At 32.8% G+C, this 288,358-nt stretch overlaps 4 protein-coding genes and 1 long non-coding RNA gene across 6 annotated transcripts; 2 read left to right on the top strand and 3 right to left on the bottom strand.

The window, feature by feature from the left end:
- Window positions 1-58,718: 58,718 nt before the first annotated feature.
- Rh50 (Rhesus blood group-associated glycoprotein Rh50) lies at window positions 58,719-80,556 on the bottom strand. The gene is made up of 10 exons (XM_085199079.1): window positions 80,448-80,556; window positions 75,630-75,759; window positions 66,650-66,841; window positions 63,913-64,055; window positions 63,297-63,465; window positions 62,348-62,460; window positions 61,834-62,028; window positions 60,244-60,405; window positions 59,790-59,883; window positions 58,719-59,060 (listed from the first exon to the last, which is right to left on the bottom strand). The coding sequence occupies exons 2-10, from the start codon at window positions 75,742-75,744 to the stop codon at window positions 58,978-58,980; spliced, it is 1,266 nt and encodes a 421-aa protein (XP_085055205.1). The 5' UTR covers window positions 75,745-75,759; window positions 80,448-80,556; the 3' UTR covers window positions 58,719-58,977.
- A 29,090-nt stretch (window positions 80,557-109,646) lies between these two features.
- On the bottom strand, window positions 109,647-210,549 carry LOC146530658 (uncharacterized). 2 transcript variants are annotated; one of them, XM_085199078.1, is made up of 4 exons: window positions 210,447-210,549; window positions 153,838-153,962; window positions 113,325-114,360; window positions 109,647-112,643 (listed from the first exon to the last, which is right to left on the bottom strand). In XM_085199078.1, the coding sequence occupies exons 3-4, from the start codon at window positions 114,349-114,351 to the stop codon at window positions 112,174-112,176; spliced, it is 1,497 nt and encodes a 498-aa protein (XP_085055204.1). In that variant the 5' UTR covers window positions 114,352-114,360; window positions 153,838-153,962; window positions 210,447-210,549; the 3' UTR covers window positions 109,647-112,173. The 2 variants fall into 2 exon arrangements, with proteins under 2 accessions (XP_085055204.1, XP_085055203.1); XM_085199077.1 differs by lacking the exon at window positions 153,838-153,962.
- On the top strand, window positions 124,949-127,182 carry LOC146530659 (uncharacterized). Its single transcript, XR_014878857.1, has 2 exons — window positions 124,949-126,170; window positions 126,320-127,182. It is a non-coding gene; the product is annotated as an uncharacterized LOC146530659 (long non-coding RNA).
- A 12,310-nt stretch (window positions 210,550-222,859) lies between the features above and the next one.
- Window positions 222,860-228,418, bottom strand: LOC146530657 (uncharacterized). The gene has a single exon (XM_085199498.1). The coding sequence runs from the start codon at window positions 228,416-228,418 to the stop codon at window positions 222,860-222,862; it is 5,559 nt and encodes a 1,852-aa protein (XP_085055624.1).
- An 11,723-nt stretch (window positions 228,419-240,141) lies between these two features.
- Window positions 240,142-264,140, top strand: LOC146530656 (fatty acid synthase-like). The gene is made up of 38 exons (XM_085199497.1): window positions 240,142-240,258; window positions 240,944-241,130; window positions 241,212-241,332; window positions 242,542-242,745; window positions 243,134-243,250; window positions 244,378-244,541; window positions 245,750-245,886; window positions 246,219-246,404; window positions 246,520-246,706; window positions 247,166-247,328; window positions 247,682-247,851; window positions 248,344-248,495; window positions 248,801-248,984; window positions 249,115-249,263; window positions 250,076-250,257; window positions 250,339-250,458; window positions 251,081-251,190; window positions 252,316-252,506; window positions 252,979-253,139; window positions 253,596-253,853; window positions 254,043-254,160; window positions 254,417-254,665; window positions 255,650-255,796; window positions 255,930-256,036; window positions 256,271-256,421; window positions 257,159-257,330; window positions 257,729-257,841; window positions 258,194-258,355; window positions 258,686-258,852; window positions 259,117-259,272; window positions 259,741-259,959; window positions 260,378-260,516; window positions 261,405-261,570; window positions 261,800-261,953; window positions 262,294-262,435; window positions 262,780-262,965; window positions 263,053-263,155; window positions 263,335-264,140. The coding sequence occupies exons 1-38, from the start codon at window positions 240,142-240,144 to the stop codon at window positions 263,892-263,894; spliced, it is 6,471 nt and encodes a 2,156-aa protein (XP_085055623.1). The 3' UTR covers window positions 263,895-264,140.
- The last annotated feature ends 24,218 nt before the right edge of the window (window positions 264,141-288,358 follow it).

Genomic DNA, 288,358 nt, shown 5'->3' with positions numbered 1-288,358 from the left:
TAATCAGTGAAGGATTCCTATACAAACACGCATTGTAGCATTAAAATTTAACATTTATTTCTATTAACGTAAAAAGGTGGCTGAATTAGGCCGTTACGTTTAATTAATGCTGAAACAAGGTAGAGTTTTTAAAACGTGCCCCGTGGTCCTATAAGGTGTGGATTTCATTTATAATTTTTCCTCGTTTTGGAGAAATTTTGTTTTTTTTTACGTTTGTTTTTTTCCTGTTCGCAGTTCGCTCAGCAGTTCGCTCTTTTCGCTTTTGTAGATAATAGTTGAGTATTTCATTTATGTAATTAGACTATAGCTTTACCGTTTTTTATTCTTTCACGCTGTATCCCGCAGATATCTGTGTAGGCAGAGGAAGCCTTAGAATATAGTGTTAAGTGTAGGCATCGAACCCAGAACCGTAAGTGTTTATAGTCACACTCTTGTGCTTTTTATTTGTTGAGGTCGGCTCTTTTTAACGTAATTTTATATATTAATTCCCTAAGTAGGACTCGAATCCAAAACGGTCACGTTAACAGTCACATGCTGTGGTCTTTTGCCACTATATATTAAACTAGCGGATGCGCGCAGCTTCGATTGCGTATTTAGGAGTGAATTCTAATAACCCATGAAACATGTGTTCAATGAAATATTTTTAAGAGATAAACAAACAAATTTTATAAAAATCAGTGGCGATTTAAAGATTTTTCCATTCAAACTTTCAACCCCTTATTGGCACTTATAGGGGGTGAATTCTAGAAAACCATGAAACACATGTTCAATTAAAAAATTTGAAGAGTCTAAATATCAAATTTTATAAAAATCGGTGGCGATTTAAGAATTTTTCTATACAAACTTTCAACCCTTTATTTGCACCCTTAGGGGGAGAATTCTAGAAAACGAAGAAACACGTGTTCAATTAAATACTTTTAAAAATCTAAATTTCAAATTTTATAAAAAATGGTGCCGATTATACATACCTTGTAAACTTGTTACAAAAGTGAAAACCGCATTATAAATTCATTGCGAAAAATCTAAAGGCACTTCTGTAGGTAGCGGCTTCGTTTTATATTAAAATAGAGTTCTGAGGTAAATCTGTAGACTTCCTGTAGAGATCAATCAACCAATTGCGTATATTTTTGTACATTTTACTCGGACTGTGTAATTGACTTATATCCATCAATCCTACGTTTGGTAACGAAGAAAATTGTTCGAGTTGTTTATTTTACCGGTTTTCCGGTTTCCATTCCACTTTTAGTTTTGCTAAAGTGCTTTATTAAACTGTTATTGGAATTCCAAAACAATTTCGTGGCGGCTATTGTTTTTGGACCTTTAAAAGGTTTCGTTTACTTGGTTTTTTTTTTGTGAAATTGATGTTTTGACAAATGGATGTATTTTAGAAGCAAATTTGTTTGAAAAGGATATTATTTTCATAAGTTCATAGATTGAATGGATGAATGTTTACTTTGTAGCTCGCACAATTTATTGTATTTTGGTGGGAGAATGGAACAGAAGGAATGGAACGGAGTGGCGGAACTTAACGTCTCACTTTGCCTTGTTACCATAGGAACGAAATGACAATATCAAATATATAATTGTCCCAACTGCGAATGGAACCGCAATTCTCGCCTTTACAGTCGCACGCTTGAACCCTTATGACACAACAACCTTATATTTTTTCTATTAAATATTTATTACAAAAATATATTTATAATATTACCAGACTAAATAAACTGCGTTTCAAAGTACAGGAAGTATGTAGAGCATGCAAATATGCTTAACAGCCTGTTTTCCGATATAAAGATCGAAGTTAGTTGAAAATTCTATTTATGTATTTATTTTATACTACACTAGTACTTAGTAATGGCGGTCCCCGTACAGTACACAGATGCAATTTCATCCTTTGAGAAATTATTTCCACTTATTTACAGATATTTGTTGGTGGAATTCAAAGCTACGTTTTATTTAACCAGATTAGGGAGATAAATAAAAACGTATAACTACAGCTATACTATATAAATATAAGCACAATCGAACAGTACAGGTTCAATCCATTGAATTTTAAAGTATCATTCTACAATGAGAATGGAGAAGCATTTTGGTTGCACGTTCGATAGAGACTCAGGGGAACAAAAAATATAAAATATTTTTTTCATTTCCAAAGCAAAACGTGGCGTTGAGTTCCGCCGCTGAATACGCAATGCCTCCAGAATTCGGCGGAAAGTGTCGACCGGAGTGTCTTAACACTAGGCTCCCTTCGCATAAGGGATAAATACGTTTTCTATACTAATGTCAGGATTGTATCAACGAGTATCTACTATAAAAAATCAAATTACCTTCTCGCTGTGTCGCGCATACAGCAGAGTAAGCAGAGTTAATCTAGTGTTAGAACACTCCGTTCTCCACATTTCGCCGAATTTTTCGAGGCATTAGTTGTGGAACTCAGCGCCGGTCTTTTGCCTTTAAATCGAAAATATTGTCAAATAATAATTCACTCGAGAGATCAAACTCACGACGACAGCATCAACTGTAATTAAATAAAACTTCTGTAAAACATCCACCTCTGAGCATAACGTCTTCTATTAAAGTAAATCAGAACAGGATGAGAGTCGACAATAACTGGAACTCAATACAAATCATGAAATATTCATTGGGGTGTAGGTAGCACCAGCACCAGCAGCGTCGCGGTGCTATCGTATTTATTAGCATTTAGAGAAGTTTTCAGATATAAACTTAGTTTGTGAAGTTGTTTGACTGATTGAATACGATATGGCGGTGTTAGACTTTTGATTATGTAAATAATAAATATGTATTTATTTATTTATATATTTTAGTAGTATGTGGCCAGTAATGAGGCCAGTCGTGGCGTAGGGCCACAAAGTGTGCTGCAAAATCGACTGGTTGTAGGTTCGATTCCCCTGAGAAATTCGAGGAAAGGAAATATTTATTTAAATGTATATTTTCGTTTCACTCTGGTGACGAGGCAAAGCGCGGTGTTGAGTCCCGTCTCTCAACACGCCATGCCTCCAGAATTCGGCGGAAAGTGGGGAACAGAGTGTTTTAACACTAGTTTCCATCTGCCTACCCTGCTGTGTGCGGGATACAGCGTGAAGCTGATTTAATATTTTTTTTATTTCAATTTAATTTCAATACTACTATAATTTTATAATTTTCCAGAAATATATTAAACTGCACTTTCCATAATATAACAAGTCAAACAAGTCTTGCTTGACATGAGCCAAGGTATCTAAGTTTTAAATTGCATCGTTTAGGTCGTGGCGGTGAAAAGAATAATCTATATATATAAAAGGACTTGTCCTCACTGACTGAGGTAAGACGCACGCACAGCCGTAACCGCTGTGCGTAGAAACGTGGAATTTGGACAGATGTTTACTTTCGTAATCTGGACATCCACTAAGAAGGGATTTTGAGAAATGTTAACCCTAAAGGGGTGAAATAGTGGTTGAAAGTTTGTATGGAAAAAAAATTAAATCTGCACCGATTTTTATAAAATTGTAAATTCAGACTCTTAAAAATATTTAATTGAATACGTGTTTCACGGTTTTTTAGAATTTACCCCCTAACTGTGCCAATAAGGGGTTGAAAGTTTGTTTGGAAAAATCTTTAAAACGCCACAGATTTTTATAAAATTTGAAATTTAGACTCTTAAAAATATTTCATTGAACACATGTTTCATAGTTTATTAGAATTCACCCCTAAATACGCAAGCGAAGCTGCGATCGTCCGCTAGTAAAATATATGTAGTAGCTCGGAGGAGCAAGTAGGGGTAAGGGTTTATTTATGTACCGAGTTTAGTGGCTTAACGTGTATCTTATATAAGTCATATTACGGTAAGTAAGAGAGTGTCGCATACGTTGCTCTTTGCTAGAATATTTTTATATAAATTTAAAGCCAGTAAGGTACATGGGCACAAAGTGTAAACGCGAGTAACTGGGTTCGATCCTCACTAAACCTCACCTACTGAGGAACCTAAACCTCACGAGGAAATGAAATATTTATTTAATTGTACATTTTCATTCCTTTGCTCTGTGTCGAGGCAAAGCACGGCGTTAAGTTTCGCCACTCAACATGCAATGCCTTAAAAATATAATCCTAGACAAGCACCAAAACAGCTTATTGGCTTAGCAGACAGCTTTCTCCTTACACTGTTCCATGCTGGATATAAAGCCATAAAAATACGCCAACGAGAGTTAGTTGAGGTATAAAATGTAGTTACGCTAATAACATTACCGTAATTCGCACAATATATTTGTGAGGAAAGAAGGAAAAATATAAATAAGTCTTGTAAATTGATAAACAAATAAAGAAAAATGTTTATTATAATAACATTTATGTTACAATACATATCAAAAAATGTAATTAATTAATGTAGTGGCTCCAGGGCACAAGCGTGCGAGTGTAAAAACGATAGGTTGCGTTTTCGATTACTGGAAAATGAAATTTTGAATGAAATGTTCAATATTTTCTTTTTCTCTCTCTCTGATAACGAGGCAAGGCGCAGCTTTGAGTTCCACCACACAACACGCAATGCTTCCAGGATTTGGCGGAAAGAGGCGAACGGAAGCGTCTTAATGGGAACGGAGTATCTTATACGTAGAGTTATACTAGGTTCCCAGGCCCCCTCTGTTTATCCTTCTATGTGCGGGGATGCTAAAAAATAACATTGTATTATAGTATCTAATATAGATAAGCAAAATAATTTTCTAATACAAATTAAATAATAGCTCAAGCTATTATTAAAACTTACAAAGCTCAAGGGTCACAGATTGTTGAAATTCCTAAAGTTAAGTAATAAAATATAAGTGAACAAGACGGATCATAAAGTAGGTTGCTATTGAATATTTTCTAAAACAAAAGGGGTTTAACGAACCGATGTCTCTCAGTTTCGCGATAACCGCTTCAAAGGGGGACGAACTTTTTAGATGTACATACATATTTATGATGATATTCTTAAAATGTTGTTTTTTAAGAAAATAATAAATATACAAAAATATGAGTGCACGATGGCATATGTAAGGCTTAATATCATAAAAGGAATCTAGTCATATAAGGGTGGAACATGGTCAAAGTACGAAAAAAAACTTGTTGCTATTTGAGAGTATAAACATGATTCAATTATCTGTAGTTTTCTATCTTGACGTATGTATTTTAGGTTCACGCTGTATTTGGCACATAACAGGGGAGGCAGAGGGAACCTTGGAACCTTCTGTTTACTATTGTCCGCCATTTTTTTTATTAAAAACAGTAAGTGCCGTATTCAATAATATTTGAGCTTAAATTTTACTATAAGAAAGAACAGTAATAAAACGTATCTTCCTAAGAATAGAATAGGGAAAAAAACACGCGCCACAATGACAAAAATAAAGAAACATTGTATATACGAGTAAGGAAATGTAGCCTTTGGTACGTGATTGTCATTTTAAATCTTAACTTGTTTTAGAAGACGAGACGTGGCAAAAGAAAGTTTACAAAAATACAATACAACCTTACTTTGTATCAGCATGTACACGTGGGTAGGGCGGATTGCTATATTACAGATAAAAATAATTTATTTTTAGATATTTTGGTCGTCACTTTAGACACTTTCACAAAATCAATAGGTCGTTTTTTGTTTTTATATGGACATTTCTAATAATTTGGTATAATATAAAATGAGGGGCCTTCCCTAGAAACGTTTCGCTCGCCACGCTCGCTTCGCCCGCTGGCATATATTAATATGAATAAAAATATAAAACTCTTTAAAGAACAATGATTATTTAGCAAGTTACTACTTTCTCATACATGATTTTCTTTATTTCATTGCTATTTATTTTCACGCTTCACGCTGTATCCCGTATTATAATATAGTGTTAAGACACTCCGTTCCCATAAACACAATTCAGGCTCAATTCTTGAGGTATTACGTGTTGTCTGGCATAACTCAACGCCGCGCTTTGCTTCCAGAGCTATGAAATGTAAATTATAAACTTATTTTAAACATTTTTATATCAGAAAAGTAAGATTCGTATAAACAAATAATATATATTTTAAATAGCTCCTCCGAAAGCTAAGGGAATTGTTTAGTAGTTTCGTCTATTTAGCGAGAAAGCTGCTTGTAAAATTTTAATTTTGTTGTTGACACTAGAAACGCTTTTACTCAGATTACACGAACGGTACTGCTACTCTATTACTTGCACATTTTCATACACGTGGATTGTTCATATATACACAATATATGAACATTTCAACTATGCTGGGAAAAGGGGGATAATTAAATTTAAAACATTTGCCTAAAACTGCTAGTCTAGGTCATTCATTGTATCCCGCACACGGCAGGGTAGGCCAGAGGGAACCTAGAGTTAAGTCACTCCCACTTTTCCCATTTTCCGCCGATTTCTTCTGGTATAAAGTGTTGAGTGGCGAAACTCAACCTCGCACTTTGTGTCGACACCAGGACGAAGAATTGGAAACATAAATTTTAATAAATACTTATATAATTTCCTTGGGGGGGGGGGGGAGGGGAGGTCGAACCCATAACCAGTCGCGTTTAAAGTCCTGCCTTAAGTGCCTGCGCCACGAATGGCCTCGATCTGATCGAACCCGTAACACTTTCAAATCGTAGTCATACTCCTTTATAATATTTTATGCTCAATTAAGCTATGAATAAAATTTAATAAAAAATAACAACTCTAGCAGCAATAATAAAACTATATGAACATCCACTAAACTCAGATTTATGTAGCAGTTTTATGTACTCGCATATTAAAACATTAAAATGCGGCTAGGTAACTTGCTAAAAGTAAAACTAACGAGTATAGTGTGTTAAAAGAGAAAGGATAGAATTTTTCTCCATTTTCTTTAGTTTCACGCTGTATCCCGCAAATGCAGGGTAGGCAAAGGGAAGCAGTGAGTTCTGTCACTCAACACGCATTGCTTTAAGAATTCCGCGGCGAGTGGAGAACGGTGTTTCTTAGTATTAGGTTCACTTTGCTTACCCGAAAAAAATCTAGAAATAGCATTGAAGACCCACTTCAGTTTTACAAGTCTTGGGAAAATTCAATTAGTTGAAGAACAGGTCCTGAGTTTTCCTGGGCTTGTTTTTTTTTATTTGTTATGTACCGACTCGAGTTTTATGTTTAGATAGGTTTTAGCTTCATTATTAACATTATAAATTGATAATTTTTACGACTTTAATATTAGAGTAAATAAACCTGACTTTTAAAAGATGCCTTATAATATTACTTAAAGTAGGTATCCATACCTACTTGAAGGTCAAACCACAATGTATTCAGAAAAACGCTAACTCGCCAACCGTGATATGCGACTTAGCTGACGTGCTTGGGTTTGTACGTGACCGCAATCCGAAAGTCCCTTGATCGATGACAGAAAGTTTTGGCAACTGGGTTCTAATATACTGGGGTAGAGAAAGGAAATTGTTATGTATGGGAACACTTTTGGGTTATAATAATTATTATAGGATTTTTTAAAGTAATTTAAGTTTAATTGATAATTCTATCTTTAAACATTTAAAAAATATACAGTTTTCTATTTAATTAAATAAGGAATAAAATATGATTATTTCCGGTGCTAGATGAAGAAGACGAAATGATAAACTACATTTAAATATGTAATTAGTTTCATGTTCCTTAATTTTTACCTCATTTTAGATTCCTTAAGATATAAGCATACACAAGATGTAGTCAAAGAAATGAAAAAAAAAACTAAATTTTAGAACAATATTTTACTATAAACATTTTACCCTTCTATTCCACTACTAACACCAGCAGTTTACAAGAGAAAGACTTTACGTTCCTGATCTTAGATCTTCGATCGTAAAAGCAACGATAACTTAGCCATTGCAAGCTACTACTAGATCCGATAGGCAGATTTATTGAACGTTCCGTTGTTCTAAATCGTGGTAGGGAAGCAATGACAGGCGTAAACGCGGATGAGGGGTTTGCGAATTGTGATTTTGTACTGGGATTACATTTATTATATTCATTTGTACGTATGTATGTATGTAAGTTTGTAATATTGTCGAAATAATGATGTTTTATTTAGGATAATACATTAAAAAATGAAATCAGCTACACGCTGTATTCCACACACAGCAGGTTACGCAGAGGGAACCTAGTGTTAAGATACTCCGCTCCTCACTTACTGCCGAATTCTGGAGACATTGCGTGTTGAGTGGCAGAATTCCTCCTGTCCTCATTATTGTTACATTAAAGACTACCAGGTATTATATTTAATGTTTAAACTATTTGAAACCATCGTGATGCAGAAACGAGTTTTTTTAAGACTATTAAAAGAGTGAAGAAATGAAAATAATTCAAAGACTTTTAGTAAGAAATGAAATAAAATATGAATACACATATTATATACCTTGACCCAATTAATATGTTTGTAAAACAATACAATAGGGATTGTTCTTAGTACAAAGCCCTAATTAATAGCCATATCTTTTGTTTTTGTGTTACTGAATAAGTTTCAATAAGAAAAGTAAAGAAGTCGGCCTACATATATGGAGCTGTTGGAACATTAGTAACTGACATCGCTTAATGTTAGTGATTAGAGTAAATATGGCTTTCTTTAACGATTTTTTTAATAATAAAATTACTAGACGATTCTTACTCGAGAAAATGAAATATTTAATATTTTCATTTCTTCGCTCTAGTGTCGAGACAATACGCGGCTGTGAATTTCGCTACTCAAATCGCAATGGCTCCTGAATTTGACGGTAAATGAGGAATGGGGTGTCTGAACACTAGGTTATTTTCATTTTTGACAGATGGCGGGGTTCAGTTCCGCCTCTTAACACATCATGTTTCAAATATTTAGTAGTTATACTCTACCCAAAGAAGATTCCAGAACGAGTTGACGAGTAAGTAACGTTTTCATACTGGCGAAAATTTAATATGAAGTCATTTATCATTGCTTCTCGAGAAATCCTCTATGATAAATGTAAATAGTGCTTTAACGAAAAGGTAAACTAACCAACTGTTGTATATTTTGTCTTTAATAGTTTGATATCACAGTAAATGTCTGTAAGAAGGAGTGCTATCCACTTGTCTACCTACCATATGCGGGATAGAGCGTGAATTTAAACAAAATAGTATTTATTTAGAGGTCTTTGACACCTAGGCAGGTACTACACTGTAGTGACAGTTCTTGGTCCGATCTCAATCATTTAAAAATATTCTTACATGAGAAGCAATGATATTGCCTTTCGTGATTGCTGTAACTTCAAGACGATTTGCTGATAAATATTATAATACACAATAATAAATATTCTCAATAATTACTTTTTCAAAGTTTTATTAATACTTGTAGCGTTGATCCGCTACTCAACACGCAGTATCTCGGAAATTAGGCAAAACATGGAGCAAAGTGTTTTGTCACTTGACCCGTGGTGTCTCTAGCTATTCTGCTATATGCGGGATATGCGTGAAGCGTTATTACTATATACATAAAAAAAAATAAAAAAAAAATCTCGATTTTTTAAACACAGTTACTTTTTCAAACATAATACAGATCACGTAAAAACAGACATGAAAAATTTATGTCATGTTTTCCTTATCCAATGTCTAAGATTAGAAAGGGACGAAAAAACATATCCTAACTCAGACCAAATCATGAAATATTCATTAAGATATTGTTCAAAGTAATATTGTATTTATGTGTTTATAAGAAAATTTTATATAAGCTTTATAAGTCGTTTGCAAGTTAATGTGCGAGTACGTCGAATGTGTTGACGTGACGACAACTCGATGAGGATGTTAGGCGATACTGGAAATTATAATAATGTGAAACTTTTCAATACAATTTGTATGTAAAAGTTTTATACATATTTTGTATGAAATGGGCTTTAGTACGCTACTACGCTTGCCGTAGACTAACAGTCAAATACATAACAGTCAAATACACGTTTTTGTAGGAATTTCGAGAAATCTGTTTTTGTGTTCCCTTACAAATAAGTTATGCCTCGAGTTTCAGCGTTCTACGCCGCATTTTTACGCGCGCTTGTTAGTCACTTATTTAAATGTTAGTTATCGTACGCCTACTTCGATTTAAGGATAGCGGAAACATATGTTTTAATTGAAAATAGCACTTGTTGTTGTTCTTTTTTATGGCGTTCCGAGCGTGCCAATTCAGCACTAATCACTTCGCCAATGTCACGTCGAATGGAAAGCACACAAAGGAGAATGTACGGTCAAAAAGACAATATTACGCAATAAGAGAATGCACGTTAATAAGAGATCCAGCTAAGATACTGCCTTCACCTATAAGTAAAAAAATTGTTATTAATTTTAATAAAATATGACAATGAATTTACTTCCAATATTGAAAATGCATCATATTTCAATGAGATTGGAGTGTAAAGTAATTTATCTTAAGACTAGTCTTTGTTGGGTCCGTAAAAACATTGTACTAAGAAATATTTAATCCTTTAAAAGCATATCAAAATGCCATCTTGCATTGAAAGGTTTTGATATTTTATTTTTTCAACAGTTGTTTGATGGTTGGTGTTTTTTTGTTTCTCATTCTCGCGTTTATTCTTGAATAGTGGAATGGATGTTTTGACGGTAGGTTCTTTGTTATAGTATATTCCGCACATAAAATAAATTGAGGCCAGTAAAGGTGCTGGGGCACAAAGTGTGGTGTAAGATCGTCTGGTTGTAGGTTCGATCCCCACGAGGAACAGAAATATTTATTTAAATTCGCTTTGGTGCCGGGGCAAAAAGCGCGGTGTTGCCTCGAGGAGTTTCTTAGCACGAGGTTCCCTCCGCCGACCCTACTAAATTAACAAAGGTGTATCAATTACATATGGTCAATAATGACCGCGTTAGTGGGAACTGTGTTGCAGCCATTAACGCCCTTACCTTAACGCCCACTCTAATAGCACGAAAAATTCAATACACAATTAAATTCCAATACTTATTTAAATGCAAGGGGTGCAAGGGGGCCATAATATCTAAGTGCCCTCAAACAGTCAACCTCACCTGCCCGTGGTGCATCCTGCTGATCTACGAACGAGGCTCTGACGACCGAACGATGGCGGTATAACCATCCAATTAGCCAGGCTTCAAATTAGGCTGGTGACGGGCAGCAGCGTCACCAGTGCAAGAGGGCCCGGCCCTGCGCTCGCCAACACGCCTTTGCCTAGCGTGGCGAGTATGGGCAACACTTCCCATGTCAGCACACCGAAAGAAACGGCCCTCAGTTCCCGGTGGCTCTGCTATTCCCGACCATCGTGGTGACGGTCGTGGTCACGGCGGGGCAGAGGGTGCGAAGAATCTCCGGGTAGGATCCGGTCACCACACATACCACCAACTACATTTGGCTACATATAATGTTCGTTCGTTGAAGGAAGATGTCTATCTAGCTGAGCTCGAGTCGGAGTTAGGACACATAAACTGGCACATTCTAGGGCTGTCTGAAGTCCGAAGACATTGAGAGGACACGATAACCCTGAAATCGGGCCACCTACTCTACCATCGAGAGGGCGATAAGACGTCACTAGGCGGAGTTGGCATATTGGTTAACAAAGTTCTCTCTGGCAATGTGATGGAAGTCAGCAGTGTGTCCACTCGGGTAGCATACCTCATACTCAAACTAACTAGGAGGTATTCTCTGAAAGTTATTCAGGTTTATGCTCCCACGTCGACACACTCTGACGACGAGGTCGAGGCCGTCTATGACGACATAAGAAGGGCCTTACACAACACCACCAAGACCCACTTCACTGTTGTTATGGGGGACTTCAATGCCAAAGTAGGAGCAAAAGAACGCGGTGAATCGGTTATTGGATCGCACGGTATTGGTAGCAGAAACCGTAAGGGCCAAATGCTAGTTAACTTTCTCGAATCCCAGAGGCTCTCTCTGATGAATTCTTTTTTCCAGAAAAAGCCTCAGAGGAAGTGGACATGGCGAAGCCCTGATAATGTGACTAAAAATGAGATCGACTTTATCATGACGAATAGGAGGTATATATTCAAAGACGTCTCAGTGATCAACAGGTTTAATACCGGAAGTGATCACCGACTTGTACGAGGGACTTTGAATATAGACTTCCGACTCGAAAGAAATCGTCTGATAAAGTCTACGCTCCGACCGTCACAACGCCATATCGTTGCTAAATCCGATGAGTTCCAGCTGGAACTCCAAAACCAATTTCAATTGCTGGAAACTACGGAGGATGTTGACCAATGTACCAATCGGTTTGCGACGGTCATCCGAGAAGTGGGAGAGGTTTTTGCCAACAAAGTCAGAGGAGTAAATCATCCAAGTTCTCGGCCGAAACAGTGGATCTGATGAGACAGAGACGGGAGACGTCTACGGATTCGCCAAATTTCCATCTTCTCAATAAACGTGTAAAAAATCAAATACGATTCGACCTCCGCCAAAGCAATCTTAGAGCAATCGAAGATGCTATAGAGCGAAATAGAGGCTCGAAAGTATTCGCTAAACAATTGGGAAGGAGTCATTTGGCGAAGCTGACGACATCTGATGGTCGAGTCATTACATCGAAACCAGATCTACTCCTAGAAGCTGAATCATTTTATGGAGGACTGTACTCCTCACATGCACCTAAACCCACCATTGAAAACTCGAATGACCAACGTGCCAAGTTAACCCGTCACTTCACGGACGAGCTACCGGACATAGAGATTGCCGAAATTGGGATGGCTCTTGAGCAGCTCAAAAACAACAAGGCACCTGGGGAGGATCGTATTACCACGGAACTCTTAAGAGCTGGTGGGCGTATTGTCTTGGAGGAGCTCCGAAAGATCTTTAATACCGTCTTAAACAAAGGCACAACGCCGGAAGCATGGTCTAGAAGTGTGGTCATATTGTTCTTCAAAAAAGGAGATAAAACGCGCCTCAAGAACTACAGACCGATAGCACTTCTAAGCCATGTCTATAAGTTGTTCTCAGGGGTCATATCAAACCGGCTTGCCCGAAGATTTGACGATTTCCAGCCTCCTGAACAGGCCGGGTTTCGAAAAGGCTACAGTACCGTAGACCACATCCACACACTACGACAGGTTATACAAAAGACCGAGGAATATAATCGCCCTCTGTGTCTCGCGTTTGTGGACTACGAAAAAGCCTTCGACTCCATCGAAACCTGGGCTGTTCTCGATTCTCTGCAGCGATGTCAAGTCGATTGGCGGTATATCGAGGTGTTGAAATGTATATATAAATCCGCTTCGATGACTGTCCAAATTCAGGATGTCCAGACAAGACCAATCCCTCTGAAGCGCGGAGTAAGACAGGGAGATGTAATATCTCCGAAACTGTTTACTAACGCTTTAGAGGATGTCTTCAAAACACTGGACTGGAGTGGGCAGGGTATTAATATTAACGGAGAATACATTTCACACCTTCGATTTGCTGACGACATAGTTATAATGGCCGAATCGCTGCATGAGTTAACGGAGATGCTGCAAAGCCTGAGTGTTTCTTCCAGACGGGTGGGTCTGGGAATGAACTTGGATAAGACTAAGGTCATGTTCAATTCATTCGCAGATCCAAGGCCAGTTATCGTCGATAATGTTAGCATCGAAGTTGTTCAGGAATACATCTACCTAGGTCAGACTATACAACTTGGTAGGAACAACTTCGACAAAGAGGCTGACAGAAGAATACGATTGGGCTGGGCAGCGTACGGAAAACTTCGTCAAATCTTCGACTCGCCACTACCTCAATGCCTGAAATCTCGGGCATTCGACCAGTGCGTTCTTCCGGTCATGACGTATGGGGCGGAGACATGGACTCTAACGAAAGGCCTCGTCCACAAATTTCAAGTCGCTCAGCGCGCCATGGAGCGGGCTATGCTCGGTGTATCTCTTAAGGATAAAATCCGAAACGAGGAAATCCGTAGGAGAACCAAGGTTACCGACATAGCCCAAAGAATTGGTAAGCTGAAGTGGCAATGGGCGGGGCATATCTGTCGTAGAGCCGACGGCCGCTGGGCCAGACGTCTCGTAGAATGGAGACCCCGTACAAAACGACCGGTGGGACGACCTCCTGCCAGATGGGCCGACGACATAAAGAGGTTGGCGGGAAGCGGATGGGTCCGAAAAGCTGAGGATCGAGTGTGGTGGCGAGAATTGGGGAAGGCCTATGTCCAACAGTGGACAAAAGATGGCTGTTGATGATGATGATGATGATGACTTATTTAAAGTAACTGCATGCAAGATTAAAGTAAAAATAAAAAAATAGTTGAGTATGTGTTTGTGTGTGTTTGGGTGAACAGTCTGCTACATCCGAAAATTGAAGAACAGAGTGTCTAAACACTAAGCTAGTAAGTAACATTAGAGGAAGCAATGCCTACGGGAAATCCCGCCAAAAATATTATAGAATAACAGTTTTCAACTAAACGGAAATCAGTTTCTAGAAACTATAACTAAAACTAAAGCATAGTTTTTGCTTTTGACTTAAGATGCAAGTTTGTCGGATGAGTTTAGAACAGATGCAAAGTTTAATAAAATATGAAGTTTCGTTTGGTGAAATCCTTGTTTGAAACGTCTTTCTGGAATATTTGAATTTCACGTTTATTCTCCTACTAATACATGCTATAAATATTTAAGTGTTTTTTAATGGTGCTTTTTTTTCTATAATAAGTCTTTCGTAACTAACTGACTTACAGATATTTGAAAAACTAAAACTTCATCATCTTTCCGCGTTTTCATATTCTTAAGCAAAAAGCCTTAAACGAATTTTTTACTCTGGAAATTTATTGCCACATTTATCGTATCCACTTGGGAACGACTACAGGAAATACTGTTATATTTGGAGATATGTAAATTTTTTATGCTATCATTCCATCAAAATGGTGTTTGAATTAATGTTTTGTATAATTTCCTTTGTGTATTAACAGTACTCCAACGGTCATCGGTTCTGCGGCAAATGTGACCAGCCCATTGCCACTTCAGCCTGCTAATCCTTTGGGCTATGTCGATAGCATTGGTTCTCTGTCGGATAACTTCATTTTGACCGTTGGAGTAAGCGCGTTCTACAGTGGAGACCACGCCTCGACAAGCGTAATGTAGGACGTCCTCCAGCTAGATGGGGTGACGATATTCGTAAAGTGGCGGGCAGCGGCTGGATGCGAAGAGCTGAAGATCGAGCTTAGTGTCGTGCCCTTAGAGAGGCCTATATCCAGCAGGACAGGCTGATGATGATGATGATGATGATGATTAACAGTACTGTACTTCTTTTTAATTTTTTCGATTTCTGGCTGGAGATAACCTGGGCACCTAGTGTTAGAACACTAGGTTTCACTTCTTCAGGTTTCCACTGCTATATGGAAAAAAGGGTGAAGTTGCTTTTTATTTTTCTAAAAACTGAAGAACAACAAAAAAATACACATAGTTTTTTTTGAAGTAATTAAATCGGAATAAACGATTACGTATCTTCAGTTTTTAATTAAGTATGTTATGATTGCATCTGAAAAATTCAAATTCATAAATTAAAATATTCCTATAATGAAATGGAATAAAAACTAATTAAAAGCGTAGACCTTTGAGAATAAATTAAGTTGTTGCTCAAAGAAAGAAAGAAAATCAGATACATCTTTTTGTATTTCCTAATAAGTTAGCGCATGCTTTGCTTGATACAAATTGTAACATGTGTTGTGCACAAAGACATAATTTAAAGAACTGACTGAGGGAAATACTAATAATGTCAACATTTGTTTTGAATTTAAATTTGAAATTTTAATATGATATATGATATTTTGAACTTCACGCTGTTTCTCGCATCTCAGGACACCCAGAGTTAAGGACACTGCTTTTATCAGGATTTCAATACTATAATTAGTATTTTTGCCAGGGCGAAAAAAAATGTATACATTTTAAACAAAAACCTTTATTAAAAGTCGTTTAAACACAAAATAGAATGAACAAAGAATATATCACGATTTAAAGCATGTAGGTACCAAATAAAACGAAGCTTAGAAATCCAGCAATATTTTTCAAATGGGATGCAAAATCGTCAGTTTTAAGAGCCACTCATTATTATGAATGGTACTTGGTTCGGTCTGAAATGGTCGATAAGTGCTTACCATTCTATTGGATAGTGTTATTAGTAAATGCTAGTGGAATAGCTATTATGCGTCTAGTGCATTTCGTTTAAAGGGTAACGGAATGTTTCGTGATTTTTGAACTAGAGTTCCGTTTCACATAGATTTATCCCATATAGATTTTTTTTGTCAGCTTCACGTACCCAAGCAGGGTATACAGAGGGAACCTGGGATCCTAGTGTTAAGATACTCCGTTCCCATTAAGAGATTTCCGTTCCGTTCCAATTCTGGAGAATTCTGGAGGGATTGCATGTTAACATTTGGAACTCAACGTAGTGATCTTGTTACTAGAGCGAGGGAGTAAATATAATTTATTTCCAGAAGTGGGGGTCGAACCCACAAACATCACCCTTACAGTCAGACGCTTTACCGCTTCGCCAATAAGTGCATAATTTCTCTAAAAATATATCTATTAATTTCCGTTCATTTATTCCTAAGATCGATTTACTCTATTACCAGTTATCGGAATAGAACGGAATAGATGAACCAAATGCAATATAATATGATCGAAACGTTAACGTTTGACATATTATGGGTAATATATTCATCCACTCGCTAAGAGATATTAAATTTTACTCCATATAGTGCCTTCGACGGACTTAACAACGATATTTGAAACATTATATTAGATATCCTTTGTTTGTTTATTTTAACTTCGAAATCTTTGCGGTGAGTCCTTTCTCTTTTCTTTCCACCAGCTATTATTATTCTTTTAAGGAGCTTTACAGTTTCTCCAGCTATAGTGTTACTCGCGCACAACGCCGGCCTCAATGGATTTTTTTATGTTTTACATATGTTCACTATATAATTTCTAGAAGTAGAAGTGGAAGCTAAAAGATTCAGTTATTTTCTTTACTTATTTTTGAATATCTCAGTTGAATACAAACGACGTAGCAAATGTCACGTTTAATAAAAAAAAGTCATGGAACTTGGCGAAGTGATATGTGCTCAACTGGCACGCTCGGAACGCCATAATTAGAAACAAACCAAAGCTCATGGACTGTCCGATGCAAGTCTTCCATATTAGTCGAATAAAAGTGCTCTTCCTTGACTGGCACTGGTCAGAACTTCGGGTGCTAAGGGGTTCCTCTGCAAACACCAGCAGCAAAAATATTTACCTCCCTCTACACCCGGTACCCGGTGGCAGATGAGATTTGGACCTACGACTTTTGCGTTTTGTCAAATAAATTACTACTTAACCACTGTAGAATCAATATTTTTTTCTTTTTTTCAGCTTCACACTGTATCCCGGATAAGCACGGTAGGCAGAGGGAATCTAGTGTTAATACACTCCGTTCCTGACTTTTCGCCGTAGTTTTGTGTAGTTTTGTTAAGTGGTAGATTCAACGCCGCTCTTTTCATTGTTATCAGAGCGAAGAAAATAAAAATCCTCACCCTGAGTGGATATTGAATCCATAACCATCGCAGTTACAGTCACACGCTTATGCCACTGCGCCATGATGGTCTCAATTATAAACGATTTTATTTCTTTGCAATACGGACATAAAAAGCAACAGCAAAAAAAATCATTAAACCATGAAAATTTAAATTAAAAAGAAAATTATGGTTAAGTTAAAAAGTTTTAATTAATAAGTTTCTACATATACTCGTACTTACATACATTATATACTGGGGTTGATTAACGTCAGTTACAGAGCGTTATATACTCTCTAGGGTGGAAGTTAGGCATGTTGTGATAATTATAAAGGTTTTCAAAGTTTTCGTGAAAATTAAGTTATGATGTAAGAAAACTTTGCTTTTATAGTGCAATAGCTTATATAACATCGTTTCTAGCTTTAAGCTAGGTGGTTATGGTGTGTTCTAATTAGCAGTTCCACTGGCCAGAGATGTTTCGACAAGAAGTGGGAAATATTGAAGAAATTGTATGAATTCTGCCACTCAATGCCATATCAAGATTGAAAGGTCCCTCTCTGCCTTCGAGTTGAGGTATCAAAAAAGTATGAACATATTATTTTGTTTATTTTCTCAGTCATTTTTTAATCAATTTTATTATTTAGAAATAGTACAGAAACTAAACGATTTTTCATACACACTGTAACTCACACACCGCATGGTAGGCAAAAATCTAGTGTTAAGAAGTGTCTTAACACTAGATTTTTGTAGAACATAGTGATGTTTCCCTATTACGTGTTGTGTGTGTGACGCAAATTGCCTCGACACTAGAGCGAAGAAATGAAAATATACATTTATAAAAACGGCGTATCTCATCAGTTGGTTCCCAGATTTAATAAATATAGCGTGAATATATAAAAATTATACTGTTTAATCAGTTTTCACTTTCACTTACTCCCGCTTTCCGTCGAATTCTGGCATTCGAGCAATGTGTTGTTGAGTAGCGGATCTCAACGCCGCGCTTTATTTCGTTAAAAGAGCGAGGAATATTTATGAGAATAGAAATATTTAATTTCCTCGAATAGGAGTCGAACTTACAACCGTCGCGTTTACAGTCATACAACTGGCCTCTTAAGTATGCTTAATATAAAAGTTCTAATAAACGGTTTAACTTTTGTGCATATGCTGTAATTTATGACTGCTTTAACTGTCAAGTGTTACCCCCTGGGGTTAAATTAAAAAATGTATGCATTTACTCTTAAAAAGGTTAGCATAAACGTATTTTATTCTTTTCAAAGTGTTCGTAACTATAAGCGCGAGCTGTTTTTGAGCTTAAATAAGAATAATAAATTAGTTTATTTAGTGACAACCTACATTGCATCCGTTCATTGGGGGTGAGTTCTGTAAAGACAGTGGTTATGAGTTCGATTCCTACTCGGGGCACTAAATTATTACCATTTTCCTGCTCCGGCAAGATAAAGTGCGACGTTGAGTTTCGATACGGGATGCAGCGTGAAAACCGAAAAGAAATTAAATTCAGGAATAGAATCTACGATTTAAGTTTGTATTTAATACACATCTATAAAGCTGTGTGAAAATTATATAGTTTTCATACAAAATGAATGCACATAGATAGGTAGGTGTAAAAAGTAAAAATATTTTGATTAATAACAGAATTTCCATTGTTTGTGCGAGCTTCGAGCATGACGTGCATGAAACGTTGATAAATTCGTAGACACAGAACATGGACTACTTATAAAAATTATATCGACATCTTTATATACTCATAAAAAAGAAAATGTTTTTAATTTTAGAATCTATTAAAAAATAAGAAGAAAATTATACTATAGTGTGATATTATTGAGGCACACATGGTAAAAGATTCGATTTTAACTCGGGGAAAATATCTATTTACTTAGTTTGCTCAGAAAGAACTATCAGTGGGATGTCGCTATCTATAAAGGAGCTGTCAATTATGACTGGCGACGTGGTTTTTTTTACATATTTATTGTATATCAATATTTTAAAATAAATATATATATTGGAAAATTTATTATCACCAGTGAAATTGTAACCTAACCTAACTTATTAGTTTTTATACTATTATACCATTTCTAGTTAGTTTTTAAATTTTCTAAGCTGTGTTAAATACTTTGGATTTTAGAAGTTCCCAACAAGAAAGAGATTAAAGACGTTCTGCATTTTGCATTGTTTGGAATATCGCTCTTGAGAAATTTTAGATAGAAAATTCAAATACAAAATATAATCGTTAATGGCCTTACTGAGATAAATTTTAACACAAACAAAGTAATACTAATAGTATTTAAAGAAAGGAAATGTCGTTAGTAAAATTTATATTTTTTTTGAGAAATAATAATGAGTTCAGTACTTAAGTAAATAAATAATAAATATTTTTATTATTAATTAAAATAAATTAAGGCCGTAATGTAATTTTATATTGAAACACGTTAAATACGAAATCGAATTCTACGAAATATTTTAATATTCGCCGAAGTATAAAGAGAATATTTACGTATTTTAAGGCCAAAAAAGTATAAAGTCAAAATAATTTTTATATTTATATTTATTTCAATTTTATTCAGGCTTTGCCAACTTGTAGTTGGCTAAGTTTTACATTAATAACTAGTTTTTTTACTTTTTTTTATCAGATATACTCGTCAGTAAGTAAGCAGAGAGAACATAGTATTAAACACTATGCTCTCCACTGTCTGTCTAAAATGAAGACATTACACGAGATTGTCGATAATCAATCGACGAGAAAAAATATGAAATCGATTGAACCTACAATTCTCACTTTCATTCACCGCTCCACTGCGCCGCGATGGCCTTTGAATAGTGTTACGAAATATTTTTTTCTAAGGGGTAAAGACCCCTAACGAAAATGAAGTTTTTGGTAAGTATTTTTTATCTTATTTTCATATATTTCGTTCAGGTGAATGTGAAAAAAGTTTAATTAATTTCCGTCTGGACGTTGACACGGACCTTTAGTGCTTGGGATAGTTTTTAGGGTCTCATAAAATATGTTCTATGGAAGTTTGAATGTACACAGCTATATTTTACTTCATTCTATTATTTTGTTCTAAATAACCATTGGAAATATATGTACTTTTTGTTTAAGACATTTTTATTATCATGGGATTCAATATGAATATAGTTAATGGAAATCCACGTGTTTGGTAACCAGACCAACCTCGATAATTCGACGGAAAGTGGAGAACAGAACTGTCTTGGATGCATTGTGTATAGAGTGACAGAATTTAACGCCGTGCCATATCTTGTTATTAATGAAAATATTAAATATTTAATTTCCTCCAGTGGGAATGGAATCTACAGCCTGTCACGCTTAGAAACGCACAGTTATGTCCCTACGTCACAACTTGCCTTTCTATCATAATATCATAGATAAATATTTATATTATTTTTAAAAATATAAAAAAATACCATATTTTATATAGATAAATCTCGAAAATTATACAAAAGCACTAAATTTATACTCAACCAAAGCCCAACTTAAAAGCTAAGCTTGCTCTATAGAAAATATAATATTTCAATTCCATTTACTTTAAGCTTGGTTTTAAAATTTGTTACTAACGCAGAATCTACAGTAAAAATTAAATGAGTTCATTGCTTTTCTCTTGTGGGTGTCGAACACATTTTATATGGGAGTCGGTATTCTAGTTGAATAGAATACCTTCTAAATTTAATCTAGACAGATGGTAAAGCGAGTAAAAATATATATTTTTTAATCTTTGACACTTTCGATTACACTGAGTAAAAAGCTTTGCTTTAAAAAACTTTTAATTTTTTTTATAAATATTTTATTTTATCACTGTATCCCGCATATTGCAGGGAAAGCAGAAATGACCTAGTGTTAAGACAGTCCGTTGCTCGTCTTCCTCCTTATTTCTGAGACAGCATTTTGAGTGGTAAAACTCAACGCTACGATGTCTTGTTTATTTAAATAAAAATGTTGGATTACTAAATATTAGACATAGGTTTTTCTTTCTGATTGTTCTACGCATATTTTGTTTTACCTAAGAAATATATCTCATTGATATTGGAGTTGGAAAATGTTTAACTCTAAAAGCGATAATTGTGGTAATTCGATCAGTGGAGATCGAATTACCATAAATACTGTCAATAACATCTCCAAAGTGTTATTTATCAATTAGATTAGAAAAATATTTTTATAGAAAATCTCTCTCTCTTCTTGATATGAAATTGATTTTCACTCAGTACAAATGGAATTGAACTCTCCTCATTACGCCATATCTCGAAAATAGGTTGAAATTAAAAGGCGTTTAAAATTAAAAGGAGACATACCGGAAAAAAAATGAAAGAGATATTACGTAGGACGTTATTAAAATTCAATTTTATCCATTCAACAATATTAAAATAATATATTTAAGTATGGATTTTGTTATATGAATAAGGCAGACGTAACATTTATTTCATAATGGCCTTATTTACAAGGCTTTGATATTCTAAAGTGGCAAAAATTTTATATCCTAAAGTGAGAATCGAACTAACAACCAGCAACGAGTAGTTGTTAATGATACCATCACATATTTGTACCATTTATTTATTTTATCGATATCATAAGCTATGATAGATACATAAAAAATGAAACTAAAAATGAATTATTCGTTTTCTATGTCCTCATATATCACGCGTTGAGTGTTTAACAATGGAATGTAGCTCAAGCGTGCACACAATGAAACTTTTTGAGTCATCACTGCACTGAAATGAAAACTTTTGTCGGAGTTTTACATATATATATATATATATATATATAATATTTTACATATGTATATATGTATACATGTACGATGGCCGGCCGGGCCGGGCCGGCCGGGTTCTCAACTTTCGGCCGGCAACTTTCCGGCCGAAAGTTGAGAACAGTGTCTGGACACTGAATTCTCTCTAGCTTGGTACTTGCGGGATTGAGGCTATAAAATAAACTATAAAATTACGATTATATTTACCTCTTCCAATTTCACTAAATGCATGAATAGACCTTAGGTTACTAATTTATTTCACTAACAGACATATCACTAAAGACCTTTGCTAGTTCAGACAAAAAGTTTCCTATATACGTGTTTACAAGTCATCGACTCCACGCCTAACCGTTCAATTATGTATAATGGGACTACTCTGCTTCTGAGGCATAGAACATAGATGCTTATGTAAAAGGGATTTTTAATTTATTCTTGAATTTTGATTTTTTTTTCATTTTGAATAAAAATCTATATAATTATTCTACTTTTTATCATGGTTGCAGACATTTTATACTATTTGTATATTACAGGTATTGTATTTCTACAAGTGAGATTTGAAAACTTTCATTGTTTTTAAGATAGCGCGGTGTTGTGTTCCGAAATTAACAAGATATTATGTGATTAGTACTATCAACCAGCTTAATATGAGGGGAAAGACTATTAAAAGTGGACAATGAAGTATCTTATCACTATACATAGGACTTTCTTGAAATAAAAAAGACGTTAGATGTTTCTTTGTTCTGATGTCGAAGCAAAGCGCGGCGTGGAGTTCCGCCACTCAACATGCAATTTCTCCAGAATTTGGGGGAAAATGAAGAACGTAGTGCCTTAACACTAAGTTCACTCTGCCTATACTGCTTTGTCTATGACGTTACTTCCAAATAAGAAATACTCAATATTTATACCTACATAGAATTTCTACCAAAACCGATTGATCTTAGAACTTTCGACTGATACAAATACGGGCTTAATATAGCGATTGTGCGTAAACTATGACAGTCGTTAGGCGGATACGACCAGAGCGTAGAGCTTCTTTGTCACTAATATGCCTGAAGGGATTGTTGGGGATATTGATTTGACTTTCAATACATTGGGTATGGGTTAGCCTATTACCATTTGATGTAGATCCTTCTAAATCTGTTGTGTTTATAGTTAGAGATGGTAAGGCTTAATCTTAGGTGTTCTAATAAATTAACTTGTTATTTTGACTCCTACTCAAATGTATTTAAATAGTTGTACGAGGTCGTGCAGTGGAACAGCGTTTGGCTATAAACATGATGGGTGTGGTTTCAAATTAAGTTATTATAATTTAATAAAAAAATAGCAATATCAATAAGCAAAATGCATTTATGTATACAATCATTAAAAATCGGCTCCCACACATAGCAGGGTAGGCAGAGGGAAGATACTCCGAACTACACTTTCCGAACTCAATCATTGTGTGTTGGCTGGCGGAATTCAACGCCGCGCTTTTCTCGACACCATAGCGAAGAAATGAAAATATAAATTTAATTAAATATTTCATTTTCTCGCGTTCGCAGTCATACACTTGTGCCCCTGCTCTTTAACTGGCCTCGTCTTCATAGCTATTTTATTTCAAATATTATTTGTTTACGAAAAATATATTAAATTCATAAATTCTTAATAATTTTAATTTACAATATTAATGCTCAGAAATTCAAAATCTTTGCAAATAAATCTTTCGGAATAATCTCACCTTACGTAATTGGTTCAGGGAACAGGTACAAACGGTCAAGAGATTTCTTTTGTCGACATTCAAATAAATTGCCTCAAATTCTACGAATTTCTAGAAACTAAATTCACAAAAAATGACGTCGTTTATGAAAAACGAACCAGCAGTATAAATTAACAAATAAAGTATAATAAAAACATTTAATAAATTATTCTAAATCCTGATTGAATGATTTTTATTCGATAGAACTATGTATTGTATACAATAGATACTTACTACAATCTGTTAATTTGGCACTAGCTTTAGATACAAAGACGTTAGTAAAATATCACTCTAAAAGAATATTCCATTCAAACAGCGACCTGGTATGGCAAAGAACAAACTTCAATACCAATTTAGTTTTATATAACAAGGCAGCGATGGTTGTGATTTCAATATCATTTACATTTGGAGAGTTTTAACACTAAGTCTCCTATTTCTACTCTGATATGCGTAAAAAAGCTTGAAGCTGCTCTTTCATAACAAAACTTCACATATATTTTTTTATGATGAAATGAAAAAGTTATTCGTACCCAAAACCACTGCACAGAATATCTGACGTAGCTACTGAACTATTACAAAATAATCTCAGAATTATTATTATAAAGGAATACAAAATTTAATTTGCGCTAGAATGCAAACCGCATTATCTATTCGTGTAAAAATGTTTCTAATTACTCAGTCGACCGCCCTTACGCTATGTACGAATATGTGGGAGCTACGACATTCCTTAGATCTTAGTTAGATAACTATGTTAAGGATCGCAATACAAATAGTATAATATGTTTTTATTTTTATATTTAAATTTAGATATAGTTATCATGTATTTCTTATTTAATTTTTATAATGAGGGAGTTCTTTCAGGTGCTCATGTTGATGATAAAAAAAAACTCTGAATGACGACAATTTACTTTATTTTGCACTTACGACAGTTTTCACTCATACACGATATTGATTTAATTTCACACTACTATACAAATTATAAATCAGCTTCCCGCTGTATGCCGCACGCAGCAGGGTTGGAAGGGGGAAACTAGTGTCATGACTCTCCGTTTCCCATTTCCACCGATGTCTTGCGTGTTGAGTGGCTGAACTAAACGCCGCGCTTTGCCTCGACACCAAATTATAAAACTCAGTAACATATTTTTCTTGTAAATCTAAGTAGTCATTGAAAGAGTAAAAGATTTTTTTATCTGTCTCTCGTCATCCGTCATCCAACACATCCAACATTTTCGTTTCACGAAATAATGAGAAAAAGGAGTAGGTTGCAATGTGGCAACCAAATATTTATCGACTTCAAAAATGATAAAAAGTGAAGCTACTTTCACTAAAAACTATATTAGCATAATGAAGAGAAATAAAACACAAAATATCTTTAAGTACACAAACTGTTATTGTTATATCAGTTTGTTTTTTATCTACTAAAATACACTTAGTTAAGAGACTTTAATCTACTTAAGTCTTAGCCAAGCAAAAACGTCCAAAGGGTGAAAATATGCAAACACTGTGAGGACATATTCGGTATTTCAATTACGCTGAAAGGAATGTTAGCTTTTATTAATGAAATAGAAGAGAATTACATTTTACTTTGTATTTTGAAAAATATTAGTTTATGGCTCCATTTTTACTTAAATAAATAATTAAGGAACGAAGAAATTAAAATATTAAATATTTCATTCTCCCGAGTGGGAACCATCACCCACCACTGTTAAACCCACCACCGTCTTACAGTCGCACGCTTGAGCCTCTGCACGACTAAACAAATTGTATACTATTTATATATTTTTTTAATCCTAAGCTAAATCTTTTAGTTAATATTGTATTTGTCAAGTAAAATAAATTACATTTACTTTCCAAGATGTGTTCTAAGCTCGACAAATTTAATCACAACTCTGTCGGTGTTCTGACAGCCTAGTGATAAGCGAGTTAAATGTTATTTAAATGTATTTAAAAGAAGTATTGTCTATTTTATTTCTAGAAATGGCTTAAACTAAGTTTTTCTACTATATTGTTTGTACCACCTTCTTATTATAAAGAGTAAGCAAAGTTTAGTGACCAGGCAGAATATTAAAATTTGAAAATAGAATTGTTTTCATGCCCCGCTTTGGCACCCAAAGTGCGGCGTTGAATTCCGCCACTTAATGTACGAATAGCTTATATTCAGTTTTTACTTGTACAATAGCCAAGAGGTATAAAATACAATCATTGTACCTTCCAATTTTTATATACAATTTCAATTTCAATATCCAATTCAATTATAAAAGTTACATTTTTTTTCTCAAAATAAATGAAAAAAAAAAATTAAATGAAACGTCAAACAAACCGATTACAAATACAAACTCTAAACATTTCAAATCCCAAAATTTATGGATCTATCACCAATACAAACTATGTTATCATACCATACTGATACAGTGCGCTATATTTTATTCCCTTAATACCATAAATAACTCGACGTTATGATGTTTACGTAGGCGACCCGATTCTATCAGATAAACGCCTGACTTACGATGGGACGTTTGTAATGTTTTAAACTAAAAGTTTTAGGTCTAAACATTTTTTTTTAATTGGATATATCAAATTAATTATTCAAATCGATATTTCAATCGTCAATTCGAGTGAAAATATAGCTACAGCCAGCTCAGAAAGCAGTTTTTCTAAAAAAAATCAGAAATAAACAATTGGTCTTATCAATACTTATTTTTAACACTTGCTGTATTGCAGACGTTGTGCTATCTGGATGCGTGGTAGACAACTGTGAAGTTTCCTAGGAACTTCTTTCCACGTCTTACTGTGAAATGCTACACTTTAATAGCTGGCAACACCTGTAGCTCCTCTAGAGTTAAATCGACTCGTAAACGGCGATGATCACTTACCATCAGGTGAGCCGTACGCTCGCTTGCCGTTTCTTTTCTATGAAAAAAGACAGAAAGGATTTCTTGGCTTTGAATCTGCATCCGACGTTCTAACAGTCGCTGACTTAAAGTACTACGCCACGGCGACTTGTTTTCCCCAGAAGATACTCTTGAAAAAAAAATACCTTAAACAACATTGTATTAAATACTATCAATATATACTGAAATACTCCAATACAATAGTAGTAGATAAAAATCGTACAATATTCGTTGCAGGGTGTAAAACAGGTAATAGGATTTAGTTCGTGCTTCGTGTTCGGTGTCTCTGAGGAGTATCGCTGGAACTAATCTTGCGAATAATTTGTTTTACCACATATAATGTATGGGGTTAACGTGAAAAATTGTAGTTAGGTATAGCTTTTTTAGGTTAATTCTTTATAATGGTAACTTCAACGTAATTATATTTTTATTTTTTTCTCTATATTGCACATAGACACCGTCGTGGCGCAGGGAACAAGTGTGCGACTGTAAACGCAACGGTTGTGGCTTCAATTTTCACTCAGGAAATTAAATATATAATATATTTATTTTTCGGAATTCAGTGGAAAGAAGGAAACAGAAGGGTCTTAATGAGAACGGACCAGACAACTATTATGTTCCCAGGTTCCCTAGCTCTGCCTACCCCACTATGTTCAGGATACAGTGCAAGGCTAACAAAAAAAAGTATCGACTTCTAAAGATAATTTTTTTTAATGATCCAATAAATAATTCCACTTTTTTAACTTCATCAGCCGAGCGGTGGGCGCTTCATTTACGGAGGTGGTGGAGGCGAACCTAAAAGGGGCAATATCACAAAAAGACGATAGGGTGATAGAGGCACTGATCCAAAAACTTGAAGGCGTTCTGCATAAGCCAGGCCAAATCTAAAATTCCACACCTATATAAATGTACTAGCGGCCCGTCCGCGGCTTCGCCTGCGTGAACTACGTTATTATTAATTTCTGTCTCCATGAGTACCTCCTAGCATTTGTAGTAACGAAGTTTCATACAAACTTTCAACCCCAAAAACAACCCCTTAGAAGTCGAATATTGCAAATTCCCGTCTTAGCGAGCACCTACGTCCTATAAGTAACTCCTATGCAAAATTTCAGATTCTTAGCACATGTAGTATCTGAGATTTCGTGATGAGTGAGTGACCTTTCGATTTTATATATATAGATAAAAAAATTATATCAAAGACAATTATATATGTAATATACTATAATAATATATGTTAAAAAATATATATATATATATATTGTCGGTAGGGGTCTCATCCAACCCCTCTAGTTTAAGCTCTAGATATAAGTACAGTTCAAATTGTCCCAAAATCAAGTACGCCACATTAAAAAAAAAAAACTTTCTTGAAATAAAAAAAGGCACGGGCAACTATGCGCCCGTGGATGTAGCTTTTAAAATAAAAAAAAATAATTCCACTTTTGCAGAGTGCTTTAACACTAGGCTCCCTCTCTTTACTATTCAACGTGAAGATTTAAAAATACTTTGATAAATGGCCACTTATTTAAATCAAAGCGAAAGCGAAGAGTAGAATATTTCTATATAATATTCAATATCTATGCAATTTTCCAATAGCTATCATTATGATTCTTTGTATTCTATTCTACACAACAATACCATCGAATGTCTCTGACTTTTCTTTTCTTTTCTTTGATAAATGATGCGGTTCAGACGATCCAATCGATATTGCACACTGCAAGAATTCTCTAAGGGCTATTGAAAATATAAAAAATGGAAATGAAATATTACTAGTTTTGTATATTTTTTACCACGGAAAGAGATTGAGAGAGTCTAGTGTCAAGACACTTTGTTCCCCAGTTTCTGTCAGCTTCGAGACATTGCATGTCGGGCGGAACTCAACGACACCCTTTGGATTCCCAGAGAAGGCAAATAAATATAATTCATTCCCTCATGTGAGAATTGGATACACGGCCATCGTATTTAAATTGAGACTCAGAAGAGAATTCAGATATAACGAAAATAAATACTTATTGAGAAGCATTGTTACGTTAAACCCAAACATTCAGGAAAATATTTACGTGAAAAGTATTGTCATACATGTAAATATTCTGTAAGCGAAATTCGAACCCATAACCATCGTGTATCATCGTCCAATATCATCGTCTAAGCTTTTATGTTCAATTTATTAAAATACTAAGAAAATTTTATTAAAATCCTTTTATCTTGTTACAGTTAATAGCGTTAGCGCTAGTCTTATGAAACTTTGAAGTAAATCCTTTAGAATTTAATTACTCTATGTCCGTATATGATGAAATATTTTAACCTTTAACCTTTACTATATGAGTAAATATTAACATTATAATAATATTTTTTTTCTAGAAGAGATATTTTTGAAGATAGATTAAAAAAAATCAAATTCAAATACAAATTGATAATCTAATGAGTTAGGATAGAACTAGTAGCTTTTGTTTTTTAGCCAGGCGCTGCTCCCCTATTTACTGGCTTTTAATTCATGCATTTTAAATAATAATCGGCTATCAAAGCTTAAAAATAGGACAGTTATACACATATTGAAAGCTTGAAAATTATACTATAAAATTCACTTTGTTATAAATTTGTCTTTTATCCTCCTTTGATATATATTTCTTTGAGCGCGCCCAATTACGCCGATATTAATCTTATTCAAATAGTTAATCAACCCCGTTACAATATGAAAAGAAATTTTGTATAATAAAGACGACCTTGGCCTTATTTATATTATAATTTATTACTATGTAATTAAAGTCATAGTGGCGCAATGGTACACTGTAAACACGATAGTTGCCGGTTCGATTCCCACTCAGGGGAATGAATTACTTCCCAGATCATGGTAACAAGATGCGATGTGCACTCTGATAATACTAAGGGGAGTTAAATTTCTGACGGAAAGAAGAGAAAGGAGTGTCTTACGGCTAGATTTTTACTATCTACCTCGCTGAACCAAGTAAAATGAGAAGTAAAAGTTTCTTCGTAAATTGTTCCCACAATTCTTCTACATTTTCACCATACTGTGATATTTACAGTATATTGGCGAAGTTATCTTATAATTTCCACCTCATATCCCTTTTAAAGAAATATTTTCCACATAAACAGTACCTTGCCTTCAATTTCATAAATATTCGCTTCGATAACTTAACCTTGAAGTCGAAAGAACTTACTACGTACATTCGTTTTATTAAAAAAAGTTGAAACTTTTAATTAAATATCAAATTTATAGTAAAAATCATAATAAAGTAGATAATATGCCTTATTAACCTGAAAGTTAACCAATATCGTATATTTGTGAGGCTATGGCTTTTTTAACTAATTTCAAGTTATAATATAGCACGCTTCAGCGAAAGTTTATGTTAGTGAGAACCAATTTCGTTACCCTTCGTTAAGAAAATTATATTTTTTTTGTAAAATTTGAGTCAAATTTTAAGCATCACTGACTTAAGGAAGTTGAGACGTCTTAATAAAGTTTTTTTTAGAAATATATCAACATCGGTTTTTTTCGACTTGGAAAATGGAAAAAAGCGCTTTAACGCTATTTAACGCATAGGTAAGTACGGTAGACAGAAGGAACAATGTGTTAAGGTATATTTTTCGAACTGCCGATTTTTTTAAATATAAAAATAAGCTCTGATAGACCCAAAATTGGCTTCTCAATCTTTACTACCAGCTCAATATTATTAAATAAGTATAATCTATATATATAAAATCGAAAGGTCACTCACTCATCACGAAATCTCAGAAACTACAAGTGCTAGGAATATCAAATTTTGCATAGGAGTTACTTATAGGACGTAAGTGCTCGCTAAGACGGGAATTTGCAATATTCGACTTCTAAGGGGTTGTTTTTGGGGTCGAAAGTTTGTATGAAAATTCGTTACTACAAATGCTAGGAGCCTCAAATTTTGCATAGACGTCACTAGGACGTAGTCATGGAGACAGAAATTAATAATAACATAGTTCACGCGGGTGTAACCGCGAGCGGGCCGCTAGTATATTTATAAAAAAAATCCTCAAAAGAATGAAGCGACAAAGATTGTTCAGTCTTTTTTATCCATTTAAACATTTGTGAATGTTTCTCTTTATTATTCCACTTATATAAGATTTCGATGCTGAAACAAAGCTGAGTGTTTTAAGCCTTTGTCCAAAGCGACTTTGCAACTTAGATATACAAATCTAGGAATATAATATTTAAATATTGACCTTATTTCATATATTGTCCTTAATAAAATATGACTAGAAGTTATTTGAAGCTATATCCCATATGTAGCAGATTAGCTAAGAGAATAGAGATAAAAAGTAAAAGTCAAAATATTGTTTTAGGTTCATGCTGTATCTCGTGCAGAGCATAGAGTATAAATATTATATACTCAACGCATTTACATTAATGAGTAATTGCTGAAAATCTTTTAATTTTCACAAAAAAATTCCAAGTTAAATAGTATTATTCACAGAATATTTTTTTAACATTGTTTACATAAGTTCATTGGGATCTATATACATATTATGACCAGTATGGAGCGTGAAGCTTAAAAAAACAATGACGTACTAAGCTAGGAACTAACTAAGCAGGAACTTTCACATTTAATAGCTCTAATACCATTATGTTCTAATTATTATTGGATCCAGCTAATGATGTGCTTATATAAAAAATATTTCGAACTAAATATTATTTATAATAGAAATGAACGTTCTTTTTTCCGTTTATTTATAAATTTCATTATTTATTATAAAAAAATAATCGCTTAAAAATTATTTTATTAAGTCCTCATAAATGTTTGAGAATACCTTGCATATGCCATCGATGAAAATTCTATTTAATATTTTATTTATCCTACTAGTACTATTAATGGAGCACTATTATTAAAGGAGCATGTTTGTGAGAATGAATATTTGTTCTAGTTTCACAAAAAAATACTAAATGGATTTAGTTGAAACTTTATATAGCTTATACATCAGAAAAACACATAGTTATTATAAGATTTAAAAAAAACTGCTTCAGGGTTTTCTTGGGAACAACAGGTTCCCCAGGTGAGGATCAAGTCCACAACCAACGCCTTACATTCAAACAACGTTCCATTGTGCCTCTAATATAGTTACATTAAGCTATTTTATTTGGGGAGAGAATTATTTCTACACAATTAGTAATGTAGTATCTTAAATAAATTCTATTAAAAATATATTATAAAATTTCAGTGTAATTTTAAAGCGATTATACAAATCTGGTATTAATAGTTCCGTTTCCAGGAACGAATGTTCAATGTTTTATAGAAACTCCCTGAAGTTTATTATTAATTAAATGCTTTCATTATATTACGAAAGCTAAAAGTGGTTTATTAGCAGTATAAAATAAGCAAAATCTTGATATAGGCATTCCATTTACCCTAACGATGGAAAAGTTGATAAAATGCCTTTCTTTTCTTATCTATTTACTTTTATGGAGACAGAAAGTGGAAATATTTTAAATACATATAAACGCTACTGCCATTTGGAATCAAATCCACAAGAATTATAAGTAAATACAGTAATTTATTGTTATTGAGCGATAAGTATACACTAATACCATTCCATCATTTTTCTGTTCTGGCAAGAACGCAAGGTGTTAAGAACAACAATTAATACAATTGGATTTACGAAAGTGGAATACAGGAGAATACGTAGGATAAAACCTGAAATTTGAAAAAAAACAATACAAATGCATACATATATACATACAAAACAAATCCCCCGCTATTCCCAATATTAAAACGTTGACAGGAAATCAGGCGCATATCAAAGCAACGAGTGAATGGAATGTTTCAATTACTTTCTGCGTGATTCGGCAACATTGTTCCCGTTCCTGGCTTGCATTCATCATACAATCAGCACTGAAATGAGATTTAATTAGCCCTGTATTTAGTGCTATTTCAAATTTCTGCGTTACAATTCTGTTATGTGGACATAATAATGTATTGGATGCTGGGAATTACTTAAATGAAGGAGTTGTGGAAAATCTAATACTTTAGAGACTGGTGATGCGGTGGGACAGTGTCGGAAACCCGAGGGTTATGGATTTGATACTAACTCAAAGGTGTTATGATGTTGAGTATCTCCACTCAACACGCAATGTTTAGAGTGCTTTTTGTTAAATATCCTGAAGCTAAAAAAAAGGAGAACTAACTAACTACATCCCCATGTGTCCTCCATCTACCCTATTATGTGCGAAATACAGTGTAAAGATAAAAAAATCTATCATAATTACAATAAATTTAAACTAAAATTTTACAAAGAATCTTTCACAACATTCATATAATTAAAACATTCACACCAACATTCACAACCATTCACACACATACACACATTAAAAAAAGCTACACATTAATAAAAACATGAACCATAATATAATACTGGTAATGCGTTCGAGGGGTTTCTCTACGGCGTGGCGTGTTAAAAAGAGCTTTGTGGAAGTTCACAATGGCGGACGAGATTATAATCACACTGATGCTGCGTAATTACTATAATATGGTTACTAACTTTTTAATCTCAGTTTTAAGTAAGTACTCGTATATACGGTCGTGGTACGGATTCGTATTTTTCATTTCGTTTCTGTTGAATGTTCTTCGTTTTCGTTTATTTTGTGTTGATTTGTTTCTGTTTAATGAAATTGGAAAATGAAATTGTGAAGTTTGGTGGTTGTAGATGTCATATTTTTTTATAATTTTATTTTTCTTATGTTGATAATAGTTATTAAAGATTATATTAAATTATTTTTTAGAACATATGTACGAATATGTATATCTTATTTATTATATCTTTTTTTTTAAATTTAATGTATTGTCGATTGCGTGTTGAGTGGCAGAACTCTATCTGTATGGAGAAATTTTAAAATAATATATCTAATCATTTCAATAAGGACAAGTCGAACCCATAAGTATCGCGTTCCCAATCAGACACCAGTCCACAGCTCTACCAGTACTTTCTCTCCCAGAGAAAAATTTAAAAATATAAATAATCATTCCAACGAGGGTAATCGAATCCACAACTAATGTGTTTTAACTCAGACGCTGTTCCATTACACCACGACCGTCTCACCAAAATAACTAAAGTTTCAAATAACCAAAGTTTTCATAATTAGTGCTGCACTGAATATACGATGTAACACGTGTACAACCAACTTAGATTTGTTTGTATTTACGACAATGCAGTGCTAGTTCAGAAAATAATCACTTATATATAATAATCACAAATTTTCTAGAAATGTTTTTTTGATTGGAATATTTTCTGTTGATTTAATTTTTTTTTTAGTTGGGTATATAATCTGTATATAACGTTAATAAAAAATTAAAAAAAGTAAATTGTCAGAAACATTTAATTATCTTTGCCTAATCTGACAGCTTATATATTGACGTACATATACTAGAATAGTATAAATACAATATAATTTTATGAAGTTGAAAATTGTATTAATTATAATAGTATGGATTGTTTGTTCATAAACAAATTAAACAAATTAAAATTAAGATATTGCAATTTCTTCGGACAAGTTTAAAATAATTTCAGAATAATGTTTGACTGGGACGACATTGTGACAGTCGACGAAATGCTTTGCATAGAACTAAGAGAAGGATCTATATTTATATCTGTATTCGGAATAATATACGGCTCTATAGGCATCTTACTGATCCTTTCCTTTCTCATCAACTATGAAACATGGAGAGAATTGTATGAGAAGAAAACAGATGAACTCGCTTACTTAGTATCCATTTTTATAATAATATCAGAGCTTTTGTTCACAAGTTTTGTGCTTTTAATTGGTATTTTGAGGACTCACGAAAGTTTAATTAAATTTTACTTGTGGAGTGTTGTAATACATTTGGCTGTCGATTGGATAATTACTTTCTGTATGTGTTCGTATTGCATAGTGGTACAAAGTTGCTTTAGAAATGGCGTAGGCGACGTGGTCGTAGGTTTGATTCTTTTGACAGTGCTATACACAATTTTATGGACCTATTTTATAATGGTAGTTAACAGTTACAGAATGGAAATGTAAGATATACTTCTCTTATATAAAAAAATAAAAATATTCTATAAATTGTCATGATTTTCATTGATACTTTTTTTCTTAATGTTTTAAATTCAGAAATGATGAAACTATTAATTAGAAAAAAAAGATTAATTGATTAAACAACTAATCATTTTTCTTAACAACAATTCCTCTGAGCTTCAGGGCAGCCCAGATTCCCTCTGCCTATGCCCAGATTCCATCTGGGTGCCTGAATCTAGTGCTAAGACAGTTCCCATTTAAAAACTTTGTTTCCCATTTAGTGCTAAATTCTTGAGACATTGCGTGTTGAGGCGCGGAAATCAACGCCGCGCTTCGCCTTATTATTAGAGCGAAGAAATGGAAATATTAATTATTCCCTCGAGTGGGAATCCATATCCTTGAGTTCCTGCATCACAACCGCCTCACAGTTAACAAAAAAAATAGAATAATAAAACAAAGTGCTTAAGTTGAGATATAATATTATTTATTAAATATTTTCATTGATCTGTACGATACGAAAAATTATATCGTTATTGTATATTTTATATAAGTATATTTATATTGATCTAAGTAATTTCTTATAAGCAACTATTATAAGCACGTCGAAGAATATAACGTCTGAAAGAAAAAAACCTTGTATTTAAATTTAATTTCATATATTTAAATTTAAAAAAACAGCTTCACGCTGTATCCCGCACACAGCAAGATAGGCAGAGGGAACCTAGTGTTAAAATACTCCATTCTCCACTTTCCGCCGAATTCTGGAGGCAATTTAAACTTAACCATTTGTCCGAGTGGGATCTAAACCACAACCGTCGCGCTTACAGTCGTATCCTGGCCAAGTAAATATACAAATAAAACCAAAAAAAAACACCTAGTGTAATAATATAATATGAAATACAAGCTTACTCAAAAATGACAGCGACAGACAAACGAATATAATGAAGAGCACGAAGTGCGCGGTCACACGTAGGGAATGTATGAAATGTGTCGCTCCCATTATCCCCAATACCATATTGTGGACCGCTATCAACAGAGTGAACCACAGACCTATTTCTAGGAGACCCACTCTTTGCTGAAAATATCAATTTACTATATATTCGATAAATAGGCAATTACAAAATGGATTCAAGTCTTTACCAGTATAGTAGAATAGAGGGAGCCATTCCTTTCTCAAAGCCGCAAATTGTAAATTAAAAAACTATTTAAATATAATCCTACCTCCTCAGGGCATCGAATCTACCACTATTGATTTTATAGCCATTGCGCCACTATGGTCATTGATTTTATATTAAAGTTGATTATTGTGTTATTGTTTTTATAGAGAAGTTTTTAGTTTATAGAGAAGAAAAAAATTATATAATAAGAAAAATACATATTTAGATCAACAAATTGCCTAAAAGGTATGTTTGCTCTAACGAAAAAGTCCGAAAGGCCTCAGAAATAAATCCACGTTGTTGTTAGCTTCATTAAAAGTATATGTAAGAAATGATACAGGAAAATGATAAATATAATATGCTACAATTATCAACAAAAATTTTAATGAACAAACAATTTTATATGTTTTCTTAAAAGTATTTTTCTTAAAAATACAATTAAAATTTAAAGATTAAAGAAAAAAATATGAACATAACACTGTTATGTTCATATTTTTTTCTTTGATGATAAGTCCGAAAGATTCATTATTAACTTGTACAGAAGAATTGTTACATTTTTTTATTGATCTCTAATTATATATTTTTTTTTTCTGACTCTACGTTTACTACGTACTACAAATCTCAGCTTAGGCCTCGCGAACTGTAAATATGTTGTAATTAAAAATTATATTTACATGTGAAGCACCATAAATTAAAGATAAACTTTTTATGAGGACCACGGGTATTATTGCCAATGTCATCATTCTTATGACAAATGCCATATTATCATGGCTTTCGCTGTTTGCGTAGACTAAAAAGTATAATATAATATAGCAGTTAGTTGTTACCTGAAATTAGACGTTTTTACAAAAATATCCAACAGATGCCACCACCACCTTTGTGGATGACATTCTACCTAGCTGGAGGATGTTCTCCAGCTAGGTGAGGTCTCGACACGCAATGCCTCCAAATTTCGGCGGAAAGTGGTCAACGGAGTGTCGTAACTCTAGGTTTCCTCTGCCTACCCTGCTGTGTAGCTGATATTGATGTTTTTATAAATAAAACGTTTGAAATTTGTACCTAAAATAATATATAATAATAAAAAAACATATATATGTTTTAAAAAATGTCAATTTCAAATTTTGTCAGTATTTTTCAACAAGTACTTACCAAGGTCCACCATCCCAGAGAAATAACTAAAAGTTTTAAACGTATTCTTCTAATTTCTAACTCATCTTGATCCAAAGATCTTATATCACCAAACATTACGAACATATTATTTGTATTTTTGTTGTCTTCACATTAATTTGTTTATAAAAAATGTTGTCAATAGGTTATTAAATTTTCATAATCTTTACTGTCATAAAAATGTTTGTTAATTTTGACATAGATTCGAGTATTTTCGCTGTATTATAAATAAACTCATAAATAAATTATTGACTGTTTTTTATACTAAAAATCATTATTTTAAAAATGTTTTTAACCGACTTCTGTAAGAAAAGGAGGTTATCAATTCGACTGTATTTTTTTAAAAATTTTATCATAACTTTTGACTGGGTGAACCGATTTTGAAATTTTTTTTTGTTTTAAAGGTGAAGCTTCCCGAATGGTCCCATTTTTTTTTGGTCCATGTCTGACAATGGTATCTATGAGAAAATCACATAAGTCTTAAGGGGTTAGGTTAGGTTAGGTTAGGACTTCAAAATTATAAAATCTTTGTATAATTATTTTTCACTTTTTAGTTCGTTGTTAGAAGTCGGTTTTCTTTTTGTTAAAAATTAATTTTTGTATAATACGCTTTTTACGCTATGTTTTCTCAGACCATTGTGCCCCTACGCCACAACGGCCTGAGTTCTTCTTGTAAGGTTTTATAATGTTTTTAAATCAATTAAAATAAAAATAAGTGCTAAAAATAAATAAAAACAGTGTAAATTTAAAGAAAATATTTTTATTATACCTTAAGCGAAATAAGTATTAATAATAAAAGGAAACCTTACATGACCACTAACGAGACAATAAGTAAACTTTACGGTTGCTTACATTTATTTTTGTAACATACGTGTTTTAAAATGAAAGCATAGAGTTATATTTTTTGGTGTAAATTTGTCCCTAATGTGGCTACAATCTCTTTTTAATCTTTGCCTCACGTCTGTTAAATAAATATCACTTTTATTTGGTTTTTGTGGCCAACGTGGCATACTAGGACGATGTTTGTTTGAAAAGGCGAGGGTTGTGGGTTCGATTATAACTTGGGGGGCTATATTTTTTATTTTTTCGGTCTTGACAAATAAAATCTTGATACCAGGTGTACTCTTTCCATAAAAAAATCTAGTTATTCTGCTATATCTATAAGAAATATTTAAATATCATTATTGACGTAGTTGAGGCTCCGCGGAGCACACAATAAAGATGAGTGTAATTATCAATGAGAGAAAAAAAGTATATATAATACACACAAATAGTTATTTACAAGATAAATCCAGCTGTTGAGAGTTAAAAATAGCTTTAATTTAACCTTACATTCCTACGTATCCGCTGGTAAATTATATGGGTGACCTGGTTATACTCGTCCCAGAGGCAAGTTGTAGCGTCAAAAACAATTTGTATACGAAAAAATCTTGCCCGAGGTATTGAAATCAATAATGGAGTGCATCCCTCGAGGTTTTGGATACGGGATCCCGACTCAGGATAAATGTCAGTGGTGATCCGCAATGACATTTGTATTGTTTGAATATGTTTAATGCGGTTTAAAGGTTACTTGGGTTGTGGGTGTAATTTTTGTGTTTTTTTAGGATGTGAAAGGGTTAAAAAAACTTTTGATTAAAATTTTAGAAGATTAACTTTTTATAGCAGGTATTTTTTATGTTTCACACTGTATCCCATGCGCAGCAGGATAGCCAGAGGGAACCTATTAATCTACCGATAAGGCACCTTACTTCCATTGAGACACTTCCGTTCCCCACGTTCCGCTCAACTTTCTGGAGGTATTACATGTTGAGTGGCGAAACTCAACGCCGCGCTCTACCTCGTTACCAGAGCGAGGAAATGAAAATATTAAATATTCATTTCCTTGAGTGGTAATCGAATCCACAATCGTCGGATGCTCTGCCAAAATGCCTACATATTCTATGTTTAATTGTAAATCCGAAACTTTATCTTTAAATTATATTGTTATATATTTGAAAAGTTAAAACAAAATAACTACATACAAAATAAACGTATAAAGCAATTCCATCCAGGGCAACTGCACAAACTCTAAATAAGTTGACCGGGTAACGTAATACCTGTACGAAACTTTAATTACCAAGCTTAAAGCTGCTCACCAGTTATTCAAATATCTAATTTCTATCTAGGTCCCTGTTTTTTTTATTAGCCAACTTTTATGGTATCGGTTTTTTTTTGTTTTTCCGGTTTACTAAACTTGTAATTATTGTAATTCGATTCGGAGTTTTATTTATATTTCAATCCTTTCTTAGAGTTCTGTACCCTAAAACGTAAAAAAAGAAACCCCTTAAGAGGAATAGAGCAATCGTTTTCGGAGATTTTAATATAGATCTATTAACAAATGACAAAAAAACTAAACAATATACATCACTATTAAAGGAAGCCGGATTTATAATTCTAAATAAGATCACTAAAAAATACTGTACAAGAGATTCTGCGACACGAAAATCGATTTTGGATCATGTGAGCACAAATTTGAAGAATGATCATTTCCATATGGCAATTATCGAATCAGCTATGTCAGATCATAAACAAATTTGTTTTGAAATAAAGAAATATGTACAACCTAAGAAAACCCAAACTAAATATGAAGCAATAGACTATGATAAGTTATATATCATGACTAAAGAAATGATGATAAACTCCAAGGATTACGACTACACACAATTAGAAAACACAATAAAATATAACATAAATAAGAGTAAAATTATTAAAACTAAAATTCTAAACCAACCGCAGAAGGACTGGATATGTAAGAAAATCATAGATGGAATAAACCAAAGAAACCATATTTTCAATGAACTAAAGAGTAGACCGGAGGACGAAAAACTAAAGAAAGAATTTGAAACAAAAAAAAGCCAACTAAGCATACTAATTCAGAATACAAAAGATACATACTACTTTAAAAAATTTACTCAACTAACGAACAAACCTAAGAAGATGTGGGAGCTAGTTAACAATTTAGCTTGTAACAAAATTAAAGACAACTGCGTAATTTCAAAACTGAACATAAACGGTAAAGAAATCATTGATCAAAAAGAAATTTGTGAAGAATTTAACAAATATTTTGCAACAATTGGACCTCTCTTAGCAGATAAAATACCTAAATCTTTTCATGATAATTCCAAATTAGCATTACCTAAAACAGCGACCAATTTAAAACTCAAAAATTTAAGACCATGCAATTCTGATGAAATTCTTAATATTATTAGTAAACTCGACTCAAATTCCAGTCCCGGCCTTGATGGAGTAAATACTAAATCTATAAAACGCATAAAAAAACTAATTATAGACAAGCTTACAAATTGTTTTAACTATTTATTAAGTCAAGGTAAATTCCCGGATTCGTTAAAGATCGCTAGAGTGACCCCAATTTTTAAATCAGGCGTTAAAACAAACCCTGAAAATTATAGGCCGATATCTATTCTACCCACTATCTCAAAAATTTTGGAAAAAATTATATATACTCGATTGGAACAATATTTAAACAGTATTAATTATATTTTTGTACGTCAATATGGATTTAGGCCCAAGAGCAATACCCTAACGGCAACGATTGACCTTACAACTAAAATAAAATCAAATATAGACGATGGACAAATAGCTCTCGGTATATTCATTGACTTAAAGAAGGCTTTTGATACTGTAAGCCACAATCTACTCTTACAAAAATTAAAATGTCTTGGTTTGGATGGTAATGCTCTCCAAATGTTTAAATCTTACCTCGAAAACAGATATCAAGTAGTCAAAATCGATGGCGTTCAAAGTACCAAGAGTCCAGTTACGTGCGGAATTCCACAAGGCTCAATATTGGGACCTTTGTTGTTTTTAATATACATCAATAATATTAATGAAATAGGCTTGCATGGATATTTATCCTTGTACGCGGACGATACATGTCTGTTTTACTTTGGTTCCAATATACATCAAATAATTTCAAAAGCTCAAGAAGATCTAAATAAATTACACTATTGGTTCCAACATAATCTACTAACAATTAATATATTAAAAACGTGTTACGTAATCTTTAAATCAAAAAATAAAATCATCCCTCCGCATAATACATTAAAAATAGATAACTTGAACTTACAACAAAAATCTTGTGAAAAATATTTAGGCCTTCGAATTGATAGCAACCTAACTTGGAAAGTCCAAATCGAGCATATACGAAATAAATTATCTTCCCTCGCAGGCTCACTTCGACGTATCGCCCGGTGTATTCCGCATCGCTTACGTTATATTATTTACAATTCTCTAGTAAAGTCCAACCTGCTTTATTTAATAGAAATATGGGGAAATGCCGCTAAAACCAAACTAGCTGATGTCCAAATTTTACAAAACAAAATTATTAAAATACTCTTTCATTATAATTTCTTAACTCCTAATTCAATTATATATAAAGAAACCAAGTTGATGACCCTTAAACAACTATATATAAACAGCACTTGCTTACTTATTAAAAAAATATTAAACGACTCGATCCATACTAACTTAGCTTTTGTAAAATTAAAATCTACAACAAATCGTTCCTTGCGGTCGCGACGTGCGAGTTTATTGATTTTACCTAAAACCAGAAGACAGATTGGTAAAAAAATGTTTACCTACGACGGGGCACGACTTTACAATAACCTACCGTCTTCTTTGAGAAGTGTAAGCTCATTCAATGCATTTAAAACGCAACTAAGCAAATACATTATTGAAAGCTACCCACCCTAAAAAAAAAAAACAAATGCATTGAATGAGTAAGCAACAAAAAAAAAAAAAAAATGTAATTGATTTTTGATTAATGTACGACCGACTACAACTACAACTATTTATTAAGTTAAAAAATGTTTCCATGTAAGTGGCCTATGTGTTTTTAATGGAAATAAAAATATCTTTAACCGTTAACCGTTTAAGGATAACTTTGTTGTCCGTCTGTCGTTTTGTCAAGACTTCGAGATTTATATTGAGATTGCGTGAAGGTTGACATTGAAATCAATTAAATGTAAATAATTTGAGCCAGCCATGGCGCAGACAAAGAATTAAAAAATCATTGTTTTGGGTTATTACCGTATACCGCATAAATGCCGTCAGAAACTTTTTTCCTGATCTATCTTTCATGTACCTCAATTACGATTTTATTATAATTATAGATAAAGATAGGAGTAGGGATAATTACTTCCCTGATCTGATCGAGCTTCCGACAACTTTGGATTCAGTCAATTACGATGACTGATTGCTAATGCACCGAAACTTTAATTCATTAAATAAAAACTTTAAGGGACGATAATTATTTAAATGCAAAATCCAATATAAAATAACAAGAAATATATATTAGGGAAGCTATAAATTATGAAACCTAGACCACAACCTGCATAGTATTACAAGAAACGTAACGAGAACATTTTAGGCTTAAACTGACAGCAACTTGCAAGATGTTGCCAATGCAGCTTTGCAGTAGTAACTCTTTATGGGCACCTTGTTGTGGTTTCTTGGTCTCCACCGATGTACTGGAGTTAGCCAACTTGATACTAAATACTCCTTTATTGAATGTAATTAATTTTGTATTTATTGGTTGTTATTTCAGGAAATTGTGAGGAAATATATCGTTAAAATTGGTTAACAGTATTTTATTTTCAGCACTGGAGTAGAATTTTAAGAATTATATTACTCCCCAAGGACCGTACATGCCAAATTTTGGCGTACCGGGATTTGAACCTGTAAAGAAATTTCCTTGTTGAACGCGCTACTATTATCTATTTATTGAGAAAGATTATGAAGGGCCATATTTAATTACGGTAATTATTTCGATATAACTGTTTGTCGTAGACAACTCTTAATAATTTTCATTTGATCATGCGAATGAAGCCGCTGAAATAAGCTAGTATAATATATAGAAAAAATAATAAATCTTCATCATACTAAATTAGTTTTAAACAAAAATATGTTTAATTACCGACCTACTTTATCAACTGCCCTATTTTTATTAAAAAAATATTCATATATTTTGTATTCTTATAGATATTCCAGTAAGCGAGTGACTGAATAAAATTTTCACAATACAAATAAATATTTTTCCGCAATCTGCACCTTAACCGCTCGATTGTTTTGGAACATATTATCATTCTGTATTTGTTCATGTATAAATTTCATTGATCCAAACAAATGCTATAATCTTATATCGTTATACCTTATACGACGCTATTGCTAGAAATAAAGTCCCATCGAGGGTCTCCATGATGGGTGATCATTGGTAACGCTATACCCATATTCAACTGCTCATCAGTCCACTTAGCAAGGGTTTTACCAATTGAATGTCGTCTGATTCATAGTTAATTCGAAAACAATATAAGTTATCTTATACTGTGTTTGGTACCCAATTTCTTAGTGTTAATATCTGTTTATACCAAAAGGTGTAAAAGAGACCATGGTCCAGTTGCACTAGTGAGTGATTGTAGACGAGACGGTTGTGGACTCGATTCCCACTTCAGGGAATGAAACAATTAATATTTTTAATTTTCATTTATTCGCTACTACAAGGAATTTTAGTTACGCCCCTCATGCAAAGTGAGAAACGGAGTGTCTTAGCACTAGGTTGCCCCACTAAGTGCAGGATCACACATAAGGTTCCAGGTTCCCTCTACGTGCCCTACTACATGCGGAAATCTAATTTTTATATCGTTTCTTTTTTAGCTTCAAGCTATATATAGCGATATAAAAATTAGATTCATTCTTTAAAGTATCTCAAGAAAATAAGTCATCCTTTTATAAAAAACGACTTCTTAGTTTTCCATTTGATGTAATATGTATAGCATAAAGTACCTGAAGACTTGAGCATTAACAAAGACGACATATCTAGTGCGACCTAAAATCTAGGTTAGAACTTCTGGGGTCGTACGTAGGTCAAACCTAAGATTACTTTAGATGGTACTGTACTCTTGTCGGGTGTATTGCAAATATATGTTATTTGTACTGACTGTTATATATCTATTTTTATATATTATAAATATCTATTATAAATATCTATTTTTAGCTGTATACCGTATACAGCAGGGTAGGAAGTGGGAACTAGTGTTAAAACACTCCGTTCACAAATTTCCGCCATATTTTGGAGACACTGCCATATTGTGATGGTCTCAATTCAAAACCACGCTTTGCCTCGATACCAGAGCAAAATAAATATAATATATTTAATTTCCTCGAGTGGGCATCGAACCCATAACCCGTCACGTTTACATTTGTACCCGTTCGACACAACTGCTGGTACTGGTGGTGATGGAGTGGAGTGGATTCGAGCCCAGAGCCTATCGCGTTTCCGGTCACACGCTTATGCCTTTGCACCATTACTGGCGTAAAAAATAATGTTAAACACTACATAAAAAAATCAGCATTCCAAAAAGAACTTATGTGACACTACAAAACAGTCGGAATGACTTCAGAAATATGTAGATCGTTCGCGGCTTTAGTGTATGTAAATTCACTTTTTACATTTTAAATCACTCTATTGTCAGGTCAGCGCTTCGCGGAATGTGGATTTCTGTATGGTTGTTTACGTTATTTATGTTTATTATGAAAGGTGTTTTATTATTATACTCGTGTAGTATATAAAAAAATCTAGAATTTAGGTTTTCTAATTGATAAAACCTACCTATAAATATATCAAATTTGATGATGTATGTAACGAAAATTCTATAAAGGTGGAAAAGAGTACTAATAATAATATATCTTTAATGTTTCTATCTCCTTACAACTCGTCGTTTTTGATAGAATTTTTAGCTTCACACTGTACGCCGTACATAGCAGAGTAGGCCCAGGAAATCTAGGAATGTCTCCAAGATACTTTTGTTCTCCATTTTCCGTCGAATTGCGAGGAAATTAAATTACTTAATTTATTTTTCTAACAACTAATAAGTGCCCTCCAAATCCCGCTACGTTCATTTTTTTATATAATACGTTTTAAAAAAAAGATTTTTTCTTTCCTGAGTGTTAAAGAACACTTATGAAATATCCAATATAGTCCAATTTTGATGGAGCACCATCGAAATGTGGGCAGCATTTCGCATTGCAATATTGTAACCTTTACCAATACTGCAATAATGAAATTTGTCTGGTTGCAAGTACTGATCTCAGAAACTACTGGTTGCATTAAAAATATTTTTATTTTGGATAGTCATTTACCAAGATAACGGCAATCTTAACAAAGCAGAGAAATGTAAATAATTGATATATAAGCATTTCTTCGAGCGAGCATCAAACCGAAATCATCATATCAGAGGCTATTGCTTCTACGTTATACTGACTGGCTGACGCTATACTTCCAATACTTTTTTTTTCTGCTTTTCCTTTTAATACTACTACTATTAATATTATAAGATGGCCTCACGGCTAAATTTTAGTACCATATACCAGAAAAAGATAATAACTCCACAAAACGTGCTAAATTTTGCAAGCTACACATTTCTAACCAAAACCGAGACGCGGAACGCCGTCTCAGCGTAATATTCAGTTTCTTACAAAATTTCTTTAAAAATCAATGATACGTCAGCAAAGTAATTCTTCACGGTAAAAGTTTTCGATATCATAAGCGAAGTTTGAATATGAAGAAGTTATTGGAATAACTAACTTCAAGGCTCCGTTTGTGCAGTATCTACCCTGGAAGTTTAATCTGATAATATATTCTGATCGAATTTTATATTTTATTCTAGGGACATTTTTTTCATCTTTGCCTTAGCATCATGTCGGGTATTTGGGGAGAATCTAGTGTATCACTCTCTTATACTATCCTTCACATCTCGTCATCATTAACTCTCCTTATTATACTATTCTTACTATTCGGCATCGAACCCATAACCCATCACGTTTACAATTGTACCTGCTTGACACCACTGGCCCCTTTTTTGTCGTTTTAAACATAATATTATTTTAGTAATTTTATGAAAATTTAGATGAGACAGTATTAGAAGTGAGGATAAATTGCACTTGTAGCTTTGGAATGCCTTGAGTAATTGTCTTGAAAGAGAGCAGCAGTGGGAGTAGAATTCTTGTGAAAGATTCTTGATTAATGCTTGTAACGTCTGGAAACTTAAACTTTATACGATAAATATACAATTGGTTGAACTTTTAGAATTTCTAATGGATGATATATTTTGTACTAAGTTCTTTAGATTACTTATTATACTCGTATGCTACTGTAGTGATATTTATTTTTCTTTTCGAACTTTGATGTTTGTTCAAGAGATTAGTTGTGCTGCAGGGGCACAATCGTACGACTGTACGCGATAGGTTGTGGGTTCGATTCTCACTGCAGAAAATGAAACTTTTAATATTTTTTGTTTTTATCTTCACGCATATAGCGGGGTAGGCAGAGGGTACCTGGGAACTTGTGTTGAGATACTCTGTTCCCATTAAGGCAATGCGTGTTGAGTGGCGAAACTCTACGCCGCGCTTTGCCTCGACACCATAACGAGGAAATGGAAATTTTGAATATTTCATTTCCTCCAGTGAAAATCGAACTCGCAACACAACATACGTACACGTTTATATTATACTCAAATTGCCTTCATTTCTCAGGAAAGGCCTAGCAAAGATATAAATCTTAATTAATTTTAGAGATTTGCAATAAAACAATGTAGATGAATCTCGTGCAGGTTGAGACAATCTGTAAAGACGGAGGATGAAAATTGAAATTTGAAGGGTGAATAAGTCCGCTACTGAGATTAAAATTAAATTTTAATTTTGTGCCTCTATACTTCCTTTATTTGATAAGAAATTGTTATTTACTTTTATAATATATACTGTTGTTTTTTATTTCCATACTTAAGACGTAATTAAACGATATTTAAATGAAGCGATTCTCTAATGAAAAATGTAACGTAGGTACTTACTACAGCTAACTAGTTCAGAAATATAGTTATATTTTTATTTAAAATGTCAAATAGTCTGTAAAATAACTTGGACAACATCCAATAGGCACTAGTTCAAATATCGTTATGTTAAAATCTTATATCGAGTTTCTATATTCTTCTATTAAGAAAACATTTTTGGTTTAAATTAAGCCAAAAAATCTATTTTTTATTATTATTTATAATTTAGACATTTTAGTTGTCATTTAAACTATTGGATTTTTTTCCATCAGTGCTTTGATACATAAATGTCAAATTATACATAATTTTATATAAGTTGTTGCCTATAATTATGTTAGCCAGAATTTATATAATAAATAAATTAGCACAATAGGTTTTTTGTTAAACTGAGGTAAAAATTATACAATTTTGTATAAACATTTGTAAAAACTTAAATGTCTATTAATAATACAGCAAAAAAATAAGTATTTAAAATTGCTTTGAAGTATTTTCTTTATTTCTTTATGAACAAGTTACGGATAAATTCTAAAGTGAGGTCAATTCGCAATCAACATTCATCTCATTCTCCTCCAATAGCCCAAAGCTATGGACAAAAATAATATATCTTCTTTATCTAAAATATTTCTTGTTTACAAGAGCCGTTTCTTTGAAAAAATTGTTTATGATGTTCATTTATCCCGTACATTGAGACAAAGTAATAAACTTTCAAACAAAATTTGTTCATACGAATTCTTTAATGCTCTCAACTTAAACTTAAGGGACAAAATTATTAAGATTCAAGATGAAGATCAAAGGCTTAAAACTCCATCGTATATTTCTCAGTAAACGAACCTTTCGTAGATCCCCCTTTGACGCAGGTTTAAATCTCAAAATATTATATTCTATAACTAGCGGACGCGCGCAGCTTCGCTTGCGTATTTAGGGGTGAATTCTAATAACCCATGAAACATGTGTTCAATGAAATATTTTTAAGAGTCTAAATTTAAAATTTTATAAAAATCGGTGGCGATTTAAAGATTTTTCCATGCAAACTTTCAACCCCTTATTTGCACCCTTAGGGGGAGAATTCTAGAAAACCATGAAACACATGTTCAATTAAATATTTTTAAGAGTCTGAATTTCAAATTTTATAAAAATCGGTGGCGATTTAAAGATTTTTCCATACAAACTTTCAACCCCTTATTTACATCCTTAGGGGAAGAATTCTAGAAAACGATGAAACACGTGTTCAATTAAATACTTTTAAAAATCTAAATTTCAAATTTTATAAAAATCGGTGCCGATTTAATTTTTTTTCCATACAAACTTTGAACCCCTATTTAACCCCTTTAGGGTAAAAATTTTTCAAAATCCCTTCTTAGTGGATGTCCAGATTATGAAAGTAAACATCTGTCCAAATTTCACGTTTCTACCATCAGCGGTTACGGCTGTGCGTGCGTCTTACCTCAGTCAGTGAGGACAAGTCCTTTTATATATATAGATATAAGCTACTTCCGTTGCTTTTATGGTGATCTTGAAAGAAAAATGTTTTGCTAATAATTTATGAATGATGTCCTCTAGCTATATTTATAGAATTTAATAGTTATTTATATATTTTTTAACTTAACTCTTTATTCACACATAGCAAGGTAGGTAGTGGGAACATGGGAACCTATTATTAAGACAGTCCGTTCCTTTCGACTCTAATATTTATTACTCCGTGTGGGAATCGAACCCATAACCATCGCGTTTATAGTCACACCTACCTAGATTTTAACTATTCCTTCGCCCTAGTAATCAAGTGAAACCAGAAATAATTCTGGATCAGGTACAGTGGTTACAGCATAACGACTGTAATTATAAGGCATATGGCTGGCTTTCCTCGATAACTCAATACGATTTTTTTCAACTCAAACCTACCTAAAGTAGTAAAGTGATCCTATTTATACATTTTTTTTTACATATTGTTAAACTGATAACGAAATTGAAACTGAAACGACTGAAATGAGTTTGTTCGTTTGAACACGCTAATCTCAAGAACTACTAGTCAAATTAAATAATTTTTAGTAGTTTGGTGTATCTAATAACACTCTTAATTACCTACTTACGAAACAAAGTTAATAATAAATTAAAATAGTATTTATAAAATCATCTCTTAAAAACAGAAAGATATCCAAATACAAGATGCAAAACATAATTTCAGCTAAGCACTCAAATTGGTTTCTCATTTATATTGAAGCGGAAAGGAATATGCAAACTAACGTTGCCCAACATTTAGTCCGTCCTATTCAAATAACACCTGACTTTAATAACAAGCTAAATTGATGCATTCTGCACATCAAAGGGAGTATTCAACTGGAAATTGAGAGTTATTCCTACAACCGTTCGAACCGTTGAAATTTTACTGACAATTTGTCCAAATGTCAGTAATAAAATATATTTAAATTTTTTTGCGACTGAAAGTTTGTAATGTCAATATTGCGTAATTGGAATTCGTAATTGTCTAGTTGGTAGAACAAGGTTTTCAATTTCACGCTGTAACCCGCACAAAGCAGGGTTGACAGAGGGAACCTAGTGTTAAGATACTCAGTTCCCGACTTTCCACCAAATTCTTGAGACATTGCATGTTGGTTGACGGAACTCAACGCCGCGCTTTGTCTCTTTACCAGACCTAGTACCTAAATATTTAAAAAAATATTCCTCCAAGCGGGAATTAAACCCATAACCGTCGCGCCACGGCGCTGGGGCGTAGGCCCCAATATATTGGTGTGTAATATATTCCAAATGTTTATATTTCAGTGACATAATAACGAAAATGAATAGTAAATTAAATTGAAATATAGCTTTCAACCGTTTTATTACTTTTTAATCTAAATCTGAAATCACTTTGAGGCGAATCGTTTATTTATGTAAATTTTATTTGCATTTGGTGGCGTTTTCATATAAAATAACATATAAATAGAGTATATTATATTTTATTAATTAAACAACGCCATCGTGTTGCAGCACAATGTCCGATTGTAAGCGTAAGGGATGTGGGTTTGATTTCTGCTCGGACATGTGAATTATTTTCATTTTTCATTTACATGACGTTGAAGCACCGTTGCTTCAACACAACGCAGCGTTGAAGCGCCGTCGTGTGGTGTGGGTTCGATCCCCACTCGAGGAAGTGAAATATTTATTTACGTTTATATTTCCATTTCTTCGCTCCGGTGTCGAGGCAAAGCGCGGCGTTTAGTTCTGCCACTCAACACGCAATGCCTCCAGAATTCGGCAGAAAGTGAGGAACGTAGCGTCTTAACACTGAATTTCTCAGGTTCCCTCCGAAGCACGCACACGCAGATGTCAAGCTAAAAAATATACAAAGTAAAAGCGTACATTGTATAAGAAAAAAGTGCATTAATTATTCTCTTAAAAGGAAAAATGTCAAGAGCAGAGCGGGGCCACAATTACAAAGAAAACCGTTGCAAATGGAATAGAAAAAAAGGGAAATTCATCTGTCACTATCAGTTATAGTGATATAATATTATTTGTTATATGATCTAATGAATATATTATTAACATCGAACATTAAGCTCGATAGTAGTTAATTGATATTTACGTATACCTAAAAATCATTAGTTTTATAAGTCATTTCATTATTTTTTTTACAATTGTACACGTATTGCTTGTAAAAACAGTTTTTAAACACAAGAGCAGACCAAATCGAACCCACTACCATCGACTATAGCATAATAAACTCATATTTGTATATTCATAGATACTTTATATCAAGCAAAACAACATATCAATACTAGTTTGAGGAGAGTTTGCGTCTAACCATCGTCACCGCTAACGGTTACCACCAAACAATGTGGAGACCACATGAGGACAATGCCTTTGCTATAATATAAGATTAGTAATTCGTAACTCGTATAATAATATAGTTTATAATCTGTGGTATGCAAATTAATTTATAATATATATTATATTAGCAATAGCATTACATATTATAAATTTTCATTTTATATTGATATGGTAAAAACGCGTAAAATCGTGTGAATGTAACGCGTGGGCTCGATACTCACTCGAGGGATTGAATTGTTATTTATTAATATTTTTATTTCTTTACTCTGGTATCAAGGCAAAAACGCGGCGTTCAGTTCCGCCATTCAACACGAAATGCCTGGAAAATTAGGCGGAAAGTAGGGAGCGGAATGTCTTTAAACTTGTACAGCCAGACCACTGCATCAATAGTGGTGGACTATAGCAAGCATGGACATTTAATATATATAAGGATATCCTACACTTATGGTTAGCAATGTAGGGTTAGGTTTAATTAAGGGCTCAATAAGCTCAAGTAATTAAGCCTAAGTGTGTCATAATTTTTGCGCTTTCCTCTCCATATGGCCCTGATGAGGGTAAAAGGATACTTAGCATAAAATATTTTTGTTTGGAGATATTCATGAAAAAAATCTGTAGAGTGTGGTATTTGTAGAGGCCTATTGAGGCTTAGTATTGAAGTATCTAAGCTCTACAAACGATGATCGCTCAGTGAGCATCAATCGAGGCTCGGATGGCTTCCTATCAAAGAACGTCGGAATGTTCATACTCTAACTCTTCTCTACTCTATCCTCTTCCATCCTGAAACTCCAACTTACCTTAAAGAACGCTTTACCTTTCTCGGCTCTGAATCCCGTCTTGCCCTAACTCTCCGATCCCAAAGTGATAATGTCCTGGAAATACCTTTGTGTCGTACCCGTTGCTACAGTGAGTCATTCACTGTCCAAGCTGCAAAGCTGTGGAATACCTTACCGCGAGCTATAAGGCAGTCTAAATCTTTAAATATATTTAAATATAAAATTAAAAATTACTATCTTAGTATGTAGTATTTTTATATATTTCGACGTAATTGTCATGTATCTATGCACTTATTCTATTTATTTATTTATTTATTTATTTATTTACTTATTTATTTATTTATTTTTATTATGTATGTGTATTCTATGTAGTCTAGAGATAGTATTTATGCAGGTGTATAAATATATATATGTTTGATCGCGCCATGCCCTGTCTTTTAAATTGATTCTTCTAAGATTAGGTTGCCTGGAAGAGATCACTTTTAGTGATGAGGCCGCCCTTTCACATTTATTTTTGTACGATTCTTTTTTTTTTGTTTTTGTTAAATATGTTTAATATGGTGTGAAATAAAGAGTTTTTATGTTATGTTATGATGATATAGGTGAAATATTTATGTGCACGGCGATAAATTTCTCTATCTCTCTATATGATACATTATTTTTGAAATCTGAGCGGAGAGTGGAGACAGTAAATACAATAAACTAAATTCCATCTGCCTACAATGCTATATGCAGGATACAACGTGATAAAAATATTTTTATTAATGCAGCAATGAAAAAAATAAATAACACGACAAAAACTGAAAAAGGGAGTGCCTTAACACTATGGTCTCACTGCATACCCTTTAAATGAGCCCGCGAGTTGCCTACTCAGATATTTGCATAATAGCTCTATAGATACGTCGATATGGGACACGTGCCAGTTTCAATGGAAACTCTTCGGAATCATTCTGTACTGTGTTTCTTATTACAAAAGGCATTGTTTGCCTTTGAATGATGTTAAAGCATTTTTTACGACAACTTTTGTAACACTTTAATAGGACAATCGATGTTGTTCTGTGAAATTGGGTTATTATTATATTTTTTTAGTATATTTATAATCAGCTTCATACTGTATCCAGCATATAGTAACGTGTGCAAACGGAACCTTAAGACACTCCGTTCCCCACTTTCTGTCGAGTAATATAATAAATATAATATAAAAAATTTCGACGCCGTCGTGGCCCGGAGGCGTAAGGATGTCATTGAAAACGTGACGGTTGTGGTTTCTATTCTCACTCGGGGGAATGAAATATTTAATATTTCCATTTCTTCGGCGTTGACTTTCACCACTCAACACACAATGTCTCGAGAATTCGGCGAAAAGTTGGAAAGGTTCCCAGGTTCCTTCAGCCTACCCTGCTATGTACATAATAGAATATACGGCATTGAGTTACGCCACTCAACATGCAATTTCTCGAAAATTGGGTTCTACTGTCGTCCACACTAGGCTACATAGGCCTACCCTACCCAGCTATTTGCGGAATATAACATAAAACTAATATACCTACTCCAAAGTTAAATACCATATAAAAACAATGTTTCCAGTAAACAACACATTTTTCATAAAGTGTTAACATACAGGCATAAATAAACTAACACGAGGCTAAGTACTAAAGAATGCTCGCATTAGAAAAGTTCTAAATGCTAATAAAACGAACACCTCGCTAACATTCTTCTATGAATATTTCATGTTATTGTATTGGATACAAGAGAATAATAGATCGTGTGCATGTTACTTTGTATGGGATTAAGGGTTCCGTATAGTATAATAGCTTTAAATACTAATACATTTTTGAGATAACGAAGTGTTTTGACTCAAGGTTCTAGAGAGAACGCGTATTACATTTATTAGAATAGGCAGAGGCTTATTCTAATATACGCAAGATAAGTTTAAATAAACTGCTTAGAGGCAATAATATGATTTTTTTTATAAATATATGGTCCAGTGTTCATATCCAGCCAAATATTTTAAACATTAAGATGTCAAAAATATACTTAAAAACTGAAAATTACATTGCAATTGAGATATTTTTTATTTTTTTTTATTTTTGGTCAGGCCTGGCGCATGGGCACAAAGTTTGATTATAAACGCGACTGGTTGTAGATTCGATCCAATTTGAGGACATGAAGTATTTATATTAATTTATATTTCCATTTATTCGCTGTGGTGACGAAGTAAAGCGCGGCGTTGAGTTCCGCCACTCAATATGCAATGGCTCCAGAATTTGGTAGATGATAGGAAATGGAATATCTTAACACTAGGGATATAGCGTGTCCTTGTTGTGTGTTGTATGACGTAAAGCTAAAAGGTATTTGAAATTTCTCGACTGCTGGATGTTTATTTATAGTTCTCAATAACGAAACATGATTCCACATCAATTAATTTGGACTAGCTTCACTTGATATCCTCCAATCAATATAATTAGATTAATTCTAGCTGTGAATTCTGACAATACTGACATTAGTATAGGTAATATTATTTTTACTAACAAACAATTACAAAAAAAAAAAGTTATTGTACAAAATGTCTTTCAGAATTTTTTACTAACGGAAAAGTAATGGCCGTGGGTTCAATCCTTGTTCGCGGGAATTAATTATTTAACAACAAAAATGCGTCAACATTCCGCATCTCAATCTCAAAGAGAGAACAGAGTGTTTAAAACTTTCTGTATTCTTATAGTCTTCTATGTCAAGCTCAAAATTTTTAATTGTGATATTTAAATAGTAGTTAAACAATTTAAAGTTTGATATAAATTTATGTATTATAACATTAATCAGTTCATTATTATCATGAGGATCTCTAAAAATATCCCCACGCAAGTATCGGTTGAAGTAAATTGGCTTTTTATACGGACCCTTGCACCTTTAGCTTTGTCGGTCGGCAAGTACTCCAATTAACTTTCCATTTGTTTTGCTCACTAAATAGATATTAAGAGATTTGTGTGGTGTTGATAATATTATTGGAGTTATTTTAAAAAGTTTTTTTTTTTATAAAATGGAAAGAAAAACCAAGAAAAACACGCTTTTATAAAGTATACATAACAGTGCTAGAAATGCTATAAAAGGTGCTCGGAGCTATAAATTATATGAGCTTAGCATTAAGTGTTGTACTATTAACTATTCAGGTCCTGGCTTCATCATGAGATCTGCCTCGATGCTGCCATTATTTTACTGTCACCGCAACAACGTATTTCATGATATTTTGATGCTTGAAAAGTTTTAAATTGTTGTTTTAGGATAATAAATGTATCGTAATATTTATACGTATCTAATAAACAAAAACAACAAAATCTTATAGAATTATAATAAAATATTTAAATATTATTTATAACAGAGCATTCTTTTTTGTGAAACGATCTACGATTTTACTGTTCACTGTTCATCGTGAACATTTTAATATTATGGAATGTTAAAATACTTCGTTCCCATTAAGACAATATTTGTCGTTTTGCCTCGACACGAGAGCGAAGAAATGAAAATATAAAATATTATTCCTCGAATGGGTGTCGAACCCACACCCTTGTGCCCCTGAGCCACGACTGGTCCCAGTTATCTAAATGTTTACATTAAAGCAATAGAAGCGCTGTTTGTAATATATGCTATACCAGCATACCATATGTAGATGGCTTCGTGAAAGTGCAAAGGGATTTGCATGTTGGAATTTCTAAATACTTACTTTATATAATAATGAATATTGAAGCTTATGTTCGACGTGGTTATGATAATAAATGCATTATATATCAAGCAAAATCAATAGTAAAGGCGTTGAATTCCACCACTCAAAATGCCTTCCTTGTTATGTCCCAGATACCACTTAAAGCTAAAAAACTCAACAAAAAAATATTGTTTATTTATTTTCTTCATTTATAGTATACGTAAAAAAATACAAGCATTCACGCGTCCAACTGAGACAATAATTTAAATATAGACAACAAAAATCCGCACAGAGTATAAAGGGGAACCTAGTGTTAAGAGAATCTTTTCCCCACATTTTCGAGACATTGCTTATTGAGTCACGGAACCCAACGCCGCGCTTCGTCTACCTGAGTGGGAATATGAAAATAGATAACATATGGATCAAAATCTAATAACCAAATGTGATTATCTTCTTTAATCTACAGATACAAGTAAACTAGTACTAACATTAGCCGTTACTATCGCTTATTCCATTTGAGAACAAAGCTGATGCCTAATAATTGAGTGGCCATAATGAGTATCACTCAGGCTGGGCTTGGATCAATATCAGCGTGCTGGTACAGTATTGGTTCTTGGGCAGGAAGAGTATAAAGTTTCTAATTAGTGAAGAAAGTAAATAAATAAGGGTTTATATTACAGAGTTGAGTTTTTTTGTGTGTATTTTGTTTTTAAGATATTTTAAAAATATTAATATAGCTAAAAATTAAGTTATTTATATTATATTATTTAATTTCACGCTGCATAAATATATATTAAGGCAATTCACTCCGATCTCCACTTTTTACTTAATTCTCAAGATATTGCCTGAACATGAACTCAACGTCACGCTTGGTATTCTTGGAACTTGGAACCAGAGTGGGAATCGAAACCACAACCGTTATATATATAGTAATATGCCGTGCCGTTGTGTCACGATGACTTTAATATTGACACGTACAGACTTAATTATGGAAATAACATTTTAAATATTATATGTATTGAAAACTGGGCTTAAAATAATTGGTGATCAGTAAAGTTGGTCGTGACAAGATTGACACCTGTCCTTGAGTGATAGGTGATTGATTGCTGCACGAGCTTCACTGAACCCACGCGGAACGATGTCACAAATGTGACGGGACAATTTTACACTAGTTCTGTTTGTGAATTTATTCAAACGACAATATACAAGGTTTATAAGTTGTTTATATTTAAAAAAATATTAAAGAAAAATCAAAATCAGTTTCACGCTATGTCTTCCCCTTCACAATGTGTTAAGACACTCCGTTCCTCACTTTTCATCGATTTTTCCGAGGCATTGTATATTGAGTGACGGAACTCAACGCCGGGCTTTGCCTTGATGCAAAGAAATGATAATATCACTAATAGTAGTGGACATCCAACCTACAAGCAACGCGTTACAATCACACCCCTGCGAATCTGCGTTGCGACGGCCTCAAGCAAAGAAAAATATTTAAAGAAAAATATTTGGCTATTTTTAATAATGTAAATAATACTACTTTTAATAATTTAATAAATATTTTTTTTATAAGCTGACATCAAATATATACGAATATTATTATATATTTCTTCCTGTTATAGACATTATAGAAATATTATGTTTTACAAAAGTGCGAGGAAAACTGAGATAATTATGTCACATTGCTTATTCAAAGGCACCTTCTACTAAGCGAAGTTCCTCGACGCTCTATTATGCTTAACCAAACTGGAGAATCTCTAGTTAATTCTTCAGTTATATATATTATATATACCTTATTATCTTTGCTATCAAATTATTTGAATTGATACTATCATCCTAAAGAAAAACACTTTAATATAATTATTTCCGTATACATTCAAATTGTGGTGAGGAAATGATCTTTCTCCTGAGGTTCCCTGAGCACTATGAGGATTTTAGGGGTTTTCAAGCGTCGTTTATGCACCTTCACCATCAAAGCCGGCTTTGCAATCTTCTAAGGTTGTAGATGTCCATGAGTGAAGATATCCATTTACTTGGTAGAAAACCATCGGTACATTCGCTATTTATTGACATAAAAAATGTAATCTTCTCATTCTCACTAGAATTAGGTATGAGCCTAAACCAGCAAACTCTGAGACTGATATTATTATTTTTACTCATCAAAAGTCAGTAAATGTACAATTTATTCAGCAAAAGGAAAAATTCTTACTTTAAAAAAATTACCCTGAGTCATCTGTACCCACAATCATCATAATTTGTGAAGTACGGACAGACAATTTAAGTTATTCTTTGTACTCCACCACATATTCGTTGTTTATTGAGTTGCGTGGACTTATTTTGAATGTGTCTTCAGTTAATGAAAATATATAAAATTCTTTAATAAACTATGTATTTTCAATATGGACTATCCTTTTATAGTGACACCTTCAAGCTATTTTATTGCATAGCAAGGTAAGCAAAGAAATTTTTTTTAAAAATCCGCCTTTCGTTTTCCACCTGAATTCGAGACATTATGAGTGAGAGGCGGAACTTAACCTACAACTATTGCGTTGTTCTACGCCTCATTTTAAAATGAAGTATTGGGGATTGTAATGATATGTGACTGTAGACGTGTTAAATATTTAAAATTTAACTCTTCCTCTGCCTACCTTTCTTTGCCAAGATACAATATACAAAAAAGGCAGATTTTGATGCATAAATATCTCGTCCACTGTAAAAAATCAGATAAACTACAACAAAAACAGAAACAGAAAGCACATTGCAAACAAAGAAAGAACATAAAACTTCGTCATCATATAAAAAGTCACTATAAAGTGCAACCATTCCAACACTGGTGTTAAAAAGCTGTTATTTCTATAATCTTATTTACATACAATGTTGTCGATATATTATCCTGGGCTTACATTATTTTTAGTCGTTCACAGTGAAGAGAAATGGTGAAACATTTAAAATTCACGGGATTTTCAACTGTATTTCTTGTGTCAGAGAGCCGTTGCAAATAAACAGGTGTTACCGTGTAAAAATTGAAGTGTAATATTGCGTTGCGGGATTTTCGGAACATTTCCGTACATTTTGGGCACCATGTGCGGTTGTGATTTGGTAATGCTATGGTTTGTGAGAATAATGGAATGGAACCATTTGATACAATTTTCATTTCACAGGTTTAAGCTTTTTCCCGTACAGAGGGACAATCAGAGACAACATGTACATTGTAGAGTTAAGACACTCTGATCTTAGCTTTCCACCCAATTCTGCCTAAGGGAATTGATAGTGTTTACTTCTCTCTGCCACGATATGCGTAGGGCCTCATCTCATCAGGTATAATGAAATTACAAATAGAATTAAAAATAATAATTTTATCACCAAGAATCATTAATATAATAGTGCCTTACTAAAAATAAATTTATTATAAAGTATATAATATTATTTGTATAAAATTATATGTATATTTTATATGTAAATTTGTAGTCGGCAACATTATTTTTTAGTATTATTTTTCTTAACCAGACAAAGTCATGAGTATCTGCTAGTTTATACGAAAACTTAAACTTATTATAATATTGTTCATGTATTAAATAGTAATAGTCCATATTTAAGGCAGAACCCAGTTAACTTCATCGTCGTATTTCTCATGCTCCTTCAAAGGCTCGAACAAAGCAATCTTAGCGATGAAACCTGTAACCAATATTTTTTTTATATTATTATTATTTTAAACAAATACTTCAAAAAATTATTAGAAAAAAAACATAAATAATGTTAAGCTAAATAACATTTCAACGTACGAGAGCAAATAAAAGTTAACTACAATTCTATCGTAAGCCCTAGTAGACTCTAGAAGTAACGATGATAAGACGATACCTACTACGAGATATCTGAAAACAATTGACGAGATTGTGCCTGGGGGTGAGTTACGATCATTTGCTTTGAAAGTTATTTAATCTTAAGACTAGGGGATGATTTTTTTTTCTCAATTTTATTATCAAGAAACCCTGGGCCACGACAGCCTCAATATCTCTATATCTTTAATTTTACTTGTACTTGTAATTTTCATTTTACTTGTATCTTAATAAAAACTTTGAAACAACGCTAACCAGATTATCTCACTACCTTGAACTTACAAAACGCCTAAACATATAAAATTTATTTTGTTATATCCAGAGAGCAATTTCGTTAACTTTAATAACTTCAAACGCTGTCTAAGAAGCCGAACTCGGTGATTAATTGCTTCACTTATTATTTTTTTATACAGTTAAAGGATGATTGGATGAAGCTAAATAATGTAATAGACGAAGAAGAATGGTTTGATTTGAAACATTTTCTTCTACATGTATAATGTTTTTTTTTCAGGTTCCCGCTATGTGCGGGATATATTTTGTTATATAGTTAAAAAAGGAACAAACTTACCGGTTATAATACCCCCACCAATCGATAAAAGAAGAGTAACAAGTAGAGCAAAAAGCTGATTAAGTGCTTGCTTCCCCGTAGTCATTTCAGCGTCCTTAAAAATAAACATATATTTACAAAGCTGAATTAAGAACAAACTGACCTAAATATTTGTTTAATAGTATTTTGAGACACCTGTCTGTAATGCGAAGGTTGTTGGTTCCCACATGGTGGAATTATTATATTTAAATTATTTTCATTTTCCTGCTCCGGTATATATATGTAAGGATAATTAGTTCCACAGGCATCGCCCAATTTTCAAAATATTCCGTCTTGAGTGTCAGAACACTACGTCGCTCTTTGTTTTTGTACCAGAGCGACAAAATGAAAAGTCAAGTCAAGTCATTCCCTTAATTGGGAATCAAAAATACGACAAACTAAAAATTCTAAAGCAAAAAAAACACAAAATACTTACTTCACCAATACCCTCAAACACTATACCAAGTTCGGCCCCATATTCTTCTTTAACAGCCAAAGCAGCAAACAATACTGATAGTAGACCCGAGTATATTCCAGGCATTCCGTGCAAATTATTCACGCCGCAGGTGTCCGGTATACCTATTTTAGTTAATAGTGGCTGAAAATATATAAATATAAGTATAATATATGATTAATGATTATAGGAATAAAGTAGAAGAGTAATATAAAAATAATGTAAGTATTATGGTTTTTCCTAAGAACTGTTTTATATTGACACAAGCTGTAGCCCGCGATTTCGTTCGTGTGGACTAGAAAATACAATTTTTTATTTTATCCCGTTGTAGTAGGTATTTTAGGAAATATTCTCTTAGTGCTCTCCTACAACCCTTTATAAATATTCTTCTGAGTAGAATTTGACTTATCAAATATCCATAATTTAATGCTATAATTCCGTAATTGCATAACAAATGTCTAACCACAGTGAAGATGTGGTAACATAGTGATTTAGAAGTGTTAATTAACATATAAATCGTTTTTTTGTTCTTCTTCTTCTTTAATTCATTCTTCTTCTTCTGTGTAGTACATAAGTCTCTGTATGTACTATACAAACAATAAAGCCTTTAATTATATAGTGTTTTTTTATCTTTTTTATATTATATGATCAATTATTAAAATAACCGATAAGGGTTCCTACAATTTAATATTATTTTTCTATATATATATATATCACCATTTAACGTATACCAACATAAATAATTGAATTACTATCCAATAACAACGTTACTACTAGAAAGTTATACCAACTAAATCATATTTAACCCGATATTTCGCTTTTGCAGGTAAAAATGTATGTTTTTTTTAGTACAAGCCGTACAATTTTAAAAGCGTTATTAAATTGTATTTGTTAGTTAATCCACTCACCGTATAGTCCAATATAGTCTGTTATAGCCTATATTTTTTATGCAATACGATATAGTGCAATACGGCGGAGTGGTCACAAATAATTCACGATACGGGTATAAGACCTGAATGTGGCATGCTTGTTTATCTATGGCGATTTTTTAGGGTATCTAAATATATTATACCTACCTACCTAAAAATATTTCTATTTTACAGGTATTTTTTTATATATATGCAGGCATGGTACATATTAAATTAGTTTACTTTATGATATCATAAATTGGCTGGCTTCACGTTACAACATTTTGATTATTGACTGGCGTGGAAACGAAAGATTGTTTTATTCAGCTATGTATGGTATTATGTTAGTTTTAGCATCACGCCGTACACAGCAAGTTAGGCAGAGGGAACCTCACTCCGTTCCCTACTTTTCGGCGAATTTGGGGGCAATGCCTGTTGAGTGGCCAAACTCAACGTTGCGCTTTGCCTCGACGTCAAAGCGAACAAATGAAAATATCAAATATTTCATTTCCTCGAGTGGAAATTCAACCCAGGACCTGTAGCGTTTACTGTGACACTTTATGCCCCTACAACATGCCGCGACATCGGCCTGGTTGATTCTATTATGTATAACACATCGCCTTTTCTCAAATTCAAGTTGAAGAAAATTACAATTGGTACTAACCGTCAAAAATCGATATCCCAACACACTAATAATACCAGCGGTAATCCCCACGGCTATCGCACCACCAGGTCCTATCATCATATTGCACACTGAGCCCACAGCAACACCACCAGCTAGTGTGGAATTCTGTACATGCACCATGTCTAATTTGCCGTTGTGTTCGCTGAATGTTGATGATAGTACGAATGTTGTTACCTGTAATGTTAATATCTTTTTTCAGCTTCACAGTGTATCCCGCAGAGGGAAGTGTTAAGACAATCCCGTTCCCCATTTTCCACCGAATTTTAGAGACAGCATGTGGAGTGGTGGAACTCGACGCTGCGCTTCGCCTCGACACCAGAGCGAAGAAATGAAAATATTAAGTATTTTATTTCTTCGAGTGAAAATCGAACCGACAATCTGCCTCATTCACAGAGAAATTAACACAAGTTTTAAGCATTAAAAATTAACCCAAAAACCTGTTAATTAGGTACATTTTGTGTTTTTTTTAATTAAAAGTAAAATTTGGGCTTACTGTGGCTGCTGCCAGTGACAGGTATGTATTGACAACTGCCCTCTGATATTCGCTGTTTGTGCTCGTCAATCCAGAGTTGAAGGATGGCCAATATATCCACAGGAATATTGAACCTGTCAAAGATGTACGACCAAAATATTAGCACATCCGGCACTTTGGCGACAGGATTTAGATGAGCTCTTGGAAAGGAAATTAATATAACGTAAAAGGTAATGGTTTTTTTTTGTATAGTAAAGGAAAAATTGAATCTTTCATGACGCCTTCGTAGTGTATTAACACTAAATCTCGAGGGCTGCAGGTTCATTTTCTATTTTGATATTTTTTTTTATAATGTGGATTTTTTACGGTCTGGTAAGACAAACGTAGCACTGGATTCTACTAAATTTTCACGTTTTCAAAAAGGGGCATTGAGGGAAAATTACCGTAATAATATGCGTCTAGTTAAATTAAATCGGATTTATATATTTTTTTAGATTCTCGCTGTATTCCACACATAGCAGGTAAAAGGAACTTAGGAACCTAGTGCTAAAATAAATAGGACGGTTGTGGGTTAAAATCCAAGTTATTTATTTAAATAATTCGATAGTCTCATTGGACAAGGTGTGCCTTCAAGTATCGCAACCCACGCTATTTTTCTTTATAGAAACCCAAATCAAATAAATATACTTAATTTATCCCAAATCCCGGGTAGGCAGCGGAAACCTAGTTTTAAGACACATCGGTCCCAACTTATCGCCCTATTTTCGAGGCATTATTGAGTGGCGGAATTCAACGCTGCTTCGATATTCGAGCGAAGAAATGAAAATATCAGTAAATAATATTTTTCGCTAGTGAAAATAGAATCCACAACCGTCGCGTAACGTCACACGCTTTACATTGTTCCTACCATGACAACTTCAAACTCTACATATTAATTATATTTAAAACAATTATAAACTTAATTACTTACCAATCATAGCAGTAGTATCAGAAACATAAGACGGCCCACTCAGATCTACGGTTGGGGCAGTTGGTGTGGTCGGAGCTTCAGCTTTCCTCGGTTTTATGGCCCAACTAACTCCAAGACCAAAGTACGCCCCAAAAGCGTGAATAGCTATGGAACCGCCCACATCGGCTGCCTGAATTATATGTATTACTAAGTTATGCTATTAGTATAGTTATCTTATTTATTATGTTAGGAAGCATTTTGTATGGAATAATAGAATATTAAAATCGAGACAGGTAATCTATATATATAAAATCGAAAGGTCACTCACTCATCACGAAATCTCAGAAACTACATGTGCTAGGAATCTCAAATTTTGCATAGGAGTTACTTATAGGACGTAGGTGCTCGCTAAGACGGGAATTTGCAATATTCGACTTCTAAGGGGTTGTTTTTGGGGTCGAAAGTTTGTATGAAACTTCGTTACTACAAATGTTAGGAGTCTCAAATTTTGTATAGACGTCACTATGACGTAGTCATGGAGACAGAAGTTAATAATAACATAGAATTCTACACAACGCAACGCATGACGCTAAAAAAAGGTTAATAACTTGCGTAATATCATTAATGAACTTCCTACCTTGAATATATGCTCCACAACCCAAAAGTTGAGACAGGCGACAGCTACTTCGATTATCGATATGAACAGCAACTGTAACCCGCTGGCCAGTCCGAGTAGAGCACCAAAAGTTATAAGCACCGTCGCTGACATTATATCGGCCTCTGATGAAAATGTGATAAATATCGAATATTATATTGCAATTACAAGTTCGAGTCCTGCTAAGTTAATGTTTAAAATGTAAATAGCAGGAGAATGAGTGGTAAGAGAGGAGAAACTTCACTTAATTCATTGCTTAAGAAATCGGTATTGAAGATACTGGGGGAAGTTTACGTGAAAGCATAAGGGCCCTCCGAAGTTCATGTCTGATGATGACAGTGGATGAAAGAGGTATGCAGATACCTTAACGTCTGGATTTCTGGCTAACCCACCAGGGACTAACAAAAACGCATTCCCCTTCAACACGCAATGTCTCCAGAATTCTCTCCAGAGTATCTTAACACTAGTATCTCTTTGTCTACCCTGCATAAGAAGCTGGAAAAAAATATATTCATAATTTCATTCCATTAGAACGTCGTATCTATAAATTCATTTATTTGCATTGAACGGTAAAACCCAGCACAGCCTTGTAAGGTGAAAATATTAATTTCGAAAATTAAGTATTAAAAAAGTGATTACTAAAAGCCTAAAAAAGATAAACAGCTGTGGATCTCGGGGAGGTTTAAGATTTTAAATCCTGCCTTGTATTTTTAGCAAATTAAAATGAGTAAATATTTGTTCTTGTTAGATAGTAGAAGTAATCTCTGGCTTAAGATACTTCAAGACCGTTGTAGTCCAGGAAACGGTTCAGTGAATGCACTTTATTTATGTAAGGAAATAGTTAGAGCTTTATAAAGTATAAATTTTATTACGACTAGTTTTGCTGAACTAATTTTATTAGGTTTTTTAGTCTTGTTATCCATTTACTTTACTATAACTACATTTTGAGTTTTTCGATGTATATTCCCATATGTTAGGAAAGGTAGAAATTGGGAAGTGTTGAAACACTTCGTTTCTCACATTGAATGTTACATTTATTAAAAATTATTTTAGACTGAATTTGAATCTTGAACTTTTGTAGAGTAAAACACATGAACTAAACACACACTTTTAGCAGCAAATATTTCTATAATCCTATAAGCTTTTATTTAACTTTGCTCATAAGTTACGTTAGTTTAAAATTCGTAAGCTAAATGCTGAAAATATAGAAAACATACTTGTTTACTGAACTGTTAGAAACAACGATAAATAGTAGTTGAATAACTCTTTTAAAGTATGGATTTATTTTTTTGTGTTTTATAAATAGTTTAAAGGTCAATGTAGTGGAATATTTTTAAGTATTTTTCCACACAACGATCATTGGAATAATAAAATTATATTTTAGTATTATATAGTCTATAGTCTATATCCTTGTCTCCCCACCAAAATATTAGTGGGGAGACAAGACAAAATATAAATATAATATTACCTATATTACATTTTTTTAGAATATTTAAATAAATATATTATTACTTATATTTTATACAATAAACTGAATATAACAAGGTTATATTATAACCTTGTTATATTGAGTTTATTATTAATGCTAAGTATGTATACTATACTTTATTGAAATACTTAATATTTAGCCCAAAAACACCCCCCCCCCCATCCTCCTATTTTTTATCACGATTATCTATATAATATGTACAAAAAAAGTAGCAGTATCCAAAAAACCTGAGAATAATTCAAAGAAAACCAATCTTCGGTAATTTTGATCCTTCCATACGACCACATTACCTTACTGTGGGTTCCTTGAAAAATTGCTGCTAAGATTGCCAAGAGCTTTATTATAACATTTCCAAAGAAGAATATTTACTCGAGTGGAGGTTTTATACGTTCTTCATATCTCTCATGGAGATATATTATGATAATGTTAGCGGTGGCGTACAGAAATATTGAATTATGTAACTTTTAGCGTTCTAGGTTCAATTTCGATAGTATTTTTGGATTTTAGGTTATAATTTTTAGTACAATTTTAGTAGGCTGATGGAAAACTATGTAATAAAAACTAAGAAACTGTATTTGCTGTTTGTAATTATTGTAAAAACACTAAATAAAAAAAAATACTCCTTCACGCGGCATCCCGTATATAGCAGGGTAGGCAGTGGGAACCTAATGTTAAGACACTATATGACTATGTACGAAATCTTAGAAACTGGATTTGACCCACTTATAATAATTGTAAAAAAAAAATAAACAATCATACAATTATTATAATGGCGACCAGCTTGATGAGTCATCGCTGATAATGGAGCCAGGAACTGCATGCGAGAACTCTTCAAAGTCCCTTGAGTTTAGACTCATATAAATTATAGCTCCAAGCATATTCTAAAGCACTTAGAGCACTTAGTCTAGCATACTAATTAAGTTTTTTAGTTTAAATATTTAGTGAAATGTTTAATAAGAAGACTCCCTTAACACGAAATAATTTAATCTCAATTTCTTAGTATTCGGAAGAATGGTAATCTTTCTTGCGCACTACTGACTTGGCTTAAGGAAATTTAAGAAGATTATATTTTTGTTTATTCCTTTCAAAATATTGTTACTAAAAGAAATAATTCAAATAAAAATTATTCTATAAATTATTAAAGACATTTCAGAAAGTTTATGTATTTAATATCTACATTACGCATATTTAAATATCTCTATAGGATCAAATATATACAAAAGGACTTACCCAATATAGTCTTTTTGGTGACATATATAGTGTTATCTTTCATATGGTAGAAAGATTGACAAAGTAGCGCCCATTGTATCACCAGTGCGGCCAGAAACCAGTTAAATCCCAATGCACTGTAGCAATATTTCTTCAAAAACGTCATCAAAAATCCAAAACCTATGAATATCATGATATGGGTACCTTCAAAACCTGAAAATGATTTTACAATTAGTTAAAAGAGTACATTAACCGTACGGCATATTGGTGAGGGCGTTTGGACGGATTCCAAGAGGCCCGGGTTCCTTTCCTATGAGATGGAAAAAATACTCGTATAAATTACAGCTTAATTTAGCTTTACGCTGTGTCTCTCATAACTTTAATATAATATTAATTATCTTATAAAGAGAATGGGGTAATGCATCATAAAATTTTGGCTGTCTGGTCCACTGGTTGAGGAAAATACGCAAAAAAAAAACTGAATAAATATGCAAATTAATATGAAAATTAAGATAATCACAGAAAGGATGCGCGGGATAAAGACCAGTAATTTCATTTGGAATTTTTCCAAATTATATGTAGAAGCTACATACATATTACATACATTGTACGTAAAGCTCATTACGTTACATTTGTGGAATAACCTTAATATGTTAAATCTTATCAAGATATATTTTTAATCAGAATTTTGGACTATAACGTTAAATTAATTTATTTTATTCATTTTAGGAAGCCGTCGTGGTTCAGGGGCAAAGTGATTAACTGTAAACGCGACGGTCGTAGGTTAGATTCCCATTCAGGAAAATTAATAATTATTTATTAATATATATATTTCAAACATCCTAATGGTTGGAAATTTTCTACCACCTGGGATCCTCTTATAAAAACTTTGAAGTCTCAAACCCACCACACCAAGGTTATTAGTTAGCTTATTCTGCAAGGATCCAGAGCAGATTATTAAAAAATCGCTGGCAGTAGTTCGACACTGACAGACGGATGCCACCTCGGACTACAACGAATCGTAAAGTAATACACTAGTAAAAGAACTAAGAGTACTACTCTCTTTACAAATCATAAAAGTATTTTTTTAGGAAAAAATATATTTTCACAACCACAAACATTAAACTAAGAAAAATATTATTCCATTCACAAAATAAATACCGAATACTTCTTCTTTGATATAATAAGAGAAAACAACGCATCAAAATCCACAGTATAGAGCAATAAAGGAAAACGCTACTATCTCAATACTACGAATTCTATGTGCAACCGTTTTTTGTACTATTGCCCCCTCGAGGCCTGTTAACGGCTACTGTGTGATTTTGCAGGCAATTTTTCATTTAGCATTTTTTTTCTTTGTCCAGGTATTATAGCGGCTTTGTAAAGGAGAGTTTAGGCGTCAATTTTTTTGTTTTCCTATTATGTATTTAGACCCTGCTAAAGGCAAGAGGGAACCTAGTGACAGGATTGGTTCTACGTATTCTGCTTAGTTTTCCAGGCGTTGCGTGTTGAGTGGTGGAACTTGACGCCGAACTATGCTTTGTTACCCGTTCAAGAAAGATGATGAAAATAATTAATTCCCAAAGGGAATCGAACCCACGACCGCCGTGTTTTAAGCACATCGGCCTATTAGATTATTATTCAACGAAATTATTATATTTTCTTATATTAATTAAAATTGAAGGTTTAATCGGTTTTGGTTTCAACAAGTTATTTAATTGTTTCATTTAAAATTGTTTGGTAGTAAAATGTTCGGGAAGTGGAATCAGAAATTAACAGGATTTTCAATAAATAAATTGATAGTAATTTGTTTTTGATAAATACAGGGGTTGTTCTCATAAATAATGTATTAAAAAGTTGGAAGTGGAAGCAGAAAAGTTAAAAATAAATAATAGCTTTTACTCTTTTGTTTGATATTTACTCTCTGATAACTTAGGTCAAATGTTTCTACTATGTTTACATATTATATTAACATATATGAGGTGGGTTAGGTTAGTTAGTTAGTTATACCCTGGGATCCGGCCGTTGAATCCTGCATATACGAGTTTTCTTAATTAAACCTATATTAATGAATAATACATGATTAGTAGAACAGATTACACCTGGGTTGCCTGGAAGAATCCTGCCGCAATCACCTTTAATTACATTTTTTCGTAACTCGTTTTTGGAGAAAATTGCACCAATACGTTTTTTATATGAATCGCACATCATTTGAAAGATAATCCCATAAGGAATTGGAAAATTAAGGGTTGCCAGCTCTCAGTCTGCCGCAAGTCTAGGGTTGCCTGGTTTAAACATGTCACTAAATGTTAATAATTTGCACTCATGTGTTTTTTTAATGAATTATATATCAAATTAAAGCTTATTTTTTTCTGAACACTATAAAACAGGGTTGCCTGGAAAATTCCTGCCGCAAACAGGGGTTGCCAGCGTTTGAAATATTTTATTCCGGTTCCGTTTGACTATGAGAATAGACGATGAAATGCGCGGTCTGCCTTATGTTTTAAAGTAAAATATTATATAATAGAAGGTCAATCTTAAAATCAATGTTTATTCTAATTGTTCACCTGTTAAATGATGATTTTAATCATATTAAGTACACGCAGAAAACTATTTAAAGATCATGGGGCAGAAGAAATCATCCTTATTTTTAAAGTAAAATAATGAATCTATAATATTGAGTCTTTGCAAAATCTATTTTCTAAATACTAATATTTATTTATTAATTTAAATTACCATTTTGAAACAATTAAATTATCTAGTTAAATAAATGTTTACAAATATTGATCTACTATAAACTATTAATATATATACATATACATCATGTTCCCTTAATATAATGAAGGGTGACCATTATTGCGGATATTTTTTTTATTAATTATATTGAAAAATACATTTCAATGAACTCTCTCTCTTCGTCCTCTACTTGTTTGATTTGACAAGGCTTGCCGCAATTTTTTTTTCTCACGCAATTTTTAATAATTTGCATAGGAAAGAAATATATATAATAGAATTATAATAAACAAAACTAAGTTAGCAAAATAATTCGAAGAAAATCCGACAGTAATGCCGACTAATAAACGCTATTTACGGCTTATGACCAAGAGTCGGCAAATATCAATTAGTTGGCTATTTTTTACTATAGATAAAAATTTTGCGGCGCGATACAAAGCAAATCAAATGCAATAAAATTATTTTCGAAGATGTATTGTTTCTAAATGCAATAAAAGTGCAGATGGCCAAATGAGTTGTTTTTGAGCATATTACTTAGTTACTTACCTTTCGTTTTGGAGTAAAGACGTTTTTACTTGACAAAAATGAAGATGTGTTTTTTGTGCGGCAGGAGTGAAAATGTGATAGAATTTAACAAGGAATCTCTCCAAAAGTGTAAAATTATGTTATTGTTTCGCCAAAAAATGAATTTTAAATACAGTGACATTTTTTTAAATAGTGACACAATGCACAGTTATCATTTACAGTATTACAAAAAGTTCATTGTTTTAAAACAAAAATATAAAGAAGTATTTTTTAATTATTTTCTAATGCAAAACGTAAGTATGCTTTAATATTTAATATTATATAGTTTAATAAAATGTAGACAATTGTGGCCGTGGGAGTTGCCTCAGTTTTGATTATACTAAGTTAGGGACGTTAGTGAGTGATTACGCTTTATTATAATTATAAGAACAATTCTTTCAGACCTAAATACCTTAAAAACTATCAGCATAGACGGAGAAGTTCTTGCTAGCGACATTTTTTAATCTATATTTTTTAATAGTTTTTATTAGTTGAATAGTTTTCATTTACTTTGCAAAAACGTAAATATTCGTACCAAAAAGGTGGGCGCCATAGTTTTTTCTACGGATACGGACGGCGTTGTCAAATCAAACAAGCAGAGGGCGAAGAGAGAGAGAGAGATTGTTTATTGAAATGTAATTTTCCACATTTTCTTAATTAATAAAAAAAATATCCGCGATAATTGTCACCTCTCATTATATTAAGGAAACATGTTGTAATTAATACCTTATAGTAGATCGATATTTGTAAACATTTACTTAATTAAATAATTTAGTTGTTTTAAATAACCCTTTTATTTAACTAAATATTATTATTTATAAAATAAATTTTGCGAAGACTCAATATTATGGATTATTATTTTACTTGAAAAATAAGAATGATTTCATCTTTAAATAGTTTTCTGCGTGTACTTAATATGATTAAAATCATCATTTAACAGGTGAACAATTAGAATAAACATTGATTTTAAGATTGACCTTCTATTATATAATATTTTACTTTAAAACATAAGGCAGACCGCGCATTTCATCGTCTATTCTCATAGTCAAACGGAACCGGAATAAAATATTTCAAACGCTGGCAACCCCTGTTTGCGGCAGGAATTTTCCAGGCAACCCTGTTTTATAGTGTTCAGAAAAAAATAAGCTTTAATTTGATATATAATTCATTAAAAAAACACATGAGTGCAAATTATTAACATTTAGTGACATGTTTAAACCAGGCAACCCTAGACTTGCGGCAGACTGAGAGCTGGCAACCCTTAATTTTCCAATTCCTTATGGGATTATCTTTCAAATGATGTGCGATTCATATAAAAAACGTATTGGTGCAATTTTCTCCAAAAACGAGTTACGAAAAAATGTAATTAAAGGTGATTGCGGCAGGATTCTTCCAGGCAACCCAGGTGTAATCTGTTCTACTAATCATGTATTATTCATTAATATAGGTTTAATTAAGAAAACTCGTATATGCAGGATTCAACGGCCGGATCCCAGTCTATTAGGTTGACTTCCACGCTCTGGTAACGATTGAAAGTTATATATACGCGTCAATACTCCGAGAATTCTTCAAAAAGTGTGAAACAGAGGGGTCTTATGCATTAAGACCCTTCCGTTTATAGTTCTACATGAACGGAGTGCTTAAGACACTAGGTTCCCAGGTTCCTTCTGCCTACCCAGCTATGCGCAGTATAAATGAAACTAAAACATATATGCGGGCGTGGCGTAGAAGGATAGTGTTTGGCTGTAAACGTGATCTTTGTGAATTTGAAGCCCATTTGGAATAAATTATGTTTATTTCTCCGCGACGATGAGTTTTGCAACATAAGACGGATCGGACGGACGGACGAAAAAATATATAAAATTGTATTATGTTTTTTTATCTACTTACACCACTGATATATTATAACTTTATATAATTTTATAAACCATCCATCATTTGCCTACTTAAGTAATTTGAATAAATCAGTCAATTATTTATAAGACATATTTTCTTTTTCCTCGGGGAATCTTTGAAAAGATATTCAAAAGAGTATTTTTAGGTTAAATTTTATTTTAAGTCTAGAGGATTAATAATCTTATTTTTTGTTTCGAATATAAGGTTTCATTGTATTCTATGAAGAATGATATTAAAATTTCAATAAAGGTCCAAGAAATTTTTTTTTACTTTATTGTAATTTTTTTTTGTATATTGATAGAGTGTTCAATTTCTTATTGGACAAAAAATAACTTTATCTACTTATAAAACACCAACCAGAAATGTGTACAAAATAAAAAAAAATGTAAAATAATAAAAGAAAGTTTCTGTTCTTACTTTCTTATTTTTTTATACGAACGAATGGAAGTGAATAATACTGATGTTATTAAGGTAAAGTGGCATCAGCCTAAGAATTATTTCCATCACTAATACAAAATCTACTCCGATTAATGCGATTCCACCTGATTTGGGACTATCTACCGTCCGATCATTCATTTCATTCTGATAAAGCTTGTTGACTACTGAAGTAAATATGTATGTATGTATATATTTTACAAATTTTACGAAAATAGATTGGAGAACAGAGAATTTTATTTTTTTCATAGCTTCACCCTTTACGACATTCTATTCCCATGAAGACATTTCTGTTATTCATTTTGCGCCCAATTTTCGAGACACGAACGCCCAACAACGCCCCCCCCCCCCCCCCCCCCCCTTGCCTTGTTACCCTTAATATTTTTTTTGCATGATTATTATTATTGCCTTATTGTACATGTTTTTTCTATTTATTTTGTATATAATTTTTGTAAATTTTTTATGTGCAATAAAGTATATTGTATTGTATTGTATTGTATTGTATTAATAGAAGATATCTCTTCACGCTAGTCACTCCATCCTTCTCTTTTTACTTACAAATATTACGTACGGTACGGTAATATTAGTACCCAGAGACGAGAGACGCAATTCCTTTAAAATACTGGGGAAAGTGAGGAACAGAAGTGTCTCAACACTAAGTTCCCTCAGCCTATAGTGCTATCAATTCGATGCAGCATGAAGCTGAAAATATGAATATTTGATGGACAACAAGCCCAACCTTTAACCTGATGAAATTGCCCCGTACGTACAAAGATATAACCAGTAATAAGGGACGATTGTTCTGATTAACCGTAAGCCTGTCTTTGAAAGGTATCAGCCAACAATGGGTATTGAAGAGTAATTTGTGTTTCCATTACGCAGTGCGCTTGTGTCCCCTTGTGTCCCCTTGTGTCCCCTACCGCTGCTTGTTTAATCTCATGGGTTTAATGGAAGTGCTGTTTTAGTGTTGAAGTTATCTTAAGTTGTAGATATTTTGTATCTGTTTTATTAGGGTTCCGTGCCTCAATAGAAAAAAACCAGCAAAAAATTACTCTCTATGTATGTCTGTCCGTCTGTCAAAACCATTTTTCTTAAGATCGCGTATAGGTATTAAACGGAAATTATTATCAATTATCCAGGTCTACGGTTCTTTGAAGCACAGAAAGAAATAAGTGAATGTAAGTGCTGTACTTTACACTTACACTTTTCCCTTACAATTACGAAATATGGTAAGTGAAATGTTTATACCCTTATCTACCTTCATACGGAACCCTTGGTGTGTAAGTTCGAATCATAATTGAGCGCTTACGAGTATTTTTTGATGCAAAAACAAATCTTTTCAAATGTAACCCAAACACCAAAACTTATTTTCTGATTTGACCACGAGGGCGAAGCCGCAACTAAAAACTAGTGTTCTATAAAATACAAAAGTATGAAATCATATAGTGATACAAGACGATAATTGGATCGTGAAACAGATTTACTGGTTAATTTTCATCTAATTTAGACAATTATATCCAATATCTGATTTACATTGAGGTAATCTCTTAAATCAGAACTTACTTTACTGAATTTATCACATTCCTGACTGACTAACCCAAAACTTTTATTAAAAGGCTTTTTTATTTTTTTTACCTTCACATTGTATCCCGCACATAGCAGGGTAGGTAGAGGGAACCTGGGAACCTAGTGTTAAGATGCTCCGTTAAAATCAAGACCATCAAATTCAGAATCTATGTTATTGAAGTCGAATCAGTAATTCCTGAGCTTAGCGTGTTTAACCAAACAAATTCTTAAATTTTACTATATCCCTAAGTATCGAACCCATGACCTTTGCACATCAAAAAATCACATTTAAAAACTAGAACTTTTATAGTGTAATTTATAATAGTGAATTAAAATTATATTATTATGCAATGTATTTTAATCTATTCCTAACATGTAATATTGAGTTAATAGTTTCACATCCTACTAACGTCGTTACGCTAATCGCAAAATCAAGGCGTAGTCTATTAAACTTGATGGGACCGCGTCGATAATATTAACTTTGTTTTAACAAGAAATTCGATTTGTTTCATTTAAGCTACACGATGTATTCCGCGCATAGGGTATACAGAGGGCACCTGAGAACCTAGGGTTAAAACACTCCGCTTTCTTTCGTTACCAGAGCAAGTAAATGAAAATATTAAATGTGTCATTCCCTCGAGTGGCAGTCGAACCCACAACCATCACGTTTACAATCACACGCTCGTGCTCTTGCTTGTTACAGGAAAAAAATGAATTAATCTGAGTTACTGATAAAACATCAAAATGGATCTGGAAACTTTTTGCAGCAGTTTAGTCTAAATAACATTACACTTTTTCTAGCATTAGAGTAAGCAGAAGGTAATTAGTGTTAATACACTCTGATTGCTGACTTTCTTAAATTTTTTCAAGACATTCAGTGGTGGAGCTCAACGCCGTGTTTCATCTACCAGACCAATAATATATGGTTATCTCTTCTTAAACCACAAAAATGTAAGATATGCGTGAAAATAATAATTATTGCACTCGATTTCGCAAGAATCATGTTTCAATTAATGGGATTAATGAAGAATCCAACATTTAATTGTTTGTGGTATTTAGACGCTGTATCGTATTACCATCGTTAATATTCATATAGCCGTGTGGGAGGAATTAAAACAAATTGTTTTAATAATTATAAACTGGCGTGCCGTTGACGAAATTGTTATTGTTATTGTCACTTAAATTGCAGTTAGGATATCCTTGGGAGATCAAGATGGTTGAAGATTCTAGTGTCATTTAGGAGAAAGATATATTTATGGTATAATGTATACATGTTCCTTTTGGGAGACCGTCGTCGTCATAGTTGGTCAGTGTGTCACTGTAATTTTTATTTTCCCGCTCTGGTAAATTATCCATTCTGCCAATCAACTCGAAATAATTTGGAATCCTTGGAAAGTAGGGAACTGAGTGTCTTAGCTCTAGGTTCTCCCTGCCTACCCTGCTATATGTTGAATACATGGTGATGGTAAAGAATATTTTGCTATGAAAAAAAGAGGAAATTAAAGTTGGATAAACGAGTATTTTTATTTCGTTTTCCGAGGAACATGGGATTCGTATAACTTCTTCGTAATATATTAATTATTCGTATTTCGTAATTAAAATTCTAATTTTTAAACAGTTTTTGGCAGCTATAAATACATATATATACAATATTATATTATGTACAATTTATCACCGTTTTATATAATCAAGAGTATATAAAAAAACACACATTCTTCACACTAAAATAACAGGAAATACATATTTTTTTAGCAAATCCATACAAATTTATCTAATTATTTACAAATAAAAGTAAATATTGACTCACCTCTCAAATCGTGATCTTTATCTCCACCGTATCTCACGAATACAAAATATAAGGCCATGAGAATAACCTGAAATACCAGCAACGGCAGGTACTTCATGTTAGCGAATTTCATCATGATTGAATTTGAAACCTGAAAATTAAATTACCATTCAGTTTAATTCTTAGATTATGGCGTTCCGAATGACATTAATGACGTTTACAATATTCAAATGTCTTATTAGTGTGTAGGTTTTCTATGTATTCTATATAATAACATGATGATTCCTCTTTGACACTTAAACGCAGTATATTTTGTCATAATTTTGTTATATGAAAAATTAAGATAGACAAAATAATATATATATATATATATATTTACAGTCAAACGCTATCACAATGTTCTTGAATTATGAATGAAGAAATAATTTCTTTTTCAGCTTCACGCTGTATTACATACATAAAAGAAGAGGAACTTGGGAACCTAGCGTTAAGATACTCCGTTCCCTTTAAAATACTTATGTTCTCCACTTACCGCCGAATTATCGTAACATGTGCAAGCAAATTAAAAATATTTAATATCTCAGTCTTAAATGGGATTCCAACCCAGAACCTGTCACATTTACCCTGCCCCACGACCGCCTCGAAGAACTGATAATTACTTTAAAAGCGGTATAGTGCAGAGTCTCAAAGGATATTCCAGTAATCCCCAATCAAGGAGAGGCAAAAACCTGACATAACAGTAATTTAGTAAACGCTCCCAGCTCAGTGAGGTTGACCGTGGGGGAAGTAACAAAAAATTACGATCTGACTTCCAGCGATTAATCACAAAGCTTAGTCACACGTCCGATGCCCGTAATTAGGTGAGAAATTCCCTTTAATCAATTCTATTCGGCAAGTTAAATCTTACCATAAAGGTGAGTTGGGGATGTTCGGATAATACTTTTGCCTTTTTCTTATTTTTTATATATTTTTCTTAAAGAAGAAAAACTAAGACAAAGATTTTTTACGGGTTCATAAATTTTTCGACGTTTCACTCATTTAGGACTATTCCTGGTAGAACCAATATATATCTCCTCTTTTTCCAGAAACTATAAACATGGACCTGCTCCCGGGTTGGATTTGAGTCACAACTGTCGTGTACGTTTTTGGACACTTCTCAACTGCCTTACGTTAATTACTATTTTTAGTAAGAGTTGTTCAAGTAATATGAAAAACTAATGCAGTATAATATTTACTAAATACTTTAGCTTAACTAAAATGAAGTAAATCAACTTCACGCTGTATCCCGTATATAGCAGTGTAGACAGAGGGAACTTAGTATTAGGACACTCTATTCGTCAATTTATACCGAATGTTTCGAGGCATTGCGTGTTGAGTGGCGGAACTCAACGACCAGCTTTTTGCTTTGTGTCAGAGCGAAAAAATGAAAATATTAAGAAATAATAATTCATTTCTCCCAGTGGGGAACGAACCCAAAACAATCGCGTTACAGTCATAGCCTTGTATCACTGCGCCATGAAGGCCTCTTTAGCTAAACTGTCTTAAGATTAATATTTGTAAAATATTAAAATGGTTACTTTAAAAGCTACTTCTTTAAAAGCCCTGTTTGTCCTCTGAAGTTTAGAAGTACTTAAGCAATTTGGTCAATTATTTATAAAGTAAACTCATTATATTTACAAATGTTTTAACTTTAGGCGATGGACAAGGCGTGTGACTGTAAACGCGACAGGGTGTGGGTTCGTTTCCCGCTCAAGAAATTTAAGTATTTAATATTTTCATTTCTTCGATCTGTTGTCGAGGCATAGCGCGGCGTTCAGTCCCGCCATTCAATACACAATGCTTCCAGAATTCAGTAGAAAATGAGGAGAGGAGTGTTTGAACATTAGGTTCCTTCTGTACCCTACTGTGTCCGGAACATAGCGTGAAGCTAAAAAAATATTTTAACTTCATGCACCTTATTTGAAGTGAAAATATAAGGATTATAGTGACGAATTACTTTTTCGCCTTCAATCCATCCACGTCGAGGTGTTTTATAGAGAATCATATTTTTATTACTTAAATAAGTTTCACGATATCAAATTTAATATTTATATAATAAAAATAACGGATTTTGTTAATCGTTGCTTGGAATTTTTCTAACTATATATTTTTTTTGTTTTTTTTTGGTTCTTATCTTAAAAGCAGTTAAATCTATTTAGACAGTCAAACAAATGTTTGAAACACAAATAAAAAAATGCAAAATTTCAATTGTTCAAACAGTAAGCTAGAAAGAACTGCGAAAAGTCGTCAAATGCATTGAAAATTGGTTAACTCTAGTTATTAATTCACCGATCGTCGATTCACATTCGATCTAATTCTAAATGGAGATTGGACAGTCATTATGTAATTTGGTACACGCGAACGTGGAAACTTTATATTTGACCTGTTATTGCTGAATTGCTTACACTAGGAAAAACTACCTGGTTTTGCTGTAAATTTTCATATATCTATTGTAACATGTAAGAATTTTCATTAATGTTGTTTTAGCTTCACGGAACATAATTTTAAGATTCCGTTCCCGATTTTTCATAGAATTCTGGAGGTACATTGTGTGTTGAGTGGTGGAACACAACGCCGTTAAATATTTCGTTTCTTCGAGTGGAGCACGAACCCACAACCTCTATTTATTTTTACTAATATGAAAAATATATCTTTTATATTAAAGGCAAATAACTTCACGCTGTTTCCCATAGCAGATTGGGCAGATGGGACCTGGCAGTCTAGCATTAAGACACTCTGTTCCCATTAAGACAAATCCGTTGTCCACTTTCAGTTCTTAACTACTGACATAAGACAATATGGAGTCAGCTAGTGCATTATAAAGAATTAGTTTAATTCTATATGTTAGAGCATTCTTTATAATGTAGATATTTTAACTGAGAATGCTCTTTGCCACACACATAGTTAATGTGTTCAAGTTAAACTTATTATCTATTATTAATCCTAAGTACAGATGAGAGAGTTATGCAGAAAGTCATTGTCAGTTTTAATAAGGTATACTTCCTTTTCCCAGTTGACCTACAATCCTGAAAGTGGTATGGAAGGGACGCGTTTCCGACTCGCACTTAACCATTTTTTTTAGTTATTTATGTTATGTTAACAACAAATTTGAGAATCAAAAGATAATAACACTAATGTATAAACATAGATTAAATTTATTTTGATGATTAAGATAAATACCCACTTAAAGTGCTTATATAAAAATAATAAATATTTCATTGTGATGATAAGGAAAAGTAAACCAGTGTTTATTACTAAAAATCTGAGCAAACAAGAAGTAATGTTAAACTACCGTGAATTTTGGTTTTTCAAATTACATTATTCAGATTTTTGTTAAATGCTTATTTAGTTAATTATTATGTAGAAACCGTCGTGGTGCAGGTGTGACTGTAAACACGACAGTTGTAGGTTCCATTCACACTCAGGGGAATGAAATATTTAATATTTTCATGTTTCTTGCTGTGGTAAGGCGGCAAAGTGCGACGTTGAGTTTCGCCACTCAACACGCAATGCCTCGAGAATTTGGCGGAAAGTGAATAATGGAAGTGTCGAAATGTCTTAGCACTAGGTTCCCGGGTTCCCTCTGTCTACCTTACTATGCACGGGATGTAATAAGCGTGAATGAAAATATGACACAATCATTTAATGAACAATTAAAAATATTTACTCTGCATAGCAGAGTACACGAATGCATTGAACTAGGTTATGACGTCACATTCCATACATCCACACAGTTTCATCAATCACACTGTTATGTTTTTGAACTTTCATATTACAAATTCTATCGAGATTTCATTTGAATATGGAACAAAAGCTGTGTATGAAAAGTTATATTGTTGATTTCGCTGTCACATTGTATCTACTGTACTAGGAATTTGATCGTTTACAGGTATTACAGATTAGTTTTTTACATGAAAGGTGTTTTGTACATTTGTTTTTTAGATTTCCATACTGAATCCCGCAGCAGCTTCTAGCAGCAGAAGGAGGAGAGAGAACCTAATGTTTAGTCACTCTGATTGGGGATCAATTTTCAAGACATTGCTTATAGAGTAACGGAACTCAACGCCGCGTTATATCTCGTTACATGAACGAGGTAATGAACATAATTCAATCCCTCGAGTCTATATAATTTTACATCGTTTTCAGTAATTTCTGTTGATGTTTTAATCACATAAATAAAATGTTTTAATAATTAAAACGATTAATTTTTCACTACACTCTTATTTTATTTTTCCAAAAATTATAACACCTGTATGAAATTGATGAAGTAGGTTATTTAAGTTATTAATAAATGTAATATAATTATTTAAAGATTTTAAATTAGTAAAATTACAAGATGTGCCCATATTTTTTTACCTTCACTTTATATCCCGCACATAGCAAGGTAGGAAGAGAGAACCTGGGAACCTAATATGAAGACACTCAGATCTCTATTAAGACACTGCTATTGCCGACTTTCCACGGAATTTTTGAGGCCAGATCGAAGAAACGATAATATTAAATATTTCATTCCGCCGAGTGGTAATCGAACCCCCTAACTGTCGCGTTACGAATCGCACGCTTGTGTTCCTGCGTCACGGTCGCCTCATATAATCCATTTAAATATTTTTAATGAAATATGTAGGTGTATCCATTAAAAATATTTTTAATGGATTTATCAATTTACTGGACTGAGAACCACCAGTTACAAAAATACACTCTTGCACCAAATTATAAATTACACATATCTCAAAAAGATTTTATAAAATATTTTTTATTTTTTATTGAAAATAAATAAATAAAAAAAATATTTTTATTTACCTTCTCAGTAGATACCCAACGATCCGCACTTGAGCGCTAACTGAGAACATACACTCGCCATACTTCGCACGCGTCCATCAAAGCCAATTTGTTTCAGTTGTATGATTTATAAGGCAATTTAGAAAATGTCTAAAAATAGTTTTGTTTATAACAAGTCTAATAAGATGCTTATAAAAATAACTATGTCATTGTGAAACATTTGGTAAATATAGAGTGATTGGTAGACGGATAGACAAACTCATACAGGTGGTGGGGCAGGTCATTTCCAACTATTTTTACCTCATGTAGCATGCATGCTACGAAATTTCACGGTTTTCAAAATATTGTATTTTTTTTCTAAATATGCGCTAGAAAATACTCTTTCACTGACTACTGGCGTATTTGTATTCTCTGGTATATACAAAATTTAATACGTAACATAAAACCGCTTGAATTTTGTAGTTTTTTGTTTATTGCTTTACGAAATTTAAAAATGTAAAACTATGGTCATAAGAAGTAATTTTTTGTTTGTGTTTATCTAAAATATTACACCAAAGAAATATAACACCTAAAATTTTAAAAACATCCTCACTTTGTTTTCTTTCGATTGATATCGATTGATCACGGCCTGTTTATGATTACACTTTATAGTTCTGAGACCTCATAGTACATACTTGAGGACACCATTATTTTTTTAAACATTCTTGATTACTTAAGAAAAAGCGTAACTTTAGATTGGCTCAATAGACCTTTGATGTTCGCTAAGAAAGAAATTGTTCGAATCAACTGACAAGCGCATACCACCTCAGTCTACCTTTGACCATCGAGTACTACAAAAGTACTAGTACTGCAGTAATATGGTTAAAGAGTTTAAAGAATTGCGTGACTTATCCATATTTAACGTCTAGCTTCTTGCTTTACAAGCAATAGTTACAAAACAGCTATATCAATATCCTTAACAATAAAAATAGAATTACAATAATATATGTATATATATAAAAAAAGATTGAACAGTCAGCGTAGTACAGTACAGGTCGTGACAGGCCATCAATATCCCGTATTTATTGTTACAACGTATTCGTACGTGCGACGCATTGAGCGATATTTGAACGCAACATGCTGAAAGACAGTGCGTATAAAAATATTTTTATTCGTATTGGCATTTTGGTGGAGCCATTTAGACGTTTAGATAAAGAATATGTTATGGTTTGGAATATTCTATTTTTTTTGTGGGTGAATGTAGAAAAAAAAGGATTTAAAACATTTATATACTCATAGTTACAAAAGGACTCTATGATCTGGATGGAAATTGGTACAGATGTAATGCAAGGTAAAATATCTATAATATGTAAGATTATTTTTCTCTATCTCTTAAGTGATTATTTTTTTTATTTACTTCAGATAAATATAAAGTAATTTAAATAAAATGATTTCTGGTACAAACTCGGTAATTCTAGGTAAAGTATCTTACGAACACATATATAATAAATATTCCTAATTATTGTAGGTCTGGTAGGATGTTATATGGTCTTGAACTTAACTAGGACTTAAGTTCATAACCATACGAATAAAGTAATATAATATATAGTTTGCAAAATTCATCCTCAATACTTTTAAACTCGTTTCAAAAAAATTACAAACCTTTCCAAGTTTTTCTATGATATGAAATATCGTGTATTGTGTTTTTATTAATAATACATTTTAAAAAGGAACATCGCACGTTGTTCAAAAACACATACATATTTAGTAAGTAAAAGGTAGAGTGATGGTGAAATATTTTTTAAAAATTTTTAGCAATTTTAAACGTATATCGGAAGAGAAATGTTTATATTTATATAATACACATATTAGTATTTTAAACTATTCAAATAAAATAAAAGTTTGTTATTATGTTAATGGGAAAACTCTTATTGTACTATGAAAGTGATAGTTTAATTTTTAATACAAAAATTTCATGACATTTGTTTTCCATATTTGTTTATTTTATTGAAGTTATTACTAATTAAGTAGAGAATTTTTTACATATGGACATTTGACATGATGACGTAGAAAAATTGCGTTTTGTAGGCACTTTAGCAATAGTCCGAATATAGTATTAACTGCAACATATTCGTCCTTGTATGACCCCATACATACATACAGTATTAGAGACGAGCGGTTGACTGTTGATAATTATTTTGCTGTTTTCAGTAGTACCCTTGCACTTGCATATAATATTTGGTAATATATTGGGTGTTTCATTTCAAATTTGAAAATAAATCAATTGTGATGGCAGTGTGACAACGATGGACTTTCAGCGCTATGGGTTTGATTCCCACGTGGTGGAATCATCACCACCCACTCACCATCATGACATCATCTACATCATCATCTCTCTCACTTTAGTAAGAGTGAGCACGGCGCTGAATTCTACACAATGTGTTGAACTACTTCCGTTTCCCACTTACCACTGAATTCGTAATGTATTGTGTGTTGAGTGGCGGAACTCCTCGAACTTATAACATAATATTATAGTAATATGTGTAAACAGTTGTGCGAATGTACCATAGTGTTACGTTAGAATTTACTATTTACAGTAATTTGTTTCATTTTAGTGAATAAGAATTCTTAGTTTAGAAATTTTAAGTTATGACATTATTTTTTAATATGACTATTTACGAGGCCTTCGTGGCGCAGTAGCAGTGTCTAACTGAAAACGGGACGATTTTGGGTTCGATTCTGACTTGGAGTTATTTTTAATATCTCTCTTTGGTAACAAGACAAAGCACGGTTATGCGAGTGACATACGTGTGGGGAACAAAATGCCGTAAGATTGGGTTCCATTTGCCTACCCTGCTAAATGCGGGATACAGCGTGAAACAGGGAAATTATTTAGGAGTAATCCATACGTTTATTCTATTTTTTAACGAATCTTGCATTTAATCATAATATAATTAGTTTTGTACGTGATTCTATAAATATGCGAATTATTGTTCAAACAGAAGTGACACGTTATATGTAACTATCGTGATGTAGTAATTGACGTTGTCATACTAACATTCCGTATGTTATATAATTATTTGTTTCATATTAGATGTAAATAATATAAGCAAAAATATACCAAAAGCGCGGCGTAGAATTCCGCCACTCAACAGGCAATGCCTCCCGAATTTGGCGGAAAAAGGAAACCGGAATATCACTAGGTTCCCAGGTTCCCTCGGTCTACCCTGCTGTTTGCGGGATACAGCGTGATGTTACAGGTAATTTACTTTTTCTATTTACATACAAATATAATATTCAACGTCACTTATGAGATGCGTAAACAAATACCTACTTCAAATATGTATTAATAAAATCTTATCGGATTTTTATGACTCTTTAATCTTGCTTTTTACATATTTGCGTTTCGTAATAATATGAGTATTATATAACTGTATTGTTATATAGTTGTTATTTTGATTCACACCTAATATATGACGAGTTCAAATCCAATTCTGGTAAAAAAAATATTAGTAATGTTACTTTTATTTGTTGGTTTTATTTACGCATCTATTAAATTTAGATAGATTAAAAAAGAAGTAAAAAAATAGAGGAATGGTTTAACATTTGATATGAAACTTTGATATTTGTTTCTGTAAATATTGTTTTTTGGAATGGAATAAAACAGAGGCCAGAGTAGTGGTAAGCACAATGATTGTAGTTACGATACTATTTTGGGGAACTATTTTCATTTGTACTCTGGCAAGACAAACACAGTATCATGAATTTGAAAGAGTGTCTTGACACTAGGTTTTCTTTATTCACCCTCTTATATGAGAAAAGCGTAAAAGTATAAAAACATGAAAAAATAGTATACACAATATACTAGATGCTTATGTTATATTTCAAATATGTATTGGAAGTAAAAACAACGAATAAGGGGATATGCCAATAAATTCGATAAGCAAAACACTCTTATATCTTATAAAGTTTATATAGGGAAAGGGATAGAGGGAACATTTTGAACGTTCCGCTCTCTTCAAGGAACATTGGTAAGCATATTAAATTGTATGAGTTTCATTTTTATGAATAATTTATGTATTTATGAGTACACATTGACTCTTGCATTTTGTAGACTGTAAGAATATTTTTATTAAAGATAAGCCTACTCTTGCCAGCAATGTTGTATATTTTTTCTATTATAAAAAAAATATATAGTGAAGCCAGTCGCGGCGCAGTATGACGTGTGACTTTAAACGCGACTCGTTGTGGATTTGATGCCCACTCGAGGAAATTAAATATTTGGGGGACGGAGTGTCATCACACTAGGTTCCCTCTGCATACTTTATGATATTTATATTCTCTCAGACATGATTTTATAAAATGCGGTGTTGGGTTCCGCTATATGACATGTATCTAATGTTTCGAGAAGAAAACAACCATGTTTATCCAGAAATTAATTATCTCAAGGCTGCCGTACATATTTACCCTCTTAGAATTAGAACCAATACCCACTACATTCAATTAATCTCCACTACACAACGGTATCTCATAATATATTTCGTATATAAACGTTCAAAATTGGTATACAAAGCAAAACAATTATATCCAACTTATTACTTGCTTAGAAAACCTGAAAATTTCATATTAAAAAGATACCTTTTGATGTTTCACTTTGCGTATATCAAAAAATTATAGCTATTTCGCGTGAGCCAAAGTAACAATTCACAAAGCGCCGAAAACATCCGTTGAAAGACGAAACAAATAATAAATTAGGCGTCTAAGTGGCCGCGATTATCTTCTTGTACCTTACGCAAAGTTTTTTGTATGGAAAAATCAACTCTACTCTACGGTCTTTTGGTTTAAATTCATATGGAAAATGACACCAAAAAGGACTATATCTATTAGCCTCCCTTTAACTTACCAGATCCTTTATTCCCACAATGTTAAAAGCACTATCTATTGAAACATCTTAAAATAAAATAGAATATTCTTTGGCCACATCTTGTCTAGCGCTCATACAATATTTATGCGTGAACATCGAACTTCGATTACTGGTAAGCTTAAGGTATTGAATTCTGGATGGCTTAAATAATGTAGTGGTCTTTTAAAGTTTTTCTCATTTTTCTTTTTTAAAAATTATTTTTTAAACTTATTTTTACTACTACGAGTAATCGCGCTAGTCAGGAGATTTGGGAGTCCATTTCTCTTTTCCGTCAGTGGTTGATAAGTTCTTTCTCTTCCTGCAAGTGAGTTAAAAGGTATCTATCAAATCTCTCGGTACTGTTGTCACCTTGATTTTTTTTTTATAAAAAAGGAATAAACTGCCTATTGCGATGAGTATATTCTAGGGTATATTTTTCGTAGGGCTGACCAAACCATCGTCTTCCACCAAATAAATAAAAGGGAAGTCCCGACCCGCAGGCGCAACCGTCTAGCCGTCATCCCGAATCACGCCACACCACCTGATCAATGGCATTACTTATTAGACTCAGCCTTCTTCAACTTTCACTTGTTAACAATACATAAATACATTGGAATGGGACCAGTATTTTCTGAGATAAGCATGTTCAACCAAATAAATAAACTTTTTAGCTTTATAGTAATAATTGTTATGTGAGTATCCAATTCATAGGTTCCCTCTGCCCTCTTTCCACATGCAGGATACACCGAGAAGCTAAAAAAAGAAAACTATAATTTACTAAACCGTTTTCACGTCTCAATTATATCAAAATATATCAACTGTACCACGAGCGTCATATTTTATACAAGCAATGCCAAAAAAACTGAATAAACATGAAAAGCTTAAAGAAATCATCGTTCTATAAATTCTTCTTTTATATATAAAAGAGGGATTCCAACATTCGCTTTTGGTCTACGATTCCTGGAAACAAAATCCGTCCCTTTAAACCCAGACATACGTCAAGTACGTTTAATCCTAACTTTGTTTACTTATATTTTGACCTGTGTTCTGGGAGACATAATCTAGTTAGTACAAGTACAAAACATAAATTGTGAAAGGAAATTTTGCTACAGTAAATATTATTTGGAGGCTATCGTGGTACAGTCGTCAGCGGCACAGGGGTGAGATTGTAACGCGACAGTAGTGGGTTTTTTTTTTTTTATATAATGTCCCTCTGACTTGATCAGAGACTTTGTTTAACTTTGTTTTATTTTATTCAACTGATTTTAATTTTGAAGAAGTGGCACTAGGCCAATGATGAATTTCACTTTAGAAGAATATCTTGGATAAAATAGCTGGAATGTGCTTTAGAAAATGATTTACTGCTGACGCTGGAAGTACTTTTATTTTATTTGTTTCTACTAATAACTTTGTTGCCTATGTCTTTACAGAAATTTACAAATGCCTCCTGACAGTAGTGGGTTCGATCCCCACTCGAGGAAATGAAATATTTACTTACCTTTATATTTTTTCACTTCTTCGCTCTAGCTTCTATGGTGTCGAGGCAAAGAGCGGCGTTGATTTCTGCTAGTCGACACCCTCCAGAATTCAGCAGAAAGTGGAGAACGGAGTATCTTAACACTAGTTTCCCTCTGTCTACAGTGGATACAGTGTACGGTACTGGTATGTATACTTGTATGTAGGCTTTGATTGATTTATGTGCATTAAATCAATCAAAGCCTGAACACATAATTATGCTGTGTCTGATAGGAGAAAACCTTAGTGATAAATCTCTCCATTCATCACTAACACTGTGAATATTTTTTTTCTAATTTCGAATATTTAATTAACAAGTAGATTATAATCTACCTTCCGAGCGAATGGAATTGAACCATAACAATAAACTAACTTGACTGACGTTTTGTAAATTGATGCTTCAAAAACACTTGTAAAAGTCTAATTGGATATAGAACAGTTTGTATTTCAATATTAATCAATGAAATTCATACAGTTTTATTATTTTTTTGATAAAATTTTCATAATAAATCCACCAGGCCACAAGCGTGCTGTAAAGGCACTTAAAGGTACGTGGGTTCTTTTCTCAGTCGAGAAAATGTATATTTTTATTATTTTTATTTACTCTCTCTGGCAATGAGACAAATCGAGGCATTGAACTCCACCATCCCAGACGCAAGAAGTGTCTGAACACTAGAATCAATCATTTTCATTTCTCTACTCTGGCAAATCAAAGAGCGGCAAAATGAAATAATTAATAATTTTATTGGAAAGGAGAAAATAAAAATATTTAATATTCACTTAATACTAGGTTCTCAAGTTTCCTCTGTCAATCCTGTTACGATAAATAAAAAAAAAGTTTTTCTTCCAATAACGTAAAATGTGTATGATTATTAAAAATAGATAAAACCATTTGTATTCAATATGTAAATTTTTCGTAAACTTCTGTTTGGAATTTTAGCATAATTCCTACAAACAACATATTAATAGAGCGTTCCAAACGAAAAACTTTGAAACGCAAACGTTGTGCACTTTAATTTTGGGTCAAACTCGTCGAAATGGCAACTTTTGAATAAGTCATACTTATATGTACTGAAATAATGAGACGCTGCTTTAAGATAAATATTTTCGCTTTGTATGAGTTTTCGTTTTTGAATAAAAAATGTTATATTCTGAATGTGCCGTATTTTTTTCTTTAAGCTTTAAATAAAAATAATTAAACTCCATCGTGGTGCAGTTGGTAAACCATTGATTGTACTTTTACTTAATAAAATGCACAACTTTTTCCTTCTTGTCGACCGCCTCTAGTTGAAGGATACAGGAACTACAATCTTCTCTCAGCCATGTCTGCGGGGATCTATATATATTTCCAATGTCCTAACCTTTCAACGACACGAAAAGACATCCCTCGCTAGTTCCGCTATTACTTTTTGTGTTCTGTGAGTACTGAACCTACTCTTAACAAATGTCGCTAGCGACTATATCGTTAAATATAGCCATCAATGACCCCCACAACACTGCAAAGTTCTTTCCCGACTCTATCACGAGGTGAGCCGTCTCGTTGAGACAATCGTCACACTGGTGGGACATCGGGTTTCCATTCAGCATTGCATCAGCAGCACGCAGACCTTCGAACCAGCCATGCCCCGTATGAGCCTGAATAGTGTGGAAGGTTAAGACGCCGCAATAGTTTGTCGGCTGGCACTTGATCAGAGTAAGTCTGGTCTCATAACTCTCCAATGGGGTTTCCCGCTCCTTCGCCTTTGGCCATAATAATAGAAAGGATATCACGTACACAATGATAATAAAGAAAAAAAAGTATCTAAAGATTTATTTTTTACTATAAAAAAGTATAAATCTTTCACCAACCATTTTAAAAATATTTCTTAAAAAATATGATCCAAATATACAAAGCCAGCGTATTAAAAAATTAATTTGCATCAGTATACTATCGTGAACAGAATGGTGGAAAGCTCTCAGCTATATTACTAATAAGTAATAGGCATTCGGCAAATCTTGTTGAAAAGTAAAGCTTCCTTTGGCAAAGTAATTTTAATTTTTGAAACATAAAAGGTGCTGAAAGTGACGCAGTTATGAAAAGTTATTTAATTATTTAACTTTTTCGTATTCGTTATAAGCAAAAGTAGCTTTTTCTTTTCTGTTTCAATTTCATGTATCTATTATAGTATATATACCGGATTTAGTACCACAGTTAGCTACAGCCTTTTGTATACAGGTACAAAATATTGTACTTTTATCCAGATTACAAAAGATTATTCAAAATAAAAGAAAAAAATATGAAGATCATTTAGAAGAATGTAGCTGAAATTTATTAATAATTTAAAATACTTTAAACTATAATATCATCGTGGTTCAGTGGTTCAGTTTAACTGAAAACACGATTATGGGTTCAATGGGTTCATAAGTTCAATGACCACCAAAGTATGCTCCTAATTTTCATTTTCCTGATATGGGTTCCAATTTTGATGACCCGATTTCATTTCCTCGACATTTGAGTTCTCTTCTTAAATTCACTTTTAATCCTTCGAAATTGGAACCTGAATTGGGAATATTTTAATCTATTTTTTAGCATTTACTGTTTTAGTGACAATAGAAACATTATTCATGAGGTACAACTTGCCAAAAGACATACAGACTGACTGTTGAATGGACAGCTCCAATAATAGGATCCCCTATGGATACGATAACTCAGAAATATAACCTAAATCTAAACTAATTAAAACTTGTCACATGTTATACTGTAGTATTACTTATTAAAATCCTCTACTAAAATTTCAAACACATCAGGCTTTAAACCCACACTTTTTGGAAACAATCCAAGCGCTGCAGCCAATTAAGCTATACGTCCTCATCCTGCCACAGTAAAACTTGTACACTTTATTAACAACTTTTGCTATTAGTTTAGATGTGAAGGTAGTACATATACCACTTTGCTAAAGCGCTTTAAAATAAACAAAATATATGAGTTATTCGTATTTATACATATTTCTTTTAGTGACTAATTTAATTTAGTATCCGAAAAAGAAAATGCTCTATTTTTTTTTTTTTTATATTTGAGGTGGTCGAGGGATGTCTCAGAATCTGCTACCACAAACGTATACGTACGTATAACGTACATGTGAATATCTTAAATACAACAATTAATGTTTATTTTAGAAATAAATTTTAAATTTCACGTCAGCTTCTCTAAATATACTCCAGTATTTCAAGTCCAACTGACAAAACTGACCTTTCACGATCAATTGGCGATACCAAAGCGGTATAAAGTTTTCCGAATTCCGAAATCCAGTATATTTTACGTTTGAGTTTCAATATTAAAAGGTAAAAGATCAAGTCAAATACATGCTGGCATGAAGTTGATAGATACAATTTGTAAGAGAACACCTCGCAGAGCAAAATAATAGTGTTTTTGCTTGGGTCTGCGCCAGGAACAGATATATCGTTCACGTGAAACGAAAATCTTTTTAGGCCTAAAATGCAAATAAAACTTAATTTTCAAAGTTATTATTAAAACATTGAAATATATTTTTTATTTTAATTTTACATTATAATACATACAGCGTAAAGCTAAAAAAATCTACCAAGTATTTTTTATTTCCTCCTAGAAGAAACAAGGAGAAATGAGAAATAAGTCACATGGTCCTCTACTTTGTTCTTCGTTCTCTTTATTTAATGCCACACTTTTAATTTTCTATCCAATATTAGCTTTTGGTGTAACCAAATAAGTCGTATCTTGCCTAGTTTCAAGTTGTTTGCCCAAAAGTTTAAAATTAGGCATTGCTTCATAAATTATACCTCTTCTACACCTAAAATTGAAGGTCAAAGCTATTCATTTACATGAGTTAGAATTCTGAATTGTGCGGTGTGATAATAAGTTTAGTTTTTGCCCCACTCGTGACAGAATAATAATTTCGCCTGCTCCGCTATTTTTGATATAAAAAGTTCTTTTATTTTTTGTTCCCGCGAGATTTTTCTTAAGTGACTCGCCTGTTTTGAGAAGCATCTTGGTTATTATAGAGATAACCTTCAAGGAACGCTTTTAAAATTTTTTAATAGTGGATTAAATTTCAATTATGTTAAGAATTTATTTAAAGAATATAATAAATCTCTTAGTTTTCCGCTCTATAATGTAGGTAATGAAAACCATACTAAGTTAAATCTAAACTAATAGATGTTAATAATTTTATTTTAATATTAATGTATATTAAAAAAGAAATAATGTTAGAATGCGCCTTTACGTGTTTTCCCGCTTTGCATGGAACCGGAGGGAATAGGTTCCCTCTGGTTCCAAGTAAAGTGTTAAGACACTTCGTTCTCTACCTTCCATCCAGATTCTAGGTACTGCGTGTTACACGTGATACTACCTTGTCTTACCAGTAAATTAATGAACTTCCCCAAAATATATTAATATACAGGTTATTCCTAGTATAATCTAAATTACGAAGCTCCAAAAATAATCAAATACGTCTTAATTGCTTTTTGTTCATTATTGTAGTAGAGTTCGTCATTGAAAGTTTTTGTTTGTTAGACAAACGTGGGTGTATCTACATCTTGGCATTGACTTACAAATGAAAGTAATTTTAGAAGTGTTTTGCTTTGAATTCTTTTGTTTTCACTAATAGTATATATTTTTTTATAAAAAGTGATTGTAAACGCGACGGCCATGGGTTTGATTCCGCCCGGGGCAATAAACTATTTTCATTTCTTCGTTTCACTCATTGCATAATATACATATTCAAAATTAGCTGGAAAAGTGGAAGGCAAAGTTCTCCCTCTATTTACCCTATATGCAGTAGAGCGTGAATCTATAAAAAAAGAAAATAATTTCTGTACGTTCTAGATTGAAATAACGCCTAAAATTGTGACTATATAAATTAAAGCCAAATAATTATATATCCAAATATATTTTATACGTTAATATTGTCAAAATAATATAGATGTATAATCAAAAGTCACATATGCCTTATAAGCTTACAAAATAAGCATAACGACATTACCCGTCTTTCACTTTCACTTTCACTTTCAAGCCAGCTTAATCATAGCCTCTCGTACGAGATATAACAGAATCAGTTGAAAACGCCGTCTCAATATCTTATTCGATTTAGAATTACCAAATAGAATCCTATACGGATCGAGGTGCCGTAATCGTGTTCCTCAGATCTTATTTCCCCAATTTCCTCTCTTGTGATTACTCTGATTTAGGTCTGTTTTTAGAACTTGTTGTATGTGTATATCCTATTATATGTGTATATATGTACACACACACACACACATATATATATATATATATATATATATATATATATATATATATATATATATATAAAGACCAGTCATGGCGCAGGGGCAGAAATGTGCGACTGTAAACCCAATAGGCTGCAGGTTCAATTCTACTTAAAGAAATGAATATTAAATATTTTCATTCCCTCGCTATAGTAATGAGGACAAGCACACGTTGAGATCCACCACTCTACAAGTAATATCTTTAAAATTGAGTGAAAAGTAGGGAAAAGAGTAAGTAACACTAGGTTTCCTTCACTCCGACAGAATACCATAAAATTTTTACCCTATCTCATTAGCTTTAAGTACTTAAATGACAGATGGGTGGTTGAATTTTAAAGTGGATTACATTTATGGCCTCAACGATTAAGCTGTCTTTATTTAAGTTCTCTCACGTAACATTTTGATGGAATAAAGGTGGAGAGACAGGAAAATGGGATAATAAATCAAATAAGTATAATCTTAGTTAATTGTATTACCAACCGCCACCAAGGTCTAAAATCTGCGTAGTCCTTGCCTTGTCCCTTGTAAATGCGGAACATGCATGAAGCTTTAAAAAAATTAAATGTTATTTTAATACATATAGTATAACTAAAAAGAAATGGCTGCTCTTAAATTCTTAATTTAAGTGGCCAATACTTATGTGGGTTGATTTGGGTTGACAAGTCGAGATCGTCAATACAGATTACTGTCATAAACTTAATATTCAATTTATAATCAATCATGGTGCATTGAATTAGTTCTTGTTTGTTTATTATATAAGTTTTTAAGATTGTAATTTAAACAAAAAGTCGGCAGAAAGTGGGGAAAGGAGTGCCTTAACACTAGGTTCTCTCTGCCTGTGTACGGGATACCCTGCTGTGTGCGGGATACGACGTGAAGCTGATTGTTATTTTAATTCAGTAGAATTTTAAGTTTGTTTTTTTGTGAAATGGTGGTGGTACATAAACCGTAGCCAGTATGTTTTTTAAGATATAAACTACACTTGAGTGAAATTTTATCAAAATTTATTTAACAAATATCTCTACTATTATTTGCATTAAAATTTATGGTATTCGAAGAATATTACTGTTTTATCCGAATTAGTGTATTCATCAATGCTTTAAGCTCTTAAATTCACAGAGCTGTATTGACAATAGGCTGTAAATGGATTACAAGGCATTATTTTATCACTTCTATTTGTAGCTTAAAATATATATTTCATATGAATTAGTAATATAAACGAAATATTATAGACATAAAAATATACATTTTTTGTGTAGTGTCCAACACATAGCAGGGTAGGCAGAGGGAACCTGGGGATCTAATATTAATATACTTCATTCCTATTAAGACAATTTCGTTTCTCACTTTTCAAAGAATTTTGGAGGCAGTGCGTATTTAATGGCGGAATTTAACGCCACCTTTTGTCTTGTTACCAGAGCGAGGCAATGCTTATTTGTGATTAAATATTCAATTTCATCGAGTGGGAATCGAACCCACAACCTATCACGCTTACGACTGGCCTCCGAAAATATTCTTATAATCTTTTGTTTATTATTTCTTTATAATTTTTCAACATTTATGAAAAAATATGAATGGGAATTAAGCATCTTAAACTTCATGCAACAGTATACATTTTATTCAGCAACAGAATAATAAAATTTAACGCCTACTTTAATGAGAACAAAAGACATGCTAGCTCTTTGTTACTTAATCACCGCTGTCGGGAAGCAGAACATTTTTTTTGTTTAAACTTTAACCGACTTCAAACGACGCTAATTACTTTTTATGTTTCACTGTCATTTTGTATATTAAAAGTTGAGAGTTTTCCTTGAAGTACAAAACCACAGAAGTTAAATTCATCTTTGTTTAAGTTTAAATAAAATTGATAAATTACGTTCTTTTTTTTACTCTCCAGGTGTCTAAAGAGAATTTTGTGTTATTACACTACGTCCACATATTCTTTTTAATAAGGCATATTGCAGTCTTAGTAACCCATTAACATAATTATTCTTCTAAAGATAACATATATGTAGGGGCGACACACATTGTATATCTAAGAGAGCTTTGACCAAAATGACAATATTGAATGTTGTTTAACGTCGCGGAGGCTGACGTGATGAGTTTTTGCAAACTGTTATAACGGCATTAACTTACTATGTTGAAACTGACGCCGTCTCGCGGTTCCTAAGCGATGCTTGTATGGCGTAGGTCAATGTAATTTAAAAGAAACGAAAGATTACAGAAACAAAGTCAAAGGCGGCCACTAGTTATTTTTAAAAATATAGAAAAATAAATCTTTTTATATGCATCTATAGCTAAATAATCTTGTTAACTTTTAAAATCCCGGATATTATTTGACTTGAGCTTTGGCACGAGCTTTAAAGTAAGTAGCACCGGAAAATTACAAAACTCACTCCCCCAGCAGAGAGCTACTTCAAAGTGATTTTTAAATTTTATTTTTGAAGTTTAGCTGAAATTCACTTCTAAATTTGTATCACATTCTTATCTTTAAAAAAAACAAGGTGTTTTTAAAAAAATACCATAAGCCGTTATAGCGCAATTAGTTGTGGGTTCGATCTGTATTTGGGCGGCGTTGAGGCCCGCCATTCAACACGTAATGCCTCCAGAATTCATGGGTGTCATAACACTAGGTTTGTAGGTTTTCTCTGCATACCTTGCTACGTGCGGGATACAGCGTGACGCTAAAAAAAGCTTCCATTAAGATATAATTAACGTCTCTGAGTAAAACTTATGAACATAAAGGTCAATGATTTACAATCTCAACATTAAATATGTCCAAAAAACTTTAAAGCTCGCTTGTAAAAGCTCACGTTTACTTAAAAAGGAAAACAAACGCATTATACGTCCCTTAGGAATCCACATAAATTGTTTTAGAGACGCCACGTACAAGGTGTAGAGCCCTAGATGTGCTAGACGTGCTGAGTGCCTACACTTAGAGTTAGCTGTCTCATACATTTTTTAAGAACGAAAGTTAAAGTACATTTATTTGTATGTCTGAGGTCTATCGTGGCGCAGGTGCACAAGCGTGGGACTGTATAAGTTGTGGGTTCGATTCCCACTGGAGGAAATGAAATATTTTTTCAACACGCAATGCCTCTAAATTAAGACAGAAAATTGGAAACGGAAGTATCTTAATGGGGACGGAGTGTCTTAACAGTACAATGCAGCGTAATGTGTAAAAAAAAAGTATATTTATATTATACTGTGTAACATAATTAAGAAATTTTAATCTAGGAAGCAAAGTTCAGTTTTTTAAATATCATCTGGTACTATAATAGTGTAGGAAACGTTTACGGAACACTGTATTCGCCACTGTCAATAAAATTTTTAATGTTATATAAATATTTACTGTGGAATAGGTTTTTTTTGGAAAAAATATACTTAATTGACTTGATTCTGTAGCTGATGGCCGTTAGCACAGTGGCGCAAGGTCTGATTGTAAATACGATTATTGTGAGTACGATGCCACTCGAAGAAATAAATATATATATTTTTTTACTCGATCTGGTAGTCAATGATTAATTACGTTAAACGAAGCCACCAATATTTCTTTAAAAGCTAAGCTTTCTTAGAAAAATCTATGTCAAATTTGAACCTAAGACCACCACATAAATAACATAAAAAATATATCTTACAATTACATATACTATCCATTAGTTACCTACAAATCTAAAAAAACTACCCAGCAACTATACTTCGAGAAGAATAAATGTATATACGATTCCAAAAGTGAATGAATACCTTAACCTTTCTAGGGTTCGACGATTCCGATCCCTTAAAGTGCCACTTTAATATGAACTTTAACACGCCAACAAGCTTAAAATTTTCTCTGAAAAATATATGAAAACAGAAGTTTTCATGTTTCAACATATATTGGCCTCCTCTAAATAAGTCGGTCACACCTGCTAGCTTTCTAGTACGTATGTAGGTACTATATATCAAAAGGCTTCTATTCAGTTTTCAAAAGATATATTTCTGTGAATGTTTTTGTTAAAATTTGAATGTGATAATTTTGTACTGCTTTTGTTGATCTAGGCAATTTTGTTCGCAGAATGTATTATGAAAGGAGTTGTGTGTATATATTTAAGAGGTTTCAAATAAAAGAAATTATAAGAAATTGTATAATATTTAAATATTATGATTGATTCCAAGCACGTGTGCCAAAATTTCGCAAGTGTTCGCTTATTTAGCAATATGTTTCTCATAAACTAAAAGGTCTATAGAAATGATTTTTTTAATAGTCTATGAGATACAGATACCTATTTCTGATGCATATACATATAATAATTAATAATAACACACATATATAATAATTGATAGATGCTTAAAATTAGTCTATTTTAAACTAAAGATCTAATATTAAATCTAAACATACATAAAATTTTTGTTACAGAGCCCTCGCGGAGTGTAGAAGACTTCCCGAAATTCCCACGTGAACAAGAAAAAACGAGAATTTACACTTTAGTTACGTGTCTAGGGCAACAAGCGGTCTTGAGAATGTTTGGAGTGGCATTTCGCTACACAGAATAAAATTATAAAATGAAGTACCTATCACCACGAACTCTATCCAAATTGTGTCTATGAAAATAAAAAAAATAATATATCTCATACATAAGGTTACTATAGGAAACCTGGGAACCTAGTATTAAGACATTTCCGTTCTCCACTTTTCACCATATTCTGGCAAGCATTCAGGGATTGCATGTTGAGGCGAACCTCAACTTCGCGCTTTACCTTGTTACCAGGGCGAGGGAATGAAAATATTAAATATTTCATTTTCTAGTGGAAATCACACCCAAAATCTGACGGCGTTACTGCACACAGAATGGCCAGTTACGGCCTCGATAAACTGAAACACGTACGAAAAGAGTTAGTAAAATTTTTACAGTGTTGTTAGTGCTATTTTAAAATTTCCTTTAAATTAACCAAGATTTTTATCCTATTCAAAGTTTCATGACAAAATTGATGAGGATACCCATAATATCATCACTTTAATATACTATAAGCTCTCAAAGTTGCTTCCGGATGAAGTTCTTGGCTTTGTGTGTATCGTATAATAATGTAACGCTTCGAAAGGAAACCTCATTCTTGTATCAACTAAAGTTTTTTCCCTTAACTTGGTCCAATATCCGGAGGATGTGTAATGTATAAAGTCACTCATTCTTATGACAATAATCTTAGATTTTTTTTTATAAATAACCACCCAGATCGATGATGAACTAATGATTTGTCACTCCAGGTTATAAAATATTAAGCACTATTTTTTTTATATGTTTATACGAAAAAACAAATTAAATGGTAGTGAAGTTCAAAAAACTTTATTATAAAGAAAAACCTATCTCCAAATACTCACAGAAAGATAAACAAGGCTTAATATATTGCTAACTAAACCAATTTAGGAATTTTCTGACTTCTTTCATATGTAATTTGTGATAAGAAATATTTGTAATATTTTTTCTTTATCTATATATCTATATATCTATATATCTATATATATATATAATAAAACTGTAAAGGGGGTAAAATCTGTACATTGAATATAAACTAAAAAAAACACTTCAGGGGGACTCAATACAACTAATAGAAGGTAAAAATATGATTTTTGGAATTCTTGTCTGTCTGTCTGTTGTGACTCTTTAACTCAAAAACTACTGGACGGATTTAAATGAAACTTCTTTTGTTGCATAGCTATTAGTCTTCGGTAACATATAGGCTATAATTTATTTTGATAGCCCGAATACCTGATGTGAGACCCTAGCAGCCCGCCTAATCTATAAGAGATATCAATACAACGAATTAGGAAAAGTTATTCAACGTGATGAGCATTTTCTGTTGACATAAAAAAATCGATCCTACCACAATGTGGAACCCCAGTCACCCAGCGAAACTTTAAAATAATATGATCTGTCGTCTTAAAATAAATTACTGTACGTAATAAACATTTGTTTTGACGTTTACGTAATACCATACTTATTATTTTAAATGGTTCAACACCAAATTATATAAATTTAAGTAAATATATTAAGTAAATATATACATAAATTAAATAACATTTAAAAAGAAAATCCATAAATCGGTAACATATATGTGTATCACAGAAAAAAAGATTACATTCTTATAATTTTGAAGGCCGTTGTGGCGCAGTGGCACAAGCACAGGACTATAAACACGACAGATTCTGGATTCGATTCCTGCTCGAAGAAATGAAATATTTAATATTTTCATTACCTCACTCTGGAAGGAGGCAAAAGTAATTTTATAATATCAAAAAAATATACAAAATATCTTCTTTTTTTATAAAAATTAATCGCTGAATGTGTTGCTAAGCGCAAATCTCGAGAGTAGCTGTAACGATTTTGCTATTTTTTCTATAATATTCCTTGAAGTACGAGGATGGTTCTAATGGAGAGAAAAATTTAAAAAATTACCAGAAATGGTCCAAAAACATGACTTTTCTATATTCCCATACAAAAGATTCGTATTAATATCTACTTAAAAGTCAATTTGGACTTTAATACCCTACTATAAAGTTTAAATGTTAGTAGCTGGATTCCTGGAAGGCAAAACAATTGAGTGACGTTAGTATCGTACAAATATTATAGCCCAAGAACCCAGAGCTGCCAGACTGATATCATTTTAGCAAAGGTGAAATTTTGAGGACTATTAGTCTTACATGTAGTTAAGACAGTATGCTTACTCACTAACTTGAAAATGGGATCCTTTCAGAGGTAGAGAAAAATAACGGTATATCTCTTTCTGGGAAAATGATAAAGCCATCGGATTGATCTGGTTGCTTAGGGTCTGGGGCTAGAGGGGTCTTGAAATAGTACGTAAATAATATATTTTAAATTTTAGATTTACTTTAATATAATTTGCCCCAATTTTAAAGAAACTTTATGACGTCTTGCAGAAGTAAAGGTCCACGTGAAAGAATGTGAAATATACATTTTTTACTTTAAAACATATATAAAAATTATCTTCCTTACTTAAGGGAGCGTTTTCAATTGACACTTCCAAGTGAAAGACCTGTACGCTCATGTGTAACTCTAAGAAAGCTTGAGTGCCCTATATTTAATACCTCTTTCTATGAAAAATCCTTCATAGTTCAAGCAGTGCACTTATGGAACTTACTACCTAACTCTATACTGTCGGGCAATCCATCTCTAAATACTATTAAAATCAAATTAAAACAACATTTCTTAATCTCAATTAGAATCTTTAGTAGTCGCTTTGTCTTTTTTTTATTAATTTCCTTTTCTGTTTCAACTCTTTTATGTCATTTTATATATTAACTAGCGGACCCGGACGCGGCTACGCCTGCTTCAACTATAAGAATATTCATTAAATTACTTTCAATTTTCAATAGAATTAGTAAGAAAATATAAGCTTAAACAATCAAAAAGGATAATAAGTAGATACACATTATTAGAAAAAAATATCTGAGTTATTGAAATTAACCAACAAAAGGATTAAGAGTAACTAAAAGATAGGTATTCTTAATATTAGAAAAAGTACCTAAAGTTTTCCGTGCGTGCGTACATAGATATCGACTCTATGAAATAACTAAACATTTCTCTCTATTAAGCAGGATAATTTTAGCGGGCAATATCAAATAAAATAAGAAGAGAACCAAAGTGTAGCTTAAATTAATTATAAACAGCAAATAATTACATAAACATTTACAATAGTTCGAAAATGTATGAAAATTTATAAAACCGTCAACGTCATCTGCCCGTTCGCGTCGGTCATACTGTGCCGCCCATAGATTAGGTCATTTGGAATCAGTGACATCTCCTTAATTATTTATTAGTATGTTATATAGTAAACTATAATTTCAATCTAGATAAAATGTTAATAGTGACTATTATATTTATTTTCATAAGGATGAATATCAAAATGTCGCGGTAACGGTTGCGTAGCGACGCGACGGTTGTTATTAACATGGCAGAATAAATTGCATGTCAAATTAGAAAGTACTTAAAAATATATTAGTAAATATGTGTAATGTAATGTTATATAGCCTATAGCACTTCTGAAGAATGCAGCTTTCATACAAAACAAAAACAATGAAAATCGGACCAGTAGATCCAGAGATCTTAGCGTTCAAACAAACAAACAAACAAACAAACAAACAAACAAACAAACTCTTCCGCTTTATTATATTAGTATAGATGTAAGTATAGTAATATTGATTAATGTTATGTACATTTGTATGTAGATTTATTATTATTATTATTAACATTATATTAAAATACCGCACCCGAATCATTTCTTTTAACATCCCCTACATTCAAGGGTTTCTGGTAGAGATCTCTATTAGAGATAAGTTATCCATTGTACACATTTTTTCTATTGTCATAAGTTTTCTGTACTTTCTTTCTTGTGTGGTACATAAATAAATGAAAAAAAAGAGACTTTCTTCTTTAACGCACCTGAAAGTGTGCTTTAAGTTGGCACTATCTCTGAAGGTTTTTTAAGTTAGAGAGTCTTAAGTACATATTAGACTATCAATCCTCAAAATTTCAGCTTTGTTAAAATGATGTAGGTCTGGGGGCCCTGGGATCTCGGTCTATTAATGTCAATATTTGTCAATATTTCTATGGTAAGATGTCATTTGAAATGTAAACGTCTCATTGTGCATCTATATTATTAAATCTAAAAGCCACAAATTTCTATAATATTAATAAAGTGTTGTTTATTTGTGACTTACTAAATATGCCTTCTATAAGGCGGTGGACAAATTTAGGCAAAAGAATATAATCGTACTCCCAGAACGTAAAGATTGCAATGAACGTGAGCACGACAGTTGACTGATAATGATGCAAATTTGAATCGAGCTGCTTTTTGTTACGATATATCAATTGATGCCAGCAGTCCCTACAGCTGTGTTGCTATTGGATCTATAAACTCAGCTTGCCAATATTGTAAGGTTATTGTAAAAACTCAGTTTGCCAATCAATTTGGTGGCGCAATGATTTTATTATCAAGAGGAGGATTGCCAGTGGTTCCACGTTCAATGCAAGCTGATGAACTGAATTCATGTTTAAAATCCTCGAAGTTGTGGAAACATGTCAAGGTATTACATTTAAACAAGAATATGCGAGTCATGTTGCAAAATGATCAATCTGGAGACATATTCTCTAAACAACTCATTGATATTGGTAATGGAAAACTTCCTGTATATGCGCTGACTGGCTGACCTTTCCTGATAGTTTTTGTCAGTTAACGTAATCAAAAGATGAACTCATTCATAAAGTGCTTCCAAATGTTGCTGAAATGTTGCTGATTATTTATTCCATAATTGGTTGAGCGAAAGAGCTTTACTGGCTGCCAAACAGACTGATGTAAATGAATTAAATATAAATTTTCTAGATGGCATTCCTGGCAAAATAAGGACACATAAGTCAGTTGATACGGCAACTAATGAAGATGATGTCGTGAACTATCCACCGGAATTTTTAAATTCACTTGATTTGCCAGGATTGCCGCCTCACAACCTTCAATTAAAACTTGAATGTGTAGTTATAATGTTGTGGAATATTAACCAACTGAAACTTTGTAACGGCACACGATTAGCGATAAAAAAATAATGAATAACGTAATAGAAGCAATCATATTGAAAGGAAAGTATAAAGGACGTTTTGATACCCCGCATCCCAATGATTTCGACTGACATACCATTCGAGCGGAAAAGACTACAGTTTCCAGTACGGCTTGCTTTCGCAATGACTATAAACAAATCCCAGGGGCAGTTATTATGTGTTTGTGGTATTAATATAGAAAACTCATGTTTCTCGCATGGTCTGTTGTATGTTGCCTATTCCTGTGTTAGAAAACCATCTGCTCTGTTTGTTTACGCGCCAGATAACCAAACAAAAAATAACGGGTACCATAAAGTACTACAATGAAAATGAAACTGAAATTAGAATAAGTAAAAATGAAATAAAATATAATAAGTAGGCATCATAATAAGATATCAGAAATTGTTATTTTTATTATCATTTTTAATGAATATTATAAGAATTAAAAATGATTTAAGTATTTATTTATTTTATCTTACTAGCTGATCCGGTGTCGCGATTAGCAGAATACATATTTAAAAAAAAATCGACTTTTAAGCGATACGAAGTTCGCGGGTCTGCTAGTATAATAATATGAAGATACACGTGTTCCATCTATCAAAGGCGTATTGTTTAGGTTGGGTATAATATCATAATTATGTTATTGAAGAATCGAAAGCAAACAAAAATATTTAAAAAATGTTTAAAGAAAAAAATTGTTTTGAAGTCAGTTAAACTTCAAAACTATACTTTTATTCACAAATTTAAGTAAAAACTAAAGCTTTGAAAATAATATTTTATTCACTTCTTAGGTAGCAAATATAAAAAATTTAGTAAATCAATATAGAACCTTCTCTATTTCGAGAAAAAAATCTGTTAAAAAAAATGATCAGAGAGGACCTCGTTTCAAGACAGAGAGAAAAACAGCGGTAAACAGTGATGTTTTCAATGTTCTTCTCAATTTGAGAAATAGCGTTGTAACGTAACTCAACGCCGCTTTATAATGTCTAAATATAATATATTCAATAATCAAAATCAATTTTTCCACAAAATATATTGAAGCTTTCATAGAAATGCAGCTCACGTGTTATCTATCCACTAATAAAGTTTTAGATGCACTATGCGGTGTTAGAATCGATACTCATAGGGCCTCAGCACCTCGACGGAGTGATGTATATAGTAATACATTTATTTCAATACGCTATTTTGCTTATAATATTGTACTTTGTAGGAAATTTTAGGTGAAAATATTATATTTCCGTTTTAAAGAACGGGATAACGAGGCAGTTGTGTACAACGGCACAGCGTTTGGTAATAATGGAAGTTATGAGTTCGATTTTCACTTTTGGACATAAAACATCTTCATTTACTCTCCCTGGTAAAAAATTGAACGGAAAGTTGAGAACGGAGTGTCTTAACATTAAATTCCCTCTGCCTAACCTCCTATATGAGGGATAGAGTATGAAACTTAAAAACTACGTTTATTTTTTTATTATAAGTTTGTATTTCGTACTTCATAAAGCATAGTATTGAAATACGTTCTCATATAATATATATGTTATACAGCATGTTCATTTTAAAATATTAATATAAAAACTTAATAACCTCACGCCACACTCGTGTTAAGATTCGTTTTATTTGTTTAAGTGGAATTCTTACTTTGCAAAGCTTTTAGGCAATGAGATTAAAGGTCGACGTTTGCGTTAATATAAGTGCGTGGATCAGATGTCTCTAAATTGTAAATATGGTGGCGTTTTGTTTATTTTACTTAGAATGTTTCCATTTGGGTGAGTTTAATCTATTACTGGGTACATGTGGTTGCTTCGATGATTATTTTTATTTATTTCTATTTATTTTAGTTTTTTTTAGATAACCTTATCCGGAAATGAACCGGAATTACTGATATTGTAAAGTTATATTAGTATATTGAAATGGCACTGGGCTGGACACATCTGTCGAGGGAAAGTTGGCTTTTGGACCAGACCAGAACTTAAATGAAGACCGCGTGTAGTCATTTATTGCTTTTCATATAACCGTCTGTTATTTTATTCCCATTAAATGGTAGAAATATACATAGTTATAATAATATCTTTACGAATTTTAATTGTAGCAAAAATAATGAACGTGAACGGAAATATAAATACTATTTCAACGTTCCATGTAAAAATATAAATAAAAAGTATCCACTACATATATGGATAAATATTTGTTTGTAATTAAAGAATTCATGTTCATGTGTGGTATATTTACAAATTTTCACATGCTATGAAAAATATTTTTTTGCAGATGGGTCCGAAGAGCTGAGGATCGAGTATGGTCGCGAGAATTGGGGAAGACCTATGTTCAACAGTGGACAAAAGATGGCTGTTCGTTGTCATCGATGATGATGATGATTCCCCATTCCCCACAATTTTCAGAAAATTGCGTGTTGAGTGGTGGAAGTCTACGCCACGCTTTACCTTGTTACCAGAGCGTGAAAATCGAATCCACAACCATCGCGCTTACAGTCATACGCTTCAATATCATGAGTTACACTAAGAATATTAGAAAAAGGTTATAATAAATTTAAAAAAAATATCTATAAACAATACTTGAACGGAATTCTAAACGGAAACCTAACGTAAATAGCATCCTATCTTTTAAACAAAATGATAAAAAAACTAAATTAAATCAAAATACACTACAGTATTAAATAAAACATTACTCATCTCATAGTAGCTGCGTAATTTCAGTGAAAACTGTCGTGTTTTTAAGGGAATGTGTGCGCAGTGCGCAGAAGCTTCTTATTTTCTGACTTGAGGTGAAACGTGTGCTAATGTTGAGCTCATAATTCTAGGACTGCAGTTAAAAATATTGTTTGACGCAGTTTTTATGCTGCATTTTCGTGAATGTCTTTTAATTTCATACTGTTTTAATTCCAGCTATTTGACTGTTTGGTTCAATTTTGTAAGGAAATGTTTCGTTTTGTAGATGTTACTAAGTTCTTTATATAAGGGGAAATTGTTTTTTGTAATATAATTATACTTTTTTTTCTGAAGAATGGGGTGAAGAGCGCAACTGTCTATGCATACATTTTTCGCCTCGTTAACTACCTGCGTTCAACAGACTAGGCAGAAATAACAAGACATTCCGATCTCCGATGTCAGCCCGAATTTATAATATAGCAGATTTAGTGGCGGAATTCAACGCCGCACTTTGTTTTTACTTACAATATTTATTTAATAAAAAACACTTACATAAATTAAATATTATACCTACAAATAAATAAATTAATGTCAGCCCCCAAGCTTATAATGAAACGTGTAAAACCTGAGTAATATCCAAACTTTGTAGAACTATTTCACTATTATTATGATTTGAAGAAGGATCGGCTCAAAGTGTAATTTCTAGAGGAAAATAAAGGCAACTAATTAAAATGGCGTTAAAGTTCGACCCTTGGGCGTCGTAAAAACTTTGCTAGCTTCAGGATGTTTCAACTTAAGTAAGATGCGGGTGACGAGAGAATAGAATCGATTTAATATGTAAATGAAGCATTTTAAACTTCATCTCAACTAACATTTAAAGATATAAATGGCCAAATAGGTTTGAGTAATTGAATGAAATGATTTAGGCTAAGTGCGTGAATTTGTTATGTTTTTCAAGTATCGTTATTTTTTACAGTGGCAGAGAGAAGTTTCTGATAAAACAATGCAAAAGTAAAGCGCGGCGTTCAGTTCCGCCACTCAACACTCAATGCCCCCAGAATTCGGCAAAAATTGGGACACAGAAGTGTCTTAATTGGAATGGAGCGCCTTAGCACTAGGTTCCCAGGTTTGCTGTGCCTACTCTTCTATATTCGAGATATAGTGGAAAAGTAAAAAATGTTATCAAACAGTTGGTAAAGAAGTCGTCAGCAAAACGAACTGTACGACGGTTGTGAATTTGATTCCCATTCGGAAGAAAGAGTTTCAATTCTTCTCTCTAGTCAAACAAGACAATGTCTCGAAAATTGGACGGTGTGTGGGAAATGGAGTGACTTCCCACTATGTTCCCTCTGACTACCCTGCTATATGCGGGATAAAGCGTGATTGTCAAAAACTCTTATCAAAACTTAAATACCTTTAAACTTACTATTTTTTCATTTCAGTTCCAAGAATGTTTAGTAAGTAACTAAAACAGATAAATTTCTTATTGGATATGTCATTTGACAAAATAAATGTACTAAAGTAGAAATAGAAAAATGTCTCTTATAAATTAAGATGTATAGCACTGCATCGTCTCGTAGCTTTCTATATGTAATACATACTTCTGTACGCTCTTTTAAACTCAAATGTACTGAGATACTCGGGAGTATTTCAATAATGTAATAACCAAGTTGACTTTAAATGTTTTATTTTTTATTCGCTTCACGCTGTATCCCGCACACAAAAGGGTAGGCAGAGGGAACCTAGTGTTAAGACACTGCGTTCCTCAATTTCTACCGAATTCTTGGGCCATTGCTTGTTGAGTGGCAGAACTCAACGCCTTTGCCTCGACACAAGAGCGAAGAAATGGAAATATAAATTTAAATAAATATATCTTCTCCTCGAGTGGTTATTGACTCCACACAACCAGTCGGTTTCCACCAGTCACCGCCCCTGCGCCACGACTGGCCTCAACTTTAAATGTTAATATATTAAAAAATAAAATATTCAAAATAAGCTTATTATTTTTATTTTTTATGTAGGTGCACGCTTATCCTGCTCATAGCAATGTAGGCAGAGGCATGAGCAATATTTCAAACAAAAATATCACTCATAATTTGTTACAGAAAAATAATATAACAAAATTTCTATGAAGAAAGGCCCTCGTAATATGAACTCGAGAGGGTTAAGCCTAAGTAAAATAAGTTGTCACTTATTACTATCCTGACCCTATACTGGTATAGAGGCCTACACCGCTATTAATCACAAATGCTCATCTTTCGTACTTTATGCTAAGAGTGAATTCTGGAGTGAATTTTTATTATAATGTTATACAATTTTGGATATTTTTCATAAGTTTATTTTCGAATTTCGACGTATAACGTAACAATTATGGGTTCGATTTCCACTTTGGAGAATTGATTCCATATATTTTTTTCATTTTCTTGCTCTGGTAACGCCACTCAAAATGCAATACCTCAAAAATTCAGTGGCAAGTGCGGAAGTATGAACGAAACTGATATTGGGAATGGAGTATCATAACAGTGGGTTCCTAGGTTTCATCTCCCTAAAAAATAAGAAGAACATTTTTTAGAAAAACATTATAAAATTATAATCAAAAATATCTCGTCGTATGAAATCAAGACGGGCGCCTGTTATCGCTTAATTTTCAAAACATAGAATATCCTCTATATTCAATTTCGCCTCTCAAGGAGAGGGAATATAATCCACAACTACTACTCTGTTGGGTCACGAAAGACTTAAGTTTTTTTTAAAAGTAATTATCTATCGTCCAATATAATATTTTCTTAATAATGAAGAGAAATCAACAAAATACGAGCTTTCTTTTAAAATTATGTTCTATTGGCGTTTCATTGATTGCTCTCTAACAAAATCAAATTTTGGATAAACGCCAAAAATATATAGAATTAGCTACTTTCCTAACTTTTGCTATATTTTAAGAATATTTTACTATTATCTAAAAACTTTATTGTATATAAATTTTTGATGCTATTCTCTTTCATGTGTTTCTTGAGATAATCTTCAAGCTTAATATTTTCTCACAGTTATCGTCGACACTCTGTTCTCCATTCAAACACGAATTCTTGATGTATTGAATGTTGAGTAGTGGAAGTTAACGCCGACCTTTGCCTGTCACTAATGCGAAGGATGAAATATTTCATTATATAAAAAAAAATATTTCATTCTTTCATCAGTGGAAATTGAACCCACAACCGCGTGTATATTCGCACGCTTGTGCCCTTAAGCCATTCCCATATTAAATTGATTCCACTACTCAATACGAAATATTTAAAAAATTAGAATGGAAAGTAGGGAACAGAGTTTTTAGCACTAGGTTCCCTCTGCCAATGACTTAGTAGTGCGTAAGAAGAAAAAGTGAAGATATTTTTTCTAAGCATGGGTGTTAATAGCAAAAGTTAACACGAAAGGAATAATGTAAAATTAAACCACGTTACAATGTATGTATAACATTGTTAGTATAAAAGTATTTCATTAGTTCTATTTAGTTCTGGAAGAGCTCAAACTGTAAGCATCTTGAATTGTAATATAAAAGAAATAAAATGTATACTAAAGTATAAATAACACTAAAGTTTGGTTTATAAGCATAATATAATTCATGTAGTCTATAGCTTTTTACCAATGAGAAACCTGAAAAACTATTTTTATTATAAGTAGCGATTTATAACTAGAAATAATAAACATTATTATCGGCTTCACGCTGTATTTCGCACACAGCAGGGTAGGCAGAGGGAACCTAGTGTTAAGACACTCCGTTCCCCACTTTCTGCCCCCCACTTCCTGTTTTTAAATTTTTTAGAGAAAACCAGCAAAAACTACTAGTTTCATAAAATAAGCTGAACAAACACTAACAAAATCTCATTTTTCAGGCTCCCACTCACAACCCACTGAAAACTATTTCCAGATAAAATCTCCAACACATGATTCTATTTAAAATTGCCATTGCACCCTTCTAAGGTCGCGCCCCTCATTATCATTACAAACTTAGTTTCACCCCTCAATTTAGTCCGCTTAATTTTCTCTATATAGTTAGAAGGGTGCTGGAATATAGGTCGCTTTGAATAAATATAGTATAACATATATGAATATTATGCCTAAGTTAAGTTTATGGAGTTCTATATAATAATATAGTGATTATAATTCTTGATGAGGCCAGTTGTGGCGCAGAGATACAAGCGCGTGTTTATAACCGCGACAGGTTATGGGTTCGATTCCTACTGAAGGAAATAAAATATTAAATATTTTCATTTCTCTGTCTAGAGATGAAGCGCGACCATAAGTTCCACGAGTCTGCCAAACCTTATGCGGGATTCACGTATTCTATACCTTATAATGAAAATGTATCCTTCATAATAAAGTGACAAGAAATCAAAATAATTCATTATAATAACGTCCAGATTCCATTTTAAATTTAAATCTTAACTTAATTCGCCTTTGTCATGATAAATAAGGATTGGTTGCGGTTTGAATCATAAAAGCTATTGTACATAAAACAAACCTTTGTGAAGCTTACATTGTTTTTCAGAGAAGATTACATCTAATCCGGGATTCGTCACAAAATCAATTTCTATTTTAATACTAACAGCATTTTAGTATAGTGTTGGAAAGCGTTTGATTTTTTTAATATTTATTTAGATAAATTTTTCGGCGTTAAGTTCCGCGAGGGATACTTTTGCTCATTTTTGAGGTATTGGGTGACGGAATTTAATATCGCCTATCGTTATCGATCGTCATCACTAGTTTCAAATTTTTCTAGTAAATAGTGTTGTTGTTTGAATTGTTGCTTTTTTTACTAAAACAAGTTATTAAAAAAATTCTAATCATTTATTTAAGGTATAATTAATTTCTCGATTATAGTTACTTATTATATTTGTATTTAATTCATATTTTTTTATGAACACAAATTATAATAATAAGTTTAATAAATAAAACGGATATTGAAATAAAAGAAATTGTAATGCTATATTTATTTTATTACTAGCGGCCCGCTCGCGGTTTCACCCGCGTGAACTATGTTATTATTAATTTCTGTCTCCATGACTACGTCTTAGTGACGTCTATGCCAAATTTGAGACTCCTAGCATCTATAGTAACGAAGTTTCATACAAACTTTCGACCCTAAAAACAACTCCTTAGAAATCGAATATTGCAAATTCCCGTCTTAGCGAGCACCTACGTCCCATAAGTAACTCCTATGCAAAATTTGAGATTCCTAGCACTTGTAGTTTCTGAGATTTCGTGATGAGTGAGTGACCTTTCGATTTTATATATATAGATTACGTAAACAATTGTTTTTAAATTATATATCTATCTATTTAAAAATTCCATGAACATATTATATCTAGCTATATTTACATAATATGTTATGTGTTAATACAAATAATGTATAAACAACGAAATGTACAATATATAAGTAAAGATATTTTAAGAACATACTCCATGCCTTTATGGTTTAATTAATATAATTTTAGTAGGTACTATCAATAGATTAAGGTCGTAGTGCCGTGCAGCAATTGTAAACTCGACGGTTGTGGATTCGATTACCATTTGGGGGAATGAGTTAATTTTATTTCCCCTATTCTGCTAATCTTGAATTCCGTTGTTTTCCGCCCAAGAATGTGGCCTATAATTATTTGACTATTGCTAGTATTCCGTGAGTGAGAATAAAACCGAAAACCGCATTCATTTAGACATATACTATAAATTAATAAACAAAACCCTTTTTAACAACAATATTTTATCCAGTTCAGTGTGTATTGTATTTTAGAAATCAAGGCCTTTTATTTAATACCTATACTGACTGTGCAAAAAAAGGTTAATTTGTAATCCAGCGGTCATTTTGTGTTAATAACAATATTGATTATATTATTAATTATGTTATTTTTACTTATTTGCAAAGTATATTTAGCAAAATGTTTGTAATATGTGGATATAAAAGCTTATTTAATGTATTTACAAAATAATTCAATAATATATACCCCATATCATCTCTGACTGGTTTTCAAGGAGCTACATATCTCTTATTTGACGACGGTATGACATTATATGGAAATATACTTTACAGTATCAAACTTAAGGTCACATGGTCTATTCTTATTATATTTAATACTAGTCGACGCCCGAAACTTTGAAGAAGAGTGGATTATAATATAAAAATTAAAAATCTCATTTTTCACGTTTCTGTAGGTATTTCAAAAAATCATACTTTGGTGCTTCGCTATACACTATTACCTAAATATAGGCCTAATTTGCCCTATCTGCCAGTCACTCAGTAATAGAGTCAAAGCGGAAAACTGGTAGGTTCGCTATCGAAGGTTCTGGGTTCAACGAAGCCTGCTATGTTGAAAATTGCTATTTTTAAAAGATTCTTAATCATACAAGGCATGGAATATCATAAAAAAATCTATAAAAGAGACACTAAAAACAAAGAAGAATACTTTAAGTATGACACAAAAAAAATAAACAAGCATAAATTGAATCTTACATTTATATCACATTTCTTTACAAAAATCCTTATAAATTTATATTTACAATACTTACATAAATATATTTTATATGTATTTTTAATTAATTATTTGAATTATAATTAATATAATATAATATAATAATTGTTATGTGATATTACTGCTATAGTGCAACAGACGTTCAGGCTTAGTCTTACTTACTTAGGAAGTCTTGACAGTTTCAATTGTCGGTTCTGATTGCAATGTGGTAGCGCAGGAACGTGCCTACCGAATAGATTTCCTTTGATCTTATCTATTATGCCATGAGTAATAGGTATTTGTATTAATTAAAGATAGATATCTTCACACTGTATTCCGCTCATAGCAGGTTAGGCTGAGGGGACCTGGGAACTGGGTGTTAAGACACTCTGTTCCCGTTAAGACACTTCTGTTCCCCACTTTCCGCCGCCGCCTCGTTACGAGAAAAAATATTACCTGCTTTATCTTCAAATTCTTCTGATATACTATTTTTATAAAGCAATTTTAAAGTCATCAGCTTACACTATACTTCTGTTAAATATGTATATCTATAGTAATTTTATAAAGCTGACCCTATGTTTGTTTGTTTGAACGCGCTAATCTCAAGAAATACGGGTTAGTACAACATAAAATTCATCCGATCCAACTGAACCTGAACGTCTGGAACATTTACGTTTCTATTGTGTGTACAAAATGTATTATAATAATAATTGATGAAATTATTGTTATTTATTCTATTTGGTTATACAAAATATTTCTTACTGCATTTAGAGACCGGTTTGTTAAAGCAATAATAACTATTTCAAAACATCAAATCTGTGTTAAATTAGTATTTTAAGCTACTTGTATGAAACAAGAATGGTAAAATTTTGAATATATTACACAATTAAAATTTTTTTAACAAACATTTTAATTTTATTAAAGAGTCTATAAGATATTGGCCATTTGGTGCCACAATGAAGTTTATTTACATTGTAAAATATCAATAGACCAAATGATCGATATAATAAGAATGAACATAATAATATTATGTCATTGCAAAAAAATTGCAATAAAGTTTGACTTTATACAATGATTGTAAATATTCGTTCATGGAATCAAAATTAATATAAAAGCATAATTATGTTTTTAAAAAATCACTTTTCTCGTATTAGCTATAAAAAAAATGGCTAATCAGTGGAAAAAATAGTGATTTATCACTATCCCTTTTCTCAATTCTCAATTAAGTGATCAAAATTTAAATTACCAAAACATATTGAAACACTTACATACAATATCGAATTTGTAAACACATACATACATATTTGTCCATACATACATCTAACATACTAATAACAATGTAAAAGTTAATAGAACAAAAATGTTCACATTTCTGCATGCGTTTGACGTGTGAATTAAATTTCTATAATCTTTAGCTTCATTCTGTGATGGGTAAGTGTAAGTTCTGTCAGTAACACTTTTAACTTCGGCCGGGCAAGGCAGCAGCTCCACAGGTATTTGCAGCAACGTTTTCTCATTATCAGCTCTTATCTTTTTCGGTTCGTCAATATAAACATCTTCTGTTTCACTAAACTCACCATCCCCATCCAAATCGTTTCTAACTTTATCTATATCCTCTAAATTATTACTTGTACTCATTCTTTCATAATAAGTGAGATGTGAATTTAATGCAGGATCAGAATTAAATTTGCAAATGAAATTTTCTAAAGACATTCTCACTTTGATGCTCTTCGCCTCGTGCCTCAGCTTATGCATCCACACTAGATGGCAATCGCAATCAAAGTCGTTCCCTGCAACAATCGACACTTTAATTAATCTTTTATTCGACTAATAAATTTCATTTGTCGGGTTAATTGGGTTTTACTAGAACGAAGGTCCTGGAAGTCTTCTAAATGGTTGAGAATAATATTCTACGTACAAAAAGTAATTTACATTGCTCATTAAGTACGAGCGAAATGAATTAGGAAGCTAATTTTGAGCTTAAATAAATAAATTGTTACTGTGAAAGTTGTATTTGAGTTTCAAGTTAAATCGTATATAGAGTGAATATAGTGTTAGTGTGAAATTTATGTACAAAGTGGCTGGGAGTTCAAACCTCACTGGATGAAATAAGCATATTACACGCATACTATACCTAACTTGCAATTAAATAAATTAATAAAGGAAAATAAAATATCATCTTTTTAAAATCAAATCAGTTTCACGCTGTATCCCGCACACAACAGGGTAGCCAGAGGGAACGTAGTGTTAAGACACTCCGTTCTCCACTTTCTGCCGAATACTCAAGGCATTGCATGTTGAGTGGCAGAACTAAACGCCACTCTTTGCCTCGACACCAGAGCGAAGAAATGGAAATATAAACGTAAACAAATATTTCACTTCTACGAGTGGGGATCGAACCTACAACCGTCATATCTATCATATATAACGATAATATAGTATACTATAAGTAAAAATCATAATATACGCACCTTCTAAATAGATGAAACTCTTCTGCATCTTCAAATTATCATAAATAGGCCGTAAATTGTCTATTGTAAACCTCTTTAACTTATTATGTCTTAAGTCTAAAGCTGACAAACCTCTTACTCCTTCAAACAAGCCATCAGTTAATGTCACAAGTTTATTATGGCTTAAGCTCAATTTCTTCAATTGCGACAGACCATCGAATGTTCTCTGAGCTAATATGTGAATTTCGTTATAATCTAACAATAGCTCTTGGAGATTCCACAATTCTATAAACGTAAAGGAATTAAGTATAGCTATTTTATTCCGTCTTAAATCTAAACGTTTTAAATTAGCAAGTCCATCGAAGCATTCCTTCTTTAAATCACTTATGTTATTTCTATCCAACTCTAGCTCCAGTAAATTTATTAGGTGACGAAATGCACCATCCTCTATTATACTTATATTATTACTTGTCAAAAACAATTTTTGTAATGCTGGCAATTCATAAAACGTATCGGTTTCCAATTTTTTCAATAGATTTTCATCCAAGGTGAGTATCGTTAGATTGGGTAAATTATAAAATGCATGTTTACTCAGAACAGCTATTTGGTTTTTGGTCAGCGTCATTTCTTGCACCGACGTCAAATTGACGAAAGCTTGACTCTCGATTTTCAATATAGAACTGTATTTTATACTAAAATGCTTTAGCTTCCGTAAATATCTTAGGACTTTCGACGGCACGAAGCTTAACCCGCCGTCTGCTCGGACGTTAAATGCTAACGTTTCTATATTTGACTGAGAAGTAAAGCTCGACCATAAAGGATCCGTCTTGTCTATACCGCCGTTGAATACCCAGCATTCTGTTTTAATTGCCTCGTTTATTTCCTGGCTGTTTTCGCAGTAGCAGTGTACTTTGGAGTCTCGATCGTTTATATCGCAGATGTTTGAGGTGGTCGGAATGATTTTCTCCTTTTGTTTTCTCCTGTTGGCGTGTAAGGAGTCTATTGCGAATAGCAACAGCAAGGCAGCGGGTATCTTTTGAGCCCGCATACCTCCTACCTGTAACAAAGGGAAAAGATTAAAGCTTACGGAATTGCTCTCATATTTGTGGGAACAGAATTTCGTTGGTTATTTTTAGGGTTTTAAAAATAGAATTTATATTTTTAGATTGGGTTGATGTGTATAACTTATAAGGTGTACGGATAATACGATTTTGTTAAATAAAATAATACTTAAACTTTGAAAAGTTTAATATCCAGGCCATCAATACTAGTAGAAATATTTTATATTTTCATTTCCTCGCACAGGTAATAAAGCAAGGCGCGGCGTTGAGTTCCGCCACTTAACGTGTAATGCCTCCAAAATTTTGTGGAACATGGAGGACGTAGTGTTTACGTTTCTATGTGCAGGATACAGCGGGAAGCTTAAAAAAACAATGCCATATAGCTATGTCATTCGAATCTAACAAAATTGCACTAGAACAGCCTAAATAGGACAAAAGCCGAAAAACAAAATTAAATTAAGTTAATTTGACTAAAAGATTCACATAATTTGCCTAAATTCGTAGTGAAAATATGCTAACGGATTCGTGACCAGTCCTAAAGGACTATAGCCCGAACGGAATATACAATAGAAATACGAAGAAATTAAACACACCTACAGGAAGATTTCAAGCAAAAAATAATTAGAGATTTAATTGTGTTACTTTAATTATATTTATGTCGATTGTTTTTTTAGCGTTTATTACCTGTTACAAGGCCTTCAGGTAATTAATTTAATCGTTATACCATTAGTTTTTGTTCCAGAGAGATTTGTTGGACCTGTTTTCTTTTTTCTTCATTTTCTTATCTTATGTTGTGTTAAAGAATGCAGAGTGAGATTTAATCTGTAGTGATTTTACCAACTTCAAAACAAGGAGATTGTCAGTTGGGCATATATGTAATAGAGTGTATTAACACCTTGTTTAATTTCTTTTAACTACTCTGCTATACGGAACGTGTGAAGTTGAAAAACAAAAAAATGTTAGAAGTTTGGTGGCAGTTCGCTTGAAAATGTCTTTAATCTTAAGTGAAAATCTCAGATAGGTACCTCTGTCCCCTAACCGAAGGGCTCTCATGGGAGAGCAAGTACATTACCTTAATGTTAAACGTGAAGCTTTTGCAATACTATGACTCACAATAATATATTTTCCTTATTAGTGGGGCAGGCTGAAGAAATTTTATGCTAAAACACTCCGTTCCCTACTTTTCTCCTAATTTTCGTGATATGTATAAAATGGCGGTATTAAACGTCACGCTTTTTAATTGCTAGAGCTGTGAAATAAAAATATTTTTTTCCCCTAATGACTATAGAAGCCACAGACCGTTGTTATCGTACGTGCGTGCAGTCAGATACCACTATGACATCTACATATGTTTACTTTATTTCTTTCTAGCAGGGTGGCCGAGGGAATCTATGAACCGAGTGTTACCGTCAAATTGTCAACGCTACGCTTTGCCTCGTTACCAGAGCGGAGAAATAAAAAATATTAAATAGTTAATTTCCTTGATTGAAAATCGAATCCATAACCTGTCGTATTTACAGTCGTACGCTTGTTTGCTCCACGATTGGCCTCTACGTAGATTAACTTATTTATTCCATGATATTTCAGTCACATTTGAAAATTTAGTTGGTAAATTTTTAATTGGTTCACTCTATGTTTTTGGTAAAGTTCATCTAATAGTTAATTAGAATTAAGCAAAGTTAACTATGAACTAAACGATACAACTAACCCTTCTACTGTGTTGTAACAAACACTAATTTATTGACGTCATCGCTCCTATCTACGGACCGCACTCCCAAAACCATCACCAAAGGGAATATTTAATGCATAGATACCGAAAACAGTGTACACTAGTGGACCTTATGTCTTAGTACTGATATAACAATGTTTTATTTGTTGTTTAGATTTTGATATAAATTATTCTACTGATTTGTTGTTTGTAACACGACGGTTGTGAGGTCGATCCCCACTTGAGGAAATGAAATAGTTATTTACATTTATATTTTCATTTGTTCGCCCTGGTGTCGAGGCAAAGCGCGGCGTTGAGTTCTGCTATTCAACACGCAATGCCTCAAGAATTGTGGAAAGTGGGGAACGGGGTATCTTGACACTAGGTTCTCTACCTACCCTGCTGTGCTGTACAATATATAATTTAGGTACAAACTAAATATATATAGCAGGTACAAACTAAATATATATATGGAATATATACTCGTATGTACATGTGGTTAGTAATGTCCATGTAAACCTAAAGTCCAAGTAACGACACAAATTTAACCAACTCAATTCATTATACAGAATTGAGTCAATTTGCACATCAACCAACTGTTTAACTTGGAAATGGTCGGTTAATTAAGTCTAAAACTAGGGTAGTTACGTAAACAATCAAAAGAGAGGTTATAAAGGAACCGCCAATCGGCATTAAATGGTTGAAGAACTTGCGATACAACTATTTGTTAGGGATTTGTAAGTTCTATGAGTGAAATGTGTTTTGAATTTTATAGTAGATAAAAAAAACTAATAAATGTAAAATATTTTGCTATTTCTAATACTTTTTTTGCTTGACTTTTAACTTTGTAACTTTGTAAGAAGACAGCGGGAACCCGCTGTATTCAAAGGGCGCAGGACCCGATGGAGTGGCGAGTATTGGGGGAGGCCTATGTCCAGCAGTGAACTTTAGGATAGAATTATAGAACAAAATCTATAAAACTGAATTTCATCCACTTGTACTTTTTATTTTATTATCAATCCTTTTAAAATACATAAGTATTACAACAATAAAACGTTAAATAAAATGTCAGTTCAGTTCTTAATTTATGGCGCTTCGAGCGTGCCAGTTGAGCACCAATCACTTTGCAATGTCACGTTGCATGGAGAACACACAAAGGAGATTGTATAGTTAAAAAGAGACTATATTACACAATAGGAGAATGCATATCAAGAAATAAAAAAAAATAAAAAGCCAAATATACAAATCTAACTCTTAGATAGCCAAATTGACAATTTCTCTCATCACAATTTTTTCACGGTAACCCAGATTGACGATTTCTCCATTTTTCTTTCGAAACAATTCACAAACCCCATAGTCTAAAATAAATTAAAAAGTTTATCCATATATATTAATGCAATTGTCTCTTGAAACTGGAAATTGTGTAATCGCCCAAACGTCCGTATTGCCGTCAGGTTGCGCTACGCTCGTAAAATCTGATGGTATTAAACCGTTCTGACCACAGACCATTGGAGAGGGAAGGTGAAATAGATATGGAATAGAAATTATTTAAGTTTAGCATTATTTAGTTAATTAGTTGAGGTAATTGCTTTTTCTTTAGTTTTGGTATATATTAATATTTTATTATAATTTTCTTGTTTACTTTAGGAATGCCACAAATCGTCTTAACAAAACAAATTGTCTTAATTAGTCAAATCGGGAAAGCATCTACATATAATCATTATTATGAATAGTATATTATGTTTTGATTTTAAATCTATTAATACGTTCAATTAAAATACCCTTATTGACCTACAATATTTATTTATCATCTATAATTACCTTGCTTCTTTATTTTTTTCTTTTAAAATATCTCTTATTTTTTAACATTAACTGAAATTTCGTAAAATTTTCATTCGTAATAATCATAATAAATTGTAAGTCATAAGTCCGTCTTAAGTCGTGAGGTAAATAATGAAAAGATCGGATTGCTTACATAAATGAAAAGCTTGACGTCCACTGCGTTCTGTCAGCGATGATTTGGTTTATTTTGACGTATTCATTTCATAACTTGGGACCGTAAACAGGACTTAATGTTTACCAATTTCGTATTTTGTTTTGCAAACTTGGATATAATAGGTGAAGAACAAAAAAATAACTGTATATTAACTTTTATTCTGTTTGCTTAAATATTTATTAATTTTTAAATAGTATTTCGAATTAAGTCAATCACCACTATATGGGAAATAGAGGTATTAATTGTTTTAGAGAAATAGAGGATTATGTTGAAAATATATATATTTTTTCCCACTGTGGCTTTACCTTATAAATTGTGGCGTGAGTTGAATCCATCCGAATAACCAGCAAAGACGACGAAATGAAAAACGGTGACGTAATCAAAATATAAGAAATTTTATTGTGATTTCTCTCATATCTGATATGAATGATAAGATAATGTATTTCTAGATAATATAATTATAATAATATATGTTTTTACACATGGTTTGCATAGTTGAGGGTCCCTATCTTTTCCTTTTTTCTCTAAGTGTATTTTTGAAAGATAGAGTTATTCAAAGTGGGAGGTGCCACACCCCCTACGTGGCGATTTTTATTGGAGAAAAATGATAGCAGCAGATTTGCAAAATGTTGATTTGTCGTATTTGTGTAAGCACAATACAAGTAGCGAGCAATTAAGGAACTCTTCACTCGAAGCTGACTCGCACTTGGCCACATTTTTCTCGATCGGACGCCTTATAAAACAAAGACAAAATACATTTTAAATCAACATCTAATCCACACCTTGTATAAAGTTAAATATTTCCCAACACTGCCAGTGCTCTCAACATTTGCATATTTCAGTTGATAACACTTCTATTATACTCGCTGTACCTAAGCCTACTTTCATACAAAATGCACCGATAGACGCAATGCGACGCTACGGGCCCATTCGACTGTATTACCACGAAGGAAAATTGATGCTTGGACATTCGGGCTTAGAAAATCTTAATAAAATACAAGAGTTGGTAGGCAATTGGGTCTGACTGTAAATATTAAATATCTACCATAAAATTTGAGTCCAGCGGCGCTAGGGCACAAAATTGTGAAGGTTGTTGGTTCGATTCCCATTCTAGGAAATGATGAAATATTTAGTATTTTCATTTTCTCGCTCTACCAAGGCAAAGCGTCTCGTTGCGCCTCTGCCATCAAAATTTGGTGCAAAGGGGGAAATAAAGGTATTTTATCAGAGGTTCCCAGGTTCCTTCTGTCTGCAATGTTTTATGCGATATATAGTGTGAATCTAAATAAAATAAGATCCTAATGTCTCAAAGCGGAAAGGAGGGTGGAAAACAGAATATACTAACACTACTTACTTTTTACATACTCCACTGTATATAAGAGATAATATACAGAAGAAGAGTATAGAGAAATAACCTAGCTATTGCTTATATACTAAAAAAGTAATTAAATCTCACATACGCAGTAATTACCCGAGAGCTCTACTAATTAACTTTTAAATTTTAAAGTAATATTTCCAAAGTATTTTTCCAGTAACCAAAATATATTATAACCTAGAAAACTATAGAATTTACATTTTTAGTACTTACTGTAATAGAGCTTTTAATTTAAGACTACTATACACTGAGCTTAATAGAAGTAAGCTTATATTTGGACGGTTTGCCTCGTAAGAGTTAAGCTTGCTTTCAAATGTTCCAATAGACGTAATGCGATGCGACGTGCTCGCTCGCGTAAGCACGAAATGGAACGATGCTTAGTGTTTTACACTGTTTCTTGTAAATTCTCTTTTAGTATTTGTTTTTTTTTTCGTTTCACGCTTTATCACGCATTTGATAGGCAGATAGAACTAAATGTGTTATAAAACTGAAAAACTTTGTTAAGATACTCTGTTTACTGTTTTGCATCCGAATTTAAGTTATCACGTGATGAGTGGTGAAACTTACCGAACGCCGAGCTTACCGGAAGAGAAAGAAGAAAAGCGGAGAGTTTAAAAAAAATACTGAGACAGGATCGAACCTACCTAACCTTATTTCAGGCAGTTTCCCATTGTTCCACAAAGATTTCGATACTTTATAATAAAACAAAATATGAAAGTAAGTAAAAGAAATAAATAGTAAGTATCAATTACTGTGTAATTTTGTTATCTCTTCTAGGTGTAAAAAATGCGCGTATAAAAAAACGCGTATATATTTCCACCTTAAAGTCCGACGACGAACCTGCAGCTCCTATGGTGTTACATGGGGTTTTGGGGGTGATCATTTACTACCAGGTGATCCATAACCCTTTAGCTTTATTTTTCCTATATAAAAAATAAATAATCAAAGAAGTAAAATAATTTAAGGAAAACTTGAATTAAATTTATAATTATAACAGATATAATTACTTCGCAATTATTTCTTAATAAAAACCTTAATTTTGTAAATGAAGGTCTAAAGACGTAAAATAATTTCGTTTTCAATTTCGTCTTGAGTAATAAGTATTTTATAAATTTTATAGTAAGCGTAGAGCTCTACACTTCAATGTAAAGGACATTCTCTTCTCTTATCTTATCTCTTTTACTCTCGTCTTTACATCTACGAGTATATGTTTTCCAAGAGACGCTTAAATCCCGCTACATAAAAATTTTTATACGACAGAATGATAGGCAGAGGGAACCTAGTATAAAAACACTCTGTTCTCCATTTTCCACTGAATTCTGGAGACATTTCCTCTTAACAAATTTGTAAGGTTTTTGAGACCTGCCCAACAAAACTGTCAGTCAACTTGTCGCTAACTAGATCGCTTATCCGAATTATGCCATTTACTGCACGTAATGCATGTCATTGATGTTGGACGGACAATCCCAATTATAATAAGGTAGTCATCTGCACACCTATCAAAGTCAAGTTAGAATGGATGTTAGTTAACCTAAATATTGATTACGTTTACAGGTGGAAATGTTAAAATTAATAATTTTTTCATCAATATTTTTTAGGTTCACGATGTATCCCGCACATAGTGGGGTAGGCAGAGGGACCCTAGGGTTAACACACTCGGATTCCTACTGCCCATCTAATTTTCGAGATATTGCTCGTTGGCTGTCGGAACTTAATTACTAGTACAAGTAAAAATTGTTTACTTCATATACAAACAATATTTCCATTCCCATTGTTATACTAAAAAAAACAAAAATGCACGAATAGATTAATCAAATTATCATCAGCTAGAGATATGACCCGGCGAACGATTTTAATGAAATATTTTCCCAACAAAATTGTGAAAACGGTTTCCGAATATCCAAATATTTTTGTATGTGATTTGTTTTTTCAACGTGAATTTGTAAAGTGAATTTTAAACATGTAAACAAAAACGACGCGGACGCGAGTGTAGACTCTTTTTATTACTGATTCACAGTTGCGTTTTATATAATTAAATATTAATATTATTTATAAAGTACCGTTAGCCCAGTGTCTGGTTGTAATCGCAATGATTGTAGGTTCTATTCCCGTGGAGTATTATTCATGGAAATAATAAATAGTGCCTGAGGTGAAGGTGTAAAACAGAGAACGGAAAGAAGAAAAAGATAGTGTTACATACTAGGTGTTAGCGGAAGTTTAATTAACCAGGTAAAAGCGACCACTATGGGTCCATTATAATAATTAAACAATTTTCTTTTCCTTATTATATTACAAACATTAAATAAGTATATTTTTTATTTGAATTAATAAAGTATAAAAGATTATTTATTAGTTCAGTATAAAAATATTAAAATAAACTCTTTAAATATAAGATTTTACTACTATTAAAAATAGTAGTAAAGTTGTGATATAAATGGGACAAAAGTATAAGCTTAAAGCAAAAGCCAATTTCTTTGAGCTTTCTTCAGATGTCATAAACAGATATTATTTAATATTAAAGTAAAGTACGAAAACACACGAAATGCTTAAAGTAAGTGAATTGGATAATATGTGTCTTGTATATAAGATTGTTTTTATACTACAAAACTAAACTAATCTACAATCTAAAATTAGTAGATTTATTAAGCTACCAGGTTTTATTATGGTATTGGAGGAAAATGGAGAATGGAGTATCTTGACACTCATTTTTATCACCTAGCTAATATTATTTAAAAATCTTCCATACAAATATAAATGAAAATTTACAAGCGAAGACGCAGTAAAATACAATATATAAAAATCATATATATATAAATTATTTCGGAATATGCCTCTGGCCATAACTAAACCCATTTGTACTTTAGATGCTCTATGACAGAAGTTTTGCCAAATTTATAGTACTGTATTGGTTTTGTTTCTAAACTAAAACTATTTATATTGAATTTTCAAACAAAATTAAATTATTTTCTGAAATTTTCATACGAAAAGACAACGCTATGGCAGATTTTATTCTTTAGTTAAACAAGGTTCCCATTTTATATGCCATAAAATGAAGGAAAGAGGTGAGTTACGTTATGCATCTGTGCTCTTGGAAAATTGAAAATGTAACATTGTAAGGAACTTTTTAATGTTCGTTTAATTTCTTTTGTTACGACTGTTCTATTGAATTTTATTTAGAAGTGGGCTTTACGAGTTGAAAAGATGATTTATTGTTGGGAACGACGTATTGCTATTAAAGCTGGTTGATCTGGGTTACTGAGGCAGGTAGCCCTACCTGCCGGTTGGGCTGAATTTAGTGAATTTGGAAAATTTTGGCGGTAGTTGTAGGTTTTTTTTCGTAAAAGCTTTTTTGTAGGAAGCGTTTATTGCCTCGTTATCATAGCGAAGAAATGAAAATATTTAATATTTAATTCCTCTGAGTAGGAATCGAACCCGTAACCGTCGTGCTTACAGTTACACGCTTGTGCCTCTACGGCATTAGGACAAATTCGCTCATCCAAAATTATCACTCTAGAATAAAAAAAATATTTATAATATAGTCTGTATCACCTCTACCATCAACACTATCTTTTTCAACCCATATTTTAATGTAAATTAATTAATTTAACAGTATTCTCCATTTAATAACAAGATAACAAATTAATTTATTAAACACAAAGTAATCTTAAATCATATTGATCTAAACTCTAAGATACAGCCATGAACGTCTATTTACAAAATAAAGCCTTTCGGTTCGTTGTTTTAGTATAAATAATAAACAATCTTGATACTTCAGTTGTTCCCAAAGCTTGGATAGTCTAAATTTATGTACGTTTTAAGAGCAAAATAACAGTTTATTATAACAAATGATTTATGAAAATTGAATTATTTTAATTATACCTTCATTATTTACAGTTGAATTTTGATTATGAATAATTCAATTTGGTTTTTAGACCAATTAATGTTCTAAAGCTTTTGTAATTATGTTTTGTGCTATAATTATAAAAGTATTTATATATTATGAGGTGGAAGCGCAGGGGGCCTGTACTCGTATGCGCGACAGGTTGTAGGTGAAATCCTCACTCGCGGAAAATAAAATAAATTCTATTTTTTTTTCTTCCCTATGATACCGAGTCAAAACGCGGCGTTGACGTCCGCCACTTAACACGCAATGCCTCTAGAAATCGCCTGGAAGTGGAGAACAGATATTCCTCAAATAGCAGAATATGTAGAGGTAACCTGGAGACCTAGATACTTCCGTTCCCCACCTCCCACCGAATTCTTGAGACATTGTTTGTTGTGGTGGAACTTACCGTCGGATCTAAACGTCGTACTTCACCTCACTACCAGGACGATAAAATGAAAATAAAAAACTGATAGTAATAAATAATAATCAATATATTCTGCTATATTTAATAAATGAAAACATAATAGCCAAACAAAAGGCCAGCTCCAATATCGTCTATTGTTGACATACCGAGTTCGATATGAAATTAATACTTCTTAGGAATTTTATTATGAGTATATAGACAATCCTACTAACACTACATCAATAGTTTTAGCAATGTTCCCTCAGTTCCCCAGGTTCCCTCTACGTACCCTACTAGGTGCAAGATACAGCGTAAAGCAAAAAAATATATACTATAATATACATAAATATTCCTGTGAAAAATAAATATTTGCTCTATAAATTAAGCTATCAGATATAAAACGTTATTTATAAAATGATATCTTTGTAAACAGCAAATATTCTTTTGTGCTTAAAAGCTCCAATCGCAATAAAACTTAATATATATTTCGGTCTGTGTTTTCGGTGGAGCTCTTGCATACAAAGAAGAATCTTTGGCAGATTTTGGCTAAGACTAAGTGTTCTGAAAGTGGTGTGACTTGAGAAATGGAGGAAAAATTCTTAATTAAAATTAGTTATAAAACTTGCTCATATATTAATTGCAAAAAGGGATTTTTATTTCAAGAAGTTTCTATTTTCCATTCGAATTCGAAACATTGCAACGCCGCCGCTTGTCATGCTAGATTAGGAAATCATGTTATATGTTTATAGCAAGAGTTAAATTTAAATTATCTAATCAGATTCTAGTTAGAAAAAATTTAAAGAACGAATGAAAATTAAAGAATAATTTACTCATTTTATTCATAAGCATACGTACTTCCTTATAGAAAATAATATCGTATATCTTAATTTCCTCAAACACTTACAAGATATCCAAGAAGCATCAAATTCTGTTTCCAAAATTGAAAGAGGCCATCGTATGCGTAGTAGATTATTTGCTTATAGTAAAAGCGACGATTGTGAAATCGATTCCTACTTCGGGGAATGGAATATTTTCATTTATCCGAGCAGATAAGACACGGCGTTTAATTCCGCCACTGAAAATGCTATTTTACACTTTACTCTCTTAAAGGAACGTTAAGCTTAAAAACAACTACAAACTTACAACATAAAAAAAATATTATTTCAAAGAAATGAGCAACAGCTTCTTTAAGAGTATATCCCATCAAAAACATAAATGTAAAATGAAAGCCAAGTTTTGTAATAAAACGTATGCTTTCAGCGATAAAAGAAGTGAGATGTAAATGTATGCCAAGTTCAATGGTCAGTCCTGAAATTTATTTTTAACAATATAAAATATTTTATAACAACTGAAAATGCCCATTCTTCTTACAACTTGGAGACTTTATCTATGCGTAATATCTGATTCGGCTAGTTTTCTTATGAATTTACAATAGAATCTGAGTAGAATAGAATTTGAATACATTCATTTATATCGATGTAAATTCATTTGAAAACTAGCCAAGTCAGATATTACACATAGATAAAGTCTCCAAATTGTAAGAAGAATGGGCATTTTCAGTTGTTATAAAATATTTTATATTGTTAAAAATAAATTTCAGGACTGACCATTGAACTTGGCATACATTTACATCTCACTTCTTTTATCGCTGAAAGCATACGTTTTATTACAAAACTTGGCTTTCATTTTACATTTATGTTTTTGATGGGATATCATTACTTTTTGTTCAGAAATTATAAGTAGGAAGATTCATAATGTAATCAAAATCAAAATATTCTTTATTCAATTTGCCCATTACAAGTATTTTTCCTATAGGAAGCTACTACGGCAAGAAACTCAAGAGTTGCTCTTTTTAAAAGATAGTTTAGAGTAAGCGCTTCATAGGACAGTTCTCTTTGCCTAATAAACCAAGTAGGACACCATTGTGATAATACACTTCTATCTTAATATTGTACAAATCTACTGCAGCCTTTATTTCGGAAGTAGCTCCGTACGTAGTTAAGCAAAGCATGTCTTCTTTAGAAGAGTAAGGATTCCCGTTTCGAGCGCTAGTGTAGATACTTAAATCATTCCAGTTACGACATACGTACTCTACTATAGTCTCGCGCAATTTATTAGTTTGTTGTATATCAATACGCTCAAACAAAGAATATGCAATAGCATGGAAGAGACAGCTCCCATCGGGAGGCATTGGAACAATTCGGTGTAAGTTCTTGTTTCAACCACAAGCAATTCTATTGAACGACTCATTGTTCAACATGTCTTGGAAAAAATATAAACAATAAGTTTATTAACCCTAGATAGATAACCTACGTCGAATCGACGTAATCGATTTTGAAAAATTGATATAACTCGTTTGTTTTTCGCGTCACTAAACTGGCCGTTCCTGTCAACTCATTTGGCCATCGGAGCTTCCAGGACACACCCGTATCCCTCCGGTAAGTGCAATACTTTAGTCAATATTTACCTACCTTACGTGGAAATGACGTATGGTTATCTTTAGTGTTAGTTTTTAGATTTTTAGGAAAATGTGTTATTAAGACTTTTTTCAGAATAAATGTACTTATTTTTTTACTTGTTACAACAGCTCACGACTAAAAAAAACATCATGTAGTCACATAATCGTATAAACGATGCAAAAATCAGTCGGTTGTTGCATGAAACGAGCGATGCAGAGATTCAGGGGTCGGAAAGTGAAACTGAAGACAATTTATTAAAATATGAAGTACAGAGTGATGCTGTAGACTATGAGGTGAGTGGTCCACCAGTAGTAAACACATTGCATACTGAAGATGTGTCTGAAAATAACCCTGAAACTCCTGAAAGTGCTTCGGCAAGTATGCCGATTGTCATGCCACAGCGTCAAACTCTTCGAGGCAAAACGATCATCGTTGGACAGCCACTAAAGGCAGAACAAGTGGAAGAATATCATCTGCTAATATTATACGGACGTCAAAGGGTCCCACTCGGACGAATAAATGCCCTTATGAGCCTTTAGAATGTTTCAGTACATTTATTATTGATGACATTGTGGAGGAGATAAAAAAATGGACCAACGCAGAAATCCAACTGAAGATTGAAAACCCTGATGTAAAAGCCACCTCCCACAGAACTCGAAGGTGTAACTGAGCTAAAGATAAGAAAATATTGTGCCTTTTGTCCATCAAACATTAGAAGGATGACAAAGACTATGTGCGGCAACTGTAAAAATCCCATTTGTGGAGAGCACAAGTCCAGCGCCTGTCCTAAGTGCCTTTGAGACGAAGATTAATAAAAAAATATATTTATTTAGGTTTTTAATATTATATAGTTTATAAAAAAAATATTTTAAAAAGTTTATATCTCAAATTATAAAACTGACGGAGAGATTCCTAAATGTTTAAGTTTTATAAAGTAAAAAGTACCTCCTTTTGTTCTTTTTTTATTTTTTCTAATAAAAATATAAATAAACTCCAATGTTTTTTATTTATACACAACAAAATTACATACATTAAGATATAATATCATATTCATAAACCTAGGATATACATAATCCAAAATATGCTCACTTAAACATTCGCACGTTGAATCGACGTATGGTTATCTTTAGTGTAAAGTGCAATATAGTTATCTATCTAGGATTAAGTGCTGACGGTACCAATCTGAATTGATATGATCCCAAGGTCGACTTCGTTCTCTGCCGTTTTCACAAGTGTTCCTAAAACCAGTAAAATCATGAAACCCAGGCCAAAAAAACCATTAAAATATGAGCGCCTTCGTACAATAAAATATATCTAATATAATTAGATATTTACTTTTTTATTATGATCAATAATATTATGTTTTATTACTCTTAAGACGATATTTAATTATATATGAAAATAGATTATATTTATCTATGAATCTCGACTATAGTTTTTATTTTGTTGATTAAATGACAGTTGTCAGATTAGAAAGTAATTAATGTATGCTGCGTTTAGAAATCTGATATAATTATTATTATTTTTTTTCTAATTTTATTATTTTGTTGGAATAACTCAACACGCAATGCCTCCAGAGTTCGAAGGAAAGAGGGGAACTGAGTGTCTTAACACTAGGTTCCCTCTGTCTACCCCGCTATGTGTGGGATACATCGTAAAGCAGATTTATTTATTTTTTATTATTTTGTTTAAGTAATTTTTAATTTTCTCTTTTTTTCTCTTATTTTTTTTATTAACGATTACTTAAATTTTTACTGTTAATAATTACTTTATAATTACTTCTGTTAAGATAGCTGGTAGGCTGACAATATATCAAATTAAAAATAAAACCAGCTTCACGCTGTATCCCGCACACAGCAGAGTAGACAGAGAGAATCTAGTGTTAAGACACTCAGTAACTCCACTTTCCATCGAATTCTGGAGACATTGCGTGTTGAGTGGCGGAACTCTACGCCGCGCTTTGCCTTGGTGGAAATATAATTTTAAATAAATATTTCAATTCCTCGAGTGGGAATCGAACTCACAACCAGTCTGTTTTACAGACACACTTTGTGCCCCGGTGCCACGACTGACCTTACAGATAGTATATTATTATTAAATTTTATATATATTTCTATCAATATAATTACTTTTTAAAAGCTTTTATTTATATTTATTTTTTAGTGTATTTTTTTTCTGTTTTAGGGTTCTGTACCTCGAAAGCAATAAAACAGAACCCTTATAGGATCTTATATAGGACTTAGTACTTAAATATTGTAATAATAATTTAATATCAAATACGTTAATCGACTATGCAAATACTCTTAGTATAATAAGTACTAAAACATATGTTTAAATTATAATAAATAATAATTAAGGATGTTAATCCATTTATTATTTATATACATAAAAGGACTTGTCCTCACTGACTGAGGTAAGACGCACGCACAGCTGTAACCGCTGTGCGTAGAAACGTAAAGTTTGGACAGACGTTTACTTTCGTAATCTGGACATCCACTAAGAAAGGATTTTGAAAAATTTTAACTCTAAAGGGGTGAAATAGGGGTTGAAAGTTTGTATGGTTTTTTTTTAAATCGGCACCGATTTTTATAAAATTTGAAATTTAGATTTTTAAAAGTATTTAATTGAATACGTATTTCATAGTTTTCTAGAGTTCTCCCGCTAAGGGTGCAAATAAGGGGTTGAAAGTTTGTATCGATTTTTTAATCGGCACCAATTTTTATAAAATTTGAAATTCAGACTCTTAAAAATATTTAATTGAACACATGTTTCATGGTTTTCTAGAATTCAACCTCTAAAGGTGCAAATAAGGGGTTGAAAGTTTGTATGGAAAAATCTTCAAATCACCACCGATTTTTATAAAATTTGAAATTTCGACTCTTAAAAATATTTCATTGAATACATGTTTTATGGTTTATTAGAATTCATCCCTAAATAAGCTAGCGAAGCTGCGCGCGTCCGCTAGTATTTTTATATGTTTACGTGAAGCCCTTGAAGTCCACATGACGACAGGCTTTCTCAGGACATAAATTAGAGTCATTTTCAGCTACAAATGGAGACATATCTTATATTAGAATATACTTGAAAGCATCGTATTGTTTTAGATGGCTTACGTAAGTAATAGTGAAGTTAGTCTACAAAACAAATAAAATATTTACTAAGGTGTGACATAAATAAAAGCAAATATGTATAAATAATGCATTGCTCTTATTTTGTTGGCAGGCGCTACACTATAAGTAAATGTTCCTAATTGAATCTATTTATTGAAAAATTATAAGAAAATGTTAGAAAAATACTAGTTTCGGATTTTTTCCTTTACATACACCCAATTACTTAACCGGATGCTAAATTTCACCATTCCAGGTCATCTGGAACTTGGTTAACATTAAGGTCTATAGGTCAGTCACCCCCCTAAAAATTTACGATTTTTGGACGTCATTATCTAAATAACTGTTTGAGCTGTGTTTATGAAATTTAATGCACGTATACAGGTAGGGGGTCTAAATATTTGAGCCAAATATGACAGCTTTAGATAGAATAGTTTTTGAGTTACTAATAGGTAAAAAGTGGCTTCAAATGGTTCGTGTAAAATAACACACGGTGCTGCTCGCCAGTTTTGTTTGTAAAAAAAACTTGGCCACGCGCTCCGCGCGTTTTAGATTCATGCCACTTCTATACAAGTCTGAAGATTCAATGGAGTGAAACGAGAACTACTTTAAAACGTTTCTGCATCCACACTCCACAGTGTGGAGGAAATTTTTATTCTAAGCACGTAGGCACTGTTGAGAGAGACATTAGTTAATTCGCTGGTAAAATTACATAGTTAAAATATTCCTTGGAATATACATTAAGTATGGGCGTCTGTAGGTGCCTAGACGGGCGGGAGGGATGGGGGGGGGGGAAGATGTATTCTTTTTTGCAAGATAGGCGAGATTGTTATGAAATATTCATATTTTTTTAGAGAGGTGTCTAAGAAGACCCGGTGGACGAAAGGACGATGTTTTTAAGATTTTAATTATAAGGTTGTGCTATATAATATTATGTAGGTATACTCAATTTAAATTATATTATAAAGCTGAAGAGTGTATTTTTCTGAACTTGTGGTTCTTGATATTATCAAGAACTTTTTAATGTAATAAATGTTTACATTGAAAAAATATTTTAATGGAGGATACATCAATCGAGATAGGTTATAAAGCTATATTAATTACATCACGTCAATCTTCAAAATGTAACTCAGTCGGGCACATAGAAAGTGTCTATCTATGGGGTGGGTATTAGGCGCAACAGAACGTCTTCGGCTTGAAAAGATCAAACCTTTATAAATCTAAAACAAAAGGAATTATTTAAAAATTGATCTTTCCATCCCAGAATTTATACAAAAGATTTACATTTTTTATTTAGCTTCACGCTGTATCTGTACTTTAGCTGGGTAGGCAGAGAGAACCTAGTGTTAAAGTTCTCCGTTCCTGATGAACTACTCAATTTTCGAGACATTTATGTGTTGCCTGATGTGGCAGAACTCAGAGCTTCTCATATTTCTATAGGGGTAATAGATTCGAACTTACAACAATCTCGTTTACATTCTGACTAAACTCTCTTACTACTAAAAAAATCAAGTTATTGAAAAGGCAGTAACATTTTTAACTTTCAGTTAAATAACATACATATACTCGTATGATTAAAAACTTTGCAACTCATTAACGTTAATAGGTACGTTGAAATTATAATACAAACATTTCAAAGAACTAGTACTTCGTTTTCCTTCACAAAATGGTCTACCTGTATGTATAAATTGTAAGCAATTATGTTTCTTATTTGTATTTCTTTAGAGATTTTAATAGAAAATCAACATTTTATAATCTTTTAAAAGGTTCATAGTGTATGTAGATTATATATGTAAATATTTGTATGTATTTTGTCCGTTTCAATGTAGTTTGTTATTCTCATTTGCTAGAAGTTAAAGTATTTGTTAACAAGATTACTTTGAGAATTTTCCGCGCAGTCTACCATTTTACAGTCTGATTCGAAGAATCACGTTGAAAGGAGAATTTATCATTTAAAGTCTTGATAAAGCTTATCTATAATATATAGGAGTCAAATATTTTAAAAGCTTTTTTTATATATGAAATTACCTAGTAAAGTATTGTAACGGAAAACAAGGATGTATGCGGTGTGACAATTTGGCATTTTTTGTATAAAAAAAAATTAAATGTGACTTGTAAGAGAAAGAGAGGCTGCGGAAGTCCTAGGTTGACTTTCGAGTATACAGTGTCGGATAGATACTTTGATATAGGAGGTTCTAGAGGAGAATTTTATCTTTTAAATAATTTCATTTTTATAAATAATTAAATCGCTATAAATGCTTCCACTTTCCACCGAATTTTGGAGCATTGCATGTAGAGAGGCAGAGTGGGAATCAAACCCATACCTATATAATCTCGCTTACACTCATGCGCTTATACCTCTGCACCACGACTGGCCTCATATGCAATATATTAAACGTATTTAATATATTTTTAGATAAAATAAAAATATCCTCCTCACTCATACTAGTCATAATATAAGCATACGTTACGCTTTTATTCTGAAAGTAAAATCTAGCATTTACGGTTCAAAAGACCCTGAAAGCTCTGCGACTGTTATAAAAGCTATAACAATAGATGAATAGTAGAGTTGAAAACTAAACAAAAAATGGCGAAAAAATCGTGAAATCGTGTAATTTTTAGAAGCTCTCCTCCTTCGATCCCCACTGGAGGGAATAAATTATTATTTATTAATATTTTAAATTATTCGTTCCGGCACCAATGCAAAAAAGACTTGTCTTCGCTTGCGTTGAGTTATGCCACTCAAAACGCAATGCCTTGAAAATTCAGCGGAAAATGGAGAATGGAGCGTCTTAGCACTATGTTCTCTCTCTCTATCCTGTGTGCGGAATACTGCGTGAAGCTTATTTTTTAGTCAAATTTATTACAAAGGAAAAACGAAAATTACAACCCACAAAACTTATCTGGGTCATTACGGCTAGAGGCTACTTATGGAATAGAAACGCTTAGTCGAGCTTTCCAAAAAGTTTCCGTGAAACTTTCAGTCCACTCTACATATTTGAGAGGTAGTTATGGCAATATTATATGTTAAATATCTGGCACCGTTGGCTTAGTAGTGGTTTTCTAGTATATAATTATAATTGTTATAGTTATACCATTTTATATTTTTTACCCGACTACGGTAAAGCAAAAAGGAGGTGGGGTACTATGGATGTTGGTGGAGCGAGGATATGAAAAAACTCATTCGACTGTTAATTGGCGGAACACAACGCCGCCACGAAGATCTCAATCAAGAAAATGATATACACGTAATATATTTTCATTGTTGCGCTCTGATATAATATTTGGTGGTGGGGTGAGAAAAAAGTGTCCAAGCACTATGTTCCATGTGTGTTTCTATGTTTTGTAGATGAAAAAAAAGAACCTCAGGCTTATATATTTATTAAATTTAAATTACACATCAGCTTTAAAAGACCACAGCCTACCTAACCTAGCAAGCGACAGTTTCCGCTTGTGTCTTCATAAGGAAATTGGATACATTTTCGAAAGCTAACTCTAATAAATCATATAATATTATGGTAATAACACTTGTTGTAGCTTATATATTAATATCTTGTTAAAATGGGGCAAGTTTGACTGCAAACGTGTCGGTTTTGTGTTCGATTCCCTGTGGGTGCAATTCCCACTCAGGGGAGTTTGAGTGACACAACTCCATCCTCTACTTTCCGACAGTGGAAGAGAATGGACCTGAAGAACCTGAAGTAGAAAAATAATGTTGAATTGTTACTAATTGGCAAATTATTTTAAAGGAGCAGTTAATAATATAAATATTTTTAAGATTAAGTAATAAGTAATATAATAAATATTTAAATTAGTTAACGTAGTATACACTTCCATGCTGCTTAATAATTTTCTGCTGATAATTTTAGTAGAGACAATTTCACGTAACTAAACTTAGGACATTAAGGCTTTAGGCTTTAAAATGAAAGTGAAGTCAAGAAGTTTTTCATAATACATTAACAAGAGCAACGTGTAACATTAGTGAGAACGGTCGTTCTGGGACTCGTCGTAAACGGCCTCCTTTCTAGGGAGTGTATGCGAAACATGCAAAACATTTAAAATATGAGGTCAGTCGAGGAGCATAAGGGTGTGACTGTAAACGCGACAGGTTATGGGTTCGATTCCTACTTGGGAAATGAAATATATTTTTTTTCCATTTCTTCGCTCTAGTATCGAGGCAAGACTCGGCGTTGAGTTCAGACATGCAACATGCAATGCATATAGAATTCGACGAAACACTAAGTTCTCTCTGCCAGAGCGAAGAAATAAATGAACGGGAATCGAACCGTTACATTTACACGCTTGTACATTTCCGTCACGACAGCCTCATATTATAACATTTTTTATAAAAATTCCTTATACCTCACGTCAAAATGTCAGCGTACAAGAAACAATTCACGCCACCGAGCCGAAATATTCGCCGCGTCATCTACAGAATTAATCTGATTATACATCATATGTACGGAACTAATTCTCTATATATTCTCTGCCTGTTACTCTGTTCTGATAAGATTTTGAGTGTGCTAAGTGGGAAGTACTTTGGAATTAAGTTGTAAGTGGATAGCGAAAGGAGAGTAGAGTGTTGAGAGATGGAACTATTTTCTATTTTCTCTGGAAAATTACAGTTTTTTTTATATGGTTTTTACAGCCTGTAGCATAGTAAGCCCTAGTTATCGCCAATTTTCAATCTTGATTTTTGAGATATTGTGAGAATTTTCAAAAGGAACAACATACAATATATCCAAAATGTCTCAGATCAAAAAAAGAGAGGTATGAAAATAAAGAGTCTAAGAGAATAATAATCAAAATTTATGAAATATTCGTGGCTTTGTGATGCTGTACGATGCGGTCTGCCTGTAACTGCGACGATTGTGGGTTTGATTTTCCCTCGAAGAAATGGAAAAAAAATATTTCATTTCCCCAGTGCGGTAGATAAAACGCGGCGTTTAGTTCCGCCACTTGACACGTAAAATTTTAAGACTTTAACACTAGATTCCCTTTATTCCCTATACTGATGTGTGGAAAATAATAGTAAAACTGATACAAAATATAATATTGTAACATAAACGAATGTGTAAAAATGTTCTAATAAAATTGGACGATATAGAAGTAGACTGTAATCCGACAAGAATTTGTAGGAATCAGCAACACGTGCTTTTCTTGATAGTAGAGGTGCAAAGTTCATAGCTTCACACAGAATAAAATATTTGAAAACGTAAAATTAAATGTATTTGAATGTAACTTAAATGTTTAGTTGAAAATATTAAAAAGCCTCGTTTTTACCTGCACAGCAGGTTAGGCGGAGAAAACCTAATGTCAAGACATTCTGTTTTTCACTATCCTAATTTGATATTGTGTGATAATTAGCGCAACTTAGCACCGAGTTTTTTTGCTACACTGCGCTACAACGGTTTCTGATTACCTATATTATAGTTTATATAATACAGTTTAGTTTATATAATTTAGATTCTTAAATTGTATCTCTACTTCTTTCATTTTACTATTCTTCTATTTAGAAGGTCCGTTGCGTAACTAGTGGATTTAGTGAGGAAACCAGCGCAGCGGTAATTTGAGTACACAAAACTAATATAATTTATGAAATATAATTATCCTGTCATCAAGTTGAAATCGAACTCGTAACCATTGCACTTGCACTCAGATATTGATCCACGGCGAGCTTCTGGCTTTTGTGAGTGAAATCTTCAATATTATAGCAAATTTTCATTATTGAAATTTAAGACGATAATTGTATTAATTAGTATCTGTAACTGTCCCAATTAAGCTTCATTGGATAAATAAATTTCTGTTTATATTAAAAATTATTCCGAATATTATTCATTGCAATTGTATGTTTTTACTGGAGTAAGTAATTTTAATACTTAAATAAAATATTTTGTCAGTCCAGTTTTATAACTAAATTAACAATTTAAGTATATTTTTTATTCAAGTACACGCTTACACTTTCCGAATGAACTCGAGACAAATCGTAATTAATGGTAGCATTTAACACTGTGAATGGGGGAATAAAATATTTAATATTTTGAATTCCTCGTTCTAAGAGAAACGGAATATGTTATCACTAATTTTCCAGGTTCCCACTAAATACCCTGCCATGTAAGGGATACAGCAAAAAGTTAAAAAAATATATAATTAATACTTATTCCTATATCCTACATGTAAACCATTCAATTACTTGAAATACTTAAGCAAACATCAACACAAAATCCACTCAAAGCGATACTGTTGTTCTGCAACATATCAAATTCATTTCCACCAAACAGTACTTAGAAAGCTTACCTAAACAAGGATATTGAATTTAAAGGTAAGTTAAGGTAATGTAAGTAACATTGGTAAACAAAGTTTCAAAAGGGAACCCATATCACACACTCAAGCCCTGCTTCTATGTGACAATCGCCACATGGAATGCTATTTGATACGATTCATTGAATCGCTTACGCCCTTTCGAAATGTATGGGGTAGAAATAATTTTATACGTAAAAACCAATGGTGCAGTACTTTGGAGAAATACTTTTTATATAGTAATGGTCCTCGCTAGCGGCTTTGTTTCCGTGGATTTAAGGAGATTTTTTCTTTTTTTAGCTTCACATTATAGGTAAGTAGGATAGGCAGAAGGAATCTAGTGTTCAAACACCTCGTTTCCCACTTTACCGGATGATCCATTGCGTGTTGTGTGGAACTCAACGCCGCGTTCTCTGTTTCATTCTCGAGAGTGGGGACTGGAGATAATGAAATATTTTTAAATTTCTGCACTCAGCTAACGAGGCAAAGCGCAGTTAAGGTTCCGTCACTCAACACGCAATTCCTCAAAAAATCAGCGGAAAGTGAGGAACGTGAAAATCTTCATGGAGAAGAGAGTGTTATAATACTAGGTTCACCTGCCTACCTAGCTAGGTGCTCTCTAAAGCGTGAAGCTAAAAAGTATTTTGAAAATGTATAAAAGTAGACGAAAATGTGTTTTTATGTATAACTTTTCATGGTTATATTAAAATTCAAGCGCAAAGTTATTTTTATATGTGAAAGTATTTCAAAAATAAAAATTAATGACACGAAAGTTGACGTAAAACGCGGCAGGCAATTACCGATAGCGATTTGGGGTTCTCTTTAATAGTATTATGTCATTTTTTTCTTTATATTTTAGAAATGGTAGAGAGAACCAAATGGTACTCACTGCGTTCTTCGCTTCATTCCATTCTATACAGATATGAAAGGTGACAAAACTAAAAACATTTTTTCATATTAGCTTACATATTTTAATAAATTTTGTAAATAATGATAGCCTGTTATAAACGAAAAAAATCCTTTGATAAAAAATTTTTTTTCATCCACACAAAGCACGTTAACCGTTTTTCAAAACAGATCGATTTCTTTGTAGTTGATTGTTTATTAGTTTAAACAGCGTAATTCTCAGATTCCGTTGCTACTAACTTAAATTACATTAATTATTTTCATATTGAAATTCCGCTTTCCTTAGATATTTACTCAAATCATAGGATTAAACTTAGAATTGTTTTAGGTTCTAGTTGTATACGCACATGGCAGAGTAGACAAAGGTTCCTTAGTGTTAAGACACTCTGTTCCCTATTAAAACACTTAAAATCGCCACTTTCAAAGTAAGGCTTGTAGGCTTGTCTCATAATAGTAAAATATCAATAAGAAATATATAAGGACGATTCGCCAGAAGCATGTTTCCGGTAAACCCTCCAATAGTGGTCAAAAGGGTCGTTTTATGTTTGTGTATTACTCTAATATAACGTAAGTGCTGAGGAAATTTGGGGAAATATCATCTCTTATAATTTGTTAGAAGTAAGGTATTAGTAATACTAGCAAATGAATATATTTACAATATTTAGGTAAACTTCATTTATTTCGCATAATTATAGTAGACAGTGTGTATTGAGTAGAGAAACTAAACACTACGCTTTATCTTGTTATCACAGCTAGGAAATGAATATAATTTATGTCTAAGTAGAAATTGAACCCACGGCCATCGTTTTTACAGTTAGCTCTCAAAACTACGGCTTCTAAACTTGTCCCCGCTCTAAAAATACAAAAGCGGCGTTAGGTTCCGCCATTCAATATGCAATATCTCGAACTCGCACGAAGTGTTTTGATACTAGACTAGTTTCGCCTTCCCTATTAGCAGTAGTGAGAGACAAAGCATGAAGCATGTATTTATATAGATAAAGTATTATTTATGTGTTTCAGAATAAAGAAATCTTAATCCGTCTTACATTTACAACAGACTATACTGTACATGTTCCTTCCGTCCACTTTAAATCTATAACAATAGGTTGTGAATAGAAAATATCAGAAAATATTCTTGAAAGAACCTTCCATAGGATTAAACTGGATTTGCTGTTTTTATAAAAACCAGGATAAAAGTCTTAGTGGCGCAGCGATTCAGCACCTTACTGTATCGCGACAGTTTTGATTCGAAAAATGATATATTTTTATTTACTCGCTCTAGTATCTAGACAAAGAGCGGCGATAAGTTCCGCCAATCAACACGAGATTGTTTGATAAATTTACGGTGCATGGTGAACGGAGTGTCTTATCACTAGCTCTCTGCCTTTTACTGCTATATACAGAATACAGCCTGAAGATGCTTTCAAATAATTCCTACCAATGTAAGGTGTCTATCTCGTGGTGTAGGAGCACAAGCGTGACTGCAAATACGACAGTGGGTTCGATACCCACACTAATTAAATATTAAATATTTTAGTTTAATCGCTCTAGTGTCAATACAAAATGCGGCGTTAAGTTCCATCACTACTAAACTCACAATGCCTCGAGAATTCAGTTCCTACTAAGAGTAAAAAGCCAATTCTTACAAAAACACTATAAAGCTAAATATACAGAAATTCCCTTTCCCCCCGAACGTAAAATACGGTTGACGCGTAAACATGAAACAAAAACACTCATTTCGCTGTATTATATGAACATAAGTGTAACCAGATATTACTCGTAGGTACTCGTACATGAGGAGGAAATTTGCGGTAACACAAACAAGCATAAATTATATTTTTAACATATCTAGACTATGATTTTTTAACATAGCATAGCAGGCTAGGCGGAGGGAACCTGGGAACCTAATGTTAAGTGCTGAATGGCAGAAGGACCGAGGAAATGAACATAAATATTGTTTGTGTTATTATAATGTCCTCGAGTGCGAATCGAACTTACAGTCTATCGCATTTAGTTTGTGCCCCTGCACAACATCAGGCCTCGACCTAGATAATTCTTGACAAGTTCTATATAGGTGAGTAAAAAAACCATTGTGCAATGTTCTGTCATATTATAGGCGATAGCTTTGTGTTTGATGCCCACTGGGGCGTACTCCACGTAAAATATAACAAACTTTCCGTATATTTTAGTTTTTTTTAATTTAGCTTTATTTCTACGGTTTGAAACGCAGTGTATTTTAATATAGACGGAAAGTGGTGAACAGAAAGTCCTAACAGAAAATTCTCCTACTGCATTCAATATGGGTAGCGATGTTCTTTTCTTTTTTCATTTAACTTTGTCGCGAGTAGGAATCGAATCCACAACCATCACGTAAACAATCAGACGACAACATAAATAAAGATAAACGAAAATTAACCAAAAAAAAATTAGACACTTCCCACAAATAGGGTAAAACTTAATTCATCAAAAACAAAACATAATTTTACTTGACAATATTATATGAGCAAGAAATATTAAACCTAGAGGTCGCTTTACACAAGTGTGTGTTACATAAACTCTAATAAAATACTCGTAGTAGGAGCGTAGGCGGAGGTAACTTTTCACATTGTTCTTTCGAGATCGACTTTAAAGTATACAATAAAGTTAATCTTGTAACTATGTTGTTTTACCTACTTCTTATATCAATAGTTCTATACTATAAACTAGTACTAATATTACAAGACTGCAGCGTTTGTTTGATTGCTCGCGCTAATCTCAGAAACTACCTATTTTTAGTTAGTAAAACACAGATTATCATTAAGATACTTCTATTTCCCATTGTTTTCCGAATTCAGGATTGGTAGAACTTAACACCGCAATTTACCTCGTTATCAGTAATGATGGGATGAATGAAAATACTGATAGAATCAATTAGTTAGATTTTAAAAAGATATTTTATCTTAGGCAAGCATTTTATTTTGTATATTTATGAGGAAAGCAATAGGCATATATTTACGTTAATTATTTGATGTAACCCACTGTAACTAAAAGAATCATCTGTCGCGAAGTCACGGGTAATAGTTAGTTTAATATACAAAGTCATATATAACACTACGATGCCTCAGTGGAACAGCGTATGAATGTGAACGCGATTGTTATGGGTTCGATTTTTACTTTGGACAACTAATTATTTTCATTTCTCCTCATTTGAAAAGATAAAACGATAGGCGTTTAGTTTTTCCATTCAAGACTTAATGTCTCTGATTAGATGAAACGAAAAACTGATACTATTATAATTTTAAGATTCATTATATTTATGTCTTTGATTTGAGTCGGTCTGTCTTTCTGTTTGTCTGGGCTAATGCAGAACAGCTGAATTCCTTTTATGTGGGGCTAACACTGAAAAATACAAGGTGCAGTGGAACAACATATCGGCTATTTTTTATCCCGAAATTTCCACTGGATTCGGATTTAGGCGGGAAATACACGTTTGTCGTACACACGTATCTGCCGCCTATCTAGACAGACATGAAATAACAAATATTTTTTTATTAAATACAACAAATTTTAAGCAAAATCAAATAAAACCCTAAAAAATTTAAGTTACAATTTATTGAGTGTATAAGTATCTACATGACCATAATAATATAATCAACATATTTTCTCTTAATATTATTTAAGTATATTATACTTAAATAATATTAGGTAATATTAGGTAAATAATCGTATAGCTCAAGCGGGCAAAGCCGTGGAGGCCGCTAGTTCCAAAATATAATCAATGACTATTTTCCGTGGCCATTGAAATACTTTTAGTAATTAGTTTTCTGTTTTCAATTTACTCGTTAGAACTTTTAATTGCCTTGATCTGTGCACTTTTACGCAATAGTTTATTTTTACGCATTTTGTTGACTTACGCTAAAAAGCTATGCGTAAATTATTTTACATAAATTTTGTTAAGCCATCTTACCAGGAAGTGAGAAGTGTTAAGCATTTCAATGCAAAAAATATGTTATTATACTTAAAAAAATAGAAAGACTAAAATATTAGTTATATTTTATACATAGCTGATTTTTTTTTCTAATAAATAAATACTAAAATATTAAAGCAAATATGATGAACACATGTATTAGAATGTGTAAGGCGACTTTATCACTATTTGTGATAAAAGTAATTTTTTAGCTCTCTTAAATCTCGTAGCTCGTAATACAATCCTTTCACATGATTTTATTTAATACTTTTTTCTTCAATTTCAGAATTTTGAAAACGCAAAAAAATGACTTTGCTGATTTGATCTATCATCAAAAAGATTTTATATTATTTTTATATTCACACTATAAATAGCAAGGTAAATAAAGGTAATATATTTTTACGATACTCATTTTCCCTCTTTCCGTCTAATTTTCGATGTAGCATATTGAGTAGTGAAACTCAAAACTGCGCTTTGTCTTGTTACTACAGAGAAAAAGTAAAACAAGTCATTCCTTTAAGCTTAAATCGAACCCATGGATATAGAATATACTTCTCAAATATTGCTATTTATTTTATAGAATAGATACTCTTAGATATTTCTATTCATTCCTTATAGAGTAGACCTTTTAGATATTTCCATTTATTCTTAAATGAATCAAAATTAAAGGGATCGCTTACAAACGATTAAACATGATCTTATCGACGTTAATTACAGAAGAATTTGCTTAAACAGTTCGTATTAAAGTTTAATACAAAATTTAGATAATTCTAACCTTTGGGAAACCGAGTTAATTTGGTAGGCTTATGATAAGATGGTAATACATGATAACGTCTCTCATGTAAACATTTCCTTTGCCATAGGCGTCGCAAATAAATGTTACATTAATATATATGTGTGAATGTTTTGAAAAGTAACTACATTTATATCTAACGATATAATAATAGTTTGAATTAGATTATTATATATCTTCAACTTTTCATTTTTTCAGCTTCACACTGTAGGTACTCTGCATGTAGGGTAGGTTTAAATTTTTACATTTAGGTCTTTTAGGATTTACTCGTAAAATAAGTCCTCACTAAGCGCCAAATTTTATAGCGGGAAATTCCCTATAGGTTTTGATTCCATACAAAATCTACCAAAAGCGATGCTTAAAATGCTAGTAAAAAAATAATATTTGATATTAATTTTAGCTTGATAGCTTCATGAGATCTTCAGATATATAGTCTTTACAGACGGACAACAGAGTGATCCTATAATGGTTTCATTTTACCTTTTAAGATACGAAAACTTAAAAATGGTTAAAATAATAAATAAACAAGAATAAAAGTTCAAATTTTTAATATATAAGTAAAATACTTATTCTCACCAAATAAAAACCGCGTTAGCTTTACTTCCACATTACATTTTATGACAATACCACAATCACGTCTCAATGCTTCATCAGCAAAGTGAAAATTTAGAGGAAGAAATCTACGATCGGGCGATTTTCTCAAGTGTAAGCGAAATTTGGTAGAATCATTAGTGATATTGTCAGAGCGGTAGTTGGTAAACTGTAGTTAGAAAATGCCCGAATAAGACTTGGCCTCGATTTGGATTGAAAAATTTACGGGAAAAAAATCAGTCAGTGTTCTTCGCGTATTTGTTCTATCACCATCATATGATAGTGTTTACGCTTGTATGATAGTGTGTACGTGCAATCTATTACAGTTGTGTGAAAGTGTAGTGGTCAATGTCTTGCAGAAAGAAATAAATAGTGTTAAGACACGCTGTTCTCTCTTGCCTGTCTGAATACATAATAATAATTGTCTTAGTATATTTGAAAATGAAACATCGTGTGTATACTTCGATATCATCCCTAAATATATACATATTGTAGTGTTGATGAAGATGAATAAAAAGTAAAGTAACTTATTTATTTCATCGATTTCTTCAAGTATTTATAAATTTAATGTTAAAGTTTATTCGTAGACTACTATAAAATAGGTTATATTATCTGTTCGAAGTGTAAGTACAGAAATAAAATAAAATTACACACTAAAGTACATTGAAAGGATTTTTATTCGTATAAACAATGTAATGTTATGACTTCTTTGCGGAAATTAATTAATTATTAATCACCAACTGAAGTATATTATAATACTAGCGGACGCGCGCAGCTTCGCTCGCTTATTTAGGGGTGAATTCTAATAAACCACTAAACATGTGTTCAATGAAATATTTTTAAGAGTCTAAATTTAAAATTTTATAAAAATCGGTGGCGGTTTAAGAATTTTTCCATACAAACTTTCAACCCCTTATTTGCACCCTTAGGGAAAAGAATTCTAGAAAACCATGAAAGATGTGCTCAATTAAACACTTTTAAGAGATTAAATTTAAAATTTTATAAAAATCGGTGGCGATTTAACAATTTTTCCATACAAACTTTCAACCCCTTATTTGCACCCTTAGGGGGAGAATTCTAAAAAACGGTGAAACACGTGTTCAATTAAATACTTTTCAAAATCTAAATTTAAAATTTTATAAGAATCGGTGCCGTTTTAATTTTTTTTCCATACAAACTTTCAACCCCTATTTCACCCCTTTAGGGTTAAAATTTTTCAAAATCCCTTCTTAGTGGATGTCCAGATTACGAAAGTAATCTTTAGTCCAAATTCCACATTTCTACCTTCAGCGGTTACGGCTGTGCTCGCGTCTTACCTCAGTCAGTGAGGACAAGTCCTTTTATATATATAGATTAATGAGGCGGACGCTAACGCGGAACAGCACCTGACCATAAGAGCGACGGTCGTGGGTTCAATTTTCTTTAAGGGAACGGATTATATTCATTTTTCTGCTCTGATATATAGCGCAGCTTTGAGTTACGCCACTCAACACGCAGATTTTAGAGTAAAGACTCTGTATCCCATTGGCATTTGTTGCACACATTCTAAAATTATCGCATCAAGTTTTATCAGTCCTCGAATGGGAATCGAACCCACAATCTATCGCGTTTACAGCCACACTTTGTAGCCATTTCACTACGACCGGCCTCGTACTAATATAAATAATAATAATTCCTTCAATTTCATTTAGTTTGAAAATGATTAAAACACGGACAGCCAACAAAGAAAAAGTATGGAACATAAAATATGAGAAACTGTATCTTATGAGAAAATGTGAATTTTTATAGCTCGGAATGGAGCTAGTAATTTACATAAACATTCATATGAAATATGTTACTTTAATATTTAAGGGCTACCGCGTACAAGTCATTATAATATTATTATTAATGGGATATAATATCTATACTAATATTAGAAATCTGAAGAGTTTGTTTTGGTTAGCGTGCAAAACTCAGGAACTACTGGTTCTGTTTCAATTTTATTTTGTGATGGGTTGTTATAATCCACCGAATTTGTGTTTAGAGTTAGACTTAGGGGGAGACCTCGGTTGATCTTGGCAAACACAGTATCATAGATACTGGAGGAAGGTCACGTAAAGAGCGTAAGGATTCCCTGGTGGGCATGTATGAAGAGGTTGATGACAGTGGACGAGGCGAAAGAGGTATGTAGAGATCGTAGCGTTTAGTGCTCCGTTCTCTCTGACTACCCCGCTAGGAGTAAAGCGTGAAGCAATGTATGTATGTATAAGAAAAAGTCGCCTCTCACAGGAACCAAACTGACACCTAAACCACCGACCACACCAAACGACGATTGTGTGATAAAAATGTTATATTTTTGTTTCATTTATACCGTTTTATCAGATCTGAGACAAGTCCACGAGTAAAACTGGCACGTTTATGCGGAACTTAAAGTTGTAGACAATTTAAAAATATTTTTGATGAAAAATTTTATATTTAATCTGTGTTTGTATTTTTCTCTTACTATAGAGGCTATTATGAGGTATTTTTAGACTGAAATAGCGTTAATTGCGGGATATATAACCTTTATATTGCTTTTGAACTCGCTGTTCCGGAAATTAGACAGACAGACAGAAAAACATTTTAATAAATAATATTAAATAAATAAATATAGTTGGCGGTAACGCCCTCCCTTGTGGAACTGCCGAGGTTTACGTCCATGGACTATTTCGCTGGGCTAACATTTTTTTATAGTTAAAAAATTTCTCATTCGTTTTCCTCTCAGAAACGAGACATCGAACTTATAAAAATCGTGTTTAAAGTCAGACGCTGCCTCACTGCGTCACGATGGCCTTTCATTTAACTTTTCCCACCATTATTCGTTAAAAGTAAAAAAAAAGATAATACTTTTTTTTCATAAATTACGTGAATAAAGTAAACGCTGGCTTAGTATTCAAAGTTCGTGTTATTACGCTCTGCAAAATCATTATTTAATAACCATGTTTAAATTGGCTTACTTAATGGAGTTCTCGCATTAAAATTGTGATTTATTACTGCATTACTTTTAGGAACGTTTTTGTTTATTATTATTTTTGTTTAGTATTTAGAGATAAATTAGTAACACATTATTCCGTTCTCCACTTTTTGACATTTTAAAATTTATGAAGCTGATTGTAAACGCGATGGTTGTGGGATCGAATTCGATTCGGAAGTAAAAATTCTTACTGCTTTCCCAGTCATAGGAGGCATAAGCTGAAAAAATATAAAAAAAGTCTCCAATTAATGTCACTATAATATACCGTAATACAAATAATATAAATATGATCCTTAAATGGATCCCAAGATATCTTCTGAGATGGCTATTAAATACAATATAATACAATACAAATGCGTGTTGAGTTCTACCACCCAAGCATTTTAATGGGAGCGAAGTACCTTAACACTAGGTTCCCAGGTTCCCTCTACATATCCTGCTTTATGGCGTGGAACTAAATTTATTAATGTAGGCACACCAAGCCTCATTACCATTAAAATTATGTTTGACGTAATAAAGAAAATATAGACACTAATTGCTATCTAATACTGAAGTCAATAATAATTATATAGTGCTTTGTGAGACAGAATATTCAGTGTAGTATTGGAAATGGACTTATAATAAATAGCTACTGGGAGCGTACCGCATTAATTTGTCTATAATATATTACATAGGTGTGTATGGTTTAAGCATTATTGATTCAATAGTTGTGAGTTCAAATTCTGAAACGGATTTTGCATGTAAATATTAGCTAATATGTACTAAAAAGTTTTTTTTATCTATAAAAATCAAATTTAAGAAATAATGGAGCTCATCATGGCTCAGGGACATAAATGTGCAATTGTAAAACTGTCAGTAACGAGGCATAGCACGGCATTGTGTTACGCAATGTCTCAAAAATTTGCCGAAAAGAACAGAGGGTCCTTCTGTCTACTTTTCTGTAATTTGTAGAATACAGCATGAAGGTAAAAAAGAAATGAATAAGTAATCGATGTTATTTTTTCATAAGCTTTACGCTATATCCTGTACGTAACTGAATAAGACGAGGGAACCTGGAAACCTAGTGCTTAGAAAATCTGTTCCCATTAATATACCGATATTCTGTTCTCCACTTTATGTTTCGTAACCAGAAAGAGAAAGTGAAAATATAAAATATTTCATTCCCCTGAGTCGAAATCGAACCCACAACCGTATATAATAAAACAAAAAAAACACTTGTATACAAAAATCACAATCCCTGTAGATGATCTACAAATGAAATGAAACAGGCTGAAGCGTTTCTCAATTTCACAAAGTACCCTATAAATAAAAACATTTTGTACCTCGACGCTCTCTTGACATTCAAATAAGTATTTTTTGTAAAGCTTACACTTTATCATTTCTTCTTATATTTCCACCAATTTCCAACGCTTTTTCCCTGTCAACTTCAGTTTACCTAAACGTAATTTAACGCTGCCGGTTCAAAATATTACTTATTTAGATTGGAAGATACAATTATCTTTTTATATCGCGTTTTTAGCTTCAGTCATATATATCTATGTGAGATTGTTATGGAAGTTTCGAACGTAATTTTGACCAATTTTGAAGTTTCAGATTAATTTCAATACTTATCAGTACCGATGACAATGCAAAAATGTGAAAAAAATCGGCTAAGTGTGAGTAGGACTCGCCCTCTTATGGTCCCGTACCAAATTTTCGGATTGTAAGTCAACGGGAATTATGATTTATAAATAAATAATAGTTAAAAAAACTACCCCCACATTATATATTAAAAAATATATAAGCGCATATTGCTTTTGTTTGGTTTTTAATTAAATTAAGAATAGTATACAAAAAAGTCGAAAATCTATAGTAATAAATGTAATCTTTCCCTCTATGGGAAAACCCACGATCGTCTTACATAAATCCTGAAACTTATTTAAGACATTTTTAAGATATAACGCTAATATGACGTATAAAATGTAATATAAAGTATATTTAATACGTAACATGACACCCGCAGGAAACATTAAAGGGATAAATCATGTTTAGAATACATTTAAAAGTATGGTGTACGCTTTCTTACATACATAATGATGTGAGGGAAGGCAAATGTTTTTTTTATTATCATATAATGAGGTAGCACTGTGGTTTATATTCATGTAATATCATTTTGGAAACCGCGGTTGAGTTACGTAAGGTTCTACCTATACATAAGGATTAAAAAATATATCTTTAAATTTGTAATTTTAAGCTTTAACCCTAAATATTTTTAGTAAGAAATTTCAGTTACTTTACCTGTGTAATATTGTTTTTACTATTTTTCTGTATTATAAAGACAATAGTAAGCAGAAAAGTAGATTTTTTTAAGTAATTTTTTTATTGTGCAACGTACAATAAAATCAATTCGAACTTTTCTAATACTTTGTAATGGTCAGTTTAGACAATTTCGTAACATCTGCAGTGCAATACTTTCAAATTGAGCAATCATAATATGAAAACGGAAGAAAATATTGTTTAACACTAAAATTAATAAAATTTATCGAAAGCATATTAAAATATAAATTATTATCGTAATAAAATTATTATCAAAGAATAAGATGACAAAAAAACGTTTAGAACTTAATTCTTTTATAACTAAGACTGTAAAATCGACTGGTTATGAGTTCGATCCCCATTCGAAGATGGATGGAAAAGATGAAATATCTATTTAAATTCATATTTCCATTTCTTCGCTCTGGTGCGTTGAAATCTGCAATTCTGAAAACGCGGCATTGAGTTCTGCTACTCAACATGCAATGTCTCCAGAATTCGGCAGAAAATGGGTAACGGAGTGTCTTATGTACAAAAACTGTACGATATAAAATATAAGGTAAAACATTACAAATACCTAAAAATTCTACAATGTTTGTCTTTCAAACTGACACATAGTAATGCATAGTTTGCGCACTGCTGCAATTCAAAGTTTAAACTCAAACTAAATCTCTGCAGAATTAAAAACTTATTCCTACCAATAGTACCAATAGAAACATTTTTACAGCTTCACGCTTTATCCTGGACACAGCAGAGGAGGCAGAAGCAATCTGGGTTCCTAGTGTTGAGACACTTCGTTCCCATTAAGGTGTCTTAATGGGAACGAAGTGTCCGGTGTCATTCTATTTACTAACCGTTGTGCCTGGAATTTCGACCAAATATTATTAAATTTAGAATTATAGCAATTATAAATCTAACTTCTGTAATTCTATATGTACTTTTATCATACTACAATAAAAATTCGATGTATCTAAAAGGGAGGAAAAGTGACAAAAAGGACTAAAAAAATTCACGTGATTTCATAGCAAAATGACTTTCTAGTCTAAATACCTTATAAATAAATAAATCAGCTTCACGCGGTATCCCGCTAGTATGTCATTCTAGAAATTAAGTTCTTTAACTTTCATACCGCTTAAACCAAATAGTTTCTCGAAGAGCTATAGAAAAGCTTAAGCAATTTTCGCTTCATTCTACTTTAAAGAGTAATGCTATTTAAAAATTTGGTAGAGAAAAATTATAGCAACATTCTAAGTTTGAAAGTCCAACCAAATTATGTTCCAAGATAACTACAACTATTCTATTCAGGAACAAGCAGCTTATTATTATGCTACAATAGACTTTGGTCCAGTTCGGTCCAGTTATTGGTACTTAGATAATAGAAATTGACTTCTGTTATAATATGTTCATATATTTGTTGTATGAAACAATATAATATTTGTAATATTCAAAGAAATGTTATTACGTGATAGCATAGTCGGAAATTATAAAGAAACTTAATTTCTGCTATTTGTGGAGTAGGCAATGGAAAAAAATAGAAAAATTAAAAATATTTTAGTTTTTACAGTGGAAAGATACGTCGTAGAACAACGGCATAGCGTTTGACTGTAAATGCAACGGTTGTATAATGGTCAAGCTATTTTTTTTAGCTTTCGTACTTTAAAAGAAAACTCACGCCGTGTTTGCTGATAATATTTTGTCCCGGAATAGTAATAGCTCGAGGGCCACCTTTTATAATTGTTTGTAATTCTAAATGTACAAACGATGGGTTGAAGCTCCAGTTTTAACACTTTATTCTTTGATTACAACGTAAATTTTAAAAGTCAATAATTATCACCATAAACCTTGCTTACACAATTAAAAAACGAATGCTCGAAGCGAAATGCATAAAGAGAACACTAGTTATAAACCAGCAAATAACTCATATTATGTCTGCTGATTAAGGTCTGCCCCAGAACGACCGTAACAGCCCCAGGGTCATTTATTGTAAGTGTCAAAAATTTAAAATGTATAAACAAGGGTTTAAGTCCTCACATGACGTAATATTCCTGTTATATATTTTCACTTTCCACAGAGTTATTTAACAAATAAAACAAAGAACGAAGAGCTTTTACACTATATTATCCCATTTGTTTTTTTACTTAACACCCCAAAATTTAAAAGTCAATAATTATCACGATTAACCCCGCTTAAACAATTAAAAAAACGAAAGCTCGAAGCGAAATGCATAAACAAAACATTAGTTATAAACGAGCAAATAACTCACGTCCTGTCTACTGATTAAATTCTGCTCCGGAACAATCGTAATAGCCCCCGGGGCACCTGAGGTTAATTACACGGTGACATGGGCATTGATAATAATTATGCTCCTTGTAAAAAAGTTCCGCAAGAGAATCGCTATTGTTTTTAAAAAGCTTTTTCATTTCTTTTTAACTTTTGCTTCTTAATTGTGTTTGTGTTATTTTTTTTTGTGTTGATAAGATTAGGGGTGATTAAGTTACGTTTTATGGTATTAAAATACTTATTAATAATATGTTTTTATTTTTTTTTATTTATCAGTTTCACGTTGCAGAGGAGTTCATTGCCGCGCTTGATCATATCAGAGCATTCTACTGTATAATATTATATTGAAAATCATCATATTATATTTTAAAGAATATTGATAATCTCCAAACCTTTAAGACGTTCCCCACTTTCCGCCGATTTTTCAAGTCATTGCTTGTTGAGTGGCAGAATTCAACGCCACTCTTTATCTCTTATCAAAGACAATATTTAATTTCAACGAGTAGGAATCGAGCTCACAACTACTGCGTTTACCGACAGATACTGCCCACTGCGCCACGAGTGCGACTAACTCTCTCTACAATTTACAATATCTTACAATATGTATAAGAAAAAAAATCTAAACTCATCTGAATTTTATGCAAAGACAATCAATTTCTCGTCCTAAAATAATATTTCAAATTGAATAACAACCAGTAAAAGTCTTGATTATTTTCAATTCAGTGTACTGCGAACATTTTCTATTTTAATAAGCTATTAACCAAATTAAATTTATTGGACTGGATAACTTAGAAATAATAGGTTCTTTTGTTTAATTTTGGTGAAGTCAACGAGAAAAATAGGAGAAATAATATTTATCTTTACAGTAACGCATGAATGCGTCTTTTAGGGACGATGATATTATAAATTAAATGAAGTTATTTACTTTTTATTTTTTTAGGTTCTTTATTATTTTTTTTTGTTATATCCCTACATAATAGTAAGGAAGGCTGTTCACCACTGACTTCCCAACTTTTCGAGATATTGCACGTACAGTGGTGCAATATCTCGAATAGTGGCATCGCACTCTGTCTTGTTACGAAATCAAAGAAATGAAATCCTCATGTGCTTTCAATTTTACGATAAAAAATATAAAAAATATTTTTTTTAAAGGCGAATAAGAACATTTTTTCGCATTTTTAAACGTCAGTTAAAAAATAATTCCATTATCAGCTGGTAAATGACAAGCTATCCCAACACTTATGTAAACTCTCAAAGCTCACATAGGTAAAACCAAGGTACAATATACTAATTAGTGAGAGATTGTAAGATTACCTCAGCATCACATTAAGCGGACTGTACCTAATTACCTGTCAGCTCGGGCTAAGATTAGCCGCGAGAAAAATGTGATAAAATAGGTGAGTACAAACGAGCTAACTTGTTTACTAAGGTAGTCAGATTATTAAAGCTATTCTTGTTAAGCTATAAAATTGATGTATATTGTATATAGACTAGACAGATATTAAGTATATAAAAATAATTTAAGAAAATTATATATATAAACCAGAACAGAAATCAAGAAATGCATGGCCAACTGCATCTAAATAACTACTGAACTGATTTCAATGAAACGTTAGACTATTCCTTGAGGTGGAATTATATCACATTTGAATGAAAAGGTATCATTTTGATATGACATTTAGATTCCGACAAATTCGTGGATTCGAAATTAAGAACACGTGCTTGATTGCAACAAATCATCGTGCTCAAATATTGTCGTAAAGGGAAACTGAAAGGGTACAGGACAGGAGAGTTTTGACAACAATGGTAATTATACCTAACGAGAGCTACGCGGGATAAAGCGGGAAATTAAATAAAAAGATAAGACTAAATTAATATATTACTTAAATTTAACTATTGTCGTACAGATCACGTAGAACGACTAAAATACTTTGTCTTAGTGAATTATTGTTGTTTTTGTATCGCTTTCCGTTAAGAGGATAAAATGAGGATTTATATTATGTTAGCTTAATGTTAATTGCTTAAAATATCTGGGTAGGTATAATAACGGGTGATTTTTTTTTGAATTTTTTTAAGGGTTCCGTACCTCAAGTAATGTTTCCCATTATGGGTTCTTCTATAATCCGCACCACTGCTACTCTCTCAAGTGAACGTTATTCGTAGGACAGTTTCGTATTCTAAGTTTAATGCATCACAAATAGTGTAGGTTCTATTCTCGAGTAAGTTTTACAAATCTTTCCATAATTTATTAAATATTTCTATTTTATCTCTTTAGTGTCGAGGCAAAGCGCGGTGTTGAGTTAAGCCACACAACACACAACGCTTTCAGAATCCGGCAAAACCTGGGAACTGAGTGTTTTAACACTAGGCTCCCTGATACATGCGGGATACCGCGTGATGCTAAATAAAACAAATAAAAATACTTCCATAGTATGTTTAGACGAAGTGAACTGATGATGCGTGAAGAAAAAGATTTTTCAAATCAACGCGTAAGAATTTTTTTTTGCGTCATTCCTTTTATACAATTCAACTTGAGAGCCATTATGCAGATTCTTTTAAAGTTTTCGCTAGAAAGATGAGTTTTCACTTTTAAATTACGTAAGGGGAAACACTTTTCTAGTTTCAAGCAGTATATATTAAGTTAGTTCATTAAAGCTCGGGGAATTTTAAAAATGTTTGCAATAATTTTGAACTTTTTTAGGATATATTATTGTTTAGAAGTTCACATAAAAAAGGGGGCACAAGCATGTGACTGTAAACGTGACAGTATGTGGGTTCGATTCCTACTCGAGAAGATGAATTATTTAGTATTTTTATTTCCTCGCTCTGGTAACGAGGTAGAGCACGACGTTGGGTATCGTTGTTTTAATGTAGAGAATTGTATGTATTTACCAATTTCGATTATTCTTATGTCAAGACCACCTCGTTTTCAATCAAGTACTGTCTAAAATACCATAATGTAATATCAACACATATCCAAATACAATTCAAAATCAACTCATTTCATAACAAAAGTCAATATAGAAAGAAAAGAGTAAATTCTTGTTACATTTCACATATTCATTGTATTTGTCTTTGTTTCTTAGTATTGTTTTAGCACAGAGCGTACGCGCGGTAATTGAACGATTCTATAAACCCACATATGGTGGCTTCATTCTCCATTCTTTTATTGTGTCACCATTTACTCCCTAATGATCGCAATTGTTTCAACTGAATGAGTGAAATTTGAAAAAAAAAAAAAGATATTTCATACGGTTCGGAACAAAGGATATATGTATGTTACGTATAAATGTATATTGTTTTGGCGATCGATTTTTGATGAGATAATTAAGTTTAACTTTTGATGTGGACAAATCAGCTGCTGTACCCCCACACGGTAGAGGAGGAGAAGAAATCTAGTGTTAATACCAGTTCCCCATTTCTGTGTTTTAGATGGAGATATTATTTTTATTTAAATTTATTATATCAATAGATATAAAGAAAAAACTACATGTTATCTAATTATAATGACTAATTTATAAATCTGAGGAATATTTGGTTGAACACGCTAATCTCAAGAACTACTAGTTCAATTTGAAAATTTTAAAATCGAACCCACAATTTCGGTTCGATTCACACTTCAGGAAATTCACCTCGAGAATTCGGCAGAAAATAGGAAACGAAAGTGTCTTGAATGGGGAACGTAGTGTCTTAACACTATGTTCCCAGGTTCGCTCTGCCTACTCTCCCCCGAGTATAAAACGAACTTACAACCGTCACTCTTATTGTCGCATGCTTGTGCCTGTTGTAAGTATGTAGTAAGTATTATACAAAAAAGTCACTGTCAGTCAACTTTATACACGTGCAAGAATAATTAATTATACACGAGACATACAAAAAGGCTTTTAATATTATTGCAAGCATAGAACTATGCGAGAAAGTTCAGGCGAACATTGTTCTCACATGTTCTGTAATATTTTAAAGTGTTCTCATTTAGGATTAGAAGAATAAATTTTGAAACAATATTTCATATAAAAATTAAAATGTAGTCGGATTTGAAGTTTTTCATTTATTAAGTTTTATAAAGATTATTATAATGATCGCCACTGTAAGCGAGGCGGGTTGTAGGTTCAAGTCCAATTTCAGAAAATGAACCATTTAATATTTTAATTTCCTCTCTCAGTTAGCAAAGCAAAAGAGCGTCGTTGAGTTCCGCCACTCAACGAGCAGTGTCCCGAAAATGTCTTCCTACCATGGTATTTGCGGGATACAGCGTGAACATAAAAAAAAACAATTATAATAATTGCACGCGGGAATCGAACCCGTTAGATTAGCGTAGCTCCAAGTTTCACTTCGTTTGTAAATATTATCTAAAATAATTTTCTATCCATAATTCTGAATGACACATAAAATAATAAAATATATTAGTACAATTTGCAATAAAACGTAAAATTAAATACCTAGAATTCATTTGACGTTGGATGATTAACGGAGATAAGATGAGGATTCATCTGCTATAACGCTGTCGAGGTATTTGATCTCCTTTTAGATTGAAGGATTATTATTCATCAAAAGATTTAAGTACCTGAAACAAAAAAATTAAATGGTTTTTTATATTTTTTTAACAAGCGACCTGCTCGTGGCTTCGCCCGTTTGAACTATACAACTGTTTATTTACCTTAATTTAATAGTAGTTATATTTTCAATTTTTCCATAATGAAAATATTTAATATTTCATTTCTTTAATTGCCAATCGACCCCACCACCGTCGCTTTTATAGTCGCACGCTTGAGCCCCTGCGCCATGACGACTTCAATAATTATATAGCGTTATATTAAAAAAACAAAATATTTATATAGAATTTAAACCTATTACCAAGCAACCACAAATGGCTACCAAAACTATATTCTCTAATATTCCCTAACGATACAGGCCATTCTCGACAACAGTACTATTGTACACATAAATTGTTTGGAGTAAGACTGTGGGACGTCAATGGGTCGTTACGTTCAGTTACATTTGTATACAAATTGTAGTAAATGTTTGTATATATATATATATATGTACGTATGTGCATCGTGGCCGTTGTGGCACAGCATTAGATTGTAAGGGCGATGATTATGAATTCGATTCCCATGATTGGAATGAGATTGGGGCGGTGTTAAGATCCGCCACGCAACACTTCACCAGGTGCTTCACCAGGTTCCTTTTATCTCCTGTGCTATGAGATACTGGGATAAGGATATACTGAGAAGACAAAAAAAGTACCTAATAATAATAAAACTTGCGACGTTGCATATAAATGGATCACTGATCTGAAAATTCTTATCATTAGTTTAATTGAAAATGGAAAACTTGAATCTATTTGAAGGGACGTGAAACTCAGACAGGACATATACAAGATAAATAACATTTAAAATTAATTTACATTTTACATATGTAGGTATACTTATTAAATAAAAAAAATAAGAGTTTGATTTTTACATTTTTTTGTCAGATTAATCAGGGAGGACCTGGGAACCTGGTGTTAAGACACTCCGTTCCTATTAAGACATTTTTGTTCCCCAGTTTGAATTCTGTAAGCATTGCGACTTTAATGATCTGCTACTTAACGCGGCGTTTTGCCTCGGTACCAATATTTTATTTAATCCAGCGGAAATCGAACTCACACTCTTTCGCGTCTACAGTACGCACGCTTGTGCCCCTGCACCATGACTGGCCTTAATTTGCACTTTATTTAAATAACATTCAAGCACAAAATTCTTTACATGTTTTCAATTAAGAGTGCGAAGTGTAGCTCTTTGTGGAGCTCGTGATTGATCGTAAATAATGATGTTGCAAATAAAACGTTTGTGTATAAGAGAAATATGTTTATTTATTTAGTATAACATATTTATAATTAAAGTATAAGATTTTAATATATAGAATAATAATATTGAGATGTGGAATTAAATTACCTGTTCGCGTAAAAAATCTAAAAAAAACCTCTTTGATAGATTGTGGCGCAGGGGCACAAGCGTAAGGAGAAGATAGGCGGAGGGATCCGACGGAGGGATTACGACACTAGGTCTTCCACTGTCCACCGAATCCTGGAGGCATTGCGTGTTGAGTAGTGAAACTCAACGCTATGCTTTGCCTCATTTCCAGAGCGTGGAAATGAAAATATTAAATATTTCATATCCTCGAGCGAGAATCGAAGCTACAACCTATCGCGTTCACTATCACACGCAAGCGTCGCTGAACCACGACCAGCCTCATCACCGTATAGAAAATATAATAATTAAAACTTATACAAAACTCAAATAGCTTAAAAGCAACATTTAAAAAAACTTATTTCACTTAACAAGAAATAAATTCCTGCCACATTGTAATGCCAACAACCTTTTACTTTTAGTTTTATTATACTACCTTAATAAACCTACTCAATTAGAAAAGGATACTTAGTGGTTCTTACTTTCTTTTAATTGTCTTGAAACGGGAGGTTAAAAAATTCAACATTAAAATTTACTTTATTTTTATAATCTTTTATTTGACTTCCTGTGGTTGTCTTTGTACGTTAGTGTATATGAAAGCTTGCCAATGAAATAGGACCAACTGCCTAGTGTCCGATTTAGAAAAAAAAAATCAATATTGTCGTCAATCCAAAATGGCCGCACAAACAAAATGACAGATTACCAATTTTTAAGCAAAACACCTCATATGGGTATCAAAACAAAAGGGCTTTATTTGTAAAATGTAATACATCAATAAAATAAATATCTAGGGAGTTTGTTTATAAAAAGATTTTTTAAATTAGTATTTAATTACTGTTAAAATGGCTATATACAGACGAATGTGATGTATACTTTAAATATCCGTTTTGTCCTCTTGAAAAACACAACCCCAAAAATTTCTTAAATGTCTTATAAAACCGGGTTTTTTTTTATTTTAATTTGAAGCTTAACTAAAAATATCATCAATTATCAAAAAAATCCACTTTAATTTAAACTAATACCATTTCAAAGCTTAACTCCACAAATAATGATCGTAGGTGCTTTCTCACTACAACGTTTACTCAGTATTAATCCACGTAAGCGTATAAGATTCGTATCGGCGAGTTTGGCTGTGTACTCTAAATCTTAGCGATCGGTCTGCGTTTGCTACGGTCGGGTAATCTGTAATACCTAGAGTTCATGGATTTCATTTAACTGAGCTAGCTGTCTTGAAATTTCTATGTGGATAGGAATATTGTTTTTATAGATCTCTGAGTGATTAATATAAAAAATGTTAAAGATTTTTTTTTATCTAGGCTTATTGAGTTTAAAGTAACTTGGATACAAGAAAAACATAAAGCTGCACTATACTAGGGAAACAAAATGAATTAACAGATAGTGTCTAATGGAACTTGAATTCACTAGTCATGAATTAGGAAGTTAATTGTGCCTGACTTAACGACTTAAACGACAAGAACTATATATTTTTATTGTTATAAATTCAGTTGTTTTGACCAATAATTACATTATTTTTACACTTCAAATTTACCATTTTGAACTTAAAAGGATTTTTTAATCAGTACAAAATTTTCTATTTCACTCATAGAAAAGATATTTATATTAAAATATAAACAATTATTAGCTTATTGTTATAAATTTCAAAGAAGAGAGCCTAAATTTCTATATTATAGATACCAAACTTTAGAAATGAAATGTTCGACTCTTTAGTAATAAAGCCTATTTAAGTAACCCAAATAATAAATTTGTTATTCAAATACGAAATTATTTATTAGTTCTGTTTGTTAGTCCTATGAAACATTGTGATACTTGGTTTATTATTTTATAACTCCTTCGGGGTATCGTCTTAATTGTGGTCTCAATGCTTTCACATCTTTGTGTAGAATATTAAATAGATTTTGGCTTTTATAAGTTAAATTATTTTAAAAACTTTTGTTAGTTGCGGGTTTCTTAATTAAATTATTATATAAAAAGGACACTGAAACTTAAGACACTTATTGCTAAGACACTCCGATGTCTAGTTTCCGCGCAATTTTGAACCATGGAGTGTTGAGTGGTGGAACTCTCCACCGCGGGTTGTCTTATCGCAAGTGGGTATCGAACTCACAACAACGAAAAACTATCATAAGGCTTTTCTAGCTTTAATTGTTCGAACTAAGTTAGAATGCTAAAGAAAAACTAATTAGAATGAAGAAAAGTCATACTCGACTGGAACTTTAAAAGGCGAAAACATAAAAATATTATTTTCTCGCTTTTCACCACTTCTTCGCCGCCATGGACTAGTTATGCACATATATAAAAGGCATATATAGGTTACATCGAAACGATTGACAGGATATAATAAAGCCCATAGCCCATCCATCCTGTATATGAACTATCCAGTACAAAAATAATATTTACATTACATACATTTTAGAAATTAAATGAATATTAGTATAGATATAGATAACTAGGGTTGTATACCCTGTACCCCTGGACGCCAAGGCAAGCGAGGCTGGATGTTGTAATCCAGAATAATATAAGATCCAAAGATTCTGAAGACCGTGTTGGAGGAGATTGAGTCGGAAAGTAGACCCTGGCAATAAAAGCCAGGCCTTATACCATGTTAAAGAAGATAGGTATATATCTAAGTTTACAATTTTCAAAACAAAATTAGAAAATTTGGATTCATAATTCATTTAAAACATCGTCTATGCATATTAAGTGAGTTGTGTAAGTGTTGTGGAGTTTCAGAAATGTTGTTTTGTGTTTTACTTTGATACACAAACAAGTATTAACAGATACCTAACATTGTAACACTGAAGAAATAATCACATTTCATTTTTTGTCGCTAGCTTAAGAAAAGTCATTCCCAATAAGATTCTTTAGTTCCCCATTTTCCGCCAAATTCCGAAGACCGCATGTCGAGCGGCAGAACTGAACGCCGCACTTTGTCATAGTTATAAAATGAAGATATTAAATATGTCATTCCTCGCAGTGGGAATTTGTAAACACGACAGGGAGCCACAGCTAAAAAGCAATAGAAATTATTTCTACAGTTAAACCACTTCATTTACCTTGTAACATATTATAAAATATGTAAACATATAGAAAAACAAAATCCTTTCATCACACATATTTGAAACCAGAAATGGTAAAACACAAACACATTCAAAGCAGATCAAAACAGCCATATTGATTGAATATTGCCAACCTTTGTAAATAATTGTGTATTTAAGCGTCTAATGTTCCGTAACGGAATTATCAAAGAAATTGCTATGAAAACGGAACAGATAAACAGAAAGTCGATTTCATTCGGAGGACTTCCATTGTAACACTGATAGGCCATTTACAAAACAAAGTGAATCGATGAATAGCTATTAATGCTCATCTGATAATAAAGAAACAAATGTTTTGAAACTGAGATTTTGATAACATTTTATAATTAAGATACGGTTATTTATTTTACGGCTTTAGTTTACGAAAAATCACCCCCTATAACCTTATATAAACTGCTTCGCTTTATTTAATTTATTGTGTTACTAATGCACCCGAACGCGGCTACGCCCGCTTGAACTATACGAATATTTATAAAATTATTTTCAGTTTTCAATAGAGAGATGCGTTAAGCAAGCTCATTTTGAGTGACGTTTTCTAACAACAAACTTTGCAAATCGTTGCTTAGCAACGACGGTTGTTATTAACATGGCGGAATAAATTGCATGTCAAATTAATAAGTATTTTAATATATTGATATATGTCGAAAATATTACAAATATGAGAAAAAAAAGTATGCTATGTTCATCCCGAGACCCTCAAGTATCTCTATATGAGTATTTTATCACAATTAAGTTAGCGGTTTGGCCCTGATTGCGTAAAAGACAGACAGACATACAGACAGACAGACAGAGTTACTTTCGAATTTATAATATAGGTATGGATAAGAAAAACATAATGGTTGTAATGTACTGCGGTATATCCCTCGGGAGCAACTCAGCCTAACAGGATAAAAATGGAATTGAATTTATAATTATATTGAAATATCTTCTTCTTAATAATAATTAAATATATTAAATGTTTGGAATGGCAAATTTGATTTTTTATGTTTTAAAATGTAATCGCTTACATTAAGGTGTTATATTATAAAAAAAATTCTAATGCAAAACCAAAACCTTAGTTACATTTTAATGTGTGTATATGTTTATTTTTTTTTCTTAAAACACACATAAATAATATTTCTAAAACAACACACATAAGAAGTTAGCTGGACGGAGATGTGCGACACTTGTTACATTTGTGAATTCCTATGATAATTACAATACGTTAAGAAGAAGAAAAACTAAAGGATATAATATGTGATAGATGTAGATAATTAAGAGCTTTAAATTGTTTCATAATTTTCACATATAAATTAAGATAAAACATTTACTCACGCTATACATAAACATTAAATTTAATGTATAGGAAAGTTAACGTCAATCGTTCACAATCCTGCAAAGTTCGTCGTGTCCGAGCTTAGTTAGAATTAGCTTACGATCTTGTATAGAATAATATATCGAAGTTGGTAGAGTTTCGATAACACTCATTAGTATAGAAAACTTTGTTACTTATTATTTATTAGTAAGGTTTTTGGAATTAATAATTGTCATTGTCATGTGCACAGCGTCTGGCTGGAAATACGACGATGATAGGTTTGATTGTGGGAATCAGGGATAAATAAATTATTTTCATTCACATTGATTTCGACCATTCAACGCAATATCTGTAAAGTTGGACGGATAGTGAAAAACGCAGTGACATAACACTACGTTCCTTCTGCCTGCCCATTACTATGCGATATGAGAGAAAAAATAAAACAAAACAAAATTAAAAATTAAAATAAACAGCGAAAAACTTTTAAAAATTTCATACATATATCATTTTACTCGGGAGTTATTTTAACACAGCACTAACTACTAAGTACAGACAGTACAGTTTACGTAATTCATAGTTAGCCACTTTAAATTTGTAGAACAAACACTGTGCTCCCAACACATTGTCTCGGCTTGTGGCTAAGCTTCGCTTCAATTCAAGCAAAACAATTTCCAAACTTTTCACAGCTGGACACCTCGGTTTTCGTAATTTACTGTACAAAGTCAACAATATACGTTATTTTTGTATGTTGAAACAAACTATTCATGTATTATAAATATGGATACATATTTATATTTACGTTTGAAATTTATTTATTTTTTGCATGAAAGTACATATATTTGTACATTGTAAATAGAGAATATTTATTGATTTGCACACTATATTTTTTTGAGATTCAAGCTATATCACGCATATAGCAGGGTAGGAGGAATTGCGTGTTGAGTGGTGGAACTCAATACGCCTTGTTACCAGTACGAGGGAATGGAAATATCAAAGATTTCATTTCTTCGAATGGGAATCGAACCCACATCATGCCGCGTTTAAAGTCGCACTCTTTTACCCCTACACTACTACTGGCCTTTGTTCTTTATATGTCATTCTATTTATATTTTACTATCATTTTTGCAATATTGCTGAAACGAAAACGTTTTTATCAATCTCGTCAATATTTTTATATTATTAATATATTAAAATGTAAAAATAATATAAAAATATTAAATAAATTAGTTACTATTTAATACAGTTAAGCTCACAACAAAGACTCATACTTATTTCACAGAACTAACTCTAACGATATAGTAGTTACAAAATACCTAGCATATAAAATTAGTGTTTCCACCGTCTTTTTATTTAACTTGACCTATTTCTCTAATGGATGTGAAGTTTTGAACAGAGCTTCCTAGAAAACCTTTGCTTATTGAAAATTTTCAGTGAGTTAACGTAAAATTACAGTATTAATATATAAAAGATTTTTTAAATTTTTAAGTACAAAAGAAAATAAAATTAGATTAGTCCTTTATGCTGCAAAATTAATATTACAATTGAAATGTAGCAAAAGTTCGCCTGTACCTGCACTAAATTATGTTTACTAAAACATATTTTTTAATATTATAACTATAATTGCAATGAGCTTTAAACGACGACGACGACCGCTCTTTCAAGAGCAAAATGACGAGGAAGAATAAAACATCTAGTCTGAACATAGTTTCACTAGTATTGAAAAACTGAACACTAAAGAAAAAGCTCTAGAACTACTCAATTGTAAAAAAATAGCAATTTAGTTAAAGTTGATGCGTGCTTCTTGTTAATAAATAAGAATATTCGGAAATTATCACCATCAATCGGTGGAAAATAGAAAAATTAAATATTTTTTTACGTTCTCTAAAAACATCGAAAATTTGTCAAAGTAAAATATTTAAATATAAACACAAAATCAATATTAATATTAAAATATCATGTTTACTAAGAATAGTCATTTCAAATTAATATATATTGTTTAACTGACCAACTAACTTCAAGTCTCAACTTGTTTCATTTAACCAGACGTTCTTGGAGCAAGTTTGTAGGGACGAACACTAAGAGCAATATATCATGTTGACTTATGTTTAGTACTTATGTGACAAATTTGTTGATATCGGTTGTTAGATGTTACGAAAGTTGATATGATAGTTACCAATATTTTATTCCTTTACTCTGACCCCGCAACAGGGAACCTAGTGTTAGGGGAACATATAGTTCCCCACTTTCTTTTAAATTTTTGTGATATTCCGAGTTGAATTGAGATATTCGGAGTTTACCTCCGCGCGTATCAATATATTATCTGAACAAATTAAAATAATTTATCATCACGAGTAGGAATCGAATCCACAACTGTCGCTTTTACAAGCAGTAAATGTCACTGAGCGATGGTGGCCTCAATTTTTATGTTATGGAATGTATTATTATGTAGGGTTTTGTTTTATTTGACTATTTAGTGTATTGATTTTTTTTATTTTTAATTTATAGATACACAACGTATGTCGCATATAGTAAGCTAGATATAGAGAATCTAGTGTCAATACACTCCGCTACCCTTTTTATCACTTGTTAAGTAGCGCAAAATCTTTACAACTCGTACGTACTTTAAAAAAACAAATAAAATCACTCTATAGTAGTTTTTATAATTTTTTACACTAAATAAATAAAAAACAGTTTGAATGTTTAAACATGAATACACTCAATTGAATACTTCATACAGTATTACGAATAAGGACAGAAATATTCTACATTCAGTATTTCAAAGGCTAGGCTTAGCATTTAAGCGCTCAAGGGGATGAAATCTCTTTCACATATTCAATGTATGTATAATCATATTTTTATTTAACTATACTCGAGTACTTTTAACGTAGGTACAAGCTTTAAACTTCCCTAGAATATTTTTTTTTAAATATTTATGTAATTTTTCGTATTATCAAATTATTTTAAAACTGTGTGTCAATTGTTATATATAAAAGTTTTGTTTTCATTTGAATATTTTTCGTTAAGTAATTTTTATTTGGACTACTATTATAAAAAAATATAATGGACGATTTTTTTTTTCAGGAAACTTGATATGAAAGTGGAAAATGAAATATCTTAACATTAGGTTCCCTTTGCCTCCTCTGCTATCGGGAAAAGCGTTAAGCTTTTTTAATACTAAATGTTTAGTAATTACTGTGATTGCTGTAATTACCTAATTACTGTCTTCCAATTGTCGACTATCCCATTATTAGGTCCTGTTTAAATAATTAACCTTGTTAACAATTAGAATTCTAGCGAGATTTTTCTCTATTGGATAAAAGAAACAATTAATTTAAAGGATTTTTACCCTAAATCAGTTTTTGTTTTAACCTGTTTGATAATATATTTCCAAATTTAAGACACTCCGTTACACATTTTTCATTTAATGTCACATTTAACGTCCATAATTCGGCAAAAAGTGGGGAAAGAAAGTTTCTTAATGGAAACAGAGTGTCTTAACACTATGTTCCCAGGTTCCCCTCTATCTACCCTGCTTTGTGGAAAAAAAATTGAAAATCCTGTCCTGAATAAAACAAATAATACCAAGTTAACATAAGACTACTTAAGTTTCTATACTTTGAGTAGCTATATTCTAGTGTTCAAATAGACCCTACTAAATTTTGTCAGGATTATTCTAGTTAAACAGCTAAGATATTATCTATTCTCCCTTTGATTTTAAGATTTATCTTAGATATAAATGGTAAGACATCAAGAAGCTCTCGTTTTATTTTATTCTACTTGGTCAATGCCTTTGGAAATATATCGCCTAAGTATCTGTCTAGTATTCTTTTTAAGTATATAATTTAAAGCCAGTTATTTGAGGCCAGGCCGCAGGAGCACAAAGTGTAACTCTAAATGCGACTGGTTGTGGGTTCGATCCCCACGCGAGGCAAAGCGCGGCGTTGAGTTTCACTACTCAACACGTAATGCCTCTAGAATTCAGCGGAAATGAGGGAAAAGACTATCTTAACACTAGGTTCCCTTTTCCCTACTGTTAGTGGGATACAGTATGAAGCTGATTTAATATAATGTAAGAAACTACTACTGTACTACTTTCTAGACTAGAGAAATATTTTTATATATTTTTTTAACACGCTATAGTATATAGAATTTGCAAATATGTAGTTAAAGTAATAATGTAATGTCCAATACAAAGTCTTAAGTTTAAATAATATTACTTCTTCATCCATTAGAGTTAATGGATATTTAAATTATAATACAATTATCTTTTCAATTTTCTCGTAATTGAACATAATAATAATGTTTAAATGTAAATACACTTAACTAAGAAAAAAAATATTTACACGAGTTATTTATAGACAGAACTGTGTAAGATTTTTACATACGTATAACAGTTGATAGTTCTTTCGTTTACATGTTATCGTTAGATATAAATAAAAAAATATTTAGAAATGGAAATTTACACACATCGATACATAAACACATTCACACATACATATACACACAATCACACACAATTTTTCGTGGTTAGTATTATAATTAATTTTTATAGTAGGTACTTATTATTGCACAAAGCACAAAATATATATATCATAGCATATTATCGTATCGTATTAGCAGTGGGTCGTCAACTTAATATCTTGTCTTGTCTTTGAATAATCGACCATATGTATATAAGCATTAAGAACTATTTACTGTTGAAGATATCAGATCGTAACTCACTAAGCATGACTTCAGAGCCTCTAATGTGTAATACTAGTTGAATTATTGAGATTCTAAGGCGCTATAATGGGTGTCTAGCTCAAGTATGCTTTATTTGATGAAATTTTAAATGAAACTATTTTTAACGAAAACGATGTGGTAGGGTTCCGTGACCATGTCAGAACAGCTATTCGACGCATCCTCTGTACAAACACAAGAAGAGGAAGCTCCCCAGCTCAGGAGTCAGATCTAAAAGTGGTGCAGAGAGACAGTTAACAGTGCGAAAGAACTGTTCTACTTTCGATTTCTTACAATTACGCTCAAATCACTCAAAAGAGTGGCAAGAGGTGGAACTCAACGTTGTGTTTTGACTTGTCAGCGCAGAGACAACAAAAAAATATTCATTCGACGCCATTAAATATTTACAATCAAGTAGATCAAATTACCCTAAATATTTGATTTTAGTGTGAATTTTCAAATAAAATTCTTCAGATTAAACAAAATACTTCTTATTTAACTAAAATGTAATTTAAATTTGACATAAGTTATGCAAAAGATATTTACTTAATTAATGAATTCCCTTCAGATCTTGGTTTATATTAGTATAAATATTGTGTAATTATTTTAACTTCGATGTCGGCGTCATCTGAAGCCTTCCCAAATTGTTTGAATATTAAAAGTTTAATAATTTAAATTTTAATATTACATAATATCTGAGTTTTATTTTTATGGTATACCGAAAGTAAATATTTTAAGCATGTAAGTATAATATTTGTATTATAATAATTATAATAAGATTATATTTTCCTAAAATGTCTTTAAGCTTCTTTTTTAGGGTTCCGTACCTCAAAAGACAAAAACAAAAAGACATTTAAGACCTTAAGACATTCCGTTCCTCAAAATTCAATTTTACATTTTGTCTAATAGCACCAGCAAATGAAACAAATTTAATTAAAACAATACATTAATTCAATTTTCTTTTACTTTTACTTGGAATTTTATAACATTACTATTTCTTCTTACGCAAACCCATATATTAAACGCTAAGTTTTTATTACGTAATAGAGCAAACGCAAACGGGCACTAACGTTTTGCGCCATTTAACCCAACTTCACAGGAATTTGGGCGCAATATCACATATTATGTTATGATAATGTCGTAAGTTTGTTTGTTTGTCATATCATATCACCTTGAAATATTCTTATTACTTTTTTCATAAAGTTGGTATTTACTTAAGTCATTGTTAAGTTATTCTAATCATTAGTTATAAATAGGTTCCCTATTTTTGATAACGGTTGAAATTTAAATTACTACTTGAGGGAATGAATTACTATACCTACAGTGTCATTCATAATAAAAAACTATACGGAACAGCATCTGATTGTAAATGTGACGGTTGTGGATTGGAATCCTACTTGGGGGAAAGAATTAAATTCATTTATAGTATCTAAGTCAGTTTAGTCATACCAACAATTGTATATATATAAATATGATAATTTATATTAAAAAATGCCAAACAAGTAGTTTTTTACAACAACCCAACATAAATTTGATATTCTCTGCTTTACTCTAATACAAAATACACGCACACCTCTCGTCTATTAGTGGAAACGTCACTAAAATTTGATGCGCACGGTACCGTTTTTATATTTTTTTAGAAAACATATAAAAAATATTTATTTTATGTTATGTAAACATAATAGAAATCAGGTATGTACAATCAGAATCTACATTCTAACAAAACAAATTGACCTAGAATTCTAATCCCTACTTCAATAGTAGGTATTTCCAAGAAAAGACTTCTAGTATCTTATTAGGATTGTCCTATGTAAAAACACAAATTTACGTAAGCAGTACGAAGTTTTCACTTAAACGTGGAAAATACAGGAAAAATTCTATTTCTTTTTTATTTTAATTTCTAAGGGCAATGCAGAAACGTTTAAAGTAGAATACTGTATCTATTCGTTATTTTGTAAAGAAGGCTAATTGTAAATGAAGATTTATTTTTGTTTTCTATTTGGGGTCAAAAAGAGATTATTGATTTTTAATAAGTATATTAAATTATAGTCGGCTGAAGATCGAGTGTGGTGGCGAGAACTGGGAAAGGCCTAGTCCAACAGTGGACAATAGATGGCTGTTGTTGATGATGATGATGATGATGATGAAATTATAGTCCAAAGATAAAATACTCCGTTTCCACTAAGATAATTCCGGCTTACTACTTACTAACTAAGAAAGTGTTCTTAGTTCAGTTACCCTTTTTTAAGTTGAAATGCCTAAACATACGTTATTTAACTTTATACAGGCCAATACATGGTTCCGTGGCTCCATACAGGCCAATTCAAATCATATTTTCGTACGTTCTATAAAAAAAATATATGATGCAAAAGCTTTACCTAACGTATGATTCACACGAAGCATTATCTTACGAAGTGGTTTCATTTGAACATTAGATCTGACGCACTGCGGTAGTCGTATACGTATTTTGCACTTTTGCTAACACGTTCCCGCTAGTTACCCCTTTGTGGTACGAAAAATGGGTGAAATTTGATTATTGTTAAATTCTCCTGTCATTTACTTTAGTGAATTTATGAATATACAAATTACTTCCATAAACAGTAAGAAATAAATTAAGTGTGTTAATATCACAACCTTTGATGTTATTTTTTTTATTAAGGTGCTCCAGCCACTGCTTGCTTCGCTAACCAAGCCCCGGGTAGCAATGACCGAAAAAATAAATTAAAATAAATAATAAATCTCACCGCAACGATGTTCGAGCCTGAATTTACTATAAAATACTACTATAAATAAATGCTATAACAACGCTATATTGTCTACTTCAAAAAAAGTCACCTGCCACTACTAAAAACACAATTTTAATAAATAAATCCTCATATAAATAACAAATAATATAAATTTCCGTAATCATTTCTAGCTTAGTGCTTATCTTGAAACCTAGATTCGCGCATGCTAAGACTGTGTAATATAGAACAAAATATGAGTACTATCAGTACGATTTGCAAGGCCCGCTGTCTCCTTAGTATAAAATAAATTATACTCTCCTGTTATACATATCGTCCTTACCACCCGCATAAGTTTGTAAGGGTTGTACTGTAGTTATAAATTTAAATAGGGGTGTTGAAACTTTATACTTGGACTTTAATATGACGTAAAAATGGCTGGAAATATGCGGCTCTCGATAAGGTATCGCTTGGAAATGGTACCCATATTAAATGTACGCGTAAGAAATGTCGAAAGTTTTATTGTTGGCTTGATATCGAAACATCTGTAAAGATTCTAAATTTATCTTCGACTTGTTGCTCTTATAAACCTCTGTCTCTATTTGAAATTTCATATAATGGTTTTTATACATTAATTTTTGATGACATAATTTCGTATCTTGAAATATTTTTATGATTTTATTAAGCACAATATATTCTCAACATACTATTATACAACACGCAATGCCTCTAGAATTCAGCAGAAAATGGAGAACGGAGTGTCTTACTAGGTTCCCTCTGTCTGCCCTATTACATATGAGATTCAGCGTGAGGCTGATAAAAAACACATTTTTTTTATTTTACCGTACATTTTTGTATTAAGAATCAAATCCATACCTATTTAATATATCACAACAGCTCAACATCTATGCGAGACACTGACACAACAATGTTTGGACCGACGACGTGAGTGCCTTTCAGGGATCGCAAATTCAATTGTACCCAGTAACGAATACCTGTGGAAATATAAACAAAAATAAAATAAACAGGATTTATGCTACATTTCTTTCTGAAGAAAATATCTACAAACAAATATTTACTGGTAATTGATATTTTCGAATACCATTTAGAATATAGAAATTGTTCTATCTCTGGGTTCCCTTTGTCTATGATGCTGTGCGCGGGATACAGCGTGAAGCTGAAAAAAGATCAAAAATAAGAGTAGAAAGATCAAAAGTAAGACTGATCTGAATTAAATTTGAATGCAATAAATTCTTGCTCTTATTCTGATAAATGTCAACTGCCTGAACAGGTAAATTTTGATAAAATATTAATATTTTTAAAATAAAATATAATTTCAGTAAATAAAACTTTTTTGAGGCCGTCTTGGCGCAGCGGTATATATATGGCGGGTGTCGACTGCAACTCGACGGCCCGCTGACTCGCAACTCGCGCGTATTAAACCTAGAGCCCTGTCAATAGCGACCTTTAACGCAAACGGTGTCAAACGCCAAAAAGAGGCTGTGAGCGCCTTCGCGCACGCCCATCAATTAGATATCTTATGTATACAGGAGACTTTTCTTAAACCTGCTGTTCGTAGTCCTGGCATTGCGAACTACAGGATTGTGAGAAATGATAGAGCCACCCACGGTGGAGGCACTATGATTTATTACAAGAAGAATTTACACTGTATACCACTCGACCCTCCGTCTCTCGAAGCAGCCGAGGCGTCGGTGTGTCAGGTATTCCTCACAGGCCATCAGCCTTTAATTATAGCTTCAGTTTATCGTTCGCCGTCTAGGCAATTATTAGAAAGCGACATTTTGGCGCTACTTAGTATGGGAGACTCGGTCCTTCTGATCGGGGATTTCAATTGCAAACATAGACTTTGGAATTCGTCGGTGACTAATGTCAGCGGCAAGAGGCTTCTAGCCTTCACAGAGAAATATAACGCTTGTGTTATAGGCCCGCCTTCTCCCACTCGCTTTAGTGTCCTCGGCACAGGCGATGTACTCGATATTGCCATACTTTCGAACGTTGCACTGTCGCAACGTTCAATAGATACCATTCTCGACCTAGATTCGGACCATCGTCCCGTCATTCTCAAGTTAGGTGACGAGCGCCCCTCTGGCCCTCCCACCAAAACTGTGGTCGACTGGAGGAGATTTGCAAAGCTCCTCCGCTCGAATGAATCCCCTCTTAAGGAATTAATACCTGGCATCGCCGACTCCGCGGCGCTAGCGATAGACGCGGCGAATAAATTTACCGATTATATTTTAAATACAATCCAGAGTTGTTCGAAAGAGGTAACAAACTTGCCCGACGGTAGGTTTGATATCTCAGAAAAGCTCAGGCGATTGATTAGACGCAGGAACGTAGCTATGCGACGACACGATACATACCCGACTGACAACAATCGTAGGGAATTTTACAGATTAAAGAGGAGAGTTCGATTCGAATTCGAACTTCTGCGCGGTGAGTCGTGGGATAAGAAGCTCGAGGGGCTCGCTCCATCGCACCAGGCATTCTGGGCGCTGTCGCGAGCTTTTAGAGTCGATTGTCTCTCGACTATGCCTCCTCTAGTTAGGTCAGATTGTTCAATTGCCGCCGATGACACCGAAAAAGCGGAATGTCTCGCTGACAGTTTAGAGGCTCAATGTACCCCGAGTAGTCAGCCCTGCGATCCGAGCCACATTGCGCGTGTGGATTCCGCGGTCGCAGAATGGGCGCTGACGCCCCCGCAAGGGGAACCGCTCCGCCCGACCTCTGAAGACGAGGTCAAAGTCATCATCAAAAACCTCAAAGATAGGAAGGCCCCGGGGCCCGATAAATTGTCTAATAGAATGTTCAAGTCCCTACCGGCTCAGTTCATATCTCTATTGGTCATTATTTTCAATTCCCTTCTTAAGTCGTGCTCATTCCCCGACGAATGGAAGGAGGCCATAGTCATAGGCATTCCCAAGCCGAATAAGCCGCGGAATATCCCGTCCAGTTATCGACCTATCAGCCTTCTCAGCTGTTTAGGTAAAATTTACGAGAGAATCATTCTCGTTAGACTCTCAGAGGTGGTAGAGGCCGACTCTCTGCTCTGCAATGAGCAATTCGGTTTCAGAAAGAAACATTCCGCCATACATCAAGTTCACCGTGTTGTAGAGCATATAGCTCGATACAACCTTAGGGATCCTTCTCACAGCAATACAGCTGCTATTTTTCTCGATATAGCGAAAGCTTTCGATAAAGTCTGGCATAACGGCTTGATTTACAAGCTGCGCGCCGTTTACGGCTTGCCAGACTGTCTCGTACACATCCTGCGGGACTTTCTCTCGAATAGATACTTTCGCTATAAAGTCGAAGGCACTCTCTCTTCCCCCCGCCTCCTCCGCGCAGGCGTGCCACAAGGCTCTACGCTAAGTCCTATCCTGTACTCGTTGTACTCCAGTGATATCCCGCTCACTCCGGGTGTTCACCTGGCTATGTACGCCGACGATACAGCCCTCTTCACAACCTCGCGTTGTACTATCCTATTAAAAGATCGATTCCAGAAAGCGGCCCGCGCACTCGGTGAGTGGTTCCGCCAATGGAGAATCGAAGTCAATCCCGAGAAGAGTAAAGCAATACTCTTCCCTCTCAATAAAAATAATAGAGTCTCTACCATCCATCTCTTAGACAAACCCATTCCCTGGGAAAAACAGGTCAAATATCTAGGTGTCACTCTAGACTCTAGACTAACTTTCAAACCCCACATTACAAAAGTCTGCAATAAAGCAAAGTACATTCTCAATAGATTATATTATCTCATAAACAAGAATAGTAAAATGTCACTTAGAAATAAGCTGACACTATACAAAGCTTGTATTAGACCTGTCCTTACTTACGCTTGCGTTGCGTTCGCGCACACCAAGCTTGCTCCCTTGCAAAAAGTGCAAAATAAATTCCTGCGCATCGCATCAGGTTCCCCCTGGTACGTGCGTAATGTCGACCTACATAGAGATTTTGAACTGGAATCGATTCACGAGCACTGCAAACGCTTAGCGAAGCGCTACTTTGAGCGCGCAGGCTCGCACGCGAACCCCCTCGTCGCTGAGGCGTGTAATTACACGCCTCACGCGATTCGTAGACGCCCGCGTAGCGTCCTCTTAGACCCCGATGACGCCATTACCGTAGCAAACGGCCCGTACGTAGGTAGGAAACACACTACACACGCACGACACACACACCGTCGTCGCCGGAATCGACGACGTAGTCTAGCTTATCTCACGGCCCGGCGGCGCCTCGGCGCCGTCGGGTCCAGCGGTTAGGGACCGTTAGCTCCCTTAGATTAGTCTAATTTTATCCCCCGGTCGCGGCGTCTGTGTCGCGGCCGGCTTTGCTTAGAATAGGGAAACTCCCAGCCCGCTCGACGACCGCAAGCCGAGGTTCGAGCCCCGCAGGGGGCGCCCTTGCGTCGTCGGCACTCCCCACAGGCAGCCACACAGTGCCTGCATATTTTCAGGGACAGAGTACCCTCTTCCCTACCCACCCGGTGTCGCTGTAAAGGCCAGTAAGGCTAACAGCATTAAAGTCAAGTCCGAAAAAAAAGAAAAAAAAAAAAAAAAAAAAAAAAAAAAAAAAAAAAAAACTGCAACTCGACGGTTGTGGGCACGATCCCCACTCGAGGGAATGAATTATTATTTGTTAATATTTTAATTTCTTTGCTAAGGCACCAAGGCTTTAAGTTCTGCCTCTCAATAAGCAATGCGTCCAAAAATTCGGCAGTAAGTGAGGATCGGAGTGCCTTAACACTAGGTTCCCTCTGCCAACAATGCTATTTGCAGGATAAAGCGTGAAACAGTTTTTTTAAGTTAAATAGTATCTAGTTATCATTTATATAAGTATTCTTAATAAATGCTAAAAGTAGCAATTATATTTAATGATGAAGAAAGGCCTGTGTAGACCGGCATATGAGTACATAATGGACCATTACACAGGATCCTCCTATAGTGGATGGCGTAGAGGTTGTTTGTAACAAATTAGAAATAATAGGAAAAATAGCCATAAAGATTTTCTTTATGAGATTATTTCGTACAAGATTAGTTTTATTATCCACGTACTAAAATAGATATAAAAGGGATCTATCAATTCTATACTTTATGTTTCAATTCGGGATTTTTACAATTCGTTTGGTTTTTCCTTATTGATTGTGTGTATGTATCGATTCCTATGTTGATATCAAGATTTATAAAAGCTGCCTTTTTGCTTATAAGCATTGCATATTAAATGCATTTTTGTTTATAAACTCTATTTGAACGTAAAGCGATGGTAGCAGGATCAACCTCAATTCGGGTTAATATATTATCTTCATTTCTCCGCTATCAAGACAAAGCACGGCGTTCAATTACGCCACTTAGCACACTACGTGGGATGACGGAGTGTCTTGACACTATTTTTTCGTACATAATTATATTTCTTAGTATTTACGAAATAAATCCTTAAGCTAAGATTTTTCTAATATTTAAATTGATCCTATTACCTTCAACACAAATGACGATACTTTAGATTTACTGTTACCAACATATTTAATTTACCTCCTCTCCTTTCACAGCATCTCATATTAGAAATTTATTAGCCTCTCTACACTTCATTAATAAACGGAGTATATTAATTTGACAAGGCGTTTGAGCGATAAATGGTTGGAACAATATACTGTTATTGTTGAGTGAAATTTAAATTCTTAAGTAAATTCTATATTGAATTTGATTCATTAATGAGTAAAAGTAAAGGCAGTCGTATGACTGTTATCGTGGCGGTTATAGGTTCGATTCCTAGTCGGGTTTATGAATTATTTTGTTTTCTTTGCTCTGGTAACGAGACAAAGCGCGGCGTTGAGTGCCGCCACTAATTTCATTTCATCAACGCATTGCTGTTACGACGCCACGACTGCCTTTCAAATTGCAAGTAAAAAATCTTTTATTTCACAATTGTATTAACTTCGTAAAGACTGAATTGATTTCGAATTGAGTACAGTAAAGTAGTATTTAAATTTTAAGAGAGTTTAATGTTGTTCGTTCATTTTGTCTCAAGAATTGTTTTTTTCTCAGCACTCGAGGCTTTGTTTTAAATAATTATTTTTCGTTTTATAAACATATATATAGTGATTCATATAGATAAACTGAAATTCCGTAAAAAGGAAATTGATCTTTTGGTTTACCTTAATAATGATAGTGTATTATTGATTTTGAGAGTTTTGTTTTCAAAAATATTTTTATATAAATAAAATAACATAAACGCTAAATATTATTAGTAGGCACAGGGAACCTAGTGAAAAGACACTTTTTCCCCACTTTACGTCCAATTTTCGAAACATGAAATTACCAGAGCGAGAAAATTAAAATAATGCATTACCCTAAATCGAATCCACTACCACGATGGCCTCATTGTAAGCAGTAATCTCTTAAAACGAAAATATACATATAATGATATATTGAACACGATATCACCTTACTGAACTTAATGAGATTTAAATAACTGGACTATATATAATTGGAAAAATTATTTATCCATACGTATCAGTAGATGAATCATTTTTTAATGTCAATCATCATTTTCGTAAATAGAGTTATTTACGAAAATGATGGATTATATAAACAAAGATTACAGAAACATACATTTTGTGATATAACTACGAAATTAGAGGCTGGTAGTCCTTGTATACACAAGGATGCAATTGTACAGGCGTCAGGTTGTAAGTTCGATTCCCACTCGATGAAATTAAATATTTAATGTTTTCATTTCCTTGCTCTGGTAAGAAGGCAAAACGCTGCGTTGTGTTCTACCACTCAACACGCAGGCCTCCATAGAAATCGGTGAAAAGTGAGGGACGAAAGTGTCGTAATGGAAACGGATCGTCATAACAATAGATTACCAGGTTCCCTCTGCCTACCCTGCTGGATGTGGGATATAGTGTGAACCTATTAAAAAAGAGAATGGGAGACGCAAATTCATTAAATTTAACTGCGTCTCCTGCAATAGTATTAAAAAAAGCAAATATGTTATTGTTGCACCATATACGCCAAGGGTATCCCTACCTAAGCCTCCACAGATAGGAAGTTAATTTTATTTTTACAGAATTATACCTAAATTTAAATTTCCAGAGAAAGTTCCTGGTATTCTTTATAACAAGTTCATAAAAACATCTTAAAGAACATCATATTTTCTCTTTTACAATCGTAAGTTTAATCAAACCTGCATTTATATACCTTGTGCAGTTTCTTATTCATTTTTATTTGGCTTCTATTTTTATCTTTTAGTTCAAAGATATCAAGTTGCTCCTGGATAGTGTTACTGAATAAGATGACTATTATAATATTTTATGATGTTCAAAGGCTACCGTGGCATAGTTAGACACGATCTGGCTGTATACACTATGATTGTGGCTAGAGATAATAAATTATTTCGGTCTCAAAAATTCAACGATACATAGGGAACGGAGTGTCATAACACTAAGTTCCCTGTGCCTACTCTGAAGGCTACATCGTGAAGTTACAGAGTGACTTGCATATCAAGTCTCGGAATCTCGTATTAGACAAAAAGTAAAAAAGTGTTTGAATTTTTTTGCGTCCTTTTTTAACTTATTATACTGAAAATCTGAATTAAAGGAAAATTAAGAAATAATGTTTATTAAAAATAAAAAACTATTTATAGGTAACACGAAAAATATTGTAATTTATACCAATTATAACTTCGCCTATATGGTACCACTTTTATTATAGTAATAACTCTACTTCCAAGGATACCAGTAAACGTAAAATTTATGCGAGGCATAACGTATGGCTATCAAATTATTATGGAACTAGGTGACCATTCCACTGTTTGATTTTCACTTTTATGTCAGCACGTGTGTTTTTATATCATAACTTGAAAATATACAATTTTGCACCTTATCTTCATAGCTATAAAGAATAAAATCGATACTCAAAAAAAGAGTTTCAGAAGTCTTATTTCATGCAAGAAATAATATTTCAAAGGATTCAAATGATAAATGTATGAAAATTACACTTTTATTTGTATACGAGTACTTATATATGTAAATTTTGAAAGTAGTTGTAAATTCTTGACAAGTTTTATGACGAACGAAGTGAATGAAATATAACCTACATTTACGTGAACTTCAGATATGTATAATGGTAGCTCCATAGGGCATACTTGGCTGTAGCGACTACGTTTAATTTTGTAATATAATGTGGTTTATGGTTGAAAAGTGGTGTGGGTTCGATTCCCACACGGGGGAATAAATTATTAGTTATTAATATTATCATTTTTTAACCTACATTTACGTGAGGTTTAGATAGATATGTATAATGGAAGCAGGTTCAAGCGATTCCCACTTGGCGGAGTGAATTATTATTTATTAATATTTTAATTTCTTAACCAACATTTATGTTGGCTTCAGATATGTATAATGGTATTTCCTCAGGGCATATTTGGCCGTAGCGGCTACATTTAATTTTATAGTATAATGTCGAAATGGCATAGTTGATATTTAGTTAAAATGTGGTTGTGAGTTAGATTCCTGCTCGAGGGAGTCAATTATTACTTATTAATATTTTCATTTCTTAAACCTTCATTTACGTGAGCTTCAGATATGATAATTCTGGCTCCTAAGGGGATACTTGGCTGAAGTGACATTTAATTTTGTAATATAATTTAGTCGAAATAATGTAGTGTATTCGGCTCAAATGCGGTTGTGAGTTCGATTCCCACTCGGAATAATAAAATATTTTTTATTAATATTTTCATTTCTTAACCTAAATTTACTTGAGCTTCAGATAGATATGTATAAATGTAGCAGGTTAGGGCATACTTGGCCGTAGCGACTACATTTAATTTGGATATAAAGTAGAAAATGGAATTTTACCTTACTAGAATAAAGAAATAAGAATATTAATGTTAATGGAAATCGAAGCTACAACCGTCGCTTTACTGTCACACACTTGTGCCCCTGCACCATGACGGCCTCTATTATCATAATTATTTTCTCAAGTATTTATTTCATCATCCAACCTATAAACAAACTTGTATTTGTCTAAAGAGCTTAAATAACAGAACGACTGTAATCTATCTTTTTACACAAAAATCTTTTAAAGCAAATGTCTTTAATACCCCCAAAACCAAACTGATTGCGTATTCAATTTTATTATTCATGAGGAACCAACGTGACTTACTTACTCCCAATATTATGGCAATATCTCTTAAACAAATATATTGTTTGTTTTCCTTGTCTTATACTAGAAAAATTGCGTACAAAAATACGTATGTATATGTAAAACTATGAATAAATTTTGTTAGACTAACGACTTCCCATGATTCTACAATCTTCACACTAGTACAGGTTTTGCAAACGTGTATAAGATTATAAATCAAATAAAATAAATCAGTTTCACGCTGTTTCCCGCACACAGCAGGGTAGGCAGAGGGTACCTAGTGTTAAGACACTCCGTTTCCCACTTTCTGCCGAATTCTGGAGGCACTGCGTGTTGAATGATAGATCTCAACGCCGTGCTTTGCCTCGACACCAGAGCGAAGAAATGGAAATATAAATTTAAATAAATTATAAGCAAAAAATCATTTTTAGAAAAAGCTTTTATTTAAATGCTCTAAAAACAAGAAAATAAAATTTGTCTTTTAAATTTTAACTATCAACTCATAACCTCATTGTACACAATTTATATGATCATAAAAGCTTGTCGCGCGATTTACTTGTGTAACTAAACTAGTGTTAATTTAATTATGTAAAATCTGCTAAGTTTCAATTTTTAAAGTTTCAATTTAATTAAATATTGATTAACGCGACAAGCTTTTATGATCATATAAATTGTGTACAATGAGGTTATGAGTTGATAGTTAAAATTTAAAAGACAAATTTTATTTTCTTGTTTTTAGAGCATTTAAATAAAAGCTTTTTCTAAAAATAATTTTTTGCTTATAATTTATTTTTTACTTTTTAGTTACCACTGGCTAGGTTTCTCACACTAGAGACATGTACCACGATTCCTCTTCTATGGTTAGGAATGCTGTTGGCGACACTAGACCCTTCCCGATTACAGTGGGAGTTCACCAGGGCTCGACTCTTAGTACATTCTTATTCAATGTAGTGCAGCCTCCATGGCTGATGATGTATGCCGACGACATAGCACTCATTGACGAGAACCGACTGACGCTGGAGCGTGAAGTGAACCTCTGGAAGGGTACGCTTGAGACCGGCGGTCTTAAACTAAATGTGTCGAAGACCGAGTACATGGCCTGCGGGAGCCCGGGCTCGAGCACGATCCTTACAGGTCCTGAGCCAGCCGTTAAGTCAGAAAAGTTCAGGTACCTTGGATCCGTTATGCACGAGTTCGGAGGCATCGATCACGAAGTCCATGGCCGGATAAGTGCTGCCTGGGCCAAATGGCGGGAGGTCACTGGTGTGGTCTGTGACCGAAGAAAACCACCAAGCTCAAGGGACTGATATACAAGAGCATCATACGACCGGTTCTTTTATACGGCAGCGAATGTTGGCCAGCACTATCTCGGCACACTCAGGAGCTTCACGTCACGGAAATGAAGATGCTGAGGTGGATGTGCGGCGTAACGCGGTCTGACCGCATACGCAACACATTCGTTCGAGGTAGTCTTGGGGTCCGTGACGTAGCGGATAAGCTCCAAGAGCGCCGCCCGAGATGGTTTGGCCACGTTACGCGCCGGTCTAAGAACTAAGTCGGATGCAAGTGCCTTGCTATATCAGTTCCTAGAGTGAGACCTCCTGGACGCCCAAGGAAGCGCTGGATGTCGTGATGCCGGATATGAGAGCCAATGGTCTAACCACCGAGGACGCAAAAGACCGCGCAAAGTGGAGTAGGTTGAGTAGGAAGGCAGACCCTGGTAATAGCCGGGATTAATGCCAGGAGGAAGAAGGTTTCTCACACTAGATGTCATATTATTTTTCTAATTATTCTCGGCAAGCCCTTTCATTTGATACCCGTATTGCAGATGTGCATAAATAATAACTATTCCGCCATCTTTGATGTTCCCCCATATTGGGTTTAGAAAAACGTCACATTTTTCGAGTTACTCTCAACGAGCCCTTTCAATAGATATTCATATTGTAGAAGTAGACTAAAATTACCTATTCGGCTATCTTGGATGGTCCGCCATATTTGAATTAGAATGACGTTTGATTATTTTTCGAGTTGCTCTCAATGTGCCCTTTCATTTAATATCCATATTGTAGAATTGCAAAAATAATAACTATTCGTTCATCTTGGCTGGTCCCCCATATTGGATTTAGAATGACGTCACATTATTTCCCAAGTTGCTCTCAAGAAGCCCTTTCATTTGATACCCATATTATAGAAGTGCATTAAATATAACTATTCCGCCATCTTTGATGGTCCGCCTTATTAGATTTAGAATGACGTCACATCATTTTTCAAATTGCTCTTAAGAAGCCCTTTCAATTTGATACCCGTAATGTACAAGTGCATCAAAAATAACTATTCTGTTACTTTGGATGGTTCGCCATATTGGATTTAGAATGACGTTACACTATTTTTCCAGTTACTCTCAATAAACCCTTTCATTTGATACCCATATTATAGAAGTTCATGAAATATAACTATTCCGCCATCCTGGATGGTCCGCCATATTGTATTTAGAATGAAGTCACAAACCTTATCGTGCATTGTCATCCAAACCAATCGTGTATACAAAATTTCAGCTCAATCGTACGAACATACCTTTCATTATATGAAAGCACAAAAAACTTGAATCGTGTCGATTCTATTGGATTTCAAGTGATGTCACATTATTTTTCTAATAGTTCTCGGCCAGATCTTTCATTTGATACCCATATTGCAGAAGTGCATAAATAATAACTATTCCGCCATCTTAGATGTTTCGCCATATTGGATTTAGTATAACGTCACATTATTTTTAGAGTTACGGTCAACGACCCATTTCATTTAATATCTATATTGTAGAAGTAGACCAAATAGATACTCGGCTATCTTCAATATCCTCCTTATGGGATTTAGAGTGACATCACATTATTTCTCGAGTTGCTATCAACGAGCTTTTTCATTTGATACCCATATTGTAGAAATACATTAAAAATAGCTATTCCGCCATCTTGCATGGTCCGCCATATTACATTTAGAATGACATCACATATTTTATCGTGCATTGTCATCCAAAGTAAACGTGTATACAAAATTTCAGCTCAATCGGTTGGAGATATCTACTTCAAAATTGAGCTCTAAGATTTCACCCGAACCCACATACATACATTGCAAGTTAAATAAAAGCTTTTAATAAATATTTAATCTCGAGTGGGGATCGAGCCTAAAACCAGTCGGTTTAACAGTCATACCCTATGCCTTTGCGCCACGACTTGCCTCATAAGATTCTGTATAAGATTATACCCACTAATATTATAAAACTTCTAAAGTCGTTGTGGAGGCACCAGGGTTAAGTTACGCCTAGACATAACCCAGGTCTGTAAATCGTAACTACGATCCCCCGACTGAGAATCGAATCCACAATCGAATTTAAATACCGACGCTGTACCGCTGCAGCCTTTTTATATACGGATATACACAAGCTTTACTAATTAAAAACGGAACTATGTATATACGCGGTATTAACAACGAACTGATCAAAGAGATAAATTATTCCTTTAATTAATTATAGTACAACCGTGCGTAACCAAAGTAAACATCTGTTTGATCAAAATATGTAAATATATGCTATATGTTTTTCCTATATCAATGTATAATATACATATATACATAGAAACATCAAAGATTCAATTTCAAAACAAAATGAACATTTGCAAGTTATTTTTTGTGCATGATATACATACGTAAGTACGAGTATTCATATACTTAATAAAAATAATTTCTTAATTTATACATTTTAACTAAAGACTGGACGCGTGTCCAGTCTATTCATTTTTCGAAAATTATTTATATGATTTCATTTTACTTTATTTTAATTTTGCAAGTAGTAATTGGACTTAAAATTGGACATAATTATCTCTAATTATCTCTAGTTATATATAGTTATCTTAAGATAATATTATTTTAATATCATATATTTAATACTATATGTAATTACAATCATATAAATAACTTATATAATTATCATTTTCATCTTTACATTAAATCCTTTTCGGATGCTTCAGGAAGTAATGGATGATATATGACATTAAAGCCCATGGACTAACCACCGAGGCTGTGCAAAGTGAAGTAGATTGAGTAGGAACGCAGACGCTGCCAATAAAAGCCGGCTCTTATTCCAGGTACATCGATGAAGAATTTCTATTAACCTTATCACCGTAAGTCTAATTTATTAATCAATTTAAAAAAAATACTTATTTTTTTTTTGCCTTACTCTACTCATTCATTCTTTTGGGGAAACTGCAAAATAAAAAAAATATTTCCCAAGTTGGAGTCGTGATGATACAGTCAGATATTCATTAACACTAGAAGTGCCGAAGATTGATACCCCCCTTGAACCGCCGTCGTGACAAATTTGTCCCATTCTACTTATTATGTTGATTGTTGGTATAATACAAAAAAAATATTATTAAAATAATTCGTAAAATATGTAGACCATCTTTAATAATCAATTCTTATTCTTTAACAAACATAAAAGTACCAAAAAATAAAACACAAAGAAAGAATCAAATATTTCTAATACGTTCTAAGGTCGTGACAACTAACTGAATAACTCTTACAAAATTATAAGTTTTTGAAATTAGTTAATATTATTAGTAGGCCAAGTAATGCATTAATATATTCTTCATCAGGGATACATCACAGATGATTTATAAAATTGTGTGGTAATGCCTCCAGAATTCGGCGGAAAATGCCAGCGGAGTGCATAGCACTAGGTTCCCAGGTTCCCTCTATCTACCCTACAATTGGCCACATTTGGTATCAAGTGTTTTTCTGAAATTCAAGCCTAGCTTAGTCATCCTTTCATCTGATACCTCACTTGGACTAGCGGCAAAATTTAGTATTGACACCAATTTTACCCCACTTTTCAGGCTATTATTTTTTAAGACTTATAAATAAATGTACAGTTTTCAGATTTTTTCCTGTACTAGTACTACATGTAGATGCTAGCTGCCAAATTTCATAATTCTAAGTTATCTGAAAGTACCTTATTAATTTGATTCCCTTTATAGTGTCGAAATACATGTTTTTTACTATATAAATGGTCATATCTTTTTTTAAGGGCGCTTTTTCAGGAAATCAAGGGACTGTAGATCGTCATATAGTTGATATTCATATACTCATATGAATATCAACTCGATTTCTCCAAGCATTCCTGAGATAAAGGCACAGACAGAAGGATGGACAAAAAAAATGATCTTATAACGGTTTTTTTTCCATAAAAGCTACAGATCCCTAAAAACTTAGGCATTGACTGCTAAACCTACTATTCATTTTTTTTCCGGCCCCGCGTCGCCCTTTCACCTCCACCTCGTCCCCGAGGCATGAAAATATGTCAAATGATACCCTCAAATAATAAAATAATAATGGCGGGACAAAAATGACCCAGCGGCAGTTCTAGGTAGACCTAATTTTTTTTCAAAAAGTATGACTGCTATAAAATTATTTATATTTTTAATTAAATAAAGGTGTAAAATTGGTAATAGTAAAAAAAAATCATCTACATAAATTAACAAATAAAAAAGTTATATACAATTAACCTTGCGTTTGGGTCAAAAATGGGACGGCGGCGCTTCTAGTGTTAACTCGTTCACATTGTTCTATATCTTTATATGAAGCGTAATATCAACAATAAAATAAATTAGCTTTACCCTAGGAAACCTAGTGTTAACACACTCCGTTCCTCGTTCATGCATGTTGAGTGGTGGAACTTAACGCCGCTCTTTGCCTCGACAAAAGAACGAATGAATGAAAATATAAATTTATTTCAATAATTAAAAATCTGGAGTGGGGATCGAACCAACAACCAGTAGCGTTTACAATCACACACTTGTGCCCCTCCGCCACGATAGCCCCAATATTATTATAAATAACTACAATTATAAAACAAACAAAATGAACTAAATAAAATCTCATATTCGATAGTAAAGAGGCAATTCCAAAAGAATTTTAGAAGTACACAATAAAAGTGGGTAATGCTATGTTCCAGTCCATTTGTTTCGTAGCGAGTATCGCCTCGATCAGCGCTTGTAAGTGGCGTGTTTATAGTTTACGTAACATGTTATATAATATAAGGAAATTGTGTTTCTATTATAAATCATTCGTTTGCTATCGTTTTAATCTCATAAGTATGCTTTTATTAGTCAGATACGATGTTTTACGTGGGGTTTGTTTTTTTATGTCATTTTGCTGTAGAATATAAATTAATTAATTAATTAATTATTATTTTTTAAATTGTATTCACTTTTCAGTTATTCACTTTTTGCTGATTTTGAAGTTTTAAAGCATTTGTTTTGATATATTTGTTTTTTTTCATATTGTATTGACAATACTATTGACATTGTCATAATTATGCAATACAGGCCAGTCATGGCACTGTTCCCAAAGTGTGACTGTAACACCGACTGGTTGTGATGTCAATCCCCACTCGAGGAGATGAAATATTTTTTTTAATTTATATTCCCATTTTTTTGCTCTGGTGTCAAGACAAAACGCGGCGTTGAGTTCCGCCACTCAATACGCAATACCTCCAGAATTCGACAGAAAGTGAGAGTGTCTCAACACAAAGTTCCCTCTTCTTACCTTGCTGTTTGCGGGATACAGCGTGAAGCTGATTTAATACGTAAATCTCCTTACAATTGAGTTATTCACTTTCTATTGATTTTGAAGTGAAAGTGATGTTTTAGAGCGTATTAGGTGACATTAATATAATAATATTAACAACATTATTGAAACTATCATAAGTACAGTATACTCATATACAGGTAATATTACGTTCCGGTCCATTTGTTTCGTAGCGAGTATTGCCTCTATCAGCACTTTTAAGCGACGTGTTTATATAACTTAATATTATATAAGTTTCTGTTGTATTTCTATTATAAATATTTCTTTTATTATTTTTCTGTTTTGATTTCATTAGTATCTAAGAATATTAAGGTTCGTATCTTATCTTTGTAGGTAGTATAACGGCAATAAATGAAGTTTTTCTTTATTCGATTTTAAGAGACACTGTGCGTTCTAAGATTAGTCTCAAGTACACGTTGTCGGGATCAGAGAAACGGAAGAGTTACAAAATACATTATAACGGCGTCTATTGTTTTTTTTTTAGAAATATAGCTCTCTCAAGAAAATATATTATCGACTTTAAAAAAAGAAATCATTGTAATATACTATAAAAATTACATATACACATTTTGGTTTCTCAACTTTTTCACGATTTAGTCGGTTTTAATAAATGCCCCGTCCCGAGACCCTCAGGAAAAAAGGCATTCACTATATTCTTGTTAATATTACCCCCTCCTCCTACCCCTTGTTAAGTTAGTAAATAAATAAATCAAATTAATACATATATTTAAATAAGATACTGTTAAATTATGTCAGTTGTGAGTTTAATTTCAGAAGTATGTGAATTTGTGTGTGTGTGGATGATGACTACGTGTCCGCTATTGATGATTGCTGTGGTTGCGTTACGAAAACGGTATCTCCAAGAACTTTATTAATTATGGTGGAGGAGTGTAATGCTGCCTGTTTCTGAAGGATTTGAATATTTATGTATGTATCTAATTTATCGCAGTATCGCTGAAGGCTTTTTGATACCACTCCCGTGGCTCCTATAATTATCGGAATAGTTGTGACTGTGGTGTTCCATAATCTGGAGAGTTCAACTTTAAGCGGATGGTATTTGCTAATTTTTTCTAGTTCCTTAGCTCCAATATTATAGTCAGACGGTACTGAGATGTCAATAAGGTAAGTATGGTTGTTTGTTTTATCTATATATATCAGGTCAGGTCTGTTGTGTACTATTGTAACATCTGTTTGTACCGGTAATTCCCACATTAACTTCGCAACACTATTTTCTCTTACAGTTGGTTGTTTTAATTCCTCCTTCCACCACAATTTATTAACCTCCATTTTGCTTTTCCTAGCCAAGCACCAGAATATATACTGAACTAAGTTATTATGTCGTTTTATATACACATATATATATACATACAAATATATTCTAATCTAATATTATCATAACTAAGAAGGTCACATAGCAAAAAAATGTTCAAATTCTCGGCAACGTTACACATATGTTACATATTTATTGTAAGAAAGCCTCCTGAATACCTGATTCGTGTCTAAAAACGGTATTGGCAACCAAATTACGGAATCTCCTGTTTATTTAATGGAATATCGATATTCTTAAGCTTAGGTATGGTAAATATATAATAGGAAATAACACATTTATTTATATAACTTTTGTATATTCTAGTATGTTATATTTTTTTACTTTCACACTGTATCCTCCATATAATAGAATGGGCAGAGAAAACCTGAAATCCTAGTGTTAAGAAACCCTGTTCCCATTAAGACACTTCTGTTCCCCATTTTTTAATAAATTCTGGAAGCATTGGTGATGGGTGGCGGAACTAAACGCCGCGGTTTGCCTTCTTATCAGAGCGTGGGAATCGAACCACCCTTGTGCCACGCCACGACTAGTCCAATGTTATAAATTTTCTAATTATTTGTTTTAAAATCCTTACTGTATCTTAAAAAGCGACTATACATTTAAATTTTTATATAGAAAGTATAAAGTAAAGCGACTATACATTTAAATTTTTATATAGAAAGTATAAATCTTATAAGTATATATCGTAGTAGTGTATGCAGAATAAATCTAGAGTTAAGACACTCCGTGCCCCACTTTCTGCCTAAATGTGGCGACATTACGCAAGGTAACTATACCAATAACAACAACAAGTTGGCAAGTTGTTAGTAACTTAACAACCAAACTCGTAAAGTACTCCATCAAAGATAGTGTCCAATCTTTATATAATACGATATTTTGCCTCTTTTCTACTTATTTGATTTTAAGGAAATCGTATAAAAAATAGTATCATAATGGTAAATCTCACTATTCTTCGTTTTTTACGTATACTAAAACGTACATCATATTAGTATAGCAATACGGCGCTGAGTTCCGCGACTCAATACCAGCTAATATGTTTTAGCACAGGCCTGTATTTTTCAGTCTACCCTACTATACGAGATAAGCTGTGTGAAGGTAATATATGAGTATAAACTTGTTGATACTTATAATAATTTAGAAATAAATTCAGCCTTGCTGTGTGCGGGATACACCGTGAAACTGATCCCGCAATTTATTAATAATGAAAGCAATATTTGTCGTTACATTTATAAACTATGTAGATTTTAGGTATAGTCCAGGTAAGCTGGCTATACGAGACGGCTCCCCTATTTTTTGTACGAAGTAAACAAAATCATATGGGTCACTAGCTCAACGGGTCCGAGCGTGTGTGTTAAGGCGTAGTCGCGACCTTAGACCAGAATTTATTAAAAGAATATTTATACTTACAAAAACTTAAATATTTTCTTACAACGTTTATTTAAATATAGATTTCTTTTTAATTAAATATTATATTTAAATAAAAGTTAGTGTGATATTGCAAGAGATATAACAATTAAAAATTGCCGAGGGCGTTATAGCGCAGTAGCACAGTATCTAGGTGTAAAAACAACGACTGTCGGTTCGATTTCCGCTTGGCGAATTATATAATTTTATTTCCTTGAACTAGTAACAATAAAAAGCGCGGAGCCAAATTTCATTTACGATTTCCATCAGTGACAGGACAGTGGGTAACGGAGTGTCTTAAGTGGGCAATGACGTGTCTTTTCTTCTTCTTCTTCTTCTTCTCTGTCTACTCCGCAAAATGCGGCTTAAAGCACGCAGCAAGCAGCTTAACATAAAACAAAATGTGATAGTTACATCTTTTCAATGACAATATAAAGGCATTTCAAGGTCAGTTGACTGCTCGTTAGTTGCAATTTAAAACCACTTAACCCATTGTAGCGGCTAAAGCTTTGGCCGTGCTTTGATAAACTTGGCCATTTTTATAAAAAGATACTATTAGTGTAAAACTTTATTTTTTACTTAAAAATATGCTGTCATAGTACAGTGCCTATGAAAAATAATAATTGTGGTTTTAAATGCGCTTTGGTTGTGGTTTTAAATTAATTTCTTCGCTCTCGTGTCGAGACACGAGAGCGAAGAAATTAAAATATACTTTAAAATAAATATTTTATTTCCTCGAGTCCTCCCTCGAGTGGGGATCGAACCCACAACTAACCGCCTTTACCTTTTGTGCACCTGCGCTATAAGTGGCCTCAATATTTAATTTTCAGTAAAATATTAAGAAAAAAATACATCCTACAAATTATATCTTTAAAACTTTTACCCTTCTTTATTACTTCGTGTTTGTCTAAAGGAACCACTTTCACAGTCTACGGATAGCCGTTTTCTATAACGCAGTTACTCTAAGTGCATCGTCCAAAGTAATCCGTACTGTGAAAACAAGTAAAACTAAGTAGAGGATAGAATGCAAGTGAAATCCTTTGAACTAATCTTATTCGCAGCACGTCTAAATACTTATTTAGTTTTTTTTTAAATTGCGAGCTCATTTTAATTTAGTAGTAGATTCAATCCCCGCTCGAGGTAATAATTTATTTTTATTTCCACGCTCTGGTAAGAAGACCAGTCGTGGCGTTGGGTCACAAAGTGTCAAGGTAAAGCGCGGCGTTGAGTTGAGAAAGCGGGAAACGGAATATCTTAACACTAGGTTTTCTCTGTCTAACCCTACTATGTGCGGGATACAGCGTGAAGAATAAAAATAGTAATATAAATTTAACAAATCCGACCCAAAAACCCATCACGTAATTGGGTAATATGGAGTGTTTCAACACTAGGATCCCTCTACCTACCTAAGTAAATACGGGAAGCAGCGTGAAGCTTAATCTAAATAGGTAAACCAAATATTTGTAGATTTCGTTAAAAAAAGAGCACAAATACTCTATATCAAATTTATGGCTGTTTCCGACATGTTTGCAAATGAGAAAACCTATCTTTGGTAGCGGTGAATCCAATTCTATTTAACTTTTCTTATTGTGCTGAAGATTTTTCTACTAGAAAATACTGCGATGAAACTTTTATTTATAGGAAAAAAATATTTTTCTTTGTAAAAATGTAAGTTAGAATTCCTCGACAACGACTGACTTTAAACTCAATGATTATCTATTCTATATATAGAATAGATCTACCTACTTTGAAAAATTAATTAAATTAACCCGTTTGCGCCCAAACAAAATGTGGCAGTAGAAATTTAATTATTTGATAGAAAATAACACTCTTTTAGTCTTAACACATTTAAAAGAAACTTTAATTTTTATTTTTTCTTATGTTGGTATTCTAAAAACTGGTAAAAAAGTAAAAAAATATATAAAATAAGTTATTAACAATTCTCATAGTAATTTCAATAATAAAATAACATATTATTCAACAGCGCAGTCGGGGCGGTCAGCGCAAACATTGGACTCCACACACTTACACACGGCCAGTGAACACAACAAGTTCATTAATTAACATACTTTTATTATGAATAACTACTAGTTTACTTAAATTGTATTTTATTTTCTTTTTCCATTTTTACGTTATGTTTTATTTATTGTGAACGGACTTGTTGTGAACGAAACTTAAGAATGAAAAATATATATATTAAAAGATTTTTAAGGTACCTTTTGTTTATTTCACATTAAGGAAAAAGAATAGTTAAAAAATATATATAAGAAAATAAGCATATAAGTAAATGTATTAAAATTTTAACAGTATTTGAACTCGCGCCTCATGGAAACCGTCCAAGCACTTTGATTACTAAGCCACACGTTCTTATTACGCTACGTCGTAATTCTTATATTCTTGTTATAAACCAATAAAGTTACCAGAGCGAGAGAATGAAAATATTAAATATTTCATATAATCGAATAGGAATCGAATCCACAACCTTTCATTGCGCATCTCGCGTACATACGCACGATTGTGCATACATGACTGACCTCTTGGAAAGATAGTGTATGTTAAATATTTTTCTATAAATATAGATATGTATAACAATTCCAAAATGTGAAAAAATAAAGAAATTTTACTTAACCTTTAAGTATGGACGTCGGGTCTGACAGACCCATCTAGGTCTACGAATTCTACAAATCGGCCACTTCTCGGTGACCTCCGCCACTGAGTCGCTCAGTACCTTTCGTATTAATGACAAAATGAATGTAGATAGCAGTGGTTGTGTCTCTGGGTCCAAAACACGTGAGTATTTGACTTTCTAAACGGCGCATGGGTCTGTCAGACCCGACGTCCATGTTTCCCATACATGAATGACTTCAAAACGCCATATATTTTTATAATATTACAAAATATACTTTAATATTTAAATTGTATTATTTGTATTCAAATGTTTTTATTGTTATATATAATACTAGCGACCCCCTTGCGGCTTCGCCCGCTTTTACTGCTGGATAATTCATATAATGTATGTTTGCAAAGCACATAAGATAATGTGAAAATGAATTAAACCCTAATGCAACCCGCATTTTCGTAGTTTCAATAAGGATTTTCCAATTGTTTTACACAGCAAGGATTTTTTAGTAGGTACCGTTATTTTAAATCTGTGCTACTTATCTTTTCAAGTACTTATTAAAATATATTTAAATGGCTATTTTTAGATAGTTAAATGACTATTTTTAAACGGAAGAAATTATAAACAAAAACCTACCTACTAATAACTACTACAAAAAATATATCGCGCTGAAATAATACATTCAACTCTAATTATCCAATACGTGCAAACGCATCTAAATCTTCGTTGCTATAAAGGCAGGCGGGTTTTTTTTTTGCTTGTGGTTAATGCTGAAGAGGGTATTCTGTCCTTGATGAAAAGCAAGCACGACGTGGCTGCCTGTGAGGAAAATTAAATTGAATGCATCAGCCGGGAATCAAACACGGGCCGCCCGCGTGGCAGGCGAGCATTCTACCACTGAACCACCGATGCGTGTAAGGCAGGCGGGCGCGGCGGACGCATGGCGAGTGGCGAGGCAAGGATTTTTTTGATATTGTAACAACTTCTAAAGTACTTATTAAAATGAAAAACAGTAAAGACAGTTTTGATCTACATTAAATGGCCAACGTAACTAATATACTTATTTATATGCTGAGAGTAAGGGATAAGTAAAACTTGAGTCCATACTGCTGAAGTGTCAACGACGTGATGTGTCAACAATTAAATGCGTTTTTCTCTTAAACTATTCGCAATTTCGAAATTGTGTAAAAAGCAAATTTTATCTTCGTTTAACGTAGAAAATTAATAAAGTATTTTAAAGGATAAGGATTAATACCATTATGGAAAAATATCCCTCACAATAAAAAATATATTGAAATTATTATTTTTAGACAGAAATATGATCACTACACGTTATCCTTAAAAGATAAAAATATGCTCTCGCGGACTTTTTTGTAGATCTCATTGAGAGGAACAATACTCCAGTACATTTTTTTCATGTAGTACTTACCATTAAAGCAGCGCATGCGCGAAAGTGTCTCAGCGGGTAGGACTTTATTCATATTTTTCGTATTTATGTTAATTTACATAAGAATGTACAAATAATAAACTATATATAAACCTTCTACGAAAAATACTCGACCTAATGCAATAAAATCCGTTGGGTGGTTTAGAAGAAGAAGAGTTAGAAACAACAGACAGACACGAAAAGCGACTTTGTTTTATAAGATATAGGATATTATTTTGCATTGTTTGTTATATATTTTAGTAATTTAAATATTATTTACCTAAAAAAGATTGAATTTTTTTTGTTTTTATGATAAAATGGAAAAAAATGATCGACGAAGCACGTCAGGGACAAAAATGTCGGTACTTTATAATCAACATCTAATAAAAGAATTGGACGACGACATTTTATAAAGAAAATAGCACTTCATCAAATAAAAAAACGCGTTTCGTATACTAAACTACTCTAAGAATTGAGAATGACTTTGACTCGCGTTTCGCGATCTGATTTATCATTTATTGAACATGACGCTAAAAAAATAGTGTTGGGTTCTTGAAAAACATGTACACTTTGCCCCCAAAAGATATATAGAAAGACAACACATACTTATGTTGACTGCAATCGTCCTGTTTGCCTTCAATGTTGAAAGCCATTGTGTATCGATGTTCAATAATACCTTATCTTGAGGTGTTGTCAATATTTTTATTTTATAACATAAGATGTAATTTCTTTATTTTTTTTATTTGTTAGACTTTATATTTTGTTAAAAAAATATTTATTTTATTATCTGTCTTTTTTTTATAGTATTATTTTCTTAAGAGTCATCCCATGTGGCCAAAGACTGAAATTGTGACTTTAAGTTACTTAAATCGTTGTGATGCGTAAACTTTAATAAAAAGCGATTTTATTTATATTGATTTTGCTTGATTTGAGACTATTCATGTAAACTAAAACATAAAATTGTCTTCTTCCTTTAAAAAACTGACGGAATATGACCAATAAATACACTGGTCTGACAGACCCGACGTCCATATTTGTGTTATAAAAAAATCACGTCCATAGTTAAAGGTTAAACCAAATAAAACGAATCTTAAATTTCCCATACTAAAGAGCAAATAACTTAATATATAAGTAGTTCTGCATTCGCAATGCATTCCGTTAACGCACAAAGTTCCGTAACTTACTGCTGGAGTACCAGAGTCATACAAGCATATTGTACCGCTTTGCAGTTTGACTTACTTTTGTATAACTTTTTATATAAGTTTTGTATTTATATTGAATTTGTGTTCAAACTAGCTTTTTGTACAAGTATGGATTGTGGATTTGCATATTAATATGTACACTTTTATGTTTTGTTCCTTTTTGAATAGAACTTCGAAGACCGTCAGGGTTGAGGCTGTCCTGGCGCAGTCTCTAGTTATAATCGTAATGGTTGTGAGTTCATTTCCGAAATTCATTATTTCTGTTTTTATATCAAACTAGCGCCCCGCCCGCGGCTTCGCCTGCGTAAACTAAGTTATTATTAATTTCTGTCTCCATTAGTACCCACGTCCTATAAGTGACGTCCGTGCAAAATTTGAGACCCCCTAGCATTTGTAGTAATGAGGTTTCATACAAACTTTCAACCCCAAAAACAACCCCTTAGAAGTCGAATATTGAAAATTCCCGTCTTAGCGAGCACCTACGTTCTATAAGTAACTCCTATGCAAAATTTGAGATTCCTAGCACATGTAGCTTCTGAGATTTCGTGATGAGTGAGTGACCTTTCGATTTTATATATATAGATATACACGTATCCTATGAAATATTATGTATAATATAATACATTTAGCAAGTAATAAAAGAAAGTAATGAAATGAAATGAAGTTACAAAAATAAAGTAACATAAAACTAATCAATTAAATGCGTCCTTACAAATATTATAAGGATCGTAAGAAATAAGCAAAATGTACGTGAAACGACTTATTTTCGTCATTTCTTAGGCTTTATGAGCTCATAAAAGATTAATAATATTGATGCGTGTAGTAAATACTTAAAAAACGAACAAAAATATAAGTGGTATCTTGGGAAATTGGCGGATAATGGAATTTATAGTGACTCAACGCTACGTCTACGATGATATAGCAGGCGGAAGGAATATAGTGTCAAAAAACTTCATTCTTCACTTTCTACTTAAATGGCGAACTCTTTTACGATCATAAGAGTATGTGATGTCATGCATTCATTTGAATTATTTAGTACGTATTCATATTGCTAAAAAGAATATTTTTGAATAACATTACTAAAACTGATTGGCATTTTAACACTAGAAGTGCCGAAGATTGAGACCCCCCTTGAACCGCCGTCGTGACAAATTTGTCCCATTCTACTTATTATGTTGATTGTTGGTATAATACAAAAAAAATATTATTAAAATAATTCGTAAAATATGTAAACCATCTTTAATAATCAATTATTATTCTTTAACAAACATAAAAGTACCAAAAAACAAAACTCAAAGAAAGAATCAAATATTTCAAATACGTTCTAAGGTCGTGACAACTAACTGAATAACTCTTACAAAATTATAAGTTATTGAAATTAGTTAATATTATTATTAGGCCAAGTAATGCATGAATATATTCTTCATCAGTGATACATCACAGATGATTTATAACATTGCGTGGTAATGCCTCCAGAATTCGGCGGAAAATACCAGCGGAGTGCATAGCACTAGGTTCCCAGGTTCCCTATACCTACTCTACAATTGCCCACATTCGGTATCGAGTTTTTTTCTGAAATTCAAGCCTAGCTTCGTCATCCTTTCATCTGATACCTCACTTGAACTAGCGGCAAAATTTAGTATTGACACCAATTTTACCCCACTTTTCAGGCTATTATTTTTTAAGATTTATACATAAATGTATAGTTTTTAGATTTTTTCCTTTACTAGTATTACATGTAGATGCTAGCTGCCAAATTTCATAATTCTAAGTTAACTGAAAGTACCTTATTAATTTGATTCCCTTTATAGTGTCGAAATACACGTTTTTTACTATATAAATGGTCATATCTTTTTTTAAGGGCGCTTTTTCAGGAAATTAAGGGACTGTAGATCGTCATATAGTTGATATTCATATACTCATATGGATACCAACTCGATTTCTCCAAGCATTCCTGAGATAAAGGCACAGACAGACGGATTGACAAAAAAATGATCTTATAAGGGTTTTTTTTTTCCTTAAAAGCTACAGAACCCTAAACACTTAGGCATTGACTGCTAAACCTACTATTCGATTTTTTTCCGCCCCCGCATCGCCCTTTCACCTCCACCTCGTCCCCGAGGCATGAAAATATGTCAAATTATACTCTCAAATAATAAAAAAATAATGGCGGGACAAAATTGACCCAGCGGCAGTTCTAGGTAAACCTATTTTTTTTTCAAAAAGTATGACTGCTATAAAATTATATATATTTTGAATTAAATAAAGGTGTAAAATTGGTAATAGTCAAAAAGTTTCATCAACATAAATTAACAAATAAAAAAGTTATATACAATCAAACTTGCGTTTGGGACAAAAATGGGACGGCGGCGCTTCTAGTGTTAAAAGTAATGTGTTATTCTTTGAGAATATCGTTCGAAATGTGCCAATTGAGCACTAATCATCTCTCCAACGACACATTCAATGAAAAATACAAAAATATGAAAGAAAAGAAAGACAATTAAATACCTAATTAAAGTATTCTTCCATACAAATACAATTTTTGAAACCCACAAAAGCGGAAATAACTGTCACAATCAAAAATGACCAAGTTTATACAAAATGACGCATTTAGATAATTTAAATAACAATTGAATGTTTAATAATTAACTTCAATAATTAGCTAAAATGGACACAAATTTAATTATTATACAGAATTCACCGTATGTTTGCTTAATATTGCGAATCAAATATGTTAATGTCGATGTAAACAATTTTGTATGATGAATTTTTAATATTGGTTAAAACAAAAATTTACAGAGAGCACCTCGTGGAGCAGGGGTAGTGGCGTGTGAAGGGAAACGCGATGGTTGTGGGTTCGATTTGTACTCGAAGAAAATATTTAATATCTCCATTTCTTCGCTCTGGTAACAAGGTAAATATGAGTTGTTAACTCAAAGCCTCACAGAGTTCTGCAGAAAGTGGGGAACCGAAGTGGTATATTTTAAACGAATTGTCTTGGTGCCAGGTCCACTCCGCTTACCCTATATATGCGGGATAGAGCGTGAAACTAAAAATATCCTCACTTGTGAGATAAAGTATTTAGTTCTCCCACTTCCCCGATGGGAATGAAGAGCACAGGGTCCCCTATCTATCCTTGCTGTAGTGGAACTGGAAAAAATGAATAATTAGAGTGATATTACGTAGCAATTCATATTATAAAAATAAACCCTATAGTAAGAATAGCGGCAATTTCACTAAATTGCACTTTATTAAAGAAAATGCGGAATGTTCTAGAATATGCGGAGAAAATCAAATAGTGACGCCACTCATATTGAAATACTTCAGATAACTCAAACATATGAGGATGGGGATGTATGAAAGAAATTATTAAGACGTGGTATTTAGATATTGGGGTCAAGCTAGGAATTTTATGTATAGAGACTCGTATAGGAAATTACTTTTTGTTAACAAAAGACATTTTTCTTTTCAGTATTTTCATTTTCTCAACTTTCCAAACCAATTCAAAGAGAGCAACAAAATGAAAATAGTTTAATTTGTTAAACTTCCAAAAACTATTGTTATTGGTGCTATATAATAGGTGTTAAGTATTATTTTGAAGGATCCCTCTGCCTACCCTACTAAGTACGGGATACAGCGTCAAGTCAAAGAAAAATCAATTGCTAATTAAATTCTACAAAACACCCAACGCTATAAAAAAAAAATAATAAAATTTCCCTAATTTACAAAAAACCTCCAAAAAATCCAAGAATAAATCAGTATAAAGCAGATTAACCCGTAAAACACGTAGCACTGACACGCAACAATCTCCTAATGACTCCTTATTTCCTGGTAATAAGTGATAAAACACTACCAAGGCCGCAATTAACTATTACATAAAAAGGCTATGGGCGGTATTATGTTATATGGAATATGGCATGGATATAAAAATACCGCGCCTATGTGCGTGAGTGTGAAATAAAAGTCGGTAATTTAGTTTTTTTAGTATATTTAGTGGTCATTAGAACTCGAACTTGAGGCCGCCGGAGCGCAGTGGCCCAGGGTGTGACTTTTGTGGGTTCGATCCCCACCCGAGATTATGTAATATTTACTTATATAGAACTTTCTTATATAGAATATAGAATAGAACCTTCTATATAATAATATGTATACATTATTATATAGAAGGTTCCCTCTGCCTACACTGCTGTGTACGGAATACAGGGTGAAGCTGACAATAAAAAATAAGAACTCTACGTTTCCTCTGCCTATTTAGCCAAATAAAATGTGTGGAAAAGTTGTGATTATTAGGGTATACATAAAATAAAAGTTGAAAACTTTATCTATATATATAAAATCGAAAGGTCACTCACTCATCACGAAATCTCAGAAACTACATGTGCTAGGAATCTCAAATTTTGTATAGGAGTTATTTATAGGACGTAGGTGCTCGCTAAGACGGGAATTTGCAATATTCGACTTCTAAGTGGTTGTTTTTGGGGTCGAAAGTTTGTATGAAACTTCGTTACTACAAATGCTAGGAGTCTCAAATTTTGTATAGACGTCACTAGGACGTAGTCATGGAGACAGAAATTAATAATAACACAGTTCACGCGGGTGAAACCGCGAGCGGGTCGCTAGTAAGTATATATTAGCAGGTTCCCGTTGACCAACAATCACGAAAATGGTACGGGAACCTCGATGTGCGAGACTGGCGGTAATTTTGGCGGTGCATTTTGCCATAATCAATCAACAAGCTACAGAATACTATTATGTCTAGATATCTATGTACTTGCACAAAAGAAAACAATTATTTACTATTAAAAATATCGTACATACAAAAATAGCAGAGTAAACAAAAAGAACAGAGTATCAATCTATTAAAATCTCCGCTTTTCACCCAAATATTGAACGCTATAGTAGGTCTCCGTCCCCCTAAAATATCTCAAATAGAGTCATTGAAAAATAACAACCAAATTACCTTTTAAATACAACAAAGGAAGATTAATTGTATAATTCACGAAAATACATACAAGTCCCATAAAATTACAGGTGAATAGCAAAATACACATTAATATCACATTACAGTGTTCCAAACATTTCTACACGCGTCCTAATGGGAGAGTTAAGCCGTTAAAAGTGAACACGAGGCTACTCCAATACAACAGGCTTTAATTTACGTAGAGTTCATTCAAAAAAGTCATTTGGGTATATGTAAATTGAGAAGTTTTCAATACACGAACTGGATTAAGTTTTTTTCGTTGTGCACGTAATATTTCTTTGTTTTGTTTTGAATACGTTTGCGGTAGTGTTTCAATGTAAACGCGACGGTGATGGGTTCGATCCAGCTCGGTGATTGATTTTTTTTTCTTTTCTTCGGTCTGGTAAAAACACAAAGCGCGGCGTTAACTTCCGCCTCGCCTCTTAAAAATTATATGGTATCGGGAACGGATTGATTTATAACTGGTTTCTTTTAGCTTCCCCTGCTATATGTAAAGCATATTAAAGAAAAAAATATATTTACGCGGTATACTGTGCATATAGCAGCGTGAGCAGAGGGCACATAATTTAACACCTCCGTTCCCGACGTACTGACGTAGTGACTTGTCACTAGAGCGAGGAAATGAAAATATTAATTTACCAAGTGGAACTCTATCAAATCAGTTTTAATGCTCATTAAAACTCTATACCAATAAGCATGATATAACCAATTTAGTGTATTTGATAGCTAATAACTCATTAATATACCTAGAGAGGAATTCCAATAATAATATAGACGTGAATTGAATAATACTAATGACTATTCATATAAGACTTAAGAGTGTGTGGGTTCTTTATGGCTGATGGAATATTAAGTATGTTAAATGATACTTATTTTTTCTAGGAGTATGTGTTAAGTTTTATGTGGGTACAGGCTCGAATTAAGTTTGGGCAAGTTAGTTATTATTATTGTTTGAAGGCAGAGGGAACCTGATAACCTAGCGTTAAGACACTCCGTTCCCATTTAGACACTTTCGGTCCCCATTTTGAATTCTAGAAAATTGCAAGTTTAGTTACAGAAATCAACGCCGCATCAAGAACGAGAAAATGGAAATATATAATGAATTAATCATTGTTAATATAAAACAAAAATATAAACAAGTTTCAACAAGCCTCGGAGGATGCTAAAATTTCCAAATGATATTATCCAAATATAATTTTGTACAAAATTAAAGTATGTACGCGAAGTTATAAAGTCAAAGGGCACCCAGTTGTCATTGTGATACAACAAAGCGTAATTTAATAAAGCCTTCGCGTTTCATACTCGCTATTTTAATGATAGAATTAATTGGTACATATTATATTGTTATAAATATTTCGTGATTTTAAAATTGCGGTTCTGAACTTCGCAATTTAAGTAACAGTGCTGGGTTACGAAAACAATGTAATTAGCCAAATAGAGATCCGAACCCACAATCACCGCCTTTATGGCCATATTCTGTTTAATTGCATTAAACTACGCAATGGATTTTATATATGGTTTTCTGAAATTGATTTGATTGATTGATTATGATATTTTCATTTTATTGCACTGGTAACGTGCGTAGAGGTATTGCGTGTTGAATGGCGGGACTCAACGCCGCGCTTTGCCTCGACACCAGAGCGAAGAAATGGAAATATAAATTTATATCACTTTTCCTCGAGTGGGGATAGAACCCGCAACCAGTCACATTGAACCCCTACTCTACGAGTGGCCTCGATAAAATAATATTTTAATTAACATAATTTTAGGAACTGTGTCTTACTTGAAAGGAAACGTACTCGTATATAATATTTCATTAGGGGACTTCTAGAAATATTTACGGCACGGGCGTACGATTGGTTATATATTTTTCTGGAACTCATATTATTACATTATATTGATTCAATTTTCAGTCACGCTATATATATATATATATATATATATATGACGGCGCTCTGCTATCTATGTATTAGTTTTAGTTATAATTTCGCAATTATTACATTTCGATTTTAATTGATTTATGTAATGGATTATATTAGAAGAATATTTAAAATGGAGCGGGTAACCCCGAATAGGGTAGTAGGTGTAGCCTCAAAGAATAGCGGATGTCATTGGTTGACAGCTATGGCGTGAGATGTTCACCAATTAACCTATTGGCTCCTAATCTATTGTAATTTTGTTAATCTTGTGAGATTTATTGTAAAACTGTTATGTACACGAGTAATAAGACATTGTAGAATATAAGTGTGACTTTTATTTAAACATCTCTGTTGCTACAACGCCCACAAATGAATAGTGAGAGCCAAGACCGCTATGAGGCCCCTTCTGATGCTTCTACATATACGCACGCTGTGTTGTGATCACGGAGCCGCCATTTTTAATAAACTCTTCAACTACGAACGCACGATGTTGTCCCGACCAAGCCATTGCTCACACTAAAACTGCATGTCATGGCGCATCTAATGACACCATCCCCACCCTTCTACTCCTTCCCTTCTTCGTGCAACGTCCTTCCAAAACCGGAAAGTTCAATATGACTCACCCTGTATATACTAGTGACCCCACACGGCTTCACTCGTCTAAAACTTATTTGTATATTAAACCCAATTTATATAAAATCTTTCCAATGTGCTATTCTGATGTTAGCTAGATACTGTAAAATTTCATTTAAATCTGTTTAGTAGTTTTTGCGTAAAAGTGGAACAAACATGTATCCTCACTAACTTTCACTTTAATAATATTAATAGGATTGCTGAAAACTGTTAATATATATAGTTAAACATAATATTATTACCGACGCGTAGTTTTCGTAACATATAATTATTTTAGCTTTAGCTTTTTATTACTTTCACGCTGTATCTTTTATATAGCAGGGATAGCAGAGAGAACGTCGTTTTAAAAATTTCCTTCCGTACAAATTTGAAGATTTCACTGCATATGGTGGAATCCAACCATACTCCCTGCCTTCGAGAAAATGAAACTAATTCATTTCACGAGTGGGAAATGAATCTACGACTATTAACATTTACAGTCAAACACTGTGCTGCTGAGCGACAACCTCAAAGCTAATAATTTTCTAATAAATGAACAGAATTATTGGCTTAAAACGACGACTGTCTGTCAATTAATTTATAGTATTTTTTATATTGCTAGAAGAAATCTCAATCTGTAAGACTTACTTTGATTAACTTAATTAATATAAATCACATAAATCACGATTAAAAGAATTTCTAATTGGTATACATTCTTTAATTGTATCTAACGATTAACAGTACATATTTTATGTAGAATAATTGATAATAACAAATTATTCTTTACTTTACCATAAAATTTTAGCGTTTTGAAAGTTTTTTTTTTTTATGTTCACGCTGTATCCTAGCTGTTCCCACGCGGGAACCTAGTCTTGACAAGCTGTGTCTTTATAGAGACACTTCCTTTCTACACTTTCCATCGAATTACCAGAGTGAAGAAATGAAAATGTTTCACAAATTTCATAAATATTTACATTCTCCAAATGGAAATCGAACACACAACCGTCGCCTTTACAGTCACTATACTCGCTGCCTCTGCGCCACAACGGCCTTTTAAGATTATTATATTTATTTCATTTTTGTCATAAAGTATATCGATATGAAAAATATAGTATAATATATTAGCCAGGACTGATCCAAAGTCGATTCATATTAATTTTACAGACACGGGGTTTAACGCTGGTTTTTATTTAACCACACCAAAGAAATTATGTATATTATTCAAATAAATGAATTAGAATTGTAAAAAGTAGAATTACGTAACGACAGCGTGATCTACATGTTTTACGTCTAAAAACAAAAAAATGGCGTCCTACATTCAAAATATCAAAAGAATTTCAAAAAACATAGTACATCTTAAAAATATACCATGAGACATGTTTTCATCAAACAACGCCACTGAGTCCTCTCTTGAGCTAAAAGCAAAAATCTTTGTCCTCGAAATGGCAAGACGTTTTTACGTACTATTTTCTGGGTTGCCCATGTACATGTATATTTTTGTACCCATGTTTTTTAGTTCGCGCTGTATCCCGCAATTAGTAGGGTAAGCAGAGGTGATATGGGAATCTAGTGATCAGACACTCTATTATACACTTTGCACCGAATTTTCGCTATGGCGCTCACTAGCGGAATGCCGTGCTTTGTCTTATCATCAGGGCGAATAAATTAATATAATACCGAATTATTCAAGAGAAAGATATGAAATATATAATCCACTCATATTACACTACGCAATAGAATAATCTATATATATAAAAGGACTTGTCCTCACTGACTGAGGTAAGACGCACGCACAGCCGTAACCGCTGATGGTAGAAACGTGAAATTTGGATAGATGTTTACTTTCGTAATCTGGACAGCCACTAAGAATGGATTTTGAAACCCTAAAGGTGTAAAATTGGGGTTGAAAGTTTGTATGGAAAAAAAAGTAAATCGACACCGATTTTTATAAAATTTGAAATTCAGACTTTTAAAAATATTTAATTGAACGCGTATTTCACGGTTTTTTAGAATTTACCCCCTAAGGGTGCCAATAAGGGGTTGAAAGTTTGTATGGAAAAATGTTTAAATTGCCACCGATTTTTATAAAATTTGAAACCTAGACTCTTAAAATATATCATTGAACACATCTTTCGTGGTTCATTTTAATTCATCCCCTAGGGGTGTAAATAAGGGGTTGAAAATTTATATGGAAAAATCTTTAAATCGCCACTGATTTTTATAAAATTTGAAATTGAGACTCTTAAAAATATTTCATTGAACACGTGTTTCATGGTTTATTAGAATTCACCCCTAAGCAATAAGCAGGCGAAGCTGCGCGCGTCCGCTAGTAAATATATAAAAAATATATTTTTAACATATTATATTACATTACATATAACCTAGTATAGGTTTTTATACAAACCTATATAACCAACAATAAAAGTTTGAACGACAGTCGCAATTTTACATGTCAACATTCTTTATAATATAATGTATGAATATACGGGTAATACTTCGCACTAGCTACTACGTGACTTCACCTAGTTGCTCAGGAGCTTTTTGGTTATTATCTCAAACTTTGTTATATTTATATGAGACAAAAGTTTTGCAAAAACTAAATTTTGATATTTTCTTTAAAAATCTTGCACCCTTTAAAGAGATCGTGGGTTCAAATGACTTTTTTTTTCAACTTTCACGCATGTCCTGCATATAGTATGTTAATCGTTGATGAAGCTAGTAAAAAAGTATTCAATTCTCTACAATTCACTCGTTGTAGAAACATTAAGAATAGTCTCATGAAAATGCAGGGTATTATTTTTTTTTTAAATAAATAATTAAATTTGCCGATGGTCGTGAATTGAACTGCGACTCGGGAGAATGAATTAATTTTTCCTTGCTCTGGTAACGACTAAGCACGGCGTTTAGTTCCACCATTAAAAATAAAATGTCTCGAAAATTCTGCGGAGTGCCCAAGCATTTCTCTCTGCTTACCCTGCTATATGGCCGACACAGTTTCAACTTTTAATTTATTGTATTTGCCATTGCCACAGTGTGAAATCGAACCAAAACGTACTTACAATACAATTAGATATTGTTTTACTACGCTACCATAATGTAAAGTGATATAGTTGCAAGCATTAATAAGTTGAGTGAAATGAGATATATAATCAGATTATTCCACTCTGTTTGAATTATGTATAAGAAGTATTTATTCGACTTAGTTATAGAATATATTATTATTCTTGTATTGTAGGACTCACATAAGAAACAGAATAAAATCTATTTTTCTCCGTTAAATCAACACGGGATAAGCAAGCAAGAACAACTATAGTTAAGATACTGCGAGAGAATTAATTAATTTGATTTCCTTGCTCTGGTGGCAAGACGAAGAACGGGGTTGATTTCTTTCATTCAACAGGTATAATATCTCGAAAATTGGACGGAAAAGGGATACGGAGTGTTGTAACACTACGTTTTTCTCGTCCCCCGATATATGAAGTAAAATATTTAGAATTGAAATTCAATTTTCCGAGTAAGCTTCGTACATCGCTTAAATAAAATTAAAATATTTCATATAAATATTATAGGAAGTAACTCCACGCGTGTGCTCCGTGACCTGTATACTGTCTGGAGTAAATTAATAGAATATTAATTATATTAAGTTATTCAGTATGTTCAATGTGTATACTATAATGTATTACAATGTGTAAATAGTTAAATAAAAGAAAATACACGCGGTTCGTAATTGAATGGCGGAACTCAACGCCACAGCTTGTCTTATCAGAACGAGGAAATGAACATAATTCATTCTTTTGAGATGGAATTGAATCCAGAACCATCATACTTACAACTAAACGGTTGTATTATAATGTGGAAAATTGATTATAATATCAACGTATAAATATAAAATGTAGGGTACCCATGAAATGGGTACACCGTAATTAGAAGGGTTTTTGTATTTTCCTACAGAATTCTAATTATACTTAATGAGCTGATATTCTAGAAATACAAATATAAGGGTTTAAATGTTATAGAAATGAAATTGTAATTATGCTATTTATAATTTATAAATCCTTTTTCTTTTTTCAGTTTCACGTTTTTTTTCTATGAAGCATTGTGGACACGTTTGTTATCTATTTCCAAGATATAGATAGAAAGAACGGTTCACATAGTTTATTCAAAAAACTATGTGAACCGTTGCAAAACTATGTAATAAGTATGTAGTTAATGCAAAGAAAATTGCAGGGTTGAGCTTGTTATACAAATAGTCTAAACTAGAGCTAAGACACTCCGGCCGCCGTAAAATATTTCCAAATGAACAATCTGACATTTAAACATTTCTCAATATCATAAGTAGTTTATTTTACGACAAGCACTATATATTATTATGCCGAAAAGCTATAATATACCATTATTGTCTCATAAATTCAATAGAGTTTGAAATCCAATTAAACAATGTTAGCTGTGAAATGCACTTTGTATTACATAAATTAATTTCCAAATTTGTATACGAAATTTTCAAATAACCATTTAGCTTAATAAATTACCTCTCTATTTGTAAATGAGGTTCAAATTGCTGGTAATGAAATTGATCCATCGGATGAAAGTAATGCTGAATTTGTTGAATAAAAAAGTGAATGAACCCTCGGTGGATTGGATTATTTGCATTTCCTAGCTCTACGCTCTCTCTATCTCTCTCTATAAGTTACGGCACTAACCACGCAGTATCTTAAAAATTTGGAGGAAAGTGGAAAACGGAGTGACTCAACACTTGATGAACACATAAGAAAAAAGCATAAAATTACTGAGGATCAATATCCTTATACGATATCTTAATGGATATCGTTATTCAGACCAGATATTTTCCTAAACTCGAAAATCTTAAAGCGTGTAGTAGTAATAAAACCAACAGTTCCATTGGAAACATATATCCCTAAAAGTCATATCTTTAAAGTAAATAAGTACTAAAAATTTACTAGCTATCTAGAACTATTTATTTCTATAAAATGCTTCGATGGGGACACTAGTAAAATCACTTCCAATTCGGTAAGGTAATTGAACGACTTAACACTAGAAGTGCCGAAGATTGATACCCCCCTTGAACCGCCGTCGTGACAAATTTGTCCCATTCTACTTATTATGTTGATTGTTGGTATAATACAAAAAAAATATTATTAAAATAATTCGTAAAATATGTAGACCATATTTAATAATCAATTCTTATTTTTTAACAAACATAAAAGTACCAAAAAATAAAACACAAAGAAAGAATAAAATATTTCTAATACGTTCTAAGGTCGTGACAACTAACTGAATAACTCTTACAAAATTATAAGTTATTGAAATTAGTTAATATTATTATATTGCCAAAGTAATGCATTAATATATTCTTCATCAGTGATACATCACAGATGATGATGACATTGCGTGGTGATGCCTCCAGAATTCGGCGGAAAATGCCAGCGGAGTGCATAGCACTAGGTTCCCAGGTTCCCTCTACCTACCCTACAATTGCCCACATTTGGTATCAAGTGTTTTTCTGAAATTCAAGCCTAGCTCAGTCATCCTTTCATCTGATACCTCACTTGGACTAGCGGCAAAATTTTGTATTGACACCAATTTTACCCCACTTTTCAGGCCATTATTTTTTAACATTTATACATAATTGTATAGTTTTCAGATTTTTTCCTGTACTAGTACTACATGTAGATGCTAGCTGCCAAATTTCATAATTCTAAGTTAACTGAAAGTACCTTATTAATTTGATTCACTTTATAGTGTCGAAATACATGTTTTTTACTATATAAATAGTCATATCTTTTTTTAAGGGCGCTTTTTCAGGAAATCAAGGGACTGTAGATCTTCATATAGTTCATATTCATATACTCATATGAATATCAACTCGATTTCTCCAAGCATTTCTGAGATAAAGGCACAGACAGACGGATGGACAAAAAATGATCTTATAAGAGTTTTTTTTTTCCTTAAAAGCTACAGAACCCTAAAATCTTAGGCATTGACTGCTAAACCTACTATTCAATTTTTTTCCGCCCCCGCATTGTCCTTTCCCCTCCACCTCGTCCCCGAGGCATGAAAATATGTCAAATTATACCCTCAAATTATAAAATAATAATGGCGGGACAAAAATGACCCAGCGGCAGTTCTAGGTAAATCTCATTTTTTTTCAAAAACTATGACTGCTATAAAATTATTTATATTTTTAATTAAATAAAGGTGTAAAATTGGTAATAGTAAAAAAATTTCATCTACATAAATTAACAAATAAAAAAGTTATATACAATCAACCTTGCGTTTGGGTCAAAAATGGGACGGCGGCGCTTCTAGTGTTAAACGATAAAAAATTATAGAAAACCTACATAATATAATATATTATTATTTTATTTATTAACTAGCCCTTGCCTGTAATTTTTTGTACGGAGACTTTAGTTCAGAAATAGTAGAAATTCCTAGAAAGTATTTTCTTAGGCTCTTCTTAAACTCTCTAACCCACACCAAAAATCAATTTCCTAGTCCAGTAGTCTCCTCTATTCATTTGTCTGTCACTCAGTGACGAAAGAGTTTTTTTATAGAATTTTTGAACCAAATGTTACCACTTGAATCTATATTGTGGTTTATAAACAACCATTTAATTAATTGATTGTGGTGTTTAATGCATATTTTCGTACATTTGTCCACATTACTATTTACTATTTGAGGTAAAATAATTCACATGTAAAACAACTATGAAATATTTGGTTATGTCCATGAAAGTAAGTACTTTTAATAAGTATAGGAATAATCTAGCAATAACTGAGATTGAAACACAAGTGAAAATAACTTTCTTTAATAGCTACCTTTGAAGTGGTTTTTTATATTTAGAAACAAATTTTATTAATATGTTATATAAAACAATAATTCCTCTATAAAATTACACTATAAGTACCTTATATAATCATAAAAAACACTACGCCAACTAGTAGCAACCGCAAGCTCATCTTACACCGGAAGTGACGTCAAATGATGTGACCCGGTCAAAAGACTTTAGGAAGGTTCCTTCAAAGCAGCAAAGCTCACAGTCTGTCGAATGAAATAATTTTTGCTTATATAGTTCTCTTTAATAGAATTTCTTTAGTTATTACGTTGAAAGATTTTTTTCTAATTTCTTGTATGTACCCCAAAATATGTCATTAAAAAAGAACTTCTTGTATAGGTATTTTACACAGTGATTAGTCTGTTCAAGCGCAGGTATAAAAAAACCCCAACTAGGAATTAAACCCATAACCAACTTTCATATAGTCAGATGCAAACTATGTATTTCAAAACAAATTGCTCAACTTTTGCAAATTAAGCATTTATGAACTACACATAGTTAAGAAGTTTTAATTTTACTAGATGCCTGTGGATTCGATCTCTGTTCCAAAGAATGTATATTATAATTTTCAATTTTGCTTCTCTTTATTTATTATGTCTTGTTTTTATTCTGAGATCACCTGTTATACTCTAATCTAGGGTAAAACACGGCGTTAAGTTACACCACGTAACATACTGTATCTAAATGATAATATAGCAAGAATTTGAAGATACATAGATAATATAAACTTGTTTGAATTAATATCGTAAGCGCAAGGTTGAGCTACATGCAATTTTTTATTTCTTTAATAGACAAACCGCGGGTTTGAATTCCGTCACTCAACACGTTCACGTCAACTCTACGTTCTGTAATATGTGAAAAAGTGTAAAGCTGTTATAAATAAAAAAAAGTGCCCGCTATTTATCTTAAAAGTCTCATATCATATCTGAACAAAATTCGAACGACACACGAAATGCTAATTCATCAGGCAACATTGACATAAAAACGTCGACTTTTCCTTATATTTGGATAAAAATGATATTAGATGTATTGAAAATACGCTTACAAATCGACTGTTCCAGGAAATGAAGGAATTTACAAAGAGGAAATAATGGGTTCATTACATTTTTGGAATTCCAAATGAAGACAATTTGCCTTTTCCTGGTGAAATGCCCTGTCAAATATATGTATGAGCTTTTTGTAATATTAGATTTTGTGGATTTGAGATATGAGAAAAACCTTTATATTTAACTAGTACTTTGCTCGCGGTTTCGTCTGCTTGGTGTACATTAATATATTTTATATATAAAAAATAACGGAATTGCCTAAATCGGAACGGGATATCCTAAAATTAGGTTCCCAGGTTCCCTCTGTCTACCTTACAATGTCCGGGATACACGTTAAGTTAGAAAAAACAACGTGGTTCAACATTTTCCGTCTATTTTTACTTACAAACGCTCTGTTGAGCCACTGTATTAGAGAAAACTGCATAAAAATTGTTACGTAAGTAAATTGAAAGATCTAAGCGTGATTTAGTATGAAGTGACTTATAATATATATTATGCAAACTTATAATGTTCCATAAACGTCATCGTTGAAAACGTCGTGGCGCAGTGGCTGCCCCACTATCTATAAACGCAATGGTTGTGGATTTGATCACCAAATAAAAAGTTTAAAAATATACATGTTATATATATATAACATGTATATATATATGTTATATAACATATATATATATGTTATATAAATATACTTATATTAAAGTAAGATCTGTCAAAGCAAAAAAAAAAAACAGTGTTACAAAAACTGTGCGATGCGTGAGGCACGGAGTGTTTTAACACTAGGTTGCCTCTGCTTATCTAGATATATGTAGGATAGGCTTCACCATATAGTGAAGCTTAAACAAACACTCTCTATATTAAACGACAGATCCCTAAGTGATATCTTCATTAGTTAATTGTCATTAAATTAGAGGTTTGAGTTGAGGTTAGGCTTAATCAATTAGTACATACTATTAGCTAATACATTATACAGTGTATATATGCATACGAGTAAAGACAACATTTCCTAGCGGCAATAAATAGAATAATTAAAAAAGTTTATCGGTTAAGAAAATAATATAAAATACCGGTCAAATGCGAGTCGGACGCGCATTGCGAGGGTTCCGTACCAATTTCAAGATGTTAATGGGAAGTATTTATAATGTATTCATAACAATTAAGAAACTTAAGTTGACGGACGTATGCACTAATAAAAATATTTCTTTATCCATGTAATGATTAAAATTTCAACCACGCACTTGTTTGATCTTTATTTAATCTTTCATGCATTAAGCTACTTTTAATGAAATAATTCTATGAACCTATTTAACCCAGCGTCATGGCGGTGACGGTGTCGGTGTTACACGGACTACAGAGTAGGTCTGTTCCAACGTAAATGGCAGACTACGCATATATGAAACTACTGGAATTCGTTTTTGGAATGTAGGGGAGTACTAAGAGAAGATTATTAAACGGGATTTTATGTCTTAGAGTCTACATAAACAAAGTTGCGGCCAACTATTATTTATATACTCATTTACTTTATTTTATTAAAGTGTTATATTGGGCTAATCAAAAACACAGTGCTTTAACTACACAAAACATTCATTAGTTATAAGAAAAAAAACATTGCTTAAAATATCTAAATTAAAATTCAACTCACGTCACTATAATCCTCATAGTAATTAATCAAATAGAATTTTGTTGAAGCACTAATGTGAGAGTAATTAAATGTTATTTCGCAGAAATAATAAAGAGCTTACTATAATATTCTTAATTTTAAAACATTTATCATTTTATCAGCTTATTTCTCTAAAATTCTATAATTACATATTTTAATGAATAACAGCCTTTGAACTATACGATTATTTTTTTAATATTATTTAAGTAAAGTAGGTACCTTGGGTAAAATTAAAAAAAACATGTTGGGATTTTATTTGTTTTTGCTAGCAAAAATTGTTGTATTTAATAAAAAAAAATATTCCGAATCTATTTTTCAATCTCGATCCCATGAGAATTTCAAAATAAAAAGTTGCACCATGACCTCTTCTTTATCCCATTAAAATCGGATTCAGCTGTTCTAGAGATTAGCCCCTACAGATATTTAAACATATACGGAACCTCTAATTTTGGTAGAAAGTGAGTTTTGTCCCATACATCAATAGGTTACTTTTGGTTACTCACTAAGGTAAGAGATATGTATATCAGGGATAATATATAATAAAAAAATATATTTTATTTATTATTTATATTCTAAAAATACCTAGGATTCATCTAAAAGACCGAATAAAGATAAATAAATAAATATTATATGAAATAAGTTACAAAAGTTATTATTATTTTTATCCGAAAAAATTCTCCAGGCAACACAATATAATCTTGATAAGTGTGCGCCTTTGAGTACTTCTGTTGTCCCTTACAGGCCCACGCTCAGTTTGGATAGGACTATTTCAAAAGGATATTCTAATAAAAACATGGTATATTTATATGTTTTTTTAATAAAATATAGTAAATCGTGATGGGCCAGTGGTAATTGTAATAACCAAATATCAGTATAAGAAGTAAGAATAATTAAAATATGGTTATTTTTTCATGAAAAACGTAAATTTTATAACTTTTTTGATAGTTAATTAACTTATATAAATAATCGATACAAGCTTTAATACAATTATTTTTATCAATACACTGCTTTGCGCTTTGCTTCTACACCAGAGTGAAGAAATAAATTTTAAATATTTCATTTTCTCTAGTGGAAATCGAACCCACAATCTATCGCGCTTACAGTCACTTTTTGGTCCCCTACTCCACGACAGGCCTCTGTCAAAGTTATACATTAAAATTGTATCGAATAACATGTAAAGTAAAATACCGAGTTTCTATTTATTTAGACATTAAGATACTTTGAGTGGGTGAAAGTTTAATATTCCGAAGGAAAGTAGATGCTCATTAATAATGTGTGCCAAAACTTTTGTCCCATTCAGTTTGCTCAAAAGCTGCTTAATTTTCAACAAAGAGAGGTCATCCTTTGAACTGTTTTTGGAAGTTATAATTTGTCGACTTATAATATTATACTAATTAATTTGTACCTTTGCATCTCATTAACGTGTTACTTCTGTTTTTCTTATTTTGTTCTTTCTGAATTTTACTTATATGTGTACATATTTTCATATTAATACATATTTCGATCATGATAGTTGTATATTTCTATTATGTAGAGACTGTTCTATTATAATATAATAAATTCACGATGATAATTAAAGTTTAGAGTTAAAAAAATAAATTTCTGTTAATTTAAATATTAAAATTTAGTAGAGACCTTGATACTCAAATAACAAAAGTCCGCATTGATTGCTTGTGTGGTTAAAAAATATTCAAAGCTTAAGGTCTAAACTTTTTCGGTTTTTAGGTTTTTATTATTAAAAGTAGGTTATGTATTATAAAAATGGGGGAGACAACGTTGCAGACCGAAAAATGTTTACGAAACTTGTCTTAATACTTTTTCTTATAAGGCAAGAAGCTATAAGTTTTAAAGTTCATATGTACTCATATGTACGTAAAGCTTAATATATAAAAACATGCCAGAGATGATAAATGTAAGTTAAATCATAGTTTTTGCTTCCACTAAAAAAGTATTGGAAAGGCAATACACCACAACGTTTTCCTTTTTTACCCAACCCAGTAATCAAGCGACGTTTGATTTTTATCAAACATGTTTCATATTTTTTAACTCTACAAAAAATATTAACACATAGATGACAGCTTTTTAAAAAAAAAATACACATAAACTTTTAGTTAGTTTTCCTTACTTTTTTGTAAGATTCCTTATATATAATATATGCATTGAAAAGTTTATGTGAGTATATAAAAAATTGGGGTATAAAAACAGCATATAAATATATTCACAAACAACCCAATAAACCATGTTATCAATAACCATAAAATCTTATTATCACTAAACTGAATATACCGACCGAACTCCGTAACAACATTATAAATCAAATTTCTCTTTTCCCACCGTATCTAGAAAAATCAACACTAATCACTTATTAAAATTAAAAAGAAAATAAAAACACTCCACTCACCATATAAATTGTATCACATTAGCAATCCTCAGTAACTGCGTTACCAAGATTTAAAACACTTTTTGCCGCGAACACTACTTCTAACGATAGGACCGTGCCTTTGAAACGGTAGATTCAAACTGAATATTCGCGCAGGCTCCATGTTACATCTAGAACGGGGAGATGGAAAGGTCAGTTTCAAAGTAAAACTCGTCCCTATATATGATGTAGAGAGGGTGAAAATTGTTCGTAGCGCTACGCCGTAGAGCTGCTACGATATAAATTATTTATTTAATTATAGATTTATAATTATTATATGTTCTTTTTTTGTTGTTTTTTGTTTTGTTCTTTTGCAATTTGTTATATTGTTTCTTATTTTTATTAATATGATTGTATAATATTAATAAATGAGTAAAAAGTTAATCGAGTGAAAAATTAACGCTTTGTTAGGAAAAGTTTTTAATTATCATAATAATAACATACGAGTATTTTCTTTTATTGTATACACAAAAGTATTATTGTTTTAAAAATGTATTCATTTCTTAGAAAACTTTAAGAAATCCGCTTTTTGTCTTAAATTCATTGAAATCACAATAGAGATAACTTTTTTGCCTCATGTAATACAAATATGTTCTATCCAATAGCTTACAGAATTCTAATTAATAAATAGGAAGGATAGAAAAAATCAGGTCGCCTCTTCCATGTATCTGGTAATTGTTTTTGGATAAAAAATTAAATCAAATCAGCTTCACACAGTATCCCGCACACAACAGGGTAGGCAGAGGGAATATAGAGTTAAGACACTCCGTTTCTCACTTTTCGCAGAATTGTAGAGGCATTGTGTGTTGAGTGGCGGAACTCAACGCCGCTCTTTCCCTCGACACCAGAGCAATAGAATATAAATTTAAAATAAATATATAATTTCCTTCAGTGGGGATCAAACCCACAACCAGTTACGTTTACAGTCACACTTTGTGCCCCTGTGCCACTACTGGACTCTGGTCTTTGGATATTTTTTACAAAAACCATTTCTATTTTTATTAGTCATGAATATATCGCTTTACTTAAAAATATAAGTTAAACATACATGTACGAGTATATTTATTACTTACAGCTTTTGTATCTAATATTATACTTTATCTCAATCTTTTTACACATGTAATTAAATTGTAACCAATCGCTGTCTGTATATAGACTTCTTTTATGTTTTTTTTATATTACAAATTGCTTTATTGTGCAATAAAAAGTATTTTGTTCAACTAAATAGCTACAAAATAACTGTTTAATTGCATCGGCAGGTTTTTAAAAATATTGTTATTAGAACAGGAAAGTAATTTAGATTACTAAATAGGTAATTGTATAATTCAAGCGAGCGAAGCCGCGAGCAGGTCGCTAGTATAAAAATATAGCTTTTAGGTTAATGGTTACTGTTGAATCAATTTATCTAAAATATTACTAAATGACGAACATTAATTTCATGATGGCGTACATTTAAATAAAACGAATACAAATGTATGTAAATAATGTTACTTTTATCGATAATTTTGCAATGTACTTTATATACACCTAGGTCCTGGGTTCCCTACCTTAGTTAAGTTTATTTATCAAATTGACATTCGCGATACCTTTATGACTATGTAAATCCTAAAAATTACATAGTCTAGTTATATGAAAATTATTCGATCGATAGAATGGCTTTATTTCATGGCTAAGAGCGAAGTAAATTTAAACATATCTATATTATTTCTTTCAAAACTGTATTTGCGTAACCTAACACCGAGACTTGTTAGTTAAAACGACTTGGTGGTGCAGCATGGTGCAGTACTTACTAAAATATCTCATAGTATGTAAATAGTTGTGAACTCGATAACTTAGATGAATAATTTAAATTATTCTAAGGCCAATTATCTACCAAGATAAAGTGAACCGTTTAGTTACTTAACACACCGAATATATAGAAAATTGATGAAAACTGTAGAGTGGAGTGCCTTAACTCTCGGTTTTCTGTCCCTGTCTAAGTATATGCGGAAGATATTAAAAGTTAAAACTATTATGTACACCGGACTAGTGCTCTTTAATGTAAATCTTGATAGATTTTAACTGCGCTACAATCAAGTCAATATAGGACAAGCGAGAACATAACCTATGACCTTTAGACTAGAATACGTAATTAGATTGCGTATTTCGCTATGTATTAATTTACTTCCGTTAGAATATCGTCTAAACTGGTGATTCATTATTTATTTATATATTGTTGAAATGAATTGGGCTCCAAAGCATTAGCATTGGCATTGGCATTGTGAATCATTTTTAACTCTGAGATCGATTTTGAGATGTCGTTTTCATAGTTCATCGTTATTAAAACCGTATCTCAAGTTTGAACTTTGAGTTGAGAGCATTAATACGGGTCTAAATGAAGGAGAACTGAAACTTATCTTAATAAATAAAGTACAAAAATAGCATCACTATTTTTAGTAGGGTAGGAAGAAGGAACCTAGTGTTAAGAAAATTCATTCCTCACTTTCAGCCTACTTTCAGAGACATTCATGTTGAGTGGCGTAACTCAGGGCTACTTTAGGGCATTTACATATTATTACGTATAAAATAACTAAGCAACCACCATTTATAAGCACATGTACATACATACATAAAAGCTTTATATATTATAGTATAATTTATAGTATCGGATTAACTCCTTTCTGTACCATTGAACTTATGGCAACCCTGCATAATTAATACTTGTCTTATCCGAATTAACCCTCGGGCGGAAGGACGGAAGTCAAGTTAAGTTGTGATGTTTGGTTTTAATTCGTATCTTGTACTTTGTGCTAACAAGACATACTATATGGAAATATATAGGCTAAAATGTATTAATTATATATAGAATAGTTTGCAAAGTGATTATGACTTTGAAGGTTTTGGGTTTGATAACCAAGGTAGTAGGATCATTATATAAAAAGTTTTATAAGAGTGGAGAGAAAGGAATTTAAGAATATTTTGTACGAGGAAACCATGTCGTTAGTTATAGGTGTATAATAAAAAATAAATTACGTCGTTCTTTTTCAAAGATTTTTATATTTTTTTAGTACATTTGCCAGTAATATAGTGTTTTTTTTCGCTACCCAAAGATAATTACTTAGAATTATCATCTGGCGAAAGACAATATAGTTGTTAGCATCTCTGTAGGGATATCAAATCCCGTTACGTTCAAATTTAAAAATTGGTATTCTAAATATTAAAAAAAAATCTAAATAAGACTTGGTACATCCGGTTGGGCTCTACGATGCAACAGCGAAACATACATATACACATACACCCATACAGACCTTCTCGAACCTATAAGATCCCTCTGCTATCGTCAGAGTTAAAAAATAATATACCTTATTATTATAAGATTAATGAAAATTAATAAATGTCTAGTATAAATTATTAAGGTCTTTATGGCGAAGTGGCACAACGCATACTGTAATCGCGATGATTGTTGATACGATTCCCACTCAGAGGAATGAAATATTTTTATTTTCTCGCTCTGGTAAGGATACAAAGCGCGACGTTCAGCTCCGCCACTAAACACAACAGAAGTGGAGAACAGAGTGTCTTAACACTATGTTTTTTCTGCCTACCTATATGCGGGATACAGCGTGAAAGTGATTAATTTTAATACTGTATACCTAAACTAAACTACCTTAGTCTATTTATAAAATTAATAATAAAATAGTAGAAATAAGTACAAAGTAATGATTTATATATTGCTCGATGGAAATAGACAACAGAAATTGGTTTGACCTTTTCTTTAATAAGCACGATAGGAATGTTTTACAAACTATAATAAAAGAGAAAGAAAATCTAAACAATGTTTTGTATTAGAAAGGATAGAATTATGTGAAACAATTTGAAATTAATTACGTTTAAGTGTATAATAATAATACTTAATTATTTTATTAATAGTAAATTGAGGCCCTTGTGGCTCAGTCAGCATCTGAACGTAAACGCGACAATTGTAAGTTCGATTCCCATCCATGAGAATTAATTATTTTCATTTATTTGCTTCGGCAACAAGATAAACGCGGTGTTGAATTCCGCCACTTAAGACATAATGTCACGAAAATTGCCCGAAAAGTGAATATAATATATAATATTAGGTTCCCTCTGCTTTAGTAGTTTTAGCGAAGAAATGGAAATGTAAACGTAAATAGATATTTTACTTCCTCGAGTGGGAATCGAACCCGCAACCATCACGTTACAGGTACATCCTAGTGTCGCTGCGAAACGATATTTCATCGTGAAGTTATTTACTTCAAGGTTTTTCAAGTCCACCCTGAAATATCACGTAGTCTGTTGATTAAGAGATCCCCAGCCTAGTACAACTACAAATGAGTCCTCGTATAAGGGCTTATAGTTTGGTTAGTTGTCATGTTGTTTATAATGCTACGTAACTACTAGTAGTGAGTTTGAGATATCTCTGGGGAAATTAATGTATTAGTTTCTATGTAATGTAAAAAACATATAATTAGATAATATTGGAGCTGGGGAACAAGCGTGCAAATGTGGCTGTGGGTCCAATTACCACATCAGGGAACAGAGTGTCTCGACACTGCGCTCTTTCTACCGTTTTCGGGTACAACGAAATTTTAGAAAATGCCATATATCACTCCACTAATACAGCATAGTAAGCAAAACCACAAACATAAACTGGTACAAAATTATTAACCTACATCTTAACTAACTTGTATAATATCTTGCGAAAATAATCAAATAATGTAAATTCATAACATCAACAGAATTTCTACGCAAATAGCGATTCTAATTAACAAGTTGAGACACCCTTATTCTGTGTATTTTACATATATATGCGAACACATACATATATTTATATACATTCATTGTATGTAAATCATTTGAATTAATTTTAACTGTTTATGTCAATCTTAAGTTAAGTTGTTTACTAGTTATATCACCATTTTGCTTAATTAAGTCTGAAAATGTATATTATTAAATTTAAGGCCACTCAGAAAGTGTTATCGTTAGTTAGAAAATATTAAATATTTCACTCCCCTGAGTGGGAATCGAACCCACATCTCACATGAGCTACAAACTGACCACAAAGTTGCTTAAAAATAATTAATTAATGTCAATAGCTCTTAAACGCTTGTAATTTAATTAGTGTTACAATGATTCCACAGAATGTTAAAACAGAATGAGGTTACGTCCTCAAGACAACACGTGGCTACCTGCCAGGTAGGAAAAGACAGGCTTATTCCATTTTTCCAATTTCATTATTGATTATTTAAAATGTCGGTCGATTTAAACATGAATATTAAATTAATTTCATAAGTTAAAGTAAGTATTATATTAGGTAAATATTTCATTTTAGACGTAATTGTTATGAGTTCGTTCGTTCGGTTGAAACACAGATAAAAATTTTCTTAATCGGGAAAACTAAATATTTTATATTAAAGGCAATATTTAAGACATAGCGTTGCATTACAAGGTAATAAAGCAAGGTTTGAACTCACAACCGCTGTCACGTTTACAGAAGACGCTCTACCACTGCGCTACGATGGCGTTTCACAAACCTACTACTACAACTCTTTACTAAGGTAAGTAATTGTATAGAAAACATAGTAAAAGTGACATTATCATGAAAAATTCTCATAATATTTTACATCCATTATCATAAATCACTTGCCCAAGGCGTTAAGAACAAAAGTCTCGGGAATCAAACAAATAGCGCCATTTCCCGTGATCTATCAAACGTTGAAGATTTTGTCAAGGAACACGCTCGGATAGGGCTATTGTTGAACCCCCTTTATTATAGAAGTGCTTTAAGGTCAAGATCATTATTATGTGGAATTTTCAAGGCTGAAATCATAATCGGTGGTAGTTTAATTCACAGTTCGGGTGTTATTTTTTCCTGAACACTTAAATATTTAGTGTATATTAATTATATATATTTATTTATTTATATTATTATTGTTATTAAATTCCTTATATTATAATTTAATGCACCACCCACCACCTTCTTTTTTATACAATTCCAACAACCAAAGGTTGCCTGGAAGAGATCGCTTCAAGCGATAAGGCCGCCTTATTGTACATGTTTTTGTTCATTTTGTATATAAATTGTGTAAAATTTTGTTGTTTTTGTGCAATAAAGGATATTGTATTGTATTGTATTGTATTGTAAATATTGTGGATCTTTAAATTATTGGTACCAGTCATACTTATTAAGTCTTTTCTTCAATAGTTTTGTTAATTCTGTTTTTTAGCTTCATAGCATACTGTTAAGACACACCAGGCCGAAGAAATGAAAACAATAATTAATTTCCTCGAGTGGGAATACAACCCACAACCTGTCACGTGTTTAACGTCACATGTTTTAACCACTGCGCCACTACTAGCTTTATACAATATTGTAAATAATATTTCCCCGCAGCCATCCCGACACGTTTTTAAGCTTCCATTTAAATATACGTTGCAGTTCGCTCATGCGTATTTAATAACAAGAACAAAACCGCATTCATATTTGTGAATAATTAACTTAACTTTTTTTTTTGCTTGTTATTATAACGTGTTTTAATAGGGCACTTTTAAATGTGCTTGTATTTTTAAAAGCTTTTATTTAACTTGCAATGTATGTATGTGGGTTCGGGTGAAATCTTAGAGCTCAATTTTGAAGTAGATATCGTCAACCGATTGAGCTGAAATTTTGTATACACGTTTACTTTGGAGGACAATGCACGATAAAATATGTGACGTCATTCTAAATGTAATATGGCGGACCATGCAAGATGGCGGAATTGTTAGTTTTAATGTACTTCTACAATATGGGTATTAAATGAAAGGACTCGTTGAGAGCAACTCGAAAAATAATGTGATGTCACTCTAAATCCCATAAGGAGGATATTGAAGATAGCCGAGTATCTATTTGGTCTACTTCTACAATATAGATATTAAATGAAATGGGTCGTTGACCGTAACTCTAAAAATAATGTGACGTTATACTAAATCCAATATGGCGGAACATCTAAGATGGCGGAATAGTTATTATTTATGCACTTCTGCAATATGGGTATCAAATGAAAGATCTTGCCGAGAACAATTAGAAAAATAATGTGACATCACTTGAAATCCAATAGAATTGACACGACTCAAGTTTTTTATGCTTTCATATAATGATAGGTATGTTCGTACGATTGAGCTGAAATTTTGTATACACGTTTGGTTTGGATGACAATGCACGATAAGGTTTGTGACTTCATTCTAAATACAATATGGCGGACCGTCCAGGATGGCGGAATAGTAATATTTCATGAACTTCTATAATATGGGTGTCAAATGAAAGGGCTTCTTAAGAACAACGTGAAAAATGATGTAACGTCATTCTAAATTCAATATGGCGGACCAGCCAAGATGGCGGAATCGTCATATTTAATGCACTTCTATTATATGGGTATGAAATGAAAGGGCTTGTTGAGAGTAACTCGAAAAATAGTGTAACGTCATTCTAAATCTAATATGGCGGACCATCCAAAGTAACAGAATAGTTATTTTGGATGGACTTGTACATTATGGATATCAAATGAAAGGGCTCATTGAGAGCAACTCGAAAATAAACTAACGTCATTCGAAGTGCAATATGGCGGACCATCCAAGATAGCCGAATAGTTAATTTTAGTCTACTTCTACAATATGGATATCTATTGAAAGGGCTCGTTGAGAGTAACTCGAAAAATGTGACGTTTTTCTAAATCCAATATGGCAGAACATCTAAGATGGCGGAATAGTTATTATTTATGCACAATTGCAATACGGGTATCAAATGAAAGGGCTTGCCGAGAATAATTAGAATAATAATATGACATCTAGTGTGAGAAACCTTCTTCCTCCTGGCATTAATCCCGGCTATTGCCAGGGTCTGCCTTCCTACTCAACCTACTCCACTTTGCGCGGTCTTTTGCGTCCCCGGTGGTTAGACCATTGGCTATCCATCACGATATCCAACCAGCGCTTCCTTGGGCTCCAGGAGGTCTCACTTCAGGAACTGATATAGCAAGGCACTTGCATCCGACATAGTTCTTAGACCGGCGCGTAACGTGGCCAAACCATCTCAGGTGGCGCTCTTGGAGCTTATCCGCTACGTCACGGACCCCACGACTACCTCGAACGAATGTGTTACGTATGCAGTCAGACCGCGTTACGCCGCCCATCCACCTCAGCATCTTCATTTCCGTGACGTGAAGCTCCTGAGTGTGCTGAGATAGTGCTGGCCAACATTCGCGACCGTATAAAAGAACCGGTCGCATGATGCTCTTGTATATCAGTCCCTTGAGCTTGGCGGTTTTCTTCGGTCACAGACCACACCAGTGACCTCCCGCCATTTGGCCCAGGCAGCACTTATCCGGCCATTGACATCGTGATCGATGCCTCCCGACTCGTGCATAACGGATCCAAGGTACCTGAGCTTTTCTGACTTAACGGCTGGCTCAGGACCTATAAGGATCGTGCTCGAGTCCGGGCTCCCGCAGGCCATGTACTCGGTCTTCGACACATTTAATTTAAGACCGCTGTTCTCAAGCGTACCCTTCCAGAGGTTCACTTTACGCTCCAGCGTCAGTCGGTTCTCGTCAATGAGTGCTATGTCGTCGGCATACATCATCAGCCATGGAGGCTACACTACATTGAATAAGAACGGACTAAGATTCGAGCCCTGGTGAACCCCCACTGTAATCGGGAAGGGTCTAGTGTCGCCAACAGCATTCCTAACCATAGAAGCGGAATCGTGGTACATGTCTCTAGTGTGAGAAACCTAGCCAGTGGTAACTAAAAAGTAAAAAATAAATTATAAGAAAAAATCATTTTTTGAAAAAGCTTTTATTTAAATGCTCTAAAAGGAAGAAAATTTAACTTTTATTTAACTTTACTTTAATTAACTTTTATGATCATATAAATTGTGTACAATGAGGTTATGAGTTGATAGTTATAATTTAAAAGACAAATTTTATTTTCTTCCTTTTAGAGCATTTAAATAAAAGCTTTTTCAAAAAATGATTTTTTCTTATAATTTATATTATAATGGGACTAACAGATTTAATGATGAAAAAAATAGAGTTTAGTTTGAAAAAAAGAGATTTAATGTTTTTATTTTCTCGCTTTAGTAACAAGGTAAAGGGTGGCGTTGAGTTACGCAATTTCTCAAAAATACGTAAGGCTTTAAGCATTCAACAGAAAATGAGGAAAAGAAGTGTCTTATTCCCTGTGTGCACACGCACAGCGTGAGGATTAACGCCCGATGTTAATAATGTATCTCCTATCTCCAGTTAAAATCAATCTTGGATTGTTCGACATATCTATCCAATCTCTAACCTGCATGCCAATGAAAATGAAGTATTTCGATAGGTTATTGGCAAGCTAAACTCAAAAAATGGATTGATATTTCAATCTATGGTTGTTATTTATGGATTAGGATTGATTATTAACATCGGGCGTAAGAATATACTTAGATATCACTCTATCCGATATTTCTCCGTTTATGTCTCCGTTTCTCTCTTATACAAGAAACATTTTATATGAGATGGAGTACTTTTTTTTAATCAATTTCGGTAAATATCTATACCTATGATAATGTGTTTTATTTTGTGAGTATGTGACATTCCATGGAAAATTGGAGCACTATTTACAACGGCCTTGGAAATATAAAAAAAATATATATAAAATTAATTTATAATTGAGATATATGACAAAGCTAACAAATCTTATTAATACGAATAGAACATTAACAATACAATATTGCTGTTTAATTGATTCATACTCGCATACAGGCATACGTTGCAGAGACAGGAGTGCTACAAGCACATGACAGGTAATATGTCTTGGAACCAAGGAATGGCTATTGAACTAGCCGAGATAGATGGCTTTCTGACAAAATGGTAGCAAGTTTGATACCCAATAAGATATAGGCTGTATTTTGAATTGTGACAAGCAGTTCTTCATTTTCTAAATTTTAGAGACATCGCGAGTAGATTCACGTAACTCAACGCTGGATGCGTCTACCATAGCATAGAAATGAAAATAAAATAAATATAACAATTCCCCCAACTGCGGATCGAGGAAATGAAAACATTAAATATTTTATTCCTCCTAGTAGAGATCGAACCCTTCGAACATTCGTCGCATTTACAGCTGCACGCTTGTCCCTCTACGCCACGACGGTCTTTAATAATAATAATAATATAATAAAATATTATTATTAGTCAGCACTTTGTATATTGCAAAGGATTAATCTAACCTGATTAGGTAAAGCTTAGCTTATGCTGTAGTAGTAAAACAATTACTGATTATACTGTGTATAAACATTTTAACAATAATAATAGATAAATTCAAAGTAAAACTCAAAATGAATAATTAATATTCATCAGACAAATATTAGTTATGGGTTGAAATCGAACCTACGGACTGTGTAAGAGCAATTTTGAAATACTAACCGATAAATGAACCTAAATATTTAAGCAGACAGAGGGATTCTAGTGTCAAGACACTCTGTTTCCCACTTTCTGCCGTCGACAGTTAGTTCAGTTACGACGCCATTGCTCGCTAGTCCCTGTTGTTTTAGCACATTAAATAACTTTAATTAATACTATAAGCTAATTGCGATAATCGTCAACATCTTATTGAAGCTCTCAAATGAGGTTAATCGTGCGAATTAAATTAATTAAATGGATCAATTGTTGTAGTTGAGCTGAGATAGTGTAAATAATAATGGGTTCAATATTAGTTATGTTATTTTTTTTCTCAAGTTAGAATTTACTTAAAATGTATGTTAGGGATTACTAGATATATTTACTAGATATATATGAAAGAAAAATATTTATTTTCCAAACATTTTGAATTTAGTATAATTGATTTCATTTTCTTACATTGTCATTATCTTGTCGGTAGGCAGGATGGACACTATGTGCCTAGTGTCAAGGCACTCCCTTTCCACTAAGACATTTCCATTTCCCATATTACGCGGAATTCTAGAGGCATGGTATGATGAACATCGAAACTCAACGCCGCGCTTCGCCTCGTTACCAGTTACCTAATTCGCACTTTATATGAACAGATCCAGCTACCTCTAGTATTCATTCTAATAATATTTGAATCCAAAACTACCACCTCCAGTTACCTGACAACAATCATCGATGATGTATATGAAAAAATATTACTTCTAAAATATTAATATTACAAAAAAAACAAAGAAAAATATACTCTACTGTACCGGACGGGCGGAACTCAAGTGAATGAGCCGCTGACGCCCTGCACACTATAGGTTCCAGATCATGGGAACACGGAGTATGCTGAGACCCCAAGACGTTCTTGTGAGTCGTTCTTGTGAGACGTTCTTGTGAGTCGTTCTTGTGAGACGTTCTTGTGAGACGTTCTTGTGAGACGTTCTTGTGAGACGTTCTTGGGAGTCCTTCTTGTGAGACGTTCTTGTGAGTCCTTCTTGTGAGACGTTCTTGCGAGACGTTCTTGCTATACATTGAAACAAGATACTGAAACAGGATGTTGAAACAGGATATTGAAACAAGATGTTGATCACTGTATAACGGTCGGTGACTGTCGGCTCTATTCGTGTCTTGTTCCGATTCTATCTTCTTCCTGTTGTGCTCACCGTTGATTGCCGACTGTCTCTGTCTCGCCCGACGCGCACCTCCGTTGCGCGGAGCTAAACGGTAACGAGAGCCGCGAGCCACCGAGCCGTTTTATCTTTATTTACAACAATATTTTTACTATGATTATCACACATTTACATTTATATTTTAATAACTAAAAATCGGATGTTTTTACAATTTATACATATTAAAAGAACATAAAAATATCTATCTATCTATGTATAAAACATTATACTATTTAAGTATTATCTATTATTAAATTACGAAAAATGCTGTTACGATGACGAATTTTACATGAGTTTTTACAATGAAAATTCTCTCTAAAATTAATTACACACATTAGGAATATACAAATCTGTTATTTTGTTACAGAAAACTATGACAAACAATAATTAATAATAAAATTTACTATACGGAAGTTACTATTATATAAAAAGCGATTAATGCGGCAAATCATAGTACAACTATACAAATAAGATATAAAGTCGAAAATTATTATCTAAAACGGAACCCAAATCTATTTATATTTATTATTTAATGTAATTACTTATTTACAAAGGAAAAAACACTATTAATTTAGAAAAGACACTAATAATAACATTCAAAATTACGAGAGTGGTATGACGTCACTTTTTGCCAAACTAAACAGTCTCTAACATGTTGTGACGAGTTCACAGCCGATGATGCGCGTCGGTTGTCGCGAACATTTCTCCCGCCGTGCAGAATCAGGTCTCGATGTGATGCTGCATCTTTCCCGCGGTGAGCGACGACGTCTTCTTACTTTGGAAGCGGAACGAGTTTTTTGGTTGGCCTTTTCAGAAGACCACCCTTAGTGCGTACTTCAACTATTCGCACTTGTCCATCTGCACCTGGATATACTTTTTCTATGCGTCCTCTTGGCCACGTATTTCTTGGAAGTTGTGAGTCGGCTATAAGTACCGGGTCACCTATTTCATAAGTAGGGCCTCGACCATGAGGCTCCCGCCGGTGTTGAAGTTCAGGGAGATATTCGCGAACCCAGCGTCTCCAAAACATGTCCGCTAATATCTGTGAGCGTCTCCACTGCTTTTTGCTATCGATGTCGTCCTCACTAAATGTGCCAGGTACAGGTAGACGAGCTGAACCCCCAAGTAAAAAGTGATTGGGTGTTATAGATTCTTCGTCGTCATTGTTTACAGAAACATGTGTGAGGGGACGACTATTCACAGTATATTCTACTTCGCAGAGTAATGTAGCCAAAATTTCTTCTCGGGGGTATCTCTCACGAAGAATAGTGTATAGAGCTGTTTTCACGCAGCGAACAAGACGTTCCCATGCGCCTCCCATGAATGGTGCAGATGGTGTTATGAAACGCCATGCGATGCCTCGACGACTGGCTTCTTCTTTGAATGCTTCTCGAAGTTCTTTGTCTGCTCCATGCATGTTTGTACCATTATCTGAGTAAATTTCGGAAGGACATCCTCGACGTGCAGCGAATCTTCGCAATGCAAGTATGGCAGAGTCTGCGCTTAGGCTGGCGGCGATTTCCAGGTGAACTGCTCTAGTGGTAAGACACGTGAAGAGTGCGACGTAACGTTTCACGTGTTGTCTGCCGACGACTACTGTGAGAGGGCCAAAATAATCTAAGCCGGTGTATGTAAATGGTCTTCGATGATGAGCGAGACGGGATTTAGGATGATCACCCGTAGAAGGCTGTGGGGGTTGTGCCTTGCGAATACGACACTTGAGGCACTGATGAACTATCCTTTTCACGGTGGGACGAAGACGAATTACCCAAAAATGTTGACGTACTTCATTTACTATTATTTCGGTGCTGCTGTGGTGAAGACAACGGTGGGTCCAATCAATATATAACTGTGTGATGTAGTTATCTCCATCTAAGACTTGTGGTTTCTTTGTTTCGTCTTTTATTCCCTCGGCGGCGGCTATACGGCTGCGAAGAACGACAATGTCATCTCGGAGTTCTACAGGTAATGAATGAAGGCGACTTTGTTTGGCAATAGTCCTGTTGTATCTTAAGTCTGTGATATCTTCATTGAAAGATTCTTCTTGAGAGGTTCGGATGAGAAGATTTTCTGCTTTTGTAATGTACTTCGAATCCAATATCAGAAAATTGTTGGAGTCCATAGATTTCTTGCTATGTAGAGTAGTAGATTTCTTTTGCAATGTTTCTCTTCGTTTGTTCCACGTAGGATCTGATTCCATATTTCTACGTGTTCGCTTATAAAAGATCTTCTCTTTTTTATTTCTGCAAATATCTAAAAATTGCAAGACTCTAGCTGTGGCACGAAGTAATCGCTCCCATTTTGAGAAGCGTTGTGGATCAGGAATTGCTTCACGTAATTTTGTCTTCAGCTGGAGTTCTTTAACGGTAAAAGTATGTTCTTCACCAGTATTGTTTGACACGACCGGTTTTTCGATAGGCCAGGTACTCGGATTTTCTTTCAAGAAGGCAGGCCCGTGATACCATTCATGATCAGCTCCAAAATCAGATGGTACTTCTCTGGTGGCTATATCGGCGACATTGAGCTTAGAAGGTACCCAACGCCATTCTTCAACTTTGGTATATTCTTCAATGGCTGCTAGTCTATGTGCGACAAATGGCTTATAAGACCTGGCTCCATTTCTTATCCACGTCAGAACTGTCTTACTGTCTGTCCAAAAGATTTTGCATTCCGGCGCGATACGATGTTCTTTTATGACAGCTTCTGCTATGCGAACTCCCATGACGGCTGCTTGTAGTTCTAAACGAGGAATTGACATAACCTTGAGCGGGGCTACTTTCGCTTTAGCCATGATCATGTTGACTTGGACTTTTCCATCCGGAGCAACCACCCTCCAGTAGGCAGCTGCTGCGTAGGCTGTTTCACTGGCGTCGCTGAATATATGTAGTTGTACAGATGTGGCATCACTATAACCAGAGTAGCATCGAGGTAAGCTCACATTTTTCAGTTTCTGAAGGTGTAGCATCCATTCTGCCCACTGCTTGGAAAGATCTTCATCCAGATGTTGATCCCAATCTATAATTCTTCGCCATGATTCCTGGAGAATTTGCTTAGCCCGAATAGTAACCGGTGAGGCGAAACCAAGAGGGTCATAGAGTGACATAACTATCTTCAGAGCTTCTCTCTTCGTAGGAGTTGTTTTATTTAATAAACTGGGCGGTAATCTTGCCAGTTTTAGATTGAATCGTAATTCATCGGTTGACGGTCTCCACATTAAACCCAAAATCTTTTCTTCTTTGGTACCCAGGTTAATAGTTTCTGTCATGTTTGATTGTGTTTCAAGTTCATTTATTATTTTTGGGATATTTGAAACCCACTTGCAGAGTTTGAAACAAGCTTCTCCGTGGATATGTTGGACCTTCTTGGAAGTTTCTATAGCTTCTTCTATACTTCGGAAACTGTCTAGGTAGTCATCCATATAGTGGTTGTGGATGATAGCTTCCACTGCTTCTGGATGCGTGTCGATGTACCTTTTTGCGTTCCAATCTTTAGCGAATATCGCGGTGCATGGTGAACTCGCAGCTCCAAATATAAGCGACGTCATGCGATATTCTTCAGGAGTTCCCTCCCGCCGGTGTCCTCTCCACAGGTAGCGAAGGGCATCCCTATCTTGAGGTCTTACTTTGACTTGCATAAACATTTCGGCTATGTCGGCTGATACAGCGAAAGCATGACGGCGAAATCTCATCATGACTCCAGGAAGCGATTGAAGAAGGTCTGGTCCAGTCAAGAGGAAATCGTTTAGTGACATACCTTTGGTTTTAGCAGCGGCGTCGTGAACAATGCGAAGCTTCTCTGGTTTAGCCGGGTTTTGCACGTCGAAGTGTGGCAGGTACCATGTTCTGCCTGGAGAGATACTTTTAGGTGCCACCTCAGCGTAGCCCTTCTGGACGAGTGATTCCATTTGTTCGGTGTATCTCCTTTTCAGTTCAGGATCACGATCAATTTTTCTCTCTATTGATATGAGCCTCTTCAGCGCCGACTCATAATTATTAACCATGATGCTGTTCTCTGCTTTCCATAAAAGTGCGGTTTCAATGTGTCCATCTTGTAAACGGTGTATATTTTTCTTCAAAATGTTTTCAGCCTTTATTTCTGGATCAGAGTCTGGCCGACGCGGATTAATGATAAGAGATTCCAAGGCAAAGTAATCTCTCAGTTGTTCATCCATTCTATCTTCAATAGCAGTAACTTGATTGACGAAATGGATTTTCTGACCCAATGTCCTATTGTGCGCACCATGGAGCACCCATCCGAGCGACGTCAGTGAAGCGATTGGTTGGTTCTTCGGTCCTATACGGACATCTTCGGCGAGTAGTAAATTCCAATTGTCTTGACCAATTAGAATTTTAGGCGTGGCTGAGTCGTAGGTGAGCTGGTTCTTCAAATCTATTAGATGATCGCAGGCAGCTAAGTCTTCTTCACGAATTGTTTGCGGGGAAAGATTAAGATGCGGAACGGTACGAGCTGTAAAGCTAATCTTCTTTTTCTGTGAATTAGCAAGTGTCACGGTAACACGCCTTGATCCCGGCGTTTCAATAACTATATCCCCGATTGCTTCCATCTTTAAAGGATCCAGCCGTCCCTCAGCACCGACTTCCTTTGCCAAAGCTTCATCTATGAGAGATACAGTTGATCCGTCGTCTAATAGAGCGTATGCGGAGGTTTCTCCCGCCGGTCCATGAACTCTGACTGGTATGATTTTAAGATAAGCATGCGCCTTTGACGGTACCCATGCGTTGGCCACGGTTTCCTTTTCTTCTTGTTGATTTCGAATTTCTGATTTCTCCTTTTTATCATAGTGTAGTAATCGATGATGAGTACCGATGCATCCCTTAATATTGCACTTCTGTGGTTTACAGGAATGTCCTGATTGTCGGAACCGCAGGCATCTGAAGCACAGTCGGTGTTCTTTGGCGAGTTCCCATCTTTTATCTGAGTTGGCATCTTGAAATTTCTTGCAGCTAATACTGTGATGACCTTCTTTGTTACAAATTTTGCACGTACTTTTCACCATTCCATGAAATCTATTAGTTTTCCTTTCTTCGGTAGTATTGTGCGTTCTATGTATCACACGACGAGTAGGCTCTGAGTGCGGGATCTCTGTTGAATAAGGTGTGCGACATGCTGCTTGTTTGGTGAGAAACTCGCTGAAGTGCGTCAGGTCTGGTTTGAATATAGATGCTTGTTCCTCGTACCACCTGGTACATAACGACGATGGTAGCTTTTCACGAAGGGCCCTCGTTATATCTGGCGCAGTGATAAAGTTGTGTAAATCGAGGGCGCGAAACAGATTGACACTGCTTCTTACCTTACTGGCGAATGCATGTATCTCCTTTGGATTGTCAGCACAACGAGGTAGAGATCGAAGCTTGTCATATTCACTATATGCGATTGCATCTGGACGACCGAAATTCATTTCAAGCTCTTCTATGATGGCATCCGGTTTTGAATGAGCTATGAGTTGTGTGTCGACGACTTCCAATGCTTTTCCAGTTAGGCTTCTTCGAATTCTGGCTGTATTTTCAACTTCATTGAAGTATCCCTTAGTGTTTTCATATATGGCCCTGTATGATAGCCATTCATTTAACACTCCACTATATGTAGGAAGATCCATGATGACTTTGGACGCGACGGGAAAATTGTATGACGATGATGGAGGTAACATTGTAGGTTTAGGTACCTCTGTTTTCATACACAACGATGTAGGAGCGGTTTCGGCTTTTTCGCATCTTTTCTTCAAATTTTCTATTTCCTTTTTTAGCTCCTCTATTTCCTTTGTTGAATCTCTCTGTATTGCTTGTTGATTTTCGGAATTGTTGCCGATATTCGGATGTTGAGGCATTCTATAGCATGACGGCACTGGATGTGGTTGCCTCGGAACATCTGCACATGGTGTAAGTGATTTTTGTACGATTTGTGCATTATCTTCAATCCAGGAGCTAACGTAGTCGGTTTTCGATATATTATCTTCCTGGGATTCTGAACTATCTGATTCAGCATCTTCCAGAGCTATTTGCGCGAGTTCAAGCTTGATGCGAAGTATTTCTTCACGAGCATTTCTTGCTCTACGTCTGGATTTCGTAGACTTCTTCGAGTTTGCACGTTTCGAAGTTGTCGACTTTATTTGTGTGCCTTCAAATTGTTCCTCCTTGTTAATTGAAATAATTCTTGAGTCTTCCTTTTCGTCACTTGGTACTATTAAGTTCTTTTCTATTTCGGAATCCTCTTGTGTATTCGTAGGCGGGTGTGTCACCTCTGTGTGACTAGATGAAGGGTCGGCTTCATATCTCAATCCCTCGGATCGACCTCTTGATCTTGTGATAGGCATCTTAGTAAAAACCTACGATAATTGGTAAAACTCACCAAGACGAAACGATAATACTCGAAGGCGGATGCACGAAGATTCTCGGAGACGAACGACGACACTCGAAGGCGGAAGCACGAAGATTCTCGGAGACGAACGACGACACACGAAGGCGGATGTCGGAGGATGATGCACGAACACTCACGAAGACTTACGATAATACTCGAAGGCGGATGCACGAACACTCACGACGTGACTTACGGCGCGATAGATGTCAGCGCAGTAGCGAGCACGACAGTCAATGCGGACGCCAACGGAGGCGGCGGAGAGCGCAGCGGAGAGCGCTATGTGACGGAGAACACTGCGCGACGGAGAGCACTGCGCGATGTAGTACGATAATACTCGAAGGCGGATGCACGAAGGTTCTCGAACACTCACGATAACACTCGAAGGCGGATGTCAGAGGCTGATGCACGAACACTCACGAAGACTCACGATAACACTCGAAGGCGGATGTCAGAGGCTGATGCACGAACACTCACGAAGACTACAGGCGAGTAAGGCGACTTCAGCACAGTTGCGAGCGCGACAGTCAATACGGAATATACTGCGCGATGGAGCACGGCGCGACGGAGAGCACTACGCGATGGAGCACTTACGAAGACTCACGAAGGCGGATGCACAAAACACTCACGACGTGACGGGATATGTGACGTCAGCGCAGTTGCGAGCGCGACAGTCGATACGGATGCGAAACGCGACGGCGAATGCGTTTGCGAGCGCGACGGAAAACACTGCGCGATAGAGTACTGCGCGACGGAGCACTTGCGCGACGGAGCACTGCGATAACTTGCACGATGACGGATGATGCTTCAGCTTCGGTGAGGAGTCCCCAGATCCAGCTCGAAGGACCAGCACGTTGTACCGGACGGGCGGAACTCAAGTGAATGAGCCGCTGACGCCCTGCACACTATAGGTTCCAGATCATGGGAACACGGAGTATGCTGAGACCCCAAGACGTTCTTGTGAGTCGTTCTTGTGAGACGTTCTTGTGAGTCGTTCTTGTGAGACGTTCTTGTGAGACGTTCTTGTGAGACGTTCTTGTGAGACGTTCTTGGGAGTCCTTCTTGTGAGACGTTCTTGTGAGTCCTTCTTGTGAGACGTTCTTGCGAGACGTTCTTGCTATACATTGAAACAAGATACTGAAACAGGATGTTGAAACAGGATATTGAAACAAGATGTTGATCACTGTATAACGGTCGGTGACTGTCGGCTCTATTCGTGTCTTGTTCCGATTCTATCTTCTTCCTGTTGTGCTCACCGTTGATTGCCGACTGTCTCTGTCTCGCCCGACGCGCACCTCCGTTGCGCGGAGCTAAACGGTAACGAGAGCCGCGAGCCACCGAGCCGTTTTATCTTTATTTACAACAATATTTTTACTATGATTATCACACATTTACATTTATATTTTAATAACTAAAAATCGGATGTTTTTACAATTTATACATATTAAAAGAACATAAAAATATCTATCTATCTATGTATAAAACATTATACTATTTAAGTATTATCTATTATTAAATTACGAAAAATGCTGTTACGATGACGAATTTTACATGAGTTTTTACAATGAAAATTCTCTCTAAAATTAATTACACACATTAGGAATATACAAATCTGTTATTTTGTTACAGAAAACTATGACAAACAATAATTAATAATAAAATTTACTATACGGAAGTTACTATTATATAAAAAGCGATTAATGCGGCAAATCATAGTACAACTATACAAATAAGATATAAAGTCGAAAATTATTATCTAAAACGGAACCCAAATCTATTTATATTTATTATTTAATGTAATTACTTATTTACAAAGGAAAAAACACTATTAATTTAGAAAAGACACTAATAATAACATTCAAAATTACGAGAGTGGTATGACGTCACTTTTTGCCAAACTAAACAGTCTCTAACATGTTGTGACGAGTTCACAGCCGATGATGCGCGTCGGTTGTCGCGAACATCTACTTTAATAACATAGAGTCTAAAATTACTTTAAAACTCCATCCAAAAATGTTGATCCCATAAAATAATGATGAACCTTCAAAAATATAATATCTTTAAAAGCAATCGGCCGGTTAATTAATTAACCAAGCACTATGTAAAGGGGTGGCTATTAATTTTATACCACTTTTTCCACTCCAATCTTTTTAATCGATTCTTATAACGATATTCTTGTATATTTATGAACAAGTCAGTTTATTAAGGAATTTCAAATTTAGGCCACCGTGCGTTGTGTTTTGTCTTGTTACTAGATAAAATGAAAAAAAAAAATGTTCTCCGAATGAGAATCAAACCCATAACAGTTACGCAGTCAGTGCCATTTTGGCATGACTGCCTCAGAACTAGTAATTTTTTAGCTCTAAAATGTTTTTCTGTAGATAATCATCCTTATATTATTAAAAGGAAATCTGTTAATAATATTCTAATGTATTCTACACACTCAACAATGATTATTTAACGATATGTTATATCTATCAATTTATATAAAACCAAAAAAAACAAGTGTATGCTCCACGCAAAATTACTCCAATTTTGCGTGGAGAGCAGAGTGTCTCAACACTAAGCTCCCTGTGCCATGAAAAGTAAGACAAACGCACATCCAACCAATTTTTTTTTGTATTGTACAAACAAACAAAGCCAACCATGAAAAAGTTCTGAAACTGCGCCGAAATTCAATCCCAAGGCAATTCCGTTTTAATTTATAGTTACTCAATTGAGTAATAGCAGTTGACGCAAAAACCCACTGAATGCACGAAAATTGACCACCAGAGCAAATTCACTTTTAAACTTCATACACACGTAACGACTTTAAATGCTATACGAGAGTTTTCATAATTTTATTTAATGCTCTATTTATGTATTACTAAATATATTGTGATAGGTTTGAGCGTGTTTTTATTTATGTTTAATAGAGCAGAAGGTTGTCGTGGTACAGTGGCACAAGCCTGTGACTTTAAGCGCGACGGTTGTAGCTTCGATTCCCAATTGGGGAAATGAATTACTCATTGCGCGGTGTTGAGTTCTGCCACTCCTTGAGTTTTGAGTGAAAAAAGGAAAACGAAATGTTAAACGAAAAGCGGGACACAGTGTGTAGTTAAAAGATCAGCTAAACAGAAATACAACAATAATAATACCTAGTAGATAAACAATTACAAATGTTAAACATTTTTTAAACGGTTTTATTTAGCTCACCCCGTTTGTTTGTTTGTTTGGGTCAAATTTAGTAATTGAAATTTAACCCTCTTCCCGTTAACCGATTGATCTGAAATTTGGTATACGCCTTTGATTCTGGTGACAATACAATTATCCATATTCAATATTATTGTGAATCCAAGATGGCCGCCGCTACAAGATGGCGGACAACTTAGTTTTTTTCAATCCCATCAATATGGATATCAAATGAAAGGGCTTGTCAAGTAGAATTCAGTGGACTATACAAAATCAAAATCCAAGATGGCCGCCACTATAAGATGGCGGACAAGTTAGTTTTTTTCAATCCTATCAATACGGGTATCAAATGAAAGGGCTTGTCAAGCAGAATTCAGTGGACTATACAAAATCAAAATCCAAGATGGCCGCCGCTACAAGATGGCGGACAAGTTAGTTTTTTCGATCCCATCAATATGGGTATCAAATGAAAGGGCTTGTCAAGTAGAATTCAGTGCACTATACAAAATCAAAATCAAAGATGGCCACTGCTACAAAATGGCGGATAATGTAGTTTTCAATCCCATCAATATGGGTATCAAAATAAAGGGCTTGGTAAGTATAATACAGTATACTATACACAATTACAATATGAATCTCCCACCTAAGTCAAGATCTGGTATCCTGTCGAGGACTGTGTGGCTATAGGGTGCCTAAAAATGATACGTCGCTAGGGGTACCACCCAAGGTAAAAGGTAAAAGCGCGCCGAGAACTGTATGGCACTAGGTGGATAAAAATGATATGTCGTTAGCGTTTTCCCCTCAAGATTCAGGCACATCTTGTTGTACATAGCCTTGTCCCTCTATTGGACCTCTGGGGGGGTCGTTCGTAACATTCTCCATTAACCTTGCAATAATGAGACATCGAGCCTCATTTCAACGAATTGAATAGCATGAGAAATAAAAACTAAAAACTTAAAAATAAAAAAGTATAAAAAAAATTTTAAGTTAAACGGTTTTATATTGCAGATAAATGTACTAAAAGCTAAAAAATAATTTCATAGAAATTATGATTACTAAAATAAAATCGTGGGGACACTTGCTACTTACCACTAGGTGGGTGAAGTCTCATGCCATGTCTTTCGATTTATAGATATTGGACGTGCCCCACGATTAAATTTTAGTAATCATAATTTCTATGAAATTATTTTTTAGCTTTTAGTACATTTATCTGCAATATAAAACCGTTTAACTTAAAAATTTTTTATACTTTTTTATTTAGTTTGACGCTATATCCTAAAACCTGGAGAGTTATAAAAACTTCCCTAGCTTAGATCTTTTCTTTCTTCCTGGCATTAATCCCGGCTATTACCAGGGTCTGCCCTCCTACTTCCCTAGCTTAGATAAGCAGAGGAAACCTGGAAAACTAGTGTTAAGACACTTCCGTTCATTCTCACGGAATATGGGGATATTCCGTCGAATTCTAAAGGTATTAGTAGGTAGAGGAAGAATAGCGGAATTCAGCACCGCACTTTGCCTCATTACTAGAAAAATTTTGCTCCTCTATACGCTTCTGCCTCAGCGATACGACTGGCCTCAAATATATCATTAATACTAAAATGTCCCTGCGTCATCGAAAAAAATACATAAAATATCAAATCAGCGCTCCATTCAACAACAAACACCTGTTCAAAGCTTAAATAACATTTAGTAACAATTTAATTTTTATTTTCATCGATCAAAAGTGACGCGTCATTAACGAACGCCCATTCTCATCCCGTTTTGGCGCACTAATGACAACGCTGGGCTGGGCTGGGCTGGGGGTCGCGGATTTCATTTGAATACATCGTAAAAATGTTTCGAGTTTGGTCTAAGTTGAGAGCATTTTTAAATGAGAAAAATAGATAAAATATGTTAATATTTCTACATATAAATAGAATTTTTCTATAACATTCGTTCTCATATAGTATTCGCATGACTAACCGCCAGAAAGAACTTCGTATTGAGATACTCAGTTTTCCGCTTTCTACTTCAATTTCCACCTTCCCAATTTTAGAGAGATTTCTCTAGTAGCCATCTAATTTCAGAACATTTGGGCCAAGGATACGACTTCTTATCATAACAAGATTATGAAAATAGTTGCAATATTTAGTATATAGATCAAACCTACTACCATCTTCTACTTAGCTACGATACCCTCACTCCTTCAAATACTTCTTTTATTATATATCACGCTATAAATTAATAATTATACCTTACAGTTACACCACAACTAAGATCTTTTGTTCTTCCTTGTTGCAATATCGCAGTGACAGCCAGTATAACTCGACCCCTTGATTTCTTGACATTACATCGTAATAAAGGAATCTCAATTTATTCCTTCAGACAATAAGGTCTTGCAATCTTGGTCCATTTCGCTCAAACTAGGCTATATCTTAATCTTCTCTTGTATTTTTGGAAGCATTTCTGTTTTGTTTTAATATTCTTTTGTTTGAGTCATGATTTCTTAGTGGATGCAGTGGAATGTGACTGGTATGATGTTGTATGGTGAAGGTAGCCAGTTCAGTTTTTGTAATTGGCAGGTGAATATTTGTATGTTCATGATCTAATGGATGGTGTGTATGTCACATGACACATTCAAAGTGCCTAAGGTAACTCGAGAAATTTGTCTTAAAAAACCAATTAACTCTTATCGTATTTTTTACAAAATATAATAATTCAATTCATAAATATATGCAATTTTTCATCAATGTTTTCTTATGACGTTATCAACTAACATTGTTTAGCATTGTTCTTTAATCCGACTTTACAGACAAACAGTTTCGTAAAACTTACCTGTAAAGGCTTATTTATACTGACATTGATTGATTGAATGCTAAACTTAGCTTCTTTTGTTTTTTTTCACAAATTAAAAATATGTAAACCCTAACGCAAGAGCTGAAATAATTTCAGCCTCGTTTGTCATGCTTGCCTGTCAGGAACATATTAACGCACTTCCAAGCATGTAAATGGCATTCAAACGTTTGTGAACGATTATAGCTTGCGGGCGTCTGCCATTAATAAAGGTAAGATTGATAAGAATATCGAAGAAAAGGAGGATATCATCTCTATCCTGCGATAAATGGACTATCCAAGATAAAAAAAATCCTTTTGGTACAACTAGTTTTTAAAATTAGCGCCTTTAGCCAAATAACAAAATGCTTCAGCTCTAAACAAATACTCCAGCTTTATAATATAACAAAGTAAATTAATACAAATTTTGAATTTCTCTATCTATAAAAATTTATAGCGGTAGTACAAAGTTAAAGTGTTTATAAAGCTCTAAGAGGATTGCATTAGTTCAAGCTTTATACGGACTTTCTATAAAAATATAGAAATTTCTTAAATTTTTAAACTTTTTCAAGAAGGTCAAATTAAAATAATATTGGCTAAAAAAATAATATTTCATATAACATTTTCTTAGGAAAAAATTCATACTGTCTTCGCCATCTAGCGGTAGATCTTGAAACTAGTACGTACTATCATGAAGCTTTATTGCTATAGACGGCTCTGCAAGTAACAGAATTTAGTGATACATACATAACATATTATATTGTAAATTTTTACTTTTAAGTAAAATATTGAAATGAAAGAGGACTATGAAGGATTATTATATAACTTTATATTTTTTTTAAAGATCCTCGTAGTATCCCGCATACATCATTGTCGAAATTGAATCGACAACCGTCGTGCTTGCGGTCAGACGCTGTGCTGCTGCACCACGAAGACCGCGGCTCAGGGACACAAGCCTGCGACTGTAAGCGGGACAGGTAGTGGGTTCGATTCACACTTGAAAAAATAAATATTTAATATGTTTCCTCGCTGTAGTAAAGAATAAAGACGCAAAACGCGGCATTGAATTTGGCGGAAAGTGGGGGACGGATGTGTTTTAACGGGGACTGAATTTCTTAACACTAGCTTCCCAGGTTTCTTCTGCCTAACCCGGTATCAGATTTGATGTTTCCGGCCTCTAACTCCTAAAATAAACAAACGACAATAACAAAACTATTTCCGACTCAAAAATTTTCAATGTCTTATAAAAATACATACAAAAGTATACTTTTATACGTCTCTTCAACGTATTGTTAAAGTTCACTAGCACTAAGCTCGGCTAAGCACTAAGTTATGCGACTCTATGCACTATGCACTAAGCTCAAACTGTATGTATGATACACAAAGGAATTCCAATTTTGTACGTGCATCTACGAAACGACGACGACTATGAATACGAAGCTATTGTATTGTTAGTATGTATTTAGAAAGTATTATTATATCTAAGGAATATTGTGTTTAAAGAATATGTTCTTATAAGTTACAATATATGTATATTTTGAAGTTATAACGAATATTTATTTTCAAAAACAAAAATTGAAGGAAAAAACCCTCATATTAGTAGGGTAGGCAAAGAGAGTATAGTGACACAGTAATAAATATTTTTATAGTTTCGTGATCCCATACATAGTAAGAAAGACAGAAGGAACTGCGATCCTAGTGTGAAGACACTCCGTTCCCATTAAGTCACGTTCGTTTCCCTACTTTCCTCCAAATCCTGAAGAACCAGAGCGAGAAAATGAAAATATTAAATATTCCATTTCCTCGAGGAGAATCAAGCCACAACCTGTCGCAAATACTGCACCACGACTGGCTCGGTAAAAAAATAAAACTAAAACTATGTTCTGTAAAAACTATAAAGTTAATTGTAACGTATTAACTACTAGTGGGCTCGTACGGCTACGCCCGCTTGAATTATACAACTGTTTATTTAAGTGTATTTACGAAAAATCGACCTAACTAAGTACTTTAAACTCAGTCGATTTGGGTTCTATAACGTTATTAAAGGTTCCCAATAACATTTTTTACATAATATCTTCCAAGTACAGACACCGACTCTCTTACGACTTTATTATAAGTATAGATAATAAAATAATAATGAGTTTCCAATATGTCTTAAGAATAAAGCAGTAACTTATTTTAAAATTTAAGTTCAAATTGAGAACAAGTTTTAAACAACTTAGAAGATTGATGTCTTTATTGTTTAAAAAGTTTAATCGATCATTTATAATCTTACTTACAGATTAATTTCTAATTAAAATATTTTTTCTATGGCAATTACATTCTTCGTCTCTTTGGACAACATAAGCCTAGTCAAACATTTTTTGCCTAGACTCTTCTTATTAAATTATAATATTATTATTTTTTTTATAAAAATGTGGAATTTTGATCTGCTTTTGGGGTATGTTTTATATTTAAATTAATGTTCTCTCTCTCTGTCTCAAAAATGAAGTAAAATTTTAACACTAAGTTTTCTCTGCCTACTATAAGAAAAAAATATTTTAAGTGAACTCTTATTTACCATAGTCAAGAAATAAAAATAATTCATTTCCCCTAATAGTAATCGAACCCACAATCGTTGTGTTTATAGTCAGAAGCTAACGCAACGAGGGAAACTCTCCCCTGCGCAACTCCACTCAAACAAATTTAATAATAAATAATTAAATACCAACTCCATAATTAGTGCATCTTGTTCAAGACATGCCTGTGGTTTAGTTCAGAGGCGTTTGCCATGAAAACGTTGACACTGCAGCGCCAGCGTGGAGCATTAATGAAACTGCTTCATAGGTGGAGGGACTTCATAATGTACAAAACTATATTGAAAGTATTTCAATTTAAATATTAATGATATTTTATAATTTCAATTACTTTATAATCTATATATACCTATAAAAGGACTTGTCCTCACTGACTGAGGTAAGACGCACGCACAGCCGTAACTGCTGATGGTAGAAACGTGAAATTTGGACAGATGTTTACTTTTGTAATCTGGACATCAACTAAGAAGGGATTTTGAAAAATTTTAACCTTAAAGGGGTGAAATAGGGGTTGAAAGTTTGTATGGAAAAAAAATTTAATAAAATTTTTATAAAATTAAAAATTTAGATTTTTAAAAGTATTTAATTGACTACGTGTTTCATCGTTTTCTAGAATTCTCTCCCTAAGGGTTCAAATAAGGGGTTGAAAGTTTGTATGGAAAAATCTTTAAAACGCCACCGATTATTATAAAATTTTAAATTTAGACTCTTAAAAATATTTCATCGAACACATATTTCGTGGTTTTTTAGAATTCACCTAAATACACAAGCGAAGCTGCGCGCGTCCGCTAGTAGAAAATAATTTGGTTTTGGCCTGATTAGACAATCTTGTAATTAGAGCAAGAAAATGAAAATAAATTATTCTCCAAGTTGAAATCAACTGTAATTTAATTACAATATTGTTCTCCAACAAAAAAAATATTTTGTCATTACGCCAAGTGGAGTAAGCAGTGTTATGATAATCTATTTATATAAAAAGAGAAGTTCCCACGGATTCAGGTAAGACGCGCGCACAGCCGTAACGTAATTGGCGATGATCTCTTGGACAATGCTTCACCCGCATCTCGGGTTCGAATCTAGCTATGTAATTTTTTTTTGTGTCTTTTAAAAACATTATATACAACTTTAATTTTCCAATTTAAAAATTTAAGTACCTAAACAAAAACTAAAACGTTTTAATTATTATAATAGATTCGGTCATTTAAAATTTGAATATGCAAAAAACAAAGCTAGCTTGTCTAATTATTGGTATGTAAAATAAATGTCAATTTTTACAAAGCGTACCAATACTAAAAAATTTAAATACCTAATATTACTACCGCATTGAATGTATACACCTAAATATATAAATTTAAAACAATACGAATTTAAAATTATAGCTATACATAAATAAAATTAGTTTGGAGTAATGTTTAAATGTTGTCGATATTATATTATACTAGCGGGCACGCGCAGCTTCACTTGCGTATTTAGGGGGGAATTCTAATATACCATGAAACATGTGTTCTATTAAATACTTTTAATAGTCTGAATTTTAAATTTTATAAAAATTGGTCCCGATTTAAAAAAAAATCTATACATACTTTCAACCCCTTATTTGCACCCTTAGGGGGTGAATTCTAGAAAACCATGAAACATATGTTCAATTAAATGTTTTTAACAGTCTAAATATCAAATTTTATAAAAATCGGTGGCGATTTAAGAATTTTCCCATACAAACTTTCAACCCTTTATTTGCACCCTTAGGGAGAGAATTCTAGAAAACGATGAAACACGTGTTCAATTAAATACTTTTAAAAATCTAAATTTCAAATTTTATAAAAATCGGTGCCGATTTAATTTTTTTTTCATACAAACTTTGAACCCCTATTTCACCCCTTTAGGGTTAAAATTTTTCAAAATCCCTTCTTAGTGGATGTCCAGATTACGAAAGTAAACTTTTGTCCAAATTTAACGTTTCTCCCATCAGCGGTTACGGCTGTGCGTGCGTCTTATATATATAGATTATATTTTTCACTTCAAATATTTGTGGAAATCATGAAGTAAAAGTTGCAATAACCCTTGTAAGACCTTGCTGTCTCCGCTTCAATACCCGTTCGATTCACCCGCTGCAGTGATAATAAAATATTTTAAGGAAAAGCAAGTAATTTATTACATAACAGGATTTGCGATAGTGCTCCCTCATAATTATATAATTTCTTCGAGTTCACTCTATTTGTACAGACTGACCACGGCCTACCCTGTTACGTGCGGGATACAGCGTGAGGTTAGGTATTATCATTTCCTTGAGCGTAGATCGAACCCAAAGTCATCGTGCTTACAATAAGACATTTTTTCACTGCACTACTATGGCCTCCATCTATCTATACATAGTAGATATATATAGTAAATGGCCACACGGTCGTCCCAATATATCACTAAACAATAAAAGCTATAAATTTTGCAAGGCAATATTTTTCGTAACGTGACAGGAAGGAGTTTTGTTACCGGGCTTTACACGTTTTAACGGTGAATTTTCAGCTGTTATCGTACGATTTAAGAACATTTAAAGATATTTTGAATAACTTTATAAAAAAAAAATTAGAATAGGAAAATCATAACATATTTCAATATTTATATATTTATTGTAAAAGTAAATTATTTTTTTATTTACACATTCTTTTATAATGTTATTGTCTTTTATGTAGTATCTATTGTCTGATTTAAAAATAAACTTTTCCAAATTTTCAAGGCATTGCGTGTTGTGCAGTGAAACTCAACGCCGCGTTTTGCCTCTCTACCAGAGCGAACAAATTAAAATATAAATAAATATAAATATATAAATAGCTATAATTGATTTCCCGAAATGGAAATCGAACTCACAATCGTCGTGGTTACAGCCACACGCTTCTACGCTTCATTCCAATATGTTGGTCACGAATGAAAGGTTAAATACATTAGAAATTTAAATATATTTGAAATAAAAAAGCACTTGTATATAATGCATAGGTACATGCATATGCTATTTACTGTTGTGTCGCTAGTCGATGTAGTTTTTTTGGGTTAAAGAATTTAAATTAGATATTTTTTTGTGGTAACAAACAGGTATTCTTAGTGAAAATAACTAATTATTTACAACAAAAAAATGGAAAAAGAAAGACAAAATGAGTTGAAGGGGGATGAAGTTGTTATAAGTGGAATATCTGGAATATTTCCAAAGTCTGATTACATATTGGAGTTTATGGAAAATTTGTATAATAAGGTGAGATTTCAAAACTAGATTACCTAACCTAACCTCTAACTTTTTTTTGTGAACCTTCAAACGTAAAAAGGAATATCTATTTTTTTCCCTTCCCGTAGAAATTTCTAGAAAAAATCTGTAAGTGCTCCCCTACAATTCCTGAACTCAGGTATACCTACCGTATGTCCAATTTAGATTCCATTCGTTTCGCGTGTCTTTTAGCCACTCAGTAATATGATCACTCAGTAACAAAAGATGTTTTTTCAAGCTATGATTATTCTGGTGGGCGCTATATCTTATACATCCCTACTATATATCTAACCTTAGTAAACGAAAGTTATTTATGAGTAGGTAATTCAATTTTAAATGTCGCCCGTTATGTAGGCAACGTGTTCTACTATGATGTAGAAACTTTTTTAATAACAATATTATTCCACGTGAGAATTGAACCTGTAATTATTTCTAATTTTATATGATACGTCCTATGTATCCCGTTGATGTATCTCGTAAGTAACATCCCGGGTAGGCAGTGCCTATTGTTAAGACACTCCGCTCCCCACTTACGATGCGCCTTGCATCGAGACCAGAGCGAAGAAATGTACATATTAAATATTTCACTATTTCGATTGGAAATCGAACCCTCAACCTGACGCGTATAAACTCACACGCATACGCCTAATTTAGTTTTACGTTTTTTTTCTTTTAGGTTGACATGGTAATAAGTCTAGATCCCTATTTGGTCCACCCGGACGCACCACAGCATGTTGGGGTAATCAGTACCCCAAATAAATTAGATGCTCAGTTCTTTAAAGTCACGTTTACTCACGCAATGACTTTGGATCCTATGTGCAGGAAGTTGATGGAACATTCGTATAGTGCTATATTTGATGCAGGTTACTATTGAAACGGCTTTAATATATTTTTTCTTTCTTAATTTATTATATTATTTTTCAAATGGTTAAGTTTTTACACAGGTATTAACCCCATATCGTTGGATGCCAAAAAAATTGGTGTATACGTCGGAGTCTCTTATTTAGATACTATAAAAGAATGTATGATGAGCGGCAGCAAGAAAAATGTATTTTTTATTAGTGGGTAAGTCTTGTATATTATAGAACGAATTATTCAATTAATGTATAAAATATGTCTTCGTGTTATTCTAAGTGGAAATCTCGATATGCAGCAAAATAATGTCAAAATTGCGGTGCTTCTCCATTTACTGGGCGATTTGTCAAAGTTGTCCTTTATCGATGACTAGTGGACCCGGACGCGGCTACGCCTGCTTAAACTATAAGAATATTTATTAAATATATTTTCAGTTTTCAATAGAATTAGTAAGAAAATATAAGCTTAAATAATCAAAAAGAATAATAGTTAGAGACATATTATTAGAAAAATTATCTGAGAAATTGAAAACCAACATAAGAAGTAAAAGTAACTAAAGGATATTTTTAATATTAGAAGAAGTACCTCGAACCCGTACCTAAAAACTACCTAAAAATATTTTTTGCCAACAATATCAAATAAAAAAAGAAGAGAACCAAAGTGTATAATTATAAACAGCAAATAAAGTTCGAAAATGTATGAAAATTTATAAAACCATCAACGTCATCTGCCCGTTCGCGTCGGTCATACTGTGCCGCCCGTAGGCTAGGTCATTTGGAATCAGTGACATCTCCTTAATTATTTATTAGAATGTTATACACTAAACTATGATATCAATCTAGATAAAATGCTAAGAGTGACTATTATATTTATTTTCATAAGGATGAATATCAAAATGTCGCGGTAACGGCGTTGCGTAGCGACGCGACGGTTGTTATTGACATGGCAGAATAAATTGCATGTCAAATTAGAAAGTACTTTAAAATATATTAGTTTATATGTGTAATGTAATGTTATATAGCCTATAGCACTTCTGAAGAATGCAGCTTTCATACAAAACAAAAACAATGTAAATCGGACCAGTAGATCCAGAGATCTTAGCGTTCAAACAAACAAACAAACAAACAACTCTTCCGCTTTATTATATTAGTAGAGATGTGTTCTTATTAGATATATGAACTATCTCCTGATATTGTCGTCATTCTATTTTGAATAACCTGTTTATAAGTATACAATACTATAGAATGTTTTTATCGTCTTTGATATATGTGGATATTCGTATCATAAAAGATTAAAACTGTTCTTTAAGTGGGAATATGCGTCAAAAATCAAAAGGAGCATTAATTGCATTTATAGTTTCCGAGAAATTAGTGGATAAACATACTCCTAAAATTTAGAACACGTACATAATTATTACAGATCGGCAAAAACTATGCTTGCAAATCGTATTTCATACTACCTCAATTTAAAAGGGCCTTCTTACGCCATAGATGCTTCCAATGCTAGTTCTTTATTATGTTTAGAACAAGCCTATCAGAACTTGGTATCTGGAGAAATTGAGGGCGCTATAGTCGCTGGTTGTAATCTATGTAAGCAGCCTACCTTGGGGGTCAACTTGAAGAGGTATTAACAATTTTGGTTAAATAATATGTTTTCCAGAATCAGCTCCACGCTGTATCCCGCACACAGCAAGGTAGGCACATAGGAACATAGTGTTATGGCACTGCGTTTCCCACTTTCAGCCCGATTCTGGGGGCATTGCGTGTTGAGTGGCGGAACTCAACGCCGCGCTTAGCCAAGCTCAAGACCCTCTGAAGAAATGAAAATATATATGTAAATAAATATTTTACTTCCTCGAGTGGGAATCGAATCCACAATCGTCACGTTACAGTCACACCCTTGTGCCGCTGCGCCACGACGACCTCTTCAGAATTGGAAGGTTACCTGTAAAAAGTACCTACATATATCTTTATAGATCTTTTTAATACTAACTATAATCTTCATGTTTCAGGACAGGATTTCTATGCAAGGATGGTAAAACAAAGTGCTTCGACAAAAATGGTGACGGATGCGTCAGATCAGAAGCAGCAAGCGTAATATTTTTACAAAAGGCCAAAGACGCTAAAAGGTAAAATTTCTAATGTTTAGTACAAATGTACTAAATGCAATGAATAATAAGATTTATAGTTTTTTTATACATAATGTATATATTTATATTCTACACAGTCTTTACTCGTTGAGGTTTTTAACAATTATATACGGTAAAATTTAACAATAAACATTTTTTTAGCGAGATACGAGGTGAATCCAGGGAACCTAGTATTAGTCCTAAGATTCTAAATTTTAATTTTTATTTTTTTTCTCTTAACACTCGAAAGAAAGATAAATCTATTTTTAAGTACGGAAAAGATAACATGGGCCTAAGAGTTGAATATTTTTATTTTAAAAATCAATTTATTTACAAAATAATCAACATGTTTGTTACAAGTGACTCCATTACCTATTTTATAGTTTTCTTATTTTCTCTTTTTATTATTTTTAAAATAGCTCATTCATTTCTATGACTATAGTAATTTCAGTTTAAAATTTAATAGTGAAACGTCTTAACCACTCGAGCCACCGTTTAGGTTTTTACGTTGGGTCAAGCACCGGACGCGCTTGTTCCTTGAGACTGCGCATTGTTACGTTTATAGTGTTTTGTTGACGGATTTGAACTATGTACCCTTACTACAGTAAAAAAATAATATTTTATATTTCTTTAGACTGTGTGATTTTTTATACTAAATTACACACATGAGCCTAATCGAGCCCCTTGTTAGTTATATATCTTACTAGCGGACGCGCGCAGCTTCGCTTGCGTATTTAGGGGTGAATTCTAATAAACTATGAAATATGTGTTCAATTAAATACTTTTAAAAATATAAATTTCAAATTTTATAAAAATCGGTGCCGATTTTAAAAAAAATCCATACAAACTTTCAACCCCTATTTCACCCCTTTAGAGTAAAAATTTTTCAAAATCCCTTCTTAGTGGATGTCCAGATTACGAAAGTAAACATCTGTCCAAATTTGACGTTTCTACGCACAGCGGTTACGGCTGTGCGCGCGTCTTACCTCAGTCAGTGAGGACAAGTCCTTTTATATATATAAATTATTATTATTTTTAATAAAGAAACGTAATGTCAAAAAAACACTTGTAGTAGACATAACAAAATAAATTGAAATATGTTTTGATCATAATATCATATTTTCCAGGATTTACTCTCAAGTGGTACACGTTAAAAGCAGCTACTCTAAACCGGAAGTGAATTCAGTGTCTGTACGCGAAGAGCACGACATTGTGACGTTCTTGGAAGAGTTCTATTCTGAAATACATGTTGAACCTTCTTCAGTTGATTATGTGGAGGCTGATGCTTATGGTACAGTATACATAAATATATTATACATGTAACTATAAGTGCGATAATCATGTATTCGATTTAGAAACAAAGAAAGACGATTTTTTTCCGCTTTGATAACACAGAATGCGGTGTTGAGTTCTGCCACGCACGCAATGTGTTACTTTCGCTCGGAAACTTAGTACCTATAGTTTAAATTATTAAACCAGATATAATGACCATGAGAGTTCCTTGTGACGCTTAGAATTTATATATATAAAATCGAAAGGTCACTCTCTCATCACGAATCTCAGAAACTACATGTGCTAGGAATCTGAAATTTTGCATAGGAGTTATTTGTACGACGTAGGTGCTCGCTAAGACGGGAATTAGCAATATCCGACTTCTAAGTGGTTGTTTTTCGGGGTTGAAAGTTTGTATGAAACTTCGTTACTACAAATGCTAGGAATTTCAAATTTTGTATGGACGTCACGTTATAAGACGTTGGTACTCATGGACAGAAATTAATAATAACGTAGTTTACGCATGCGAAGCCGCGGGCGGGCCGCTAGTAAAAGTATAAAACTAAGTTAAGCGAAACGATGAGTATATTTTTAATTTAGTATATTATTAAAATATTACAATTACAATAAAATATTTTTGACGTAATCTATATACCTACATAAAAGGACTTGTCCTCACTGACTGAGGTAAGACGCACGCACAGCCGTAACCGCTGTGCGTAGAAACGTGAAATTTGGACAAATGTATACTTTCGTAATCTGCTAAGACATCTACTAAGAAGGGATTTTGAAAAATTGTATTCCTAAAGGGGTGAAATAGGGGTTAAAACTTTGTATGGAAAAAAATTTAAATCGACACCGATTTTTATAAAATTTGAAATTCAGAGTCTTAAAAATATTTCATTGAACACTTGTTTCATGGTTTATTAGAATTCATCCCTAAGCAGGCGGAGCTGCGCGCGTCCGCTAGTATCTTATAAATCGACGAACGGCTGAGCCGAGGGTACAAGCGAGAGCGCGGAACAAGCGATAGCGGCACGATCGGCTTACGCGTTCTACTTGTAACGCATATCTCGATTCATTATTACTTGTAAAAAGCACATAATTATATACCTACTTGTAATTAATCTGAATCGAATTAAATATCCAATTAATCGAATCACCCAAAACTTATTTAAATCACGTTATATTTATAATAATAATAATAATTGTGCTTTCTAATTACAGGTGTTGCTTCTCGAGATGAAGAAGAACTTAAAGCGATAAGCAAATTCTTTGGTAAAAAGTCACCAGTTTCTGTTGGCAGCGTCAAATCTAATATGGGCAACAGTGAAGGTGCATCGGGAATGTGTTCTTTGACAAAGGTAAGCTTCATATACTTTTTTATATCTTCACGATATATCTGGCATATATCATTGTATTATGGATATTGATGGAGCCTATTGCTAAAACACTCCGCTCAATTTTTTAGACATTGTCTGCTTAGTTGCGGACCTCAACGCAGCGTTTTGTCGGATATTTATATTGTTTTGTATTCTTCTGCTTTACGTGTATAAAATAAAGTCGCTTCGTAGTGTTTTTAGCATTTAAATGTCATTTAATAAACAAAACAACTACAATATATACCTAGACGGCTTCATGTTATAAAACATTATTTACAATTTACAATTACAATTTATTTATTTTCAATTTAAAGGTTTGTCTTGCATATCACAAAGGAGAAATTGCTGGTAACATCAACTGTTTCGATCCTATGGAAGCTGAAAACACCACCGTATTGAGAGAAAATTTGCCGTTCAATAGAGGATTCATAGCTATAAATGACTTTTCATATACTGGAGTAGATTGCCATGCTTTACTTAAAGGATATTATAAGCCAAAGGTATACTTATTGCAATTGCTTCTACTAAGAATGATTTCAAAGAGAAAAATAGGTGTTTTCTTTCCACACAAACTAAATTGTGGTTTATAGCTGATATAATATTTTAATTTTACAGGATCTAACTCGGTATAAAAGTAATATACCATACCTAGTGATTGTGTCCGGAAGAGACGAAAACTGTGTTAATGAACTTTTTGACATCTTACAAAGCTATCCATTCGATCCTGAATATATTGGAATGCTGCATAATATTTATAATCACGATATCAAAGGTCACACTGCAAGGGGTTTTATAGTACTAGGTGATAGACGGGTTTTGTTTACACAATATTATATATACACAGTAATTCAGTTAATTCTTTAGTTGTTATTGAAATTGTAAAAATATCATAATCAGTTAATTATATATCCATTACCAAACACCATTATTTACCAAAAAACACACAGGGTGCACAATTATAAAGAAAGTGGTTAGTGAAATATATAGAAACGGGATTCAATTGAATTCGTCATAAAAAAAGACCGACTATGACGTATTTTCAACTTCTTCCACCTTAAGTATGTGGCATAATAGAATGCCACCTTAAGAAAAGTTGCTGAGCATTTTCCTTTTAAATATAAAATGTAAGAATCTGGTACATCTGATAACCATTTTAATAGTTTTTCATCTGATGTTTAATTGAAATTTGTTACACAGAAAAAAAATCTTTTTTTAAATTTTACACGGCATCCAACGAAATATAGTTATTTTTTTTTTTCAGATAAAGATACAAACAGACAAACGTTAGCACTCAGAAGAAGTGTAGATTACTATTCAGGGAATAGACGACAGATTTGGTTTGTATTCAGCGGAATGGGATCCCAATGGGCCAGTATGGGAGTCGATCTGATGCGTATACCCATATTCAATGAATCAATTCAAAGGTATGAATAATTGTTATTTTTTTCAATTTTTGCTTTTGTATATATTTTTTATACTTAGTGCCAAGACATTATCTCTTTTTAGACCTATTCGAATGACGTTGAATGTTACGGAATAAATTATTTTCATTTCTTCGTTAACAAGAAAAGCGCGACGTCGGTTGGCCACTCAATACGGAATACCTTGAATATTCGGCAAGAGGGGAACGAAATATCTTAATACCATTTTACCTCTGCCTACCCTTTTATATACTACCTTTTATATGCGACGTTAAGCTAAAAATAAGAAAAATAAAAACGTTAAAATAGCATTTAAGCCTTTGCTGTAAGAAGTTATTTCTTACAATATATTTCAGAGTTGATAAAGTACTGAAAACTAAAGGTTTAGACATAGTAAAAATATTATGCGACAAAGATAAGGCTATGTTTGACAATATCTTACACTGTTTCGTGGGCATCGCTGCTGTGCAAATTGGCCTTATTGATATCTTGAGAGCAGTTGGAATTCAATGCGATTATATGATTGGTGAGTATTTGTTATGTATTTGATATGGTTTATAAGTTGAATACATCGTTCTCCCCCCCAAACTCGTGTACATTGAATGACGGAACACAACGCCGCTCTTTTCGCTACAATCTACATAATTGGGAAATGTACATAATACATTTCCCCGAGTGGGGTTTAGATCCAGGACCGCAAGCAGCAAGTATAGCTATCAGATTCTATTATATTGACATATAATTATCCAAACTATGATAATAAGAAATTGGTAATTGTAATAATTCGTAGACAACAAGTTTTATGAAAAAAAAATTGTAAATAATAACAATAATAACTTTTTCATTACTACTACGTGGAACGAACTACTACGTTAAAAGAAGGTACTATACATATTTCTGTTCTAAATATTGTGTGTGTAAGCATTTGGCCGAAGGAATGTTAAACGTAAACATTTCTTCTAGAAAATTTTGATTGTTTTTTCTAAATTTAATAACTTATTATAATTTTACATCCAAGGTCATAGTGCAGGAGAAATAGCTTGTGGATATGCCGACAGCTGTTTCACAAGTGAAGAGATGATCCTCTCTGCGTACAGTCGTGGAATGGCATCCTTAGAACCCAATTTGATCAAAGGTTCTATGGCAGCTGTAGGATTGGGTTACAAAGATGTACGTTTATCTATATATATAAAATCGAAAGGTCACTCACTCATCACTATATCTCAGAAACTACATGTGCTAGGAATCTCAAATTTTGCATAGATGTCACTAGGACTTAGTCATGGAGACAGAAATTAATAATAACATAGTTCACGCGGGTGAAACCACGAGCAGGCCGCTAGTATTTTGTATGTTTATTTGAAAATTTAAAAAAAGTACAATAAGTAATAAAAGTTTTATATACCATTAATAAATATTAATAGTATATAAAATTTTTTAAATGTTACTTTTCTAAACGGTTCTTTATTTTTTAGCTAATCCAAATATGTCCCCCTAACATCGACATCGCTTGTCATAACAGCTCTGAATCCACAACAATATCTGGGCCGGCCGAAGAAGTTCCAAAGTTTCTAGAACAATTGAGAGCAAAGGATATATTCTGTAAAGAAGTGCCTTGCAGTAATATTGCATATCACTCACGATACGTTAGTGCGACTGGTAAATTGTAATTATTTTTTTGTTATACAATAATGGCGATGATTTAGTTTTAAAATTTTTGTATTTATTATTTAATTCAGTTAGTTTTACATGAAAAAAAAATATTATTACATATATGGATTTTGTGCAGGCCCAGCCCTGAGGAAGTATTTGGATGAAGTCATCAAAGAACCGAAACTGCGGAGTAGTAGATGGCTGTCGACATCAGTGCCCGAAGAGAAATGGGATGAGCCGCTTGCCAAGCATTGCTCATCACAATATTTCACCAATAACTTACTGGTTTGCTTAGCATTTTAACATTTAATATAAAAGAATAACAAATAAAAATAACTTAAAATTTAGTTATAGTATATTACCAAAAAAATATTTATTATATTACGAATACTTAATAACGAATATGCTATATTTTTTAAATGAACTATTGTTAAGATATGCCTATAATAAGGCACATAAAAATGCAAGATGTACAGGGTGGAATTGTCAGCACCACTTTAAATGAAACCACAGTTTTAACTACTCTATAAAAGCCTAATATAAGTCAGAAAAAAAATAATTCCCAAAAATGAAAAAGTAATTTATTCAAACAAAATATATAATAAAATTATCGTTTTAAAATAAAACGCCATTTGTAAAGTATAACATAAGCACGCACGCACATACCTGTCAAAGCGGCAACGTCGCATACGTATGTGTGCGTGACACGAAATACAGGTATGGATAAAAATCGTGAAATGAAAAAAAAATCCTACGTCCCAACTGTTGAGGTAATTTGATTAATTTTTTTAGCTCTGGGTTTGAAATATTATACCCTATATGCAGTTTCAGTAAAAGGAGCGCTGCCTCTTCCACCCTGTATAAAAATTATGTTTTCTTTTCTTTTGCTTAAGAAAATAAACTAATATACAGTCCGCGAGGCGTAAGCTGGGATTTGCATTTGTATGAGTGTACACAGATAGTGTATGTGTGACGACGCGACGGTTCACTTACGCCTCGCGAACTGTACCTGATTTTATTAAAAGAAAAAAGATGGAAATACTAAAATAGAATTACTCTAAATATTAATGTTACTAACATAAGTTATACACACACAGAACTCTGTATACTTCGAAGAAGTATTGAAACATATTCCATCCGACGCGGTAGTTATTGAAATAGCCCCGCACGGCTTACTCCAGGCAATTTTAAAACGCGAACACAAAGAGTGTTTGCATATTCCTTTGACGAGACGAGGACATGAAGATCAAGTACAATTTTTACTAGAAGCTATCGGAAAGTAGGAATTTGCCCGTATTTCAAATACTATCAGTCTTTACTCTCTAAGTTTTGTCAATGTTTGATCAGTTTATTCTTTCAGAATATACGAGGCTGGTTTTAATGTGAAAATGGATGCTTTATATCCAAAAATCGAGTATCCTGTTTCGACTGGGACTCAGTTTCTGTCACATTTGGTCAAATGGGAGCATAGTGAGGATTGGTATGCTGTTTTTTTATATGTAACTAGCTTTCATAGGCGGCTTTTTTCACGTGGTCAAATGGAAATACTAAAGAGTGGTTGTGTATGACATATTCGAGCCGATTCGAGGTGGTACAAAAATCACTGGTACAACTAACATGATAATATGATAAAAGCTATAAGCCTTTCTCTATAAATGAACTAACCAACAAAAAAATATATTTGTATATAACTAGTATTGACTAATATTGGTTATGTACAAATTTAGTCTGTATATATAAAGTAGACAGCAGTATATAGTAGACTTCACAGCCAAATTTTGAATTCAAAGTGAAATTAATACACAATTGGAAGTATAGACAGCGAGAATTTTTGTCTCTTGTTTGTTTTGCATGTTGATAGTGTAAACTTTAATCTACTTCCCTCACAAGGCATTTCTCAAGATATATTTATGTGAATCCATTTAATTCATAAATTATGTTCATGTTTGTTGGATAATATTTTTTTTGAATAAGGATATTTTTTTTGAAAATAACATTTTTTTTTGTTTTTTTTGTTCGAACTGTTTTTTAAATATAAAATGATGTGATAATGTTTAGTTTATTTTTTTTTAAATAAAATATTTAAATTGATACTTTATTAGGGTCGTAATAGGGCGTCTAGAAGAAAACGTAATTTACACGCCAAGCCGAGATCTTGTCGTTTCTCTTCATGACGAAGAATATGCCTTTATCAAAGATCATATAAGAGACGGTGAGTTATTACAAAAATGTTAATGATATTTTTATAATTTTAAATTGTGAAAAATTTATATATTTTTGAAAGGCCAGTCATGGCGCCACGAACATAAAGTGTGCGATTGATTATGGGTTCGATCCCCACTCGAGGAAATTAAAAATTAATTTACATTTATATTTTCATTTCTTCGCTTTGGTGTCGAGGCAAAGTGTGGTGTTGAGTTCCGCCACTCAACACACAATACCGCCAGAATTCGGCGGAAAGTGGTGAATGTAGTGTCTTATCATTAACAAGGCTTTGTGCGGAATACAGCGTGAAGCTGATTTTAATTCAAGATATTTTTTTTCAAAGTCAAAGTCAAAGTCAAAGTCAAAGTCAAAGTCAAAGTCAAAGTCAAAGTCAAAGTCAAAGTCAAAGTCAAAGTCAAAGTCAAAGTCAAAATATCTTTATTCCATAAAAATGCTTAACATTTACTTGGACATGTCATAAAGTAGAAAAAAAATACAAAACAAAATAACCAAAAAAAATTTGCAATTTTGACTTGAAAAAAGCCCGTTCAAATGGTTGAGCTCATGAGAAGATACAGGCAAAGAAACTCATGGCCACTCTTTTTAAATGCCAACATTTGTTACAAATTACAATTAACAATTTTAACTTAGAAATAGAGCAACTCATTTCCAAACATCTTTATCGCGAACATAATCTTTAACAGAGTAATATGTTTTTTGGCAGAGCCTGTGCTTTACCACTTTTTTAAATTTGTTCAGTGATAAATTAACCACGTCGTTTGGAAGTTTGTTATAAAAGTAAGTAAAACTTTGACCTACGAATGAGTGAGACACTTTATGGAGCCTAGAGAAGGGCACAGCAAGCTTATTTTTATTTCTTAAATTATGTTGATGGAGGTCACTGTTTTTATTAAATTTATTAAGTTGTCGTAAATATATTGGGAGTATTTCATTTATTCAATTCTAAAAAATTGTAGAAAGGACTTGATAACATTGTGTGCAGGACTTGAAAAGGCAACTATTGAGTACATCTAAAATATTAATAAATAATTTATTTATATTAGGATTATGATGAAGATTATGAGTATTAAAATTAATGACAAAATTTTAATCAAGAAATATATTTTAATAGGTAAAATAATATTCCCTGAGAGTGCATTGCTAGTATTGACGTGGCAAACATTAGCTATGTGGATGGATGTCAATTTTGATGAACTACCCGTGATTTTGACGGATATTAAATTCACCGATCAAATTGAGCTAAAACGAGAAAATTTATTGAATCTTAGTATATGTGTTACTAAGAAAAATGGTCGATTTGAGGTAGAATTAAAAACATATGTATAATATTAACTAAATTTTAAGAAAAAAATAAAAGGTTAGTCGTGGCGCAGGGGCACCAGCGAGCTGCTGTAAAGGTGCGATTCCCACTCGATGAAATTAAATATTTAATATTTTTATTTCCTCGTTCTTGTAACGCAATAAAGGTGCGGCGTTAAATTCCACCACCAATTCTGAGAATTCAGCGGAAAGTTGGGAACGGAAGTGTCTTAATGAGAACGACGACTCAACTAAACTATAGTTCACAGGTCGCTATAGCTATATTTGTTACTATTTTTGCATTAGATATTTGAAAATGATTTAAATTATCCGGCCTTGTTATAAGTTCGATTCCCACCCGAGGAAATGATATTCCAAAAGATATTCCGTATGTTTACTTTACCGTATGCTGATTATGGTGTAAAAAGATAATTAACTAATATGAAAAAAAAAATAATGTTATTATACTCTACAGATAGTTGACGAAAATAAAATAATTGTTAGTGGCTATATAAATCTATATGAAGACAACCCAAAGAGAGTGTGTGAACATTCTGATGAAAATATAAGAAACGACATCACGTTGTACACGCCTGATATATACAAGCTGCTTAACTTACGAGGTCATGTATATATGTAAGTACGTTTAACTGTAACATTTTGTTCTCAAAGTGGATTAAAAATTAAAAACAGATTTTTTTATTTAGTTTCATCTCCAATAGATATGGTATTTATGGATATTCATTTGCATGGCTCTACAAATATATATAATCGATCCTTAATCAAATTATTTTAATTAATATTTATTTATACTATATTTTATTATAGCTTAGTAAAAGCGTCAGTCTCACATGATTGTATTATTTACAATAATATTTTTATTAATATTATTATGTACCTAAATATACACAACTTTTTTGTATACTTTACTTTGTGTGGAGAAATATATATATATATATATATATATATATATATATATAAATTATTTATATTATTTTATTACTCCCTATCTATCCTGTTATAGACTGAAGATATCGTATTAAGCTAAAGCAATATATTTAAATAAATATATCTATAATATAAATATTTCAGAAATAAATTCCAATCTCTCCATTCTTTGAATCTAAACAACAATGAAGCTTACATCAAATGGAGTGGTGATTGGATAACGTTCCTGGATGGCCTATTACAAATAAATATATTTGCAAATGATTATGATGGCATATCTACACCAAGACATATTGAAAGTTTGATTATTGATGTCTTTGAGCATCGAACCAAGGACAAAAGTAATATGGATGGTGTCATTTGCTATAAGGCAAATTACTATAACAATTTTAAAGTTTTAAGGTAATTGATTCATCTATTAGTGTAGTACTTTATATAGTTGGAAGCTAAAAAAAAATTGTTCTAGTTTGTAATACTAGTATCTTTGTGGATCGTAAACAAATATATTTATTTATTCATTTTCATTATAAATATTAATTTTAAGATCAATTATAATAAAAATACACATTCAAGATACTTATATTCTTATAGGAGTGGTGGTGTACAAATGGTGAATGTTAATTTTGATAATTTACTTCCTCAACGAATGGAGTCTGACTTTTTGGGCTCCATACAATTTTGGCCACACTTTCTACAAAAGGATGTCAATGTTAGTATAGGTATTTAACTCTAACACAGAAGTTTTGACTATCGCCGAAATTTTTATTTCAGTACTTTAAATATAAAACAGACAAGATAAATACATTTATAAAAAGAAGTTTGCAAAGACAGTGCCTGAACTAGTAATTTACTAACTAGTATAATTTTGTTACAAACAATTTTATTTCAATGTATTTATTAATTTTATTTGAATCTTAAAGATGAGTTAAGTTTTTTTAAACTACTATCTTGCTTATTTCTTTCAGTTAAGCACAGCTATCGCAATTAATATGCAAATCGTTGGTGATGCTACATTAAAGAATAACATTTTAATGACAGAACTAAAGACTTCAGGCTTAAGCCTTTTTGCAGATAATATGAGAAAAATAACAAGTGAACTATCTCTAAAATTAGTATTTGACTCCATAAGTGTTGAAAATGGAAATTTGAATGTGTTGAATAAATTACCTGAGTCTGATGTTCTTGCTGTTTACGACTTTGTAATGAACACAGAGGTGACTTATGAATCTTTAAATAAATTTCTAAATTGTAAAGCAAATATATTTAATCAAAACACCTTATAAATTAATTTAAATTATAGCCCAATTTACAAATTAGGAAACTCAATAAATAGCAAAAGAAATTATATGAATATGTCAATTTTTCCATAATTATTTAATGTAAAAATTTGGTCCTTATATTAATGCTCTTCAGTTTCTCAATATTTTTTTCGTATTAGTAGAAAACATTTTTTATTATATATTTAAAGCTCAATGAAGATTGAAATTTTGATAAAATAAATATCTTAATTTTTTCAGTTGATTGCTGCAATTTACGCTAAGCTGCCAGAAAGTGGATTTGTTTTAACATTAGAAAAGAAAAAGAATAACAAATACATTATACAAACTGATTATTTCAATATTTTATCAGTGTTTCCTATTAGTGGTGACTATATTCTAGCTTTAATGAATAAAGTTTCAGTTAACAAAGTAATTGAAGATATGGCTATTGTACGAGTAGGTGATGAAAACTTGTTATTCAAAGAAACTCTAAAAGAAATAACAAATAATAAGCTTATCGTACTACTGAATGAAAAAGATAACATTTATGATTACAAGGGTATGGCAAATAAGTATTTATTAACGAATTAAATTAAATTCAATTCAATTTAATGATTTTATGTATTTTAATAATTATTTTAGCCTATGTAATGAATCTACGTAAGAAATATGGTAATAAAATAAGCATATTTGCTCTCTTAGAAGAAAATGCACCAAATTTTAATTTGAGCAACAATTTCTATAACAAGCAGTTAAAGAAGAATTTTGCTATTAACATTTTATACAACGTAAGTAATATATTAAGAAGAAGAGAAATATAGTAATATACTATATACATATATATATCAACATTAATTAATTGATATCCATATGGATATCAAAATTATTTTCTATTTAAAAATAACTTGTCGCATTAAATAAATAAATAAATATTTACAGGGTAAATGGGGTGGATATTACTACACAAGCTTTGAAAATTCTAACAATTTTACCCAAAATTGTAAATTAAAGCTGAAAGAAGTTGGAGATGAAAATTCTTTGTTCTGGGAAGAAGCTGAAAAAAGTGAAAAAAGCAACACAGTTCAAGTATAGTCCATTTCATTTATAGAGTTTTTAGTATTTTTTATAAAACAAGTATTTCTTCAAATAAATAATCAAATTTATAAAAGTACTTTTTAGGTATATTTTAATTAATTTAGGATGTTATCTTATTTATTAGGTAGAATATGCTGGTTTGTCATTGAAAGATATAGAAAAATTGAAGAGCGAAACAGTTAATCAAAAAGATTTATCATTCGGCATGGATTTCAGTGGTTTGGATTCCAGGTAAACTTTTCTTTATGCATTATTACTATAAGTAATTTAGTTGAATTATATATTCTATATATTATAAAATTTATAAAATATATTAATGCTTTTATTCGCTCTGGTGTCGAGCCAAAGCATGGCGTTGAGTTTCGCCACTTCCGACACTTTCGACAAATGGGTGTCTTAATGGTAGGTTTCTCCTGCTGTATGAGGGATACAGTGTGAAGCTAAAAAATGTTTTTGTAATTTTAGGGGTAAGCGGGTAATGGGAATAATACCTGGAGGTGCAATTACAAAGTTTATTGAGTGTAACACAGACTTATTATGGCCCGTCCCGAATCATTGGTCCTTAGAAGAAGCCGCTACAGTACCTTTGCCGTATGCTCTTGCTTACTACTGCCTGGTAAATAACAAATATTATAAGTTATGTGCATTTCAAAATACTCTATTTTGTATTATAATATTTAAATATTATTTATTTATACATTAAGCAAAATTTTTGTACCCCTTTTTACACAAATTGTCGAAAGAGTACGAAATTTGGCACAGTTACAGTTTATATGGAGAAGGAGTGTAGCTGTAGAATTCAAATTTTTTTTCTAAATAATGCATAAAAGATTAATAAATAAATAAAATAAGTAGTTATACTTACACGCCGCCATATATTAGACAATATATACCATTTTTGTATTTACAAAGTGATATATTCGTTCGCTAGGCAACGAGTATTATTGTGCGGTGCTGCAGTTCTCCAGTTTATGTAATAGTCATAGTTTTTGTTCTGAAACATCACTATTAATGTTAGAGTTATTTTTTTATATTGTTTTTCCTTGGTGTGTACAATTTAGATTGTATCTTTTATTTCTTTTTATACCGCATGCAACAGGTTAAGCAGAGATTATTTTCAAGTCGAAACACTCCGCTCCACGCGTTCTGTCTGTAGTTCACCATTTATCAACATTGTATGTTGGGTAGTGAATCTCAACGTCGTCTTTTGTCTTTGCGGATATAAGAAATTAATTTTATTATCCTCAATTCGAAATTGAACCCATAACCATCGTGTTTACACTCCGATGCGGCCCACTGCGGAATTACCTTGATGGAAATACCAGTAAAATTTTGCTTAATCTTTTTTTTCAGATTAACAGAGGATATATGTATCCGGGAATGTCTGTTTTTATTAACGGTGGAGCGGGAGCTCTTGGACAAGCAGTAATTTCGATATGTTTGGGTTTTAGCTGTGACGTATATACTAGTGTGAGCGATCCCGCTAAGAAGCAATTTTTGCTTAAACTTTTCCCAGCATTAGATGGTAACTTTTTTCATTTTTAAGGTTCAAAAGAAAAATAGTTGTTGTCCGTCTGTTTGTGTGTCAAAATAATTTAGCTCAAAATCACGAGGATTTATTAAGCCGAAATTATTATCAAATATTTACACTAAAAAGATACCAGCATTTATGCATTGTTTTTGTTGCATTTTGTTTAAGATATATTCATAAAAACTTTCGACCCCAAAAACAATCCCTTAGAAATCGAATATTGCAAATTCCCGTCTTAGCGAGCACCTACGTCCTATAAGTAACTCCTATGAATAATATATGAGATTCCTAGCACTTGTAGCTTCTGAGATTTCGTGATGAGTGAATGACCTTTCGATTTTATATATATAGATACTATACGAGTATATAACATTTTATTTTTCATTGTCTAGAAAATAAAATTTTGGATTCGTCACACGATGACTTTTACGCTTCCATCATAAAACAAACAAACAACGAGCTCTGCACGTTTGTAATCAATAGTGAGAGTGGTGCTTGTCGTAGGGTAAGTTGTTCTTGTTGTTGTTGTTTTTGACTTTATCATGTTGACTATTATGTGTATTAATTAAGTAAGGCACTAAACACAAAATAAATAAAAAAAGATTTTCGTAGTCACAGACAAGATAGTTCAGGCTTCAGGATAGTAGCTTCAGGCTGTATCCCATATTTTATATCACCCTGCTTTACGTGGGAGGCAGAGGGAACCTGGTGTTAAGACATTTCGTTCCCTACTTTCCGCCGAATTTAAGAGGCATTGTATGTTGAGTGGCGGAACTCAACACCACGCATTGTGGGAATAGATGCCTATCCTGCTAGTTGCGGGATATAGAGTTACCCTAAATATAAAACATTTTTAGGCTGCAATGAAATGCGTCGGTACTCAAGGAATCTTTTTGGACTTAAGCGTACAGGATATGATTGATAACCAATCATTTGGTATGAGTTTCATCATCGTGAAATCCTATACTGGAGTTGACTTTTCATCAGTTTTTAAACAGGAAAATACTGCAGAAAGAAAAGTACGTATAATAGAACTAATTAAATTGTTAGATATTTTTAATATAATCTAGTGTTCAGAAATAAAATCAAGAAAGGAAATTATACTTTTGAATGGCTCCTTTTTAAAAATCGATATTAATTAAGTTAATAATAATAATATAATATTTTTAATATATTTGTATAGTTGACACGTATTTAATATTTTTACTCCAAATTCACCGTTTTTTACCTCAGATTAATACTTTTTAAATTTGTTTTTTTTTGATAAAATATTTTTATACTGTCAAATCTAAATTTGTTTAATGTTTTCCTTTTCGCATTGTAATGATTTAATAATTGTTTATTTTTAGTTGCTGCAATTATTAGTAGCAGAAGGTATAGCAAAAGGAATAGTGCGACCTCTAACACATGTTACATTTTCGCCTTTTGAAATATCTAGGGCGTTTAGATTTAGAGAACATAGAGGAAGGGTTCTATTAGATTTAAGCAATCAACCAATTGTTGATGTTATGCCAAGGTACAATATGTAATTATTTTCAGCTTCCATATTTAATAGAAAGCAAATAAAATTTGAATATGTGGTAAAATAAACAAACACACGTATCTATTGTGTTTTACACTTTTCGTTTAATTATCGAGACATTGTGTATTGTGTGATGGAACTCAACGCCGCGCTTTGTCTTATTACCAGACCGAGAAAATGAAAATAATCTCCGAGTGGGAATTGAACCCACAGCCGTTGACGGCGGCATCTTTGTAAATATGTTTTTTAACATTTCAGATTAATTTTACATCCGCTACGTTCATACATAGTGATTGGAGATCAAGATGAGTTAACTGCCAGTTTAGTTGATTTACTTGTGAAACAGGGCGCAAAGAAAATATTCTTACAAATTAAATCTAAACCCATTACACCTTTTATTGAAGCTAAAATACTGTAAGTGATTTTTTTATATATATAATACAAATACTAGCGGATTCGCGAGGCTTCGCCCGCTTGTACTATACGAATATTTATTAAATATATCTATGAAATTATTTCCAATTGTTCACCCAAAGTCATTTCTTTTCCCAATCAATCTCATGAAAAAAATAGTTTAGGGGAAATAAGATCAACTAGGGGAAATAAGGGGCCGTCGTGGCGTAGCGGCACAATGGTGTGACTGTAACGCGATGGTTGTTAGTTCGATCCCCACTTGAGGAAGTGAAATATTTATTTACGTTTCTATTTCCATTTTTTCGCTCAGGTATCGAGGGAAAGCGCGGCGTTGAGTTCTGCCACGTAATGCCTTCAGAATTCGGCAGAAAGTGGAGAACGGAGTATCTTAACACTAGGATGATGTTTATTTTAATTGATTATTCTTTAGTTTGTATTAAGTTTGTATTAAACTTATAATTATTTTAGGCTCTGGATGAACCAAGGTGTTGAAGTAAAAATAAGTCGCTATGGCATTGAAAGTGAAGAGCAATGTAAAGTGTTAATAAATAAAGCGACACAGTTGGGTCCGATTGAAGGAATATTTATAGTACTTTATAAGCTATCCGTTGTAGAAAAAGCTGATTCTGGATTGACTACATCTATAGCGAATGTGGATATGTTATCAAGAAACCTGAATGGCCTTAGGTGAGATAGTTCTTTCTGATATACTTACAGAAATTCATTCGTTTACCATATCACTAATTTTGCACAACTATGACAAAGTGTTTTTCTGTAAACGTGGTTGGTTGTGGGTTCGATTTCCTCTCGAGGAAATAAAATATTTGAAATTTCCATTTTCTTCGCTCTGGTGTCAAGGTAAAGTGCGGCGTTGAGTTCCCCCTCTCAACATGTATTCAGCTTTCGCGGAAAATGATGAACGGAATGTCTTAACACTAGGTTTTTTGTTTTAACAACATCAAAGGTGATAACTTGTAGACTGTCTAGCTCTCGAAATGATCACTCGTTCTATCTAATTAAACTCCTAACTTTAGAAGGGAAAAGATAAATGAAGTAAACAAAAGTTAAAAATTTTACTTTCATATTTTTTATTTATTTATTACAGATATTTCGTCATATTAGCAAACAATAAGAAGAATAATGTTGAAGACGAATATCTTTATTCATTATGTAGTAAGATATGTCGATATCGAAACGACATTGGCTTGGCTTCACTTCTATATCTCGCAGAGTATGTGGACGAGGTAAAAATAAGCATATAATTATTTTTATTAAATGAAGCTTCAGTGTATACAGAGTGGAATTGTCAGCACCACTTTAAATTAAACCACAGTTTTAACTACTCTATAAAAGCCTAATATAATTCGGAAAAAAAAATAATTCCCAAAAATGAAAAAGTTTTTTTTCAAATAAAATAAATAATAAAATTATCGTTTTAAAATAAAACGCCATTTGTAAAGTATAATATAGGCACGCACACACTTACCTGTCAAAGCGGCAACGTCGCATACGTATGTGTGCGTGACACGAAATACAGGTATGGATAAAAATCGTGAAATGAAAAAAAATCCTACTTCCAAACTGTTGAGGTACCTTGATTTTTTTTTTAATTCTGGGTTTGGAATATTTTACCCTATATGCAGTTTCAGTAATAGGAGCGCTGCCTCTTCCACCCTGTATAACATATGACACATTATGAATGCCCGACGTAACACTAATTGCGAGTACAGTGGGTTACAGTCAAAGCTATAAAAAAGAAAAAGAAGCTATAAAAGCGTTAAACTAGTTGTTTTTTTTTAAATTCGAGCCAGTCGTTCATGAGATTAGCGCTTCCACCAAATATACGCTACAGCTTTATAATATTATTATAAATAATATTTTAAACATTATTGATATACTAACGATTAATAATGTATTTAGAATTTGGATATAAAATATAGTATACCTTGATTGAGCTCTAGTTAGCTTTTCTATGATAAAGTTTTAAATCATCTGTTTCATTTTTAATTGGGATTTCTGAAATGAAAATTTAAAGTATATTTTATTTAAACTTACTTAAGTATTATAAATATATATCTCTTAACTAAATAATATACCGAAAAATAATTTATTATACAATTTTGATTTTACAGTTTGAAAGCCTTTCTCTAGAAAATTCGAAAAAACCAAAACAATCAATTAGACAAATATTAAACAACATGGAAAAAAGTATAAAAATGAATTCTAGTCAAGTAATTTCATTTAATACCAATAAACATGTTAAAATGGAATACTTGAGAAAAATAAATGAAATAATTGGTAATGTATAAAAACTGTAAAAGTTCATTAAGTTATTTTCAGTCTTTAGTATGACGAGGACGGACACCTTTTAAGTCACAAAACATAGAGATATCTTTGTCTGCAGGTGCAGTATATTACACCTTAGTCCTTTCGTTAATAAACTATCCAACACAAAAAAAAAATGTTTCAGCATTAGTTTTAGATATGAGCTCGTGCGATAATTATATACATTAATTCATGTTTGTAGGAAAAGATATGTGTGAAACTGAAATAGATGTTAATATGACATTGAAATATGTCGTAAGAGATAATATAACTATATCAAAAATAAGAAATTTAATTCTGGAAACTTATCAAACCTGTATATCTGAAGAAAATCTTAAGCAAATGTCTTTGCAAAGGTACTAAGGTTTATATTTATAGTTTTGCAGTTTTTAGAGATGAAAGTCTTTTTGTTGTCCAAATTCTATTCAAAATAAGATAAAATTATTATTTGATTTGGTGTCTCTGTTCTCCTATTATCACCTCAATAAGGTCCTAGAGAATGTGTATTGAGTGGCGGAGCTTAACGCCGCACCATATTCTTGCCAATTATTCAGTTCCCCGAGTGTACATCGAACCCACAACTATCGTGTTTACTGTCCAACGCTTCATAGTTCCCACTGCACCACGATGACCTTAATATAAAATGTTTAATTAAAAAATATTATGTTAATAAAAGTAAAATGTATGCAATTTCAGCATTCATAATATTGATTATAACCTGGAACGAATAAAGAATAATATTGGTCTCGAAACGTTTTACTCATACATTGATGAGGATTCGTTTGAAGCGGGAGAACCAATGAAGCAAATGATATCTTTAATGTATAATTATCCGGAGGTAATTTAATTTTATTTGTTATAGACATAAATTACATTGTAGGTAAAGAGATTAGTGTAAAAATATTATATTCTCAACTTTCAATATTTTTAAAATTATGTTTATGCAAAAAATATAGAATGTAGAATTTGGCAGAAAGTGGATAACAAAATGTCTACATTGGAATTGAGTGTAACACTAGATAGGTTTCCAGGTTCCCTGACTGCCCTGCTATATGTAAAATACAGATACAGCGATAAAAATAATAAAATAGAAAAGAAAACGTAGTGTCCCAACATTATAGTCATCTTAACATTAATCGTAAGATTTAAGAAATGTATATAAATTAATATTTAAAATTTTAGAAAGTGTATGAAATGGAGAATATTGATCCCGGTGCAGATTACTTGATCTTAATACCGGGGTTCGAGGGTCATTATCGAATATTTGAATCTTTATGCTCAAGTCTTAAAATAAAGGCTATGACTTTGCAACTTGGACCGGATGTAGAAGGAAACACGATTCCGGAAATAGCTAAAAATATTATAAAGGTAAAATATGCTACAAAAAAAATGTTAGATGCTTAGTAGATTTAGAATGTAATAATCATAATGTAATTTTGCTTTTATTATTTTTAGAACACGATCATTAATTTAGAAGAGAAGAAGAAATTTTATCTTTTAGGATACTCATTTGGTGTTAATATCGCATTAGAAATTGCAGCGTTATTAGAAGAGAAAGGTAATTTAATGAAAATATTTAAATATTTTTTTGTTTTAGTTTAGTAATTTTATTATATATTTTTCAATCTTATATGCTTTACTGTAATAGGATGTGGTTATAATTTATTGGCATATAATACAGCAGCATGTTACGTTATAAATTCGATAAAATTTCAAACTTAAAAAAATAAATTGCAGGTGTTGAAGGAACAGTTTTCTGCTTAGACAGCAGTCCATATACAGTTCAAGAACAGCTGACTTCATATATAGGAAACTTAACAGATTCAGACTTACAAAATATTCTAATCGATCATTTTTACAAATTAATGACTAACGAAACTAAAAATGAATTAAGCAATCTTATAAAAACATTCGATAAATTTGAAGATAAAGTGCTTGCTTACGTAAAAGCTATAAAAGAACGTATATCCTACCCTCAAGAATATATAAGGCTGATTTTAGAATCAGCCTACAAAAGAATATTACTTGCTATAAATTATAAACCTACTTTTAAATTGGAATCGAAATTAGTTCTATTAAAAGGATTAGAACATTCGAGTACTAAATCTCTACCCAAAGATTATAATTTGAGTAAATTTACCAAGAAAGTAGTTAAAATAATTGAGATTGATTCTGATCATACGTCCATACCATATAACGTCAATATAACTGCGATTATAAATGGATTGCTTGACGATGATTTGCTAATGAAATACAAAAATACCAACCGATGTAAAAGTTATATGACGAAGAAGTAATTTTAAGGGTCCTAAATTCATTTTTAATAAAGAATATCATGTGAAGGAAAATTAAGAGAAGTTACCAAACTGAAAGTCAAAGCCTGAAAAGTTACACAAAGTAAGTAAGTATAAATTAAAGCCTTCAGAGTAATAATGTATTGTAATTAATAAAACTAATAACATCTTCAATTCGATAAACAAGAAAAGGGAAGATCACAATTTATATAATACCCATCATGACCCACATAGAAGATTTATTTTAAAAGTCGCTAATTTAACTATAAATTATATTTTAATTTAATAAATAATTTGAAAATAGAAAGCATTTTTTTTAAGTTAAGAAGAAAACTTTTATTTTTATATTAATGACGCAGCTTCGCCCGCTTGAATTCCATAATTATTAATTTACTTATCTGCATTACTTTCGTTTTCTAATAATAATATCATTTTAACAACAATATCTATACCTATATAAAAATGAACTTTCAGCCAATTCAATAAAACAGTTAGCACTTTTTACGTACATCATTCTTTAAAATGTTATAACTTTTTTATTTATAAACCAATTTAAGTAAAGCAAACACTTAATGTTAAGAGAAGCTTACCAAAATACACTAAAGTAGTGTAATACAATAGTGAAAACTGAAATTGAATCGGTTAAGCTATTTATGAGATTGGCGTAAACAAACGCACAGACAAACAAGCAAAATTTAAAAAAATATATTGATTTTATTACCTACTTTTATTTTCTTTGATGATTTAATGATGACAGATATTATTTTTATTCATTATCATCATCATCATCGACAGCCATCGATTGTCCACTGCTGGACATAGGCCTTCCCCAATTCCCGCCACCACACTCGGTCCATCTACCAGGGGGTCGTCTCACCGGACGTTTTCTACGGGGTCTCCACTCTAAGACACGTCTGCTCCAGCGGCCGTCGGCTCAACGACAAATATACCCCATTATTATTATTATTTATTAATATTCAGAATGCTAGCAACGCAGCTGTAGCTTTTCTAGTGTTACACGAAATCGTAATCAACGGTGATCACTCACTACTGATTGATAAATTAACAATTACTTATACTCTATTATATTCTTTTATTATTAAATATTGTTTTTACTTAAATTACATAGATTATTTACAAGTAACAATGTTACCTTCTATTGTTTATTATCACCTCAAAAAATAATAATAGAGAAAAGTACTTTTATTTCTCACAATAAAGAAGGCATTTTAAAATATAAATGTTAATAAAACTGTTGTTAAATAAATTATAAGCAAAAAATCATTTTTAGAAAAAGCTTTTATTTAAAAGCCCTAAAAAGGAGAAAATAAAATTTGTCTTTTAAAATTTAACTATCAACTCATAACCTCATTGTACACTATTTATATGATCATAAAAGCTTGTCGCGTTAATCAATATTTAATTAAATTCAAACTTTGCGATGACTTTAAGATGGCGATCTTAGATGTTTTGCCATATTGGATTTAGAAAAACGTCACATTTTTCGAGTTACTCTCAACGAGCCCTTTCAATAGATATCCATATTGTAGAAGTAGACTAAAATTAACTATTCGGCTATCTTGGATGGTCCGCCATATTGGATTTAGAATGACGTTTGATTATTTTTCGAGTTGCTCTCAATGAGCCCTTTCATTTGATATCCATATTGCAGAATTACAAGAATAATAACTATTCGTTCATCTTGGATGGTCCCCCATATTGGATTTAGAATGACGTCACATTATTTCTCAAGTTTCTCTCAAGAAGCCCTTCATTTGATACCCATAATGTACAAGTGCATCGAAAATAACTATTCTGTTACTTTGGATGGTTCGCCATATTGGATTTAGAATGACGTTACACTATTTTTCCAGTTACTCTCAACAAGCCCTTTCATTTGATACCCATATTATAGAAGTTCATGAAATATAACTATTCCGCCATCCTGGATGGTCCGCCATATTGTATTTAGAATGAAGTCACAAACCTTATCGTGCATTGTCATCCAAATTAAACGTGTATACAAAATTTCAGCTCAATCGTACGAACATACATTTCATTATATGAAAGCACAAAAAACTTGAATCGTGTCAATTCTATTGGATTTCAAGTGATGTCACATTATTTTTCTAATTGTTCTCGGCAAGATCTTTCATTTGATACCCATATTGCAGAAGTGCATAAATAATAACTATTCCGCCATCATAGATGTTCCGCCATATTGAATTTAGTATAACGTCACATTATTTTTAGAGTTACGGTCAACGACCCATTTCATTTAATATCTATATTGTAGAAGTAGACCAAATAAATACTCGGCTATCTTCGATTTCCTCCTTATGGGATTTAGAATGACATCACATTATTTTTTGAGTTGCTCTCAACGAGTCCTTTCATTTGATACCCATATTGTATAAGTACATTAAAAATAACAATTCCGCCATCTTGCATGGTCCACCATATTACATTTAGAATGACGTCACATATTTTATCGTGCATTGTCATCCAAAGTAAACGTGTATACAAAATTTCAGCTCAATCGGTTGACGATATCTACTTCAAACTTGAGCTCTAAGATTTCACCCGAACCCACATACATACATTGCAAGTTAAATAAAAGCTTTTAAAAATAATAAATATTTTTATATACTCTATTTTATATACTAACGTTACTACATTTTTCCACGTATAAATACCCTACGTCCTAGGATGAGGTAAAAACCACCCGCTGTGTTAAATAGTTCGTAACGTAGGTACCAAGAAACATTAGTTCTTATAATGTGTATGAGTTATTGCACGCTACATACATCCACATCATGGCGCAGTGGAACAGCGTCTGACTGAACGGTTGCGGGATTCAGTTTGGAATGCAATATTTAATGTTTTCATTTCCTCACCCTGATAACGTGTCAAAGCGCGGCGTTGGGTTCCGCCCCTCAACACGCAATGCCTCAGGAATTCGGTTAAATGTGGGAAACAGAGAGTTTTCACGGAAAACGCAGTATCTTAACACTAGGTTCCATTTTTTTTTTATTTACCCACTCTGGTACAACAAAACTTACTATTAAGTTACGTTATGCAACACACAGGTTTCGGATTAAGCCGGTGGAGAATGCGGTGTTTACTTCTAGACATTCTACCTACTACCGTAGCCTTAAAAAAATCTGTTCACCTGTTTTATTTGTTACCTTAAAAAAATAATTAATTTGTTCTAGTTTTATATAATAAGTTCTATATTTCAAAGTAATAGATATATTAAAAGGTACCTGACCTAAGTTGAGCTTTACTTAAGTCGCAAAGTCGCCACTGCGAAGCCGGACATATTGCAATATACGCGTGAATTGTCCCCTAATACTGACTTCTCAACACCAGCGATCAGAAACCTTTCATATATTATATTTTTTTAGTCGAGATCATGTTATAACGTGATGGTAGTAGTAGCCTACTGTTAGTAGAATGTAAAAAGAGATTCAAATAAGCACTATATGAGGAATATTCGAAGTTAATAAATCGTAGCATAAAAATATGAAAAAGATATAATAAAACAATAATATTTTTTTTGGGGTCGGGTATCATAAAACTAAAAAGAATAAAAACAAATGCAATAGTTCATAAGTGTTAACAGACTGGACCTACTCTTGAACCAGTTAACTCTCATCTCATCTAATCTTACGAAAAAATGTGAAATTTAAATGAGAATATGGAAATCATTTATTTCCTCGCCAAGAGCGTATCTACAGATAATTTTAAGGGATAATTTTAACTGTAAACTGATATGTTTATGTTTTTAAAAAATATTTATTATTTTTTTGCTATTTAAAGTTCTAGGTTAGGCACCAGACTATTCTGGAAGCAAGTACCACCCGACCCCCACTATTCCTGCGCCCATGTTCCCTTAATAGAGTTTAAAATCATTGATTTTAAAAGCAATAAAAGAAATCTAAGCAATAAATTGATTAAAAATATTTCTATACATAACAGAATAATCTTTTTAACTGTTGATTTATTATTCTGTTAAGATAAATTAACTTAACTTTATTGAAATTTGCCATAGCAACTGATCGCCCACAAAAGCCTACAAGTAAGAGACTAAAATGCTCGATCTTTTCAAACATTAATTGTATTATTACCAAATACTTGATCCTTCTTCTTCCGTACTAAGGTTTACTGCAATACCACGATTGTCCAAACGCTATATTTTATTGTTACAAAGCCAGGCGTCAACATAAATTGTTGAGCACCTCTGACAACTCCATAAAGTACTTTTATTTAAAGTCTTTGAAACCGCGCTGGCGGTAGATTTAGATGTAATTTCAGTGAGGATTTTAGTTTTCTAGCAAAGACAATGTTTTACGTGTTATAACAAATTATGTTTCTACCGCTTACTGCTGCAGTTGAGTGTCTTGAAGCAAATTCAAGAGTAAACTTGGTTAGTTTTGTTTGTTTCAGCGCTTCCAACGAATTTCCTAGAGTTTTCTTAATTTATACAAATAATGCAGTGAATTTGTTTGTATAATTTAATTCAGATTTATGTCGTTACTGCTAAATGCATTTCGCTAGTTAAGTAAAATAGTTGAATTTATATAAGTTGGGCTATTCGAAGTATGTACAACACATTTTTAAAACTTAATTTCTTCTTACTATTAAATAAAAAATAAATAAATAAATCAGCTTCACGCTGATACAGCAGGGTAGACAGAGGGAACCTAGTGTTAAAACACTCCGCCGAATTCTCACTATAATCTTAACCTTTAAGTATGGACGTCGGGTCTGACAGACCAGACAGTTCTACGAATTCTACAAATCGGCCACTTCTCGGTGACCTCCGCCACTGAGTCTCTCAGTACCTTTCGAATTAGTGACAAAATGAATGTAGATAGCAGTGGTTGTGTCTCTGGGTTCAAAACACGTGAGTATTTAACTTTCTAAACGGGGCCTGGGTCTGTCAGACCCGACGTCCATGTTTCCCATACATGAATGATTTCAAAACTCCATATATTTTTATAATATTACAAAATATACTTTGATATTTTAATTGTATTATTTGTATTCAAATGTTTTTATTGTTATATATCATATATTATTTTGCATTGTTTGTTATATATTTTAGTAATATAAATATTATTTACCTAAAAAAGATTAATTTTTTTTAGTTTTTATGATAAAATGAAAAAAATAATGATCGACCTAGCACTTCAGGGACAAAAATATCGGTACTTTATAATCAACATCAAACAAAAGAATTGGACGACGACATTTTATAAAGAAAATAGCACTTAATCAAATAAAAAGACGCTTTTCGTGTACTAAACTACTCTAAGAATTGAGAATGACTTTGACTCGCGTTTCGCGATCTGATCTATCATTTATTGAACATGAAGCTAAAAAAATTGTTTTGGGTTCTTGAAAAACATGTACACTTTGCCCCCAAAAGATATATAGAAACACAACACATACTTATTTTGACTGCAATGTTCCTGCTTGCCTACAATGTTGAAAGCCATTGTGTATCGATGTTCAATAATACCTTATCTTGAGGTGTTGTCAAAATTTTTATTTTATAACATAAGATGTAATTTCTTTATTTTTTTTATTTGTTAGACTTTATATTTTGTTAAAAATATATTTATTTTATTATCTGTCTTTTTTTTATAGTATTATTTTCTTAAGAGTCATCCCATGTGGCCAAAGACTGCAATTGTGACTTTAAGTTACTTAAATCGTTGTGATGCGTAAACTTTAATAAAAAGCGATTTTATTTATATTGATTTTGTTTAATTTGAGGCTATTCATGTAAACTAAAACATAAAATTGTCTTCTTCCTTAAAAAAACAACCGGAATATAACCAATAAATACACTGGTCTGACAGACCCGACGTCCATATGTATGTTATAAAAAAATCACGTCCATAGTTAAAGGTTAATAATATAATCTTAGTATATTGAAACAGTATTCTATTAAGCACTAACTAAACACACAAATCAAATGTAAACTACTCACGCTCGCTATCAGTGTCATATGTCTGCAAATGTACTGAGAATTGAATCGGACGTTGCGGGCCATGAAAGTGGCTGAACAATTGCACTGCTTACTAGCCGTAAGTTTTTTAAGTTCCATATTTCATCAAATGATTATTTTCAAATGCACAAGCCGTATAGCTATATTCATTTGGACTTGAGATAAAATGTAAGCAAATAAAACAAAGCTTCTCAAACCTCTGGCCTCGTTAATTTTAAGTGTTAGAACACGTTAACAAAAAGTAACAAAAAATTTTTAACTCTTATATACGAGTGCTGCAATTTTCACGCAGAGGTCGAACGCTTTTCAGATATATTTTAAGCCTATATATTTCACCCGCTCCCTGGCTTCTATCCCTCAATAATTGTATTGCATGCAGGGGTCAACTGTTGATCAAATTTGACCGATCTTGCATCAAGTTACTATGTCCTTATGTCAGTCCTCTTCAATTACTTAGTAAAGTGAATAAATCTGTTTTAGTATACGAAGATTGTATTACAGTATCTTGCAATGATTTATTAGAATTGGAAGGGGTTAGATTTCTTTTATATCAATTTGATATATTATGGCTTTCTTAACTTAAATTCCTATGTTCCCATGTTGGGCAGCCTTCAACGACCAGAAAGTACAGTTTCAACATATAATAAAATTTATAGATTATATTCTTTTCAAAAAATACTTTAGGTCAGGCGTGGTGCAAGGGCACAAGCATGTGACAGAAAATGCGACTTTTTGGGGGTTCGATTCCCACTCCAGAGAATGATATATTTAATATTTTCTCTTTTAATCTTTGCTCTGGTGTAGAGTTCTACCTCTCACCACGCTCCAGAAATCGCCGAAACGTGGAGAGCAGAGTGTCTTAACACAAGGCTCTCTCTGCCATCCCTTCTACATGCGGAATATAATGTAAAGCTGAAAAAATATATATTATTTCAACTGATTGATATAAAATACAAAACGTTTATGTTTCTGGTGAAATTTCACAATACGTACAACATATGTACGTCAATAAGCTCTACAGTTACTATTTGTGGAACATTGAAAGCCAGTATTAATCCTTCCATACCAGATTACATAAAAGCTTATTGAATTAAAATATGATGAATTTTTAAATTGATGTTTCTCTTATGTTTTTGTGTATAAAAAATGAAAGAATTTTATAAAATATGATTGGAGCTAGTATTAGTTTTTAAATTTATTGATTGTGTTTTGATTCTGTAAAAAGGTATATTTGTTTTGTCATACTATTTTTTTTTTGACACTATGGGGAGTCAATTTCAATTTCAGATGAAATGGAGTGCCTTAGCACTAGATTTTTTCTCTCTTTATGGGATAAAGTGTTAAGCTAAAAATTTTTTTTATGTTGTTAGCTATCTTGGCGTTTTGAACAATTTGTAAATTGAGGATGAAAGTGTCCTACATTATAAGTGGAAGAAATATATGGGAAAATCTCAGCTTGTTTTTCTTTTCTTCCTTGTAACATATTTATTTTAAGCATTAAACCCACTAAAAATAATTAATCTTGTATAAAAATCTTAAAACTCAACCGCGCTTTGCCTCGACGCCAGAGCAAATAAGTGAAAATATTAATTATTTCATTTCCTCGAGTGGGAACCGAACGCACGATCTGTCGTACTCCTGTGCCTGGCCGCTACCTATTCAACATTATAATAATAGTATATATCCTGTAGACATAGAAATTTCTTTATTTTTACACCGAATTGTCTCTAAAGATAGATTTTCTTGTCCAAAGCTATTTACAAATAATCTAAAATAACAAACACTGTTTGAAGAGACTAGCGACGGACGTCGGTGGCGACAACTTTACTTAGTTTTACTCCTACACTAGTAAGAGTACACTAAGTTCTCAGCGCTGTGTACGGTTTCACAAAGCAACAACCAAGTTTGTATTACACTTTGCTGCTGTGATAGCTTTCGTATATTACTTAAAATATAATAGAACTAGTGGACCCGGACGCGGCTACGCCCGCGAAAATATAAGCCTAAATCATTAAAATAAGTTAAAAAATAATAATAAGTGGAGATTTATTATTAGAAAAAATATCTGAGTAACCGAAATGAACAAACCAAAGAAGTAAAAGTAACTAAAGGAAATTCTTAATATTAGAAAAAAAAACCTAAAGTTTGCTGTGCGCGCGTACTAAACATTTTTCTATATTAAATAATTATTAGTTTTTGCGAACAATATTAAATAAAATCTCAAATGATTAAAATTACGATATTTTAAGTGTATAACATCGGTATAGATAACCGAACTGAGATAAATTAATTATAAGCAGCAAATAATTACATAAAAAATAATAGTAATTCGAAAATCTATAAAAATTTACAAAATCATCAAAGTCATCCGCCCGTTCGCGTCGGTCATACTTATACTATGCCGCCCGAAGGCTAGGTCATTTGGAATCAGTCACATCTTAATTATTTATTAGAATGTTATACAGTAAATTATAATTTCCATCTAGATGAAATGCTAAAAGTGACTATTATATTTATTTTCATAAGGATGAATATCAAATTATAGAAATCATCTAATTTTTGTTAATGATTTGTATAAAGAGATTTGTATAAATCTATATCGGCGCGCACCATCTATGCATTAAGCAAACTCACTGTGGGTGACGTTTTCTTAAATCAGCAAACTTTGCAAGCCGTTGCTTAGCAACGCGTAGCGACGATTGTTATTAACATGGCGGAATAAATTCCTTGTCAAATTAATTATTTTAATATATTGGTATATAACGAAAATATTACAAATATGAGAAAAAAAAAGTATCCTATGTTCATCCCGGGACCCTCAAGTATCTCTATATGAGTATTTTATCACAATTAAATTAGCGGTTTGGCCCTGATTGCGGAAAAGACAGACAGACAGACAGACAGACAGACAGACAGACAGAGTTACTTTCGAATTTATAATATAGGTATGGATAAATATGTGATAGATAAAAGGTATATTTACTTTAAAAATATAAGTTAATATAATATTTTTCTATGCCAAAGCTAGACATAGCCTTGTTATAATTGTATCCTCAAGAAACTTTGCAGTAGCTTAAGTGACAATATAATATTACGGTATCAACCAGCTGGTGTGATGATGGAGCCAAGATCTGAATATTGGAACTCTTCAGAGGTCTAGTAAACCGAGCATATTCTATAGCACTTGTATTCTTTGGCGTAGAAAAGCGTGTTTGTTTTTAGTTTTTTAAAAGTATACAGGGTGGAATTGAAAGCACCACTTTAAATGAAACCACAGTTTTAACTACTCTATAAAAGCCTAATATAATTCAGAAAAAATAATTCCCAAAAATGAAAAAGTTTTTTTTTCAAACAAAATAAATAATAAAATAATCGTTTTAAAAAATAACGCCATTTGTAAAGTGTAATATTATCACTCACACACTTACCTGTCAAAGCGGCAACGTCGCACACGCTTCATTCAAGAAATCGAGTCGCAGCAACTAGCGTAGGTATGTAGGCGGCGAGCCGATGTTAAATCAACGCAACGCACACTTTTATTGATTTTTTTCTATCAGGTTTTCAAATTTTCGAAGTGTCCCCCTTGCTTATTAATACATAAATTGCATCTGCGTAGCAAATTATTTCTTACTTTACTCAGTAGATCCCCCTGCGCGGCTAAGTCTTTAATTTTATCAAAAGCACTCATAATTCTTTGCCGGAGCTCGTCTTCTGTATGGACTTCTGACGCATAAACTTCATTTTTTATTTGCCCCCACAAAAAAAAATCAAGCGGCGTGAGGTCTGGGGAACGGGCAGGCCACCGCCGAGGTCCATACCTTCCGATCCATTCTTCTCCAAATATGCTCGCGAGCGTGTTTCTAGCAAGCATTCCAGAGTGTGCGGGTGCTCCATCTAACTGAAACCACATTTTACGATATACGTCTAGGGGGATCTGGTCGACATATTCTGTTACGGATCCGCGTATGAGTTCTAAAAATTTCTGAGTATTTAAGTTGCCGTCAATAAAAACTGGCCCTATTATTGTATTTCTGTGAATTCCAGCCCATACATTGACAGCAAATCTGTATTGATGTTTATCTTCTCGACTTAGATGTAAATTTTGTTCACTCCAATATCTAAAATTTTGCGGGTTCCAAATGCCATTGCGAGTGAAAGTGCTCTCGTCAGTCCATAAAATGTTAAATACAAAATCTGAGTCGATGATGACATTGTCTAACAGCCATTGGCAATATGCTACTCTGATAGGCATGTCTCTTGGTAATAAAGCCTGAACTTTTGTGTATTTGAACGGACGACGTTTGTTTCGTTTTAAAATTTTGTGTACCGTAAAGTGGCTAACTTGGAATTGATTAGCTGTTCTGCGTAAACTGGTCGTAGGATTTCTTTGGATATAATTTAAAATTTCCATTTCTCGCACTATTGGTAATTCCTGTGACGAAACAACCTCTTGGTGTGGCACTAATGGTTGGTTTTCTCGGCCCCTTTGTACAGCTTTTACAATCGTACGATAATCTGATGGACATCTACGACTATCACCATACCTTTCTTGGTATGTTCGTACTGCGAGAGCTCCATTTTGTCCACATTCTCCATAAATTAAAATCATATCCATATACTCCGTAGCAGTAAAATAAGAATACGCCATTTTAAAATAAAAAACACTAACTAAAAGTTAAAAAAAAAGAATTTTCCAAATTCGTAAAGTAAATATCACAAAAACACAAATAATGATAATACAAATAGTAATAAAAACACGATAAAAATACACACGAATACACGATACACGATACACAAGAAAAAACTAAATAATTTAACACAGACAAGCCGACAGTCACGTATAGGTACTTTAGCTTAGGGAAGCCCCCGATGATCATCGGTGTTAACAGTTCAAATAAGGATGTTACATTAAATAAAACATAACATCGATGTCAGCAGGGAAACATAATCGTTGAGCTTGAATTTCAGAAAAAGCTCGAGACCTCCAATTTTTGTATGTAACCCAACTTTAGTTATAAAGCAAAATACGTAGACACAAAAAAGTATTGATACTTTGTGGTATCGAGTACATTGCCATTCGAAACCGATAATTTTGTATTCGATACTTGTACTAATCAAGTACTTTTTAATAGATATCGTATCGATTAAATTATCCAACTAACTTGGCCTTTCGGCTCATAATTATGATAGCAACATCTCACAGACACGCAATCTTCCTTTGGAGTCCTCTGTATGCGAGGATCATAAATCGTAATTAGAGAATATTTGTAACATTGTAAATTATTCTCTAATTACTATTTCATAATAATTATAATAGTAATGAGTACATAAATTAGTTACACTACTACTAATACCTACTCTGAAAAAAATCCCGAAAGAGCCTATCACAGAAACGGCTCGAATGTTTTTTATTATTAAACGATTGTAAGGAGGAGGAATGGGATTGATATATTTTTTTATTTTTGTTACTTACTTACTGACTGATTTTTTAACGTATGCGCATTAGTTCTTAAAAAAAAGTATCGTGACATTGGCGAAGTGATTAGTGCTGAACTGGCACGCTCGGATCGCCATAATTAAAGAACAACAACAACAAGAAAAGTACTCGATACTTCAAAACATCGATACTTTCGTGTTGATAGTTTTATGAGTAAGTGGCTTAAAAAAAATATTTTGTTATTTTTTACAAAGACGTTACCTGCTAACTGACATTGACGTGCTACATATTTGCATTACGCTCTAAAAACAGTACTCGATATTTCAAAGTATCGATATTTTTGAGGGTACGATACTTTTTTTTCGATACTACTCATGAGTACAGTATCGATACTTTCTATTCAATACCGTGTCCCTAAAACCACGAAATTACGAAATTACAAGTACCACTTACTGAAACTGTCAATTTCTTAATATGTTATAAAATTCTCATTACTATTTCCGCTAAATATGTAAATGCTTAGATATATCAATTACTATTTGATTAAATCAAAAACCAGTTCTGATTTTATAAAAAAAATATTTTACCTCAAAATCTGAATACTAGTTTTCATTTAAGATAAGATAAGATAAAGATAAAAAGTGTTTATTGCACATATACAAGAATTATAATTATTATTTTAGGACATAAAATGCATAAGATTTATGTTTTAATAATTATGTTTATAGTAATAATTAATAAAAGAAAAAAGACATAACATTAACATTATAAGACTCGTTTCTATTTAATTTTTATACGATTTTCTATCAAAATAATTAAACAAATATAAATAATAATGAAAATATTAATAAAAAATTTAAAAGTATGTTCGAGAAGTATTTTAGTTAGTGGCAACTATTACAATGTTTTTAATTATCTGTGTAAGAACAGAACATAGCCGCGGAACAGCCGCGGAACGGCTAACTTCTGTTGTATTTACATTATTTTGTTCGACTTTAGACGTTGAATAATTATTAAGTGTTTTAAATTATTTGGATGTTGTTTAATATTAATTTTATCATTAATCGGATTCCTAAAATCGTGATGAATGTTTCGTGATCGTGATGATGTGATTACTGAGTATTTTTCTCAAATGTGAAACTATTGTGTGTCAGTATTTGAGTGTACTATCAAAACAAACATTCTTTTAAGACATTTCAAACAAATGTTGAGTTTTTAATATTACTTATGATGTAAATATTAGTGGTAGTAAAAGGAGAATGCGCCAACGACGATGTAAAACTAATGTTCAATGTAAGTACCTATCTATCGTAGTTCAATATCATTTTGTGTGTTAAAAATTTTGAATATAATTTTGTGGGTGGTTCAATAACCATGCAGTATTTCTAAATAATTTCATAATAAAGGTGATATAATAAATTGACTTAAAATTGAAATTTTATTAAACAATTTTAGTGAGAGCTTAGAACGTTATTTAGATTTATAATAAATAGGTAATTGCGTGAAAAAGAACGCGAGATATCGTTCTTTCTCGTTCGGTTATGTTTTGACGAATGAAAAGTAGAAGTTTGGCAACGCTTAGTAGTATTTTTGTAGTAGTATGTGTATGTGTGCGTGACACGAAATACTGGTATGGAGAAAAATCGTGAAATGAAAAAAAAATCCTACGTCCAAATTGTTGAGGCATCTTGATTAATTTCTTTAGCTCCGGTTTTGAAATATTTTACCCTATATGCAGTTTCAATTAAAGAAGCGCGGCCTCTTCCACCCTGTATGTATCCGTTTCAAACTCTCAACTCAACTCTAAGAGCAAAGAATTTAAATATTACGAGTGAAATTCTCGAGTGGGAATCGAGTTGTTTAACAAATTAAGCCTCGTTTGATTTTCGGCGGCACAAAGAGCAGTTACTGCTGCGATAATTATGGTACCGTTAAAATTCCGTTTCGTTACACAAAAGCATTTTAAAACTTAATTTTCACTCTGTAAAAATATTTTACAACTTGGTTTTTAGTGTGAGAACTAAGCTGAGAAATTTTATGGCTATACTTTACGTAGATATGTTTTTAATAGATGTGTCTTCAACTAATTAACAATATTTTTTTAATATTTTTAAGTGTTATTCCACATTTATAAAAGAAAAATACGAAAACGTATAAAAATTTTAACATAGTGGGATTTGAACCCGCGCCTCTTTGGAAACCGTCGAATGCTCTGAATTCTAAATTCTTATCGAGCTAGTCGAAATTCTTATATGCTTGTTACAACTTATTTATATTAATAGCATCTTTGTAGCGAGATTTTCGCTACCCAAAAATAATTACTTCGTCTTTTTAATCGTTTGGCAAGGGAGAATAAAAAACTTAAAATATTTATTAATATGTTCAAAAGTGTTATTCTACACTTAGGAAAGAAAAATACTTATTAAGAAAACGTATAAAAATTTTCGTCTTGCTAGGGCTGAGAAGTGAAAAGAATTCATTGCCACTTTTTTACATAGATGTCTATCGTTGTCAATTATAATACATTTGCCAAATACACATATACAAAACTAAAAAAAAAAAACAAATTAAAAAAAAACCCATTAAGAGATTTATCCAGTACATCTACATCCAAACGGAAGCTAACAAGGTTGCGAGCACGCTGGCACCTAATTGTATGACAAACGGTATCCCCAGCTTGGGCGTAAGCTTATTTGTCGCTACCGTGCATACTCGCATAGTCATAGTCCTTTCATTTACGTAAACTATCGTTTATATGCATTTGTTGTTATAGTGTTTGTAAATGTACACTTGTTTTTTTATGTTTTTAATTTGTTTTTTATTATTAAATTATAACGTTATATCTGTTATATTATGAGGTCAGTAGTAGCGCAGGAGCCCAAGTGTGTGATTGTAAACGCGACTGGTGGTGGGTTTAATCCCCACTCGAAGAAATAAAATATTTTTTTAAATTCACTTACCCCCTACAAAGACCCTATCTACAAAATTTCAACATTCTGGGTTCAGCGAGAGCTGTGAGCTGTGAGATTATTTCTGAGTATATTGTTCATCTTACACGTTTTATATATTAGAAAATACGTATATATATTTCGAATTAAACGTGTAACCTTCATCTTTACCATAAATAAGAACCCACTAATCACTAACTGACATCTTAGCATCGAGATAAGAGCGAAACGTTGATAGTTACGTCAGTTACCCATTTCCATGACAATAACCGGTCACTTCTGTTTATGCCACAAGATGGACAATGCTTTCATGTACGAACTCTCCTAATTGTAGTCAGAATCGATCCAATTCTTAGAAAAAATATTATAGGTGTATTATATGAGGCCATTATGGGAAAGTGGGTAAGCGTCTGGCTCAAACACGGTGATAACGAGTTCTATTCAAAAAGGGGGAATAAATAGTTTTCATTTTCTTTCTCGGGCAAGACTGTGTAGAATAGAATGAAAAATGCTATAAGTTTCCATACTCTCTGTATCTCTGAGATATTTTTTTTTTATTAAATTTTGACTACCTACCGCTGAACAATTACAAAAAAGAATATTAAAAGACACTAAATGAAACCACTCTACGTATTAATACATTCATACAGTACAAAAGTAATATAGTTTTTTTATAGTAGAACAAAAAATACGTAGAATCGCTATTAATTCTTGTTTTTTCTTCCACTGACATGTTTATGTTTCCACGCCTGCTCTATAACTCTTTAATGTTATACGTTAGCTTTTCCGTAAATACGATATTTTTTGTGAATGAAGCGTTTTCTATATGTTATAATTGAATGTTACATTGCTAATGGGTAGTGTATTCGAATCTTGCTTGAAGTAAATATTTTGATTCATAAGTTTGATTTCATAACATTTACAAATTACATAGAAATGAAAAAGTATAAATATTATAATACATATACATTGTTTTTTAAAATCTTATTTCGCACTAGATTAATTATTTATCAAAAATCTTGCTTACTTTTTAGTAGAAAATATAAATTATATGAAAACAAAAAAAAAAGCATTTCCTTTTTAAAATTGGTTAGAAAATATGTATGCATATAAATACTATGTATTTATATGAAAACTAAATAAAATCTTGACCTAACAATAGAACTAAAGTTAATTATGCAAAGCAAAATATGACATTTGCAATAACAAAGAGGAAACTCAATTCTCTTTATGGTTAATTGTAAGCTTAAAACTTTTAATCAATTGAATTAATTACATTTTCTGCTGAACTCGTTCTTTCATTGACATGTTATATCAAATAAACCTTATTCATTTAAATTTTCGACTTATTTTAAAATGTAATAAAGTATATATTTGCTTGCAATAAAATAAGACAAAGGATAGTTTTACTTTAATCATAGGTATCCAACGATCGAACTGAAACATAGACAATGAGAAGTAATTATATCTCTTACACATTCTATTTTGGGTTCCAAGATGTCATTTTGTAGCTTATAGGAAGACAGGTCTAGTGTCTCAACACCAGGAGAATCTGGTTTAAATACACTTCATTTCTCACTTTTTCCCTCATTCTTGAGAGATGCTTGCGGAATGGTGGAAGTCAACGGCGCGCTTGCGCGCTTGTGTTAAAACCAGAAGAAGAAAGCGAGGAAATGAAAATAATTTATTTCTCAAGTGGGAATCGAACTAACGACTGTCGCATTTACAGACGCCATACCGCCGTCCTGAAAATTTGATGTTAAAACTAAAAATAACATAAGCTATAAAGATACAACATATTAAACCATTATAACACAAAAAAATTTAATTATTAATGAAAATATTTATTAAATGTAATATTATTTTCATATATGATATTTTTTTTAACTTCACGCTTTACTCCGTTCCCTACTCTCCGCCGCATTTTCGAGAGATTTTCATATAATGAAAACTATTATTCGAAACATATAAATCACATATACTCGTACATATATTCTTAACTACCTTGAAAACCTTCTACCTGTAATAGGTAGATACCTATATTACCAAATGCATTGCATAATTGAAAAGGCATTGAAAATTCCGACCAAACGTTAAGTGAGTGGATAGGTTGTGGTTATAATAATTAAATTAGTCGCACAGACTACCTACTGGATTTACTAATTGAAATTTTACTACCCAGATTTTATTGAAAATATTGTTTCACGTAAATGCGAGGTATTGCGTGTTAAATAGCGGTATTAAACATGTAAATTATTAAGTGTCTCTACTAAGCATCGAATCCAATACTATTGCACTCAAACTTAGACGCTAATCCATTGTACCACCACGACCTCAGATGAATTATCAATTACTATTTAATTACTTTCGTTTTATTAAAAATGAACACCCAATTTTTTACAATAACCTCTTCTACTCTGTACCGTATAAAAACACTTGTAGTGAAGCGATGGTTATAAAATTTTGAACATAGTTTAAAAATTGAGTCCACAAATATTTGACATAGTCCATTTAAGTAATTAATACATACTTTCAAATATTTTATTATATAAATTGAATGGTTACTGTTCAAGCATTGGAAGTGTTATTGAGGTTTTTGATCGATAGTTTACTTTATATATTAAAAAAAACAGGTCAAGCGCGGATTCGGCTACCGAAGGTTCCTTATAATATCAGAATTGTAGAGAAAGAATACAACTTATGAAAGTCAACTAAATTAAGTTTGCAGACATATGCACTCATTTTGTATGAAAAAATAACTACAAATATAAGTTTATAGTCCGTAATATAAGAAAAAATTACGCCAACGGGAAATGTCGTAATGAGAAACAGAAGTGTATTAACACTAGAGATTCCCTCTGCGTACCGTGCGATGTACTGGATACCAGGATAAAGCTAAAAAAAACGTTATTATTCTATTAGAAATGTAAGAAAATTAATCTAAGTAAAGTAAAATAAGGTCCTATGTATAGCCATATGCTATTACTTTGTAATGAAAGCACACCCTGTAGTGTAATTAATTTAGATGACGGGTACATCATGACTATAAAACAGTTGTATAATTCAAATATTAATATAGAATAAGAATAATATTATTTAACATACTGTTTAAGTATTTAGGTTCCGATCTCACCTAAGCGAATGAGTTTGACGAGCGCGGCCTCAAATGTGTCAAATTCGGTCTAGACGTGGAGAGGTTCATATTTTCATATATTTCAAAGGGAAAGTTGAATTCCGCCACTCAATACGCAATGCCTCCAGAATTCGGCGGAAAGTGGGGAGCGGAGTGTCTTACCCTGCTGTAGGCGAGGCGAATAAACAGAGACGTATTTAGTAAGTAATAAACTAAATTCATAATTAACATAACAATACACCAACTAATCTCTGTCTGTTGTCGTCTACTTAGAGCAAAATATTACCGTCACTTGTCTTGAGAGAAGTTGTCAAAGAATATTGTATTCTGTATAATTATTTATTTTTCTGCTTCACGCTGAAAAGACCTAGTGTTAAAACACTTCGTTCCCCATTTACCGCAGAATTCTGGAGGTATAGCGTGTTGAGTGGTGGAACTTAACGCCGTTTTATGCGGACTAAAGCGTGAATGTACAAAAAAATATAAATACAAATTTTAAAGAACTGTATAATAAATAAAAAACACATTATATAATTCTCAAGGAAAGAAAAAAAAATAAACGTTTATTGCGATTATGTTTTTAATTTTCAAGTAAATCTAAATCTACGTAAGTACCAAACTTGTTTTATTCAATGAAAATAATAACCAAGTAATATTTTCGAAGTTAACCAACAAAATATCTTGTAGGTACAATTTGTATAACAATTGAACTCCCAAGCGCCATAAAACTGAGCAAGTCATAAATAAATTTTCCCTTATTACGCGCATATTGGAAACCAGACAACAATAACATAAAGTAAATTTTAACTTTCCGAAGCACTAATTGTGTTTATGTGAAAATGTTATTTTCACATATAGATATTTTTATTTCTTTTTGTTTCATGCTGTATCCATGAAAATAGAGAACGGAAGTGTCTTAATGAGAATAGAGTGTCATAACACTAGATGCCCAGGATCCTATACCTATACCTATTGACCCTGCTATTTATGAAATAGCGTGAAGCTAAAAAATACTAACATCCTTTTACCATTCTTAATTCACACTATCACTTCAATGATCTTTTAATATTGTGTATCTTTTAATATTTGTAATATTGTGGATAGGCATAGGGAACTTATTGCTGAGACACATTGTTCCTCATTTTCCGCTGAATTTTGGAGACATTACTTGTTGAACGGCGGAACCTAACACCGCGACTTAAACCTTTGCCTTTACACCAGAGCGACAAAATGAAAATATTAAATATTTCATTTCCTCGAGTGGGAATCAAACCCACTACCTGTGTACTGCATTTTGTGCCCCTACGCCACGACTGGCGGCAATGTCTGTCGTTTCTATTCTATATTTAATCTTTGACAAATCATCTTGCCCTCACAGCAGTCGGTAGTATCTAATTAAGTAGCTGCAGTTAATGTCTACTGGATTTATAGTTTGTAGGCGCGTTGAGTGTAAATTATGCAAGTGCATTTATGTTATTAATTATAACTTTATAATCTCCTCTCTTTCTCTCTGTTTATTTAAATAATTTCAGGCGTGAGAAAGACCATAGGATAAAAGAGGTCAGCGTGTGGTATACATGTTAGCGGTAGTATTCATTATGAGTTTATAGTAAAAATGTGAATATGATTAATTAGAATGAAACGAAATGTGTAAGTTGCGTATTTAAATAAAGAGAAGTTGTTATGATATTATTATGACTGAAGATAAAGATATAAATGAAGTACTTTTATTAATATATAATAATGTTAGCTGTAGAATTCATTATGAGTTTATAGTAAAAATGTGAATATGATTAATTAGAATGAAACGAAATGTGTAAGTTGTGTATTTAAATAAAGAGAAGTTGTTATGATATTATTATGACTGAAGATAAAAATATAAATGAACTACTTTTATTAATATATAATTTTAAAATAAATATTGTCAATATGATTTAGTAATTTGACTTCAATTAAATATTTTTTGATAGTGATTGTACATTATATTGTTAAAACTATAGGAAGTTACTATGATATTGTTATAAGATTATAAATTAAATGAAATACTTTTACTAATAAAAATAAAGATTGTTATTTAAAAATAAGTATTGCTAATAAGATTAATTTAAATATTTTTAATATGAAATATGTTATATTATTGTGAATTATGAATATGAGATACATCCGGTAAGCTCAGTTTTGGAGGGAAATTGTAACCTATAAAAACACCCCAAAAACAGAAATGAGCACAGTTTTCCCGACGTTGTAATACTGCCAGCAAGCTCTAAGCAAACGTTATTAAGTGATAGTTTAAGTGATAAGTGTTTAAGTATCAGTGCTAAGTAGAAAGTGTTCATAATAAAGCGATTTAAAGAGTGAAGGTTTATAATTGATCTACCCAGTGAGTAGAGGTCTCTTTCATTTCAGAAGCGGGTCGCAGGACTAAATAACGCCCATTAAAAACTGAAGGTTAGAAGTGTTATATTATATTGTATATTTTTTTTTTTCAATGGAATTATGTTGTTCACAAGTGACTATTGTTCTTCTTATTATTTTTACTTTTGTGGTTACTTTTATTAAGTAATTGTTTCTTATTAGGGTATTTGTTATATTTAAATTTATATGCTGGTTTGAATCACTATAATACTACATTTGCTTATACTTAAAATGGGGAAATCTAAAACGTAAGCGAAGTTGTATCGTTATCTACTAGTAATAATCATGTGCGAGATATTTACCCTCACAATAATTTTCCTGCTTTATTTAGTGTTTTAATCCTAAATGTCATTATGGCCAAAAAATTGAACGACAAGAAAGTGGTTCAAAGGATTACCCACATTGTTATTTTCTTGGGAAGAATGGACACAAACATTAAGATTAGCGTTTTTATTAAATGAAATTACGGTGATCTTTTAACGGATATGCTAAAAATTAGGTATAAAATTGATCAATCTTTAGAAAATTATTATGATAAAATGATTTTAATAAAAAAAAAGTGAAATTAAGGATATTAAGGCGGTAGGATGTTAATACATGCCATGATAAATTTATAAGAATGGGAGCGGGAACTTGCACATTCAAAGAACTTGAACAAGTTTTAATTTATTTAATTACTCAATGACTTTATACAGTATAACCGGTTGAAAAATATTGATAACAATACAAGTAACAGAGCTTCAAATTGTAGTAATATGATAAATTTTCAAGAATTAAGGTGTTTTAATTGTAATAACATTTTCATTATCAAATGCTATACCAGTATCAAATGTAATTGACTAATTCAAACGAGTAACTATTGTTTTAAATTAGGCCATGAAACAAGATTGCTATAAACGAAATTTAGTATATGATTCCAATAGTAGTATTAATAATGATACTTATGATAAATATTACAAACGTTAAGTCACGCTAATGGTGTCAATACAATAACCTACGTTGATTTCGAACTAAATGTTTTAATTTTATAGGTGAAGGCAGTGCTGTGACTAGACTACTTTTTGACATGTATTATCTTAATGTGTAATTGTGTGTAATTGTGTCTTTTTTTTTTACTGTACAATCTCCTTCGTGTGTTCTCCATACGTGACATTGACGATGTGATTGGTCCTCAACTACCACGCTCGAAGCGCCGTTAGGTGATTTTGGTTCAAGATTGCAAGTAAATAAGTGCGGACGTAAATTTTTTAGTAGTTGTTATTTTCTATTTAAAAGTATCTACCTTAATTGGACATACTTTCTGTAAAAATGTATATAATGATTTACAAAACAAATAAAATTTTTATATTCGTTGAAGTCCATAATATTAATAGGGGACAGTGACAAATTTAAACTTCATACGGTAAAATGTCGAATTATTGAACCGCGAAGCACTATACCTGTAGACGTTGTTGTTATTGGTTACTGTAGTTGTTAGTGTAAGGTAAAAGTGATCACTGATTACTCTGCATTTTCGTAGCGCTATGAGTAAACGGGACTTATTACCTACAAGTGCCCGGTGGTATATTATAATGCAAGAATGCCGTGTTATTGTTGAACACCGTAATAGCAGAGCGGATGATGCATGTTGACGTTTTATCACGAAGTTCTATTTCAGAAGAGAAGTGTAGTGAAATTAAAGATATATTCCTAGCGGACTCGGACGCGGTTTCACCTGCTTGAACTATACGAATATTTATTAAATATATTTATGAAATTATTTTCAGTTATCGATAGAAATAGTGAGAAAATATAAATAATCAAAAGAATAAATGGAGACATATTTGTATATTATTATAATATTCTCTTTGTCCTACTAAATAAACACTGCCATAGTAAAAATAGTGACAGGAACGAGAAATAAAGATAAGCTTGTTACGCCAAGTTTTCGCCTCCAAAAAATTAATAAATCTTTTATTTGTCTGAGTAGGTATACGTGTATATAATAAAATTCCTCAGTGTATTTTCTAAGTTTACCACTACAAAATTTTAAGTAATTGTAAAAAAAAAAGTCTAATAAGTAAAGCTTATTACAGTGTACAAGAATATTTAGAGGATAAGCATGTATGGAATTAATGTCTATTGAATGTCAGGCAGGATAGATGCCAGCTAATGTAACAGTAAACTTTATCATTGACTTTGAAAAGAGCAACTATTGAGATTCTTGCCTACTCTGCTTAGCAGAACTGCCTTCCGAACCGGTGGTAGCTTTTTGTCTATATGTTCAGTCGAAGATTCAAAAGTGCTTGTGATAGTAAATTTGAATAAAAAATATTTTGAATTTATTACTAGAATAAAAAAATCTTGAAATTATTGGTTCAAGCGAAGTAGAAATAACTACAGGATATTCTTTGTATTGGGAAAAGTACCTAAATTCCGTGCGTGCGTACATAGATATCGATTCTATGAAATAACTAAACATTTTTCTATATTAAATAGGATAATTTTTGCGAGCAATATCAGATAAAATAAGAGAACCAAAATGTAGATAAGATTAATTATAAACAGCGAATAATTACATGTTATACAGTAAACTATAATCTCCATTTAGATAAAATGCTAAAAGTGATTATTATATTTATTTTCATAAGGATGAATATCAAAATATAAAAAAAAATATTTAATTGAAGTCAAATTACTAAATCATATTGACAATATTTATTTTAAAATTATATATTAATAAAAGTAGTTCATTTATATTTTTATCTTCAGTCATAATAATATCATAACAACTTCTCTTTATTTAAATACACAACTTACACATTTCGTTTCATTCTAATTAATCATATTCACATTTTTACTATAAACTCATAATGAATTCTACAGCTAACATTATTATATATTAATAAAAGTACTTCATTTATATTTTTATCTTCAGTCATAATAATATCATAACAACTTCTCTTTATTTAAATACACAACTTACACATTTCGTTTCATTCTAATTAATCATATTCACATTTTTACTATAAACTCATAATGAATTCTACAGCTAACATTATTATATATTAATAAAAGTACTTCATTTATATTTTTATCTTCAGTCATAATAATATCATAACAACTTCTCTTTATTTAAATACACAACTTACACATTTCGTTTCATTCTAATTAATCATATTCACATTTTTACTATAAACTCATAATGAATTCTACAGCTAACATTATTATATATTAATAAAAGTACTTCATTTATATTTTTATCTTCAGTCATAATAATATCATAACAACTTCTCTTTATTTAAATACGCAACTTACACATTTCGTTTCATTCTAATTAATCATATTCACATTTTTACTATAAACTCATAATGAATACTACCGCTAACATACGTGACAAGTTGTGAGTTACCATTCGAGGAAATGGAATATTTAATGTTTTCGTTTCTTCACTTGAGTGTCGAAGCAAGGCGTGGCATTAGCTCCAGATTCTGCGAAAAGTGAGGAACGGAAGTGTCTTAATGATAGCGGAGTTTTTAACACTAGGTTATCAGGTTTCCTTTACCTGTCCTGGTAAATGTGAACTTAACAACAAAAAATATAGATAATCACCCACAGCGCCACGATTGCTGTTTAACATTTAAATAAAAGCATTATTATACAAAAAATTTAAAAATCTAAAAAAAAAAGCTTTAATATCTTGATATCGAACTGAAAAAATCGTACAAGTATATTTTAAAGTTTATTTATTGTAAACTAGCGACCCTATGGCGGCTTCGCCCGCTTTTACTACTGTATTATTCATATAATGTACTCGTATGTTTGCAAAGCACTTAAGATAATGTGAAAATTAATTAAACCCTAATGCAACCCGCATTTTCGTAGTTTCAATAAGGATTTTCCAATTGTTTTACACAGCAAGGATTTTTTAGTAGGTACTGTAATTTTAAATCTGTGCTACTAATCTTTTCAAGTACTTATTAAAATATATTTAAATTACTATTTTTAGATAGTTAAATGACATTAAATAATACATTCAACTCGAATTATCCAATATATTAATTATTATATCCAATATAATTAGTGCAAACGCATCTAAATCTTCGTTGCTATAAAGGCAGGCGGGTTTTTTTTTCGAGCTTGTGGTTAATGCTGAAGAAGGTATTCTGTCCCTGATGAAAAGCAAGCACTACGTGGCTGCCTGTAACGAAAATTAAATAGAATGTATCGGCCGGGAATTGAACCCGGGCTGCCCGCGTGGCAGGCGAGCATTCTACCACTGAACCACCGATACGTGTAAGCAGGCGGGCGCGGCGGACTCGCTTGTATAAGCATAACGTCGCGAGGCGCGTTTCGCAGCAAGGATTTTTTGATATTGTAACAACTTCTAAAGTACTTATTAAAATGAAAAACAGAAAAGACAGTTTTGATCTACATTAAATGGCCAACGTAACTAATATACTTATTTATATGCTGAGAGTAAGGGATAAGTGAAACTTGACTCAATGCAGTTGATGTGTGAACGGCGTGATGTGT

Source organism: Heliconius melpomene, chromosome 16, assembly GCF_056956725.1.
Source record: "Heliconius melpomene rosina isolate 202511_hmr_F chromosome 16, ASM5695672v1, whole genome shotgun sequence".
Lineage (NCBI taxonomy): Eukaryota > Metazoa > Arthropoda > Insecta > Lepidoptera > Nymphalidae > Heliconius > Heliconius melpomene.
The sequence above is the reverse complement of the archived record's forward strand: the minus strand, read 5'-3'. Positions and strand labels throughout refer to the sequence as shown.

Coding starts and splice junctions, on each gene's coding strand:
- Rh50 (XM_085199079.1), bottom strand. CDS start 75,744: ATGATGAAATTCGCTAACATGAAGTACCTGCCGTTGCTGGTATTTCAG. Junction 64,056..66,649: donor CACCAAAAAGACTATATTGG/GTAAGTCCTTTT, acceptor CATTTTCATCAG/AGGCCGATATAATGTCAGCG. Junction 62,029..62,347: donor TGTCACTGGCAGCAGCCACA/GTAAGCCCAAAT, acceptor TTAACATTACAG/GTAACAACATTCGTACTATC.
- LOC146530658 (XM_085199077.1), bottom strand. Junction 112,644..113,324: donor GAGTTTCATCTATTTAGAAG/GTGCGTATATTA, acceptor CGATTGTTGCAG/GGAACGACTTTGATTGCGAT.
- LOC146530657 (XM_085199498.1), bottom strand. CDS start 228,418: ATGCCTATCACAAGATCAAGAGGTCGATCCGAGGGATTGAGATATGAA.
- LOC146530656 (XM_085199497.1), top strand. CDS start 240,142: ATGGAAAAAGAAAGACAAAATGAGTTGAAGGGGGATGAAGTTGTTATA. Junction 253,854..254,042: donor AACAATTTTAAAGTTTTAAG/GTAATTGATTCA, acceptor ATATTCTTATAG/GAGTGGTGGTGTACAAATGG. Junction 258,853..259,116: donor ATTGTTGATGTTATGCCAAG/GTACAATATGTA, acceptor TTAACATTTCAG/ATTAATTTTACATCCGCTAC.